The sequence below is a fragment of the Prionailurus viverrinus genome, unplaced genomic scaffold (assembly GCF_022837055.1).
Source record: "Prionailurus viverrinus isolate Anna unplaced genomic scaffold, UM_Priviv_1.0 scaffold_53, whole genome shotgun sequence".
Taxonomy (NCBI): domain Eukaryota; kingdom Metazoa; phylum Chordata; class Mammalia; order Carnivora; family Felidae; genus Prionailurus; species Prionailurus viverrinus.
The window spans coordinates 1,622,467-1,834,436 of NW_025927616.1; the positions used below are offsets into that span (position 1 = coordinate 1,622,467).

Genomic DNA, 211,970 nt, shown 5'->3' on the forward strand with positions numbered 1-211,970 from the left:
TCGTCACTCTTGACTGGGAGACGCCAACAGGGCTGAGAGGAGAGGGGACACGCAACAGCCATTCTGAACAAAAAGTACGCACGACCACATCTGTGTCTACGTTACTCAGTGTGTTCGACTTAGGGACTCTGGAGGGAACGGTGACGTGCCGTGTAAACTTTACGTGGTGAAGTCCTGGGCGTTTTGCACGGGCTTTCCACATGCAGCAGAACTTACTTCCGAGCCGACAGCCTATTTCACAGTATTATCTGAGCGTCACACACAAGCAACATGTATATACTGCAAGTTTATTTCAATCACACAAACGAAGTTAGCGTGTAGGAAATTTAAATGAAACAGTACGGTAAAAATGGCAGAGAACCGAAAAGGCTAAAGAGGAAGCACACCTAAAGCACGAGAATCCAACATTCGTTAGTGTTTCGTCCTCGGTTCCGACGGACACTTGACGCTGGCAAAGTGTGGACGAACCGCGACCGGGACAGCCGTTCCGGAGAGACCTCGGCACCGGCGGGAGGTGTGTACATTCAGTTGGTTTGCGATGGACCGTCGGCCGTTGACACAGCGCACAGGACGGATTGGTCACGGGTCAGATCACAGTGTTGAGGAAAGAAGTGCCTTCCTGTAACTAGAAAGGACCCCTGAACTGCACTCAGCTTCAGACAGCCCGTGGACTAGAGCACAAAAACCATCGTCTGACGGGGTTCCGAGGAACATCGCTCTGAGAACTTCCCGCGTGAGTTACTGAAATCTCTAACGATGACAAAACTGTCACGTAGGACAGCGGATGTGTGCAGTGATTTCATCAAACGTCTTGTAAAGAACACATTCAGCGATCAGGGATAATGCAAAATGATGGAAAATGGCGTGATTCAACACTGGTTTTCTGTCATTTTACACAGACATCCTGCTAATGTTAGACCAAAAGGCACGAGACAGTTAGTGCGTAAACCGGTTCCTTTTTGAGATCTAGCGTTTTACTGCAGTCTTTTATCTCACTTTGGACCACGTGCACCCAGCATCCTATCCTACTAGAGACCAACAACCAACAAAATCAAGTGATTTCTCACCAGATTTATAGGGGACACAAGCGTTTATACCATCGAAGTGTCTGCATAACCGAAAGTACAGTAATAAAGATGAAAATGCCTCCTAGTTCTTCTAGAAAACAGTACTTCAGAAGCCTGCCGCATCTTGAATGCCTTTACTACTGCCTGACCATGAAGAGGGACAGAAAACACAACCACAGACCTGAGTGAGGACAGCTCACCCATCACAGATTAATGTCAAACCGCAGTTTCTACACAAACGGGAACTACCGTAAGCAGGAAAAACCTCCCTCGTTCACACCGTTTGGAAGGGTAATGGCAAATCCGCAGCCTTTAGAAAACTATGCTATCGACAAGCTCCGTCTTCCCAAATGAGATTACGAAATCTAGAAAGCAGATGAAAATGGATTATTTCTTCAAAACTTCAGTGAAACTTCAGATAAGCAAAGATTTCAAAGCAAGTATGGCACGTAACTGAAGCATACATCAAGACGGAGAGCCTGGAGAGTTTCTGATTTCCTAAATTTTCAAAAAAAAAAAAAAAATCTACCATTGCAACATATAGAAGGTCTCCCCTATTTTAATCTTCAGGAGTTTCCAGGAGAAGGGTGTGGATTACGAACGCACGCACACACACCCGAGTCGGGGTCAGCAGAGGACCTAATCCCGTCCTCCTACCCCAGGTCTCACTCTGTCACCAGAGAACTAGTCAGAGCCCCTCGCCGGTCCCCGCTGCCGCGTGACTGACGCCTGTGACCTCAGTCGCCGCTGACACTGCCACATCTTATGTTTCCACACAACACAATTCAAGAGCAGCTTTCCTGGTCAGAACATGCACCTGAACACCTGTCCGACTGCAGGGCACCTAGGTCACAGTGACTGCCAGATTCAGGGATCGAGTTTTCGAGTCCCACAGTATGATGTGACTCATGTGAAGCTCAGAATCACGTTTCAGACCATTGAAATTACTGAAGCTAAAACACGAACAGCTGAAGACATGATGTAAAAGATTAAGTACTTGGTTCTGCTAACATATTTACCAATTAAAGTCACAAAATATTCCTCATTATTATTCATGCAGGTAATTGAGAAAAAAAGACAATGCAGAAATCAACTTTAAATGAAAACTTATTCCTTCCCTTCCTCCCACCCCCTACACTCTACAAAATGTTTTCCCTGGGACCAGGCCTTGAAAAGGCCACTACATATTAGTGTGACATGCATTACTGTTTGCAATTAAAAAAGCTAATTTTGTGGTGGTTGTAATTACATTATAAAAATGTCCACATGCATAAATCTAAAAAAGGTTGAAAACCTACAGTAAATCTACAATATATTGTTTTACATTTGACCACTGGTGTGTGTTATGTAGGAGTCATAGATTTGGTAAAGCATTTTAACAATTTAGGAAGGCATCTAAATCTTTAAATTCTGGATGAATTTTATGTTGTAATCTACAAAATTGCATGAAGGCTAACTCGAGAGACTTCCTATCGTTCTAAAATTCCTCAAGCCAGACAAGTCATTTTCAGGACACTTTCTTATAAATATCGCCCTTTGAAAGCACATACAATTCCATCTGTTCCACGTTTTAGGATCTTAACCTCCACAGGGCTGACCTCAATTACGGAACATCACACGTGATAGGAAGACAAACCTGAGAGAAACATTTACAATACAATAGCGTAACTTGCTAAATTCTCCATCAGCACTCTCTGAAAACAAACTTCTTAAGCCTTTCTCCTCTTTATTTTAGCAGTGGGTTGTGGAAAACGTGCGATTTTGTCTTGACATGAAAATATTTCAATGCACGGCGATTCTGCCTGATGGGCTTAGGATTTTCTGCATAACCGTTAAATGGAAACTCTTATCCGACCCTTCCATCCTGTTGAAAAGGTCAGAAGAAAGCAGCAAACTGGAGGGAAATCGCTGATCGCCAGATCCGAAGGCTCACAAGTGCGCCGGCCCTCCTCCTTCCGATCATCTGTATCCACTTTCTTCTCGCGGCTCACAAAACGTAGGGGCTTGTTGTTAACAGCTGTTGTTTGCAGGGGTCTTTTTTCTTCCTCCAGCTACGGTCCTGTTTCTCCTGGGCTTGCTTCTCTACGCAGAATTGGACTTGCTCAGTTCTTGCCTGATCGCTGGGTACGAGAAGGAAACGCATTGCGAGTAAATTTGATGTGGAGGGAAAGATTCATTCCTAAGAACCCTCAGCGACTGTGTTCAAGCGCCCAGCAAAAAAAAGATGGACTGACCTTGCACAGACCTTTGTTTTCTTAATACAAAGATGGTACTAATTCTTATGTGTGTACACACACACACGCACACTCATTCACTCGCTCTCTCCCTCTTGCTTACAACACAGAAGAGTGGATGCCGCGGGCTCAGAACAAGAGGGCAGCGGGTGGGACTGGAGGACAGGCAGGGACGGGCCAGCGCCCCTGGACTCCACACCTGAGATGTCAGGACTTCTGTACCTGGGTTTTTACGGCTTCCACTGTCAGGAGCGGGCTCTTCCCGCACCCCGAGCCACGCGAAGGGCAGGATACTATGCGAAAGTAATGGGTTTATGCCCCCCAGCAATAAACTGGTTATTTCTTTATGTGCAGATCTTTAAAGACAGGTATCGTCAAACGGTACAGGGGCAGCAAATCTGCTGACATACTCACCATCAATGAGCTCTTCTTTTAGCTTTGTTAATTCTTTTCTCATTTCATCTAAAATGTCCTAAAATATTAGAGAAAAACAGGAATGCAGAAAAAAATTACTCCTCCAGATACTCTTGCTTGCATAAAATTCTGAGAATATATGAAGTTTGATGTACGGTTTTGCTGCCAGACCACTTATGTCTTAGGGTAGCCTCGGCAAATCATGTTTTAACAGTCTTCTCTGATTCCAGCCTAGTGAAACATGAGACACCAAAATGCTTTCTAAAACTAAAAATAATTCTGCTGTCCAGAGAAAGGCAGGATTCAGATGATTTCTAGAAAAAACAACAGGTCTGCTTTGAACCTCGTCTTCCGGGAGCGGTCTGAGAGTTGGTGCAGAACGAAATTTCAAGGAACAGGAAAACTACACCAGACGAGCAGATCCTGGCCGAGCGGTGATCCAGTCTGAAGCACAGGATTCCCCGGGGACCCCGCCACAGCTGCCAACTGTGTTTCGAGGACTCCGGGACTCCCCTGGCGGGCCCTCAGGGCTGCCCTACCGGGTGGACACGGAGGCTGGAGGGGGCCCTGCTGGACCCGCAGGTCCGAAATGGCAGGTACCAGCCTCAAGCAGCCACCGAGCACCGGAGACGTGGCCAGGCTGGGCTGAGACGCATCGCCCGTGTAAAACGCACCAGAGTTCAAAGATTCGGCGTGAAGAAATAATGTGTAATGACGTGTAATAGCTCTTCGGTAATTTTTAAACATTGATTACATACGGAAATGTTATTTAGTTCTATTAGGTTAAATAAGATATATTAAAATGAATTTCGCCACTTCACTGACTTCACACGGCTGCCAGAGATTCTCCGGCACTCACGTGACCCGTCACACTACGACGTAACAGTGTCGACCTGGATGCTCCTTCCTCCAGGAAAACCATTCCATCCTCGAATATTTTGCAAAATCTCGATTTCCAAGTTGATTTTGGAATAATAGACACCCCCACCCCCTTAAAAAATGACCAAGAACGGGGTCATGTGACAACTAAAAGGGTTTTTGACAAGGCGATGCAATCTGAAAAGTAACAGCTACCCTCGGGGTGGACTAGTTCCCAGCGTGCGACCTTCTTTAACGTTGCACACTTCAGGTTCAGATTCAGCTGCTCTGTTTAAGGTTCATTTTCTTAAAAGGTTTTTCGGGTTTAAAATAAGGTTGAAACTATCAGTAACTCCCCCACTTTACAATAAGGAACAAGCACAGCAGTTACCGGAACAGCCTCACTGTGTCCTTATTCCAATTACTAGGAAAATCAGCGCTAAAATCAAACCTTTCCTCTCTTCTCCTCCCCTACAGACAGCCAAGAGTGTACCACGTTCTCAAGCGTGTGCAAGTACTCTACTTTAAAGTGTTTTCAAGAAAAGAAAGTCACGTTAGATATACGGGAAAATAGGGGCTTGATCATCAATGACCTCAAGCTTCCTTTTCAAACTACCTAACTCAATTTAACTTTTCTTTTTTTTTTTTTTTTTTTTTTTTTTTAAATTTTTTTTTTTCAACGTTTATTTATTTTTAAGACAGAGAGAGACAGCATGAACGGGGGAGGGGCAGAGAGAGAGGGAGACACAGAATCGGAAGCAGGCTCCAGGCTCTGAGCCATCAGCCCAGAGCCTGACGCGGGGCTCGAACTCACGTACGGCGAGATCGTGACCTGGCTGAAGTCGGACGCTTAACCGACTGCGCCACCCAGGCGCCCCTCAATTTAACTTTTCAAACAGCTTTGCAGTTTATAAAAATTAGGTTTATCCGAAACATTGTTAGTGTTTCTCTCCTTAGTTCGTATTTGACTTTAATTCCGAACTCCTACCACTGCAACATCATCCGTCCCTTTTTGAGCCACGAACATCTGCTAGCATTTAAAAAAAGGAGTGACGCCATGGGGAGAACAGGCTTTGAGGAAAGGTCTGGGTTCTGATCCCGACTTGAACTACGGACGGGGCCGCGGGGCTGAGCGGCGTAACTTCTCAGAACCTCCGAAGCACACAGTTGGAGTATACACAGTGGGAGGCTGTTGGACGGGCCTCCACGAGGACCCCTAGACGGTGCCGCACCGTGAGCCCGGCCAGTGCCCGGCCTGCGCGTCCGCCAGGGGATCGGTACGAGGCCACCACGGGGCCCGGTGTGGTCACCGCTGTCAGAGGCCACCGGGTGTGCGGGGTGGGAAGGCCAAGGGGACGCTCTCGCTGCGGCTCCTCTGGGCTCAGGTGCTCCGGCTGGCCTTCCCCTTCGAATCTTTTTAACACTACCAATTTTTTAAAAACGTATTCCACCTCCTCTAGGAATAAAATCTTGGAAAGTCCACCATCTCCTCACCCGTCACTCCTTCTCCTTTCCTGCTTCTGAGCACGTCCTCGTACAATGTGTGTCCATGTACGACGCGCGTCCGTGTACGACGCACGTTCGGGTACAACGTACGTCTGTGTACGACGTATCCAAAATACGGACATTTTCTTCTTTTTCATAAAGGTGGGATAACTGTTGGCACGGGTTGGTCACTGTTTTGCCAGCACGGGTGAGGGCTCACGATCCAGTATTAAATGCTCTCAACTGTGACTCCTTCATGGCCGCTGGGTGTTCCCCCACTGTCCATCTGTATACTTCTACAGTATTTTCTTAGCATAAATTCCTGGGAGTGAAATTTCTGGGTTCAAAGGTAAGATATTTATCTTGTTTTCCCAAAGTGCTTTCTAGAAAACAGAGGTACCGGAGAGTGCCCGTCTCCCTCACATTCTGGACAAGGCCAGGTCTGTTGGGTCCATTTTTGCCAGTGTCCGGTGACAAGTGCAAGCCTATTTCCCTTCACAATTATACGCCACGCACTCACGTTTAAAGTTTATATTGCGCCACTGCTGGAACTTTACATTAATGCCCTGAACCAAAAAAATTAAGGTTTGAAGACAATAATACACTACTAATGCTATTTCATTTGTATAAAAATATGTAAACTCTACATTCTTTTTTTAAACTTTCCTTTACTTGAGAAAGGGAGAGAGAGAGGGAGGGAGAGAGAGAGGGAGGGAGAGAGAGAGAGACACGGAGGGAGGGGAGGGTGGAAGGGAGGGAGAGAGAGGGAGAGGGAGAGGGAGAGAGAGAGGGAGAGAGAGAGAGAGAGAGAGACAGAGGGAGGGAGGGAGAGAGAGAGACAGAGGGAGGGAGGGAGAGAGAGGGACAGAGAGAGAGAGATGGAGGGGGGAGAGGGAGGGAGGGAGGGAGAGAGAGAGAGACGGAGGGAGGGAGAGGGAGGGAGGGAGAGAGACGGAGGGAGGGAGGGAGAGAGAGGGAGAGAGAGGGAGGGGAGGGAGGGAGGGGGAGGGAGAGAGAGGGAGGGGAGGGAGGGAGGGGGAGGGAGAGGAGGGAGGGAGGGAGAGAGAGAGAGAGAGAGAGAGAGAGAGAGAGAGAGACAGAGGGAGGGAGGGAGGGAGAGGGACAGAGAGAGAGAGATGGAGGGAGGGGGGGAGAGGGACAGAGAGAGAGAGATGGAGGGAGGGGGGAGGGAGGGAGGGGGAGGGAGAGAGAGGGAGAGAGAGGGAGAGAACGAATCCCAAACAGGCTCAGTGTGGTCAGCGTGGAGCCAGACACAGGACTTGAACTCACGAACTGTGAGATCACGGCCTGAACCGAGATCAAGAGTCAGACTCTCAACCGACTGAGCCACCCAGGCGCCCCTTAACTCTACATTCTCTTCAAGTGCGTTCACGCTCTGTCGAACACATGCACACGAGACAGTTCTAGAAAGAAACCAGTGCACCAGAGGCAGCTGCCAATGAGCGTGCCTACCTGCTTCAGCCTGTCGTAGTCTAGCCCCTCTGTCTGGACGCCGTTGGCACTGGGCTGCGACGAAGGTGCAGATTTTGGTCTGTACAAACAGAATTTCCAGGACAGGTAAACGACACTTAGGATGTTTAAGAAGTTCACAAAAAACTGCAAATTTACCAACCCAACACCAGATTTAAGTCCTTTTCTTAAAACACACTGTGTTAACAAGTTAATTGTCAAAGTTGCAGGACCGACTGGAACATAAAGCAGAAAGTATTTCTCGCGGGGCTCAGCGTTTCCAGCCGTAAGTGGTCTCAGTAAAGAGACCAGGCAACGCGATGGGACCGCGGCGCTTCTTCCGGCAGGAGCGGAGGAGCGCGTGCTCCGGGCAGGGGCTGGAGCGAGGCCACGTGCGACACAGTCTCGTTCTTCTAAAACCGTGCGGTGCCCACTAAACGTCTGGCGAACTGACCCTTAATGTGAATCGGTTTGCAAATCCTGTGCCTTGGTTTTGGGCCAAAAAACACTTTCCTGATGAAGTTTTTACGGAGATGTCATCTGAACAGCGTGTTTCCAGCTAACTACTTCCACAAACTTATTTTGTTTGTTCGTTCGTTCGTTTTAAAAGGAAATGCCACACAGAAGCAGACTGCCAACTAGGACTACACTTTTGGAACACGAGGCTCTACTAAAACTTCTACGTGAAGAAGTAAGTCTTAGAAATCGGGTATTTTAAACAACAGTTTCAGTATCAAATAAACCAGTCCTGTCTCCTCTCCAACTCTGGCAACCAGAGAGAAGCCCAGGGGAAAACCTGGAGTTTTACTGGGTGTTCACCCAGGTGCTGGTTAGCCTGGTAAAGTGGCCACGCTCTGAGGGCCACACATCGATGCAGATGCAGACTAGTAGTCAAGTCACATATCATCAAGCTCGCGGAGGACCAACGTCACAAATCTGCACCAGGACTCGGTACCCATCACTTTGCGAAGCCTCTTACAAGGCTTATCATCCTCTAAACCCATAGACGCTGGTCGTGAAGATGAACTATTGAGTTACTTTGCTTTCATATCAAACAGACGACTGCTTAAAAGGCTGGGAGGGAGCAAGTCGACCGATTTGGTATCATTAGGCAGCCGCCGCTCTGCCCTTAGGAACAAGGGAAGTAATACCTTTCAGAGAACTCCCCTCAGTCAGCACTGAGCTGGGCCGGGGAGAAGATTTACAGGACACAGCTCCTTTCCCCTGGGAGGGGACGGACCCCTTTACACTCACCGAGGGGACTGTTGAACCCCCTAGTCACCGAGGGCGTGCAGATCCGCGGCAGGAAAGGCAGGGGTTCCCTGCAGAGCCCGAACTAGTGAAAACCCTTAATGGTCGACAGACACACTGTGTGCATTTCCCTTCCCCACGCTGTCTGCTCCTGCTCGTCGAGTTACACTGTTAATTCCTCTGCTTCTCTTTTACTCTTTACCTTAAGGTGGTACAACCAGCAAATTCTTTCCTCCTAAGTTCTATAATGAATATCCCCTGACGTTCATATGAGGGCCTACGGCCTGCTAATTAACTGGGCGGTATGTTATGACTATATCCGTATTTATTAAATAATACAAAACATTATACAATAAACGATTGAGGAAACATGCAATTAAGAAATTTTCATTCATGCTAACATGCAACCCACCACCACCACCACCATCACCATCACCACCCCCAGCCCCATCACCATGATAATTAACTAAAGGGGGGAACTTTTCATACTGAAGGAAAGAAGTAATCACCACTTTTTTTAAAAAAAAGGTTTATCAACCTTCTATGGGGGGGGGAGGGCTCTACGTGGGAAAGCAGCAAGATAATGGAGAAGAATAACAACAGAAAATCTCATTAAATGCTATTTTTCTCTCTTACGTACTAGCAAATTTTCTAAGTCTTTTGGTTACAACGATTAAACCACCTCAAAAAAAAAAAAGGCAGGAAAAACGATGTCACACTTGTGATATAAACATTTTATGCAGGTTTAACTGGCTGACAAACTTGAAATCTTTTCAGCATCAACAGCATGAAAATAATTTTAGCTAGTATCAATTTGGCCGAATACAATCTGATTGCAGAACTTCGAAATCACTGCCAGGGACACCCCTCTGTATACTATTTAAGTCACGTTCCCAGTAGACTTGATGTGAATTTTTAAAAACAGGTGCATATAATAACACGGGCAGGTCTCAGTTATTTCTAACCCATGGATTTTCACTGAAAATTGATAACAAAACGAGGTTTCCCAGAGGTTTTTGTGTTACCTCTGGATACCTGCCTATAAAATAAGTACTATAGTATTTAAGTCCCTATTCTGCCAAATTAATTCTAAATATTGTGTAAGCACTTGAGGATTTTTAAAAATTGTCAACTTTTTAATTAAAAAATACGAAAATGCGCGGTTCTTCTCTTAACTTTAGTAATGAAAAAAAATTGTATAACAGGACTTATCCTAGAGAACAATCTGCTTGGGATGTTAGATGTCAGATTGTTAAAGACACTCAAGTACGTAGGAGACAGAGATTTTCCTCAAAGAGTAAATTTTTCACAATTGCGGCTGTAATAAAGTCCTGTGCTCCACTGACAAACGGTAAGAAATCTTCTGCTCCAGCTTTTAAAGGCTTTGTCTCCTACTCCTATGGAGAGCAGCCTTTCGAAGCAAATGCACGAGCTACCAAGAGCCTGGAGAAAACACAGGGACCGAGACCCCTATCGTGGCCCTGCGGACATGTGCCCCGCTGCTGTTTATCCCCAGCCAACTACCGAGTGATGGTAGGGGGGTGAATACTATTAACTTTGCTAATTATAATCTCTTAGAGTTTTTAAAAAACTCTAAATAAAGCTAAGTGTGAAAGGTCTGACCTTCCCAAGTGTCCCCCTCGTGGTGATTACCAGTCCAGGTAGAAAAAGCTCAGCCCTGCCCTGAACGTGTCAGTTAAAGGTCTCAAATCACAAAGTCACATCAGGGTGATACCTGTGTAATGAATCATAGGACCTGTTGTCAAAAACAATCTGATTTTTCCTTGGAGAATCCCGTCTATGAAGGGGAAAAACCATTTAAAGGGAAATACAATAGAAAACTTTTAAAAAGTAATTCTCATGAGGTTACCGTTCTATAGGTTTGCAGTCACAGCAAAAACAATTAAAGGAGTCCATTACCCTTAAAACAATCATTTTTTTCCAGTCCAGAAGACGGGATCTGGACACAAACTCTATCTACGGTCACGTGAGGTCACCCCCTCTACTTGACGATGACTGAGGACAGAAAGGGGACAGACGCGCGCTGACCCTCCATACAGACAGCACACACGCAGACACAGTAAAAGCTGCCCACGCCGAGTATCGCAAGTACCAAGACCCAATAAAAACCACCGCCGCTTTAAGTATACACAAATCAACTCTTCTGAAAGAGCACGTAAACAACTTTTCTTCTGCCTTGAATGTAAGATCTGTGAGCTCTTACTGAAAACCACAGAAGCACTCACAAAGGTTCCAATGGTACATTCCAGCCACGGTCTGAAGTATTCGAACACTCTTGCTTTCACTCTGCTATCCGAGGTCTTCACTCAGCGACTACAGCACAGTGCAGTATCTGGCGTGTGTCGTAAGGTATTAACCCACCTTACCACTGACGTAACTTCGACAGGGATATTCGTGACAGAAAGAGGTACTTTCACTGCCCTGCAAGGGTGAGGTGCACCTAAATAAAAACGTGAAGTGGCCAATACACTGGCTCTCAGAAGGAACAGGGGAGGAAACGGGCAGAAAAGCAATACAGTTCTGAGTCTCTCAGACATACTTCTAAAACCCTCTTAGGGCTTAAAACTGCTTGTGGTGACATTTTAAGGCAGGAATCACTGGCTGGATCAAATCCATCAAAAGGTGTATGAATGGTCAGGAAACAACAGACAGTTTCACAATTTCCATTTCAGGAAAGGAGAAGCAAGCCATCCACCAGAGAAGAACACGATTATGACACACTCCTGAGTAACAGGATCCAGTGTTTGGTGCCTCAACAGAAAACTCCTTCTCTTAACGTGATTTTCAGAACACTTCCTTAACTTCCTTTAGAAATTTGAAAACTCTCTCAAAGAATTCTTTTTAAACTTGTTTTAATGTTTATTTATTTTTGGGAGAGAGAGAACGAGCTGGGGAAGGGCAGAGAGTCTGACTGGGGGCTCGAACTCACAAACTGTGAGATCATGACCTAAGCTGAAGTCGGACGCTTAACCGACCGAGTCCCCCAGGCGCCCCTCAAAGAGTATTTTTTAAATGAACCCAAACACATCGAGGAACCTCCTGTGTTTGGAGAACCTCTCCCAGGTCCCTCCCGAGATACCCCTTCTGGCGTGGACTTGGGATTAGCTTCAGGCAAGCGCAGCAGGGAACCCTTGTCACTAAGGTGGGGACGAGGGCTAGACGCGGAGAGAAGGAATTCTAGCCCGCCGCACTTCAACCTTCAACAGACACACAGGACACCACCGTTCTGGTCTCTGGGACGCACTGGATAAACTGAGCTTCAAGACGTGCTCGTGAAGAAAAGCCATGCAAACTCCCAGGGACGCGCTGGAAGGCCCTATCAGTCAGGTTATCTGATAAACACCAATCTTTCCACTCTACTGAAAGCACGGCCACAAAAGCAATTCCTGCATTTTTTCCGAAAGTCAGATACACTCATCTTTCAGTCACAGAGAAACCAGAAGATTCTATACATTGAAAAAGGCTCCGTTTCTTTGCGGAACTCACGTAATTGTGCCACTGCCCCGTCTCTGCCGGCACAGAGAGCCCAGAGAAACACACCCAAATTTACGATCAGGCTGATATGGGGCAGATCGGGGGGGGGGGGGGGGGGGGGGGGGTGGGGGGGGGGGGTGGGGTGTGTCTATCCTCGTATTTTTCCCTTTTTAGGTTTCTATCATTAGAGTCAAGTCTGCTTTTTTAAGAGGCAAAAATAAGGCAAATAAGGCCAGAAAGAAAAGGCAAAAAACTGTTTGGTCCCGAGACACATATTTTTTTCTGGAAAAAAAAAAACCCAAAAAACAAAAAACAAAAACCAAAAACAGAAGTCCTTTAAACTGTCTCAGAAATCAAGGGAAAGTCTCATCTATGTTCAAGACCTGTGATACGAATTAGTTACGACAACAAAACACGCCCAGCTAAGAAATGCTGTTTGCTAAGACCACGCCTCGTGGCCCGGGATAAACAAGGTTAACCAGTCTTGTTTCTGGGCACTTTTTCTAAGTTGACTATAATTAAAGTTTCAACTGAGAGAGAAATCAATCTTTTTACTTCACAAATTCAGAACTTCAGGTTTTATTTTGCTCTTTCTTAAACACTAAATGGAATTTCTCTCCGGCTGCTTTTCAGTTTAAAACATAAAAGTTTCTTTCAAAAATTACATTTACAAAATGAAGGATGTCACTGAGACTAATGGGGAAATGTGACTATGTCACATCACATCATGGCTCAATGTTAACTTTCTTGCAAGCGAGAACGGTACTAGGGTTCCGCAGGAGGACAGCCTGCTCCTCAGGGAAAATGCAGAAGGATGAAGGGTTCAGGATGAAGCAAATTTGCAAACTGCTTTCCAGAACTCCAGAGAAACAAGCGTGGATGTGTAAATAGGAGCTCAAAGCCAATGTGGCAAAACTAGGAACTGGGGAGTCTGGACGATGGGCATACGGGTGTTTGCTCTTCTCTCGACTTTTCTGTAGTTTTGAATTCTTCAAAATAAAACCGTTCGGAAGGACCAAAGCGATCTCAAAATTTCAGACAACTGGCTAACAATAAGCATACGGTGGGGTCCAGACAATCACTAGGAAGAACAGAACGTGCTCAGTGGTTTCCAAGAGCAGTAGGATTACAGGTTTTATTTGCTCCTTTGCACACTCAAATCCACCATTTGATTTTTCCTACAACGGAAATGTAGCCGCTAACCACGTGTAAATGTGAACCTTAGAGAACACAGGTACCTGGAGATGACAGGTGACTTGCTGCCATTCACTGTATTCGCTCTTTCCCAAGGTTTTCTTGCTGGTTCTTAAAAATATGGAACATAAGTTATTAAATACCTTATGTGCTCCCAGAGTTACTGTGAAACAAATAACAAAATCCTAGACGCCACTATACATGTTTAGGCAGTAATACAGATAAACAAAAAACTTTTCATTTCAATTCTGAGCTTTAATTAAAATCTGTAAGGATTCTGGGCGCCCGGGGGGCTCAGTCTGCTGAGCCTCTGACTTCAGCTCAGGTCATGATCTATCTCATGGTCCGTGAGTTCAAGCCTCACGTGGGCTCTGGGCTGACAGCTCCGAGCCTAGAGCCTGGCTTCGGATCCTGTGTCTCCCTCTCTCTCTGTCCCCCCCCACCCCCCCCACCCCCCCACCCCCCCGCCGCTTGTGCTCTGTCTCTCTCTCGCTCTCAAAAGCAAACATTAAAAAAATTTTTTTAAAAAGTAAAATCTATAAGGATTCTAATTTGTATAACCTCAGACCTTAAAACAGGAAGGAATGAATAAGCAAGTGTGACCAGCCCCCCTAGGAAAACCGCAGACTGTGAAATGTAAAATACTGTATGTCTGCACGCCAGGGGCTAAAAGTCTAAGGAGCAGGGCTCCCTATCGGATGAGGAGTTCTTCGCTTGGCGGTCTATAGATACGCCTCAGGGAACATGCAAATGAACTATGAACACGTTTGTATAAAAATACAGTCGGCCACCCCTTCTCATTGGGGGTGGGAGGATTCACAGCTCTGGGACCCTAACTTACAGTGGAGCTCTGAAGAATCTGTGCTCTTGGTAACAACATACATATAAATTTTGGCTTATGGAAGAAAGATAAAGTTATTACAGTAAGTGGTTCACAAAACAGAGGATTTTTAAGGAAGGCAATGTCAAAGTGATCTGAGTCCTATCTAGAGGAAAAACAATTCACAGAGTCACAGTCTTAACTACAAGATAGCTACCGAAGTACCGAATAGTCACCATCCAATAATGAGAATATGAGACTATTGTTGGGTTTTTTGGAGAATGGGTTACAATCACAAAAATGGAAATTTTTTAGGATTTCTAAATAGTGCAATTCTAGAGGTCGCTGGTAGTCTCCAAATCAAAACGAGTAGGAATGAACACGGACATTTCTCTGCGGTGATTACTTATGGGTCATTCAAGATAGTAATTCATTGAAATCATCAAATTTATTCATGTTGCTTTATTCCAAATTAGATAAAAAAGCTGAAGAGACAGTCCAGCTCTTTGTCTTTTGGTCAAACACAAGGAAATGACACGTACGACCTGAGAGCCTCACATCCTAGGCACGGACACCGCGCTCGTGCAGTGCCCGCAGTGACAGGTGGTTTATTTGTATTCTGCAAGAAATACTCTCCACCCAAGATTTCTCCACGTCAGAAACTGCACTGAATTCAACAACGCTTTTCAAAGACTTTAACGAGATTTTCCTTTTACCTTACAAATTAGAAGCTTTACTTCCTTATCAGTACCACCCAAATGCATGGTTAAAATGACAATGCTCTCTAGTGGAGAACGTTTTGAGATGGATGCTAGTACTAATAACTACAGGCTCACTTAATCTTTTTTTCTTCAATAATGTTTTTTAAGGTTTATTTTTGAGAGAGAAAGAGACAGAAAGAGAGAAACGGAGCATGAGCAGAGGAGGGGTAGAGAGAGAGGGAGACACAGAACCGGAAGCAGGTTCCAGGCTCTGAGCTGTGAGCACAGAGTCCGACGCGGGGCTTGAACCCACGAACAGTGAGATCGTGACCTGAGCCGAGGTCGGCTGCTTAACCAGCTGAGCCATCCAGGCGCCCCTCACTTAATCCTTACCTTTAAGAATGAATGATTAAAGATACTTCCCTTTCATCTATGTATATTTCCTTGCTTTAGCAAATAACGTCAAATCATTAACAGTAGTACACACGGAATGTGTTAAAAATTATGATTTTCAAAGAAAGAATCACCAGAAAAAATCTTCAGGTTTTAACGGATCTCCCAATATCACAGAAGCAGAGGAAAAACAAGTCATTGCTTCTGAGCGTGAACGAAACACTTTTAACATTTTCGTGGCCAAGCAGGTACTTGGTCCAAACGTGGGTAAAGGGGAATTTTTAATTGAGGGGCGTTAGTATTTTGAGAAGGTTCTCAAAGGTTGAAATAGATCTCCTAAACTTACCGGGTGTACTTGTCGACGGGGCCTTAGAAGTGACGGGCTCGGAATCTTCCTAAACATACAGAAACTCGTATTAACCACACCACATCTGCTAGAGTAACCCGGGGCACAGACTCAGTGCCGCACTCTCCTCCGCCTCCAGTCCTTCTGGTGCGCTGCCCGCCGTGTCTTTGGTCAGCCTCCTGCCCCTTCCGTTCCAGCACAGACTGTCCTCCTCTGCCCCAACTCCCCTCCCCGGGTCCTGTCCTCGAGCACCCTCCCTGAGCGGCACCAGCCACCGAGACGGAGCCAGATGTCACAGACGGGTCGGGGTAATGGCACGGAATACCAAACTCGGGGGGGCGGCGGGGGAGAACACCTGTACTGCTCAGACACCGGGGCCCCGGGCAGATAAAGCCTGGCTGACATGGGGAGGGAGGAGGGGGCACAGCCCAGAACCATGGGGGAAACAGTTCAAAACCAGGATTCAGTCTAATTCCTTCGTTTTCAACAGCAGGTAACTGAGACCCTAAGAGATTTTAAAGCTCAAGTGAAAGATCATTCTCTCACCTAAGGTACAGCACTTACTCTACAGGTTAGAATTCAGTCCTTTCCCCACAAACTCAACCCATCTTACATTTATACGTGAGGCTCCAAACAAGCCATCTGTTGTCCGTGAAGGACCGAAAGAAGCAGTGACAGATTCCAACTACTCTCCAACACCGTCTCCCGAAGGAGCTCCGCTGGCTCCCGTGCCCCAGCCAGGCAGACTCTCCATGAACTCACGTGTTTGTCCTCTTTCTGTTCGGTGTCTATCGTTGATCCCTTTTCAGCAATTCTTCTCCTAGAAAGAGGGTAAGTCAGACTGTTAAAAAATTCATCTAACTCTTAGCAGAACAGCTACTTCTCTAGAGGGGAAGAACTGTGCCCGGCTCAATTACAGCTGAATGAAACGAACACGACCCTCTCAATCGTGACCACATTCACGTAACTCCCCGCTTACCTCCTGGCCAGCAGGGCGCTCATCTCCTCCATCAGCCCGCTGCCCCCTAACGGGAGGGGTCCGTTCCCGCGACCCGTGTCTGATTTGGACAAGGCCGGGTTCGCGCCGATGGTGCTCCCTCCACTCGGGAAAGAGGCATCCTCCACCTTAATGAGAACAGACACACGGTGAGCCCCTACGTTAGACGACCTGAGCGTTACATTCAAAACAGAAGGAAGACTTAATTTCAATACAAACATCTAAGTATTACTTGTAAAATCTTTTTAAGAACCTATGGAGTGAATGGCGGGGATTTACATAAATCGGTGGAAGTTTCATCAAAGTTAACGTCAACAGTAATGGGATAAAACGGGATAGGAAATAACGGGATAAGACATGTCTCCCTGTTCGATACACTGACAAGGACATACACTTTGGGAGGGGGAAAAAAAAAGGGTAACCTGCCCCAGAATGCATAATACAATGAGGAAACCTATCAGGGAAACCAAACTGAAGGATGAGCCACAAAATCAGTGCTTTGCAGACGTCAGCAACGTCAACGTCGTGTAAGAAACACTGAGGGGCTGGGGCGCCTGGGTGGTGCAGTCGGTTAAGCGTCCGACTTCAGCCAGGTCACGATCTCGCGGTCCGCGAGTTCGAGCCCCGCGTCAGGCTCTGGGCGGATGGCTCGGAGCCTGGAGCCTGTTTCCGATTCTGTGTCTCCCTCTCTCTCTGCCCCTCCCCCGTTCATGCTCTGTCTCTCTCTGTCCCAAAAATAAATAAAAAACGTTGAAAAAAAAAATTAAAAAAAAAAAAAAAGAAACACTGAGGGGCTGACACAGATTACAGCATACTCGGGACATCAGGACGAGATGGACTCCAGGATCTTGGGCTAGAAAAGCGGCGGAAAAGACATCACTGACCCCAGATGCAATCTGAGTAGGTCTGTAGATTGTTAACAGCCCATCGATCCAGCTTCCTGACTCTGATCATTCTACAGTGGACACACAGGTGCATGTCCCTGTCCCTACAAAGCAGGATTTACGGACACTGTGGAGTGGTGTGTCTGACAAAAGGGGAGAGTATTGTGTTCCCCCAGAAGGAAACACAAACACACGGGAAAATCAAAGCAGATACTGTAAGCGGTGAGTCTGGGCAATGGGTTCACAGAAACTGCACTCTCTCAACTGTTCTGAAGTATAAATTATCTCAAATTTTTCAGTCAATGAAGTTCGTGAAAGTAGAATACGGTGAACTCGGTACTTGAGTCGCTGAGAAAGGACAGGACACACACACACAGAAAAGGGGACACTCGGAAACGCATTTACCCGGGACACTTTCCTCAGTTTTGCTCCGGCAATCGCAGCGGCAAGTCCAGTCAACGGGCGATTGTCTTCAGACACTGATCCCGCAAAAAATCCAGATGCGGGGAGTGGGGGCGCGGGAGGGGGCGGAGGAGGGGGGGGGACCTGGTTGGGAAGGGGGGGCGGGGGCGGTGGGGGCGGCGGCCCCGCTGCGGGGAGCGGAGGGGGGGGCGGCGGCCCCGGGTGGGGGGGCGGTGCTGCGGCGGCCGGGGCGGGGCCGGGTGGGAGCGGCGGTGGGGGCGGAGGTGCGGGTGGTCCCAAGACACCGCCTGCAGGAGAGAGACGTTAGACAGCCGGTCAACGGGGCGCCGCGCGGTACCCTCTTTGGGAAGCGGTGCAGGACGCCACCGCCTCCGACTCTCACTACTGTTCGTGAGCTCCGCTTAGCACAATGTTAAAGTCTGGATCGGGGTGAAAAAGATACTGAATTGTAAAGCCAAAATAGAGGACTTCTTACTTTCGATTTTTGGGTGTTCCCGGGATTTGGTAAATAAAATAAGTGCTCGCAAAATCTGTGCCTGGGGCAGCGTCCCCGAAAACAAGCTAGTGTATGTGAGGGCGGTTAGTAAGGCCTGAAGAAACAGACCCAAAGTCGTCTGCGTGCACCCCCAAAGGCTGAGACGGTAAGTCTGCAGTGGTGGAGACACTGCCTGTGCCGACTGAGACCATGAGAGGGCGTGGGTCCCCATTCCAGTATCTTACGCATGTCCCACACTTAAATCCAGTGTGCACAGAATCACCGAAATGAAGGAATCTACTAGAACAAAGCGCAACCTCAAAACAACCAGAAGTAATTAAAGGATCCGGAATTGGAAGTAGAGAGGTTTTTTTAGTCTAGAAGACAGGGGAAGAGAGAAACGTCTCCACGTCTAGTAAAACCACAGAGAGAGTGAACACGAACTTCTTTCGTATCAGAAGAATGACCTAGTAGGCACTCCCCTCTTGGAGAGTTTCAGGACAAATAAAATGCTGTTTGCACAATGGGTAGGGATTTTCTGCAGCTGCTAACTGAGCCCTGACTGAGCGGTTCACACAAGCTGAGAACACCAACGGCTCCTAGAAGAGCACAGAGCAGGGGACGCCTCTCCTCCCGGGCAGTGGGCCCCGAGGGCGGGGTGGGGGGGGGGGTGGCTGTCAGGTCAGGCTCACTGTGCCTCTCTGTCCAGCACTGTGGTCACATGTTACGCATCTGCACATACTAGAATTCTGGCTCAGTGTTTAAGCCAACTTGATAAGTCAACGAGAAAAAATATGTACACAGCAGTAACAAGTCTTATTACTTAAGAACCAAGATTTTTTGAAGGAGGTGTTTAATTTAAATCCAGACTGTAACACTGTTTCTTTATAAATACAAATCTGTCCTATTCCTTCCTTTACTTCCTGCTAAATCCTCTTTTTGAAAAAAAGAGTTGCTAAGCATCGTCTTTACTTCCAGAACCAGGTCCTCCTCTACTTACAAATAATCCACCCTCAGAAGGTCACATCCGCCCTCCCCCGTGACCATGACAGCACAGCTAGGCAAGGGGAGGGGCGGGAGGGATAACGGGACAGGATGCGTATTCCCTTCCAACCACCCCTTCAGCCCACCACTGCCTGTCACTCGGGAGCACGGAATCCACTGGGGCATAAAGCAAGCCTGCCATTCTTCCCACCCCTTGTGCAAAGTCAGGCTGCCCCACAGGATTCAGGGTGCACCTACCCCCTCGAGTCCAATGTGGGAAGCCCAAATGAGACAGGGCCCACGACCGGAACTGTGCCAGAGCAGACTCTAGGATGATACGCTTAATGACTACAGCTGGGCACCAAGTCTATCCTCCAAATTTCCCACAAATTAAAGGGACACAAGGGAGATCACATATTCACTGTGCAGACAAACGTGTAAGTAACGTCTTCCTAGTGAAATTGAAAAGATCTGTGTCGTGGGGGCCACCAGATACCGGACCCCCCCCGCCCCCCATGATCCTGTGGGAGACACCAAAGTCCCAATCGCTGTGGGAATTCCTCATATGGATCCTCCGAATGCAACCGATCCAGCAGAAGACCACCTCACTTGTCGGCCACTTGTTCAAACTACAGACAGCGTGGCACGGTGACGGGAGGCCGTCCGCCTGGAGACACCACCCTCCCCGTCCTTCCAGGCAGTGACGGCCGCTGGCGCGCCACCTTTCGAGGGACGAGTCGTTAGCAGCAACGACGGAAGCCTTACCCTGTTGGGCTGGAGTCTCGGCCGGCTGAGAGGCTGCCTGCGAGCCTGGCTCAGAAGCAGAGGAGTCCCCCAGCACAGAGTTTAGAGGAGTCTCCGCAGGGGCAGGCGCAGGGGCAGCTGCAGAGGGAGAAGGGAGAACACTAGGCTTGGAGGAGGGAGTTGAGGCAATGGGGGTGCTTGGAGGAGGAGAGGCTTGAGATCCACAGTGTGAGCGCGGTGCGAGGGAAGGCGGCGGCGGCGGCGGCGCTGCTGGCCCTGAGGTAGGCGGCGGAGACACCGGACACGTGACAGAGTCAAGCGGCCCGTTGGGTGCTGTTGGTGACGGAGGCAGTGGGGGCACAGGAGAAGAAACACAGACAGGGAGGACAGGCCTCGGACCGGTCGCTTTGCCAGGGGGGCTGCTAATCATGACCGGAGGAGATGGAGGGAGGGGCGACACAGTGCAAGTAGACCAGGCACAGGGCTTCGCGGCTGGAGGCTGAGAAGAGGGTGTGTTCACGGGAGAAGAAGGCCGAGAGTTTTTGTTCAGAGGACGAGGAACCGTAGCGTAATGGGGAAGAACGGGGTGGAAGGCTGAGCCTACAGATGCTGCAAAACGTGTCGCCGAGTGCCGAAGAGGTGGTGTGGGGGGCGTGCAAGTAGGTGGCAAAGCGGTCACCACAGCATAGTCAGGACTGGCGTCTGACCCTGGAGCTGCGATGACTTTAGCATAGGATGGAGGAGGTGCCGCAGGAGGCTGGCAGCCGGCATACTCGGGCAGCGGCGCGCTATACGGGGAGCTGTCGGAGGGCGGAGCTGCGGGAAGGTGGGGAGCGGCAGCAGAGACGGGATAAAAAAGGAGAGAGAAAAAGGGAGCTAGTGAAGCCACAAAACCAGCACTCGGACACAGTGCACACACGCAGACCGCGGTTAGTCCCCGAGAACGCGCTCACTCGTCCATGCATCCTGAGACCCAGGGGAGGAGGACACGGGCTCGCTTTCCGTCTGGCGAGCGTACTGACACACGACCTTGCTTACTTAGCTCATCTTTGGCAAGAAGAAGATTCTATCTCAAGTCTCATTATTCAGTCCACTAAAAGGACATCCAAGTTACGTGAGTGGCACCACAAACAGAAGAGTAAGTCTGCTTGTTGTTTTACGAACAAATAGCGAAACTGGCAAAAAGTTTTACAAAGGGCTAAGGGCCCCCCTGTTCGTGCTTATTTGTGGATAAGTTTTGTTTCTTTGGTTGGCTACAACCCCAGAAAATAACGAGGCAGTTAAGAACAAGTAAATTAGCTCAAACGACAACCCATCAACCACACTGAGACCTTGGATACAGGCCACATGGAATAGGAAAATAATTCTGAGATCCTATGACAGTAAATGTCAATTTTAGTGAACGTCTCCAACTGTGCTTTTTAACGCTTACATCTTTCGATAAATTCCATCCGATTTAGAAATTTTCACTAATTTTTTGCAGTACTAGAATACACGGAAGCCAGTCAGTTTTAGAGAGGGTACTTTTCGCCTACTATTCTGAATTCCTCCTTCAAGCACTTTAGAGCACAAACAAAGTTCTTGAACAGGACAGGAGTCAGGACAATTTAAGCAACCTCAAGGGGGGGTGGGGGGGGGCGTGTTCTAAGTTCATCCAAAGTAAACACTTCCCACAAAAACACACTTGCACTTTACAGCCAATTTACAGGGAGTGAGAAGACTTGGAAAACCGGGCCGCACGTTTCCGACTTTCTCAAGCCCCCGGCGCTAAGTGCAGTAACACCGCGAGGGGGAAGGAGGGGCAGAGCAACAAGTGCGGCCTGCTTCTCCGTGTCCCACTTGCCGCCCGCCCCCCACGGCCCCCACGCCCCCCACGCCCCCCACGTCCCCCCCCCCTCCCCCCCCCCCCCCCCCCCCCCCCGCTCCTGCCCGCACATGCACCCGCACGGAGCACGGCGCGCGCTTCTTACCGGCGGCCGACAGCCGGCGCTCCCGCTCGCGCTCCCACTCCAGCTGCTCCTGCCGCTCCAGCTGCTCCTGCCGCTCGCGCTGCTCCCGCTCCCGCTCCCGCTCGCGCTCGCGCTCCCGCTGCTCCTGCCGCTCGCGCTGCTCCCGCTCGCGCTGCTCCCGCTGCTCCCTCTCGCGGTCGAGCCGCTCCAGCCGCTCGCGCTCCAGCCGGTCCTGCCGCTCGCGCTCCCGCTCCAGCCGCTCGCGCTCCAGCTGCTCCTGCTCCAGCCGCTCCCGCTCCGCGCGCTCCACGCGCTCGCGCTCCACGCGCTCCCGCTCCAGCTCCTTCTGCCGCTGCTGTTCTTGCAGCTGCCTGGAATTCCGAGACCAAAGCCATCAGAGCCGCGCGGCGACGGCCGCCGTCCTCAGAAGCCTACTCGCGACGAGCCCGCGTGCGCCTCCCTTCCGATGCACAGGCGAAGCGAGCGGAGCCTGCCGTCCACGGCGGCCCGCACCACTTCCCAGCCTCACGGAGATGAGAGTAACTTGGCAGGGTCACTAGTAGCACACGACACTAACGGCTCATTTTAGTGTGCGCTGTTCATGAGGGAAGTGCCACAAATAAATGAATTTTCCAAGTAACTGAGCGTACCACCGTAGTGACCAAGCACTCTTTCGAATGTTCACGATACAAGTTAATACGTCATCATTTTAGAAATACAACGGCCGGCGAGCCGCGACAACAGCTCCGCCAAAGTTTGCTCCATTTATTTTCAAGCCGTTTCCCTACTGCTTCTGAAGGATCGCTACCGGCAGATTTGCTAGGAGAAAAGGTACACACATCTTAAGATTCTGGATACATGGCTCCAAACTGTTCAGGATTAGTGGCTGGGCTTCCCAGCAGCCCAAGGATAGAGAGAACTTCCTTTCACCACTGGGGTCTTTCACTGCTGCTAATGCACGTGCTGTCAGTCACGTGACAGCTGGCCTCCTGGCCCCTGCAGCCTACTGGGACGCAGCTGCCTGTGTCCTTTGATGGCTTTTCTCCCGGACAGTTAACATTCCATCCTCATTTGTAGAGCTCTTTTCTCTATTAAAGCTAACAACCCATCGTCACAGATGTTGGTCGTATGTATTTTGAACTTTTATTACGGCTTTTTAACTGCCTTTGATTTTTAAAGTGTCATTTAAAACTGTAATATGTTACATTTGTTAAAGTTGTCATACGGCTTTTAACTTTTACATGGAGAGTCTAGTGGTGGGATTCCTTCATGTGCTCTGCCTCTGACATCCCTCTTAGCCCCTTCCCACAAGATTACGGAATGACATGTTTTTACAACAAAATCCTTAGCTCATATGAAATTCATCTCGGGTTTGGGCACGCAGTAGTGAGCCACATCACTGTACCTTTACTGGCAGAAGATGCCACCTTTCTGTGTGTTGCCTGTTTCTGAAATTCCACAACATTTGGTTCGTGGATGTTTGTCTAGAGTGGCACCAGCATGCCTGGACGTCTGAAAGAAATTAGTAGGGTGCATCCATCCTTATTCCTCATCCTTTTGAGTTTTTCTAGAGGATTCTCAGATACTTCGCTTTCTCTGGCTAAGTTTTAGAATCCCTTTGTTAAATCTACCCCTTCTGCCAAGACCTATCCTTCTCAGTCCTAGTAACACTTCCTGAACTTTGAAGATCGATGGAAAACATTCATGTCTTTTAACCTCCTCGTCTAAGAATGTATGGAAGGTCTCAGTATTTATGCAATTAAATTAAAAATCCCCTTCTTTCATGCTAGGACTTCAAATGCTGGCTGTGGAATCGCTGTGATTATATTAAAACCTACAGAGGCCCAATGTATGTGGCTGTGAAACAGGCAGCTTGCTTTTAACTTCCATACATACATATAACAGAGCAAGGAAAGGTCTCCAAGTACCCACCTGGACCCAAACAACAGTCTTGCCATAAAAGTTAACTTTCTCCAAATAAAAATACTCGGCCCCATCTTCTACATAATAATCTCATAGCACCGTGGGTAAGATTAAATGAAGTAATGCCTTGAAAGCTCTTTAAAAAGTACCTGAAAGCATATGAACGCTCAATAAATGTGAGCTATAATAATAATTGTTTGGAAATTTCAAATTAGGACTTTCCTTGGACTGGCTGATAGCCTGGCTGGGTTCCAATCAGAGGCAGAACTAACTGACAGAGGGTGTATGTATGCTAATCTTTGTTCCTCCCAGCACTAGCAATAAACCACTAAGATTCTTCCAGAAATCTCTCCCCGTTTCCTAAACTGACTATAAAAAAGGAAAGAGCCCACTTGACAAGTGAACCAATCCCACTTCTGTCGGAAGAACCCGAAGCCTCCCTCGGGACAGGTCACCGGACTTGACAATATTGCAGGAGACGGGGTGCCTGGGGGGCTCAGTCGGCTGACAGCTCAGAACCTGGAGCTGCTTCAGACTCTGTGTCCCCCTCTTTCTCTGTCCCTCCCCCACTCACGCGCTGTCTCTCAAAAATAAATAAATGCTAAAAAAATATTTTTTAAAAAAGAATATTGCAAGAGAGAAGCAGAAGAAACCTACGGCAGTGCTCAGGACAGGCAGTGGTGGAGACACTGGCTGGAACATAATAAATCAGAGTTTTAGGGCACAGTACTGACTTTGTTATGCTGCTGGACAACCGCTAACTGCCAAAGTTACGGAGGGTAGCGGTATCGCTGCAGGGGTGAGGGCAAGAAATTCGGTGTACTCACAAGGATGTTTTCAATAATAAACTGGGTAGACAGAGTCGGTTCTTTTTGTAATACCTTCTAATAAATAAACTTGGCTGGGACGTACCATTAAACTTAAAACACGGTCTGTGTCAAAAAATAAGGGCATACGCTATAATGGAATCGTCTAAACAACCTATTGGTCCAAAAGGCGAAGAGACGCCCACGTTATTCTAACCAGAGCGCATCTGCGTCCGGAAGCTGAGGGGAGGTATCTCAGGGCACGGAAGCTCACGGAGAAATCTGTGACGAAAGACCCAAGTCACTGGGCCCCTGCACGCTTCCGTGCCACCTCTTTCATTTTACTCCCGTCAAATAACGTGGGTGCACGAAGCTTACTAACAAAACCAACAGACGACTGCTCCGACCTTTCCAGCCCTGGCTCCAACACCAGAGACCATTACTGCCAACTCTTTTTGGACGTTCCTTCTCTTTTCACTTTAGAGACTGCCTACCGATGCCTCCTGTGGGGCCCTCACCATACCCGGGGTCCCTAAGCACAGTCCCAGCAGAATAATGAGATCCATAATCAGAGTTTACGTCACTGACACAATAATGTAAATACTGTTCACGGCTAAACCATAGAGTATTCTAAAACTACACTGCATTTCTTTTTATTTATTTATTTAAAGTAATCTCTGCACCCACGGTGGGGCTGGAACTCATGACCCTGAGATCAAGAGTCGCATGCTCCACAGACTGAGCCAGCCGGGCGCCCCTCACTGCAGTTCTCATTCAAGTTCTTTGGGTTTTGATTGTTTGTTTGCTTGTTTTTACCTCCAAGTTTTAATGGCCACTTCTCCAGGCGACACAATGCTTTTATCACTAAAAGTAAGCTTAAGTCACAGGCAGAGGCCAGGTCTGAAGGATTACTGCATAATGGCATTTACGGCCAGGGAATCCTGACTTAAGAAGATTATTCCACAGGTTATGGTATTTATTCTAGGGTTCTCAGCCTATCAAAGATCAAGAGTATCTACTGATGTGGGAGAGGAGCACATTGCCAGATGGCTTCCCCACGATCACGGACACACAGCTGGAGGAGGCAGTTCACAAGCTGCAGAAGATTCCGCTGACCGCACAGTCTCTTGATTTGAAGGACGGACGGAAAGCGTTAAAAGCCCCTGGCTCGTTTCTAGCCCGCTCACTGAAAAGATGCGCATCTAAATATATTTCCCAAAGTAGCGTGTCAACAAGAAAATCTCAGGCTTACAAATCTTTAGTAGTGTGAATAATTCTCACCTAAACGGGATGGCGTACAAACATGACATTCACACGTTTTGATCTCTAAAGCAGGACGTTTGTATTATCTTTTTGGGGGGCGGTTTCCAAATTTATAATCTCTGCTTTTCCCAGAAAAAGCAGACTCTCCTGACTCTCATACGGGAAACGCAGGGGACGCCTCCTCCTAGAGCTGTGCTGCACGGTTTCTTCACTCTTTGCTAGAACCATCCGAGGACCTCTCCAAAGTACCTGGGCTCTAACCCTGAAGTACGCACAAATTCTACCAGACTGATTTTTCTCTTAAGTTACGATATGCACTTTACCATAATTTGAAAGTTTCTGAGAACATGTACATTTTTCCAGAAACAATTACAGCGCAAAGGACCAATATCATAGCCACCAAGAGCATTTAAAAAACATCAAAAATAGTTCCTCCTACCACCCAAATACCCCCTTCCTCGAAAGAAGTCTCCCCAAATGTCAAGAGATGCCCAAAGCACTGGCCAACAGTGAGAGTAATAGTTTTTTAAAAATATATTCAGACACGCATTTAGTTTATGTTGACCCAAAGACTATTTTTCTTAAAGTGAGCAAAATATAATGAAATTTAAAACCACATTTCGTACAGCCTTACCTATGATGAAGAGTGTTATTAGGTAGATAGAGAAATGATTTAAAGTCTGAGTGGACAACATTTAGTAACACTACGATGCTACCGACACTTGTCAGAAAATAAGACTACATACATCTTCTGAACACATCACGTGGGTTATTCCACTTCTTCATTAGTAAGCAAGTACAAAACGGACCAGATGAAAACAGAGGACGCAGGTCTCAGTTACAGAGCCCCCGACAAAGGCCCGTACTCACAGCAGCAGGCGGTCGACTCTGGGTCCATCCGGCCCCGGCCGGCTGACTGGGGGGCTGTACAACCGCATGGTTCCCGGCCTGCTCTGTGCTGGGACTACCAGGCCCTTTTATATCTTTCAGGTAGTGGTGCCCATTCGCTATTTATAGACGTTAACTAAATTACGTCCTATGTTGAGACTGAACACAGGACTGACTCATGTTTCTTAAATACGGTTTTCATCACAGTCAAAGAAGCCAGAATTACTAATACGAGTAGAAACCAAAGACTGACGTCAACAAACGATACGTACAGGGGTAGAGAACTAACCAGTAACTACCGTCACGTTACCAGAGTCAAGGTACTGGACGCACTAAGACAACACCTGGAGTAAACATCTGTTTCATCAACTCGAATTCACGCTCAATGAAACAGAAAGATTAAACTTGTAAAATGCACACACACCTTAACAGTCGTGTCACAGAGCGTGTAACAAAACACAGCTTCCGATCTCGCTCTCCAGAAGCAGAGCCTTTCGATCTGGCGCTGATGTCAGGTTCCCACATACGGTGGCTTCTTGAGCTCCCCCAGTTCTCAGCTGTTCAGTCGCACGGTACCCGCTTTCTCCTTCACAGGTGAGCCACCTCCTGCCCCTCTCCGCCACAGAACCTCACCTTCCTCGCTCTTCCGATAAAATCACGACACCACTTTGGATCCCAATATTCACGGCCAATCACATTTGCTCTTCCGAGCAATTTCTTCCTTGTTCTGGTGTCAAAAATCACTGTCTCCTCCCCATCTGGTTCTTTTCTTTACACTATCCCTACTTCACCCCAAACTCTCCAACCGGAACCGTAAACCCTCTCGACATGACCCGGAGCATCAGGTGATCCGCTCTATTTCGTGTTCCCTCATTCTTGCTTTTCCCAGGAAGCACCTCAGATCCCTGGCCCATCGGACGGGCCCCGAGGTGTGGCTTTCACCTTCAGTGACGCTGGGAACTCCCTAATCTCATCCCAAGATGGGTGCCTTGTTTCCTGGTGGGGCCACGACGTCCTCATTCCTGAATGGTTTATTCTCTCACTTTATTTTTCAATGTTTATTTTTGAGAGAGAGCATGCGTGAGAGGGGGTGGGGCAGAGAGAGAGGGAGACAGAGGATCTGAAGCGGGCTCCGCACTCGAACTCACGAACCATGAAATCGAGACCTGAGCCCAAGTTGGATGCTTAACCAACTGAGCCAGGCAGGCGCCCCAATTCTCTCATTTTAACAGAACACCCCTTCCAGTAGCTTCCTGGGAAGTCGTACAGAGAAGAAGTTTGGAAACAACCTCTCAGGATTTGAAGCCCTCCCGCCCACCCCAAGTTCTACTCTCGCAGTCTACAACTCCAGTGACAGGCCCTGTCGGTGGGTCTGTTTTTCTCACTTACTGGGCGGGACACTGGCGAGTCGTGTCCATCCAGACCTGGGGCCCCACAAGTGAGAACCCAGGGCCCAAAGCCGGCCACTCCCGCTTGCCCCTGCTGTCCCCAGCAAACTGCAAAGAGGCGAACCACTGCCACGGAAGCCTCGTGGCCACTCTCTGGCTAAAACATTTACCACCTGGCCCTACTCGGAAAAGGTCTGCAGCGCTCTGACCCACACGACCACATCACAGAGGTCCAGGAAGCTTTCTCCTGTCATTTATTTGCAAATTCTGTTTCCTCAGGCTTTTCCTTCTTTGCTCCCTTAAAGCTCCCATTATTTGGATATCAGACCTCCTAATCTGATCTTATTTTATTTTCTTTCTCGTTTACTGTCCCTTATCTTTTATTATAACTATTCCTAGGGTAATTTATTTTTCAAAACTCCTATTTTTTTAATGTCTAAGTACATTTCCTTAGTTTCTGAATGATTATTTTTTAAATAACTAGGGTTTCTGCTTTAGGAGTGAAGTATATTCTCCTAGTTTTCCAAAGCTGTTACAGTGTATTTTCAGGTTTTCTTCTGCTCCCTGTATTACACCTATTTCCTCCAGCTTCAGTTTGTTCTGTCTGTTGTCATCTGTCTTCAGGCCACAGAACACAGGAGCCCGGCTGGCCGAGGCAAGGACCAAATACTAAGGGTCCGCTACAGAGTATCTTCTTCCCAGTAGATCTAACCCCCCAGCAAAGATAGATTACGGGATCCAGGCCAAAGGAAAATGGTGTATACCTTTCTCGTTATGGGAAAATACTTAAGTGTTAAAAAGCAAGGTGCCTTTTTATTATACGACAAATTCAAGACAAGACTACTAAAAAGCAATTTCTGGGGCACCTAGGTGGCTCAGTCAGTTGAGCGTCTGACTCTTGATCTGGTCATGATGTCATAGCTCGTGGGATTGAGCTCCATGTCGGGTTCTGTGCTGATTCCCTCTCTTCCTCTCTCTGCTCCCCCCCCCCCCCCAAAGCATGCGAGCACACGCTCTCGCTCTCTCTCTCAAAAATAAATAAATAAGGGGCGCCTGGGTGGCGCAGTCGGTTAAGCGTCGGACTTCAGCCAGGTCACGATCTCGCGGTCCGGGAGTTCGAGCCCCACGTCGGGCTCTGGGCCGATGGCTCGGAGCCTGGAGCCTGTTTCCGATTCTGTGTCTCCCTCTCTCTCTGCCCCTCCCCGTTCATGCTCTGTCTCTCTCTGTCCCAAAAATAAACAAACGTTGAAAAAAAAAAAAAATTAAAAAAATAAATAAATAAATAAAAAATAAATAAATAAGTAAAAAGCAGTTTCTTAGCATGGCATACAAAGCACTTTGCGAGTGGACTCGACCTCCTGGTCTAAGGCGGGGGGGGGGGGGGGGGGGGGAGGAAGGAGGGCCCCCTGCTCGCCCCTGCCCTTACCCTCTGCTCTTCCTGCCTGGAATGCTCCGCCAGGTCCCATTCAAGGCCTGGCTCAAAGCCGTCTCCTCAGGGAAGCCTCCTGCCATCTCCCAAGCGGCACAGACAGAAGCCCAAGGAGCATGAAAACAGCGTGTCTTACCTTATTTAACTCTCCTCCGAACCATACACACTCACATTTTCTGTCTCTTACACCTGACACCCACACATACGTGAATTCACTACCAGAAACTTCCCGGCTTTTTCTTAGAAACTTCATTCAGGTCTCTCCTCTCGAGCAGCCTACGACGTTCGCTGGGAAGGAGGCCCTTCTGTAAACCAGACCCTCAACGGTAAAAGGTAACAGAGCGGGTGATTAAGTCGTAAGGGTTCAGAAAAGCAAGCCACCGACAGCCCCGGAGGAGAGTCTCCGGACAACGAGCGGCCGCCGAGCGAGGCACGGAGGAGACGCCGCCGGGGCCCAGGACCCCGACGCCCGCAGACGTCCGGCCAGAGAACGAAGTCGGACGTGAGGACGGCTCGCGGGAGCGCTGAGGGGAAGCGACACACGGGACTGTCTGGACTCATTCCGGTCCGCAGACGTCAACAGTCAAACTCTCCCCTCCCGGAATTCCAGAAACCCCCTGACCGTGCCTACACAAACTCACGACAAAGCAGATAGAACGCGGGGGGGGGGGGGGGGGGGCGGCAGACCAACTCCACCATCAGGTCGACGGAGGCGGGAACAGCAGAGCCGGAAGGGAAGTCTCGGCCTCCCGCCCGCGTCTCTGTAGACAGCGTAGCCGAGCACCTGCCCGGCGCCCTTCCGCGCGCGTCCGGCGAGGGTCCCGGCCGCGCGCCGTCAGAGCTCCCCCGGCCCGGCGTCTCCCAACAAAACCGCCTCCGCTCGCACAGTCCCTCGCGCGCGCGGCGCGGCTCCGGCGAGGACAACTCACCCTCCCCGCCCCACCCGCTCGGGTTGAAAGCCGTGACCCTCCCCTGCCGGCGCCCCGCCCCCAAGGAGCCCAAGGAGCCCAAGCCTCTGCCTTCTCGCCACGTCCGTCCACCCCCCCCCCCCCCCCACGGCGGGAGCCACCCCCGGGTCCCGCCTCGTTGACCGCGACGGCGGCCGCCGAGTCCTCCCGCCGGCCGGTCCAGGCCGCGCGCCCGCCGGCGTGCGCGCTCCCCTCTGGGCTAGTCTCCGCGGCGCAGCCGGACGGACGGACGGCCGGCCGGCCGAGACGGCAAGACGACTCGCGTCCATCGAGACCGCTCGGCGGTCCCTCCTCCGCTCGGAACGAAAGCTCAATTCTGCGCAATCGCCTGCCGCGCCCCGCGTGACAGGACCCTCCGCGGGCTTCCAACCCACCTACCGCTCGCCCTGTGCACTTGTTCTCTCTGCCCCGGCCTCAGGGGCCTCTTCGCCCACGGGCACGCGCGTGCACGAGCACCACGAGGCCTCCGCCCGGGCTGCTCCCTCCGCACGCAGCGCGCTTCACCCGGACACCCACCTGGCCGGCGTCCCCTTGCCCCTCTGGCCCACACGCCCGCCTCCGCTCGGTCTGGGGTAAGGCTGTTGACGTCCCCGCCCCGCTCCGTCGTCGTCGACCACAGCCGGCATCCGTGCCGAACGTGGCTGAAGCAGACGGGAGAAGAGGAGGCAGGAGAGGCCTCCCGCGAGGCCAGGGGACAGGACGCGAGCGGGCAACGCAGCCACGATCAGGCCGAGTGATAACCGCACGCCCTGTCCGAAGAGCGGCCGCACCGCCACCCTCTCCTCCCCGAGCTCAGCTCGACAGGCGCAGCGGCGTTGACCACAGACTGCCCTCCAAGCGGACACGCGGCCTCGGCTGAGTCACGGCTTTGGGGGAGCCGGCGCCAGCTCTCCTTCGTGGGGTCCCGAGGCCGGTCGGCCCTCCGCCCCTGTTCCCTACCTGAGGGGCAGCCTGCCGGTCTGTGTGCTCCGCCCGCCTCCACGGACCCCCGTCCCCGGCAGCCCTCGCTCTCAGGGAGGCTGTGTCCTGCAGAGACGTCACCTCCACGATGCAGCGGGGAAACCCGAGCCAAGGACGGATGCCATTCAATCGAATCCGTTTACAAAGAAGCGCACCACTCAAGATTACCAGATATTTGAGGAATACGGAGTACAAAAGACAAACAACCCAGCTCTACAGGAGGGAGAGGACTCAGAGAAAGGACCAGAACATGAGAGACTTAAGATACGGATCGTGAGTCTGGAACAGGCTGTTAAAAAGGGAATGATTACAAAACAGAAAAAGCTCTCTTGGAGATTAAGACTGATCTTTCAATAGAGATCCGCCACGTCCCACCCGGTTAGGTGGCCGTGAGCCAGGGATGTGGCCTGTGGGCGCGTACAATGTGGCCTGTCTGGACAGTAATGCCTGGTAAGTGTAAAATACATTCCGAATTTTAAAGACTCAGTATGAAAAAGAGAAAGTAAAACACCGTAACAATTTCTACACTTACTTTATGCTGGCATGATAATATTAAAAAAATTTTTTTTTAATGTTTAGTTTTGACAGAGAGAGAGAGAGAGAGAGAGAGTGCGCGCGCGCACAAGCGGGGGAGGAGCAGAGAGAGGGGGAGACAGAATCCCAAGCAGGCTCCAGGCTCTGAGCTGTCAGCACAGAGCCCGACGCGGGGCTCGAACTCACAGACTCACAGACCGCAAGATCACGACCTGAGCTGAAGTCGGATGCTCAACCGACTGAGCCACCCAGGCACCCCTGGAGGGATAAGATTTTAGATAAACTGGGTTAAACACGATATATTATTAAAATTAAGGTCACAGGTTTCTTTTTTACTTTTGCTAATATGGCCACTAAAAATTACATATATGGGCCATACTGTATTTCTACTAAATAGTGCTGGTCTAGGATGTGTGGCTAAAAATATTGCCAATGATACAGAACAAAAAGAAAAAAGCAGAAAATGAAAAAATAGAAGTATACTGAAGCAACAACCCTGGAGGCCAGCATCTGACATGTAGGAGTTCCCCAAAAAAGTCAACAGAGAAAACAGAGAAGACATGTTAAAAAAATAAATTTTTTTAAAAAAAATTAAGAGATGTGCTTATTAAGTTTTCAAGTGGAAAAGGTCTATTAAATATTGAGGTTAAAGATAGAAATGAGGGAGAAAGAAACTACAAAACTCAAAAACTTTAGCTAGTCACATATTCGTGAGGACTCCAACTACCCTGGTTAATGAGGTTTAAAGGGACCCCAGAGTGGGGTAGGGGGTGGGGGGCTCCCCTGCAAACACACGGACAAGACAGCACGCCCAGGGGGCGGAGCGGGACGGCAGGACCACTGAGTCCCCCTCGCAGAGGGAGCAGTGAAGAGACACAGGTTCAATTTGAAAGAGAAACCGACAGCAGGACTACAAATAGTGGCCACTGGTAACGGGCAGGGACATGAAGAATTCGGGTTTCCTAGTAAAGTCAGCCGCCACTAGCCATCACTCGACTAATCAGGAGACAGAAATAGAAACATATTATCTCGCGCTATGGAAGAAGCCATCCAAAATACTAAAAGCAGGAACGGTTAGGAGGGATTGATTCTGGAGATTAACACGAAGGGAAGGCCACACGCTCCCCGATCTCCGGCCCTCCGGCGCTACCTGGGATTCTACCATGAACACACGGCTTAAAAGAAGAATTAATCTGACAGTACGCAAGTGGGAAAAACTGAAAGGGACCTAGGTCAAAGGCAGGAAAACCAACTAGAAAACGATGCCAGTGCGTAAGGGAACACACGCCAGAAAAGCTATCGGCGACGAGAATGCCCGAAGAGAGAATTTGTCAGGCTTTCCGAGACAGAAGTCACAGGGTATGCCGGAACAGAGCCTGTGAATGAAGATAATTACAGACTTCCTAAAGCAGAAAGTCCGGGTGAAATACGAAGAGAAGGAAGTGTGCGCGCACTGAGGTATTAGCGGGATACCCAAACGCATGCGTTCCGCAGCAGAACACTCACTGAGGACCACTCGTTGGAACCGAGGGGTCTGTGACCCTCCGAAATGTCATGCAGGTGTTGCACAGAAGAGCACGTGTACGCGCATTTAAGGAGGATGCAGGGCTGGGTGGAAGAGGGCAGGAGTCCACTGCTGGCACCAAATTCTCAAAAGGACGCGTGGATTCCATTTCATTGGAAATATGGATCTCAGGTGCAGGATCACGGCTGTAAACGTGGGAGCCGTCAGCATAAGAAAGTTAAGAGAAAACTACAATATCCCACAGAATCCTCAGTTTTTTGAAGGTATACCATGTACGGAAAAAACCCAGAGACAGCTAAGCGCACGCCCTTGCGGAAGAAACGGAAGGGAGAGCAGTCCGCGATGAACAGAGACTACAGTACCAAAAGGAAGAAAGCAGAGGCAGGCTGTGCCCCAGGAGAAGAAACCTAAACCAGAAACAAGCCAATGATGATGGAAGCAGCATTTCCAGGAGATCAGAGCAGACACCAACAGATTTCACCAGATAAAAATGGAAGCGGGTGGAGGAGAGCAAAGGGAAGGAACAGAGATAAAAATGAACACCAGGAGAAAGAAAGTGGCGTCCAATGGAAGGTTTTTATCCAAGAGAAAGAAGAGGGGCGCCGGGCTGGCTCAGTTGGGTGGGAACTGCGACTCTTGATCTCGGGGTTGTGAGCTCAAGCCCTACATTGGGTGCAGACATAAACATTGTTTTTTTTTTTAATTAAAAAAGAAAGAAAAGAAGAAAGTCTGTGTGTGACTATGGACAGAAAATAATTTAAAAATTTACACCAATTTTCTGGACGATTTCAAGTCTTCAACTAAACAAGTAATATAAACAACATCCAATTTCAAATCCTGACGTATCTTCCCACATACAAGGAGAAAAGCCTCAAGTCCAGCTGAGCGCTGCAGGGCTAACACCCAGGTGGGACAGATACACACAGCATTTTCACAGCAATCAGTAAAAAATTCGCTCAATACTCATTTCCAGTACAGCCTCGAGCTGCAAGTCGTGGACAGCCCTCCATGTAGCGGACGGCCCTTCAGAGACCCTTAACCAGCCGGCATCCTGTGCGGCTCCGGTCTCTACTCTGTGCTGTCCTCGCCCAGCACCTGTCCCCAGGGCCACATGCTTGTCTGCTCCACAACATGAAAAATTATCCGTTACATTTGGGTTCTCTCCTGGTTCTTCCTGGCTTTCTACAAATGGGTTACTCCTGATAATACTACAATCATTTTTTTATTAATTATTTTTCCGTGTGTATGGGGGGGGTGGGCAACAGTATCATTACAATTTCTAACTCTTGAAATTATTTTGGAATGTTTAAAACACTCAATACAGAACTTTTAAACCTTCCTTATTTCTACAAAAACTTAAGTTTTATTTCTGTTACAGCATCACTCAAAAGAGTTGGACAGATTTTCAACCAAATAGAGAGGGATTTAACCAGAGAGGTTGTGATGAAAACAAAATTCATTTCGGAAGGGCCTTCCCCAAGGGCCACGCATTTACACACAGAACGTGGTAAAAGATCCCCATCTGTCTGTCTGTCTGTCTTTCAGAGGAACATGACACACATATCAAGACAACATGGAAAATATGAAGAGTGTTTCAAATGTGGATCCAAATCAAAGGTCACAGGAAGAAACTCTAGCTTGCCATGGAGCAAATGTTTGTCAACTGGAAGAATCCATCTGTAGGACGGTTATCAGCTCTCTGTAATAAACAAGTGACCTACTAGTGATTAAAAATAACAGGGGTGCCTGAGTGGCTCAGTTGGTTGGGCGTCTGACTTCGGCTCAGGTCATGATCTCATGATTTGTGGGTTCGAGCCCTGCGTCAGGCTCTGTGCTGACAGACAGCTCTAGCCTGGGACCTGTCTAAGATTTTGTGTCTCCCTCTCTCTCTCCTCCTCCCCTGCTCATGCTCTGTCTCTCAAAAGTAAATAGACATTAAACAAACAAACAAAAAAAGGCAATGTCAACATCTCCAAAAGGTTTTCATTTGTTTAAAGTGGAAGGCCTGGGAGAACCTGGATGGCTCAGTTAGTTAAGCATCCAACTCTTGATTTCAACTCAGGTCATGATCTCATGGTTTGTGAGATGGAGACCCGAGTCAGGCTCTGCACTGACAGCGTGGAGTCTGCTTGGGATTCATATTCTCTCTCTCTCTGTCTCTCTCTCTCTCTCTCTCTCTCTCTCTCTCTCTGTCTCTGTCTCTCTTTCTCTCTCTCTCTGTCCCCCCCACCCCCCCCGATCACACTCTCTCCTACTCTCTCTCTCAAAATAAATAAAAGATAAAATGAAATGAAATGAAATGAAATGAAATGAAATGAAATAAAATGGAACACCTGGTTTCACTAATTCAGTTTTAGTTGCTGAATGTATATAAAACTCTTTTGTTACAAGTTTGGTAGCTTACAGTTCAGAAACTCTGCTAATTCAGGAGAAAAAAAAACTATACCTAATTGAGGCTGTGTTACAATTTCAAATCTATTTCTTTATAAAGGGCACTGAAGCAACGAGATGATACTATTGATCTCACTGAACGAGCGATTTAATCATGAACAGAGTGAGTTTGTATCCATTACTAAGCTCTATGGTAGTATCTCGAGATCAGAGACTTCTCCGAACAGCCAACACGACGCCAACTTTCTAGTTAAATTAGTTATGTGAAAGCCGTAATGACCATAGATCAATCTATAGCCACTATAAAAATAAGACTCCGTGAAGTGAAAGTCATTTCGTATGCTGCTAAGTGACTTTTAAGTGGCTGACAAGACACAATCTACTTCCTATACCAGGATGCTCGCGGGCCTTCCGCAGTAGAAAGAAAAACTGCAAATAACAACTTTTAAATTTACCTTCTTTGAATTTCCAATTCTTCTTGTGATGGGCCATTTTGAACTTGGGCAGGTAGCTGTGAATTTTGTCTAGGCAATGTTGGCCCTAAAAAGGGAGGAAAACATTATAGATGAACATTATCTTTAGAGCTAGCTGGACAGAGGAGATAAAATCATGAGAAGAATAACATAAAACCATCACATATTTACAAATGTATCTTCTTTTTTGTTTAGCAAAATAAAATATAAGCTTTACATAACACACAGCAAATGAAAGACTGCGACATAATACTGCCATCATCCCCAGAAGGCTTACTTGAAACAAATGGAAAACACCAACAATAAAGGAAAATAAACATTTACATATGAAGAGCTTGAGGAAAACAAGTGTTCAATGAGCATCTGAATAGGCGCCTGAGCTTGGCATTTTCTAGGACAATGAGACATTCTCTTCAGGGTACTTATTCATGAAGTGGGGAGGGAGAACTTAAATGAAAAAAAATCAGAATTCAAAAACTCACCTAAATAGAACACTGGAAATGAAAAACAGGAGAGAGAGAGCATGAGAACCTTATTACTAGGATGAAGTATGCTAATGCATTTATCAAATTTGCCCAATTTAAGCTGCCATTCTCATTTACTGGCTTGGCATTTCCAGCACTGGTGAAAACAAACATTTGCTAAACTTCTAAACAGAATTAGCCTACTTCTCTGAATTTTTAATGTAACAGAGGTAATCTTAGCAACTTTTCATTTGGGGTAAAAAACAAACCCCCCCCCCCCCCAAAAAAAACAAAAACCAAAAACCCTGCGTTCAAACCAACACGGCTCTGTCACGAGAAACTAATGACCCTTCATTCCCACGTACCATGTACGATGCAGACCCATTTTTAGCATCTTATAAAGAATGCCATTAAATATGGGACATTTTAATGTCACTGGATATAAAAATTAAATGTATCATGAGAGAAATGAACACTGGACCTAATATGCAACGCCCACGGTTAAAACAGAACAATCTTGAACTCTAACCCAGTAAACAAAAGAATCCAGTAAACAAGTAAATCTAGTGTGTCAGCAAATGCCCCTAACAGATATTGTGAAAGTGTTCTGTAGACCACTACTACAAGAAAGAGTTGATAGACAAACACTTCTGTGTACTAATGCCAATGCTCGTATCTCTAAGTTAACAGCACAAGAGCACCAACTGTGTGCCGCAGAGTGAAGTGACCCTCACAACTAGAAGGACATGGCAATATAATAATACGGTACTGGTAGGTCCCAAATGTAGAAAAGCAGCTGCTTTGATCTAAACTTACCTACTAAATTTTTTCCTCATCTCTTTCCCCATTTCTAGATTAATCATGTAATTTGTCTTTTGGAGGACAAATTACATGACAACTGCAGTGATGTATTTCATTAGATTTCCTAGCAGTCTGCTATTTTGATAACCACATAAAGGAAGTATTAAAATGTATTAACCCCATGTCATCAGCAACGACAGAAAAATCAAAAAGCTTTTTAAATTAAACACGCACTTAAATCTGCATGAACAAAAAATAAAACTTGTCTAGCAACCAGGCTGGAATCCTTTCCTTCTCTTGGGAACGAACATACTGATGTTAAACACAGACTATCACATTAAGCCATACACTGATGTCTAATACTTTTATGAGGAGAAGATGTCTCACCTCTTTGGCAGAAGGAGGGAGAAAATAGAAGATCAGGGTGGGGGTAAACCTGAGAGAATAGAAACTATTGGGGGGAAGCATTTTTTTATAATCCAAAGTTACATCTTTCCAAAAATATTAAATGTTGAGCATGTAGCTTGGGCAACTCACGAGACCATTATGGTTTAACTCTCTTTTTAAAATACTGTTTATTTAAATGAAAGCCTGATGCTGCTCGAATAACTAAACAGCTGGATGCCAGGAGGCCAGAGAGACTAGTCCGGCACCCACTTCCACCTCCACGGGTGCGCCAGACTGCTCACACCCAGAGCAGGCATGTGTTACCTCCACCGTCGTGCCAACAGAGGAAATTCACCAACAGAAATCTATTGATACAAGTTTTAACTCAAATATGTAAATTTAAGGAAAAGGTGTCAAAATTTCAACTCAATCCCGATTTTATTAAACAGATTTGAAAAAAAACAAAAACAAAAGTTCGACAGAACTCGAAAAAGCTTGAATGAGAAAAAAGTATTTTTTAAAAGGAATGTACAGAAACTGTTTTGGTTTTTTTCTAAGTTAAAAACTTAATGAATTTGTTTTAAAAGCAGGTTTTAAGAATGTGGGAAATATTTTCTGGCTGGTATCATTAATTACAAAAATAACGTACTACGGTTTATTCGTGCAGCTAAAACAGGAAAACTTCAAGGAAAATCCTTTTAAAATGAGGGGAATTTTGATCCGAGAAAAACTCTAAAGATGATTTTCTACACGGTTCTTTGTGATAACGGGCAGCTGGTCTCTCCATAGACCTCTGCACGGTGGCCGGAGAGGAGAAGCCGTCTCCCTGGCGTCTTCTCGTACTTCTGTTTACTTTAGTTGTTTTGTTGGCTTCTTCTCCATCAGTACTGTCAAGTCATGACAATGGCACACTGAAATTCATGTGCATTTAAAAATAATGTAAACATACTGAAAGCGATGGACAGGAGAGTTCTGGGTCAATTATGAACTCCGGTATACGAGGTCATGCTTCCAGTCAGCCCGCTGGGTTCTACAACTGGTCAATTACAGCAACATGAGACGGCAACCATGACCAATCACGGCTGCCAGCTGCCATTGTATTTTCTGTAATGTAACAATTATCTTACTTTTCACATGGGTCATATTCCTAAACGGGTACCTGTCTTCTCAGAGAATGCAAAAAAGGCACTTTCCTACGCAGCGGGTGAATCATGAGCTCTGAGCTCGTGTGCTGGCTGACTGTTCTCCTCCGGGGGAAAGTAAGAGGAGAAACCAGGGAGCCCGCTTCGCTCCCCCTGGAGCGTCATAAAGAACAGCGGCGATATTCGAGGATTAGTTCCTCTGTTTTATTACCACAGCCAAAGACAAGCGCTGATATTAATTTGTCCTGGCTACAATTCACGTAGCAGAGATGTGACTTAGTTTCTGATAAAGAAAATGTGTCCATGTCGCTGCTATGTTCTCTATAAATGATGGAAATCAGAGTGCAGGGTTCTGGAAACGAGGACTTCATACTGAGTTTTGGCTAAAGCACATCCACCTGCCACCACGTTTTAATTTTCACAAATGTAGTTTTCACACTTAGCCACAGACTATTTAAAAACACAGGACTAAAAGACCAATAGGTGCTATGATACACAATACAATCAAGTGTAAACTTAGCAATGTGGTCATTATATTGTACACAGTTAGATCGATTAAAGGTAATAATGGGGAAAATCTGCTTTTTAACACATTATTTTTACAACTTAAAAATTCATCTTTATTAAGGGCAAATCAATCTTCTCTCTGCAATTGGGTTAATTGTATCTATTATTCTGCATGTGGAACTCAACACAGTAAGTAGCAAAGTACAGAACACCAAGTAGGTTCTCAGAATGAAGTAAAAAAAAAAAAAAAAAAAAAGTCTTCTAATAACAGCAATACGAATAATAACTCATGGCTAGTTCAAAAGGTGGCCTAGAAGAATCCCCAGGAGGAGGCAGAGAATCACAGGTGAGACAAACCCCGGGGAAGATGGGGGCTCACGAGGGGCCACACCCCCCAGGCTCACTGCTGTCTCTGTCTCCCCTGAGCAATCCCAGAATGTTAACTTCAGGTGATTAAGAAATACATCCGAGTTTTCATTTTTGGAAATTTCTAACACATGCTTCTTTGCCTCAACCAGCCAAGTACATAAATTTGAAAATAATTCTCTTTATAGCTAAAGAAACAATATCAGAAATACTGAAGAATCACATCAAAAACTGAGTCACATGGATAAGTACATACACACAGCTGAACTGTTCATCTAAAATTTGAGCAGTAGGTCACTTTATGATTTTCTCTCTTGTAAGATAATTGGGCCAGTCAGGTATACAGGAGTAAAAAAAGATATATACAGGAGCCAATAAAAAAGAAGTTTTAAGAATTACAAGTCACTTTTTGAACTTGGGTTTTCAAACTGGAAAGCGTGAGAATCAAATGATACAAACGACTCGGACGAAGGTTTGTGTGTGCGTGTGCGTGCCTCTGGGGGTGTGTGCGCACGCAGCCCTCTGCTCGGGTAAGGGTACGAAGATGCACCTGTCTGACTACCTGTAACCCGGGGCAGCTAAGCGGCACAGCCGGCTGCTGCGTGCGAACGGCACACGTGTGCGCACGCGTGTGCACAGGAGCGGAAGAGCACTCGCTAGGCCCAAGCCCACTCCTCGGCAACAGGTGCCTAACCTAGTGCGGGAAGAAGGCCGTCCCTCCCAAGCCAGCCCGGTGAAGCAGCAATGGCTTACGTCTGCCTCACGACATGGGTCACCTCAAACTTCATTCCTGAGCGAAAGCTCCCTTCAGATAAGGCACGTTCCTCAAAACACACTACGGTGGGTGTAATGCTGTCCCTGAAATTGTAAATTAAAAGACTGCTTCAAACAAAAGAGTTAAAAACAGAAACAAAAACCCCTCTCGTTCACGTTGGAAGAACTGAAGAGGAATTCGTTTTAAGACTCTCATTCTAACCAAATCCCCACTAAGAAGCCAACTCAAAAGCTGCCCAAATCACCTACGTGAGCCCCAACAGTATCACAACATGAAACAGTAGCCGCTGTGGATCCCAAACACCACAAACCAGACTATGGCCTACGGAAACAAAAGTTATGGAAATGTGCAAGTAGTATGTACCACAGCTTGAAAAAGTAATGTAAACATAATGTTGCTTACCACAGAAAATACATCGCAAATTAGTGCTGTCCTGGGTAGCAGCAACCTTGCTCTGGGCTGCAACAGACACCTTGGTGTTAGAAGCTTCAAAGGACAACGGGGCCATCTGAAGAACTTCACACAAACTAAAAGGTGCTTTGAAAGGTTCAAAATGTTTTTATACATACGTCCTATCTAGATCCTCATTCTGGAAGCTCTGTAATTTAATAAAAACGTATCTTCTTTAATATAAATTTGAAAAAGAATTTTTATGTGTAATCTTATTTGTGGAAAAACCCTGTAATAAGCCACAGACCAAACGATGCCCTTAGAGCTTGTTTTCCCTTAGAGCTTGTTTTCCGGGTGACACAATCAGAGAGGGCGATCCATTTACATTTTACGATCATGTTTTAGAAAGTAAATGGAACGGTTTATGAGGTCAAGACCCAAGGCTGAGTTCGTTCCATGGAATTACTGCTCATTTAGAAGACTTGACGGCTGAGAAACATTCTGGAGAAATGCTCACGATGAACTCAGCGTAAGATGGACTCAGTTCCACTAGTTGAAAAAGACAAAAGACGTTGTAAACAGCCTGGAGAAATTAAAGTGTCTTATTAAAGTCACTGACGTAAATCAGAACATCTTCGTTTGCTTTGCACTTTGAAACGCATCAAAAAACTATTGTTTTAAGAAGCCACGTTTTGTTCTTTTTTTTTTCCTCAATGTGTATATATACTTGACAAGATATCATATTAAAAACGTGTGGCCATATCAAACAGTCATTTAATATTTAGGTTATCTACATTAAAATTTACCTTAAGTAATAATGAAATAAATTCCCTTTAAGAGAAAAAACTCAACAAGAAGGTGGTAATTTATGAAAAGGGGAAGAAAGGGTTACATAAAATCAAGGTGATGCTCAAAAGTGGGGTAGAAAAAACAAAATTAGTATTTTTCTTAGGATTACATTAATGACATCGAAAACTTTACATCAATAATTTTCTATAAAATCCCCAAGAAATTCTTTTCAGCATGGGAAATATTTTCCTTCTCCATTGGTATTAACCAAAATCAACGAACAGATTAAAACATACTGGCTTAAGGAAGACTGCATAAAGGCTAACAAGACGGTATTTTAGATTTCCCCTAAACTGTGCTCTTTAGGTAACACGATTCATACTAAAAAAGTCTCCATAGAATCAGAACAAACCAACTTATATTTAAAGATTGTACATCTGAACATGGTAATAAATCTTATATAATCAGGAGAATTTATCATTTTTAGAAATTAGATTTAATATAATCCAATTAAGTTTAAATCTTGCTTTAAAAACAATACATACAGCAGATATTTTCAAACAGAAACAGAACAAATAAGATTGATAAAAGGCACCTTTGCTAAGTACCTCCAACAACCAACCCACTCGAGGCCTGTGAGAGCCGCAGGCACAACATTACTGTAATGACAGAAGAGACCACAGGCATGCATATAACATGTCTACCAAGTCAAGCACATCACTGCAGAGGAGAGAAACGATTTAGGAAATTGTCAATAATTCTATTTCAAGTTTAAACTTTAAAAGAACCTGTCTTACCGATGTCTGTAAATGACACTTCTAATAAAGCCTTTATTAAAATAAACATGCCTGGTCTTCAGCTTTTATTCTTCAGTTCCTTTAATTCATATTCAAAGGAAAAAAGAGTCAGGGAAATATAAAAACTCACAAGGAAAACCTGAGAAATGATGTCGCCTCTGACAGCAAAGAAACTGCCACATTCCAGTACCGATCATTTCGGCAGAGTCATCTGACAAATTGTCAGAATGCAGGTGAACCGTTAGGACTGCGTGAGACAGAACATTTTCAACCAGAAACGTCTGTGCTTGTCACAGTTTACGCTATCACGCCTCACGGTTGCACTTGGGATCCTCAGGCACCTGCTTTCCAGGACCCGTGCTCCCCGCCAGCTCCCGGCCACCTCTCCATCCTACTGCAGTTCCCCTTCCCCGGAGACACTGAATAATTCATTCAGTCACATGCATACGCCTGCAGGCACTTCCTGCTGAACTCTGATGCTCACTGGGGAGGGGGGAGGAGGAGGAGGAGGGAGGAGCGTGAGAAGGAGCACTCACTGTCCGGTGCCGGGAGGCCCGCAGCGGAAGCAGGGTCACGGCTGCCATCAGTACCCCGGGACCGCGCCTGTGCCTCCGCAACAGCGGCTCTCCCCGAGTCGGCCTCGCTGTGAACGGGCTCCGAGCTGGGAGAAGAAAGGACGGGCCCTCCAGGAAAGCATCAACTGAGGAGCAGGTTAAGGGGAATCAAGCAAGCAAAACTGAGCATCTCTATTTGACTTCCGGAGAAGAAAACTGACGACGTGTATCAGCTACTCTGACCACAGGACGGTCTCGTCGTGGCTGCTTGCTCATTTCTAACGTGGTCTGGAAGGCAGCGATCCCTCAGGCTCGGCCTTTCGCCACTCTCTCCCCGGAGGTGTTTGAACGAGTGGCGCAACGGTGAAGGCCGGGTCGGACAGCAGTAGCGAAAATGAGAGGCGGGTCAGATCGATGGGCAGGACTACGTTTTCCCGCTAGATGTGATCACTACAGCAGACCCGTAGCATCCCATCCCACGGCCACTTGTAAAGGGGATATTACCCATCTCATCATTTCTTCTGAGGATTAAATGAGATCGTTTGCTTAAGGCCAGTTTTAATTTGATTTACTCTCTGGAAAGCTGATCTGTCGAGTGAGCACACATCACCAGCTTCCAAATGAGCAGTGTTCATGCTTCTGGCCATCAGTAAGGGCCCCCCGGTATTTCCCTCGTGATTGCAAAGTCCTACTACATACGCTGAAAGGGAATGAAAGCAAACGTGTGTGTGTCTGTTCTAAGGCGTCCAGAACCGAACGCAGGGAGACACTGCGCTGCCTGCGTCAGAAACAACACGAAACAAAAACACGTACCACGGGAATGCCGACTGCTGCAGCCACTACAGAAACAGTATGGAGGGTCCTCAAAAATTAAAAACAGAACTACCCTAACTTCCGGCAATCCCGCTTCCGGGTACATATCCAAAGGAAAGGAAAACATGGTATCCAGGGAATACCCACACTCCTCGGTTTGCTGCAGCCACCACTCACAACGGTCGAGACACGGAAACTACCTGAGACGAAAGAACAAAGAAGATGCAGTGTGTGTGTGTGTGTGTGTGTGTGTGTGTGTGTGTGTGTATAATACTCCATTCCACAACACGATGTGGAACACTACTCAGCCATAAGAGGAAAATCCTGTCATTGGCAACAACATGGATGGACCCTGCGGGCATTATGCTACGTGAAATGAGCCAGGTGGAGAAAGAGACCACGTGGCATCACTTGTACGGTGACTTAAAACAAACAAACACACTTGGGGCGCTTGGGTGGCTCAGGTGGTTGGGCATCTGACTTCAGCTCAGGTCGTGATCTCACAGTTTATGAGTTCGAGCCCCGCGTTGGGCTCTGTGCTGACAGCTCGGGGCCTGGAGCCTGCTTTGGATTCTGGGTCTCCCTCTTTCTCTGCCCCTTCCCCGCTCACACTCGGTCTCTGTCTCAAAAATAAACAAATGTTAAAAAAAAAACAAAACCCACCAAACTCCTAGAAACAGTAGAAAAGTGGTTGCCAGGGCCCGTGGGGGTAAATAGGGAGAGGTTGGTAAAAAGGTACAAACTTTCAGCTGCAAGATGAGTAAAGACTGAGGCTCTAATGTAAAACATGGTGACTACAGTTTCATAGCACTGTACTGTATAAATGAAATTTGCCAACTCTCCAAAATCATAAAAAAACAAAAAAAAAGAGGTAAGATGATGGATGTGTTAACTAACTAGATGGGAGAAATCCTTTCACAATATATACTATATCAGATCATCATGACATACACTTTAAATATCTTACAATTTTATTTTTCAGTAATACCTCAATAAAACTGGATGTATACACGTGGGGTGTGTGTGTGTGTGTGTCAGACTGCAAGCTCCGTGCCAGAAGAGGTGAGAAAAGAGTAAACTGTGTTCAGAGGGATGGCATTTTTAAAGTGGCACTTTAATACATTTTCAAAAAAATTTTCCTCTTAAAATATGTGGTTTTTAACAAAAGAAAATCTTTACCTATCTCCGGAATTGGAGCACCGCGCATCTAAAGCCACACCCGGAACAGCGCCCACAGCCGCACTGCTCTCCCGTCCGTGTGCCGTGTCTCAGGCAACACTGCACATGTGATGGGCTTCCCCTGCCTCTCTTCATCTCTTCCATCTTTCCCCAACTTACGGCCTCAAAGGCATTTTACTTCCTTCTAAGCAAAAACGTGAGTGAGAACAGCTGCTAACAGCTCACAGACTGCCGATCATTTACTAGAGGCCGGAACGGCGACAGTCTCCATGTGCTCCCAGCCCAGCACCCGATCCGCCGTGGAGGCTCTGCCTCCGGCCAAAGAAGCCTCAAGAGTCAACCGGAAGTAGTGGCCCGGTCCTGCCACCTGCTAACACTTGTGTAAAGGCAGGAATGACCCACGTCCCACATCCTCTTCCCTGCAGAGCTGAGCCGTCCAGCAGACCAGCTGACAACCTCCCCCCTGCCTCGGTCACGAAAGGCATTATTATTAAGTATGTGCACGGGCAAGCAGAAGACTATTGTCAAAAACCCGACCAGCGTTTGCTGGAGTACTGGCTAACTCTCCAGCCCGCATGGTGATCTCGGGTGCACAAACTAGAAACCTCGGGCCCTCCGCACCCATTCCTTTCTACTACTACCAGTTAACCTGCTTGCGACCCCGTAATCTCTCGAACGGTCTCCACTGCCACGGGTCATGTTCCATGACCTCTTGTCCACACTGGTGGTTTTCGAAGTGGGACACATTTCTCCAGAATGCTAAACATACACTGGGGTGGGCAAGAGAACAGCATTTCTACTTCTGCTCATTTTTCTCTCATCCTTTTTCTTGCTTTCTTAATGTTTTATCGTGTACTCCGTACGTCCACACCGAAGTGCATATACTGAACCATACACACACCCGGAGCAGGGGAGCAGCTCAAAAACAAAGATACCAGCAGCCTGGGCGATGACGACAGCATCACTGGATGAAGCTGCCCATTCTGATCTCGGTACCTCCCCTTCCCCACGGCAGCCAGTGAGACCCTAACAACCGAACCAGACGGAATTGCCTGCCTTAGTAAAATTTCTTCCGCTGCTTCTCACTGCTCTTAAGATAAATAGCAAACTCCAGTGCCTTCTCTCCGTGACGTGACCACTGCCCATCTCACCCAGTCCATACTCTGTCTCCCGATGGTCCAGGCACACTGGTCTTTCCATCTTTCAGATGTGCTCCCCCTATGTCCCTCCCTCCACAGGGCCACCTCACACACAGAAGGCCCACGCCATTCTTCTCGTGGTGTGGTCGGCGGGAGTATTTCCTTTTGAGCCAACTAGAACTTGCGAGCAGCCAACACTCAACTGGAGTCCCTATTACCCCCAGACAAATAAGAGAACTTCCCCCTTCACCAGGAGCGCTTTCCCCTACTTCAAGTTTTATCATGTATGTTTTTTTCTGTTAGCCACTTAAAAAATCTGAAAGGAGATAATAAGCATAAATATAAACTTAGATAATTATCAGAATTTCTAAGAAAGATGACGAATCTATCTAAAGACTTAGGAGAAAGGTTTTAGTATAATATTGCAATTAGGCAAAGTGGTCCAAACTTACACTTGGATGAGAGAGAGACAGAGAGAATGGACTTGCGACAGCCCACAAAACTGAAGTCGGGTGGGGGTGATGGTAAAGACGTGCAGTTCCGTGGGCAAGGTTCATGGGGGAGGGGGCGCACTCAGTGACATGAGGATGTCTCAGATCATTTGTAAGGAAAGTCACAACTTTGCTCGCTTATCCACATGTAGAGCTGAAAGTCTTGTCACCACGAGAAGTGTTTTCATTCTAAATGTACAATATGGAGACTTTCAAAGACCAAGTCTCTTCCCTACTTTTACGGGAGAAAAAGAACGAACAGAACCAATAAAAGTACACAGTTTCTAAGCTAATGCTCTTGGATGTGGGGAAAAAATGAAGGCAAGGCAATTCTGGGCAGGAAAACTGAGCTCAGAGACAAAAGAGGATGGATGTCAGAGACTTCACCAATCGGTCATGCATTCACCTCTATGTACAGCTTGGCATGGAAAATTACTGCACAATTCTGCTATAACTCACCAAGTTTTTAAATGCTGGGGGTATAAAAAAATCATTCATTCATTCATTCAGAGAGTGCGCTCACACAGGAATGCTAAGGCGGGGGATGGGGGGGTTGGGCGGGGGGGGGGGGAATCTCAAGTAGGCACGCCCAGCACGGAGCCTGATGTGGGGCTCAATCCCACGACCCTGGGGTCGTAACATGAGCCAAAATCAAGCAGCAGACTCTTAACCAGCTGAGCCACCCAGGCACCCCAGAGATTAAGTAATCTCTGCACTCAAAGTGGGGCTCGAACTCACAACCCCGAGATCAAGAGTCGCACGTTCCGCTCACAGAGCCAGCCAGGTGCCTCTAAAATGTTCGGTTTTTTTAAACTAAAGAATCCGTGGAAGGCTTTTTGCTTTGCTCTGTAGCTCTTTATTTTAAAAAACTGCTAAGATCCATGGGGCACCTGGGTGGCTCCGTCGGTGAAGCGTCCGACTTCAGCTCGGGTCACGATCTCACAGCTCCTGGGTTCGAGCCCCGGGGTCGGGCTCTGTGCGGACGGCTCAGAGCCCGGAGCCTGCTTCCGATTCTGTGTCTCCCTCTCTCTCTGCCCCTCCCCTTCTTGTGCTCTCCCTCTCTCTCAAAAATAAACATTAAAAAATTTTTTAACTGCTAAGATTCAGTCATCACTTTTACTGTACACCAGTCACACAACTTTAAAATGAGGAAGCCAACTGCTGAAGCGTGCAAATTCACTGGCACGGTGAAAACAGCACACCTGGACACGGGAGACACGCTGTTTACTAGCATTTACTTATCACACTGCCAGGCAGGACACACGCTCTTAGAAGACGGCTGAACCTTGAAAACATCACACTGACTTCGGTCCTATCGACACAAGGTCCGCCCCGAGTGCCATCTGCGGAAGAGACCAGGGACCCGCTCCCGGTCACCTTCAGGCCAGGCGAGTGTGACTCGAGGCTTCAGCGTAGAAGACCGGTGAGCCTGAGGGAGTAAGGAAAAGGACTTCTTCTAGGGCAGCACCACGGTAAAGAGCAGAACAGGTTTGTAAAGGAACCTCCTCCCTGTAAACGTGTCTCTTCCTACACGAATGACACCGTCATAACCAAATACCCCTGAGAACTTCCAGAAAACAGAAGTCAACTGTTTCCTGCGAGAATTTTCTCAGACGTTGTAGAAGCCCACGGAAACAGCAGGTCTACTCACGAGGACCATTCCCGGTTCCTCCGCATGAGAGTACGCTGTTGGCTCACGCCACCTGACCCCGCCGCTCTGTCCCACGCAGGGGACTCGGGCTGCCTCGCAGACACTTCTGACCACGTCTGTCTTCTCTGCCCAGGTCACAGCCCCTTCGGTCGGCTATTTTAAATTACCCGCTTTTGTCTCCCTCATAGCATGCAACCTAGTACCTTATTAGGAAAACAAATACTTTTCTTCTTTGACATTATGAGACCACCTGCCTCTTAGGAGTTTTTTATGGATTACCGAAACAATATTCTTTACGGATAAAATACCGATTTTAAAGATACCACTGTTTAATACCATCTTCAAAAAATGGATTAGAATTTTCCTATCTTGCCTACAACATAAAACAGGAACGCCCGAGGTTCACCCACACGCACGGCACTAACGTGCTGGATACAAACACAGATGGACAAGCCCACAGCCCACAGGCCACTGCCACACTTCCAGGAGGATGAGAGCATGGCCGACTCCCAACCATTACATCTGCACAGCAGGCCTGGGGGCCACTGTGGGTTGTGACGGTCTCCCCAGAGAAGTGGATCCTACGGTTCATTTCTTACCATTAATGAACAGAATAGACTCTATTCGATTAAAGCTTCTCTCGGGGCTCCTGCGTGGCTCAGTCAGTTAAGCGTCCGACTTCGGCTCAGGTCATGATCTCACGGTTCACGGTTTTGAGTCCCGTGTCGGGCTCTGCGCTGACAGCTCAGAGCCTGGAGCCTGCTTCGGGTTCTGTGTCTCCCTCTCTCTGCCCATTCCCCACTCAGTTTCTCTCTCTCAAAAATAAACAAACATAAAAAAAAAAAAAAAAAAAAAAACCTTTAAAGCTTCTCTCTACCCCCTACATCCGTGTTTACAGATGGAAAAGTCCTATAAAACAGGTATCTGAATTTCTGACATCTAGCAAATGCTTCTCCAATCTACGGGCAACAAGTAGGACTAAAATCAGGACTTCAAGTGAAATAATTGTACATAAATTACTATTCTCAGGCACTGAAACCAGCAAATCATCAAGGATGACATCCTCGGGTCACTGCAGCACAATTAATTAAACTTAGGCTAAATGCAAAATACGCTGAGAAATGCGGTCCCCCGCTAGACCTGCATCAGGTAATGCATTACGAGACGCCTAACCGTCTGACTGCCAGAGAAGCAAAGAAACGAGAACGAGACGTAGACAGACTGTCATGTCTGCCTGACAGCCAACTTCAGGCTAAAGTAACCTTCGGTAAGACCAGGACATGTAAACTAATCAGAAAAGTCCTATCTGTCCCTTTTAGTCATTCGGTCACATCCATCTTGGAGCGGGACAAGGTATCCTGGGCCTACAACGTATGGCGAAGGCCATGCTCGTGAACAGCGCAATATTAGAGTTGAGTTGTGGCCAAGCTGTTTGCTTTCCCAAACAGCAAGTGATCAGGAGCTTGTAAGTCTTGAAGTAACCATTTTCAGTTCATTTATTATAAATAATAATCCCCACATTATATGATCATGTAACCATTCATCTATGATAACATAACCAAGAAGTCACAAATGTACCAGTTAGAAACCAGAAGAACCTGAATTTCTAAGAGGCAGAGCTAGAACAGCAACCACAGACACTCGTGTTGGACAGAAGGTGCTTTCAATCTAATCGCCGGGCAATTTCCATACGTCAGGCACAAAACAGGGCCACCAGACCTGCATTCTCCCTGTCGTTGACAGATGAGGACGACGGGGGATCAGGAGACTGGGATCGGGACTGGGCTCCGCCCACTTCTCCGACTGGTGAAGTCCCACCCTCACACACCCAGCCCCCAGTAAGTCATCCTGATGGCAGGAGAAAAGATACAAAACAGACAAAGAGGGAATAATAACAATAGGAAGAGAGGTTTCTCTGTTATAGGCAAAGCAAGGCTTGTATTGAAGACAGAATCCTGCACTAAAGAAATAAAAAATATGCAATAATCAATTCTCATCCACTAGCCAGTCTTATCCCACAGGCAAGACGTTTTCACTACGCTGCCGGGAAACGCTAAAGAGACGCTGGAAATTCTTTTCTCAGTCAACAGTCTCCCTGATGACGGGTTAGGGCAGTCATTCTCAAAAGTTTTGGTCACGGGGCCCCCAAACTCTCTTAAAAATTACTGAAGCCCCTGAAGAGCATTTGCGTGAGTTACAGCTGCTGTCATTTGCTGTATTAAATAGACAGACAATATTTTTCCACTTTTAACTTCTAGTAATTCACTTTAAAAATAGCAATTAAAAATTATCATTATTATTTTCCAAATAAAAAAATATTAGCTATTAAGACAGCATGCTTTTCTATTTTTACAAATCTCTTTCATGTCTGGTTTAGTAGAACACAGCTGCATTATTCCACTCTCGTTCACATTCGGTGTGTTGTGTGTGGCACGCTGTTCCAGCTGAAGTGTAAGGAAAATGGAGTGCCTTACGGACCCCCTGAAAGGGTCCAGGAGAGGGTCCTCAAGGGTCCTTGGAGCACACTTTTTAGATCCCTGAGTTAGGGCTTTCAATTCAAGATTTCTGATGCTGCAGGTAGTTTAGCCCAAAGAAAAGGAGAATATGGAGAACACTCAGGCAGACCTCAACCCAGGCATCAATCCCTCTCACGACACGACACGACACGACACGACACGACACGACACGACACGAGTGGTAGCTACAAAGTGAACATTCGAACTTCCCCCTGGTGACTAAAAAACTAGATACAGGATAATTCCAAGGATCAGTTAGTGTAAATGCTAGAGGGCAGGGTTATCCCAAACAGATGAGAAGGACGTGATACATGAGTCATTATCATTTGCATGAATCCAACAGTCACTTTCTTGTCCCAGAACTTCAAGGCAGTCCTTGTGGGTGAACGTGAGATCAGAGAGCAGAGGTGCAAAGGGAGGCCCAGGGAACAGAACGTAGCAGAGGCAGCCTTCCAAGAAAATCTGGCTCGGTGTACCCACTGAAAGTGAGGGTACCTACGTACCATGCTGGGGAGAGCTGAGACCCACCACCCAAATCACTTTCCAGAAACCCTCAGTTCCCCCATGGAACCCCAGTTGGGAAGGGCAGAGACACAGGCTGGACACTGAGGCTGCGCGACGGGTGGGGCACAGAAACTAGGAGCCCAGCTCGGCAGCCCCTAGCCTGGTCAACAGCTGGAAACCCTTTGTTACTTTAACCAACACCCTCGACCAGACAGATGTCCAGAGTGAGCCTGTCCAAAGAACTATCTTTCACGAGTAATCAAAGATACATAATGGGTCATGTTTTCAATTCAGGTACTGGGATCGTTTCAACTTTTCTTATCAGTATCTTGGCACAATCACAAAAGCACAAAAAGATCCGAAGATTCCTAAATGTCAACAACAGTCCATTAGAACTTCTGACAGGTTTTAGATTAATTATCTCTACGGAGAGCTGGTAAATTTCAGTCCCAAACAAAGCAGCTCAGGATCTGAATAAGTAGGTGTAACAATGTATGGCACACATTGTTCCCACAACTTTCCAAGACACACAACTTCAGCTGTGTCCCAGTGGTCTTCTGGTGACAGCCTGAAAATCACCGCTCTCATCTGACCAGAATTCTCTTCCATGGAAAAGGACATTCGTATGTAACGCACACGCTAACTCTCTTAATAAATCACTGAACTGTGGGCTTAACATTAACGTATTTGCGCTCTAATTTCATTTTAACGTCTAATAAAGAAGTTAGTAAGTTTCTTTTCCCTACCCTGAGCTACTTGAAAACAAAACTGTGCCCGCGTGCTTTTCTTTCTAGAACCCAGACTCAGGTTCATAGAGAAATCAGCTTTATGCTGAACTACATTTTCATTTCCATGTCTTTCTCTCAAACCGGGGACTTTCTTCATCTGACAGTGGGGCCATTTGGTCTGCAAACACGCCGCCCCCCCAGGCTACAGCGGGCGTGGGGCGTGGGAAACGACCGGCTGGGATTTTCTCATGCACACACTCAACCTAAGGGACACGGTGCTGGGACACGGTGCTGGAACACGGGCTTCCTGCTCAAACTCGCCTGGCCCTCACTGAAATCTCCGGTTTCAGTTTTCCTCTCTTGTCAGGACCCCCAGGCTCCCGCAGCCCCCTTTCCAAACCACCGCCGGTTGCTGGGGTCTGGCTTCATCCACAGGATCCACGTGCTCCCAGCCTCCCACTGAGCGGCATCACGAGGCTCTCAAAGCGATCACACCTACCTTCTGCCCCGGGACAACCCAATCGTTGGCTCCTTCCCTGCCGGGCGGCCTCCCCACCCCGGCACTTACACTGTTACACTGCACGCACTTTTCACACTCAGCTCACAACGCCACCTCAGCAGGAACGCACGCCCAGCTGCTCCGGCGAAAAGCAGCCTCGCTCCCCTTCACGTGGAACTTCTTTCGGATTATAGCTGTGTCTTATCCTACGAGACCAGAAGAAGCCTGGAGGAGATCTGAGTCTAATTACTACCCCTGGCATTTAGATGCACTCATATGATGGATGAATTCGCTAATTTCCTGTGAGGAAATAAAAGCAACGAGGCAGGTCTTCACCAGGGGGTAAAGCCAAGGAAGAAGCTGGAGAAAATTTCAAAGTCTCTCTACCACTTTTTAGTCCTCGAGGTTAATCCACACGGCAGAATTTTCTAGGAATTTATAAATATCGGCGTTCAAAAGTAACACTTTATAGCTCACTACTGCTAGCGCCTTCATCTCCTGTAATTCCCATAACGATATCCTAACACATTCCCACAAGGGAAACCACTTTGGAGAAGGTGCCCGCCAGAGGAGGACACATCTTGGGCTCCAATCGTAAGTGCTTTCCACCGAATCACGAATCACAATAAAAGACCGTGACATTTTACTGAAAGACATAAAGCAAAAAACAAATAAATGAAAGTTCCTTTCTTTCCTATTTTCTCACCCTAAAGTGACTTCCCTCAAAAGCCTCTTAAATGCACTTTGAAGATGCCATTTGAGAAGCAGAGGAGTGGCCTGAGGGCCAGAGGACCCAACCCCAGGCCGCCTCCCTCTGGGTCCTCGGCCTCCTCGGGCCTCCTCCGGGTGTGTCTGTCAGGTTATGCAGGGCCTGAGGGAACCCATGTCTCCCCTGCCAATATTTGTGACTAGAAGCCGGGGTCCCAGTTCCTGCAGATCAACCTCACCTTACTGTGAAGACTGATTTCATAAGCAGAAGAGGGAAGGGCAAAAGTGAAGCAGCAGGTGACGGTGACGCCACCTCCAAAAAGACAGTCCCACCGACCCGACCCCAAACCTGAGGAGCAGCTAATGCTTCCCGTTTCTGAAGGTTATCGTGCGAAAAGAAAAGATAGGACGAAACAGGCAGAGAGGGAGAGATTAGGGCCTGAGGTCCCGGGGGGAGGGGGGGGGCAGAACACGTATTCTGGAGCAATGCTGGGAGCGCTGACCTGGCTGACCTGGCCTAAGGTCCCTCTAAAGAATGTGACAGACCCCACCTGCACCCCCTCAGGTCCCCCTAGGAATCTGACTGAAGACCTGGCTGAAAATAAGGAGTGGCATAAAACCTGCGCCACACCAGGGACCACGTGGCCACAGACGGGAGCTGAGCAGGACTGGACGACCCAGCCCCTGTGGCTGCCCAGCAGTGAGGGATGAGGGGAGACGGATGGGAGCCACCAGAACCTTACAGAACAAGGACCCCTGCCTACTGTCGCGGGCAGTCGCTCTCGCGTGTCCCCTCTCTGGAGCAAGAGCTTCCGTACTCCTCCTTCCTCGTATTCTACTCGAGTCAACTTCTACCTGCTGCTCATTTAACTGTGCCCGCACCTTCCTGGTTCGACGCGGCGAGACAACGAACCTCAGTATGAGGCCGAAGTTCTGCGACAATGGTGACAAGCTTAAGTGACCGAACAAACTAAGTGGAAACTACCACCCAAGGTCACGTGTGGGATCCTCCCAGGGTCCGATCCTGTACGGTTTTCTGGGGGCACTGAAGTGCTCCCAACGCAGGTGTCCCAACCGAATCTGTGCCTCCCCACCACCCCTGTCCCCGTCCGCTTAAGGCCACGTTCACCACGGCCCCTGCCGGACACATGTGGCACCACCTGACCACGGCACAGCCTCGTCCCGACCCGCCCGGCACACCACTGGACAACTGTAAGCGAGTCAGGGCACAGGGCCACGTCACGGCTGTGGCCCGGGCCCAGTCCCCAGACTCGTGCAGGCTGTGCCCCTGCCTCTCACAGGAGGTCACGGCCGACTGTGGGCCACTACAAAGACCACAAGTGACGCATGCGCCCGGTCGGGAGCCGGCGGGCAGCAGGCACCTGATGAACACGTCGTTCCCGCCTCAGCCCTGCTTTAAGGACAAAATGCCGACGGACGGGCATGGAAGGTCATAGTGTCACCTGTGCTCCACTCTGCTCGCTTTTTGCTGGGGCTGTTTCACTTCCGGGGCAGCATCACAGTGGCACCAACCTCCTGCCGGGCAGCCCTTCCCGTCCTAAAGCACCCACCTGGTCACAGGAGCACTCACCCAGTGTCCCCCAGCCCGGCACCGAGTCGCAGGCCCTCCCAGCCTCCCCGACTTCTCCCTCGGGGTCCCCTCCTCCATAACCCCTTGCGCCCAGGCCACCACACGTCTCTTTGTTGTTTCCCAATTTCCCCAAGTTCCAATGCCCCCAACCCCATCTAGAATGTTCTACCACTCATGAGGCCTACTCATTCTTCAAAACATAACTCAAGTGTCATCTTCTCTTTAAATCCCCCCCTTTGACCCTGGAACCTTCTCGGGCATTCCAAAGGCCTTTCTGCATACTTCACTCACAGCACTTCCACACCGTGTGCCAACGAGCCGCTCTCGTTTCCAGCAGCTCCGGCCAGACTGGAAGCCCAGGGGCCGGGGACAGGCTTCTCTGGCGAGAACATTCCCAGTGCCTGGCACAGACCCTGTGCTCAAAACGTACAGGACAGCTTCTGCAACATGACCTCACTGTTGTCCTGTGGATACTGCCACCTTCAGGACTGAAAACTTCAGGACTGAAAGTGTCGCTGGTAACTTAAGATATTTCTAGAAACTTTGTGAGATTTTTAAAATCCAATTAATTCCAAAGCATATCTCAAAAATATTAAAAAATGCTGAGATAAAATTCATATAAATGCTCCCATTGAAAGATATATCAGACCAAGTTTCGAGCAAAAAAAAAAAAATTAATGGAATCTCTCTATATTAAATGTTTTAAAAAATAAAAAAAAATTTTTTTAAACATGAGGATCTCTTGGACTGTGGTCCCATCTTCAACAGCCATAAAATAATATCTATCAAAAACAGTCTTAGTTAATGGTAAGGTATTTGAAGGTGTTCCTTCTACAAAGGTATGCTTAATCTTGGTTGAAAAGAACAAAAGCAGAACATACTTGCTGGTTTCAGTCTGATTTTCCTTTTAAACAAGTGAGTTTAAAAGATTATTTCCTATTTTCAAATGACCTGAACCTTTCTCAAAAACAGATTGTGCAAATTTACCTCCACTAATCATCACAAGGACTAACTGTGTATTTTATGTAATCCACAACTATTATCTGCAAAACTGTTATAAATGTACTTGACAAATAACACAGAAATGAAAAATAATCAGTCTGGATAACACATTTTGAACGTAACTCTTTAAAATCGAGTCTACGTCCGTTAGAGAAAGGAGACCGAGAAACTGTAACATTTGGTATAAAAGAATGAAGCCTAATTCAATTCTTTTTCAAGAATGTTAGAACATGTGATTTGTGTTTTTTAAATTCCAAATATAACTGGCTGTATTTAGCACCTCCTGTACTTTCCAGTATATTAGATAATTGCACAGCAAGTTAAAAACAAAATAAAGGAAAACATTCCTGCCACCCTCCCTTTTCATAAAAGAGATGGAAATATCACACACACACACACACACACCCCCCACACAGAGTACCTTATAAAGGTCAGTATGAATAGCCCCAAAGAAAGCTGTTTTTTAATTTAAAAAAAAATTTTTTTGAGGGTTTAGAGGACTCGGGGGCAAGGGAGAGAGAAAGGAAAACCGGGCTATTGCGGGTTTTGGCAGAACGGACGGGTTAGTGACCGCTGCCCCCGCTTGGCGCCTCGGCGGCCAGGGGCCCCGACCCCCACGTAGGTCAGAGCGGCTTCACGGTCTCGTCTGTGTGTGCGCTGGGTTTCTGAAGAAGACGTTGTCTGAACAAAGGTGTGTATGACTTTAACAAGCCTAAAACTCACTCGGAAGGATAAACCGGTATTCCGTGGCTAATACTGACATTAACAGCTAAGCAGCAAACAAAGAAACACAAGTATCCAATATAGAAAAGTGGTTTTAAAAAGTGCTAACCGTGAAGAAGCAGGAAGACGGGGATCTGCAGTCGCTTTACCTTTAGGAATGTTTATTTCTGTTGCTTCTGATCAGAGATTTATTGGGCATATTGTTTGCGTAGGGAGGGGACACACAAGTTAAGCTTTTTCGACTTGGTTTTGGCAGGAAGACAATGGATGGTTTCAGCAAGGAACTGGCTGTGGACCCAGAGCAAACAGCTGTGGAAGGCAAGGCATGCCCCAGATGAGAGGGGACATTACTGGGGGTGTTTGCTTAGGTGGCTGGGAGGGGCCCCCTGAAGAATACTGGGGTGATACGTCCGGATCCCAGTTTGGAGATCCACGGAAAAAATTTTACCCTTCTGCTTCCTAGCATCTGAATCCTCCTGTGCCTCCGTTTCCAAGCCAATTAATTAATGCCATCAAAGATCAGAAATTACCGTTTATCTATAGTAATTTATGAAAAAAGTCATTTCCTAAAAAGATCAGACTATAAAGAACACGATCCATCTCACATGCTTTGTTTTCTCTAATGAAACTGCCATCAAACCAAGGGCCTCTGTGCCCTGACAGGGGCCACGATGCAGGGAGACAGTTAAGACGGGCCAGCCTGTCCTAACGACCTCTCCGTCGCCTCAGCCCACGGCAGTACAGGCTCAGGCTGCGACACAGAAGAGAACAAAACTTCAAGACCAACTGAGAAGACTCTGCTAAATGTTTCTGCCTTACCAAAATGTTTGTAGCTAGTGAGATGATGGGCGATCTTCGGAAATTACAAGAAAATGTAATTGAGTCTCTCCACATTAAGACTCATTAATTTCAAAAGATCCAGATCAGAAGAAACAACATTAATTAGCATTTGCCTTTCGAAAGCCAACTATCGGACTACATGCTGATAAAAACAATCCTTTCCATTTAATTAAAAAAAACCTGGGTGACAAGATAAAAAGCAATCCTTTTAACCACTTCGATAGCATTCAGTTCCTAATGTAAGTCCACCGACACTCTTCTGAAGGTTGAGAAATAAAAATACTGCTCGTCTGTTTTAAACACAGCGAAGCCGAATGTCACTGTCTACATACCCCCTCCACACTCTGGTCCTTGGATTATGTGTTATGCAGCTGGCCTCTTCGTGGGATGCGAAGGGTCACAACTCTGGCTTCTTCCCTAGGGTGAGACCATGACGAGAGAGGAGCAGCACTGTGCCCGCGACAGCGCCCCCAAGGGACCCCCACCGGCGGCACTCGGACCATCCACACCCAGGACCGTGCACACCGGCAAGCGATCCCATGCTATCTTCCGCACTTAGTGACAAATCAGAGGCTCCAGAGGCCCATTTTCTCAGATCGACAGGATGTAAGAGCTATGTACAGATTATCTGCAGAAATCTTAATTTCCTCAAAAGATCTAACATAAACCATCTACAGGCATAAGAACGTAGTTTCGGCAAGATTCCCAACTGTCTTCTTGCTCTGAAATTCGTATCTGAAATAGACTAACACATGGGCTAGATAAGGCATGGTATAAATAAGGTATCTAACATATCTATGCTAGGTTTTCAAACTCTGTACCTTCAACAGAATATCCAAAGTTAATCTCTCTCCCCTCTTAAAATACACAAATTTTGTTGATAGCACATTCATATCATCAAGATCACTACTAACAACACAACAAAGGCGAGAATAATTGTACTTCTATTGTTTTACATAAGACACTTACTTTCAGAATATAAAACCTATCTCCCCAAAGAGATAACCACACATTGGTGTATTTCGTTTTCGATTCTGTGGACCAAAATTAAAACACAGCTTGTCTCTGATACCTGTATAGTTTTAAATCCTGGGCTTTTACAGTGAATTATCTCTGCAGATCTTTAACCATCATCAAGTGTCAGAGGAAATGCAATTCATGGCTTGCACCACCTGAGGGCACTCCTAAAAACCTTTAAACAACTTCCAGAATCCAGTTCTTGCCTACTAGGATGAGGGAAACCCAGTCCTACTTGAGGCTCATGGGCTCAGTAGTGGCTTCAAAAACGTGTTTCAGAAAACACTTGTGTCTTCATACGAGGTGCGATGATAAATACATGTAATTTCTATCCACTGCACGTTCTCTGAGCCTCACATCCGTGCAACAAAAGCTGAGGTTCTAGAGAAGAATGAGCATAACTCATTTACAAATGACAGGGTTACAAATTTACTAACTAACCAATCTCATTAAGACTATCTTCAGGCTCTACGTTTAGCATCAACAAACAAAAGTTCACCTTTCTGTGGAAAACAACAAAAATTCAAGAATTATTTCAAATCTATTTAACACATACACACACATGGCACCTCGGTTCAAGGAAATGAGTAAGCCTGGACACCGTACCTGTTTCCTGTGAATTCAACACCTCTAAGGCATGCATCATGGCACTTGCGAAGACATTGGCATCCTCCTTGCTGCCAAAGTTGAGGCCATACACCTGTCTGGCGTCTCGCCACTGGTGGAAGGTCTGTGTAGCTTGATTGTACTTCAACCCTTTAGGAATGGCACAGTTTATCACGACCTAAAAGACAGTAATTCCTTATAGAGTCAACCCAGTAAGTGGCAATATCAACAAATCCTGATTGGATAGACTCATTCAAAACTGGTCCTGATGGACCTTGGCCAAAACAAAACAAAACGAAAGAAAACTGGTTACAACAACTATCAATGGTAAAATCAGCCTGTAAAAATAACAGTCTGACGGAAGTGAGCTGTCTGATGGTTACAAAGGTCTGGCCTTTAAACAGTAAATCAGCAGGACAAAAGAAAATCCGTATCTTCGTTAAATATATTTTTAACACGTTTATTAAAACATTATCGGGGCGCTTGGGTGGCTCAGTCGCTTGAGCGTCCGACTTCGGCCCAGGTCATGATCTCGCGGTCCGTGAGTTCTAGCCCCGCATCGGGCTCTGTGCTGACAGCTCAGAGCCTGGAGCCTGTTTCGGATTCTGTGTCTCCCTCTCTCTCTGCCCTTCCCCCGCTCATGCTCTGTCTCTCTCTGTCAAAAATAAACAAACATTAAAAAAAATAAAAAATAAATAAAGCATCATCAATTCAGAAAGCATACAAAACGTAAGCACGTATCTCAGTGAACGTTCCCACGTAGCCAAAATCCTGATGGAGAAATAGGATGTTAACACCAGAAACCTCCTTCCTAAATGCTCCACCTCCCAAAGGCTCTAGCGCAGTTCCACCTCCCAGATCAGGCCTGCAGCTTTCTGAACTTCACGGCACATGACTCAAGTACAACTGTGTGTGGGCGTCATCGGTCCGCTGCGAGCGGCTGTGCTTTGTCCTCTCCCGCTGCTGCTGCTCGGTGGCACTCCATCGTACAGACCATGCCTATTGACCTATCCTCCCAGTACTGGACATTTGGATTACTTGCAGCTCAGCGCTATTAAAAGCAGTGATGTCACGAACATCCCGCACGTCTTCCGTCTTCCAGTACATGAGCACCCACTCTGTCGGGCGTATACCCGGGAGCGGGGTGGTCACGGGCCAAAGATACGTTCGGCTTCAGCGAAAAACTCCACGTGGCATTCCAAACTGGGTCTGCCAATTTTCACTCCCCTGGCAGCATGCGACAGCTTGCACGAGTGCACAAACAACACCACGTTATTGGAACTGTATTTCTCTGATCACTAATGAGATTTAGTGCTTTTTCATGTTGTAACGGCGCTCTGGATACCTTCTTTTATCAACACTGCTTTAATTAAATCTCTTGCCCGTTTTTGTACTGAGCCATCCATCTTTTTCTTTATTGATTTGTAAGAGTCCTTTATATATTCTGAACAAGACCCCCGTTACCTGTGCTGCAAATATCTTCTCCCCTAACGGTGTCTTCCGATGAATGGAGGTTCTTAACTTTTATCCGGTCCAAATTAGCCTTCCTTTCCTTTCACAGTTAATGCTTTTATAACCTGCTTAAGAAGTGTTTCTCAGTCCCAAGACCATGAAAATACTATCCCGTGTTATTTTAGGAGCTTTATCATTTTAACTTCCAGAGTTACATCTCCAATCCACCCGCAGACGGTTTAGGCCTCTGGTGTGAGAGAAGGCTCGAGTTTCCTTCCCAGGATGGCCGTCCAATCGATCCGGCACTATTAACCGTGCTTCAGGTTTCTACTTTCCACAAATCAGGTGGCTGAACAGCTCCATTTTGTTCTACTGGTCAGATGCCCACCTGTGAGCCAAAAGGAGAGTGTCTCCCTCATCGTAGGCTTCTCCTAAGCCTTGACTGCCGCTGGAGTGCTGTCCTCCTTACTCTGCCCTTCATTCTTCCAGGGCTATCTTCAATCCTGTGTGCGGCCACGGCTCTGTATTCACACGATTCGTTCTGTGTCGGTTATGCCATCTGCCAGTCTCTGCTTTTCACTGGAGTGTCCAGTCCACTTACGATGTTTCATATAAATGTGCGTCTAAATCCATCCTGCCTTCTTTTGGACTTAATTATTATTACCCTTCTGCCAGCTCTAGTCACACCGCTGTTGTGCTAGCGGCTGCCCTAGAGATCACAACAGGCACCAAAACATGACTGTCACACTTATGCAACAGCTGATCGCTTAGGATTTGCCCACATTTACACTTTCTGCTGCATTTTATTCCTCCTGCCCTCTCCAGGCTTCTGAGGGGACCCTTTCTGATCCCAAAAAACACGCTTTAGAACGTCAATTTCTTTCGATGCAAATCTCCTCGTGATGAATTCTCTCCATTTTTGTCAGAAAGTGTCTTTAATTCACCTTCATTTTTGGAGAGGATTTCTATCAGGTACAGAATTTGAAGGGGTCACTTGTTTTCTTCCAAGCCCAGTACCTTCCTAGCTCTTGCTGGTTCTGCCACTGGTCAGCTGGTCAGTCAGCTGACCACTCTCGCTCGCTTCAGTCTTGTTTCCACTGGCAGCCCGCAGGCCTCACGCTGCGAGGCGTGAGCGTCCGGTGTTCGCGACGGGACAGGTTTAGATGGTTTTCTTTCCATTTACCTACTTTAGGTCTACAGCATCTCTAAGTTGACATTCTATTACAAACTTGAAAATTCTTGTTCATGATCTCCTCAGTTTTTCTTCTGCCCTCCATCGTCTCCTCTCCTTCGGGCCCCCAATTACACACACAATTTCCACTATATTCACTAGGTCTTTTTTCCCTTAATCCCCTTCACCTCTTTCGCCCAACCCCCCACCCCCGCCCACCCCCATTTATTCTCAAGATTCACGAGCCTTTGTTTTTTAGATTCCACATGTAAGTGAAACCCTATGGTATTCATCTTGTCCCTACCCTCCAGATCCATCCCGGTCGTTGCAAATGGCACGGTGTCTTTCTGTGTACCTGGCGGAGTAATCCTGTGTTGGTCACGTGTCCCAAATCCACTGTATCCTCGGACCTAGGATTTGGGCCTGGGTAGGGCCAGAGCCATGGCTGGGTTAGGGTTCGGACCCAGGAGAAGACAGGGGCCTATCCACCCACAGTGCAGAGACCTCTCCAGAGGGCAGAGTTGAAGGCAAGGGTCACAGTTTCTGTTTTAGGACCACACTGAGGTTTGGGTTAAGACTAGATTTTCGCTCAGGGGCACCTGGGTGGCTCAGTCGGTTAGGCGTCCAACTTCGGCTCAGGCCACGATCTCGCGGCTCATCAGTCCAAGCCCCGCTTCGGGCTCTGCGCTGACAGCTCAGAGCCTGGGGCCTGCTTCAGATTCTGTGCCTCCCTTTCCCTCTGCCCCTCCCCTGCTCACGCTCCGTCTCTCTCTCAAAAATAAACAAACAAAGATTAGATTTTTGCTCAGAATCATACTCTCCAGTTCCATCCATGTCACTGCAAACAGCAATGTCCTTCTGTGCTCCTGGCTGCGTAACATTCCACCGTGTACACATACGTCTTCTCTGTCCATTCGTGTGTCAGTGGACACCTGGGTTACTTCCACATTTTGGCTACTGTAAGTATTGCTGCAATAAACGTAGGGGTACATATATCTTTTGGAATTAGTTTTTGTTTCCCTGGGTCTCTTAAGCTCTTTTTTACACGCCCATCTTTTTCTCTCCCCGAGTGTCTTAGCTTCAGTCTGAACATTTTCTTATGATCTGTCTTCCAGTTTACGAATTCTTTTTAGCTGTTACTAATTTGTCGTCATAGTCATCACTGACCCGTCAGTATCAGTTATTCTTCAATTCTGAAATGTCCTTTGGTTCTTTTTTCAAGCTTCCAGTTCTCGGCTGAAATTCTCACCTTTGTGCTATTTCCCTGAATATATTTAGTATTAGTTATTTTAAAGTCAATTTCTGATAATTCAGCTAACTGGATGGACTCCCAGTGGATCTGTTCTATTACTGCTCCTCTTGTCTCCTCACATGCCTGGTTACTTTGACCTAATGCCAGACATTGTGCGTGGACAACTGTATGGAAAGTCTGAGACCCACAATGATGCTCTAGTTTTCCAGGGAAGATTTATGTTTGCTTCTGGCAAGCAGCTAGGAAACTAACAATCTGAAGTCAACTTCATCCAACAGTGAACGAAGTGATTACAGGCTGGGTTTCAGTTCCCATAAAGGCCAGCCTCACTCCGAGTCAAACCTCTTCCCACAGGACAGGGCTTCTGGGTCCCACATCACAGCCTGGGGATTACCAAGAAAGCTCTCCCCTCATTAGCAGGCCCTAACTTTGGATTTTTGTTCTGCTGGTCCCAGGAGTCTGCCAAAAGCTCTGCTCAGTCCTCTTTCAAAACCAAGACATGACTCAGAGGTCTGAAGCTGGGCTCACTTCTCTGGTTCTCACTTCTTTCTGATCTTGGACCCAGAATTCTTCTTTGTCATGTAGGCTCTCCAAACACAGTTTCTTCTTAACATTCTGTCCAATGGTTTTAGTTCTCACAGAGAAGCTCTATGTTACCTCATCTACCAATACCCAAACTTGAAATTATTTTTAAAATATGGCCTTATATTATAAAATGTATAAAATATGAAGACCTTATACTAAGTGAAATAGGCCAGACATAAATCGACAAATACCGTCTCATTCCACTTATCTGAAATACCTGTAATAATCAAACTCATTAAAAAAAAAAAGAGGAAAAAAAAAAAAAGATAGAATGAAGGCTGCCAGGGACTAAGGAAGAGGAACACAGGGACTTCCTATTTAACGGGTTTGGAGTTTCAGTGTGGGAGGACGAAATGGTTCTGGAGATGAACAGGGGTGATGCTCAATACTGTGAAGGCACTTAATGCCACTGAATCGTACACTTAAAACTGGGTAACATGGGAAATTTTACATTGTGTGCACTTTACCATAATTTAAAAGAGGATGGCCTTTTGTCATGTGATGTTTATAAGCATCGAGGTGGGGGGCCACACACAAGCCATCCATAAAGGTGTAAGTCTCACCGCAAGGTGGGTCTGTATCCCTACTTGGCAATCGGTCTGAAAAGCTCAGGCAAAAAAAAAACAAAACAGCCACATTCACTTTTTGTTCAGGAACAGAATGTTAAGAGAAGGGGGGGAGATTGTTAACTTAAATCACATTATGTCATCACTGGTTCACTTTCTCCACTGTGAGAAATTTAACACGTTCATTCAATTGCTTCATTCATTTTTAACTTTCAAGGGTAGGCAGTGCCATACATCACCTCGAGAAACTTTATTTTTTATTCATTTATTTTATTTTATCAAGTAGGCTCCACACCCAACATCGGGCTTGAACTCATGGGCCCTGCAATCAAGAAGAGCGCCCTCCACTGACTAAGCCAGCCGGGCACTCCTCTACAAACTTCACAAGTAAGGGAAAGCCCGCGTGTTCATTTAACACTAAGTGTTTGCTGGGTGTCCACTAGGGGCGCCCTCACGTCCGGACCTGACAATAACGCGCGGGTTATTCTCTAGATTAACGTGACGTTCCATCCTACACGTGCTCACCCACTCCCCGCCGGACCCTAACGAGCACACTGTGCACTGAACGCCTAACTCTTCCTGGTCTCCTTGGTTCAACACCTGATCTCATCTGCGAAGTTGTCCACGACCCTCTTCCCTGTCTTCTCAGCAAACATCCTTCTTGTATACCTCTCTGTGCTGCGAATGGCACGTACCAGGCTGAAACCACTCACCGCCTGTCTTCCCCCCCATTCCCTACCGCCGCCCTCCTGCAAACCCAAGCACGGTGCCCAGAACACAGGAAGCACCAAGTGGGAAGCAAAAAAAAAAAAGGGGGGGGGGGAGGAGTAGGTGATTTTTTAAACAGCTCTTACTAGTGATAACCATTGAAAAATATAACAAGGTACTCTGGAAAACCAATTATTTATTAGATTTATTCTTAGGTAATCATTCTTGTTACTCCAAGCAATATCTTTATAAAATTATACAGCTGACCCTCGAACGACAAAGGTTTAAACCACATGGGTCTACTTACCCACAAACATTTTTCCAAAACAGTCTTGTTTACAGTCCTGTAAGTGTATGTTCTCTTCCTCATGATTTTAAGAACATTTTCTTTGCCCCACCTTACTTTAAGAACAAAATGAGTAATACATATAAACTACAAAATATATGTTCATTGACTATGTTATTGGTAAGACTTCCAATCTAGGGGTGCCTGGGTGGTTCAGTCGGTGAAGCATCCAACTTTGGCTCAGGTCATGATCTCACAGTTTGTCAGGCCCTGTGCTGACAGCTCAGAGCCCGGAGCCTGCTTCTGATTCTGTGTCTCCCTCTCTCTCTGCCCCTCCCCTGCTCACGCTCTCTCTCAAAAATAAACATTAAAAAAAAAAAAAAAGACTTCCAGTAGACAGTAGGCTATTAACAGTTAAGCTCTGGGGGAGTCAAAAGTTATCCATGGATTTCCAACTGCACGGGAGGCGATGCCCCTAACCCCCAGCTTGTTCAAGGGTCAGCTGTATTTTCAAGTTGTTTGTTGCTAGTTAAACTGCTCTTACATCCAGCAACCATGATGAGCAATCTTACTAGTTCTCATATTTTATCTGCAGCTGCTTGGCATTTTTTATGTACTTCAGTGAATAAGGTCAACTCTGTTTCCAATCTGTATAGCTTGTGTTCCATCATATTCATGTCACTAGGTTACCTCCGCCTCTGCAATGCTAAATGAAAATGACGAAAGCTGAAATCCTCAACTAATTCCCGAGTTTAATGGAAATTCCCCCCCAATATTATACTATCCTGTAAGATGTGTGGTGTAGGTTTATACAATGCATCCTTATCAGCTTAAGAAAATTCATTTTTATGCCAAATATGCTGAGATGCTTATGTACGGATTTTATCAAATGCTTTTTCTGAATCTCTCATTTCTTGCATGTTTCTCCTGGTAAAGGACATTAAAAAATTAGCTAATGTTAAACTAGCCTTACATTACTGAGATGGAGACAAACCTTATTTGGTTAAGAGGTGGTATTTTTTTCATATACATTGCTGCATTTGGTCCATTGATATCTTATTGAGGACTTTTGTATCTATGGCAGTGTTCATAACTGAGGCTGGCATATAATTTTCCTCTCTCAAATTGTTCTGTTTCAGATACCAAAATTGTACTAACCTCATAAAATACTACTCTTTAGAAGAGTTTGTATAAAACAGGTAACTACTTAAAGGTTTTTAAATTTTGTTTATAAATACTTTAGATTCCCTCCCTCCTTGGTTTTTAGATTTTGGGGGGAGACTCTTAACTACTGACTGTGGGTCTGTCTTTCCATTATTCTGCCAGTCTTGGTCAATTGTATTTTTCTACAAAATGACCCATTTCTTGGCATAAAGCTGTTTATGATACAGTTGATCTCTTTACCGTAACTATAATGACATCTCTTTTCCAATCCTACTATTTTTTGCAACTTTTCATTTTTTATTTGATTCTACCAATTTTTCCATTCAATGAAACAGCTTTTGGGTTAATGATTTCTATTTACGTTTTTTATTTAGTTAATTTCTCCTTATATTTTTACTATTTCCTTCTGTTTTCTTTGGGCCAAGCTCGCCATTAAGATTTGTCCATCTGAGGGCAGCTTAGATGTGCCAGAGGTTTCTATATATCACATCCTGTCACTCAAGTCTAAGTCTTTTATTTTCCAAACATTTTTTACTCTTCATAATGATGTGATTTTCACGTCATGAATTTAGAAGTGTTTCTAAGTTTCCAAACATTTTGGGACAGCTGGGTGGCTCAGTCACTTGAGCGTTGACTCTTGATTTCGGCTCAGGTCACGATCTCGAGCCCTGTGCTGACAGTGCAGAGCCTGCTTGGGATTCTCTCTCTCCCTCTCCCTCTCCCCTCCCCTGCTCGCTCTCTATCTCTATCTCTCAAAATAAACAAACTTTAAAAAAGAAAGAAGAAAGAGAAATCCACACTCCTTTGCGTCCTATGCTGACGACGGCGTGTGGCCCAGCGCGGAGCTCCACCCCGTGTAGACAGAGGTCTCAAAGCCCAACCTCCTGCAGGCCCACAGCGGCTGCACACCGAGGACAGACCTGAGTCCGTAGCTATTCACAGTTCTTAACTGCCATCCTGAAACACAAGGCTGCCGCGGCACCTGTCTGCACACTACACCAGGGTTCCTGGCAGAAACCCGGGGACCGGCCTTTCCTTAGTTAAGGACTCAGCCGGAAATTTCCTATTTTCCTGCATGGGTTTGACACTGGTCGAGTCCACCATCTTACCAGAACCAAAAGTATTTCATAAATCTGTCCGTTATACAAGTTCTTGCTGCAGTTCGCATATACTTGGCGCTGGTGAGGCCCCACCCACGTTCCCTCTGTCTACCTCTGCTCGCAGTCCGCTGAGACCCAAGACATCACGTCATCAGGGAGTGCAGTCACCTTTCTGAGAAATCCGGAACAGGGAAATAGGAAAGGCTTAGTTTTCATCCCAGGTACGAATTACAAAAGCCCAACTATTCCAGCAATCTTAAAACCCACAATGTTTCCATCATACGTGAATTTACAGTATTTGCTGAAGTTACTAACATTTTCAACTCCCTCCTCTAGCCCCACACCTTTGGCAGGAAATGAATTCCTTAAACATACAACCTGCTATTTAAGTGGTATTTCACATTTTTTTGGTCCTAAATTTACCTGAGATTCCCAAACCAAGCTAGCGGGAAGGCCAGAAGATCTAACGAATGTTCATAATTTAAAGTCGTATTTGTATTTTTGTACAGTTAGCTCTAAATCCTCATCCATCCAAGGCGGACAGGGTGGGAAGGCGACCCCATCCCAGTTTTCCCACACGGAGTAGGCTGGCTGTAGTTGCCAAGAGCTCCTTCAGGCTGCGGACTACTTTACGGTCCTTCTGTAATTCTACACGACTTTCACTAGAAGGTAAGAGACCCTTACCTGATGGTCCTGAATCTTCCTGCCCACCACTCTGAACGTGTTGTTGCCTGTATGGTGATATATGTGAACTCTGCTGAACCCCGTTGAGCCACCAGCTGGCACCCACTTCTTGTTGGCATCGTCATAAACCATCACAGCAGCTCTTGCCTGACAAATACTCTGTTCACTGTAAAAAATAAAACATGCAAACTTAAGACATTTAAAATATGCTAAGTTTCCCATTCAGCTCTACAAACCAGAGTGAGCCCACAAGTAGTGCCTCACTGGCTGCTAGAACAACGGGGAACATGACAGAGGCTTCCGGCCTCGATGGGTAGAGTCTAAGGGGGCAAAAGAGACCAAAAACTGAAGTGCAGTGTGGGACCGGCGGGAAGTCAGGATCCACGAATAGCACATAAATAAGAAACACAAGAAATGTTTTCGACTCTAATACACTGAGTATCTAATACATTCGTCAAACTGAACACAACCACAGATATAAATTAACCGTCATCGTTCAACTGCACGTATGTTTGTAATACTGGTGACCTGTGATTACCCACTCTTTACTGGAGAGGTGATTCTTACCATCGGGCTTGCTGCAAGGCCAACGTAACAAACTCTGACCACTTCCATCCGGTCCGTGAGATATGGAGTGGCCACTGACAATCAACTGATGGCAATGTGACTTGAGTCCTTGACTCCACGTGGGCAAGACAACATCCCATGTTCATTTAAACATGCGAAGGTAAAATGAGACCCTTTCTAAAGATGCCTCGAGATTTTAGATTCTAACCCTCATAAGTAAACATTAAAGAAGAAAAGACTAATTTCCAGGAAGGATCTTTAAATCTCAGTTTCATTCCCATTATTTGTTACCAAGTAAGACTGAGATACACAAGTAAAATGTAAAGATGATCTTAATTTCATATTATGTACTAGGTTCATCTTTTAAATATTCTATAATACTACTGGGGAAAAAAGGGCTGATTTGAATTTTATTACTTCATACCATATCTTATTTTTTAGAAATCAAGTACCAAGAGTGGGTAACAGAAGACAACAGGTACGTTATGTTAGGCCACACCAATTAAAACGACTCAATCTCCACGTCCAAGACTTAGCTGATGCTTAAAGCGGAGACCAGTGGAGGTGCTCCCAGTGGCTCAGCCAACCTTACCCTTAACAAAAGTACTGCCCGTTCTACCAGTTTTAGCCTCAAAGATTTTAAACAGTTATCAGTGTGGGTTCTTGGCCAATATCCTCAAAAACAAGTCACTCTCAGACCCTCCCCTCTTACTCACACCTCTGCCCCGTCCCTCAATAGCCTGTGTTCTACTCTTATCATGTGACGTGACGACAGAAGATCAGGGGAGACCCACTGGGGTGACAGCACTGAGCGACACGGTTGCTTCAGAACAGCGAGGTCATCACTATTTCTACCTTTCCATCAGAGAAACTTTACAAAAACGAACTCATAACAATACGTGTGCAGCACAAACACTGAAATAAAGTGGTACTGTCTAAACTTTCATGCTGCACTGAAATTTCTTGGTAAACTAGTTCTGGGAATAAAAACAAGTTAATTACAAAAAGTGTGAGTTATTTCTAAATGCCTAATTAAAGAGCACCTGTCAGCTCAAAAGTTGAAATCTCTTCATGGCTCACAGCAGAAATACTTGCCAAGTGACAGCATTTACAGGGCGCTGCACAAAGATTATGTGAAACAAGCTTAGGCAAAGTGCTCCTTACAGCATACAATCCAAGACACAAATCTACCATTAATCGTAAATAACAAATCTGTAAATTAATACATAACAGTATTTTCCCATTCTCAAAAATTAGTATTCGGGACATATGTTTCCTAAGGTTCAAAATACACTATCTCCTCCAGAAGTCCCAGCGGGATCATATAAGCCAAAGCAATAAACCCCCATTTGTTGTATATTAAATCATCCCATGCCTAAAAAAAGTGTCTGTTTCTTTTTGAGTTTATTTATTTTGAGATACATAGTGAGCAGGGGAGGGGCAGAGAAGGAGAGAGAGAATCCCAAGCCAGGCTCTGCGCTGACAGCAAGCATCAAACTCACAAACCGTGGATCATGACCTGACCCAGAATTAAGAGTTGGACCCTCATTCGACTAAATCACCCAGACGTTCCCCCCACCCCAATTTTTTTAATATACGTAGGAAATCTAAAAGCAAGAGATGCCCCCACTTTTACCTCCATCTTCCTTCCCCACTGCTCTAGAATGGGTTTCTGGAGACATTCCAAATACTGAAGCACACAGTTGACCAAACAGCTTTGACTAATCCTTGATCAATCAAGACACATACAAACTACTTAGCAATCAAATGTCTGTTCACCTCCATTTCCCTGAGAAAGCTACAACCACAGAAACAAAGCCAGATGGACACAGCCAGGTAGCCAAGGACAAAAATGCAAAAATTAGTTGACTAGTTTCCTAATGAAGATGAAAGGAAATCTTCAAAATGAGATGTCAAAAATATAAATCCAGCTCTAAACGAAGCCAAGAAGCACCAAGAGAGGGTAACAGGAACACGGCCATGTGGCAAAGCTGTAAGGGACAGGTTATGCCCAAATAACCCTGTCGTCCTGGAAACCACCGGGCGCTCAGGGAAGCCACGGCAAGGCCGGGACAAGAAGGGATGGCGCTGACCGCTGGAATTCTTAGTGACAAATGCAAACCAAATCTTTCCAGTTCCGTTCCACAGCATTGGAGGGCCTGTCCTCACTGGACAGACGTCTCTGCCATTATAAACATCCCTTGGTCTGTGCCCCAGTTCCAGGTAAGGGGCTCCTAAAAGCCCTGGGATCTCCTGGGCGACAGGCATGTCTCTGGTATGCTAATAGTGGCTCCATGCTTCAAGATGGAGGCTGGCTGCCAGAAATACCCAGCCCGCTTAGAGGGTTGAAATTTTCAGTTCCACCCCAGCCCCCACTTCCGGGGAAGGTAGAAGGGCCAGAGACGGACTTCACTCACCAGTGGGCAATCATGTCATCACTCACACCTACATAACGAAGCCTCTACAAACACACCCAGACAAGCTTTACCCCGAGGTGCTGGGAGGGCGGCAAGCCGGCAGAGGGCACGGGAGCCCTGTGCCTGCCCCAGAGCGTGCACTATGCAGTTTTTCCACCTGACCGCTCCTAAATTATGTCCTTTATTTAAAACAAAACAAAGAATAGTAATAGTAAGCCGAGCAGTTTTCTGACTTCTGGGAATTATTCTAGCAAATTACTGAACTTGAAGGGAGGTGGTGGGAACAGCAGAATCTGTGGTCAGCTAGGCGTTAATTAAACGTGCAGGCAGCCCAAGGAGCCCATTGGCTGCTGGTCCCTGAAGTGGGGCCAGTCCTGGGGGACCGAGCCCTTAACTATGGCACCTGCGCTAACTCCAGAGGGTGTCAGAAGTGAACTGAACAGGGACACCCAGTTGGTGCTGGAAAATGGAACTGGCGGTTGGTTGATGCAAGAAGAAAACCACACAGACACCAGCTCCGATTAAAGGTGAGCATAAAATAGGCCAGTGGTACCCAGTTTTGGATTTCATGAACCCACAGACTTCAAAAATAGACCGGATGGATCTACAATCGGCTGACAAAATTTTGGTCTACTTTCCAGGGAGGAGATGGGGGGTGGGGGGAGGGAGGAAACATCACAGCAACTTATTAAAATGAGAATATTCTGGAACTTAAAAATCTCAAAATAAAAATCATGTAATGTAATAATGTAAATGTAATAACTAGCTTTCTATACAATTCTCTAGAACACAGTCTATTTTTTCCCCATTTCTCCCTGGTCCAGTGAAATACTTAAAAGGGTCTGCTTTCAAGTAGGACTGGCCTCAGTCACGACAGAACTGCCTATACGTGGGTGTATATATGAGCAATGGAGAATTGACAGAAACAGCTTACAGATTTTTCTGATAGATTTCTAGCTTTCTCTAGGATTTTAGCTGAGAAAACGAGTAAACTTCCAAATTGCTGAAATTATATACATATGTGTGGTTTTTCAGGGAAAAGTGAAAGATTTAAGTACCAAAGCTACCGAAGAGTCAAAAAAAAAAAAAAAAATTAAGATGAAGATCTAAACAAAAGCAAAGCAAAAGAGACAAAAATTTTATGACCCTTCTAATACCATTCTATCTGTGTTATACTAAGCCTCTAAAATAAACACTAGTCGAAGTCAACATTCTGAGTCAGTAAAGGAACTGCACATAAGATTAATATTAATATTAATTAATATTTTACTAAGCTACAGTTTTGTGAAGATCAAGCACTAAATTAGTTATAAATAAAAATTTCAGGGGCACCTGGGTGGCTCAGTGGGTTAAGCGTCCAACTTCAGCTCAGGTCATGATCTCACAGTTCGTAGGTATGAGCCCCACGTCGGGCTCTGTGCTGACAGCTCGGAGCCTGGACCTTACTCCGAGTTCTGTGTCTCCCTCTCTCACTCTCTCTCAAAAATAAATAAACATTAAAATTTTTTTTTTAATTTCATTTTATGACCAAATGCATTAGGAAGATATTTCATCTTCCTAATATTAATTTTGGTATTTTAAAAACCATGGTATAAAAACCATGACACTACATTACAATTTTGTGGCTTCAACAGGTAATTCATTTCTGAATACAGCCGAATTTCTGGGACGAAACTACATGATGGTAGAGAAGGCATGCCAAATTCTATTCTCATAGGTCCCAGGGTTTAAACAGCAGACTAAGGACTGCTGGGTTACTCTCCTACACACCACTTACTGAGGTTGCAATAAAGCCCAATTTTTGAAAACAGCAACTTCTCAAAGACACCACTCGTTAGCCATTAACTTGTCAATAAAGCATGACTATGACAGTGCCTCACACACAGTAGGCGCTCTTTGAGTGCCTCATCAGTGCAGTTTCACCCAACAAAATCCTACTCCTCAAGGCCTGAATCAAGTATCATCCCTTCTGAGAAGTGTTTCTGGGGTCCCGCTGAGTTGCCATAGCATTCGGTGATCTTTCAACCAGGACGACTCTCTGAGATGTTTGAGCCACAAGAGGGGGCCGGGATTTTACTTGAGGCCTTTAAGCAGAACATGACTTCCGTTTTTAAAAGCGGACCAGAGCTACTGTGTCAAGAAAGAGTTCAGGAAGGTGACAGGAACTCAAGCCGCTCAGGCTGGCATGAAGACCAGTGCGGGCCATGCGCGTGGGGAGGCACGGGGAGGGCAGCACGCGAACCCAGGCCGGAAGCGCACCAGACGAGTCTGCTGCTAGGAGACGGCGGGAGGGAGGGGACAAGCAGAGGCAGGAAGAGATAATGGACAATACCCAGCATTTTACAGGTAAGGAGTATGGGGTGCAACGCCATGTGCATATCACCATTGAAAGTCATGGTCCCAATTCACTTATTTATTTTTACACACATATAAATGTGCCTTCCGCACCCCTGAAATCCCCAATATGCAACACAGAGCCTAACCCGCGGTTAGGCTATACTATACAACCTCTACTATACAACCAACCTCTTAGAGAAAGAGAATTAGCACCTGGTCTGTTGTGATACTGAGTCATTCCATGAACTAAGATGACAGTAATTCAAAAAATAAAATATTAAAACAGAAATTACACCAAAAGTTGCAAATTTTTAAGACAGGATTTCCCATCTTCTGCTCTGATGTCAATATTTTTGCTCAAGCCTGCAATTCCGTAACATGTCAAGCATTAAAGAGGCTGAAAGCAAAACAATGTTAGATTTCAATTCAATTCCACAAACACCGTTCACGCCTATATTGCACAGCTCCTCGGGCACAGAGTAAAACGGAACTAGGCCATCTCAGTTATAAAAGATTATGCACTCCAGCTGGAAGAACACCTGTGTGATGTTAAGCACCAGCAGATCACGAGAGTGCTTTTTCTCTTGGCTCCCCACTCCAGGATCCAGCAGCCCTGCAAACCCACGGGTCATTCCAGAATCCTCCCTACCCTCATCCGCCCAGGCACTCAACTCGGCAGCAAGGCCTGCCAATTCTACTTCCTGATGAACTTCTAAATTCTTTAGCTCCCTTTGCTCACAGTGCTCAGAAGCTCTGGGCCCTCCCCAGTTTCTCAGCAGTCTCCTAACTGGTATTTCTGACTGCATCTTACTCCCTCCTCCAACGCTTCTGCAGGGGCATTTTGCTAAGTGAAGACTGATCGTGTCACTCTTCAGGTTAAGACATTCCAAAGACTCATTTCAGGACAGACTCTGGCTTCCTAACGTTGCAGACAAGGCCCACGGTGATTGGACCTCTGTGTTCCTCAACATCCTTTCTTTGTTTCAAATATGTACTAATGGCACCTGGGTGGCTCAGTCGGTTAAGCATCCGACTCTTGATTTCAGCTCAGGTCATGATCTCAAGGTTTGTGAGTTTGAGCCCCACATCTGGCTCTGCTGACAGTGCAGAGCCTGCTTCAGATCCTGTCTCCCTCTTTGTCTGCCCCTCTCCCACTCACACACACTCTCTGTCTCTCTCTCTTAAAAATAAACATTTTAAAAAATAAAAATTAAAAAATACGTAAAGTAAAATTAAAAATGTTTAAACACACATATGTATTAGGCATGTAAAATGTGCCAGGCACCACTCCACCACCCTAGTGCTGGGGACACATCTGTGTTCACAACAGTCCACCCCCAACAGCACAGTGACCATGATGCCATCCTTGTCCATATATCCACACCCTGCACCTGCCTGTCCCGTTACCTACCTGCACATTGCCTCTTCCCAAATGCCTTCTGCCTAGTACTCAGCTGGCCCCCCAATTTTAGACACAAGTGTCACGTCCTCTTGAAAGTTTTTCCTGCCCCCCTACCCCCACAAAAGGAGTTCACCCATTCTGTTCTCACAACCCACTATGTGCACCACCTCTCCACCAACATCATACTAAACCCCTGAAGGGCAAGCACTGTATCTTTTCACCTCTCCTAGTTAAGATCTGTTAAAAATAGTGACTTGAAAAGTAGTGACAGACAGTAATTGAAAAAAGTAAAAAAAAAAAAAAAAAATGTAAGTTTTGGTAAGAACCCTGAAGTATGCGAGGGAAAGCCCCCTTTTTTTACTTTCAATACCCATATGGACAACCTACCAAGCCCTCTGCTTTCTGGCTGTAAAACCTATCATCAGCACTCAAAAGCCAGAGCCGGGAGGCTCCCCACACCCCACTCTCTTCTCCCAGCAGTTGCCTTGTGTCCTGATCAAGAGTCCGCTGTGTTTGTGCCCAAATGTAGCCATTCCGACTGTATTTGTCTCACAATTGTGCAACTGATTAAGCTGCCACTGTGCGAGTACACAGAAATCCTACCAAATTAGGTTGAGCGTTTCGGAAAGTCTCTGTCAAGGTCTGAATCACTCAACAGCTGTGAGGCACGTTATCAAGGGCGGAGGGCTCACCCGGGTCTGGCAGGGTTCACGTTCAGAACACTTCACGTGCGCCCCAGTTCTCTCCCACCTTCCAGAAACCAAAGCCGAAACGCACGATAGAACACGGGTGTGCCTTAGGAAAAAAAAAAATAATGTAGAATTCTCACCACCAGACCAACATGAAAAGCTTAAGAGAAAAAGGGTACAGAATTAACACGTGCGTTATAAGGCAGACTAAGACGTTTAAAGGCACGTATCATTTTTAAGGACACCACACTTCAACTAGTTCGGTTACCCGACCATTACCATTACCACCAGGGCAGGTCACCCTGGGCTGGAGAGCTTAGGGCACAGTTAGGAAATGCTAAATAAGCTTTTCTCCTTCACGAAAAACTTGCTAAGATTCAGGGGGAGAGCTGCCTGCTAGTAACAGTCAGGTGCCGCTGTCACAGCTGTGACACTGAGGGACACATGAGAGATGTCAATGCCACTGACAGAGATAAAATAAAGGCAGCAATCCGTTTTCTGCAAGGCAAGAAAACCGTCTGGGAGGCAGCGGATCCAAGTACGTGGAAAGGCAAACCCTCCCGAGAAGACCGCACAGTTGTGCACCTTTCTAAGAAATGCCAAGGTTAAAAAAGCAAGTAAAAACACCAGTGTGTCACTACTCAACTCTTTGTCCCACAGCACGCGAGAAGCACACGTGCAATCTGGCGTAATAACTGACCCAGTCACCGACCAGTACATCTAAGGCAAGATGGCATGTGTTAGAAAATGTGTGAGCAAATCTGTTGGGTATTCCTGTAGGCTGAAACAAAATCTCTTAAAATAGGGAGAACTCATTCGGTTGGGTAAAATGTAGAAGTAGCTGAAAGGGGGCACTTACTTCTACATGGGGTCATGCGTTTTCAGGAGTCACGAGGATGGTCTTTATAGCCACCTTTATGTACTACCCGGCCTCCACCATGAACGCCTCCTACTTGAATTAAGTACAAAAACGAGCCGGACTCCATCCACAGCGTCCCTGGAGAGGGAGGAGTGACAGAGCAAACGAAAAGGCACAATCGTGGTGTTCTCGAGAACACGAGAACGGGAGTCCGTGGGGAGAGAAGAAAAGGGGGTCATGCGGGGCAGGAAGCAGCAGGAGCAGTGAGGTGATGGGGACCTCTCAAGGGCCACCCGGACTGGGCACGGATGGAAGCAGATCTGGCCTCACCACAAAAGAGCACAGGGAAACTCAAGCCCGCCCCTCCCCCCCCATCCCCGCCTCTTCTGGGGCACCCAAGAAGACTAGGTAACAAAAGTAAAGCAAATGTTTTGTTTTCTTTTTTTATCGTGGGGCGGGGAGAAGCAGAGAGAGAGAGAGAGAAAGAGGAAGAGAGAGAAAGAGAAAGAGAGAGAGAAAGAGAGAAAGAGAATCCCAAGCAGGCTCTCAAGCCCAACATGAGGCTCGATCCCACGACCCTGAGATTATGACTTGAGCAAAATCAAGAATCAGACACTTAACTGACCGAGCCACCCAGGGGTCCCAAGCAAATGTTACTTTTATAAAAATATTAAAACCAACTGCATCAGAAGACTGCACTCTACAACTATCCATGGACAAACTTATTTTCAGAGCCTATGTTTTAACATATGACTTCACTGCATGCACAAAAATCCTAACAGAATGAAGGAAAATATATTAACGGGTTACTCCCCATAGTACCTTGTACAGACAGACACACCCCCTCTAAAAGTCATAGTATGGGACGCCTGGGTGGCTCAGCCAGTTGAGTGTCCAACTTCAGCTGAGGTCACGTTCTCATGGCTTGTGAGTTCGAGCCCCGCACAGAGCCCGCTTGGGATCCTCTGTCCCCCTGGCTCTCTGCCCCTCCCCTGCTTGCACTCTGTCAAAAATAAATAAAACTTCTAAAAAAATAAAAATAAAAAATAATAAAAGTCATAGTCATAAGAATCCAAATCTCTTTACGTTATCGAAGACCTAAAACCCAGAAACACTTCAGTGACACAGGTATTTAATTACTGAGCCAGTGTTGTGAAGAAAACGATGCTAACAAAAATACGAATATATGAATACAGCACTAAGTGCCACACACTATTCTACGTACTTTGCCTTTATTAATCCATTTATTTGCCAACCTTCTTTGGTAGGTATTTGTCAATATCCCCATTGTACAGACAGGAAATTGAGACAGAAAGGGCGTTCAGAGCTGCCAGTCTGCTTCAGAGTACGGGCTCACGGCCACTCTACCTGAATAACAGAGTCTTTCAATTCTATTAGTCGCACAAAACTACCTCTTCAAAGTTTTCTACTGTCTCCACATTATATTTTATGTAATGTTTTATTTGAAGCTAGGGGAAGGGAATCCACATACAACTGACCCTTGAACACAGGGGCTTCAATTGTGTGGGGATTTTCTGATACATGACGATCCATCCTGTAAACGTATTTTCTCTTCCTTATGATTTCCCTAACATTTCCTTCTCTCTAGCCTACTTAATGGTAAGAATTAAAGCATATAATACATATATAACATATAAAATATGCACTAATCAACTGTTCATGTTATTTGTCAGGTTTCCCAGTCAACAGGAGGTTATAATAGTAGTAAAGGGTTTTGGAGTCAGAAGTTATACGCGGATTTTTGACTACACGAGGAGGGTTCGGTGCCCCTAACCCCTGTGCTGTTCAAGGTCAACTGTATATACAACGGAATATTACTTAGTCTTAAAAAGGAATGAAATCTTGACACGCACTACAACATGGATGAACCTTGAAGACGTCATGCTGAGTGAAATAAGTGAGACCCAAAAGTACAAATACTGTGTGACTCCATTTACGCAAGGCACCCGAGGTCAAATTCACAGAAAGGAGAACAGTGGCTGCCAGGGGCTGAGGGGAGGGACGGATGAGGACTGATTATTCAATGCGCCAAAGTTCAGTTTGGGATGATAACCAAGTTCTGGAAACAGGTGGCAGTGACGGGTACATAATAATATGAACATACTTAAGGCCACTGAATACACACCTAAAAATTACAAAAATAGTAAATTTAGTCATATATATTTTACCACAATGAAACCTATATACATAATAGTTTTAAATATTTTTAAAATGTAAGAAAGTATTTCTGTCCAGCAAAGAATAAAACTATGTTCACCTCACTTGCATTTGGTTAAAGGTTGTATTAACACAAGTTTAAAAAACTTAATTTTACTAAAGAAAACGGAGGACATCTTACAGAACTAATCTAACTTGTTACAATAAAAACTTTAAGGTTTGTTATGTTCCTTTGTTGGAGATACTCCACTGCTCTGACTTGTTTCTAAGACATCTCTTTGGGTTGTTACTGACAAGCCACTTCTTCCTTCTTCTAAACTTTGGCTGTAAAATCTCACTCCCATGTATTTCTGGCCCCCGCAAGGACTAGAAAGAGGGTTCCCAATGATCCCTACCCTCCTGGTACTCACACCATCGTGTAATCTTCTCCCACTGCATGTGGGCAGGACCCAGCGACCTGCTTCCATTCTATGGCAGAAGTTATGGAATATCATTCCCAAGATCAATTTACAAAGACAGTGGCTTCCGCTTGAGGAAAAGGCCCACGTGACAAGGTCACCTGGCAGGAAGGAACTGACCCCCGCCTCAGTCCAACAGCCCACAAGCAACTGAATCCAACCAATAACTCTGTGAAGGGGCCTCGAAGCAGGTCCTCCGGCGGTGACTTTGGCTGGGACTGTGGCCTCGGCCAGCATCTCAACAGCACTTGCTGAGAAAGCCGTACTCAGATTCCCGATCCACAGAAACTGTGTGATAACAAATGTGTATTGTTTTAAGTCATTATGTTTTGCTGTAGTTTTGCTGTCTGGCCATGAATTACTTCACCACCTGGACCGATACCCTCTCGTCTGTCCCTAAGACCTTAAACTTTTCCCCCCATTATATTAGTTCCAGGTGTACAGACAATGATTCAATATGTGTGGATATTGTGAAAACGATGACAATAAATCTAGTCAACATTCATCATCCTACACAGTTAAAAATATTTTTTCTTGTGATGAGAACTCTTAACAACTTAACAAATACACAACACAGCACTGTAATGAGACTCCTTGGGGATCTCACACTCCATACACCCCATGGCACTTCGCACGTGACACACACACAGGGTGCATATTCTCTAGGCAGGCACCCACCTTTATGAATTGAACTTGCAGTTTCAAAGATCGATTTCCAAGATACCAGCGAACCTAAAACCTCATTAATAGCACGAGAGCTGACAAAAAGTATATACATTTAGAAACAGTCACAGAAGGGGGAAATATGTGGAAACACTTCCCTGGGCAACATATACCCCTGCTATCCTGGCAAATCCTCCCGTTAACGAGAAATTTTTCTCAGAACCACTGATCAGAGATGATTTCACCTGTTTCCCGAGGGGTTTGGCCTCACATTATTTTCACCAGGTTATAGGGCAAAAAACAGCCACCGTACTTCCAAGCACTGCCTGAGTTAAAAATATCAAAGGGGCGCCCAGCCGCCTCAGTTAGTAGAATGTGTGACTCTTGATTTCAGGGTTGTGAGTTCGAGCCCCATTTTGGGTGTAGAGATTACCTAAAAAAATAAAATCTTCTAAAAAACTTTTATAAAGACCATATACAGATGATTTTAGCTATAAGGACATCAGACAGGACCAAGTTAGGACTGACTTAGAAGTAAAAACAGGTGTGGGGCAGGGGAGGCTGGGGCTTCACTTATATCCTTCATATTCTCACTTTGGTAGGTTATTAACCTCCTGAGGTAATAATTCAGTGAACACGTGTGACAACAAACCAAAAGACAAGTGCCACATGCGATCAAGAGAGAAAAACTGAAGAATGCTGTAGGATCTCAACCTTTCCCCCCCCAAAAAAGTCTGTGCCAGGAGGGTCTGCTTCTGGCCCAAGTAGTGGCCTCATGGGCTTTTTTCCAAATGAGCCTCCTATAGATAAAACTCTGAACTCTGGGTAAAATGTACAGAACGACTATCTGAAAGTGCTGAAGAATGACTGGAAGGCAATCAGCTCTGGTAAAAACAAACAATACAGGAAGAGATCCCTGATTTTACAGCTTCAGCCCAAGGACAGGCCCAGAGTCTGTGCTACCAGGCAGAACAGCCCTAACAGAAAACCCTGTGTTTCTAGCTTCAAGAACCAACAGATAATGCTGAGGGCAATGCAAGGTGCTGGAAAATTGGGAGATAACTGTAGGGGAACAAAGAGGGGGTGCACGGTCTAACTCTCTTGGCGACCCCTAAAATGATGCATGTGCGGGAACTTTCTGAGCAACCTCTCCAAGGCTAAAAGACCAACTAAAACACGAGTGGCTGCCCGCCTGCTCTAACAAGGTCACCACCAGTCCGCAGATCACTGTAAGGGAAGTCACAGGCTCCAGAGTACATCACCGACCAGGCCCCTAACTCAATGAAGTACTGAGCAGCCTCAGAGGAGAGACAGAGACCAGAGCCTCACCACAAGATGAAGGTGAGCAGCGTTGGACTGAAGGCGGCTACTATCTCCATGTTCAAGGATAGAACTGAAATGAGAAAACAGCAAAGAACAGGTGAGAAATTTTTAAATACCAAATGAAATCTCTATTATTGAAAATATGTAGTTTTCCTTACTATTGAAGATTAAAATTCTCTGGATGGGCCTAATAGAATGGAGATGGCAGATGAAAGAATTGGTGAACTTTACCAAGTATCAACAGAAATTACCCAATCTAAAGATGAGAGGAAAAAAAAGACTGGGGAAAAGATGAACCTTTAGGGTGGTACCAGCAGGTCTAACAGACGTGCAAGAAGAGTCTGGAACCAAAACAAAAACAAGTGTAAAAGACGTGGGAATAACCACAGGCAGGCATATGGTAGCCCAAGATAAAGAGAAATGCTTGAAACACCAGAAAAAAATGAAACATTACATATAATTCAGATGACCATGGACTTTTCTTCAGAAACAATTGGGACCAGAGGACAGAAAAACGTGAATGTCAACCCATACCTCGTGCCACCAAAAGAATTAATTCAAGATATATCATCGACTCAAACAAGCTCAACGTAGAAAGGTTTTAGACGGAAACAGAGTGTCCAGTGAACAGGGGACAGGCGAGGTTTCAGCAAAAACCATGGAAGAAAAAAGTCGGCAAGTTAAAATTTACTCCCATCCAAACACACACCTTTAAGAAAATGCACATGTATGAACACTAACTAGATCTCAGTAAAGCTATCACAGGAAGAAAGGAAGGAGGGAGGAAAGCAAGGTTCAGAGGAGGAAAAATCAGCAAAACATAAACCTGACATGTATCCAGGTTCTATTTTTAAAACTCCTGCAACTAAATACAGATCCTCCACCCACTTATGACGGGATGAGGTTATTACGTCCTGATAATGATCTTTTTTAAGTCAAAATGCACCTAGCACACTTAGCCTACGGAACATCCCGCGTGGCCCCGCCCACCGCGCACGTGCTCAGAACACTGACACTAGCCTACGGGTGGGCCAAATCCTCCAACGCAAAGCCTGTTTTACAACAAAGCGTCGAGTATCTCACGTAGTTTACCGAACGCCGTACAAAAAGTGAGACCCAGCACGGCTGTGTGGATACAGCACGGCTGCATCCATCGTTTGCCCCCCCGACGGTGTAGCTGCAGGGGAGCTCCAGGCCGCTGCCCAGCACCGCCAGAGAGCAGCCCTGCACACCGCCGGCCTGGGAAAAGATCAAGATTCAAAGCTGCAAGTACGGTTTCAGGCCACTGTAAAGCCAGAAAGTCCTCGGCTGAACCACTGGAAGTCAGAAACCATCTGTAATTCAAGGACAGATAACCCATCAAATATTGGGCAAATAACTGGAACAGATAGAACATGATACATAAACGTGATAAACATGATATAAACATGATACATAAACGGTCAGGAAATCCACAGAAAAGGGCTAAACATCATTAGTCCTCAGGGAAACACAAATGGAAATCACAATGAGATACCACCGCCCACCCACCCGAATAGCTACGACGCGGCCCAACTGTGGCCTTCACACACGAATGCCTCGGGAGCTCCGAAAGGCTCGGGAGCACCTGCTCACAGAGCTCAACACGTGTCTACCCTCTGACCCTTCAATCCCAATGCTAGGTGACGCCAAGACCTGGAAAGTGCCCAGATATCCCGCGACAGGAAAACGGTAACTGTGATGCGTTCACACAATGCTGTGTCACCGAGCAGGAAAGGCTGATACCTGCAACAACGCAGGTGAATGGCACACGCATCCGCTGTGAAGGAAGACTTACACACGGGGACGCATTTTGTGACTGCTAACAAATGACGCTCTGGAATGGGAAACGCTCGTCGATAGCAGAAATAAATCAGAACAGCAGTTACCTGTGCAGGAGAGGGACGAGAGTGGGGATGACATGGGAAGGGACCTCAAGGAACCCTGCCTTCTGCCTCCCAGCATGTTCTGCATCTGTCAAAACTCTCCCAACAGTTTTGCCACAAGAGGAAGAAAAACTATTACTGGACCCTGGTTAATGATACACATACTGAAGTCCTTGAACAGTGCGCTAGCAACTAGCGACATACATCTAAATAAGCAATTTATACACACACGTATAAATGGATAGATACGTGATAAATACAGGAAAAGATGAATGGACAGACAGGTGGCTGCTGGAGACAGGAGGTTGGGAGGGGTGAGGTATGGCGGGGGTCAAAAGGTACAGCCTTGCAGTCATAAAGAAGTCCCAGCATGACAAATATAGTTAATAACAACGTATTGTGCACCTGAATGTGGGCAAGACAGGAGATCTTAAAGTTCTCACCACAAGAAAAAAACATTTATAACTGTGCATAGTGACAGATGTTAACTAGACTTCCTATGGTGATCATCTCACAGTATAAACATCCATCAAATCATTATATGCTGTTCACATGAAACCAGTATGTCAATTGTATCTCAATTAAAGAAGAAAAAAGATATAACCACATGCAATTTTTCTTCACATTTGTGCCAAAATCCAGTAAGCATATACATTTCATACTGCTGAAAATAAAATCCCGAACAATGTTAAAAAAAACATTAATGGAATCTGGATTGTGGGTGTACTTATTTTCACTGAACAATTCTTTCAACTGTTTCGTACGTTTGAAATTTCTCACGACAAACTTTTGGGTAAGGGGGTTAACCCAGGGCTCATGCCTGTGCAGCATTCTCTGTAAAGGAGCTAATTATGCACACACTTCACACCCATAATGACAATTATGTGACATCTTTGTTAACATAAAGAAAAGACAAAAGACTGGCGTGCTTTATTTCTCCATATCCATTCAAATAAGAATTCTAAAAGTTTTAAACGGGATCAGTTTAGAAACAACGTGTAGATGAAAATAGTCTGGCAGCAGTATAATGACTGGTCCCCTCCCCTGTTCTCACTACACACACACGCACACGCACACGCACGCGCACACACACCCGTAGAGACAGTTTCAGCAGTAGCTGTTGAGTAAGCACCATACAGGTATTTACAGCCCATACTTCTCTCCTCAGCTCCAAACCCACTTGGACGACTGCCTAGTATGTCCCGAACAAACCTCAGAACACCCCCTCTTTGCTTTCCCCACCCTAAGTGCTCCTCCCTCTATTTCCATCCCAGCTGACGGATACCGAAGACCCCCTGCAGTCTGGCCCCAGCTAGAAAGAGCAGGGATGCTCCGACTGCCATTCCCGCATTGGCCAGCGCCTCCCAAGTGTCTCTCCTGGCCCCTCCTCCTTCGGCCAGGCAGCCACAGAGTTGGCGCATCCTTGTCTCCTGCTGCTGGGGGGCTCCATGTCTGCCTCCCGTCCCAGCATCAGCACGCCCTGGACAGGACAGGCCTCCAAACATTACCTGCAAGATGGAACGTGCCACTTTGCTCCCTAGGAGACTTTAGTTAAGAGTATTTTAAGCAGGACTTTTACAAAAGAGATCCACATTTCTGCTGGTTTAACTAATGTCACTTTCAGGTAAACTGTTAAAGACGGTTTATTCACATAACCACACCACTTCTGTAGTTAAGACCAGATGACACTGAGACCTTAGATTTCCTCGTTACAGAACTACCGCTAAGTATACGTGTTACCAAAACCATCGCTACACAAACCATATCGTTCTTCCTCACAGAGCCCGCAGTTAACAAGGCTTCCGATTTCCTTCCGAAATCGTAACATCAGTGGCAAACTGTAGGGAGCGGGTGTCTTCAGATGCACAGAGCATGGGTGTGAACCTCGCTGCCAGCTCTGAGGACTCCATTCACACAACTGTGGACCCAAACACGTTATTTAGCCTCTCAGAGCCTCCGCCTCCACATTTCTAAAGTGAAATCATAGTAGTACCCACCTCGTAGAACGGTTCTGAGAATGAAACCATGTGCGTCAAGCACTTCAAGGGCCTGGCACACGGGGAACACTCCGTAACACCATCCGTTATTAGAACTGCAGCAACGGCACTGTGGCAAAGGAAGATAGCAACTCAGCGGGGTTCCAGAATCACAGGTGAGCACAACACGACCAGACTACCACCGTGCGCCCTTCACATGTGACGTGCTGACAATCTGAAGACCCACCGCGTGCGTGGAGCCGTCCTCCGACAGGTGCAAAATCGGGACTTCCCACTCTGCCGATGTGGGCGTGCGTGAACGGAGCCTGGCCAACTTCCTACCATCTGTGATCACCGGGGCCTTCCTTGTCTCTGCTCATCCCGGGGCTGCTGTTTTATGGGCAGCTACCAAGGCTGGGTGGCCAGTTATAGGACTGGGACTTCACAATGGCCCTGAAGCGTCGCACCCTTGTTTCTATTTACGTGATCGGCCACCGTGTGTGACTCAGCAAGGGTTATGGGTGCTCTGGGTCCTAAGAAGGTGCTTTTTGTTAATGTTTAATGTTTGAATTAAAAGCCAACTCAAAACTAGACGTATGTCCACATGACACCGGAGTACCTCAGATACTTGGTCAAACTACATGGATCACGACCTGATGCTGCTCCTGCTGGCAGATGGCCTCCTGAGCCTGCTTGTCTCATCATCCTAAGGAAACCCTCAATTTTCCCAGAGTATTTCTTGAACATTCATATGCGCCAGCTGCCAACTCCTGCTCAAAACTATTTCCTATGTTGCGAAATTCTGGCCTGAATCCTGGCCTGTCCTCTGCAGCTGGGAAAGCATGTCCTCACCTCTTTCCCGTGTAAGGCTCCTGCATACACACCAGGAGTCCGGGCCCTAAACGCGACACACCAGACCACTTGGCACAGTTAGCTAGATCAGGCAAGGTCGGCACGCTTCAGTTCTGCGAACCAGACCACGGGACTGCACACAGCAGGAATAACAGAAACGGCTATCCGAGGATTATGTGAGATGGCACACGGCGGACCTCCAATAACGTACACCAGTCTGCGAGCCCTGGAGAGCCCACCGCAAACACATTTCTTGCAAGTTTCATGTTTGTTTCATATTAAAACTTAATGAGTATTCTGCAATTCACTCCATTATCCAACCTGTTTTATTTTAATATGATGCTCCCCCAAAAGCCTCTCGATAGAACTGACCCTCCGGGTAAGTATGCCACATTCATCTCGCATACCACGGCCTGTCTCGCGAGGGTAGGAGAGCGCCCGCACAAAAGTCATGGGACTGTCACTGACAACAGAGTAGCATGACGGAAGCAAAGAGGGATTCAGGAGTCACTAGCATGATGTTTCGTTCACACACTTCAGCAGTGTGTTCAGAGAGGAATTACAGCACCGCAGGGTCGAAGCGAATCACTGGCCATAATCTGAACAACAGCGGCCCACTTGTACCGCGGGTCTTCGGCCCGATACAAACTGCATGCCGTTCAAGAGATCTTGGCACGTTTTGTCCTGTGCTTCCACAAAATGTTGAAACGAGGTGGAATGGTAACTATTACGTGTTTAAAAAGAAGGTGCTGGACAAAAAGGCCTCAGTGCTATGCTTTTCTGATACTACTGGCAAAGCGGAGTTATATTACAATCAGTGGTTTCTTTTTTTATAATTTTACAGTGTTTATTTTTGAGAGAGAAACAGAGAGACAGAACACAAGTGGGGGAGGGGCAGAGACAGAGGGAGACACAGAATCCCAAGCAGGCTCCAGGCTGTCAGCACAGAGCCCGACCTGGGGCTCGAATTCACGAACCGGGTGAGATCACTACCTGAGCTGACTTCGGCCACTTAACCGACTGAGCCCCCCCAGGCACCCCGACAGTCAATGGTTTCTTTGCAGGCAAGACTGTTTACTGGCACCTGCCAAAGTGGTAACCTAGTTCCGCACCTTGCCTGGTATCAGCTGTAAAAATTCTCTTTGGTCTACATTAAGAAGCTGAAAGGAGTATGTGCACAATAAAAGTTCAGGCGAGACAGGGGCGCCTGGGCAGCTCAGTCGGTTCAGCCTCCGACTCTTGATTTCAGCTCGGGTCATGATCACATGGTTCATGAGATTGAGCCCCACGCTGGGCTCTGAGCTGACAGTGAGGAGCTTGCTTGGGATTCTCTCTTCCTCTCTCTCTCTCTCTCTCTCTCTCTCTCTCTCTCTGTCCCTCCCCTGCCCACTTGCTCACTCTCAAATAAGTACATGTTAAAAAAAAAAAAAAAAGTACAGGTAAGGCTAGGAATAGAAAGATGATTCTGTCATCTTGAGAACCAAACATACTGCTTCTCTGGCATCTTGACCTGAGCCAAAGTCAAGAGTCAGAGGCTCCACTGACTGAGCCCCCCAGGCGCCCCCTCACTGACGACACTTTCAAGCACAGCACAGAATCTGTTTCTGGGATTTCTTCAATGAAATCCCATCATCACAATCTACTAAACCTTGTCATGCCCACAGAGGCGCCAGTCTCTCTTTTCTCCGTTCCGTTCAGCATGCTATTTACTGCCGGCCGTGAGGAAGCGGAAAGCCTTCCTCGTCTCATCATCTCGTTAGTTGTTACCGCTCAGTCTCCTCTCCTCGTTCACATCCACTGGGCCACCCCTCCAGCAGGCCTGCAGGGGCCACAGAAGTCAGTCTAGGAATAATCCTACCACCGATGATTCCCACTGTGTTACAACGATTCTTTGACCCGAAGGGGTGGCAGGGCAGCGGGGTGTCCTGGCAGCACCTCTATCCACAATGTTAATACGTGAAGCATAGTCAAATGTTTGCCGAATGTCAAATGAGCAAATGAATTTACCACGCCCACGTGAAACACTGGACAACCACTGTTTTAATCTTCTCAGACTTTCCAAAATTAGAGATCAACTTTCACAGAAATAACCTACAACTCCATATTTGAAATCAAGGGAAAATGCACTATCCAAACGTCCAGAATTGATACAATTTAGGAAAAACAGGCATATAGAAAACTCAACGTTTACAGTAATCAGGTCTATGCCACTGAAGCTTGGGAGCAACTCACTCTTAAAACTACCACACTAATCATGGCACAAAGATTCAAACTAAGTACTTCTACTCATCAGATCACAACGAGTCACATCTTGACACGAGTAGGTGGCCGATCTTACTTTACTCCCAGCAAAATTAGGGGAAGGTACTCCCGGCTCCCCAACAGTCTCCGAATCACGAAACGTGGTCGGTCATGACAAATGGCTCCCTGAAATACCACACATTACCCAGAACATTCTAACGTATGATGTTTCTGCCACGTTCTCGTCTGTTAGCTTAATCTTTTCCATGTGTGGCAGCTGACTACCAACTGGCACAGGTCCCAAACCCTGATCTTATTCCTCTGTCATTCACAGCATCTCCAAGCACAGCTGTGGGATTTTCATAGTACATCTAAAAACGTAAAGTTCAAACATTAAATGAATTTCATCTAGCATTTAGGAATATCACTGAACCTAATTCGCGTTAAAGTAATTTAGCAGAAGGCAGCATTCCAAATGATGCGTAATCCAATTCATAAAAAACAGAAATGCTTTGGGCTGTATTTTGATTTTAGAAGTGTCCTCTTTTGTCTTCAAGATACGTAATGCCTGCATCTAACTGCACTCGGAGTAATCGTTTTATTATTATTTCCCTCCTACTAAGAAGGATATGCTTTTTGGCCCAAAACTTAGAAACCATAGCTTCCTCGGTATCCTGATAGAATTCTCGGCCCTCCCACGACCGGAACAGAGAAAGACTTTTCTGAAGCCGGCTTACTTCGTCTTCGCTCCAATGACCTCATAAGCCACTTAAACTGCAAACCGCTCGTGTCACCTTTTAATACTGTTATTCTGCAAGTCCCATCGCTAGCGGGACAGACAGATGGCTCCATCTCACACGAAGTACTCCTTATTGAAAAACCCAACATTCAGATACTTTTCTCCCCTCAGTGACCACCACAACAGGGACTTACACTTAGGTGTAACCCGGCAAACCTGTCCGACTGGTCCCTCGACCAGTCAGCCCCTGGGCTGGAGCAGCAGGGGGTCCAGGGGGCTCAGGGGCACTCCAGCTCTCTCTGGGCTATGATTTCCTGATCTCTATAACAAAAGGACTCCTGAAGTCACCCAAGTCGTATCACAAAATACGAGGACCACACACAGCCCTAGTGATGCTGTCCATACAGCTGCAGACTAAGACGGGGCCGGGAGGGGGCAGATCTGGCTTCAGATGAAGCTTTTTCAAAAAGTTTAACTATTTAAATTTATCAAGTAGCACTTAAATTCTACTACAAGAACAAAGACTACACATAGTCTTGTCCAATTATTAAGCCTGAAATGAGTGATTTAGCCTATTATGCCACTCTGAATTAGTTACAATTTCCAGGAAATTTAACTTACTTGGTCTAGGATTAGAGTTAAAAACTGGATCTACTAGACAGACAGCCGTTTCTCTTCAAAAGCCACTAAATAAAAACACAGGCAGGTGATCCAGATGCAACCCGGTGGCAAAGGGTTTCTCTGGCAGCCGGCAGCTGGCAGGCAACTCCTCACACAGCTGCCACCGAAGACTGGACTCGCTCTACATGTTCTCATGAGAATGAAACACCTGACCAGTGAGAGGAACACGGCACATCAGGTGAACAAGCGCCGTAGCTGGCAGCTGGTGTGGCACCCTTTCTGTCATTTCAATGAGCACCTGGGGCACAAGACTCACGGGAACCTCCCCCCACCTTCCGTATCTCCCCTGCTTTCTCCCTCTTGAAAAAGACCAGAGCAGCTCTCCAGTCACACCCGGGACACCATCCCTACCCACAGCAACCACTCGTGTGTGCTTCTGGTCCGCAAAAGAGCAAAGATTCTCCCAGGGACGCGTGACAGTGTGAACCTTTACCCAGAGAGACTCTGTTTTGTAAAGGTAGGGCCCCGGGACCAGCTTAACCCTGAAACCCAGCCCGCCACCCAAGCTGAAGGACGCTACACAGAATAATCTGTCTTCGTCCAACAGGTCAAGGACCTGTTCCATGTTAGGAGACATGTGACACGGAAACCCCGCATGCCATCTGGGCGGACCCCTTTGCTACACTAAATCTGAACACATTTTCATAAACGACTCATAAGGCCTACAAGGTATGTTCTAAGATCATAGTCTGTGGCAACCCAGATCTAAAGTTAAGCTGTTTAACTTTTTTTTTAAATCTTTTTAATCGGTGGCATAAAGAGTTTCCCTCTATTTAATGTTTTTTACAATACTGTATCAGCATTATCTAGTTCTATGCTTCCAAATGACCTTAACCTTCACAAACCTCTGCAAGGTCAGTGTCTTGATGGCTTTTTAAAGACACGGTAGCAGCTGCAAAGGACTGAGGGAACCTACCACAGAGCGTGCAGCTGGACCCAAACCCCTCACACAGAGTTTACTACAGCCACATTCCGGGCAGGGCAGTTAAGAGAGAAGGAAGGTGTTTACCTTACGAGAGCATTCCTGTGCTCTACTCCCCAAGTACCGAAACTTTATTTTTAATGATTAATCATTTAAAAAGAGAATATAAAATATACCATCTCCTGCTGCCGTCTAAGAAAAACCTACACAAAAGCACACAGGGAACAAGAAAGTGAGAAGGGAGGGGGGAAGGAAGAAGAGGAAGAAGAAAGGGAGAAAGAAAAAGGGAAAAAAGAAAGACAGTCAGAAGGTGTATCCATAACAAAAGGCACTACAAGTCCTACATCAGCAGGGGCTTCAACGGGAGAAGGGAGGCCTCACCAAGACCATCAGGTGTAGTAATAAGGTACTTGTCTCATTAGAGAAGATACAGTCTTTGGTAAATTTTCAAAACCAACAAAAGTAAACAAACATACACGTTTTCAGAGCCAATGGCACTCACTCGTGGGCACACAAAGTATAACTTTCAAACCAAAGGGGAAAAGTCCACCTATCCAGGGGAAGGCGGGAAGAGTAGAGAGGGGTGAAAAAGAATAAAAGCAAAGTAAATTAAAGACAAAGGCTGGAAAAGCAGTCTTAACACCCAATAAAATATAAAGCAAAATACAGAGGCATGGCAGTTAACAGAATAAAAAGATAACTGACAGAAAACTACCATCTTCACTGTGATAATAATGTTCGATTCAAGCAAAAATCAGTGGATGCCAAACACTGAGATGGAGATGCTGGCCATTCTTTCCGTCTCAAAGCATCACCCCACAGACTACTTAATAATAATAGAGCGTCACGGAGGCCTTTGTAACAAAGAGGTGTGATGCACGCGCACCATGTCAACAAAATGATCAAACCTAACATCCCAGAACTGGAGAAGAAGGTCATCACGGGGCTCCACGTGACAGGCTGGAAAGAACACAACGTCGCTATGTAATATTCCTGCCTCAAATGTTTAGCCCACATACACTCAAGCAGAAACAATCGAACATCTCCAAAATAATGAGCATTTAACAAAGCTACTGGCCAGGATTCCTCAAAATGGCAATGGCAAGAAAGGGGGAGGAAAGGCTGAAGAATGGTTTTCAGAATCTAGATTAAAGGCAACCAAAGAGACCGCATGAGCAGATGTAACCGGTGAATGGACGGAGGGGAAGAGCAGTAATGAACGTTGCTGGTAAACTTAAGAAAATCTGGGTGAAGACGGTACATTAGACATCACGCATCAGCGTTAAACCCCTACAGCGGGATGACTTCGCTGTGTGACAGAAGCAAGTGCCTGTGCTGTCACACTGGTGGGGCTGCGTGCAGCTCTCAAAGGCTGTACCCAACACACAAATATACAAGGGGAGTATACTTGGGGAGTAGAGCACAGGAATGCTCTTGTAAGGTAAGCAGATATGAAAAAGTATTAACTGGTGAATCTATGTAACAAGTACATTAATTTTCTTGGTAACATTCTTGTAACTTTGAAGTCTTTCCCAAAAAAGTAAATTCAGAGGAATGTCAAAATAAATAAAGAGGTTACACACTGATGAAAACAGGAGAGTAAGATCTATTTACCATGAACAAATTCACTTTAAACAACATGCCTCGAAATATACCTAACAACTAACAAAACTGTAGGAAGAAAATCAACAATTATTCTTAATTTAACCTACTGCTCAGAACTGACAAATCAAGCAAACAAAATATAAGCAAAAATATCAAAGTCCTGAACAACACAATTAGAAGGCTCAAACTGGAAGTACACAGAATGCCACTCCAAAGAGAAAATACATAGTTTCTCTAGCATATCTGAAACATTTATAAAAATACACCATGTATTGGAAAAAAGGACACCTTGTTAAATGCCAAAGAGTCTATTTTATAGATTATGCCCTGATATAATACAATAAAATCAGAAATGTATAACAAAATAAGTATCAAAAAATTCCCAAATTTGGAAACCAGAAAGTATGATTACATAACCCTGAGGTTAAAGACAAAATCATTAAAAGTTAAAAAAAAAAAAATCAATAAAAGTTAAGAAACATTTAGTAAACAGCTGTTAGAGCAAAGGCGGAACAGGCGGAACTGAAGAGGAAAATGTGTGGCTTTAAACACATTTATCAGAAAATAGAAAAGGTAAAAAATTTTAAACCAAAAGAGAAAACTCAAAGGAATAAAAAGGAAGGAAATCACAAGAAAGGCAGAAATCAATGCAAATTTAGACCAAAAGAACAAGTGAGGAAATCAACACCACCAAACCTGTTCCTGGTCGATGCTAATAAGCCAGACAACAGGCTGCTGAGAGTGATCAAGAAAAAGAGAAAGACGACCCAAGAGTAGGGAACTAACTGGATTTTCCTAACACAGGAATTTTAACTAAACACTACTGAATGCCTAATCTAAATAACTGCCAAAATTGTCACAAGAAAATATAGAAAATTTGAATAGATTGAAAAGAAAAACAGATCGAAAAACACATCAAAAGATTAAAGAAACTGAGAGTGTTCCTCTCACACTCACACCCACCACATACACACCACAGACACATATCACACATACCACACATGCACCACGCGCGCGCACACACACACACACACACACACACACACACACCAGACAACACCAACACAAACTCCTGAGACTATTTTTATTAGGTAAATTCTATCAAGTTTTACCTAATGAGGAAAGTATTCTTATCTTAAACAAGTGTGTTCAGAAAGTAAAGACCAAAGGCTGCCTAAATCATTTTATCAGGCTACCATGATCTCGCTTCAAAAACCAGGTAAAGTTACAGGCTAATTCACTTACAAAAGTAGGCGTATAAATTACGGACCAAACAGATCCAATAGTGTACTTAAAAAAAAAAAAAAAAATAGGGGGCGCGTGGGTGGCTCCGTCGGTCGAGCGTCCGACTTCCGCTCAGGTCATGATCTCACGGTCCATGAGTTCGAGCCCCGCGTCGGGCTCTGTGCTGACAGCTCAGAGCCTGGAGCCTGCTTCGGATTCTGTGTCTCCCTTTCTCTCTGACCCTCCCCCGTTCATGCTCTGTCTCTCTCTGTCTCAAAAATAAATAAACATTAAAAAAAATTAAAAAAAAAATAGATTCTCCATATTAAAAGATAAAAAGAAAAAACATGTCTACCTCAATAGAAGCAGAAAATTTGAAGGAGTCTATTTAGTAATTTTAAAATCTTATCAAGCCAAGAACAGAGGAGAGTTTCCTCCTTTTGGTAAAGGTTATATACACCACAAAAGCCCACAACAAATACAGAGAAACTTCAGCCGAGCCCCTGCTTCCGGTGAGTCACAGAAGACTGTACTGGCCAACACGGAAAAAGGAAAGAGAGCTCACCTGAAGAGAGCAAGCTGGCACCATGGCCAGTGACACCCCCGTCTAGCTAAAAGAACCGATGAAGTCCATTCCCCACCAAATCTGTACGTTTCATGCAATCTCAAACTTTAGTCAGCTTCTTCAAGAAGCTCAATAAATTAAGCTATTTATGCAAAAATAATGCAACACCTAAATCAAGCTGAAAAAGAATAAACTTGCACAATCAGGCAGTGAGACATACTATTAAATTCTAGACGCAACAGTGAGAACAGCAAAGTGTGAGCCCAAGCACAAGGGCCACACAGAAAAAATGGGAACTTTCTCTGTGACACAGAATGAAATGATGACTTAATAAAGGCTAAAAGGGCATCTCAAATCAATGGCCAAAAAATGGACTGTTTAATCAATGGTTCTTAACTGTCCAAAATGTGGACTCTACCTGAAAACAATCATTTTCCCTAAGAAAAATTAGGTAAATAATTTAACACTTAAGATTACATGTGGAACTTTTTTTTTTTTTAAACACTTATTTATTTTTGAGAGGCAGAGACTGAGCATGAGTGGGGAGGGGCAGAGAGAGAGGCAGACAGAATCCGAAGCAGGCTCTAGGCTCCAAGCTCTCAGCACAGAGCCTGACGTGGGGCTCAAACTCACGAACCACGAGGTCATGACCTGAGCCGAAGCTGGACGTTTAACCGACTGAGCCACCCAGGTGCCCTGATGCGGAACTTCTTGAAACCTCACAGGATTTTTTTTAACAACACATACAGTTCTTTACTAGAGTTCAAAGTACATGTTTATAAGCTAGGAAACTATTAAAGGGAACAACCCCTGAAATGACTTAAGATACCATAGCTTGCAGCTCCCATAAAATTATTTTTAATTATATAATACTCTAAATTAGAGAAAAGTGGACAAAGTACACTTTCAAATAGAGCCCTGCTTTTCTCTTTCTCCAAAATGCAGTTCTGTAAATCCTAAAGTTCGTCCCTAGTGCCATGAGTCACTCTCATTTTCAAAGACAACACTCAGCGCATATAAATCAAAAGGACTATGGAAAACTACATTAAGGATGACATTTGTATTTACCAAACGTAAAGTTTTAAAAAATCATAGCATCAGCCAATAAACAAAAACATAAAAATGAAATCACTTTAGGGGCGCCTGGGTGGCTCAGTCGGTTAAGCGTCCGACTTCGGCTCAGGTCATGATCTCGCGGTCCGTGAGTTCGAGCCCTGCGTCGGGCTCTGGGCTGACAGCTTGGAGCCTGGAGCCTGTTTCGGATTCTGTGTCTCCCTCTCTCTGACCCTCCCCCGTTCATGCTCTGTCTCTCTCTGTCTCAAAAATAAATAAACATTTAAAAAAAAAATGAAATCACTTTATATAAAATTTCAACAACTTAAGTAGCATATGGCTATGGGACTGAATGGTCAAATTAAAAATTGTCAGTCACTTAGAATTATAAAGAAACAAGATTATGGTCAAATCAGAAATGTGTCACATAAAACAAATGAAAATAACCACCAAAACGCCTTTCACATATCAGGTTGTAAGGGGTCAATGTTATTTTTTCAACTATAATTCAACGTAAAACTTTCTGTGAGAAAGTTCTGCTAGAAATTTCTGCTAGAAACTGCTAATAAGCAAAAAGTTGTGCGTATGCCAAAAAACTTTCAGTAACAGTACAACGTTATGAGTAAAATATTAAGTCATCCATCGCACTGAGTAAACTCAGAATCCTAAGCAATTTTTAGTGGTGGACAATAAAAATGGGAATGCTTTGTCCCTTCATTGTGAAAACACCCAACTCTTAGGGGGCATTCCAGGCAAATTAAAGTCCAGACTCTTTTTACCATTTTTGGCCAATGAAGTTACTACTGTTCCTTTTTTCCTTCAGACCATGTCAGTGCCTTGGGAGAGAAGGGACAAATGGAGCCAGAGGGGAAATCAGAGCTTCCTACAAGCAGGAGCGTCAACAAGCTGGTGGGAAACACGCACTGGCTGCTACTGAACAAGGGAGAGCTACACACAGTTTACCCACTAGAAATACCACCAGTGTTTACAAATCCTACGTGTTAACATGCAACACTGGACTATGTTAATAACAACATGTATAAGACCAAACAGTAGAAAGCCTCCTTTTGTATTCAGCTGAGTATCACAAAAAAGCACAGTGTATTTATAAATGGGGAAAACACAAGACTTGAAAATAAGCATAATTCAGACTGTTTAGGGAAGCCCTAAGTGAAAAGATCACAAAATGGCTGCAAGCATACTTTTGTCAACATTAATTAGACATTACAGGGGGGGCTGTCCAGGGTTAGACAATTTATACCCAAAGGGGATGATGTCACCCTACCGTGTTGATTTCTCTCAGGGTTTCTGAAAGAAAATCTACACAAGAGAAAAACAATTCCAAAAATATGAACCCAGAGCAATCAAATGCTTGTTCATCTCTGAAATGCAAGTAGGAAATACCAAATTATAATCTTAAAAAACGCAAGCACCGTCACAAACACAGGTTACTGATCTCCACTGAAAACCAATGCTGAGTTACAACAGGAGTCCTCTATCCTATACTGGTTTTACTTATTTTTTTTTTAATTTTCTTTTAATGTTTATTCATTTTTTGAGACACAGAGACAGAGCATGAGTGAGGGAGGGGCAGAGAGAGAGGGAGACACAGAATCTGAAGAAGGCTCCAGACTGTGGGCTGTCAGCACAAAGCCCAACATGGAGCTCGAACTCACAAACCACGAGATCGTGACCCGAGCCAAAGTCGGACGCTGAACCGTATACTGGTTTTAAACTAGCATCACAGAATTAGAAAAGCAAAAGCAACTAAATAGATCGTATTCGAGAAATAATTTTAACACTAACTACAATTAGGTGGAAATACACACTGTGTCTTGAAGTGAAAAATGATAAATACTATTTAAAATTCTTAAATTCTACCAAATGCTAATGAGATTTCTATTGAGAAGGTTAGGGATGCCAGAAACGAAGAACACTGAATCAAGGACTCTACCCCCAGCCATTAACTAATTCGAAGGCTGACAGCCAAGTTCACGGTTAGCTTCACTGACTACCTGGACAGGGGCTTCACAACCATGTCATACTCAATTCTCACAAAATTCACAGAAGTAGGTACTGTTGCTATCCCCATTTTGCAGATGAGGACACTGAGGCTCAGACATGAAACCACTTGCCTAAGGTTATAAATGTACGAAGCCATAAGCCCAGGATTCAAACAAGAGCCGTCTGAGCCCAGGATGCTTCCCCGAACTGCCACCAAGTGTGTATAAATTGGATCTTTTTCATTCCAACTTCTTCATCCGTGTGATGAAACATTCTAACAAACGTAAAAAGAGCAATAGTGTTTTCAACTATGAAACAAGACAGATCTAGAAGCTGTGGAAAGGAGAGATCAATCAATAAAAACAAATGCCCTGATATAAAAATGGACAATTCATAAAACATTTAGAGAAAATGGACAGAGATGAAAAATATTCAAGTTCTCTATGGCAAAGAAATGCAAAGTAAAACAAGAAATCCTTTTAAACCCTGATAGTGTCAATGTGGGAAAGGGGCCTACCTTGCTGATAAAAGTGAAACGGTACAACCATTTCCAAGGGCTATTTGCCCTTATAAATCAAGAGTCTTTGAAGTATAGACAGGCAGTGACTCAGCCAATTACATTGTTTACAAGCACGTTACTTAAGGTAAGTGTGTATGTACATATAAGAATGCTAAACCAACAGCCCCTCTGGATGATGGAAAATTCCAACATGGGAGCAACTAGGTGAACACATTTTCAGACTGATTTTTTTTGGGGGGGGATAACAACTGAGCCCCTAACAAGTATTTTCATGATCTCTTGTGCTTTGAAAGCATGAAAGATCTCATGAAACTGCAGATATTCAGTCACTCGTGAATAGACACGCATATGGTAATTTTTTAAATAATATGGATCTATACTATATTTAAAGCTGACTTTTTAAGTATTAAATAGGGAAAAACAGGATACAAAACACTTATTTTAGGAAAAAAGAAAGACCAATACAAAGAGAATATCTTACAGTCAACTCTATGCTTGGCACCTTTACAGACATCGTCCCTTATTTCCTGACAATCACCCTGTAATGTACTGTTGCTCTCACTTCACAGATTTGGGAGCAAATCTCAGGTTAAGTAATTCAGGGAACCAGTCCAAGGCAAGGCTAATCTTCACACCAGACCTTATATATTCTACCTCAAAGCCCATGCTATTTCCAAGATGTCACCCCAATACATTCCTTTCTCCCGTGGTATTAGAACTGATATTATAAAATAAAATCAGTAAGAGACATCCAGAACATATTTAAAACATGTATATTAAAAATGAAATAATACTGCTTTCAAAGCACAAGAGATCATGAAAATACTTGTTAGGGGCTGAATTGTATCCCCCCAAAAAGTCCATCTGTTGGAGTTCTAACCCCCAGCACCTCAGAATGTGACTGTATGTGGAGACGGGTCTCTAGAGAGGTAATTAAGGTAAAAAGAGACCATATTGGTGGCCCTAATCCTTCTGAGAAAAGATGAGGACAGAAAGGGAGGAGAGTGCGAACACGGCAAGAAGGGGGCCGACCGCAGGCAGAGGAGACAAGCATCAGAAAAAAACAAACCTGCCAATACCTGTCTGAGATTTCCGACCCCCAGAATTGTGAGAAAACACACTTCTGTTTCAGCCACCATCTGTGGCACTTTGTTACAGCGGCGGTAGCAGGCTGATACAGTGCTCTTACTCTACAAATACTGAACGCTGTAAAAACCTACAAATGACGTCCCCCGGTTTTAAAGAAAACATGCTCCTTCTAGATTATTCTAAAGCACCAAAAGAAAATATTTTACAAATACTTTTTTTTAAGTTTATTTATTTTTGAGACAGAGAGAGAGAGACCACAAGTGGGGAAGGGCAGAGAGAGAGGGGGAGAGAGAGAATCACAAGCAGGCTCCACACTGTCAGGGCAGAGCCTGATGCGGGGCTCGAACTCATAAGCCATGAGATCATGACCTCAGCCGAAGTCAGACGCTTAACTGACTGAGCCACCCTGGTACCCCTACAAATACTTTTAAAGAAATGTTACATCATTTTAGAAATATACATACATTTAACCTCCTAGAATCACCATGTTAGTTAAAAAGCACTGCTGGTCCATTCAAAATAAGCATGAATAGGGGTGCCTGGGTGGCGCAGTCGGTTAAGCGTCCGACTTCAGCCAGGTCACGATCTCGCGGTCCGTGAGTTCGAGCCCCGCGTCAGGCTCTGGGCTGATGGCTCAGAGCCTGGAGCCTGTTTCCGATTCTGTGTCTCCCTCTCTCTCTGCCCCTCGCCCGTTCATGCTCTGTCTCTCTCTGTCCCAAAAATAAATAAACGTTGAAAAAAAAAATTAAAAAAAAAAACAAAAAAAACAAAATAAGCATGAATAACCTTGCAATCCTAGAACTAGACCCTCTGACACATACCCAACAGAATAACTAAGCACCTGTCAAGGCCCGCAGGCCAGAAGCCCCGTCCCCTGAAGGGAAAAGCCACCTGCCCGGCCAGCTGCCCGCTTCCTGGAGATCAGGTGCATTCATGCAGCCCCACAGCACAAACACTCCTCCCAGCTCATGGCAAAAGAAAAACACAAAAAAACAAAGCCTCACACTAAACTCTGACTGACTGCCAAGCGCCCTCGAACATTTGAGAAATCTTCTAACTTGAAAGGTAAGAAACAAAATAGAGGGAGAGGAGAAATTTTTTATAAAACAAGACAATGCAGGGAAGAGGAAAGATTGCAAATTATATATAATTAATATTTTCAAAGGGAAAATAAAGATATTCATTGGAGAAATAAGAATGTTATTAGAAGAAATATATATAGGGGCACCTGGGTAGCTCAGTCGGTTAAGTGTCCAACTTCAGTTCAGGTCACGATCTCATGGTTCATGAGTTCGAGCCCCGCATCGGGCTCCGTGCTGACAGCTCAGAGCCTGGAGCCTGCTTCGGATTCTTTGCCTCCCTCTCTCTCTGCCCCTCCCCTGCTCATGCTCTGTCCCTCTCTCTCAAAAAAACATTAAAAAAAAATTTTTTTTAAGATAAATGAGGAAGAAAAGAGAAAATAATAAAAACTGGTCCAGGGCACCGGGGTCGCTCAGTTGGTTAAGCATCCGACTTCAGCTCAGGTCATGATCCCACAGTTTGTGAATTCAAGCCTCACATCCGGCTCTGCACGGACAGCTCAGAGCCAGGAGCCTGCTTCAGATTCTGTGTCTCCCTCATTCTCTGCCCCTCCCCCACTTGCACTCTGTGTCTTTTTCAAAAATAAATAAACATTAAAAAAATTAAAAAAAAAAACTGGTCCAAGAGGCCCCAAAACCCCATAACAAGACATCTTCCTTTTCAGACAATCCAGTACCAAAGGAATAATAAATTGCTTTAGCATCGAAGGGCACATGTTTCTAGATTTAGAGCATCCATCAAGGGGCGCCTGGGTGACTCAGTGGGTTGAGGATCTGACTTTAGCTCAGGCCATGATCTCATGTTTCGTGAGTTCAAGCCCCACATCAGGGTGGCTGCTATCAGCATGGAGCCTGCTTTGGATCCTCTGTCCCCTCTCTGTCTCTCTGCCCCTCCCCCACTTGCACACTTTCTCTCTTAAAAATAATAAAATACTTAAAAAAATAAAAATAAAAATAAATGAAGCATCCATCAAAAGCCAAGCACAATGAACTGTTTTTTTAGACTCACACTAAGACACGTAAAGTTTCAGAGCACCAGGAATAAAGGCAAGTCCTAAAGACTGCCAGAAAGACAAAACTGGTTTCTTCCAAAGGACTGAGAAACAGAAGGACATCAAATTTTTCAGAGCAACATTGGAAACTTGAAGACACTGGAGTGATGCCTTCAAAATTCTGAGGAAAAATAATTTCCAACCTTGACCTCTAGCCACAGCCAAATTACCAATCAAGATTTAAAAAAAGATATTATTCTCTCTTTTTTTTAGTTTATTTTTTTTATTTATTTTTGAGAGAGAGAGCAGGGAAGGGGCAGAGAGAGAATCTCAAGCAGGCTCCACACTGTCAGCACAGTCCCCAATGTGGTGCTCAATCTCACAAACCATGAGATCATGACCTAAATGGATACCAAGAATCAGAAGTTTAACTGACTGAGCCCCCCCCCCCCCAGGGCCCCTCTAGTATTCTTAATATTGTAGGTCTAAAAGAACTTGCTTCCCATGCCTCATTTCTTAGGAAGCTACAAGTGGTAACCAAGACAAAAAACAGGCAAAGAGAATCCCCGGGACGGTGAAAATTGTACTACAAGAAGTTGGCCACAAAAACAACTGGTCCAAACTGGAACAGAACGCTAAAGGTATCCAAGAAGAAAATAAGCCTGGTCTGTGCTAAAAGGCAAGTTAACCATCAGTGGGAGAGTTTGAGCCTGAGTAAGTAGCGAGTGCATGGAAAATCAAGCACACGCACACTAAGATTCACTAAATCCAGATAAAACAGTCTTTTGCAAGGTAAATGTGATCATGGTACACAACCAAGCTGAGCTGTAAATGGTGTTTATGTAATCATTAGAATGCAAATCCTGGTTAACCAAAATTTGTTACATAACTATCTACAAGATGAAAAGAAAAACACACATACATCATGGGGAGACAGTGCTAAAAAACTAAACCCCTATCTTCCATAACAGGAAGTCAAGAGACAAATTCTAAAACTGGAGCAGGTTAAATGTTGGAAACACCAAGAAACTGTAGAAGCAAGGAAAAAGTGGCAGTGGTTCCTGTGGAGACCTGGATTCTACAGGAAAAAAGAATAGGGCTAAGAAGCCCTTTTTTTTTTTTTTTCTTCAATTCTAGGTCCTGTATTACTATTTGACTTCACGAACTATATGCTACTTTAATAAAAATTACATTTTAGAATCCAGCTTTAAATTTTAAAAATCACACTTTAGAACAATATTTAATTACACAGGAAAGTATTCACAGTACATTACCAAGGAGGAATCACAATATAGAACATTATGTTCAATTAAAAAAACCAATCCTACATAAGAAAAAAAATAAAAATACACACCGAAAGTATTTTTTTCTGGAACAGTGGCATTATTTTCACTTTCTTACGTAAGTTTTCTGTGTTGTTCAAATTTTCTATAATTTACGTGCATTACTTTCTAATTCGATCAACCCAAGAAAGAGTAAAAGGTTAGTAGAGCCCCACGACCGATGAATTAAATACTGATTCCTGCCCCAATAAGTCACTTAGGCCCCGCCATGCAGTTAAAAATAAACTTGTGATTTTGATAAATACTATAAAAACCCTGGGGGACACTCTTATAATCTAGCAAGAAAACAAAACAATGCCCGGTCCTCACGTGTTCTCATTTTTTTTCCAAGGGTGCTTCCATTTCATCAGTCTTAAACTTCACACCAAGATTACGAGACTCAGAGAGCTGACTTCCAGCTAGACGACACGGTGGCTTTCTAAGCTTAAAATGTAACCGAAGAGATGGAACGAGGAAACCACTTAAACCTTCCCTTATGTCCAAAACAGAGCTAAAATTCAAAGAGAAAAAAAGGCAACCAACAAAATAGAGGAAATATTTATAAGACAACCGCTACGAATGCTGGCTTTGGCCCACACACGCATGCTCGGGGAAGAACAAATCCTCAAATGTTCCTGACATTATAATATCCCAACCTTAATGCAAACGCTCATCAAAAGTAGAATGGACAAACAAAGCAACCTTTCACAGAGTAAAATGAACGATATGCATGAGTGACACAAATCTGACGTTAGAGCGAAAGAAACCAGACCCAGAACATTGCGATTCTAGTTACAGACGTGCCCAAACAGGCAAAACCAACCTAGGTGGTTACATGTCAGACACTGGTTACCCTGTGGGGACAGACTGTGACTATGAGAGGGCAGGAGGGGAGCAGGGTTCTCTTTAATCGGTGCTAGTTACGCCGGTCTGCTGAGTCAGTGAAAACTGAGTTAACTCTCGGGACGTGTACTTTTCTGTATACGTTATACATCAATGCAAACTTCAAATCAAAAAATGATAAGATTCAGATGACCAGCAAGCACATGAAAAGATATTCAACATCACTAATTATTAGGGACAGATGAATCAAAAACCACGAAGTCCCACTTCATACTCACTAGGATGGCCACAATAAAACCCAAAAACCCATACATAGTACCTAAAATCAAGTGTCGGTAGAGGATGTGGAGAAACTGGAACTCTCGGCCCATTGCTGATGAGAACGTAAAACAGTAGGGCCCCTGGAGAAACCGGTTTGACACACTGCCAGTAATTTGAACGTGGATTTAGCGCATGACCCAGCAATTCCACTCCCAGGTGTATGTCCAAAGAAACTGAAAGAGGCACTCCAACAAACACTTGTATATATGTGTCCACAGCAGCTCTACTGACAACAGCCGAAGGCAGAAACAACCCAAATAGCTACCTACAGATAAACGAACAATCGAGATGCAGCCTATCCACATACCCAGCAAAGGAGTAAAAGGAATCAAAGTGTGAAAACCACTGAAGCAGACACCTGCTGGAACGCGGGTGACCCCCGAGACCTCAGCTAGACAGGAGAGGCTGGACACAAAAAGCCACATGTTTTATGATTCCATTTATATAAGATGCCCCAAACAGACAAATCTGCAGAGTCAGAATGCAGACTGGTGGTTGTCAGGGACTGAGGGGACGGCCGGGCAGGGGACGGGGGCAGGAAGAAACAGGAAGTGACTGCTTCATGGGTACAGGGCATCCACTTGCGGTGATGAAATCTGGAACCAAATCGTGCTGACAGTCACACATTATAAACGTACTTAATGTCACCCAAATGTACACTGTAAAATGGTTACCATGGTGTGAATTTTACGTTACATATTTTACCACCATAAAAAAATGTTTTCGAAAAAAGGGAACATTTAAATGCAGGCCAGGATACAGTAAGCACTCTCCATACATTGGTAATTGGAACATAAACTAAAAACAATCCATTTTGCAAAGTATTTTGGCGATTAATAAGTAATTCATCTTTGTCCCAGTTCATGTCTCCTCCTGAGAGCCCTAAGAAACGAAAAAGCTTTAGATCCAAAAGGGCCCGCTGTAACATTTATAATAGCAAAACAAGCACACACACACACACACACACACACACACACACACCACCAAAAACAACTAAATGACAAGCCATCAGGGAATAGGTAAGTAAATCAACAAGATAGTTAGAAATTACGGCAAAACTAAAAATGTTCACTAAAGGCATCTATCATAAAATGGGGGAATGTTTATGTTACAAAGCAAATGTGATTAAAAGCAAGGAATACAAATTCTATAAACAAGAACACCTCAAAGAATGTTTACTATGGGTTTGCTGCGGTGACTGTTTTCTTTCTGCCTTCTGTCCCTTGAACAAAGCAAGCTTTCTCATCTCAGGGCCCTTGGAACAGCTCTGTTGACTCTGAGTACTCTTCTTCCTCACCTCACATGACTGTCTCCTCATCTTTCAGGTCACCTCAAACTTCACCCCTTCCCTACCTACTCGGATCACATCAGGCCTCAGCGCATCCCCTGCCCCGCCCCTTTCCCACCCCACGTTTTATCTTCTTTGCACCCATCTGAGAATAACTGACTTACTGGTTCATGTTTCTCCTCCATCCCCTACTAGGACGTACGCCCCCTGGGGACAGAGGCTTTGACCTTGTCTAGACACATATCCCCACCAGATAACCGTACCTGCCAGCAAAAATGAGTATTTGTGAAGCTAATCAACGAATACCAGTTGACTGATTAACATGTTCCGTCTACTTTCCCACAGTTTGTCAATTTTCTATAATAAACACATATAATTTTTGTTTTTAATCCTGTTTTTAAATATAAAACTATTTCAATGGGTAAATAATTACTTACCAAACCAAAGAAAATATAGAACTTTGTTGGATTCTCCCTAAGGACAAGCCAAAGATCTGGTTTTCAATCTTAACAACAAAAATAACTAGTTATAAATCCTTCCTAATAGAGGATAATGCTCTAGTACACTTTACAGTCTATCTTTTCTATTTTCAGAAGCTCAGAGACGTGTCCCAAATTTCTAGTTCCACCACTCATGCCCTTCCCCGAACACACACATCATTTCAGTGGTATTTTAAAAGAGTCACATGTGAGGCATGAAAATTATTTCAGAACTCACTGGAAACAGTATGCAAAAATATGAAATAATGTTGAGAAATAAACAAATTTCATTTTACTCTTATAAGTGAATTAAAAAAAAAAAAAAAACCACAACAACAACAGCCTAACTACATTTACTTTGATCTGTAACTGAAATGCAGTTTCACAAGAATATAACTATATTTAGTATCTATAATTATATTTATGTTGCATCCATATATAAAAACTTGAAAAAAATTTCCTTTTCTGAAGAGTTGGTTGAGATATTCGAGAATCAAATATGCTGGGACACCTGGGTGGCCCAGTGGGTTAAGCAACCAACTCTCGATTTCAGCTCAGGTCATGACCTCCCAGTTGTGAGATCTAGCCCCGCTTAAGAATCTCTCTCTTGGGGCACCTGTGTGGCTCAGTTGGTTGAGCGTCCGACTTCAGCTCAGGTCGTGATCTCGCGGTCTGTGAATTTGAGCCCCGCGTCGGGCTCTGTGCTGACAGCTCAGAGCCTGGAGCCTGCTTGGGATTCTGTGTCTCCCTCTCTCTCCGCCCCTCCCCCACTCATGCTCTGTCTCTGTCAAAAATAAACATTAAAAAAAAAAAATCTCTCTCTCTCTCTCTGCCCCTCTCCCCCATTCGCACACGCATACACATGCTCTAAAATTTAAAAAAAAAAAAAAAAAAGCACTGCCATTTTGTAGAGGACAATGCCAGATTCCAATAAAATACAAGCATTCAAAATTTACTGTTACTATGTTTCCACTAGTGATTGGAAAACTACCCATCCACTAAATCAAGGTTTGAAGATGTCCAGCTTAAGGGCTGAAAATCTACTGAGCTCGGGCCAAGAACGCAACCCTGAACATCAAGACAAAACTAACAGAACGGTCATTTCCACTTATCGTTCTGTAGTTACCAGTCTACTAACCAACGTGCCAGCAATTTTAAATGCAGATTTAAGTTCTAGTCACAATGATACAACCAAACTACATACACAAACGTACCTCCAAAATCTTGTACCTCACCCTTCCAGGCTCAGATACACCAAAGACCTTCTAGGTGACGTCCCTAGGTAGCACACGCAGACTTCCTAGCTTATGACTGACAGCTTGAAGCCCAAGCCTAGACACTGGGGTTATTCAGATCCTGGCTTAGGATGCAGACGCATTATCTGGTATATAAAAGAAGAGCATACACCCACATGAAAGGTACTCACTGCAGGTTCTCATTTCTGTAGTATTGAAGAAGTGTTCCCTCGTGATCGAAAGAATCTCAAGACAGCAGTACTAAGTCACAGGGTGGCAATCAAGTTAGTCTCTTCTGTAAAGTCTTGACACAACTGGAACCATCAGAACCGGTAATATATCTGCCCCCCGGATGCAACCCAAACCCACTAGGCAAGCTCAGCATTTGTGCGGTCAAGTAAATTCTACGCCAATGCTTCTAAAAGCTATTAGAATTGAAAATTCCAACACAAAATATGAATAAATCTCGCTCACACTGCCATCCAAACAATAGGAAGGCACTTGTGTCTCTGCCGTTGCCAAAATAACACACAGCTAATTTTTCGTGTTCTCCCACCACCAGCTCATGATTAAACGCTGAGCAAGAAAAGAAGACAGAAGCAACATTTTTAATTTGCTCAATACTAGCTGTCAACTCGTCTTCCAAGGAAGCTCCCCTAAAGAGAAAGGTTATCAGTTAGAAGCATTACCAGCCAGCAGAACTAAGTGAATGTAACCGAGTGAGCGGGCATACACTCATCCTTGAGGCAAAGGAGCACGACCCGACCCAAGGAACCAGAATGCAGACTGCAGCTACAACCAATGTGCACCTAATCCCCAAAAGGACTGTTCGGCAGCTGCTGCCCCTGCAAAGCTGCCTCCAGCCTCCTCCAAACATCCCCCTGGAGGAAAATGACAACGTCCTAACATTCAACTTTCCGCTAACTGGGGAAAAGAAAGGGCTAAGCAAGGGCCAATATCCCTAAAAACTACCACCACCAGCAGCTCTTTGTATGAAGGGCTTACTTACCCATCTCCCTTGAAAAGAATGGCCATCCGGATACAACACTGGCCACGGGGATTGCTTTTAATCAACCAGGTGCCGGTCTGGGACTCCCCTCTCCTTCTCTCTCTCCTTCCCAGAGAGTAGCGCACAGAACTAAGTGGCAATAATCGCCTCTGTGCCTACTGTCACTCCTGCTTCATCACTCACTAGTGAGGAGGTCACGGACCCTACAAAGTGCTCAGGGCTCCCCCCATCCATCCATCCATTCAGTCCACTACTATTCCCGACAGCCTGCTAGATGTCAAGCACTATGCTGCCTTGTTTTCCTCTGAGTCACTGATGAATCTTCAGGGATTTCAGAAGCAAAACTCAACTGGGGATTTTCATAATCTGCTTACGACGCTGGAACCAACGAGACTGCTGTCTCTGTGCCTTGGGCTTTCTAACTACCTTTATACGGACGACTACCAGGAAGCCCTTCAAGCAAAACAAGACAACCCACAGGATGCTGACACAGTAGGAAGGCAAAAGGCTAAGAAGCCCCAGCACCCCTACGATGGGTACCCTGAACTGCAGAGACGGCCAACCCACATCGATTCATCTCCCAAAACGGCATTTGCCAACTTTTGAGGCCAGTGAGGAACACGCCGTGCAGACTTCAACCCAGCACTGCACACGCGCACGCGCACAGCTGCGTGGAACGGCATCTGCCACTGCCACGTGCCACGCATTCCGACAGGGTCTACTCTTCCAGTTGTGATAAACACGGTTAAAAACTCGGTTTGAGGACCACCACCCGAAAACGCTCCCTAGCCTTATTGCGGGGACAGAGGAAGGGAGAACTACTGGAGAGAAACCCGTCAGGACCCGGAGATGAAGGGGAGTCCCCGCTCCCCAGGCAGGTGAGGGAGCAGCACCAAGGGGAAGGGGGCCTCCTGGCCCGGGCATCCCAGTGTGAACTCGGGATGAACAGGTGGTCCGGAGAAAGATTTCTAAGACATCGGGTCAACGTGTCTAGCAAACAGAATACAGACACCGAACACATCTGGGACGATTAAACGTACTGGGTCGAACCACATCAAACCGCCGCTTTCTAAATGGTCTCTTTAGGAACATCTTCCATTTCTAACCGCTCCATAGGTCACCTGGGCCACTTCTGATGAGAACCCTGGGGAGAGCCAGCAGCTGCCGTGGGCAAGAGCCACACAGCGGCCCGCCTGCGGGTGTCAGGGCGCCGGGGGGTGTCCGCGCTGCCGGCGGGGCCTCTCCTGGGGTCTCCGTGGGGTCCCCCTTGGGGTGTCCGCGGGGGTCCCCACGGGATCTGGGCGCCCAGCCGCCGCAGAGTGTGGGCCGCGGGCCGTTTCACGACGGCCCCTGCGGCACCGCTCAGCTCGGTCAGCCCGGGGCGGGTGCTCGGGCGGGGGTCGCTCGCCGGCGGCACGAGGGGCTAGACGAGCAGGAACCGGACGACGCGGCGGCTGGGGGCTGCTGGCCTCCAGGGGTCGGCACCGCCCAGCGGCAGACAGGCCCGCCCTTTTCCAGCCGCGTTCAGGCGACAGGTCTTTGTTCCGGACACGGTCCTCGGTCTTCCGACCGCGCACGCCCTGCAAGGTGCATCCTGACCCCGACTCACCGCGCCAGGGCCGGGCCTCCTCGGCCCTCCAGGGTGGGGTGCGCCTCAGCCCCGAAGAGGATGCCCCTCGGCCCCGGGAATGGACGTCCTCCTCATTGCCGGCTGGGGGCATGCTCCTCGGCGCCGAGAAAGGAGACGCTCCTCAGTGCGGGTCGCGGAGGGGGGGGGGGGGGGGGGGGGGGGCGGGGATACGCTTCAGCCCCGAGAACGTCGTCGGGCTCGGAGCCGCCCTCTCGGCCAGGGCTGCCGCCCTCCCGGCATGCGGTGCGGCAGGCGGCCCCCGCCCTCCAGACGCGGCACGTGCCGGGGCGGGGCCTAGCCGTGCCACACACGCGGGGACGCGGCGGGACAGGCGCCACGCTCCTCACGCGCCGCTGACGTCGAGGCCACGGTGCACCGCGCCCCCCCGCCCGCGTCCCCGCCCCGCGCCAGTCCCCCAGCCACCGAAGAAGTCCCAGGCCCCGATTAGGGGGCACGCTACTTTCCGGCGCCGCGAGGCCCACCCGGTCCGCTCGTGTTTCCGCCCACGGGACCCGGGCTGGGGCCCAACCCACCCCGCGCAGTCCTCAGAAAGTGGGTGCGGGCCCTGACGGTGGACATGGCCCTCGCCAGTCTGGGGAAATGCACTTGTGTGCAGAGTCTTGTGCTGGGAAACGAGACACCCGCCCGGGATTCGGTCTTCGCCAGAAAATCCCTGCCCCGGTTCAACTTGGCCCGAATCTTCCGAGGCGGGACACCAAATTCCAGAACACCTGCGCCACCCTTCACGGCCCGCGGTGTGGCCTCGCCGCCGCCGAAGCCACTGCCGTAGGGACGCTTCCGCACACGACCCCCCTCACCCCCGGTCCACCTGTAACCTGCTCGTGTGCCAGCAGCCCTCCCGACCTACCGCCGTCCCACGCACGCAGTGTGGCCTCGAGAACAGCCGGCCACGGGGGAACCCCGCTACTGTGCGCGCTCACGAGCGGAATGGAAACGAGCCAACCCCCCCCCCCCCCCCCCCCGGAACAGAGGCCGGGCGCTGCCCACGGGCCGGGGCGGCGGAACCGGGGACGGGTCCCACACGTCCAGCTGGGAGCCAAACTCCAGGGCGTCTCCCGCACAGCACAGTGACCACAGCTCACCGTATACCGTGCACTGCAACGCTGGTCAGACACTGCATCTCAAAAATGTTCTCACCACAGGGGCGCCTGGGTGGCGCAGTCGGTTAAGCGTCCGACTTCAGCCAGGTCACGATCTCGCAGTCCGTGAGTTCGAGCCCCGCGTCGGGCTCTGGGCTGATGGCTCGGAGCCTGGAGCCTGTTTCCGATTCTGTGTCTCCCTCTCTCTCTCTGCCCCTCCCCCGTTCATGCTCTGTCTCTCTCTGTCCCAAAAATAAATAAAAAACGTTGAAAAAAAAATTAAAAAAAAAAATGTTCTCTCCACAAAGAAAAAGGTAATTATGTGAGGACACGGGGGGGGGGGGGGGGGTTACCCAACCTTATTGTGGTCATCGCTTCCCAACATACATGGATCCCAACATCACGGATTCACACTGCACACTTTAAACTTACCTATGTTATATGTGAACAAAACCTCAATAAAGCTGGGGAAAGAGGTGGATATGTAAGGTAATAAATAAACCTACCTCTTTTTTTGTTTAAAAAAATTTTTTAATGTTTATCTTGCGGGGGAGGGGGCAGAGAGAGAGGGAGACACAGAATCCGAAGCAGGCTCCAGGCTCTGAGCTGTCAGCCCAGAGCCTGATGTGGGTGGGGCTGGAGCCCACGAACTTCAATTCAAGATCATGACCTGAGCTGAAGCCGGACACTTAACGGACTGAGCCACCCAGGTGCCCCCCTTTTTTTTGAGAGAGAGAGAGCACGCACACCCACCCGTGCAAGCAGAAGAAGACCAGAGGGAGAGGGAGAGAGAATCCGAAGCAGGCTCGAGTGGGGAGCCCAACTCAGTGCTCAAGCCCACAAACAGTGAGATCATCACGAGCCAAAATCAAGAGTTGGGTGCCCAAATGACTGAGCCACCCAGGCACTCATCTTAAACCTACCTTTTTTTTTGTTTTTTAATGTTTATTTATTTTGAGAGAAGGAGACTGACAGAGAGAATCTCAAGCAGGCTCCGAGCTGGACAGCACAGGTGGATGCAGGGCTCAAACCTGTGAACAGCGATATCATGATCTGAGCCAAAATCAAGAGTCCAAAGCTCAACAGACTGAGCCACCCAGGCGCCCCCCCCCCAACCCTACCTCTTAATCAACGACTGAGGTTATTTTACACGTTCGTCGCGAGGACCCTGTCATTCACCCACCACACCCCTCAATGGTTTTTATCAAATTAAATATTTTGAATTCAAACTTCTAGGGGCCACATGAGCCTCTAACAACTGAACACATCCCACCCAGGCACGCTCTTTGGCCCACAGCTTCAGCTTCCCCTAAGCTCTCCGTGGCGTGCCTGTTCTCCCTTGCAAAGCTCTACTCCCACAGCTGGGGTGACAGGAGCATTGGCTACGGAAGGGAGGGACCATCAGGACCCACTTACGCTCACACACACTCTCTCTTGGGAGCCTTCTCCTCAAATCACGGACTTCAAAAGCAGCTAAAAATCTGTTTCTACCCCCAACATGAAACATTCTATGTACTTTCACGTTAGATGTGCAGAGAGGGTGTTTTTAACGTGTCAACTCTTTAAGTCTTATTAAGACCATGCAACGATATGGCAAAGTGTTCAGGATGCTGTGTTAAATGAAAGATACCAAAAGTTATGCAACTACAGTGTCAGGGTTTATAGGCAACTTCCTTCGCTTTCCTGTAGTCCACATTTTTGCTGACAGTGCTTTTAATTTTAAATTGGAGGTGACGGATAGGTTCACTAGCTTGACTGCTGTGGTGATGGTTTCACGGGTACGTGCGTGTCAAAACTTATCAGACCGCACGCTGAATATGTGACGCTGATTGTATACGAAGAGTACATCAATGAAGCTGTTAAAATGTCTCCGTGGTATGCAGTGTTTGAGAAGCCACGGCAGAATGACATAAACATGTAACTACAGGACAGGCCGGAAGGTGGGGGATCAGACAGGAATCTCCTCCATAAAGTCACTCAGAGAGTGAATTTCAAAAGGAAGAAATGACAATCACGAGAAAAAAAGAATCACACTTCTAAAGAGAACCCCCCCCACACACCCAGTGCGCAGAAGCCTTCTTTACTTGAAGCAAAAAAGAATTCGCAAGTTAAGGGGTTAGGAGAAGAACTTTAGTATTGCAGAAACGATTCTGAATTAGACAAAACCCAGAAGAAAGGCAGCAAAGAACTTTGAAGACACTAGAGTTCTTCCCGTGGATTTGAGAAGCCTCAGAAAAAATAGGCTCAGAGAAACGGACAAGATAAAACAAAGAGATGGGGTTTTTGTTTGCTTAGGGATTTATGCTCTTTGTGCCTCGCTTTTATAGGTCACCCTGTTTTTTGTATTTTATCTATAATTTAGTAAATTGGTCCTTTCCATTTGTTTCCTAAAATATTTTCCCAAGCTTTTTACTTTGATAAATATTAGTAAAATACTTCCCCAAGGGCTCTCAGATTAGACGTTAACCCTTTTGGGTTGGTTAGCTATTCTTAAAAAAAACACCTGTATTACCTTAGAGACTGAGAAAAGAAGAAAGTAAGTCGCTAACAACTCTTTTTATCAGCAAATCCATAATTTCACCTATAAATGAGGTGAAAAAAATCACCTAAAGCTAATCCAAAGTAAAATGACTTTCTCGTTAACAAGTATCTTGGAAAATACAGAGATTTTAAATGTTAAAAGCTTCGTAAGGTAGTGGAGGTGAAGCGATCTGCCCCAGAAAACGAAAGGGCGTTCTGTTTCCCACATCTGGACTCTAACCACAAGGAGCTGAAGAAGCCCAGATGAAGGTCCCCTGAAGGGGACACAGCCCGGGTCCTGGTACTAGTGACACCTGTCGCAGGGTCGATTCTCCCCAGCTCACACCCTTACACGGCGTGGACATCACCGTTATCCCTGTATCCCCAAGTAAGTGGGAAAGCTAAGGAGAAAGTGCGCCTGACCTGTTGGGACGCGAGGTGGCCTCTCCCCTCGTCTGACACTGGACGGTGGCAGGCTGTGGTCAACGATGTGCATGTGGAACACCCAGGACCCCCACTCTCCTACCTGAGCCACCCCTGAAAGCAGAGTGGACAAGAGCCTAGCAACAGTCCTAACTGAAAAATGGCATCTTCATTCCAACAGTCAAAAGACATGAAATCCCTAGTTAGGAGATGAATATTATAGTTTCAAACACTAAGGTACAAGCAACCACTTAAAAGCAATACATGATACGAAATAATTGTACATTATTTCTAAATAATTCTCACCTCCAATTCTAGTTTTTCTGACTTACCCAACACAACATTTGGTAGACGGAAGTGATTTTCTTTTTAATAGCTCAGAGTCTTATAAGAAATGACCTGCTGTCTTACCAAGTTTCTTTGACATTTTCTAGAATCGAGTTGAGCCTCACCTTCTCTTATTACCATAAAGGAAGGGGTTGCTGCAAGCCTCCTTCCTCAACAAGCTCTATAATCCTGTAAATTCAACAGATGCCTAAAGTATTAATCAACTTTTTCCATCACAGGTCTTCACCTTTGAGACACATTTCCCATCTTTTTTATATGTAACTGAATTTTGCTACCTTCCCCTCAGCTGGGGATCATCTTGGGCGTGTGCTCCCAGTGCTCCTCCTGGGACTCGGGAGAGTGTCCCTGCCCGCCACCCACTGGGGCTCCTCCCGGTGCCCCACCCGCACTGGAGAACAGGGACATGACCCAAGCGGGGCCGTCGCCACTCTTAATCCAAGATGCTTCCACCTGAAGGCTACAGAAAACATTCCCTGACTTCCATCTACGAAAGCCGGACGAGCGGGGGGATGTGCAGAAACCACGTGAAGCCACGCAGAGGGACATGGGGGGGGGGGGGCCTCCAGATCACAGCTCTGCCCGCCTCCCCGGGCCCCACGGCCGCTCGGGTCCTGGACGCCACACACTTCTGGAGTGGACGTGAGCTTCCTCCACCTCCTCTCCCGCAGGGACACAGCCAGCTGAAGTGCAAACGGGGTGCGGCCCCGCCACCTCGGGAACACCGGGTGACTTCCAGACTGGTCTCGGCTGTGTCATTAACCTCTCGTGTCTTCCGCTGGGCCCTCATGCCAATAAGGGCCCCAGTAGGCTTACGAAGGCCCGGGCAGTGACAAAACTGAACCGCCAAGCATGCCGACGGTGCAAGTTGCCGCGCGTCCGCTGAAGGACCGGTGCCACGTGCAAGCAAGGAGCAGTGTCTGCCGGCTGGGGCCACGCCGGGGGGGACGCTCACGCGAGGGACAGCCCAGTAGGAACCCCCGCACTCAGCCATGGGGGGCGGGGGGGTACAGGTAACACTGCTCTCACTGGAAGAAAATAACGGCATCGAAAGCTTACGACACGAGGGCAGAAGATGTTTGTGTTAATGTTACAAGCCTTATATTGACATTTTTTTGGAATTTAGCCCTTTACGTTATTTTCTCAGTTAAAACTCTAAGAAAACACTGTCATTGTGATACCTATTCATCAGCAAGTATAACTTCATAGGAACATACCACACACGTTGATCTGGACACGTGAGATTTAGGGTGCTGAGTAGATACTCAGCTGTCAGCTTATCATCTAGAGCTCACGAGAGAGAGCGGGCCAGAAATTGAAGGGTGGGAGTCAGCAGCACGCAGGGGTGAAGGCCAGGGGCTACGAACACTGGAGAGGACCGAAGTCTGAGGGGGACAAGAGAAGGGAGCGCAGGGGAGGACCAAGAGATGAAGCCAATGGTGGGGGGTGGTGGGGGGGGGGGTGGGAGCCAGAGCCGCAAGTCCCCCATCACAGAGGCTCCAGGCCAGGACGGCCCACCGCACCGGGGGCTGGGACAAGGCCAGGGGCGACCAGGAATCCCTTCCCTCCTCCTCCTCCCTTCGGAGAAGACATTGTACCAGCACATAACCGCTCGGAATCCTAGAACGACCGTTTCGAGAAAAGCCAGCGTGCCTCCAGAGTTAACGATCTGCCAGCTAAAGAAGCATCAGTGACTCGGGCTCCATCAGAGGAGGTGTCCCTGGACAGGTGGCTCCCAAATGGGACTCCGGAGGCCCCCGCTGAGCATGCAGAGCCCACTGGCTGGGGGAAGGACAGGGCCAGCTCCCAAGGGAAGGGCGCTGGAAACACTCACCACTTTGTCCCACACCATCCAACTTACCAAATCAATTCAGGGTGTTGGAAGCAGAACAAGACAGTGGCTTCCTGCATCCACGGCTCGGCATTAATGAAAGCCCACCTGGGCAGCCAATGCATCACCACGGAACTTAAAGGAAGCCGAAGGAGAGGCTGGCGGGCAGGTCCCCCTTCTCCCAAACCCAATCCCCGCGTCATTAGCCTCCAGATGTGATTCAGGATAAAGCCCAGCGCAGCCGTGAGTCAACTCTTCTAGATTGAAAGGTCAACATCAAAACATTGTCCGCTGCTCCAGCTACAGTGAAGTGGACACTCTGTACCTTCCCAGGCTGGCAGGAAGACTGCTACAACGCTTCTGGAAAGCATTTGGCATTACGATTCAGGAGCTTTTAGAACTGTTTCTATTTATTTGGAGATCTAATACTATTTCTGGAAATCTATCTTAAGGAATTAGTCTGCAATAAGGAGGAAAAAACCCTTTGGGTTCCTGAAAGTATCATTCATTATACAAAATCACCTTCAACCACGTAAGTAGCCATTTACAAGGAAATAGGTAAATTACAGTGAAATATGCAACTAATAGAGTTTTTTTAAAGCATAGAAAATGCAAAACATCAAGTGAACAAAAATGCACAAAGTATAATCAAACATGTACGTAAATGTACAAAAAATAAAAGGAGGACATTTTGGGGGTCCCTGGGTGGCTCAGTCAGTTAAACGTCTGACTTCGGCACAGGTCATGATCTCACGGTCCGTGAGTTCGAGCCTCGAGTCCGGCTCTTTGCTGACAGCTCGAAGTCTAGAGCCTGCTTGGGATCCTGTGTCTCCCTCTCTCTCTGCCCCTTCCCAGCTCACGGTCTCTTTCTCTCTCAAAAATAAACATTTAAAAAAAAAAAAAGGAATTTTTTTTTTTTTTAAGATGGTGCAACTGTGAAGAGAAATGGAAGCAAACAGTAGGCTAACTCTGGTTGATCAGGACGGGAGCATACCAATTGGGGAGGATAGGGGGCAAAGGGGTCTCAGGCAGAAAATTTGCTGGAATATTCGGTGGGCTGAGGGAGGCAGTCAGAGGGAAAAAGAAGTTCTTTAGCTAAAGAATGGGAACAGAGACACCGTGTCCGGCAGAAAAGAAGTGGAACCTCACATCAACTGAAAGTTGGGGTGACACCTGGCTTCACTCTGGCCCCACTGCCCATTAGACTGCCAGTCCCCAAATCACCTCCAGCTTATCCGCGAAAAAGCAAAGCATGAATTCAGAAGATACTAAGTAGGTGCTCCAGTGCCGACTGGCTTAAGACTCCGGACGGCATCACATCGGAATTCTCTAGTAACCACGTACCTCCCGGTTATGTTCATTCTACACTGTTGGAAAATAACCTGCATTCTCTGTACATGCTCCCAGAAGGAACAGCACGGAAGATGGGCCAGAAACAAACTGGGAAAGGGAACTCGATCTTCTTTATGTGATTAGCTGTAACATTTATAATTTCATGTACAATTAACCATAATATGAAATAATACAAACTGCATCCTTTAAAAATACTTAGGAAAAAACACCTAAAACTTATGACATTTATGATTGGTGGTCAAACTAAACTCATTAAGTATCCAAAATACCACTAAGGTACATTAAATTTACTTGAAAAAGCTACAGAGGTAATTTTATGAAGACCACTAACCAGAAAAGAAACTGATGCCAAGAGAGGGCGCCGTCCAGTGGCAGCTGGGGCCCGAACCCCCGCTGCCAGCAGCACTGTGTTTGTTCTCTACACCTCTGTCCCCATTTGGAACACAGCGAGCGGACTCATCCTTTAGGGATGCCACGAAGATTAGACAAGTCGGTTTATCGAAAACACTTGGAAGCCGGCCTGGCCTAGGTCACAGAGTAGACACACGAAGCTGTCCCTTAGTCCTGGAGGAGGACGGAGCCAGTGGCCGGAACAGCGCTGTGAATGCACGCGAGGCCCCCAAACTGCACGCTGAGGACAGTTAGGACAGTACGTTTTACCATGTGTATACTGTGCCTCAATTTTTTAGAAAAAGGCTTTGCTATTAGAATTTTAATTTCTCCTGGAAAAAAAAAAAACACTATCAGATTCTACATGAGACTCTATGCAAATCTAGGATTCCTATAAAAATAATCTTTACCAATCAAGGGATTCTGATATCAACTTCTGGGTCATACTTCTAAAATATAAATTTCAAAATAATGTATTGTGCTCCCGCAAAACTCTAATGTCTGAATTATTTCACTTGAATTTTCCAGCAAAAATGTATTCATTTTTGAGTAAATGATAACAAAACCAAAATACAAATACAACACAAAACAAAACCAGAAACCCTTTCTTTGAACACAAGCATTTTGGTGTAGCTTCTACACAGGGGCAGAAAGACCTCACAGGCCTTGAAGGGAGCTCATTATAAAAAGCAACAAAAGCCATCTTTAAACGTGTTTTAAAATAAAACCTTGCAAAATAGCCCCAAAGCACATCTCTCCGATTACGAAATGAGCACGCGGTGCAAAGGGACGGAGAATACCAATTTACTACACCCTATACTGACTGACAATGCTTGTTGCATAGCAACGAGATCCTGCGGTCTGAAAGCAGACAGAACCCCTTTTCTTGACTCGCCGAGCCACACTTAACCCCATCGAGGCTGAGAAAGGATGCAAAGACCGTTTTACAGACACCACTACCGACACCCGCGGTCTGAGGATGCAAATTCTAGAACTAGAGAATCCCAAACCCAAATCCCAGCCCCTGTGCACCGTGAAAGAGACTGATGTCTCCTCGCTCTCAGGGCTTCCCTGCTAGAAACAACTGCTACTCATGGTGGACGCCTTTCTTCTAAAAGCATCACCTGCGAGAGTTGGTTTTTTTAAAACTCCAAGGTAATAACATACCCACGCACCTTTTGTTGCATAATTTAAAAGAAGTAATTTGATCCTTTCAGTTTAGTTTCTAAAAATCGTAATTTATAAGCAAGGGCTACAATTTCCTAACAGTTTTCTCCTACTTAAAATTTATTGGAACTATTTTTATGTTATTACCTATATGGGTAACTAGTAACATCTCATAAAACTTTTTTTTTTTTTTTTTTTTTTTAAACAGAATTCAGTTTCGTCTAAAGAAAACCAAAAGCTTGCAGCTATTCTGGCCCTGGTCTGAAATCCTTTCATTGTGTTGGGATTTCCCCACTTCTCTTGAGAAATGACTGCCAAGCCCCACCGAAGAAACCCGACTAAATACAGATAAACTCACAACCGTGTTCCCCAACTTTTCGAAGGGAAGGCCCTTTAAACTCATGAAGCGTAGGGGCACCTGAGTGGCTCAGTCGGTTGAGCGACCGACTTCGGCTCAGGTCATGATCTCGCAGTTCGTGCGTTCGAGCCCGTGTTGGGCTCTGTGCTGACAGCTCAGAGCCTGGGGCCTGCTTCGGATTCTGTGTTCCCCCCGCCCCGCTGTCTCTGCCCCTAACCCACTCACATTCTGTCTCTGTCTCTCTCAAAAATTATAAATAAACATTAAAAAAAATTTAAATTCATGAAGTATATTTTTAATGTACATTGACAGAGAAAATGTGATTTAAAAGCAGTCTGAATTTCCTATCTTTTAAATTAATCTGTGTAATGTAACAGCACGTACACACGTGCCATCTACCGCACGTGAACACGGCATCTCAGATGACAAAGCTCGGTGCACACAGGTGCACACGGACTCCTCAAGACAAGCCTACGGCTGTCCCCGGAGCCCACAGATTGGAAGTCATTCATCTACGAGAAAAGCTGGAATCACTCCGAAGACCTGGGGCAAAGCACATCCAGGTTTGGAACTGAGACGGCGCCGGGTCCAGGAGGATCCAGCGCTCGCCGGCCGGGCACTCCCGGGCCAGGGCACCGCCGAGGTGAATTCCTCCCCCAGAGGGCAGCTGTGCCCACACAGCACGTCGTTTCACTTTGTCGTTCAAAGACTCACAACGCCCAGCCGAGTGCGCCACACGGCCCGTCGCCTCCTTCCTGCGCAAACTCCTAGCTGAAGGCAGACACCGCCCTGGATGCGATCTCAGGGAGGGGAAATTGAATCTGAGAAGCAGCACCGGAAGGTAACAGAATTAGAGGCCACACAGAATGCTAGGGCCAGGGTCTTTGGAATCACGCAGGACTCTGATCTGAACCTCAGCTGTCATTCGCCAACCACACGACTAAGCCTCAGTTTCCCCCACCCTAAGTGAGGACACCAGCCTCATGGCTCATCCTAATCCATCGCATAAAGTGACTCACGGGAAGCGCTTAGCAAGTCTCCTGGCCTGTCCCTGAAAGTGCAACAAAGAGTGGCTATGACAACCACAGATCTACTCATTCTACGTAAGCAGAGGACATTAAAAGTCGTCCTATGTAACTGGCTGGCCCATTTGGTTTGTACCCAGTGTAGGCAAAGGTTAGCCTCGGAAACACTGTGATCTCTGGCCAGGGACTCGTGCCCCGTGCCCGACGTGTATCGGGATCAATGAGGACAATTCAGCAAGTCTTTGAAAAGTTAATCATGAAAATATCTTTAAAAAACAATGAACTGGGGCACCTGGGTGGCTCAGTCGGTTAAGCACCCAACTCTTGATTTCAGCTCAGGTCATGATCTCACGGTTTCATAGGTTCGAGCCCCACGTCGGGCTCTGCGCTGACAGTGCAGAGCCTACTTGGGATTCTCTCCCTCTCTCTCTCTCTGCCCCTCCCGTTCATTTTCTCTCTCTCTCAAAATAAATAAACTATAGGGGCGCCTGGGTGGCGCAGTCGGTTAGGCGTCCGACTTCAGCCAGGTCACGATCTCGCGGCCTGTGAGTTCGAGCCCCGCGTCGGGCTCTGGGCTGATGGCTCAGAGCCTGGAGCCTGTTTCCGATTCTGTGTCTCCCTCTCTCTCTGCCCCTCCCCCGTTCATGCTCTGTCTCTCTCTGTCCCAAAAATAAATAAACGTTGAAAAAAAAAAATTAAAAAAAAAAAAAACTTTAAAAAAAAAATAAGTTTATTTTAAATACTTACATGCAACTAACAATGAGGTATAACAATTTCTTTGAATGGGTTTTATTTTGTCACATTAAAATTCGAAAGCTTATTTTTTTCATCTTCATATAGTTTCTAACTTACAAATGGGAATGTATGAAAGGACTTTCAAGATAGATTTTCTTTTTTAAAACACTATTTACAAATTGTGCTTGTGTTACCAAGCTAAAGTCTAAATAACCAAATAGATGAATCTTTTGCAATAAAAGTAGGGAACAGCATGAAAATCACCTTTTTTTCTCACTTAAACACAAAACATTTAAATGTTTTAAATGTCAAACTTTTGAGGTGCCTGGGTGGCTCAGTTTGGTAAGCATCCGACTTCAGCTCAAGTCATGATCTCACAGTCTGCGAGTTCGAGCCACGCGTCGGACTCTGTGCTGACAGCTCGGAGCCTGGAGCCTGCTTCGGACTCCGTATCTCCCTCTCTCTCTGCCCCTCCCCTGCTCGCACTCTGTCTCCAATCTCTCAAAAATAAACATTAAAAAATTTAATAAACGTCAAACTTTTTTTTTTAACTTTTAAAAATTGTACAGTAGCTCCTGACATTACCAGATTCAGAGCGGTGGTTCACAACTGGGTTGACTTTTCTCCCATTCAAAATCTGACACTGGACACATTTTTGCTTGTCACTACAGGGCGGGGGGGTGAGGGTAGGGTGGGGTGAACTACTGGCATCTAGTGGCAGCCACCAGGGGCAAGGCTGGGCATCCTACAATGCCCAGGGCAGCCCCACGACACAGAATCATCTGACCCCAAACATCAATACAGCCGAGGATGAGGAACCCTGATTTAGAGGTCGGGATCCATCCTGAAGGAAAACTTGCTTTCTTACTAAACTTTCTTTCAATACGACTAGAAATACCCAGGATTTCCAAGCATCATTTGTTGAAAAGATGATCCTTTCCCCATCGACTGGTCTTGGCGCCCTTGTCAAAAGTCCCGTGACCACAAATGTGCAAGTTTAACGTCCAGGGTCTCTATTTGGACCCACTGGTCTATGGGGCCAGTCTGTGCCAGGACCACACTGTTTTGATTACCACAGCTCTGTAGTAAGTTCTGAAATCAGTTAAGTGAGAGTCTTCCAACTTTGTTCTTTTTCGAGATGGCTTTTGACTATGCCGGGTCCCATGGGATACCATCTAAATTTCAGGATGGGTTTTTCTATTTCTGCAAAAATATGCCGGGTTTTGACAGAGATTATATTGAATCTGTAGTAGATCACTGTGGGTAGTACTGTCATCTTAACGTTAAGTCTTTAACCCAGGGACAGAGCTCTGTTCAAGTTAATTAGGTCTTTGATTTCTTTCGGCAATATTTTATAATTTTCAGTAGACAAGTCCCTTCCTTGCTTAAATTTATTCCTAGGTATTTTATTATTTTAGACACTATAGTAAATGGAACTGCTTTCTTATTTTCCTTTTTGGATTGTTCACTGCTGGTGTAAGGAAACACAACTGATTTTTGTGTGATCTTACACCCACAACTTTGCTGAACTTGTTCATGAGTTCTAGTGGCCTTACAGGTGTCCTGCCTGTGTTTATATGTAACGTGTGTGTGTGTGCACGTCCGCCTCTGTATCTGTCACCTGGGGCCGTGAGCTGATTAAAGGGAGAGATGGATGAGGCCAACGCTGCGGTCCACACCCAGATGGGAAACTCAGACGAGAGATGACGTCGACATCCTAACCCCCAGTACCCCAGAACGTGACCTTCCTTGAAAACAGGGTCATTACAGATGAATTAGTTGTGATGAGGTCACACTGGGGTAGGCTGGGCCCTTAATCCAATATGACTGGTCTCCTTAAAAGAGGAAACCACCACATGAAAACAGAGACACACGGGGAAAAGACAGCCATATGATCAGAGAAGCAGAAATTGGGAGTGATGCATTTCTAGAAGCCAAGGATTGCCAAGGATTGCCAAGGATTGCCAGCAAACACCACAAGCTGGACAAGGGAAGGAAGGAAGGAAGGAAGGAAGGAAGGAAGGAAGGAAGGAATTCTGCCTCAAGACTGTAACACAAAACCCCTGAGTTTCCAGCCTGCCTTACAAAGCTCAGACTTATCAACCCCCAATACCATGAGTCAATTCCAATCATCCATCAATAAAGGAAAAGAGGGGATCTGGAGACCATAAGAAAAAACTGCCTACTTCATAAACGTGGCCCACGATCTATACCAAAACCTGACTGCATCAGTTTCTGGGGCGCCTGGGTAGATCGGTCGGGTGAGCATCCAACTCTTGATTATGGTTCAGGTCATAATCCCAGGGTCATGGGTTCGAGCCCTGAGTCGGGTTCCACACTGGGCTTGGAGTCTGCCTGGGATTCTCTCTCTCCCTCTGCTCCTCCCCCTGTTCTTATACACGTGCGCACTCTCTCTCTCTCTCTGTCTCTCAAGAAATAGAAATTTTAAATATGAAATAAAATTTTAAAAAACCTTATGAATCAGTTTCTAATTTTAGTGCTTTCCACAGATTCAAAGAGAACCGCATCAATTAATCAGTTAAAGGGAAACAGGCTTGCTGACTGGGTGACAGGAACTTATTCATATAATCAGGTTTCCAGGCAGAAAAAAATACACTCGATGTGTTGTCCTTACGCTTTCAAGTACATTACATATTAACATTTACATATAAAAGTTTTTTATCCAAATACCCCATCGTGACACCTTTGCTTTGTCACTTATTCATACCTGTACACATACCGTGATCACAGGGATACAAAAACATACTGTGTTTCACGCAAAATTGTTCAAAGTACTGTCTTAATACCTTTGAAAATCACGATTCAGAGAGAGAATTAAAATGGGAAGGTCTAAAACAATCAGTAATCATGAATTTAGCTTTTACATGTATTTTTTTAGAGTTACTGGAAGTCCCTGATTATACCCAGCGTGTTGCAAAGCGCTTACGGAACTGGCTGGAGCGAAGAGAAGCCTCCAGTGCGTCTCCGAGGGGAGTTTATGCCTGGAGTGGCAAACGCTCTGGAAGGTGGACAGATGCTCCGAGCTCACTACAGGAGTGATCGCCGAAGACGCGGACTAGAAGAGGAAACCGCAGCGAGAGACACTGCGTGGGCACAGAGGCAGCTTTCTGGAAGACAGAACAGAAGGAGCAAGACCAAAAGCCCAGTAGCGCCCCTGGGGAACCTCAAGCACACCATTCCAAAATGAACGAGGGGCACTGAGGCGCGGCTGGAGGGTCTGCAGGGCCCCGAGCGCCAGGCGGAGGCGCCCCTTCCGCAGGCCGCGCAGGGGCAGGCCGAGGTTCTCCAGAAGGACATGAGGGGGGCACCAAGCATCACACACGGCGGGAAGGTGGAGGGGCGGAGGCCGGAGGGTCCGATGGTGGGGAAGGGAGGCTGGTCCCCCGTGGCGCAAGTGATGGTTCTACCATTCAGGGCTCTGCTTCTCCATCTGAAGAATCATATTAACATATTTCAGACATCATTTTAAAATCTAGGTTCTCTAAGAGTTTAACGTTCCTTACTTTTAGAGTGCCTAAAAACAGAAGTCTTTCATGGTAAAAGCTGAAGAAAAAAGGCAAAGAACGTTCAGAAGCCTGTGCTTACTGACACAAAAGCAAAGGCACAACACGAAGAGAGCGATAACTAGAGCACACCAAATCCATAAATCCTCCAACTGCGTTATGTCAGACGGCGAGACAAGGCAGCAGATGCGTAATCTCATCACGCGCGGAAAGACCCTGAGGTCTGGGCAGCCAACGGGAGGCCTCACAGCCAGCAAAGGGAAGGGCTCGGAAGCTAAAGGTGATTCTGTTCAACTTGACTTCTCTTCCCAAAATGAAAACACCGTGAAAAACTTGCATACCCAGAGGAACACGAGAGGATGACAGAGAGACTTTCCTTAAAGTAGACGATCCGAACAAAATAACAGATGAGTATGACAAAACACTACAGCAATACAAAACAACGTTGTCAATCTGCCATAAATAAAAAGCACTCTACGTGAGAAAAATTTTAAGTATGATTTGCAGATATTTCGAAAGAAATCAAACACAAATACACGAAATGGTCTCTAGCCTCACGATACCATCCATATACCATCCCTCAAAGCTTTTGAAAAGTGATTCATCGCTACACCCCCGCCTAAGCTATAAGCACAAGGGAATGGGTCACGTCTACGCTCACCTTTACTGTTTTAAAGTGGTTTTTGAGGATTTATCTTTTTGGGCCGTGTCTCTAACTTTGGAATCCCAGAGCAAGAAGGATCACGCAGGAACCATGCCTGCAGGCCATGACCAGGAGCTCAGTCTTGAGTGTCGCGGCAGGGGGAAGCCATGGGGCGTGTGATACGGGAGACTGAGCTGACCAACCGTGAGCTACGCAGAGCACCTGTGAGCTGCTGTGGCACAGGTAACAGGAGACCAGATGGGACAACCGCCCGATGCAACAGCAATCCAGAAGCATACCTATGTTAAAACGTAATACAGGACAAAACAGGTTCAGGGGTCTTGATGGGATTCGCTGCCAGATGCCCCTAAGATGCCAGGGTTGCCCAGGGATGCAAAAGTAACCTACCGCCACAACACCCACTACTGAACTAACCATTCGTAAAATCAGTCCCCATCAGGCGCCTGGGTGGCACAGCTGGTTAAGGGTCTGACTCTTGATCTCGGGCGGCTCAGGTCACGATCTCACAGTTTGTGAGTTCGAGCCCCACGTTGGGCTCTGCACTGATGGCGTGGGGCCTGCTTGGGATTCTGTCTCTCCTTCTCTCTGCCCTCACCCACTTGTGCATGCTCTCTCTCTCTCCAAATAAATAAGCTTAAAAATTTTTCAAAAAAAAAAAAAAATCAGCCCCTATCAAACATCCCTCCCAGGTCGCACGAGCCCCTGTCCGTCCAGTTCACCTTCTCCCTGTCGGTGGCCCAGTGACTGACGGACGCTTCAACGACAGAGCAACACAACGCAAACCATGCACGAAGCGGGAGTGCAAACCTTCCCGGAGACGCGGGCCTTCGTGACGTCACCGAACACGACACGAACAGTTTCCAACCAGCGGCAGAGCCGCTGACAAAAACGACAATTTTGAGAGGGACGCTGACTGGGCAGGAGAACGAGAGGGCGGCTGACAGGTGGGAGGTGTGCTCTGTATCCTGACGTGGGTGGTGGCTACCCACGCATGTAGACGCGGTAAAACTCCATCAGGCCGTGTGTGCGCTTACAATACGCTCCGCCGTATCTACATTAGACCTTAAGGGGGAGAAAAAGGAACGCAAGATGTCCTGTGACCCCCAAGAAGCACTGGGTCTGGATGTGAGGCCTAGAAACCCTTCAGCCAGCCGGCCCCGGAGGCAGCGAGGTGGCAGAGACCCCTGGGCGCAGGGTGCCAGCGGCCCGCTCTGCCCCGGACCCCCAGTGCAGGGCAGCAACCGTGCCTGACGTCCTCGCACGGGGCAGGCTGCTACTTGCAGCCAGAAGCATCTTAACAGAGACAATGAGCGAGTGACTGGAGAAAGCCAAGACAGATGAGGCAACAGGAGGTCAAAGAAATACACCGGAAATCGAGGTAAAGCCCCCGGCCTTCCGAGTGGAGCCCCTGAGCATTTTGGCAAAACAACCTTCTTTGGGAAGACGCTAGAAAAGTCCATCACGAGGGGCGCCTGGGGGGCTCCATCAGTTAAGCATCCGACTTCGGCTCAGGTCACGATCTCGCGGTTCGTGAGTTCGAGCCCCGGGTCGGGCTCTGTGCCGATGGCTCAGAGCCTGGAGCCTCCTTCGGATTCTGTGTCTCCCTCTCTCTCTGCCCTTCCCCCACTCACGCTCTGTCTCTGAAAAATGAATAAACGTTTATTTAAAAAAGTCTATCACGATATGAAGGGTGCAGTTCCATGCTATCTTACAATTTTAGAGAAAAATTATGTAAAAATCAGCAACTAACACTTGATTCACTCTTGTTCCATTCTAAGAATTTAACACAGCTGCAACCACAACACCAATGTCTTCATAATTTTGTTTCGTTCTTCGAGAGGAAACCCAAATAAAACCTTTCCTCCCTACCTGGCTATCACTGAGGTAGCACTCCTCTTGTAGGGTCAATTCATTTGACGTGGCCTTGCCCTTGTACCAATTACCTTCAGAAAATAAAGATCCCTTATGTGATGAGATCACGAAGAAAATAAATCACTCACTCACATGTCTGCATTTTAAAAGTTCTAGAAGTCCTAGAAGTTCTAGGACACAGAGGCCCCGGGGCAGACTGGTCAAAAGTGTGAGCCCCAGAATGGCCTGCCTGGGTCGGAACCCCCGTCCGCTGGGGACTAGTGGGTGACCCTGTGGAAGCCGCTCTTCTGGGACTCTGTGTCCTCATCTACAAAGTAACAACGGCTCCTACGGCAGAAGTTGTTGGAAGAGCATTAAATAGGCAATATGTAAAGTATTTTAGTCGATGAGTACTCAACAACTGTTAGCTATGATATTTCAAAACCTAAGACAACCAAAGTATATAAACGCCAACGGTGGAACTGAATTATTAGCAAAGGAAAAACTTTCTTAAAATCCCAGGCATTATGTTCAAATACAAGCACATACAGTTTAAATAAAATTAAGACAAGCAAACATGGAAACAGATGTTGTGCTTATACTGTAAAGGAGCTATAAGTTTAATTTCTAAAGATAGAAGAACTTTATTTTTATTTTAACATTTTTTTTTATTTCTGAGAGACAAGAGGGAGACAGAGCGTGAGCAGGGAAAAGGGCAGAGAGAGAGGGAGACCCAGAATCCGAAGCAGGCTCCAGGCTCCGAGCCGTCAGCCCAGAGCCCGACGCGGGGCTTGAACTCACGGGCCGTGAGATCCTCACCTGAGCTGAAGTCAGATGCTCAACCGACTGAGCCACCCAGGCGCCCCAAGAAGAACTTTTTTAAAGGTACCATATCAAATCTATTGTGCTAGAAACTACTGTGTTGCCGTACCTTCTAGAGAGGATGTGAACAATCTGAGTACAGAAAAGGGGGGGGGGGGGGGAAGCATGGAAAACTTGGTCAATTCTCTCCTCTACTCAAATTAATCCATTCATTTATCACAAGTCTAATTAAAATCCCAACAGGTTTGGGGGTGTCACTTTTCCTTTTATTTTATTTTATTTTTATTTGTTTTAACTGATAAAATAATTCTAAAACCCCTTTAGAAGAATGTATTAAATGGAAAAGCAAAGTTTTGAAAGTTCTAAGAAAACAAACAGTAACGTCCCTTACTAGACATTAAACTACAAACTTACAGTTGTTAAATCATGAGGAAATAGCACCGAGTCAGATCATTACCGCATCCAGAAACAGAACTCGGTGTTTATGGAAACCGAGTACGTACACATGAACGTGGCGTTTCAAGCCAATGAGAAAGGATGGCTTAGTCAACAGGGGATGGTGACAGGTGACCAGACACGCGATACTCAGATCCTAACCTAAACTCCCACCACCTTACATCAAAATAAATTGTAGGTGGCTTACACTGAAACATAAATGAAGCCATAAAGAGAAAAGAAGAAAACGTAGGTGAGCACACAGACAATTTTAGGTTGGGGAAGGCACGACAGCAAAGGCAGAAACTATCAAGGTGAGGACTGACAGAGGCACCTCTCTACCGAAACAAGGAAAACTAAAAGCCGAGGTGAATCGTGTCCCAGGTCCGTCCCCTGCAGTCTGCTCCCACGTAGACTCTGGGCTTGACCACATGACCGGCCAGGGCCCAGGAGACAAGGGGCTAGGTGACAGGCAGGGGTCCGACAAGAGCCTGCACACCAAGGCTGCCACTTCTGCGTGAGCTGCCCACAGAAGGCCCGAGAAGGCCCAGGTGAGTCCCAGGGAGGTGCCTCACGCGCCTCCTACTGGCTGCGAGCTGGGGTGTCAACCACGCGGGAGACGTTATACCTGCACGACGAGTGGCTCCCTGTTGAAGACACAATAAATCACTGCAGGAATGACTTAACATCCCACCGGGAAACAGACAAGCACATGAACAGACGATTCGCACAAGTACAGGGATGTCCAATAATCACACGAGGAAATGTCTGACTCTCCGAGTAATCAAAGAAACACAAATCAAAACACTGACGGGTGCCTGGCTGGCCCAGTCGGTGGAGTCCATGACTCCTGATCCCGGGGGGGTTGTGAGCTCCAGCCCCACCATGTTGGGCATAGAAAGAGCTTAAGAAAAACCTAAAAAATAAAACACTGAGATAACGCCTTCTGCCTATCAGATTGGCAAAGATTAAAAACGCTGGATACTGCCCTAAATTGGACGGAATGTTGGAAAGCTGACACTCTCATCTACTGTGGCTAATTTGGTAACGTGTATCAGAAACTAATAAAATTCCCTTTCGTCTGGTAAACTCATTTATTTTTCACTCAAATATTTACTGTGGACTCATAGACACCTAGGTGGGAACGAGGAACACAGCCAGATCAGGCAGGACCTTAATAATCCGGGCTTTGTTCTGGGAGTACTAAGATGCCACAGAAGGCGTTAGCAGCGAATGAGAACAGCAACCGGCCACGTTTATGATCATTCTGACCGCTGCCCAGAGAAGGGGGGATGAGGATGGAAATGAGAAGACGCTACGTGTCCACGTGAGGGGCGCCTGGCTGGCTGTCGGGGGAGCATGGGACTTGATCTTGGCATTGTTAAGTGTGAGCCCCACGTTGGGTGTAGAGATTACTTAAAAATAAAACCTTAAAAATAAATAAATGTTCACGCAAAGGGACCGGTGGCCCATATTTGAGTGGCGTCAGAGAGACGAAGAAGCAAACAGGTTGACCTCAGAGGACCTAACAGAAAAAAGTAAGAGAGAGGAAAAAATACATACTAGGAATTTATCCCAGAACATAAATAGATGTGCAGATAAAAAAGATCAAATATGTACACAAAGACATATATCCGAAGATGTTCACAGCACTGTTTTTATAATAACAAAAACAGTGAAAAAAATCAAAAAGTCCATCCCCTAAGGAGTAAATTAAGCAGATTAAGGTCACCCAAAGCATAGTGAAAATACTACGCATTCTTTTAAAATTACATAGATCGGTACCGAGTGACAAGAATTATGTAAAAAGGCATCAATTAGAAAACATGTAACGTAGAACAATTTCACTTGCAAACAGTACGATCTCACTTTTACTTAAAACACACTCGTACCTACATAAACATACTTACGGCTGCATACGCGCGTTATAAAAAGTCTAGAAAGCTATAAATCAAAACAGCGAAACTCTGGATAGTTTGATTTTGAGTTATTAACATCTTCATACTTTCCATACCTTCTGAAATCTACATCAAAACTGTACTGGGAGTTTATAAGGGAAGGGAAAAAGTAACTAAAACAAAACAAAACAAAACACTGACCAGACATTAATTGGGACAATAGTCATTGGTTCATTTTCTCAAAATACTGCAAACACAAAGATTAAAGAGATTACAAAGCAATAAAAATAACAATGTTCTAAATTAAAACTTATGATTCATAAATCTTAAAAGTGTTAAAAACTCAAGAGTCACAATTTGCTGGCAACCCCAGTCTAGCATGAGAAGGGGAGAGGTAGGGACATCTCAGGACTCTAGAACGAAGCAGACACTCAAACGGAACCAATGCGTGGTCACCCTAAAACCACAGGAAGGTCCCTTCGCTGCAGGGGTGAACGCCCAGCCTGCACCCCCCTGCGATGCGACCCAAAGAGCTATTCCTTTTATTTCACTCATGCTCTGGGTTCTTCAGGAAGCTTCCACCGCACCCAGCTGACACAAGTAACACAGAGACCGAACAAGACAGAACACGGAGGGCCTCGCGCACACACAGTGAAAGGCAGTCAGTTTTGGACTTCGTGCCATGAGATGCACTGGTTACCAAGACCGCATGTTTTAGAAGAACTTTACCCCTGGAAAAGTCCTCAGTCCATCTAAAGATGTCAAGACTACTCTGTTCCCCAAAGACAAAGCTCTCTTTGGTATCTGAGGGTATTGCAGACATACCCAAGAAAAATCACCAACAGATTACACGGTTCTCCTAAGATTCTCCTGATTTGCTTCATGGACCATCGGTGAGCTCACCATCAGGACCCCTGCCAGGGCCACCAGAGGGAGGGCCCCAAAGCTGTTTAGGCCACCCAAGGCGCCTCAGCGAGGCTTCCCTCCCGCACTCCCACCTGCCTGGCTGTCTACAGGGAAAGGCCCAGGGACTCGGTCTCCGACCTCTCTTCTTTAGAAAATACGAACACATTCATTTAAAATATTAGCCCAAAGTTGTAAAGATGTCAGAAACTGTGTACAGCGAATGACAAGATCTATTCTAGTGAATAAGAGGAAATAATAACCCCAGGATGAGGTAGCGTGGCTGAGATATCATCCACATACCCTAAACGTCACCATTTGCAAAGATCAGATTCAGTGGGTTGTGCAAACGTCAGCACCGTTTCATTCCAGAACATCTTCGTCCCGGGAGAAAGGAGCCGGGCACATACCCACAGGAGCACCCACTGCCCACTCCTCCTTCAGTCTCCTGCTCGGGCCCTGGCCACCGTTTATCTTCCTGCTGTCTCTAAAGACGCCTCTGCTGGACACTGCCTATCAACTGCAATCCTGTAAAGTGGCCTTTCGTGTCTGACTTCCCTCCCTGAGATGTTTTCACCCCTCTGTGGCATGTGGCACTACTTTGTTCCTTTTCACCGTCAAATGCTATCCCATCGTATGGACATACCACACGTTGATTATCCATTCATCATCAATGGACGTTCGGGCTGTTTCCACTTTTTGACTATTGAGGATAATGCTGCCATGGACGTCTGCGTGCTAATTTCTCCGTGGACCCACCTTTTCATTTCTCTGCGGTCTACAGCTAGTAGAGTAACTGCTGGGTCAACAGCAACTCTACGTTTAACCTCTTAAGGAACTGCCAAGCTGTTTTCTAAAGCGGCTGTGCCATTCTTTTTCTTTTGGAATGTTTGTTTATTTTTGAGAGAGAGAAAACCCGCGTGCACGGGAGCAGGGAAGGGGCAGAGAGAGGGGGACACAGGATCTGAAACAGGATCTGCACTGACAGCACAGAGCCCAACACGGGCCTCGAACCCACGAGCCACGGGATCATGGACGGAGCTGAGGTGGGACAGCGCCGAGCTCCCCAGGCGCCCGCCGAGCTCCCCAGGTGCCCACGGCAGCTGTAACCATTCTTAACGCCAGTTTAAGAGACATCAGGCTTTCAAAGAAGGGATTCACTCTCATCAAGTCCATTTTGTGCGCCAAGTGCTACGCCTGGGTTTTATAGAATTTCTGATTTGGTTTTCCCAGTAGTTCTCTAATGCAAAAAGTATCTCCGTTTTCAAAACAAATTCAAATCTCAGACCATAACCGACTCAAACATCAACTACTTAGTAAATGACAAAATAGAAGCCAAACTCAGGCTGACTTCAAAGCCGGTCCCCTTCACCCTCCGCCAAGCAACCGGTATGCTTAGATGCATGCACACTGCTTCACACCAAAATGATTCTTTGGAAAAGCTATTTGTTAATTAAATTCATTAGAATCATTCTAAAACAGAAGCTTCACAATGGAAAGAAATTTCTAGAAAATATGAGCTCTCTTGTTGCACAACTCACTGTTTACTTTCTTTAGCAAATAACATTTGTATGCAGTATTACTGAAAACAAAACCTATCTATATATTGCCTAAACATTATACAGATCAGCTTCTTCTGCCAAAGTTCTATGAATGGCAAAAAAATCTGGGTATCTTCCACCGTGGACTGAACTGTGCCCCCAACATTCACAAGTTGAAGCCCTAACCCCTAATACGATTATATTCGGAGATAGGGCTTTTAGGAGGTAATGAAGATTACATGAGGTCATAAGTTTCTGTGGTTTAAGCCACCCAGTCTACAGTATTTGGTTATGGCGGCCTGAGCTGAGTAACACATCGTCCTTCATGAGTATCAGAAACTATCCAATTATTAGCATTTTAAGCAGTGGTAAGAATCAAAACAAAGGAGGCACTAAGTGGAAGTAAGTTAAACCCACACACATGCAAAAGCTTTCTGCTAAAACAGTATTTACAAGTCCCATGATTGAAGAGACTGTAAAACAGAATGATGGCCCTTCTATTAATTCAGGATGCAACAAGGTAGTCCAGGATCATGGTATCCTCCAGAGGGCTCTGGAGTTAAGCAAACCCCAGTCTCACTCTTTTTGGCCATTTCTTAGCTTTCCGTTTGAATAAGAAACAAACTCTACACCTATTCCTGTGCTCCAGATGCTGGCATTTGTTTGAATTAAATTAACATTTATTACATGCCAAATACTATGATACACCCTTTCGTACCCAGAACATCTTAAAGAACATTATAGGTGCTCCCAAAACGGTGGTTGCTATTACCAGTGAACGGATCCTGGAAAGGAACACCCTAGTCAAAGCCAAACATTTACATGAACACCCACTATTTGCCAAATATTTTACCAATACCATAAACATAAAAATGCAAACCCTGCAGGGGTGCCTGGGTGGCTCGGCTGGTTAAGCATCCGACTTGGGCTCAGGGCACTATCTCCGTCGGTGAGGTCAAGCCCCACGTCAGGCTCTGCACTGCACCACCAGTGCGGAGTGGAGCCTGCTCGGGATTCTCTACCCCCCCCCCACGCCCCGCCCCTCTCTGCCCCTCTGCCACTCAAGTGTACTCTCTCTCTCTCAAAATAAATAAATAAGCTTTTTTTTTTAAAAAAAAAAAAAATGCAATCCCTGCCTTCAAGGAGCTTACAATGAAAAGAGACAGATAGATTCAGATATTTATAAAACAACACAGTAAAACGCAAAAGCAAAAAAATATACAGAGCATATGGGAACACAGGGGAGTGCCAGAAAACTTCATAAGCCCTTATTTGGAGAAACATCTATTGAGGTACAGCTCAACTCAGACTCCTTTAACTTTTACGTATACTCAGTCTCATCCATCAATTGGGGGGAGGGAGGGTTAAGTCGACACAGGAAGTGTTTAAGTCCCCTCTTCCTCCCCCACAACCGCATAAAAACTGAAATCACATTTTCCCAAATCCTTCTTTCGCCGGCGATAAAGACTGGGTGTTTTGTAAGTTACACAATTACCCTAGATTGAAGCTGCGAGTAGGGTAAAAGTAACCAAAACCATCAGTCCGGTATGTGATTCCTTCTACACCAGCCAAATGGGGTCTGCCTCGTTCCTCTGGGGGAAAGTCACACATCCAGCAAGTACGGTGTAAATGAAGCGCAACGACAACAGAGACGCCAGTCTGTGCATCCTTTCATGGGTATCTCACTTGTCACCTGACACGACAATCCTGTGAAATAAAAGGATACCTCCATTTTTACCCGTCTGCTCAGTTAATGAGAAAATCCCGAATCTTCTGAGCCTTGATTGTACATTCTAAAATGCATCTTGAGCGTATCGTTACCATAAATGAAGGTAACAAAATCCTAACAAGTATTTCGAAGACTCTAAACATCCACATAGGAAGGAAACGTCAAAGATCAATCTCCTCACTTAGGAAGTAAGAAGGCTGGACTAGATCAGACGAGAAGGACCATTCCAGGAAACACCCCCACTGCCACACTCTGGGCGGCCACACGCGGGTCCCAAACAAACACCACTCATGCACGCTTTCCCACCAAGCCCAGAAATGCATTTAGGTGTGAGTCAACAAGGCAGCCACCAGCAGTTGGGAGCAGATAAGCAAAATGTAACCTACTTACCATCCTTGAACTAGAAAAGGCCCAGAAAGGTAAAGCAAACTGCCCGAAAGTTTAACATAACTAGTCTAAAACAGAGCTGAGCCGGGAAACAAGAGCAGGAATAGAACTGTATGCTGCTTTATAAAGCATACAAAACATCTTCTCTGCCCTTATCATTTGACTCTCACTACCCAGGCAATAACTGTCCCTGTTTTTACATATTTTTAAATGCCGATCAGTGAAATAACGTGATTAGCTCAAGGGTATCCAGCTAGTAAGTGGCTTTGACGAACCCTCATAACTCTACCACACCTTTTCTTTTTAATACGAAAGTCGCCCGGGGGGGGGCGCCTGGCTGGCTCAGTGGGTTGAGCGACTGACTTCCACTCAGGTCATGACCTCACGGTTCCTGGGTTCAAGCCCCTCGTTGGGCTCTGTGCTGACAGCTCAGAGCCTGGAGCCTGCTTCGGATTCTGTGTCTCCCTCTCTCTCTGCCCCTCCCCTGCTCATGCTCTGTCTCTCACTCTCAAAAATAAATAAACATTAAAAAAAAAAAAAAAAAAGTCACCCGGTAGAGAGTGTAAGTATGGACGATTTACACGTAATAAGGACCTAAGAACGTCTGAGCTCTTAGCCACTAGTCTACACGCAATTATGTTATATCAGACAAGCTCCTCTTTCCATCAGAAAAGAGCTTGAGGAAGTAACCAACTAGGTTAAAAAAAAAAAAAGTCACTTAAAAGGCCTACACTAGGTTAAAATTACATATAGACACAGCTGCCTCAAACATAAATCCTCTTCCACTTCTAAAACATTACACAAATGAAAAATAATAGAACCAAAAAGTTGCACGTTACCCTAATAAAACTACCAGTTTTCTGGGTCTCCACCTTTTTTCACCGTCTCGAGTAAGAAACACACTTTCTCGTTTTGTAAATGATCCTCTTTAAATGAAGTATTAACACGTAATTCCACATACAGCCTTTGACACGTGTAGCATGCCTTTAAGATGGTCTCAAGAATGGACAGCATCACTCGGTTCCCTCCAGCCTGGGAATATTACACGCAGCGAGCCTGCTATTCCTGAAATTGAAGTCATCTGAGAGATCTTATCATAAATACTTAAATGGCAACATATTCATCATATCCTCTCTTCGGAACTCTGACCAACTGAAATGGAAATTCCTGCCCATGCATTCCTATTTCTGGATGGACTTTAAAACATCAGAACTACTCCTTAATATAAAGACTCAATTTAATACTACAACGCGTATGTCCCACAGCACTTAAAAGCATCATTGAGATGAAGTCAAATGTTCATATAACCTGAAAAGCCCTTTCTTAAGCACCAAAATATCCCAAAGCCTTTTGCAACTGGCACAAGGACCTTTTATTCCCATACCAAACCAGCCTACTTTTATAGGGATCTGTGGAAATGTGTCCACCTGAGTTGTACGAACCACCTACCAAACCATCTAATGCCTACCAAGTGAAAAGCTGATCCTCTTTTGTGCTCTTAAATTATTCAAAACGAGCCTACAAAGAATGGCCGTGGACTACCTGGACGAGCCTTTCAGACCGCTGCACCAGCTTGTTTTTGTGCTACTGGAAAGTATTCATGGGATTCCTTCCTCTCCAAATTTAGAAAGGAACAGAGCAGGAAGCATAGAAATTACAAATCATTCTTCCTTAGAAAAGGAACTTTTAGGGGAAGACATAATTTACCTGTGACAGGCTGACAACTATACAGGATAGTGATCAAACTTCACTGAATACCCAGAACTACTTTTTAAAATTTTTTTTTGGTTCATCACCTCTAAATCAAACAACTTTATAATCATTTTATTTTAAAACACCCCAGTTTCACTGTTCTACATTTCTCAATGTTGATATAAATTTACCCAAAATTTGGGGGAAAAAAAAAAAAAACTTGTAACTTCCGGTCTGCAAGACTCCTACAGCATTAAATCTTTGAAAAAAATATCAACAATCGTATGAGAAGATATAAGGTTACCCATGTTTTATTACAGTTCCTGCGTTTTCAAGGACATCAGTACGTGGAGGAAAAAAAACCATGCTCAAAACCCACGGTTCAAGTTTCTCAAGCCATATTTTACAAAGATGATGTTTTTGGTTTGCATGCCATAATTACATTTTAAACTGATCCTTCCCGTTTGAAAATAAGTTGTGTGAAATGACTAAGGAAAAGGGATCTCTTAGAGGCACAGCACTAAACACATTTTTAAGGCCAGGAAGATCAAGGTTTGAAACTTGGAATCAGAGAAAACAGAACTCAAATTCTCAGTAAGCTACAGTAAAAAAAAAATACAGCTATGTCACACGAGAATGTATTAAAAAAAAGGGGGGGGGGGGAATGTTCAACCTTGATGGAATAAAAAGAAGGAAAACTAGCGTTGGAAATGGAAACTACTTAAATTGAGGCAGAATCCCCATGACATGACATTTTCTCGCCCAAGCGAAGGAATCCGCAGATTCGATCGCCGAAATCTCGCATCGCCTTCGGAAGGTCTGGGCAGCCGCGGGCCGTTAATCTTTAACACAAAGGAGCGAGCGCGGCGAAGGCGCCGCGAGACCACCGCCCCCCGAGGCCGGCGCCCGGCGCCCCCGGGACCCCCGGAGGCGGGACCCCCGCGGGCGGGCTTGCGCGGACCCCGGGGCGCCTCGCGGCCGCCCCCACGCGCGGGGAGAGACCGCCGCAGCGCCGGGCCCGCCGAGGCCGCCACGCTTCCCGACGGCACCCCGGGGCCGCGCTCGGCGGCGGGGGAGGCGCCCACGGGCAGAGGCCAGCGCGCCCCCCCACACCCACGCGGGCCCGCGCCCCCCGCCCCGCCGCCTCCCGGTCACCTTCGGGCGCCCCGCGGGCCCCCGCGCCCGCACGCTTGGGGCTCCCAAACTTTTCTGCCCCCCCCCCCCACCCGCCCACCCCCGTTACAGCCGGGCTCTCGGGACGAAGGCGCACGACTCCTCACCTCCGCCCGGAACAATGCCCGTCTCCCGGCAACGCGCACGCCGGGGCCTGCGGCCCCCTCCCCATCCCCACCCCCGGGCCGGGCCGGGCCGGGCGCGCGGGCGGGGGAGGGAAGCGGCCGAGCAGGGCCTCGGGGACGGCGGGCGGAGCCGGGCGGCGGCGGGTGCGGAGCGAGGCCCGAGGGACAAAGGGACGGAGGCGCCGAGGCCGGGCGGCGCCCGCCGGGGGTTGGGGTTGGGGTTGGGGGTGGGGTGGGGGGGGACTCCGCGGGGTCGCGGCGCCCGCCGCACAATGGCCCGCCGCCCCCGCCCGCGCCCTCACCTCATGGTGCCGGCGGCCGGGGACGCGGGGGGCGCGAGCCGGGCCTCTCCTCCGGGGGCGGGGACGCGGCTGGCGGCCGGCGCTACACCATGTCCCCGCGCGAAGCGGCGGCGCCGGCCGGACGCGGGAGACGCGGCGGGGGCCGCGAGGCTGCGAGCGCGGGGGCCGAGGCTGCGCGTCGTCCCGCTGCGGGAGCGCCCGGCCGCCCTGGGAGGGGAGCCCGCCGCCGCCGCCGCCGGGCCGAGTGCAGGCGGCGCCGCAGCCGCGGAGGAGAGCCGCGAGCGCCGCGCGGGGCCGGGGAGGCGGGGCGCGCGGCCGAGGAGCACGCAGGCGCCGCCCTCGCTCCCTCCCCGCCCCCTCCCGCCCCTCCCCCTCCCCCCCGGCGCGGGGGCGGGGCGGGGCGGGGGGCGCGCGGCGAGGGGCGGGGCGGGGAGGGAGCGCCCCCGCGCCGGCCGCCCGGGCCCGCTGCCCTGCGGAGCGGGCTCGGCGGGGGCCCCTTTGTGGCCTCTCGCCCGCCGCCCGCGCTGCCCCCGGGCCTTCCCCGGCTGCCGGGCTGCGGGGGCCTTGCGGGGGGGGCGGGTGGCTAGCGGGTCCTCGGTGGGGGGGGGTGGCTAGCGGGACTGCGGGAGGCAGGGGGGCTGCCTGGCGTGCGGGGGCGGGAGCAGCGGAGGCCTGCGGGGGACAGCCGGGGGCTGCGGGGCAGTGGTGCTGCGGCGGACAGCGGGGCCTGCGGGGCCTGCGGGGGCGGCAGCTGGGGGCTTCGAGGCCTGCGAGGAGGAGCGGGCGTTGGGGGGGACAGCGGGGACCTGGGGGGGCTGCGGGGGTCGGGGGGACAGCGTGGGTGGGGGGGATTGCGGGCTCTCCAGCCGGCTCCTGGGAGGGGGTGGGGCGCCTAAATGGGCCGCGAGGCGCCGCACCAGCCGGGAGACACGGGAGACACGCGCACTGGGGGCGGGCATGACCTCATCGGCTGGCTCACGCGGGGGGGAGGGGGGAGGACGCGGGCCGGGGGGCGAACCCGCGACAGTTGCAAAGGCTTGCGCGGGTCTTCCCTGCTCTCCAAGTCACCCGCTTTGAGCTGTCGAGTGGGGCGCCGTGGAAATCCACGGGGGCGGGGGGGTGGGGATCGTCCTCCAGCGAGGCAGAATTTATGGTGTGGGAGGTTGTCGGCCCCCAAAGCAAATCCGGGAATCCAGTAAGAATTCAGACTGGACAAATGGCAGGCGTCCTGCAGTCGCCAGGAGGAGGAGGAGGAGGGTGGGTCTCCTCTGGGGTAGGTGGCCCGGAGGAAAAGGTCTGCTGCTGCTGCGGGCTCCCCGGCGGCCTGCGCGGGTCCGTCCAAGATGGAGGCCCAGGCAGGGCCCCAGGAAGCCGTTCAAAAGTTTGGATGGTTTATTTTAAGACGGAGGTACAATTCCAACTGTAGTTATGCCACTGGAGACCGTTTACACTTGCAAAGGAAACGTGAGCAGGCGACAGGCATGCTTGGTCAATGCCTGGCTTGTCTGGGATGGAACCGCGCGGCCCAGTTTTCACTATAAAAAGCATCCTGGTTTCAGACTCGACGCTGAGTTATTTTCTTTTCGGAACCCGCAGCCTCCAACCAACAGTGACCTGCAGCTATGGCACAGGACCAGGGTGGCCTCAGGTGGCGGAAAGCACAGTGCCTCTGCTTTAACGTGGTGTTCTTGAAGAACGCTAATTTCCGCCCACACACCTAATTACAGCTTACCGCCACACAGCGTCTTATTCAGGGACCTCCGAGCGCTGGGAGAGAACACCCTCGCCAGTCAACTGTCCTTGTTGCCACATTACGGGCAGAGACAGGGAGGTGAAGAGCTCAAGAACTGGACGAGTTAGTTCAACGGGCACCGTTAAGAATGATAGCTACCAACTGTGAAGGTCATCGTCTCCGCATCAGTACCGCGGTGGTTTCCATCATGAAGACAGGGGCCCTTCCAATATTACCCTCCCAATTAGCCAAAGACCATTTGCTGCCGAGGCTTTTTTTTCTTGGAAAAGTAATAATAAGACGTGCTGAAGTATGTTGGGGAAGTATTAATAAGACACGTTCGACCACAGAGAATTTGCACCACTTTGCCTGAGTCCATTCAAGAGCTTGTGTTTCAGGGAAAACTCTCAGGAAGGGCCAAAAGGGGTGGAGATTTTGCTGTAATGACTCAAACCACCTCCTGTCAGAGAGAGAGGCAAGGATAAAGATGCCTTACAGATGACTCCATAACTTACTTCTCGTTTGTGAAATTTAATCCATGCCGCACTCAGTAAGCGATCTGTCCCATCTCTATCCTGACGGCAAACATTCCAACGGTACGGGCACCGAATTAGGCAATCCGGGTGGAAAAGCCTCCTCTTATTTCCTGTGTTTATTAAAAATGTACCAGCCAAGAATCTTGGCCGCCTACGGCCATTTTCATCCTCTCGCATGGCAGCCCGCCAGTCGGTCATACCATTGCCTTTGGATTTAGATATGGCAACGGGTGGCCTGACCTCCAAAGGTCATTCTGTGGAAAGGCAATTTGTTGTCTCCGGGACAAAAATGTTATTGCTTCTCGTGCATATTTGGTTTAACAAAGAGGGCCGAGAGGAACTGGAGCTAGGAAATCACAGACTAGTTCTGGCCACAGAGGAAACTTTGTGGAACATGCCACCCTATAGAATTAAAGAATTTTAGGGGCGCCTGGGTGGCTCAGTCGGTTGAGCGTCCGACTTCAGCTCAGGTCATGATCTCACAGTCTGTGGCTTCGAGCCCCGCGTCAGGCTCCGGGCTGACAGCTCAGAGCCAGGAGCCTGCTTCGTGTTCTGTATCTCTCTCTCTCTCTCTCTCTCTCTCTCTCTCTCCACCCCTCCCCCACTCTCTCTCTCTCTCTCTCTCTCTCTCTCTCTCTCTTAAACAAAATTTAGAAAAATATTCTTTCTAAAAAAAGAATTTTAGAGATGGAAAGAATCTTAAGTCCACCCCACTCATTTTTTTCCAAAAGGGAAAGTGAGACCCAGAGAAGTTAAGTAAATTGCCCGCCGTCACACAGCCCCTCTGTGGTCGGACTTGAACCCAAGATTAACAGTTACCGGTGTACTGCTCCTTCCGACACATCACACTACCTTCCTGTGGCAAGAGAAACAGCGGCGTGAGGCGGTCAGAGTTAAAGCTGATTCGCTTCTCGTGGACCCTGCTTAACAATTAGACTCTGTTGGCTCGGCCGGATGGAGAAAATGGTCTGAACTCTCCCAAGTGTTGTCCAGCCGGAAGCCCAAGGCCTGGCCCTTCTGTGGGCATCCAGATGTTAGAAAGGCAGGAAGGTCTGCCTGCTCTAATCTAAGATGAAAAGGAGACTAGTCATCAAAAGACACAGGCTTTCTCCTTAATACTAAGTGTATGAACGTCCACCTCCCTCCCTAGAGCAAGACCCCAGCGGCAATCTAGAACAGCCAGCGGAATAGACCTGCCCCGAGCCCCAGGCGTCCACAGCCTTAAGGCTGGTCTACACCTCTGTTAGCAGGGTGCACCCAGGCGGAAGATGAAACAGAAAATATGCTTCTGTCGAAGAGGACTTTGCTTTGGGAGTGTTGTCAGTCTGGCTCCGAGGGTTCTCTCGGAACATGCCGTGTTTAAATTCGTCTGATACATCAGTGTGGGTTTGCCCTCCATTTATGGGCATGACTAATGCGGTTCAGCAGTCAGGCAAACAGCGCGAGAGATTGCAGGCACGGTCTCCCCAGCGCCCCAGAAAAGGGCTCTCCCCTGAAAAATTAGAGGAGTCGCTTAGGGACGGGACGGGTGAGGAAGAGAAGGTAGTCTCCAGTGGGTCGTGATGGTACCCTTTCTACTCCTCTGTATCGGTATTTTTTTCTTTTGTGGCAGTTCACAGCAGAATTTTTGTTTATCTCTCCAAGAATGGAAAAAAGAAATAATGTAGAACATGATATTCCAGTAGGACTCAAGATATTTTTCTTACTCATCTTTCAGCTCTAGCCGCCCATATATAATCTGGGTCCTAAAATATTATCAGGAGACATAGACGCGAGGGGAAAGTATTTGCCTCTGACATTTGCTTTTTTTTTTTTTTTTTTCCTCTCCCATGTGTCATTTTCTCCCTTCCAAATTAGGACTTATTCAGTTAATTTCATTTCCTCTTCCCAGAGTCTCTTTTCACAGCGCTGCACCGTGTGAACTTGACAGAAGATTGTTAAAGCCCGAACGGGAACGTTGCGGTAACATTAATTGGGAGAGACCGTATTCTATAAAACGCAATGCTACATCATTTCCACAAAATTCAGCCCCGGCCGCTAATTTAAAGAGTACGGCAGGTGGGCTCAGTTCTAGATAACAATAAAATCATGGTGCTTTACAGATGGGATTTAAAAGAAGCACCACCACAATCTAAAATTCTGAGCTCTTAGGTCTCGCAGAATCTGCCAGTGGCTTGGGAAGAAAAGCTAGCGGTTTCCGTTCTTCTTGCCCTGATTTCCTCGTCCCGTGTACTGTAACGTAACCAAACTTGAGAATACCGGACAATCACCTTAGGGACCGTGACGATCAGGTGACAGCTCACCTTGGAATCTCTCCTCAAAGGAGATCAGGAGGAAAGTTAATAAAGAAAAGATTCGTTTCTGCCTAATCGCAGTAGAGAAGCAAGGTATTACCACTAGCATGTATCCTGACGAAGCTGTCGGGAATTAATTCACACTGCATCACCCCACGTGGTTTGGGGCTCCCCTCCCACATCCAGGTCGTTTCAAAGTCCATTAAAAATCCTGATTATCCTTCTCGTTGAAACCGTTGCCCAGCACGGTGATCCGGCCAAATCCTGGTTTGAGAAACTATCTTTGCATCTTGATTTTTCTTAAGTTTAAAGTCCAAACCCAGTCTCTGGTCAAGGCTTGCTACAGCGGGAAGAAAGGTTTAACCTTCACACATGTAGTGCCTTTGGTGTCAAATGATGAGATCAAATGGCGTTGTCCCATCAGTTCCACACAAGAAGGGTGGAGTTTGTACAGTCCTTGAGAAGGTAGCCGGGGGTTCAATACTTCTAGTAAAGGAGTTGAACTGCAGATCAAAAGGTAAGGAAATGAAGAGCAGAAAGAACCTCTCCTTCTCCTGTCTCTGCACTAACAATACCTGCTTTAGGTGGAAGCCGATACGGATAGGCTCTACGTTTGAGAAAAGTAATGTTCTGGAGCCACAGGAATGTGGGGGCGGAGCGTGGCTGTGATTGGCCCACGATGTTATCTGCCAACCTGCCAGGCGTTTATGTACCTCGGTTCATCCGACATGCCTGGCCTGGGAGGTGGGTCCCCTGAGGGTCACCCTCACAGCTCCCCAAAGTGAAGCACAGGGAGGTTAGGAGGCTGGCCCCAAGCCACCCAAGCAGTAGAAGAGAAAGCCGGAAAGGCCGGTTCCGCGGGCCACGCTCTTAAGCTCCGCCCCCGATGGCCTCTTCGATTTCACTTCCTCGATTAAAGACAGAAAAAGAGAAAAGGGCTCAACGTCCACTTAGGAAATGGGACGCACATTTCAAAACAAAACAAAACACTCACAAGTCACTTACCTCTTCCTTTCTGCCCCAGGGAGTCCGCCCGGTAAATCCTGGGGCTCAGGCCACCCGGTCATAAATAACCACCACCTGCCCCCCCCCCCCCCCCCCCACACACACACAGGCAGAGATTTGTATTCTGAGCCTGAGCCCGAGTACCCAGGCTTGTACCTCGCACAGTGTAGGGACCCAAAAAATGAGCTCAAAGAGTCTCCAATGAGACACCACTAATAATGTCTGTTTGTTTGTTTTCCAGAATAATAACGCGACTGAGAGTTTCTTTGCTTATTTTTCCAGAATAGTAAGGCTACTGAGAAGTGACCCCTCCGCCACACCTTCACCTCAGGTATCCCAGGCTCACGAGGAGCAGAGCAATGGGTTCTTGAACCAACTCAGTGAACCCAGAGCTCGTGTAGAAACGCTTGGAGTGTGTTGGCTGACATTTTTGGTGGGATACAGGGCAATCGACAACGAGGCCAAGCCCAGGTGTGTTTTTAAAGGGATCTCCAGAAGGATCTGCCTTCTCTTTCTTATTAATCTTCCAGTCAGTATCAGGGAGGCGAGATGGGGGAGGTGCCACACCCCCTGGGTGACCCCACGCTGCCTGGAACTTTGGTTGTCTGCAGAGCAGTCGGGCATAAAGTCTCAGTCTAATAGGAGACTTAAAATCTCTGTAAAGGACTCGTCTATTTTTCTTCCTTTATCTTTTCGGGAGAGACTTTTTTAGGCCTGAAGGACTCACTAAAAATATATCACCAATGCACGTGGTTATAATATGTCAGGGAAAGGCCTTGAATGGAAGCCTACTTACTATCTTAGCCTCTCGTCCGTGCTTTCTTGTCTAACCCAGGTGGCATTTCAGATCTGTCAAGCATCTCGTCGTTCATGTTTCCTTAAATAGCTCCCGTTTTGTGTGTTTTTTGCAGTGTTGCCCTCACTGAGCGTCTAACTGAAGTTGAGTTTACTCAGCGTCTCTCACTTGCAAATAATATTCCCCTTCAAAAGCTCACAGTCTGGGGGCGCCTGGGGGGCTCAGTCGGTTCAGCGTCCGACTTCGGCTCAGGTCATGATCTCGAGATTTGTAGGTTTGAGCCCCGCGTCGGGCTCTGGGCTGACAGCGCAGAGCCTGGAGCCTGCTTCGGATTCGGTGTCTCCCTCTCTCTCTGCCCCACCCCGGCTCATGCTCTGTCTCTGTCTCTCTGTCTCTCTGTCTCTCTCAAAAATAAACATAAAAAAAATTCAAAAGCTCACAGTCTGGTCTTTTCCTTCTTATTTTTTACTTTATTTTCTCCTCTATTGCTAATGAGACGATAGCCTCGAGTTGCTTGATTTGAGTTATTTATATCTTCCGGCCTCTGTTCAGTATCAGGCCCGGTCTGGTGTTCCTTTCTGACTGAACGATGCCCAAATTAAGTTAAGAGTCAATTCCTAAGACAGCTGGCCTGCGATTCTTCATCTTCCTCTGGTATCCGGAGCACCGGACGGTCTGTTTAACATTGAACGTTGGCGTCTCTAGCTAAGCTCATAGTTTATGTCAGGTTTGACTCCCGGGACTTTCAAAGGAACTCTGTTCTGTGACTGGGTGGGGGGTTACAAGCAGGGAGGGAAAGGTTCGCACCGTCTAGGTGGTGAGCAGAGATGCAGCAAACCTCTTGACGTGGGGCAATCTGATCTCTTCGGTGCCTCCTTGACATCAGTCCATCGCGTGGAGGCCTGGAATGGTCTCCTAATGGTGGGGTTTCTGGTGAGACGACACTGAATGGTATACAGCAACATGGGCCCTGATGCTAAATCTAACACAGCTACTTAGCCATTATTATCAACTTGTCAAAGAAAAGGAGCTTTTCTGCTTTGTCCTTCCCTCCAGGTCCCTTTATCAGGCTTCTGATGGCCACTGACAAAAACCCAATGCCAAGTAGCTTAAGCAAAAGAAAGAAAGAAAGAAAGAAAGAAAGAAAGAAAGAAAGAAAAAGAAAGAAAGAAAGAAAAAAAAGAATTTACCATGTATTTCAAGTGCGATCTTCAGGCTAAGCTAGATCAGGGCTCAATGTCACCATCTCCAGCTTCGTGCATTGACCTAGTCTCTCCTACTGCCCAAGTCCCAATGTCACATTCTTCCAGCGCTGTGATCCCCAAGCTGGACAGCCTGTCCAACCATCAAGGACTCCAGACCAGCTTGAGCCGCATGACCATCCCGAACCAGTCCTCGGGACCAGGGTAAAGAGGTTCTCCAGCTGGCCAGGAGAACATGGGTCATGGGTCCACCCTGTGGTCACATTCTTTACAAAAATGATCACGATAAATATAATTTATGCTAATAGATAATATTAGAATAGTCATAATAATACCCCAGGCCTTTGGGCTGGTCTCCCACATTGATGCTGAGCTCGGTCACGTGACTCACTGTGGCCAATGAGATAATAGCAAAAGTGACACAAGCAGAGACTTGTAAAGTCTTGCTCACTGGGGCCTGCCCTTACGTGTTGCTCTTTGGAAACCAAAAATGCCACGGACACGTGAAGAAAGCTAGGCTCGTTTGCCAAAGAATGAAAGGCCACATGGACAGAAGAGAGTTGCCTGAGTGGAGGTCCTGGACCAACAGCCTGTCAACCCCAGTTTGTGAATGAGGGTTCTAGACCATCCAACCCCACCTGAGCTGATCCAGACCAAAATGACTGCCCAGTCAACCTACGGAACCATGAGAAATAATGGTTATCGCTTGAAGGCCGCTTAAGATAATGGGCAGATTGCTATGCAGCAAGACAACTGATATACCGATTCTCTTCAAGAAGTCCCCACGGTGTTGGAGTAGGCCAATGGCTGCTGTCGTGAGGAGGCGATCTGTGGGAAAGCCCAGCTGAAGCGTGTCCAGGTTCCGATGTCAAGGGCCACTCCAAGGACCCCTCAGGGTCCACGTGGGGACAGCACACCTCCTCACCGGTTGATTGGTTGATACACTGGAGAGTTCTTCAGGCAGAAGAGAGCGCAGGAAATGCAGGATGGGCAAGAGTGAGCAAAATGATAAAAATTCAGGGCCTCAAAATAAATAAAAACTTTAAAAAAGAGGGGGCGGTGCCCGGGTGGCCCAGTGGGTTAAGCATCTGACTCTTGGTTTCAGCTCAGGTCATGATCTCACGGTTCATGGGTTTGAGCCCCGCATCGGGCTCTGTGCTGACAGTGTGGAACCTGCTTGGAAATTCTCTCTTTTTCCTCTAAATAAGTAAATAAATAAATAAATACCTTTAATGTAAAACAAACTAAAAAAGTTTATTTAAATTTTTTTTTATGTTTTTATTTTGTTTTTGAGAGATTGGCAGACTGCGAGTGGGGGAGGGGCAGAGAGAGAGGGAGACAAAATCCGAAGCAGGCTCCAGGCCCTGAGCTGTCAGCACAGAGCCTGACTCGGGGCTCGAACTCACAGACCATGAGATCATGACCTGAGTCAAAGTTGGACGCTTGACCGACCGAGCCACCCAGGCATCCCTCAAGCCTTGACTAAAATCTCATTTAAATGTTCCAAACTGTTCCCAGTGGGCTCACGAGATATTAATAGTCATTGTGGTCAAGTTTAAGGTGCCAGTGGGAACAGCACCCTTCTTAGGCCATCAGGTTGGTGGTGAGGGTAACTATGAGGACGATACTCCCGCTAATCCACCAGACTCTTCAGAATCACTTGGCAAAGTTCTCAGTGAGGGACTGCTGTCTGGCTAAGGAGCCAGGCGTGAGTGGGATGAAACCCAGGTTTCTCTCCGATTTGAAAAAGACACTGAGGTCATCCTCCAGAAGAGTTCAAGAAGACCATTTCCTTCCAAGGAGAGAAGAGGAGAGGAAGCAAATATTCCTGGAGGTCTCAGAGCAAAATGTTAGATCTTGGCCTGTCGATGTACCAGGCGGCAATCCAGGGGAGTAACTGCAGAAAAGCTAGAGTTTGTGAAAGATCCAAGGAGGCTGTAAGAAGGAAACTTAGAGCTCAAGACACTGAGGTCTGACAGATGTGGACGTGGGGGTCAGGAGGAGGGAAGAACCAGGGCAGACTGGAGAGGAATGAGAGGCGCTTTGCAAATACTTGGGGCAAAGTGTTGGGCAAGAGGGTCCCGGACCCAGTAGATTACGTGTGCCCTCACTGGAGGACCCCTCCGTGTTTTTCTCCTTGGGGTCCCAAGTCACTCTCTGGTGCCCTGGGCAGGTCGACTGGATTGTTATGCATGCCAGCGGTGGAACGGCTTATAACAATCACTTCCTTTTTATTATTATTATTATTATTATTATTTTAGAGAGAGAGGAGGAGAGGGGCGAAGGGACAGAAGGAGAGACTCCCAAGCAGACTCCATGCTCAGCAAAGAGCCGGACATGGGGCTCGAACCCACGACCCTGGGATCATGACATGAGCCGAAATCAAGAGTCGGACGCTCAACCGACTGAACCACCCAGGCGCCCCGATGATCACTCCCTCTTAAACGGTTGTAACAGCCAGCTTGCGCTGAGGGAATGATTTCTCATGTCGTAAAGCATCGGGAAAGGCGGGGGGTGGCTGGTGTCTCAGTCAAAACCGTCTCTGTCTTTTGTTTTTACCTCCCTGAGTGTTAGTTTCTTCCTCTCCAATTGGCTCTAACCGTGGCCGCCAGCACCTCCTGGCTCCCCCCTTACTTGGCCATCGGAGGGGGGACTCCAACGGACTCCAAAGGACCGTGGGCGAGGAAACAGAGACCGACTTTCATCGACTCGCCTGGGCCGTGTGCCAGCACCCAGTCTAGCCTGGGTCCCACGCCTGGCCGGGGAACCCTTCTAGAACCAGACCCTGCAAGGAGAGAAAAGGAGGCTCCTCAAAAGAAGAGAGGGGTTTTCTCTGAAGATGGAAACAAGACAGCTGCACACTCTTCTGGCTTCCTTACAAAGCCCTGCTGCTTCCCAATGGACCGCTCGTTTAAGGAGTCAGATGGAAAAGAACAGAATAAGGTCTAAATGATGGCAGAGTGCCTACGGACCGAGTTCCGGGCAATGTCTCTCTCTCTCTCCCTTTATCTTCTTTTTTCATTTTATCTCCCTCCATATTTGACTTCCTCTTAATGTTTTATTTCTAAGTAATCTCTGCACTGAACATGGGGTTCAACCTCAGAACTCCGAGATCAAGAGTCGGACGCTCAACTGATGCAGCCAGCCGGGCGCCCCTCCGCGTTTCTTTTCACCTGGATGTGTAATCAAAATCGTGAACATAACAATAAAAACGAAAATACAGAAGAATAAAGAAAGCTTTAAAAAAAATTTTTTTTCAACGTTTATTTATTTTTGGGACAGAGAGAGACAGAGCATGAACGGGGGAGGGGCAGAGAGAGAGGGAGACACAGAATCGGAAACAGGCTCCAGGCTCTGAGCCATCAGCCCAGAGCCTGACGCGGGGCTTGAACTCCCAGACCTCGAGATCGTGACCTGGCTGAAGTCGGACGCTTAACCGACTGCGCCACCCAGGCGCCCCGAATAAGGAAAGCTTTTAAAACCAGCAGTATTCAAGATAACCCAGTGGTCTGCATAATAGAGATGCATTCAAAACACAGAAAAATATTAAGATAACGTTTCAAACGGGTGGAAGGTGGTTTGTCAATCCTTAAATTATTTCTAATTCTCATGGAGTTTGTGATTACCCCTACTAACATCTTGTTGAGTTGCTTTTCGCTAATGCGTGGAATAGGGGTTTGTATTACATTGCCTACCGAATTTTACTGTATAAATGTCTCCCTTTGTTGATTGGATGGACCAAGGTCCTTTCTGTATTTGTTTCTGTCTGTGCCCGTTTGGATTATTTTCAGACATCAATCCAGGGGCGCCTGGACGGCTCAGTCCGTTAAGTGTCCGACTTCACTCAGGTCATGGTCTCACGGTTTGTGGGTTCGAGCCCCGCATCAAGCTCTGTGCTGGCCGCTCGGAGCCTGGAGCCTGCTTTGGATTCTGTGTCTGCCTCTCTCTCTGCCCCTCTGTCACTCACGTTCTGTCTCTCTCTCTCTGTGTCTCTCAAAAATGAATAAACGTTTAAAAAACATTTTTTTAAGGCATCAATTCGTAACTAAATGGAACCAAGAAGAAAGCCTGTAAACTCGGATCAACCGCCATGTTTTTAATTGATTTCATCCACCGTCTAAGTTCAACTTATTGTTTTTAAATAAAATGTATTGTACTATAATAGCACTCCCTATGTATATGTTATTTCAAGGAGCTTTGGCAAATTTATAGGCCATGCGACCACCGTTACAATCAAGGAAAAGACAAAGTCCATCACCCCAAAAAGCTCTTTGGTGACTCCTAGCTTCCTTCCCTCCAGGCTGCTTGGTGTCATTACACATTAGGTTTGTTTTTCCTAGAGTTTCATACAGATGTGATCTCGCAGTGTGTACTAATACATCACGTCCCTTCCCGTAATGTATTCGTGATCCTTCCAGGCTGTGTCCAACAGTAGATCGTTCCTTTTCATTGCTGAGTAGTATTCCACTGTATGGATAGACCGCAATTTGTTTATCCATCTATCTGTCGATAGACAATTGGGTCCTTTCCAGTTTTTAAGCTATCATGCATACGGCTGGTACGAACATTCACGTACAAGCCTTTGTGGGAACGTATGTTTTCGCTTCTTTGGGGTAAAAGGTTTCGATTTGGAATGGCTGGATCACATGGTTAGTATATATTTGACTTTGACTTTACAGAAAACTGCCACACTGGCTTCCAAACTGTTGTGCCATTTTCTATTCCCCGTATATGAGAGCTCCCTTCGCTCCACATCCTGTCAACACTTGGTCTGGTCAGCCTTTTCAACTGTGACCATTCTCGTGGATCTGTGTTGTTATCTCACTGTGGTTTTAGTTTGCATTTCCCTGGTGCCCGGCGATGTTGAGTGCCTTCTCGTGTGCTTGTTGGCCATCTGTATACTTCCCTTGGTCCTTGTTATCGCCGCTCTTACATGGTTAGACTCTCTGGTCTCGAATGTAAACTGCTAATTCAACTCCACTGCGAATCCAGGTCTGATCGTATCCTCACCCTACTGAGAAGCCTTCACGGAGCCCTATTTGCTCAGAATAAAGTTGGCACAAGACTTTTTTAAGACCAATTTCCTGCCACTTTCCTTCCTTATCTTTTCTCCCTATGCTCGCATTAAGGTCCAGCTCGAAAGCCTCCTCTTCTGGGAAGCCTTCCCAACCTCCTCGGGTAGAGCTAACATCTATCTTCATGCTTCTTTGGCCCTCGGCGTGAGCTGCTACCACAGTCCCCACCGCACCCGACGCTGCCCGCCTGCCCGGAGTGTAACTCTTCAAGAGCAGCACATTTTTTTAAATGTTTATTAAACACTGCACCCTCCTGCACCCCGAGGGCCTCGCAATGACTCCTGCTTGGAACGGGATGCGTGACTGAGCGGATAAACACAGCACCTGCCTTGAGACCGACGTTCACCCTCTGTAGACCTCCATTTCCTCGTGTACACTGAACATACGAGAGCCGATTCAGAACACCTTCCGGGTCTAATGCTTTGAAATTCTATATTTTGTATTGGAAAGCGGGTGAAAGGGTAGGTTTCACCGCATTCCAAAACTGGTTGACGGTCCAGGGGCGCTAATTAGATGACTGGATTGTCTTTGGCCGTGATGCTTGCAGGAGCAGCGTCTGATGCGAGAGGAAAGTGACAAGGTGAAAATGGCTCCCTTCCCAATCACCTTTGCTGGCCGACTCGGATGATGAACACGTTGCACCCTTTGGGGCTAAATCTCAGCGCAGCAGCAATAGCACGTTCTCACGTGTGCCCGCGAGTCCATGCCGTTATGTTTCCATGTGTCATGGGCTTTTTCTTCCACAGTTTGAGGGAAGGCAGAAGGAAGAATGATAGGGGCGCCTGGACGGCTCCGTCCGTTAAGGGTCCGACTTCAGCTCAGGTCATGATCTCACAGTCTGCAGGTTCGAGCCCTGCATCGGGCTCTGTGCTGACAGCTCGGAGCCCGGAGCCTGTTTCAGATTCTGTGTCTCCCTCTCTCTGCCCCTCCCCTGCTCATGCTCTGTCTCTCTCTGTCTCTCAAAAATAATAAACATAAAAAAAAAATTCTTTTTAAAGAAGGAAGAATGATAATAGTTAGGAACACGTAGTATACGATTTAGCTGTATAGTCACAATTCAAGTGACCTAGTAATTCTGACTTAAATTGTAACTTGTAGTATTGATCATCTTTAAAAAAATTTTTTTTAAGTTTATTTATTTATTCTGAGAGAGAGAGTGTGTGAGTAGAGCAGGACAAAGAGAGAGGGAGAGAAAGAATCCCAAGCAGGCTCCACGCTGACCGCAGATAGCCCGACACGGGGCTCAAACTCATGAACTGTAAGATCATGACCCAAGCCGAGATCAAGAGTTGGATGCTTAACCAACTGAGCCACCCAGGCGCCCCTCATCTTTTTTTCAAAAAAAAGGTTGTTTACCAGGTATATCGAGTTAAAAATATATGATGAGACTTTTTTTTTTCTTTATATAACAGGACAAATATTGTTTTAAATAACGCAGGTTATCTATCATATGTTTTGACCCGTAAAATCCAAGAGTTTCTTTCCCCCATGATTACCCTGGAAAAAGTCAGAAATCAAAGCAGTCTATGAGAGCTTCTGAACTTGGTCCCGGTGTTGCAGCATTTATTAGCTGGCAACAGCCAGGGCCAGCTGTATAATTTGGATTTCAAATTTAGTAAGTGGTAAATCATTCGTAAGACCCAAAATACACCAAGCTTACAGCAGCGACAGCATTGTTCGCAAGCATTTCAGAAAGACCACAAGCACGCTGCCAACATGTATTAATTGTTCTATAAAAAGACGCACGTGAAGACACGCTCCGCAAAGACCTGATGGAGCTGAAACCGCATTCGAATAACCATGAACCGTCAGGTAACTCAGAAGTGAAAGCTGCTCGTGGAATTCTGTCACAACAGCCTTCCAAGACCCCTTCATATTTTGTAGGAGTTTTGTCCAAATTAGGGCCATTCTTCCTCCTCTGACAGTTTGAGAGCCACATTGGATTGGCCCATTCTACAGGTGTCTTTACCATACGTAGCAGGTCGATATTCCCACCATTTTCAAAAAGGTGCCAGGCCAGAACTGCCCCTCTGGCTGGCTGTCTTCCACCACCTAGAAAATGAGAGAAATGGTCTTGGGAAAGAGTCTACCTGGCGGGACTCCTGTAAAAAACAGGTTTCGTGGTTTGTTTTGTTTTGTTTTGTTTTATTTTAACTCTACAGTATCCCCAAGAGAGTCCAGAACAGGAAAACCTCCCAAACGCATAATGTGAAGTGATTATTTTTTCAGGATGCTTTACCATGCAGCTATCAAAAAGGAAGTTAATTATTTAAAAATATGGGGACATGGGGAAATGCTCTTTAACATACAGTGAAATGAGAAAACCAGGCTTTCAGATTGTAAGAATAGAATAAGGCCAACATTTATTTATTTATTTATTTATTTATTTTTTAACGTCCATTTATTTTTGAGGGAGAGAAACAGCACGCGAGAGTTGAGGAGAGGCAGAGAGGCGGGGACAGAGGATCCGAAGCAGGGTCTGAGCTGACAGCAACCAGCTCGACGCGGGCTCCGACATATACACACGGGTACAATATATGTACCTATGTACATAAGTCTGTATACATATGCGTGGGCTGTGTGTTGGGGGGATTGTATAGAATGGAGGGCTATGCAGAAAATGTTAACCAAAGTTATCTCTGGACAGTGGCACTATTTTTCTTTTACTTACTTTTCCGTAATTTCTAAATTTCCTATCATGAATGCTTCTTATTTTGTAATAAAAAAGGTATTTTTAAAAAGATCTTTTAAAATAATTGGGGCCAGCTCTTCTGTGCATTGAAAATACGATTTGGGGGGCACGTGGGTGGCTCGGTTGGTTGAGTGTCCGATTTCAGCTCAGGTCATGATCTTACAGTTTGTGAGTCCGAGCCCCGCATCGGGCTCTGTGCTGATGGCTCAGAGCCTGGCGCCTGCTTCGGATTCTGTGTCTCCCTCTCTCTCTGCCCCTCCCCTGCTCACACTCTGTCTGTCTCTCTCTCTTTCTCAAAAATAAATAAAAAATTTTTAAAATGAAAAAAAAAAAAGGTCAAGATGGTAAATTTTATGGTATGTGTATTTTACCACAGGAGGGAAAAAAAAGTAACATCTCTTAGCAGAAATTTAGGGATCTCTAGCATCTCTTTTGGAGTTTGGGGGGTTGTTTTTGTTTTTTTCCCAGAAATCAGAGACAAGTGCTTATTACTTCTCTGGAATATCCTATTTTGTTCTAGTCACTCTGGGACTGGCTTAGTCGGTAACTTATATCTGTATTTCACACTCACATGTCAGTAGTAATTGTAAGTGGACGAGGGCCGGGGACTTGGGCCTCTGGAAAAAGGATCAGAGCAGTGGTAATGTAAACGCTCGCAAATCCTTCTAGCCATCTCAGAAACTGCTACCTCCTTTCCCCACTCCCAGTAAAATGTCCAAGTTTTTGAAAATCTTAGGTGTCTCTGAACCCTTTTGGAAATATAAGATAGTACGACTGTACTTTACTACACTCCCATCTATAAAGTCACTTGTCTTAAAAGACAGAAAACATTGATGGACCCCCCAAAATTCAGTTACTTGAAATGCCTATACACACGTGGCTGCAAACCAGAAATGTAGACAAATACTTGACTTAATTATAACATTTGGTCCAACGCTCCTAACCTTGCATGAAGGAGAGATTGTCTCGTTCAGCGGAATGACTTCCTTAACAATGAACCATTCATTCGCGTGTGATTGCCCCAGAAGGAGAGAATTACCAGTTCTTCAAAGTAGCTTTATAAAGCAAAAAGTTAGCCTTTTGGGGGGTCAGAAAGGCTGGGAACAGGTAGAGGCAAGAATTCGGATCTGGATTCATTCAGCCGGTTTCACGTGGATGTTTTTGGTCTGAGTTCTAAACCAGTGGCCCTATTCTGATTTAAAAAAAATTTTTTTTTTATTTAGGTTTACTTATTTTTGAGAGACAGAGAGAGACAGAGCACAAGTCTGGGAGAGGCAGAGAGAGAGAGACACGGAATCCTAAGCAGGCTCCAGGCCCTGAGCTGTCAGCACAGAGCCCGATGCGGGGCTCAAACCCACGGACAGTGAGATCATGACCTGAGCCGAAGTCGGACGCCCAACCGACTGATCCACCCAGGCGCCCCGCTATTCTGATTTTTAATGCAAAGAAATCTTCATCATGCTGAACACAGCTGATCTAAAGGAGACTTTATGTGACCAGCACAGCAGAGGGAGCAAAGGCTGAGCAGGCCAAGTGACCCCCGTCCTCTGTCTTGAAGCCAAGGTACACATGGGTACAGAGGTACCCATGGATGGAGGACACATCTACTTATCCCCCTCGGGAGACAGTTTTTCACCCAGAATCGTCTACACAGCACCGTTCGCCTGGGTTGAAGTCTCCTTAAAATAAAACAACTCCGTGCAGGGGGCTCTTGTAACGACAAGAAATCTATAATACCACGGGGCTTGATTAACCAAAGTTAGCAATGGGTTTTAAGGCAAGAAGAAAGAGGTTCGGGAAGACGGGGAGAGACAGTTCCTGCAGAAAGGCAGTTGGAACGAAGAGCTGACCCTGGGAGGAAGAACACAGATGGGGGACAGCGAGATGAGCCTGTGCTCATTATGGTCATTACTGGTACCATGACAGTTTGGCTGGCACAAGAGAACAGGAGCCCAAGGAGCGTGAGAGATTTATTTGAGGTCAGACAGCCAATCAAAAGGCAGGATGGAATCTTTATTCCAGGACTCTTGATTACACATGTTGACCGTCAAACTGCGGAGGTCATAATTACAATGTTCGGCATTTGAATGGGAGATAGAGCATTTTCCTAAATCGTAAAGAACCAAAACGTATTTGTTGGCCGGGACCGCTTTTAACAGAGCACCACGACTGTGTGGCTTAACCCAACAGAAATCATTGCCTTCATCCTGGAGACAAGAACCCAAAGTCAAACTGTGAGGTGACTCCTCCCGAGGGCCACTCCACGTCTCTCGCCTAACTTCTGGTGGTTTTCTGGCAACTTTTCACATCCCTTGGTTTCTGCCAAGAGACTTCACTCTCCACCTTGATGTTCATACAGCGTGTTCCCCGTATACGTGTCTGCGTCCAAATTTCCCCCCATTTTTTATAAGGACACCAGTGATCTTGGATTAAGGGCTCACCCTACTCCCGTATGACCTCATCTTAACAAATCACATCTGCAGTGACTGTATTTCCAAATAAAGTCACGGTCTGAGGTCCCGGGGTCGACACATGGATTTTTGAGGGGAGGCAATTCCACCCAGAGCACACCTCCGCAAACCCAATGGCTCATCATCGATGCTTTTATTCCAGGAACTCCGTGGGACTAGAGATGATTTTAAGACCCTCTACTCTGCCACAGTGTAGTGACGCTGAATGCTTTAGGGCAGATATGTCTCCTGGGCGGCTCTGTGGCTAATTTTACTTTATTCTCAGGAATAAGCAATCATGAATACTTGATGGGCTTGTGAGCCAAATGCCTGGAATCCGTTGTTTGCGTTCAGATTACAGGACACAAAGACCTTCACTGCATTTGGAGAGAGAGACCGGCAAATGAGTTGCGTCCACCCAAGAGCCTGGTCCCTCGGGTCACCTTTTCTGCTTTAACATTCAAAGGCTGATCCCAGGAGCAAACACTGTCCCCAAACAAGGGTCTCGCCTCATCCACTTACCAACTATGAAAACAGGTTCAGATCGGTGGTGTAATCGATGCCCTAACACAATCCGCGAGGACAGCCTGAAGGGGTGTTCTTTTTTTCTTCTTCTTCTGTTTGGTCCATTTTTTTGTTGGTTTTGATGGAAATCTCTATTTTGAGAGGGAAAGTTATAATTGCTTACTGGAAACAGATGTTTTTTGAGTCAGTGGATTAGATGTTTTTATGACTATATTGATTTCGGTTTCACGGAATGTTGCGCACATTCAAATATTGTATACGTGGATACACACATGAAACCTATCTGTAAATTACCAACTCTAACAATAAAATAAATACACGTGAAACCCACCACCCCGATTAAAGACCAGACATCACCCGTCACTCCCCGCTCCCCCGGGATGTACGTAACGTCCTCGACGTGTTGTTTTGCCTAGCGGTGTGTGGAACTCCCGGAAAGCATTGAGTGCAGGACACCCGGGGGGCTCAGTCGGCTAAGCGTCCGACTCTCCATCTCAGCTCAGATCTTGATCTCAGGGTTGTGAGTTCAAGCCCTGAGTTGGGCTCCACGCTGCATGTGAGGCCTACTTAAAAAATAAATAGGGACACCTGGGCGGCTCAGTCGATTAAGCGTCCGACTTCGGATCAGGTCATGATCTCCCGGTTCATGGGTTCGAGCCCCACATCAGGCTCGCTGCTGTCAGCCCATCAGCGCAGAGCCTGCTTCGGATTCCGTGTCTCCCTCTCTCTCTCTCTGCCCCTCCCCTACTCGAGCTCTGTCTCTTTCTGTCTCTCAAAAACAAATAAACGTTAAAAAATTTTTTTAATAAATAAATAAAATAAAACTGGGGTGTCTGGGTGGCTCAGCAGGTGAAGCGTCCAAATCTTAATTTCAGCTCAGGTCGTGATCTCACGGTCGTGAGATCAAGCCCCACGTAGGGCTCCGCACTGGCAGGGCGGAGCCTGCTTGGGATTCTCTCTCTGTCCTTCTGCCCCTCCCCCATGCTCTCTCTCTCAAAAAAGAAAGGTTTAAAAAATAGATAGCTAGATAGATACATAGACAAATGGAGGGTAGTATATGTAATCTTTGCTCAGCTCTTTGCGTTCAACGTTGTGGCTCTGGGATCTACCCCTATGGCCACACGTAGTTCTCACTCCTTTCTGTTGTCACGTAATCATCCCTTGTGTTAATGCTGCAGTTTACTCGTCCATCTTCCTGGAAAGGAACACTCGAGTCATCCGCAGTTTTTGTCCTCGTGTGAATAAACAAACATTCCATGGGTCTCTCGGTACGTATGTCCCGAGTTACTCCGGGGCATTGGTTTTCAAACTTAAAAAAAAAAAAAAATATTCTGGACACGCGTCATAAACGTATTCTGCACGTACAGTAAGAATTCTATACATCTTCAGTCCCCACATGGGAACTCACACTCAGATGAAGCACTTGATGAGACAGAAGTTCTCCTTACTATGGACAACGTCCCTCAAGTTTCTCTATTGTATTCCACGTGGTTTGTTACAAATGCTGGCTGTGTACTAGGACTCGGGGAAGCCGAAAGTTATACTTGGATTTTCGACTGCTCGGGACCCACTGCCTCTGGCCTCCCCCCCTGTGCCAGGGTCGACTGTGCACCCGGGAGTGAAACCGCCAAGCCGTAGCTCTGTGCACGTTCAAGTTCACAACCAAATGCCACAGTGTTCTCCAATGGGACCCTGCGAGTCTACCCGCCCTCCAGGGGTGGGGGCAAAGGCCCCAGTGTCACACCCCCTCCCAACACCTGCTCGCTCGCGCTGACCGGCGGGCTGTGCAAGGACATCTCACCGAGGTCTGCATTTGCAGTTCCCGGAGGAATGATGAGTCCGGACGTGTTTTTGAGTCTTTCCTCACCTTCTCCGAGACGTGACCACTCCCGCCTCTTGCCCACTTTTCTGCCGGGCTTTCTGACACGGCACCTTTTGGACAAATGGCGTCACGGCGTGGGCTCGTCTCGCCCAGGGCTTACGTGGGAAGATAACCCCGTTCGGGGCGCGGGGAGCCAAGGAACTTGAGCTGGTTTGGGGGACTGAGGGTTTTTGCCACCGAAGCCTTCCTGTCACCCTTGTCAGGAGCAGGCGTGCCTCAGAACTACTGCCCTCTCTCAGCTGGACCCAGGGCTCTTTCTCTTTGTCCCTTTCTTGAATGCGTAATAGTTGTCGACGATGACAATCTGAGGCTGTCAACCTCTTCTCACTGACACTGCCGGAGACACAGCCGCCTCCCCCCCCGTCCCCACCCCTGCCCGGTACCCTGTCATATTTCTTTTCCACCCTTCTTACTCCCCTGCCCCCCTGACACTGGGATCATGGGCTCCTGCACACTCTAGAAACTTCTTTTGATGGCACCCGTGCTGTCATCTGGAGCTGAAATTCTGGACCTTCTCTCTGTGTCCCCAGAAGAGGTGGAGAATCGCGGGTCACCGTGGGCTGGTGGCATTGTCGTGGCGCTGCTCACGGACCCCTGCCCGCGCGTTTCGCCCAGGGCCCCGTGCTGGCGCATCTGGGCCACCCGGGCCTTGTCCCAGGAAGCCTTTTGCGGCTGTGGGGTCCGTGAAACCACACCACAAACGGATGGTGGTTTTCCATGGTGACCATGTTATAATTGGGGTCTGTGTTGTCGACTAAATCAAGCATAAACGTAGCCACCCCAATATCATTAAACACAAAATTCGAACAATACACAGGCCTCCGTAAGGATGAACTTCTGACCCTGAAAACGAGCGAGGTTCTCTTCGCCGCTCATGTGACCTGGAACACGACTTTGTTATGACAAGGGTCACAGGGCTCCTGTGGCTTTGTTTCGACGCCGTTACTCTCGGGAGCGGCTCTGGGCCCTGCTTCCCACGTTTCAGGGCTCCCACCCTGGGCTTCTTGGAGCCCACGCACCTGGAGGGAAACTTTGGACTTGACATCCAGCCCCTCGGGCGCCCACCTCTAAGATGCCAAGCCAACAAAAGCAAAGGGACCAACAGGCCCCCTCCTCTGCTTCAGCCAGAGAACACTTGTTTTCTTTTTTATAAACTGAACCCCGTGTAAGAACTCGTTTTTCTAAATGCAACTTCTCATTTCTTTTTAAAAAAATTTTTTTAATGTTTATTTATTTTTGAAGCAGAGAAAGAGAGAGCATGAGGAGGGGAGGGGCAGAGAGAGAGGGAGACACAGAATCCAAAGCAGGCTCCAGGCTCCGAGCTGTCGGCACAGAGCCCGACGCGGGGCTCGAACTCACAGACCGCTAGATCACGACCTGAGCTGAAACCAAGAGTCGGACGCTTAACCAACTGAGCCCCCCGGGGCGCCCCCTTCCAGTGACATTTTGATGGCTGCTCAAGGACTCACAATCACCCCTGTCCTGGCTGCTATAACCTTCTGTGTCCTTCCTGTGGCCGACTGGGGCTGCCTCTCCAGATCGCTGCTCCCTCCGTCCCCAGTGGTGGAGTTTGGGCCCCACACCCTCACCCGGCCGGACGCCTCCTTTCCCGGCCTCGCCATGGTTTAGTGCGGCCGCACGACTGTGTTCTCCACTGGGAGAACAGAAGAAACTGCTTCTCCACGTACCCTCTTGCACCATCGCCCAAGCTGAGCGACACCCTCCCACACACCCACACGCAGACGAGGACAAGTCTGGAGGAAGGAGCAGCGATAGGAGGGTCGCTGCAGGACCGTGCGAAGCTCGGCTGCCCCAGCAGTGGGGACACCTCACCTCCAGGTTGGCCTAAGTGTCTGTCGTCAGTCGCCACGTGAGTGGTCTGCAACCCTATTCTGGAAGAGAATCAGCAAATCCAGTAGTTTTAGAGTCGAGAGAAGTCTCGGGGCCTTGATGCTCGTTCTAATCTGGGAGGGGGGGGACGCTGCTTTTGGATTTCCGAGACCCCGGGGAGCTGGGGTGCGGGGTGGGATCAGGCTTGACACGGAGACAGAGAGACCCCCCCCCGGGGACCAGAGAGCTTCCCTCCATGCAGAAGGGGGGTGCAGGGGGTGCGGGGGGGGGACCCAGCTGGGCGACCATCTCAGGTCCCCCAGCGAGTCTGAGATCCCCTTTGGCCGTCCTGAATGAGATCTCTGCTCTGGGGCCCCCCATCCTGGTCCAACCTCCTTTGCCTTTATTTAGTTTGTTCGGGTTTATTTATTTATTTTGAAAGAGAAAGAGTTTGATCAGGGGTGGGGCAGAGAGAGAGGGAGAGAGAATCCCAAGCAGGTTCCGCACCGTCAGCACAGAGCCCGACGCAGGACTCAAAGCCACAAACCGTGAGATCATGGCCTGAGCCGAAACCAAGAGTCCGATGCTCAACCGACTGAGCCCCCCGGGCGCCCCAACAGCCTCCTTTGCTTTTACCGAAGGCAACTGAGAGCAAATGGCTTCTCCAAGGCCACACGGTGATGTAGCAACAAAGCCGGGACCAGAACCCGGATATTCCTGGGGCGTAGGCTATGCCGATGCACCGTGACGAAACTCTCGGTCCCATTTCACACTGTAGCGTCAGCCCACCGTGCTCGGCGGAAAGAAACGTCTCTCGACCTTGGCCTCTCGTCTGTCCCACCACGGCTGACATTCCTGCTTGCCCTCCGGAGTCTCCTGCCTGGGGCGCTGCCCTTACCCGAGGGTCCTCCCCTCTGCCTGCCAGCACTGTCTTCTCTTCCCCCCCACCCTTCACTCCGAAGACACCCCCTTCTGTCTCACCCCAGCGCCTGGACTTCTCTCTCTCCTCCTGGTCTTGGCACAGCACGTGCCCAGGACCCCTCGGAGGACAGATCGCCTGGAAATCCCGCCTGGCGACAACCAGGAATAAACGAGCAGCGAGCCACACAAGGCTGGTTATCTGGAAAAGTCCGTCACCTCCACCGTAGACACTCGGAGCCACGTTCCCAAAATGAATGAGTGTAGGGAAGGGGCCGGATTCCCCGAAGACGGCGCGTCCTCCGCGGCTCATACGTTCTCCCTGTCGGCACCTTTCCGGCTGAGAAGAAATGGGAAAGCCGTGCGTGAGCTCCTCTCCGCTGCTCTTTAGATCAAGAAGGAATCCCACATGCTTCCACGGCCTCCGTATTTCTCTCCCTTCTCTCCTTTCCTCTTTGTTTGAGGATCCAGACCGTTGAACAGACAAGGGTCAGAGCTAAAAATAAACCCTCACTTCCTTGCACTGCCGATGATGTCATTCGCCGTGTTCTTAGGTCTCCAGAGTCCACACCAGACGCCCAGGCACTTGCAGAATAAGGCCTCGGATGGCAAGCGGCTTCCTGAAGTCCGGGGCATTGGCGCGGCCCCGGGGCTGGGCTCCCCCCCCCCCCCGGAGACATTCATCCCGATCGCCGTTCACGCTCATCACCTTTCACCCCGAGATCTCACCCAGATTTGTCGCCAAGCACATTGCTTACCAAGAACACTGCTCTCGGCAGAAGGAGGCCTGCAAAACAAGGCAAGGGCCTGAGTGGCTGGGGGCATCTCCAGCCAAGTCAGGAATAAAATGTACTTTGTGAAAAATAGAGAGATGTGGAAGACGGGTCCAGGCCAGGGTGGAGGGAGCAGGGCCCACGCCCAACAATGCCCTTTTCCTGGACCAAACACTTATTTTTTTTTTTTTTTAAGATTTTATTTTGAAGTCACCTCTATACCCAACGTGGGGCTCGAACTCACAGCCCCGAGATCACCGACTGAGCCAGCGGGGCGCCCCTGGACCAACCCTTTCTACAGAGGGCTGGGGAGTCCTGTCAGTGGCCTCCTCCTAAGACCACGTATCGGCAGAGCGCGAAACACGGACTTCACCGACTCCACCCTTTGGTTTTGGAGGGTTAATTTCCTGGTAAACAAGGGTGAGAAAATAATGCCCAATGATACTCCCTCCATACTTCTCGTGAACGTGGGCTTCCTAGGTCTGAGTACCTGGTGGCTCTCCTCGGTGATTACCATCTGGGGCGTTGGATGCTTCTGCTCTTTCTACCGACGTCCTCAAGTGTCAGCCAGACCCCCCAGCAGACGCAAAGACGTGATCGTCAAGCGTAAAGAATGATCTCTTGCCTCCACAGGTGACAAAGCCCAGAGTGGCATTTGTCAATCTCAGCTTTCCTCGCTTCGCCTGAGTTTATTTATAGAGGCGAAGCCGTGCCTCACCCCCTCCACATTCTCTCCCGCGTCCCTGTGACCCAGCTCAAGCTTGAGCGAGTTGGCTGGTGGACAGTCAGGGAGGTCTGAATATTTACATAGGAGTCAAGGAAGAACACACTTCAGTATTTTAAAAGCCTGGCCTTAAAAATAGCGGTACAAATATTTCAGGATGAAAAGAATCAGTCCCAAAGCCCTTCGTTAGCCCCTCCCCCGCCCCCCTCTTTCGTAACCGGAAGACTTTTACGTGACCCACTGCATCTGGGGCCGGTGTCGTGTTTGTGAGGTTTATATAGTAACCAAAACCTCCAGATAAATATTTTGTGTCGTTACAAAACGTTGAGCAGGCCCCAAACTTGGAATAATCTGAAAGAGAACGAAACACTCCATGTGGGGCAGTCGGGAAGCCCCCCCCCCCCACCGTTGTCGATGTAACTTGGACATGGGAAAAGAAAGAGCCGGCCCGAATGGTTGCCATATGTCTGCCGCGAGTGGACTTTGCAGGGGGGGTGGGGGGGCGGGGGAAGGGGGCACGGAGGAGGGGGCTGCGCCCAGTGTCCCGACAGCTGGTCACGTGCGGCGCACCATCTTTGCACCTGTCAGCTGTCGCCCGGTGGACGTCTGTGTGATAAATGATTAACGGTCTCCACGGGGCTCTTCTTAACGCTAAAAAATTCAGCGCATATGGTTCGGGCCGGCCCTCCGGCCCGTCCTATCTGGCGGTCATCGTGGAGGTACATTTGTTCCCCCGGGGCCGTAACGAGGAGTCTTGCGGCTTGCAGGAGAATCTTGGAGCCAACGACACAGAGCGTCAGTCTTTGGGGCCGTGAGAGGAAGAAACCGTGTTTGGAGCCTTCACGCAGAGCCTTCTAGAGGAATACGCGGGGTCGGTGCGGCGGGAGCGTGGAGAAAAAGGAACAGGAGCTTTGTAAAGACAAAGGGCACAGCTAAACTGATAACATTCCACAGGAGAGAGAGAGAGACAAAGAGAGAGAGAGGGGATGGGGAGAGGACGCTCCCAGGCGCGCACGCATCACGCGTGGCTGTGGGTTCGCGGGAACCAGGGGGGGGGGGGGCGGTGGTCTATGACATAGGAACCACAGCTGTGGCCGCGTCCCAAGGTCGTCGTGAGGAATAAAAGCTGCAACGTACAGGCTGCTCATGACACCGCCGGGCACACGGTGAGCCTGGCCCACAGTCACCACTACGACCCTGGCCCGACCTCTGAGACGCTGCGAGCCACGTTTCGCGGCAACGACTAGAAACCTCGAGCGGCAAATCTTCACGAGGGCTTTGATCCGGAGCAGGGATGTTCCCGGGTCTGTTCCCCGAAAGCCCTGGCCTGGGGCGGCGGCAGCCCGTCCCCACCCAGGAGAAACCCTACCCTCACCCCGGCTGAGTTAGCAGAAGGCTGGCCTCCTCCCCACGCGGGGCCTTTTTGCCCTTGAGGAGTTCAAAGCATTTCTGGAAGCTTTGCTAATGGGGCAAGGAAGGCTGGGTGGAACCTGAGATAGCTCCCGCCAGGGCCGCGAGCCAACAGCTGTGGCGACGCATTTGCGGTGTCCCGTGTCACTGCATCTGACCCCGGGCCCGGGGATCCCTGACAAATGGTTTTCATCTGTCTGGAAGCCAACAGGAGGTGAATGGGAGCCAGACTCTGGCCCCAACAATGGTTCCCTGTGCACGCTGCCCCCCCCCCAATCCTCGTCCCTGCCAGGGAGTCTGGGGGGGAAGGCGGGTTCCCACACTTCGGATCAATGAGGGGACTATTTTCTCTCCTGTTTTCAGGACAGAGTTGTTTGTTTGTTTCTTTGTTTGTCTGTTTCACTGGGACATTCAGGGAACTTTCTTGTCCCAGGGAACCTGACACCTGGGGCCCGCCTAACCGGTTTTGAGCACTGACCGTCATTTGAGGAGGAACGGTCACGCTAACTGTCCTTCCCTGAGCACCTACCTGGTACCTCGCAGTGTCACAGGTGCGTCGTGTACATTGTCCCACTTACGTAACAGTGTCCCCAGGACCCCGTTATCGAGCGGGACCCCCTCGATAACGGGGTCCAGTGATGGCCAAGGCGGAAACCGACTCGCTTTCCCCTCCACGGGCGGCCGCCTGGTGTTTTAAGGAGCATCTCAGAGCATTTTGTCCTTCTCAAAAATAGCTTATAAAGTTTCCTGGTCATCAAAATAACGTATGTTGATGTTAGAAAATTTGCAAAATGTGAAATGCATTAAAAAGTACTAATTCTACTCCCCCCTTTAACCGTTAGAGTTTTTCCTTAGGTAGTTTTCCGTGCATATATTTATCCTATTGCTTTTTTCCCCCCCAAATTGGGAACCTGAGCCTTTTCAGACTTTCCGTAGATTTTTTAAATCTACTTAAAATACCAGGAAACCTATTTCACCCGGTGAAGAAACCATGGGCTTCTGAAGTTCAAATATAGCTCAGAAAGCCGGCCAAGCAATTTCTAAGAGGGGACTATATTTGGCAAAATGCCTTTTTCCACCCTGACAGAGGCTTTAAGCGCCTGATCAGTTATTTTTCTGGCAGTGGGACCGCTTTCCAGAGGCAACCGGTGGCTATTAGCATCATTACAAATTCTTAAACCTCTTTAGGCATTAATCATGCTGCAGATGTCACAAAAATTTAGTGGCTGAGAAGGAACATACATTAAAGTCTCCAGCTGCCAGCTCAAGGTCACAGGGACTATAGCCTCGTTCTCTTAACGTGGACGTCCAGCCAGACCCCATCAGTGGCATTTTACCGTCGTTAGAAACCAAGGAGGCTTTGCTCTGCATGTAATTTAGCATTTTCTATTTTCACTCGGCCTCCCGGATAGCTGTGTGAGTTCCTTTAAAACATCACTCCTTGGGGCGCCTGGGTGGCTCAGTCGGTTAAGCGCCCGACTCTTGGTTTCAGCTCAGGTCGTGATCTCACGGTTCATGGGTTCGAGCCCCACGTCGGGCTCTGTGCAGCTCAGAGCCTGCTTGGGATTCTCTCTGTCTCCCTCTCTCCCCCTCTCTCTCTGCCCCTCCCCCGGTTTACACTCTCTCTCTCTCTCTAGATAAATGAATAAAATTAAAAAAAAAATTTTGGGGGGGGCGCCTGGGTGGCTCAGTCGGTTGAGCGTCCGACTTCGGCTCAGGTCATGATCTCACGGTCCGTGGGTTCAAGCCCCGCGTCGGGCTCTGTGCTGACAGTTCAGAGCCTGGAGCCTGTTTCAGATTCTGTGTCTCCCTCTCTCTGCCCCTCCCCTGTTCATGCTCTGTCTCTCCCTGTCTCAAAAATAAAATAAAACATTAAAAAAAAATTTTTTTTGAAAGTCACTCCTTGGATAGAAAGCCCATCATGGGGTTCTCTCGTGGGCACAGAGTTTATACTCTGTTTTGATTGTACCTTTGCCCCTGAGATACGAACCAGTAGCATTTTGCCTATCGTGTCCGATCACATGGGATTATTTCTAGTAGAGGCGGCTTTGCCTGAAAGACAGCCAATAATCTGAAAAAGCTCTTTACGCTGGAGACACGCACGGGCTTCCTGGCAGGGTGTGCCTAGAATTGCAATGTCTCCTCTGCCCGGAAGTGCCCCTTGGTATCCACGCCTTCTGCGCCCGCGTGCACAAAGGTACACGGATTGCTTGGGCGCTGAACGTGGTCGCCCTCTTTGACAACTTGAACTTCATCCCCGGACGTTGTACGAACCATTTCTGCAGGAGCATGCCGGCGGGACGGCCCTTCCCACGGCTTTTCCAGGCGGCTTTGTGCGTCCACTTGAGAAATGGCACGGGGCGATCGATTTCACCCGGGCCCTGTGGGTACATACGGAAAAAATGTGGGAGCTATGTCACGAACCACAGTGGTTTGCGTTCCGTGTAATTTGAAGACAAGATTCCTTTGCTGCCAGTCACTTACCTCCCATGTGACCTCCGTCGCCAACATTTCGTAACCGCCGAGTTTTTGCCAGCGCCCGCATGCAGAGATGGGTTTGTATTGAAAAGCACATGAGAACAGCACATTCTGATGTGGTTAATGTATCAGCAGTTTCCACCCGAAGCCTTGATGGCTGCCCCGTCCCTTTCAGGAAACAAAAGACCCGGGGAGGCCAGCTCATTCTGTTAGGGCTCCCGGAGGGAAGGGGGACAGGACGTCAGAAATAAAAAGAAAAGCCTTCTTCCTTTGAATTACCCGAACGTCCAAAGATGGGCACAGTCACAGGGGAGAGTACTGGGCTGTGCATTTTGATCTGATTTTTCGGACCATCCCCTTCCGACTGGGCAGCTCGACTGCGGCCGAAAACCAGACTCACAGCAGCTCCGACGCATAGAGATTTCTTTTTTTTCACATAACAAGGAGGCAGGAAGCCGGCGGGCCGGGCCGGGTCATCAAAGACTCAGCCCTTCTTCCTGGTCCACAAGCCTCGCCAGGTCGGGCTGTGTCCTTGGATTTGCCCTGTCATGGAGGCAAGGCCGTGTTGGACGCTTAACCGGCCTGGGTTTTTAAGGCAGGAAGAAGGGGTCAGGGCCATGCTGGCCAGATGGCCTCCCTTCATCTGGGAAGTGACAGGTCTCCCTGAACCCTGAACCGGGTCACGTGGCCACACTCAACAGGCTCGGGTGCTAGCTGGGAGCGCCGCCCTCGTGAACAGTGTGGCTCCGTGAGTGCCCAAGTGTGATCAGAGGCTACTTGGGGACCGCGGCGGGGGCAGGGTGCTGAGCAGTTATTCACATGGGTTCCCGGAGGGGTAGGCATCCCACGCAAAGGCGTCCCTTGCTTATGTGACAGCAGTCCAGAAAGTTCTGTGTGTACGTGAAAAAAAACTGTTTTAGTTGACTTATTTTGTTAGAGAGAGTGAGCAGGACAGAGGCAGAGAGAGAGAGGCAGAGAGAGAATCTCAAGCAGGCTTCATACTCTCAGCTCAGAGCCCGACGCGGGGCTCGAACTCACGAACCGCGAGGTCACGACCTGAGCCGAAGTCAGATGTTTAACCAACTGAGCCACCCAGGGGCCCCCAGGTGTGAAAATTTCTGTAACAGAATGCTAATTCCCCCTTATAATTAATTATTATGAAATCGCACTGGGTTAAAATTAAATTGGGTCATTTCTAAAAGGTAAATCCGACCATTGTAACTCCCCCTCCCCCCCCCAAACCCCTGCACTTAAAACCCTTCAGAAATTTTCTGTAGCTTTGAAGATAAAATGTAAAATCCTTGGCATGTCCCCTAGAGACCCCCGGGGACACAGCCCCTGTTTATTTCAGCAGCCTCTCACCTGCCTCTCTGCCTCAGGGCCCTTGCACCTACTCCTCCTTCTACTCAGAAGCCTCTCTCTCCCCTCTGGGCCTGGCACTCCCTGCTCATTCTCGAGCTCTAAGACGAGAGTTTCCCTGGAGAAACATTCCTTGACCTCTCGGTCTAGCGTGGGGCAAACTCATATGAACGCCAAGTACCCCAATCTCCTTCGCGTGTATCTGAAATACTAGTCGGCAGTGAAGCGTTTCAAGTCGGCTTGCCCTGCTAGAATGTCAGCTGGGCGAAGGCCCTAGCGTTCTTGTTTACTGCACCGGGTTCATTGTCTGCCGTGAAGTCAGCACTTAACAAGCATCACTGAATGAATGAAATGAGATATTAAAAGCACGAGACTGCTTTTGCTGACAATTATGCATTTGTGCCGCTCAAAACATGGTCCCCAAACCGGTGCCAGTCTGCAAGAGGTTGGCCGTTGACCTGCAAGATCAGTATAGACGCTGAAAGTCAGCATTGAAGGGCACCTGGGTGGCTCGGCCGGTTAAGTGCCCGACCCTTGATTTCGGCTCAGGTCGTGATCCCAGGGTCGTGGGATCGAGCCCCATGCCGGGTTCCGCACTGAGTGTGGAGCCTGCTTGAGATTCTCTCTCTCTCTCTCTCTCTCTCTCTCTCTCAGATTTAAAGAAAAGTTAGCATTTAGAAACTTCATAGTAATTTTAAAAGTGTCACTCTATCATTGGAAATTTTTAAACAGATAGTTTTAGAAACGTTCAGGCCACCAATAAAAGACTAGCATTTCTAACAATGGAGGGTCAGCTCCTCCCTCCCTGCGAGGGGGGTGGCCACACAGCCCTCCTGAGTGGGGTCCTGTCCCCCAGCTTCACAGCCAGTTGTTCCATGTGGACACGCGATGTCATTTGCCCGTGCCTCAGTTTCCCCCTGTGTAAATGGGGCTGATGACGATTCAGCAGGGCGATCCCACGCGGGGCGTTCAGAAACGCTACCTGAGCGTCTGATGTTATTATTCGTGATGCAGGAGAGAGCCATGTTGCACAAAATAAGAAAGGACTTTTAAAAAATAAAACACGGTTTTGATGAAAGTAACACTTGGGCTATGAAAGCACGCTGAACAGGGATTGAAGTCAAACAGCACCGAGAATAAACAGCCCGCCGGGAGGGCGAGAGGCTGCGTGTGCCCCAGGCAGGCTGGGACCTGGCTCTGATCTCCTATCAAGGAAAATATTTGCACAGCAGGGCGGGCAAATTCGAGCACGGTTCTTCTATGGGAAAACTTGCAGTCAGAGAGGGAGGGATGCGTATATGGTTTTTACTCTAACATTCTTCTCCAGCTCAGAGCAGACGCCAGAAATCTCATCCTTAAGGCTGCGTCTTCTTAGTTGAACGAAGGCTCTCACGTAACGTGCGTTAGCTGGTAGGTGGTAGTCTCTTTTGAAGTTCTTGTCAGTCATTTACACCTTAGTATGAAGAAGGAAGTTGAGGGAGGCTTTTGCTCATTTCGTGCTCTAACGGGCCCTGGCTCCCTAACCCCACCCCGGCCCCCGCAAGTCCTGCCCATCATGTTCAGCTTAGCTCATACCTTCCACTTGAACATCGCCCTGGGGCCGTCCAGCTTCGCTGTTCACCCGCCTCCCCGCCAGGACATGACTCGGCAGGTGTCTGCACCCCGCCACCCCCGGCTCCATGCGGCTCCGTGTGCGTTCATCTTATTCCCGTCTCGGCGCTCAGGGACCACACCTGACGCTTCCTGGTCCCCTCTGCTCCCCCGGCACAGACCTGCACAGAGGACACTTCTCGTTGGGTGACGGGGAAGGCGAGGTAGAAAACCCAGGGCGCCTGTGCCAGTGGAGGGAGTGAGGGGCAGGCAAGGTCATGGTGACCTTAAGAGAGCATTTTCGGTGGGGTATACACTGGGGGTCGAGCAGCAAGGGGGTTGGAAACAGTGTGGGCAGGAATTGCAAAGGGGAGTCTTTTTCTCTGTCTTTCTTGCTTCCCTTTCCTCATTGTCTTCTTTCCGTTTTAAACTTTTTTTAAGTGTTTATTTATTTGGAGACAGAGAGAGCAAGTGGAGGAGGGGCAGAGAGAGAGAGAGAGGGAGAGAGAATCCCAAGCAGCCTCCGCACCGTCAGCGCAGAGCCCGACGCGGGGCTCGAACGCACGAACCGTGAGATCGTGACCCGAGCCAAGATCAAGAGTCAGACGCTCGACCGCCTGAGCGCCCCAGGTGCCGGTCTTTCCGTGTTACTGAGGTCTAAGGGCCCGGCAGCCACGTGCAAGGTCGAGGCGCTCAGCGCATGAGGACTTGACTTCCGGGTCCTGAAGCAGCGGCCACAGCCGGCTCGGCGCGGGTCGCCCCATACGCCCGCAGAAAAGCGAAGAAAAAACGGTTTTCTTCCTCGTGACGAGAACTTTGAGAATTTACTCTCTTAGCGACTTGCACAGACGCCCCCACAGCAGCGTCAGCTACAGTCACCAGGCCGGACGTTAGTCCCCAGGGTCACTTGGCTCGACCGGGGGCTCCACCCTTCTGACCCCCGCCCCCACCGCACCTCTGGTAGCTGCCCGTCCCGTCCCTTTCTCCGTGAGTTTGGACTTTGTCTCCCTTTGTTTTAGATCCTACGTGTAAGCGAGAGCCTGGGGTGTTGGCGTTTCTCTGCCCAACTCGGTCCCTCCACACGCGCCACCGAGCTCCATCCACGTTGTTGCAAATGGCAGGATTTCCTTCCTGGTACGCGCACATGTGTGAGTGTGCATATGTGCGTGCGCGTGTGTGTGTCTTCCTCGCCCACCGCCCGTCGATGCACACAGGTTGTTTGCACGTCTGGCTGCAGGAAATAACACACTAGGAGCACGGGGTGGGCAGAGTCTCTTGCACACGAGCACGGGGTGGACGTGGCGATTGGCTCCCCGGGGACAAACACCCCAAGTGGAGCTGCTGGACCGCGTGGGAGCCCCTTGTCACCGTGTGAGGTGCTCCCGCGTGCTTCGCCGGTGCTCCCACCAACACCCGGAAGGGCTGCCTTTGGGCCACATCCACGCCAGGCCTGTCCTCTCTTGTCTTTCTGATGCTGGAAAGTCCTTTATAAAAAGAGGGGCGCCCGGGGGGCTCAGTCGGTTGAGCGTCCGACTTTGGCTCAGGTCAGGATCTCGCAGTTTATGGGTTCGAGCCCCGCGTCGGGCTCTGTGCTGACAGCTTGGGGACTGGAGCCTGCTTCGGATTCTGTCTCCCTCTCTCTCTGCCCCTCCCTGGCTCACACTCTGTCTGTCTACCTCTCTCTCAAAAATAAACATTAAAAAAAACTTTTTTTTTAAGAAAAAGAGTTTGTCGGGGCGCCTGGGGGCTCAGTTGGTTAAGCGTCTGACACTTGACCTCAGCTCACGTCTCCATCTCAGGGTCGTGAGTTCGAGGCTCGCGTTGAGCTCCATGCCGGGCGTGGCACCTACTTAAAAATAAGTTAAAATGGGGCCACTTTTCAGCCGAGCCCCCCCCCAGCTGCCCCAGTCACTCAGTGTCCAGAGCTAGCAAGCCGTGGGGCTGGGGCTATCCCACGTGAACAGCAGTGAAGGGAAGGACGAGGGACCCAGACGCAGGCAGCTTGGCAGGTTTGGTGACGGGAAACCGCGGGCAATGGTCATCTGATGTCCTCTCTGTCTGTGAACTCAGGGTGGGGTGACAGCGGAGGGGCCATGGGACAGCCGAGCACCTGGCAGGGTCCATCCGCCGGAGTGGGGACTGGTTCCCACTTGCCTCTCCCCACTTCCACCCTGCAAGCTGAGGGAGGGACGGAGGGCCTGTCTTGGAGGTGTCCCAGCCAAAATGCCAACGTAGTTCCAGAAAGAAGGAGGACTCCCTGGTCACCTGCTGGCACATGTCGGAACAATGGTCCTGCTGCGTCCTGGAAAACTGCGCGGCCACACCCCTGTCATTACCGTCCCTATAATCCTCCACCGGCTCTTGGATCAACTTTGTAATTTGTACGAGCGTTCATTTTTGACTTGCTGAATCTCCGCAGCATGACGGCTTTTAGTTCTGGAATGTTCCGCTCACCCCATCGCTCATTCACTCATTCCACAAATGTTTATTGAGAGTCAGGCAGTGGCACCCGATTCATCCAGCGTGGACGCCCCCCTCCAGGGCCGGGGGACGCCTCCGCTCCAGCCGGACTAGGACGGAGACGGTGCCCGGCATGCAGGCAGCTTAGCCAACGTGTGTTGGCTACACGGGGCGGTGACTGTGACGCCAGAGGAGTTTAGGCTTCAGCTCCCACCTTTAAGTTGGAGACCCTGTCTTGCACTGGCCCCTTCCCAGGCTCTGGGAGCGGCCCTACTGTGTGCTTTCACGGTTATAAGGTTTTTGGGTTTTTTTAAGTTTATTTATTTACTTTGAGAGAAAGAGAGAGCACATGAGCAGGGTAGGGACAGAGAGAGAGGAAGAGAGAGAGTTCCAAGCAGGCCCCACACTGTCAGTGCAAAGCCAGACTCGGGGCTCGAACCCATGAACCGCGAGATCGCGACCTGAGCCGAAATCGAGCGTCAGACACAACCGACTGAGCCCCCCAGGCTCCCCGTCACGGTTCTACATTTTTATAAAAATTTCGAAAGTACGATATTTTCACTGGCGTCACCTCTATCTCTAACCAGCTCCCTCCGTCCCCTGCCCTCAAGTCAAGGGACGCTGGAGTGGCCACGGGCCTTTGGAGACCCGGCTAAGAGGAGCTACCGGGGAAACATTTCGTATGGGCCACGGGGGACATATTCAGGCTGCCTTTTGAGGTGTGCTGAGGTATCTCTAGCTGGCCGGAGTAGGAGCGACTTCCAGGAACATTCCAGCCGCCCATCATGGAGTCTCGCCCGTGCCACGCGAGGGAGCAGGGTCAGCTGTGGGGTCACAAAACTGAGTATGTCCTGGGCTCCTGGCACTGTGTGTGTGTGGGTGTCAGAGAGACCAGATCTTTCTCAAAGAGGGCCTCCAGGGTCGTTTAAGCCGCCGGCCGCTCGAAACGTGAACGTGCGCTGGACCGGATGAACGCACGGGCCTCCGTCTTCCCAGCGCTGAGAAACGGTCGCTCCCGCGTTCACCTGGCACTCGCAGACACCCAAGTCCGGGTCAAGGTCTATCCTTGGTCCTAGGACATCCATCCAACCCTTCGAGTCAATGGCCCAACCTCCTGGATGTCGCTCTTGTGAAGACAGCTCGACCACTTTCTCCAACGGGCAGCTAGGTCGCCGTCAGCTATTCGGAACGGACACATCCGTCAGATCCCAACCCCCTTTCTGTAACATCCACATAAATCCCGTTGCTGCCAGACTCCCTGGACCAAAGGCTCTCTAAGCACCATGGTCACACCGGAAGCAACGACCGTGAGCAGCGACGTCCATCCGTTCGTTCATTCAACAAATGTATGGAGTCCTTACTATGAGTCAAGCGGTGGGGGTGAAACACTAAATAAGACAAAGTCCCCTTCTTGGGAGAGCTTGCGGTCTCGTGGGGGTGGGGGTGAGCCAGCCGCACACTGAGAAGGGCGGTGATGAGCTCGTGGGTGGGGCGGCCCACGCGGGCCAGGCGAGTCAGGGAACGTTCCTGAGAAAGGCTGAGTCAGGCGCTTGGCAGGGAAGCGGTGGCCCGGGCGGGAGGGGGGACTGGATCAAAGGTTCCCAGGGCCGGCCGGTCATGAGAACCACCTGGGGGGAGCCTCACGACTCCCAGACGCACCCAGACCTACTGACTCAGAATTTCAGCGGGCTGAGCCTTAGGAATCCGCCTTAAAAAAAAAAAAAAAAAAAAAATCACCCAGCGGTGTTTTTTGATCAACCAGGTTTGGTGAGACGTGGATGCACTTTGTGATTCGGGGGTTGGGGGGAAAAGCCTGCGGGAAGGGGGGCGTCGTCTGGTGGGAGAAGAGAGAGGACACAGGTGGGGGGCGGCAGGGAGACTTTCCAGGCTGGGGGACCCAGAGCCCCCAGGTGAGCCATGGGAACAGACCGGGACACAGGCACTCAGCTTGGCAGGGGCCCACGTGGCTGCCGGCTAAGCCGGGCTCCCTTCAGCGGGCACAGCGCCAGGGGCACGGGGCACCCGGGCCTGGGCCATGAGCCGGACGGAGAAGGGCGGGCTGCCCAGCGACCCTGCGGCTTTCCGGCCCCCTGAGCTGTGCGCCCCGTCCAGCCTCCCCTTCTTAAGATCAAGACACAGCACGTGCTGCCATTTATCTTTGAAAAAGGTGGGTTTTTTAATGTCTATTTGAGAGGGGGGGGAGGGGCAGCGAGGGGGACAGAGGATCCCAAGCCGGCTCCGTACCGACGGCAAAGAGCCCGACTCGGGACTGGAACTCACAAACCGCGAGATTGTGACCCGGGCTGAAGTCAGACTCTGTGTCTCTCCACTCACGCTCTGTTTCTCTCTCTTTCCCAAAAAGAAATAAAGAATTAAAAAAATTTTTTTTAAAAAAAAGAAGAATGCTGCTCTGAACATTTGTGTATATGTTTTTGCATAAGCATAGGTTTTCAATTCTCTTGGGTATGCTTGCAGGAGCAGAATTTCTGGGAAGCCCGTGTTTAATTTTTTCTTTTTTAATTTTATTTGAGACAGAGGAAGAGAGAGAAGGGGAGAGGGAGAGGGGCGGAGGGAGAAAGAGAATCTTAAGCAGGCTCCACCCCCCAGCACAGAGCCTGACAGGGGGCTCGATCTCATGACCCTGGGATCATGACCTGAGCTGAAATCAAGAGTCGGAAGCTCCAGCGACTGAGCCGCCCGGGCGCCCCCCACGTTTAACTTTCTGTTTCGCAAAGCAGTCGCTGCATTTTACACCCGCACCAGCCGTGTGTGGACGTTCCCACTGCCCACACCCCCACCACTCTCCTGGGGGGCAAAGCGGTTCCTCACTGTGGTCTCCATTTGCACCTCCCCTGTGACAGACGACGTCCAGTGTGTCTTCATGTGCTCATTGGCCATTGTCTCTCTTCTCAGGAGAAATGTCTATTCGAAGCCCATGCCCATTTTTAAACTGGGTTTTGTTTTTATTGTCATGTTGTAAACGTCCCTCATATATTCTGTGTACGACTCCCTTATCAGGCGTATGATTTGTAAATATTTTCTCGAATTCTGTGGGTTGCCTTTTCACTCTTTTTTTTTAACTTTAAAAAAATGTTTATCTATTTATTTTCGAGAGAGAGGGGTGAGAGCGTGGGCAGGGGGAGGGGCAGAGAGAGAAATGGAGAGAGAGAATCCCAAGCCGACTCCGAACCGTCCTCGGGGAGCCCGCCGTGGGGCTCGATCCTGTGAGATCATGACCTGAGCCCAAACGAAGAGTCGGACGCTTAACCGATTGAGCCCCCCGGGCTTTTCACTTTCTTAGTGGCGTCCTTGAAGCGTAAGAGTTTTTAATCGCGATGAGTCCAATGTATCTATTTTTTCCTCTGTCACTCATGCTTGTGGTGTCATATCTAAGAAGCCACTGCCTGATCCAAGCGCTTAAAGATTTGTTCCTGTGCTTTCCCCTCACAGTTTCATAGTTCAGCTCCTGCATTTAGGTCCATGACCCACTTTGGGCTCCTTTTTATAGGATACGACAGACAAGGCTATTGTTCTCTTGCGACTACTGTATCTTTGTCGTAAGCTTAGAAATCAGGGAGCGTGAGACTCCCAACTGCTCTTTTGCTGTTGTTTTCGTTGTTTTGACTATTCTGGGTCCCTTGGATTTCCATATGAATTGTAGGATCCCTTTGTGGACGTCTGCAAAAAAAAAAAAGGCAGCTGGGATTTTGGGAGGGAGAGTATTGGCGTCATCTGTTCTTGAAGTACGTCTATGAGGTCACTAACAGGAGTATTTATCACCTGTTGGTACTCCAGTATTTATTATCTGTTTGACAGATAGGAAACAGAGACCAGGACGGTGCATTTTTAAGCCCCTCGGTCTGACAATGCTGTTTTCGACAGCCGAGCAGATGTCTCCTAAAATCCCATGATGCCTGTCTCCGTCTCTGTCCTCAATTTGCAAGCAACTATTTACTGAACAACTGCTCTGTGCCAGGCACAGTTCCAAGCACTCAACAATTTAAAGACCAAGCTTAAGAGAGGACCATTTGAAGCGTGCTGTCAAAGCAATTGTTCTTTCTGATACAGAGAGACGGTGCCCCTTAGGGATGTCCGTTCTCTTGATCGTCCAGAAAATCCCAATTAAATTTTTTTTACGTAACAACTTACAGGGGCGCCTGGGGGGCTCAGTCGGTTGAGCGTCCCACTCTTGATTTCGGCTCAGGGCATGATTTCACGGTTGGTTGTGGGCTCAAACTCACAAACCGTGAGATCATGCCCTGAGCCAAAGTCGGATGCTTAACTGACTGAGCCCCCCAGGCGCCCCGACCGGCAATTTAAAAACGTCGCGTGAATGTGAATATCCGAGTCGATGCAAAACCCCAAATCTCGAGCCTCCAGCTCGCTTGAGCCCCCCCAAACCCGCAGAGGTGAACCCCCTCCTTGCTCGGAGACGACTCCGTCTGTCCACTTGGGGACAGCGCACCCCTCCCGTGGACTCTGCTGCCTTCCACCCTTCTGACCACTAACCAGGATGAAGCCACGGCATGGCCGGGCCTGAGACAGGCTGGGTCTGAGAAGGGCAGAGAGGCTGCTCTAGGGGAGCATCTGTCTCCTAGAGCCACCGGGAGACAGCGGGCAGGATGACGTGGGAGGCGTGGTGGCACGGGGGCGGGGGGGCGGTGAGCAGGGGCGAAAGAGTTTGCAAAAGAGAGATTATCAGTTTGGGAGTCGTCCTTCAGGACACAGGAGTCCAGGGGCACAGACTCAACGTGCTGCCTGAAGGTTCTAGAAGCGTGAAGCCAACGACGGCCCTCGCTAAGTGAGGGAGAGATGCCAGGGTCGCCCGGCAGACGATGAGGCAGGGGAGACGAGGTTCAGAGAGGCGGGCATTGCAGACTGTACTCCCTGGGGGGGCCCGGAGGTAAGCGCGAGGGGGCACCAGTGTCACCAGGAGCCTGTCAGCTCACCAACAGTAACGGGGACTTTGGGGCGCCTGGGGGGCTCAGTCAGTTGAGCGTCTGGCTTCCGCTCAGGTCATGATCTCACGGTCCGTGAGTTCGAGCCCCCCGTCGGGCTCTGCGCTGACAGCTCAGAGCCTGGAGCCTGTTTCAGATTCTGCGTCTCCCTCTCTTTCTGCCCCTCCCCCACTTGCTCTCTCTCTGTCTCAAAATAAATAAACATTTTGGGGGCTCCTGGCTGCCTCCGTCAGTTAAGCGTCCCACTTTGGCTCAGGTCATGATCTTGAGGTTTGTGAATTACAGCCCTGCGTCGGGCTCTGTGCTGATGGCTCAGAGCCTGGAGCCTGCTTTGGATTCTGTGTCTCCGTCTCTTTCTGCTCCTCCCCCGCTCGTGCTCTGTCTCTCTGTCTCTCTGTCTCTCTCAAAAACAAATAAACGTTAACACAATAACAAATGGTAACGAGGACGAGAGGACCCCAAAACAGCAAGGACCAGAAGTTAACCCCCAGGAGCCAGGTGGCTGCCGTTATCATTGTCCGGGGGCCGGAGCCCCTCAGAGGGCAGTGAATAGAACACAGCGAACATACCTGGGCGAAAAGCTTCTGCCCCGTCCGTAGGACCACAGACCCAGAATGGATGATCGGTAAGACAAGGTCAGCCTCTGCAATACACAGTCGTGCTCCTTTGCTCAGTTTCCAGAAAGGAGCTAGTTTGCAGACCCAGGACCCGTGGAGAGTTCAGGTCCCCAGTAGGAGGGCCCTTTAACACGACTGCGGTGCACGTGGCGGGCGTTCCCCCAGCTTTTCCCTAAAGCGGCCCGCGGTGTTTACGTCGGTAGCCGTGTGTTAGCTGCTCTTTCGAGGATCGAGACCCTGAGACCTGAAATTTCATCACGGAACCCCGGTTAGAGTGCGTGCGGAGGGGGGCCAGTTAGTAAATGGAGGCTAGCCCTGGGCTGCCCCCCCCCACTGGCCCCGTGTGTGCCCACCTGAGTCCACGGGCCCAGCAGGTAGTCATGTCCCCAGCCCCTGAATGTGTCATTAGAATGCACATACCTTGGGTTCTCGGCCTGCGGGACGCAAACTATCCAGCAGAAAGGCCTTTGAAACGGCTTGGCTGGTACCACGCCTGTTCCCAGGAGCCAAGATAGTAAATGAAAAACAATCGCGCGTCGGCGGGGATGGAGAGGGGACGGGGTTTCACAGCAACTCCTGCAAAGCGATTGCAGAAGGAATTCGGGCTCCCGAGGGGTCTAGGGCTGGCGGTCCCCATCACGGCTCCGTTGATGGCCGGTCTGCGCCAGCACGCGTCGGGCAGACCCCGGGCGACGACAACAGATGACTGTGGTCCACCAGGCGGGAGCCACATCTGCAGCTGCCGTTTGCTGGGACAAATTAACATAATTGCACATAATATGAGGCCACGGAGCCAGGGAGCGTATTCTTTTCCGTCCCTACCAAAAGGGGATCAGAACACTGGATTCATTTGGAACAGACAACATATACGTTTACGGTCTTGCCCCAGGGCGGCGTTAACGCTCCTGCTCTCGGCCTGATGTGGTCCCGAGAGACCCGGACCGGCTGGGTGTCGATGACATCGCGCTCGTCGGACGAGCTGAGCCAGCAGCGACTAGTGCATTAGAGACCTCCATACCGCAGGATTCCAGAGATCGGGAGGAAAACACTCAATGTTCAGCAATATTTTTAGGGGTCCGGTGGTCTGGTGGACCACAGGCCGAGACGTCCCCCCAAAGTAAAGGATATGTTACTGGCTCCTGCACGTCCCGCCACAAACACGGGAAGCCCGCACCTGTAGGGCTCTGAGATTTACAGGCAGCACGTTGCACCCCCGGGAATATCACTTCCACCCACGCACCAGGCAGCGGGGAGGCCGGTCACCTTGAAGCGGGGCCAAGGGCAAGAGAGGGCTCTGCGGAGAGCATCCGGGCTGCCGCACTCGCGGCCCCACTGCGTGGACCCTATGGCCCGGGCGACCCTACGTGACTAGAGGTGTCAGCGGAATTTGTGACACGCGCCAGCGGGAGAATCACAGTTCAGATCCCCCAGGCTCCTGGAGGATTAAATACCTTTCTAGAAACCTTCTGGCATGCCGGTAGGCCCTCCTAGAGACAGACCTTGACCACGGGACATGTGACCAGGCATCCAGAACTACTCATCGTGAGCTCGGATGCCCGAGAGCAGGGCTGAGGGGCGTACAGGACGGGATCTAAGCCAGTTGGTGGGCCAGACCCCCGTCTCTACTGACCAAGCACCTCTCAACTCACTCCCGTGGCTCCATGTGGATGGCAGGTTATGACCGCTCAGCGGAGAAGGGAAGATCCTGAGCGTGGTTTGTGGAGGGGTTGGCTCGATGTGTGGGTGCAAGCTGAAAACGGAAGGTGGCCGCTCTGTGGTACCATTCGGGGTGACCTCGAGAAACAATGGTAGGCGGAGTCCTCTCAGCGGCCAGACCTTCCGGTGATGAATGCGTCATCCAGTTTGTGAGAAAAAAGCAGCTGGGTGTGGAATAAACAAGGGCTCGTGAGTAGTGGTGAGCGGCGTGACCTATGGGAGGGGGCGTGCCGTGCCGAGGTCACCGGTTAGCTCGCTAATGTCCCCGAGTTAGCACCTGCCGAGGAAGAAGTACTCCATAACCCGGTGGGTTGGAGTCACCCCAGTGCAGGCCACGGTGGGCGGGACACAGGCCACCCGTGGGCCCAATGGCACCAGTGCCCTCAGCGCCGCTGACCTGTGCGCCCAGCCTGCCGGCAGAGAGACCGGTCGGAGCTCTCTCTTTGGTCTCAACCCTCGAGGAGTCCAGCCAGCCGCCTTAGAAGGAGTCGCAATTAGATGTTTTTAACAGCAGACGGGCAGAAAACCGAGTATTCATGAGGTCTGGGCGGGAATGACTACCTTCACGGCTTTACAGCAAGGGAGGCAACCAGTGACGGGAAAAAATGACCAGATTTGAATATTTTAACACTTAAAACTTTTATGCAAATACAGAGGCAACAGACTGGGGAAGAGTTTGCATTGGACTCGAGATGCAGAAACGAGGGACGCCCGGAGGGCTCAGTCGGTTAAACGTCTGACCTTGGCTCAGGTCACCATCTCACGGCTCGTGGGTTCGAGCCCCGCGTCGGGCTCTAGGGCGGACAGCTCGGAGCCTGGAGCCCGCTTCGGAATCTCTGTCTCCCTCTCTCTCTGCCCCTAACCCACTTGTACTCTGTCTCTCTCAAAAATTAAATAAACTTTTTTTTTTAATTAAAAAAATTTTTTTAACATTTATTTATTTTTTGAGAGAGACAGAGAGAGACAGAGTGTGAGCATGAGATTCCGAAGCAGGCTCCAGGCTCCCAGCGGCCCGCACAGAGCCCGACGCGGGGCTCGAACCCACGAGCCGCGAGATCGTGACCTGAGCCGAAGTTGGACCCTTAACCGACTGAGCCACCCAGGCACCCCACGTTTTTAAAAACTTTTTTAAAATAATAGTTTTCAGTGGTTGCAATGTATTTTGCTGGCGAGGAGGTACAGCCATATTTTACTTGAGGCTTCCTTTTTCTATTTTCTTTTCTTTCCTTTTTCTTTTTTGTAATTAATTCTGCAAGAGCTAGACGGGTACTCCGGGGACATCTCTGCCTTCCTCCAGGCGGGGCCTCAGCCAGCACCAGTATCCAAGGGCTCTGGGTTCGGTCGGCCGGCTCGGGGTCCCACCAGACCACGGGATCCACGTTACGGCAAAAGAGGGTCCAGAGAGGCCGGGGAGGGAGATGCCTGCCCGTCCACCTCGTCAGAGGCCGTGCTGGAGCGGCCTGTTGAAGCATCCCCGTGGGGACACTGCAAGGTTGGCGACAAACCCTTTCAATCTGGGAACCGAGAGGTGGGAGCGCGTCCAGCTCCCCCCACCACCTCTCTCCGCGCCCCGCTTAGGGGACCTGTGCCTCCAGTCTCCGTGACTCTGGGCTCCGCGGGGACAGAGATCCTGGTTCCACCGAGGGACACAGAAAAGCCTGCTCTCTGAGCTCCGGCTCCCATGTGGAGAGTCCAGGCTCTTTGCACCAAACGACCGGCAGGCATCACGTCGGGGGAAAATGCAGCCGATGGGCAAGAGGAGGTAGGATGCTATGACGCATCGGGGGCAGGAGAGTACGTGTCAGCACGCAGGTGACTCCTGCTGTCCCCCACCCAGTTCTGACGGCTCAGGGGCAAGGGCAGCCGCGGTGGCCGAGAAGCACACGGTGACCCGGGACAGGTGCCTCAGAAAGAAGGCTCTGGGCCCCCCACCAGCAGAGGTGCTACCTGTGGGTGAGGGGAACCTCGGGTGGACACTGGGGTCAAGGGGAGAAGAGGAGGGTCAGCTCGAGCCCCTAAACGGTCTGCCCCACCCCCTTAAGTTGCTCCAGGCGCAGCCCCCTGGGTCTGGAGGGAAACTTCTAGAGGGAGAGGATCTGGGCGCACGAAGGGTGGTTATAAGCGGTGCTGCGATGTGGTCCCCACCGGGACCCAAGGCCTTACGCCCGCAGCGGCCGGTGGGGCCGCCAGTGCCCAGCCTCTCTGTCAGCCGTTTGGACTCACCCCTGTTGTGGAGTCTAGTTCCTTCCCGAGGGCCGTCCTCGTCCCGTGACAGGGGAATCGGGGACAGAACGGCCTGGCCCCGCGCCCTAACCCACGACAGCCCTGAATGCCCTTGGGGCTGGCAGACGGCCTCGAGGGGGCTGCTTCGCAGACCGATCCTGCCGCTTCCTCTCCCTGCTGTGGGAGCTGACCCCAGACGGCTCCTCGGGAACTGTCCCGCGTGCCCCCGGGGACCCCGCCGGGGACACGGGCATCTGAGCAGACCTGGAGGGAGCAGGAAGGGGAGATGGTTCCAGGCAAAGGGACAGCGAGCCCTAAGGCAAGACGGTCCCTGGGGTCAGGACAGCAGCAGCCGAGCCCTGCAGGGGAGGGAGCGGAGGGGCCGAGCGGGACCAGGATGCCATCACCGCTGGGACTGGGCTCTGCGTTCCGAGTGGAGGCAGGGCAGGGCTTGGATGCGACAAGTGACACAGTCTACCTTCAAATGTAAACACATCTGGCTGCTGTATCGTTGGGGTGAGGGTGGGCACCGGGGGACCGCTTAGAAGGGTATGTCAGTCCCCCCTCCCTCGGGAGGGGGGATAAGGACACAGCGGGAAGGAGTTGTAAACGAACCTGGTTCCAGGGGTGTTCTGCCGGCAGAAGAGGGGGATCCGTGCAGGTACGACAGAGAGAAACATACTCAAGCCAACGGAAATTCCTCCCGCCATGCTCTCAGGTCACTGTCCCTTATTTACGTTTTGCTGCTTTGGGTTTCCAGATATTGTTATTGAAAATCGTATAGAGGGGCGCCTGGGTGGCTCAGTCGGTTGTAAATAATAAAACATTTTTAAGAATGTTTGCAGAGTACATTTACACAGTCTATTATTTTCTTTCTTTATTTTAATGTTTCTTTTATTTTTGAGAGAGACAGACAGAGGTCGAGCAGGGGAGGAGCAGAGAGAGAGGGAGACACAGAATCCGAAGCAGGCTCCGGGCTCCGAGCTGTCAGCACAGAGCCCGACGCGGGGCTCGAACCCACGAACCGCGAGATCACGACCTGAGCCGAAGTCGGACACTTAACCGACGGAGCCACCCAGGCGCCCCACGATCTAGTGTTTTCAACCAATCGATCTTTAATGCTTTCTAGTTGTCACTAAATGTTGTTCTACGTGGTCATTTTTTAATGAATTAATTCCCATAAAATTCCGTAAAATCAACCATTTTCATGAGCGTGTACTTCATCCCTTTTTGGGGAACTTTTAGGTTATGTCTCGGCTTTTTACTACCATCGCTCTAGGGTAAATGCTAAGAAGTGGGGTGACGAGGTCAAAGAACCCGCACATTTCTAGGGTTTTCGAGATGCAGTCCCAGTTGTCCAAGCACCTCCAAACTACACGATCTCCACACAGAGCTCTAATTCATAGATGAACGTTGGCTTTTCGCTCAACGATGAGCAAAATACACGCGCCGAAACAAGCAGGAAGGAAGTCACAAGCTCTCTTTGGAAGAATAATCGGCTTCCCAGGCAAGGACGTTACTTGCGGAGGAGAGAACAGAAGAGATAGATAGAGGGAAGGTAGCTGGACGCCTAGAACGTGACGAGGCAGGTCTGTACTCGCGCGGGACCTGACCTTCCAGAAGCTTCCGTCTGGCTTGGCCTCTGGTTAATGGGGCAGCCATCCCAGGGACTCTTGATGGTACTCTGCCTGCCTTGCACCTGTCCCCACGCAACACCCCTGTTAACGCTTGTCCAACGCCACCTCCTCCTGAGGGTGGCTCTTGTAGGCTAGTCGTTGCTTTGGAGAGGCGCTAATACATCCTCGTCCCTTCCAGCACGAACGTTTTCTGCTGGTTCACAGAAGAAATGGCGGCATTGGCACAAAAACCGGGTCAGAGGTGGAATGCGGCTAGCACAGACTCCCACAGGAATCGACGTCCTCTAAGATGACCGGCTCATAAGCCAGAGAAGACTCTTCTGCGGGGACATCAACAGCCACCTTGACCTCACGCCCTAGCCTCACATCCCGAGCCCCGGCCCAGGCTCATGGTCTCCCGTGGGCTCTAGCCCCTGGCTGCGATTAACGGCCCCACTTTTCTTAGCAGCCTGTGGAAGACACCTCATTTGTCACTCCTGACTCCCTCCCCTTTCCTTCCCGCGTCTGGGCTGCCGGCTGTTTCCATCCGCCCTCTCCCCTGCCCGTCTGCTCCTTCCCTCCATCACCTTGGCCTGCAAAAAGCTGGCAGTCCCGGGAACCGGGCTTCCACGAAAGTCCAGAGGACCTCCCGCAGCTCCACACGCGTGCAGGGTACCGTTTCTACTCTACTCTGGCCCCCTCCTTGCTTTTCAGCTTCAGCCTGCCTCCTCCCTCATGGTGCTCCTTATGATCGGACCCCCCCCCCAAAGTGATCGCCTCCTGTGCTTCTATTCCAGCGTCCCCCTGGCCCCCTGGCCCCCGCTGCCGTCCTCCCTGTTTCTCGGTCTGCTGAAGCCCTTCTCATCCCGAAAGGCCGAGTGCCTTCTCCGGGCAGAATTCATCACCCTGTCTTCTGTGTTCCCACCACACTCCGTCTCCCGCCGGGGAAGCAGTGATCATGGTATCAGTTGCCTCCTGGTAGACAAGCAGTTCACTGAGGACACGGGGCATGTCTCTTTCATTTGTGGGCTCCTAGGACCTCGCTCGATGTCAGGCATACAGCAGGTGCTTCCTAAACACTGCCCAAAACTAGGCTGACTCCGAACCAGATTCACGTCACCTGACCCTTATCCGGTGCCTTCGAAACGCTGCTCCGGAGCAAAGCGTAGGGAGGACGGGCTTCCCGTAAGGCGGAGCGGACGGACTCCTGTCCCAACTCCCCGCCGGCCATTTCTGTCACCTGTTGAAATTCTAGTGGAAATGCACTCTTCTGGGTGTCATATTACCTCCAGCTCCGTTGCGATTGTCCCTGGGAGGGATTAATTTTCACTACTGCTGACCCTAGTAAAGTGTTCGTGCTCGAGGGGAACTTGGAAGGTGCCCCAGCGCCTCTCCAAAGCAACGACGAGCCTTCAAGAGCCACCGGCAGGAGGAGGTGCGGTGGAGAAGTGTCTGGAACGCTGGAAGGAGGCAGGGCCAGGGCAGGGGTGAGGGGCTGCTTGAGGGGGCAGCAAGGAGGCGCGGGAGTCAGGGCAGGGGGTGCCCAGTGGGGGAAGGACGTGTGTGCTGGGAGGGAGACAGCAAAGTTCCTGCTACTCCCCAGTCTGGGCAAACGCGTTCCCCCTGGACAGTACTGATCCCCAGTTCTGATTTCCAATCACCTCCCGTAAATCTCCTTTTTGCTAGAGTGCCAGAATTTTCTCAGGTAATTTTCCAATTTCAATTCGCCTTAATCTTAAAAATAAATACATGCCTCGTGGCGTTTTTTCAGAGGGGTGGGTGTTTGATGAAATAAAATGAGTGACAACAGGGTGTCACAACTCAATAGAGGTTTCGCGTGGCTGGTTTAGAGTTTCCCAGGGAGTGGGCGTTTGATGAACTGAAAAATGAAGCGGTTCCCAAGTCACTCTGCCCCTACTATGCCGATTTGCAAGCGCGTAACCTTCCTACACTGCTGAAGAGCTCCCAGCCCTGGGGTGAATGAACCCTGCAAAGCTAGTACGTGGAGCTCACCCGGCAGGCAGCGGGGAGAAGGCTCTGGAAGGAAACGTTAGCAGTCAGCTGATGGCAGCACGGCCCTGGGGGAGGCGGAGCCAGAGGCGGCACCAGCCAAGGCCACTGGACAGGCATCCCGGTTATGGCCCGAGAGCCTTCCTGGGAACACTCCGGACAGCGGCAGGTGGGAGCCCTGGCCTCACATTTCGCGCTAAAAGAGGCCACCGCCTGGGGTGCCTGGTGGCTCAGTCGCTTAAGCGGTTAAATGTCCGACTTCGGCTCGGGTCATGATCTCGCGGTTCCTGAGTTCAAGCCCCGCGTCGGGCTCTGTGCTGACAGCCCAGAGCCCCGGGTCCTGCTTCGGATTCTGCGTCTCCCTCTCTGCCCCTCCCCCACTTGTGCTGGCGCGCGCGCGCTCTCTCTCTCTCTGGCTCTCTTTCAAAAATAAATACACATTAAAAAAAATTTTTGTTTTAAAGAGGCCACCACCTGAATGGGTTGAGATGCACCATTCCGGCTCTTTGAAGTCAGAGGTTCACGCCGCCCGGAGAAGAGGGGAAAAGGAAAATTAGCCTTAAGTTAGCGTCTGTTTCTTCTCGGGCTCCGTGGTGCCTTTCGGGACTGGGAGAGCCCAGGAACATCTTCCTATGTTCGAGGGCAATCCGTGCCTTAATTTCACGTTGTTTAGCTCTGGATGACGTAGGGTCATCCGGCGGATGGAGAATATAGGAGTCTTTGGTATGTGATGACAACCTCGGATTAATCGTCCGAATTGTGACCTTCCCATCTCCCAGACAGGATCCCTTTCGGCCAGGACCCGCCTCCAGGTCCCAGCAGGTGGTGTTGCCGATGTGGGGACACCTTCCCAGGCGTCCTGCTGATCCCCAGGTGACTTGCATCCTTTCCCCACGTCCCCAAGGGCTCACTCCCTCTCCCTCCGGATTTTCCTGTTTCAAAACTCCACCTGGCTGCCAGTGGATAGGACAGCGATAACGCAAGTCAGGCCCCTGTGGACGTTGTCTGAAAACCAGAACTCTCTTTCAAAGGACGTCTGTACCCGCTGTCCGCATACGAAGCGAAAAAGAGAAGGTCCTTTGCTGAGCTCAGACGGGGGCCCGGAGCGCCGACCTGCCCCTTCTAGCCCCTGGAGAGCCAATCCGTCCCGGGCTCCAGAATCCTGCCATCGTCCAAATCACAAGGTCTCCATCTCCCAGGGAAATTTTGTCAGCTGGCATTTCAATGGCTGCTTTAAAATATTACAAAAGATCTGGCAGAGTCCCCACGGGAGGGGACGGGCACCTGCGTCCCGGCTTGGAAGCCAGCAGGCAGCACGGGGGAGTCTCGGTGACCGCTGCCAGCTCGGCCCGGTGGCTCACTCGCTGCCACCCCGTTGGCTGTCGATGTATCCCACGAAGCGCCCGGTTGAGGGAAGGCCTTAGGAGGAAGCAGAGAAGGGAGAGAGAGAGGGTCGGGCGGCGCGTCAGCTTGACTGTCCCAAGCCTCTTGCCTGCCGAGGCTTGTCCAGAAAACTGCCCAGTGGTCGCTTGTGACCAGCCAGCAGGGAACAGACGTGCAGGGGCACACGCTCGGTGTCCCAGGGTTTCTGGATCCCGCACCCCTGTTGAGGGCGGCCACGCGAGCAGCTTCCGCTGGGTCGCCTACTTAATCCAACACAGTCGTCGCTTGGAGTTTTCTGGAAGGGGAGGGGTGCTCTGCCTCAGTGAGCGGAGGAAGCCGCTTGGGTGTTGGAATTAATGAAGTGCAACGTGCGTTCTTGGGAACCGGTGAGCTGTTCCCAGGACAAGGAAGCCGTGACGCGAGGCCCGGGTTCGGGGGCTGATCTCAGGGGCCTGCTGGCCATAGCAAACCCACCCCCTCCTCCCAATTCCCGTCCCTGGCCCGACTCGCAGGCTCACTGTGTGCTCCAGCCAGGTCCCCAAGCATCCTGTCCTCTGAAAACGGACCCGTCCCGCAGGGCACATGCCAAGGGGGTCTCCCCCTGTGGCATCAGGGACAGATTGTGACACTACTGTGGCCAGGGCGCTGCCCTCCCCCCCACCAGAGCCTCGGCCCCACGCGGAGCTCCATGGGCTCACCCTCGGGACTGTCCTGACAGGCAGCTTGAGGCAGTGAAGGTCCGGGAATTGGGAACAGCACAGTCTGGGCTTAGGGACAATGATCATACATGCCTTACAGAGTCACTGCAAAGAAATGAGCTAAGAGATGTGAAGTCTAAGACCAGGGCTCTGCCCACAGCAGGTGCAGTGGCTTAAGTGTGAGCCACCTTTATTTTGACCCTGGACGTGCCTCTGTTCTATATGCCTCAACCCACCCCGCCCCCCCCCACGGGGCCACACTCCAGCCATGATGTCTTTCAGATGGGAAAACATTGTACTGCCACCCGCCCCACACCCGTGTCCCGGGCCCCGCGGTGTGATGCGACGTATGCCCCAGATGGGCTCCCACTTCTGTGCTCCAGAACCTGCTGGCAGGCAGACCACCCTTCTCCTCCTGCCCCAAGCTGGGAAGAAACACAGTCCCGTAGCCCAGATACGCGCATCTGCCTTTCCCCGGGGACGTGAGCCGCGCGGCCGTGACTGTGACCGCGGAGGCCCCGCCGGGCACCGGTGGAGCGGGACGTTCGGGAGCCGTGAGCTCTTCACGCTCCCCCCACCCCGTTTGGCCGCCCCTCTTTGGCCAGGCCCCGCCGTGCTCTGCCTCGAGGCACTGGAAGTCAGTGATCTCCGAGGTGGTTGGTTGTTTTAAGGGGATTCAAACGATCGCCAGTGTCTCGCGAAACAGAAAGTCCGGAAGGAAGGCCGAAATGCTTCCTTTCTTTCCTGCCTCCGACGACCCGAACCACAGAATCAATAACGCCGTTCCAAGCGCAGCGTCCCCAGGATGAGACGAGAACCTGCTGGGGGGCCTGGCCGGGCGTCCGGAGCCTGCTGTCTCTGGCCGGGGCCCCGCTCTGCCCCGTGAGTGCCCGTCCCTGCCTGGGATGGCAGCCAACGAGGCCTCGCAAAGTTCTCGAATTTCACAGGGGGGCTTTGTTCAGGGCTTGGGCCTTCACAACGGCGGGCGCGGTCTGCTTGCCCCGAGGAAGGCTCGCCATGTCCTCCTGGGTTCCCACTGCCTGCCGTCACCGACTCTGTCCTGTGGGCGCCTCCGAGCAGCCCGTGACATGGTGTCATGATCATTCCTGTCTTCCCTGAGGTCATGGACACTCGGGGGGGGGGGGGCCCACATGTTACCAAAGCAGCAGGGACAGGGGCAGGGTCCCAGCCCAGGCTCAGGACTCCTGTCCGTGCTTCCCTTGTCATGGCCGTCCCACATTCGGACATTTCTGGTGTCACAGACCACCCAGCCGCGGTTTGAGGACGTGCTGATTAGAGATCTCGGGGCAGCTGGGGTTCTGGACGTGTCGTGGGGAGGACGCTGTGGGGACCACGTGCCTGGGGGGACGAGGGTCTAGAGGCAGAGCTCGGGGGTCACCCCTGCACGCTTGCCCCTGTGCTCACTGTTCCCGGAGGGGAGCAAAGTACTGACTGCGGGCCCCTCCGCCTACGGATCTGTGGGTTTTCTAACTTGTAAACAAAAGAGGCCCCGGGTGCTGGGGGCCCAGTCCGTTAAGCCTGGACTGCAGCTCGGGTCATGGTGTCACCACTCGTGGGTTCGAGCCCCGCATGGGGCTCTGTGCCGACAGCATGGAGCCTGGAGCCTGCTTCGGATTCTGGGTCTCCTTCTCTCTCTGCCCCTCTCCCACTTGGTCTCTCTCTGTCTCAAACTAAATAAACATTTTTGGGGCACCTGGGTGGCTCCGTCGTTTAAGCGTCTGACTTCAGCTCAGGTCATGATCTCGCGGTTTGTGAGTTCGCGCCCCACGTCCGGCTCTGTGCTGACGGCTCGGAGCCTGGAGTCTACTTTAGATTCTGTGTCTCCCCCTCTCTCTGCCTCTCCCCTGCTCATGCTCTCTCTCTCTCTCTCTGTCTCAGAAATAAACATTAAAAAAAAAAAGGTCCATCGGGCATCTGAGTGGCTTAGTTGGTTAAGCCTCTGACTTTGGCTCAGGTCATGATCTTTTGGGCACTGGGCTCTGTGCTGACAGCTCGGAGCCCGGAGCCTGCTTCGGATTCTGGGTCTCCCTCTCTCTCTCGCATTCTGTCTCTGTCTCTCTCAAAAATAAATAAAAACATTACAAAAAATTTTTAAAAAGAAAGAGAGAAAGAAAGAAAGAAGCTTTCTGTAGCTGACGCGCAGTCCCTTTTAACGGACGGCGCGACCAGGCCATGACAGCAGCTGACGGTCTTGTAGGTTTGCCCTGATCGCGCCGTGATCGACACTGGTTTCCGCTCTGCCGCTGTCCCCCCGCTGCAGAAGGGAGTTCGCCTTTTTCCTCCTTTCGCTTTTGCCAGGCGGACTCCCTCCCAGGGCTCGGAGCAAGGGGCAGGTGCGTGTGGGTCAGAAAGCCTGATGTCACGCGAAGAGTAGATTTAGGGGAGGGTCACACTCCGTATTCAGACCGGTTTGCGTGCGTGGGCCTTGGCCTGGGAGGAGAGGAGGGTGCGGGGCAGTGGGCCTTGGCCTGAGAGGAGAGGAGGGTGCGGGGCAGGGAGCGTCCCCGGTGATCTCTGGAGCCCCCGTGTGACTGTCACTCCCAGACCTGATAACATCGAGGTCTGCTGCTCGTGCCCTTCGCAGGAAGTTTTTGTCCGCGTTGAAGGCGAGAACGAGTTGGTTCCAAGTAGCAGAAACCGAATGAAGCCAGCTCACGCACGAAAGGACAAGTCACTGAGCGGGGTAGAGGGTTTCTCTCCGGCCCACCGGCAGGCAGGTGGGCGGTGGCCACAGGAGCGAGACGAAATCGGGGACGGGAGTGTCTCCACGTGACATCTCTGCGCCCACGTCCACTCCTCTTGCTCTATAATGGACTTTCTTATTTAGTTATTTTGAGAGAGAGAGGGCGTGGGGGAGGGGCAGAGAGAACGAGAGAGGGTCCGAAGCAGGCTCCGAGCTGTCAGCGCAGAGCCCCATGCGGGGCCCGAACCCACGAACAGTGAGATCGCGACCTGAGTTCACCCTGTGCCACGCACACCCTGTTGCCCCGTCCCGGTCAGGGGCCCCGGCTGCCGCGGAGTGAGCCCTGGGCCGTGTGGCTTCTGCCTCCCGCCACCTGGCTTCTGGGCCAGCACACGTGGCACGTGGGCCTTTTAAGTTTTTGTTTATTTTTTTTAGTAATCTCTACACCCAACGTGGGGCTCGAACTCACAACCCGAGACCAGGAGTCTCACGCTCCTGTGACTGAGGCAGCGGGCGCCCCTCTTTGAGTGGCCCTTCTCCTGCCCCCGCCCCCACCCCCACCCCCACCCCGCCCCCCAGCCAGCCCAGCACCCTGGATCCATTCGTTCCCAGCTCCCTGGCTCCCACAGCCCGGGCCATCTCCTCGGCTCTGGTTTGGGGGCCCTGCCTGCCTCCTCCCTCCCCCCAAGGCTCCCCTCCCCCAGCTCCCATCCTATAGGGACCGGAGAGAAATGTCTCCCAGGGCCCGTCCCCTACTGACCCTCCCTCCCTCCTCCCACCGCCCCCAGTTTGGCCTCAGAGCTGACCCTCCGTGCTGACACCATCGTTCTCATCCTCGGGGCGGCTCATTACCCACCTTCACAGAGAGGGACACAGTGACAATCTAAACCCAACGGAGAAAGCAGGAGACATTTTGTAAAAGAGAGAAAAAAAGAACAGATAATTTCGAGAGGACATTAAGCTCCATTCAGGGACACAATCCCCAATCAACAAAATGCAAAGCAGGTGGTGACTCCAGGGGGGCGGCTGAAAGGCAGCCCCGGTGGTGAGAGTGTCCCACGTGGCCTCTCTCGCTGGCCGCCCCACCCCCAGCACCAGCCCCGCGACGTCGGGGGGGGGGGGAGGGGAGTGCACGTCTGAAGGGTTCTGGGCCTCCCCTGCCTCCCTGAGCGCTTGCGAGGCCTCCCTCACCGGGGAAACTGAATCTCCCTGACAAGTAATTAACCCTCGTGATGTCTCCCGGAGCACTGATCAGGGTCGGGGGTTGAAGAGTTTGGCTTCTGGAGGGAGGGGAGGGCAGTCAAGCCTGGGCCCCCCCGCACCCCGGCCCGAGGCAGTGGGGTGCTCCCAGCCGGCTCGGGCCTCAGGATTGTTCTGGGGGGGGCCCTACTCCCTAGCAGACTCTACCCGGGGGTCTGGTTCCTTTCAGCGTCTTTTCTTAACTCGGGAGTCAGACAGTAGCAGATGGGAAGACCCACCTGTGCTCAGAGAAGATACCAGGGGACTAGAGATCCAGACCGGGCCTCAGGGAGCTCACCGCCCCGGGGCGAGAGGCCAGACACAGAAAGACAGGCCGTCGGTGCATCCAGCGTCACGAGACAAGGTATTTCCCCCAGCCGAAGGCCAGGAGCGCCAGCATTCGCCGTCTGTGAACCGTATCGGTTCTTCCTTCTAAGAAGCCTCAGGCTCCCTGCCAGCGTCTCGGGAAACCTTGGTCTTTCATTCTTCTCCATTCCAAGGCCGCGACGTCTCACTCATCCTTATTCCACAGCCAGGAGAGCGAGAAACACGGGCCACAGGCCGGCCCGCCAGGCAACTGGCCCAAGGTCGCCACAGACCCGAAGGTGCGGCCAAAGGTTTTAGACTCCCCACGGGCACCTCCGTCTTCGCGCCCAGAATGAGTTCGCCGAGTGTCTAATTGTTAAGTGCCCTCTTGGAAGAGGCAGCGTCCAAGGAGAATCCGAGAATCGGGGAATGAGAGCCAGCACGCGGGGGCTCGCTGTCGATACAGTGATAACGGAACGCGACGTTGACCGGCGGGCAAAGGGAGGCTGGGGTGTGAGTGATCTTCCTGTAAAGGACCGGACCCGAAAGAGGAAAGGTTTTGGGCTTTGTGGGCCAAATATCACCTCTGACACCCTTTCTCCTCCTCCTTCCTCTTCTACTTTTTAAAAAAAAATTGTGTCGGGGTGCCTGGGTGGCTCCGTCAGTTGAGCGTCCGACTTGGGCTCAGGTCATGATCTCGTGGTTTGTGGGTTCAAGCCCCGCGTCGGGCTCTGTGCTGACGGCTCAGAGCCTGGAACCTGCTTCGGATTCTGTGTCTCCCTCTCTCTCTGCCCCACCCCTGCTTGTGTTCCGTCTCTCTCTGTCTCAAAAATAAATAAAAACCTTTAAAAAAAATTTTTTTTAATTGTGTTAAATTACAGACAACATAAAATTTACCTTCTTCCCCGTAGGGAAAGGACAGTCTCCCCCCAAAAAATGATGCCGGGAGAACTGGATATCGACAGGCAAAAGGATCTAATTGGACCCCTACCTTACACCCTATACAAAAATTAACTCGGGGAGACTGGGTGGCTCAGTCAGTTAAGCATCTGACTCTTGATTTCAGGGTCTTGATCTCAGGGTCGTGAGTTCAAGCCCCATGCTTGGCTCCACGCTGGGTGTGAAGTCTACTTAAAAAATTTTTTTTGACTCTGGGCACCTAGGGGGCTCAGTCGGTTAAGCATCAGACTTTAGCTCAGGTCTTGATCTCGTGGTTCTTGAGTTCGAGCCCCACGTCAGGCTCTGTGCTGACAACTCGGAGCCTGGAGCCTGCTTTGGATTCTGTGTCTCCCTCTCTCTGCCCCTCTCCTGCTTGTGCTCTGTCTCTCTCTCTCTCAAAAATAAATATTAAAAAAAAATTGTTTTTTAAATTGACTCGGGGCACCTAGATGGCTCAGTCGGTTGAGCATCTGACTCTTGATCTCAGCTCAGGTCACGATCTCATGGTTCATGAGTTCAAGCCCCGCATCGGTCTCTGTACTGACAGCATGGAGCCTGCTTCGGATTCTCTCTCTCCCTCTCTGTCCCTCCCCCTCTCAGACGTTGTCTCTTTCTCTCTCTCTCTCTCTGCCCCTTCCCTGCTGATGTGTGTGCACACACAAGTTCTTTCTTTCTCTCAAAATAAATAAACACTAAAAAAAAAAAAAAAAAAGGACACCATCAGCAGATTCCAAAGGCAACTTTGAAATGAGAGAGAATATTTACCAAAGCCGCTTTTCTGATCGGGGGTTAGTACGCAGGCGATACAAAGAACTCCTACAAGTCAACAACAGAAAAATCAAATAACCCAATTATAAAATAGGCCAAGGTCTTGCGTAGACACCTCTCCCAAGACGATGGCCAACAAGCCTACACTCAACATGACTAATTACTTGAGAAACAGAAATCAAAAACCACAGTGAGGTATCACCTCACGCCCATGAGGATGGTCCCAATCAGAAGGAAAAACCAACCAACCAACCAGTAAATAAAGTGTTCTGGCGAGGATGTGGAGAGTGGGAAGCCTCGAGCACTGTAGGTGGGACCATAAAGTGGGTGCAACCGCCTTGGAAAGCGGTGTGGCGTTTCCTCAAAAAGCTAAAAACAGACCCCGCGACCCCACTGACGGGTGTGCGGCTCACATCCAAAAGGACTGAAGCGTGATCTCAAAGAGATATTTGCACACCCATATGCACAGTAGCCGAGAGATGGGGCCAACCCAACGGCCCTCAGTGGATAAATAAATGAGACACACCCATATGCACACCATGGAATATTATTCAGCCCTGCAAAGGAAGAAGATCCTGTCCGGTCACACGTTACATGCGACGGAACAGGGGCGAGACATGAGGACGTCGTGCTGAGAGTAATCAGCCCGTCACAGAAAGGCGAATGTTGTGGACTCCACTTCTGAGAGGCGCCTAAAGGACATTCATAGAAACAGAAGGGGGAACGTAGCCAGGGACGGGGAGAAATTGACAAGTGCTGGGGGACGGGTACAGTTTCGGTTTTGCGAGACAAATTCTGGAGACCCATCTTACGACAACATGAAAACACAACACCACTCACTGAGCCTTACGCTTAAAAACGCTGACGAGGATACATTTGATGTTGTTTTTCTTTTTTTCAACATTTATTTATTTTTGGAACAGAGAGAGACAGAGCATGAACGGGGGAGGGGCAGAGAGAGAGGGAGACACAGAATCGGAAACAGGCTCCAGGCTCTGAGCCATCAGCCCAGAGCCTGACGCGGGGCTCGAACTCACGGACCGCGAGATCGTGACCTGGCTGAAGTCGGACGCTTAACCGACTGCGCCACCCAGGCGCCCCTGATGTTGTTTTTCTAAAGAAGTATTTAAAGGCCCAGCCAGAAAAAAAATCTGTTACCATCCAAACTATTTTAAGTGTCCAATTCAGTGTGTGGGGATTAACAACCCTTTAAAAATGTAAAAAAAAAAAGGGGGGGGCACCTGGGGGCGCCTGGGTGGCTCAGTTGGTTAAGCATCTGACTCCTGATTTCGGCTCAGGTCATGATCTCACGGTTCATGAGATCGAGCCCCACGTTGGGCTCTGTGCTGACAGAGTGGAGCCTGCTTGGGATTCTCTCTCTCTCTGCTCCCTCTACTTGTGCTCTCCCTCTCTCTCTCTCTGAAAATGAATAAATGAACATTTAAAAAGCAAATAAAATAACAAATCAAAATGTAAAAAACCAGCCCTTGCAAAAACAGGCTATCGTTAGATTTGGCCCACACACCATAGCTTGCTGACCCCTGGGCTAGACCGATTACACGAGACCCAGATTCGGCAAAATGTACAGGGTCTAATTCGGGACAAAGGGGAGTCATCCTACACAAGAGACAGTAAGGTGGTTAAGACTCATCCCCTAGACGTTCAGCTCTGCCTTGTACTGGCTGTACGATCTCAGACAAGTTATGCCCCCTCTCTGTTCTCAGCTCATCAGTAAACCTGGGGCGAGCACCGACCCTTCCTTGTGGCGTCATAGGGAGGCCCCCACGAGAGGACAGGCAGAGAGCGCTGGGCGCATGGGAAGACCACGGGGGTGTCGGCCTCTAGGCCGGTCAGGAGGAAGAATCTGGAGCATTCCGTTCACGGCTGAGGCCGCTGGAATCCCGCGATGAGGTAGCGGTAGGATCCGTTTGCTCCAGCGGACCGGGAGCTGTATGGTCCCCTCACCCTGGGGCTCCTGTGAGGGAAGCCAGGCCCCCCAGGCTAACTGATGGGACATTGGACCTGCCCCTTGGCCGCAAGGTTCAATGCAGGGCAGGGCAGAGACTGTCCCCACCAGATACAAGTGGGGGTGACCGGAGCAGGAGGGGCAGGGGACGAGGGAGTCACAAGAAGGAGAGCCCGGCTCAAGCCTCACACCAAGGGGCCCACACACTCTCTGTGTCACACCAGTGGGTGTGCCCAGCGGTGACAGGGCCAGGGACAGGAGGATGGCCGTGCTCACGCTGGCTCCTTAGCAGGCAGCAGAGAAATTCGGGATCAGGATCAGAATTCTGACACTCGCCCTTTAATGCCGGATTTAAAACAGCCTCCAGCTCCCACCCCCCAACCCCCCAGGCCAGCATCAGCATTCAGCCCCCTGTGGGCACAGCCCCGTGGGAATCAGTGTGGGAAGCTAACTGGGAAACTTGAGCCGTGGCCGTGGCCGTGGCGGGCTCACGTGGTTCCGAAACACGAGCCAGCGTGGGAGGCAGTCACGAGGACCGCGCTGGCTCCAGCCTGGTCCCTGAGTGCTTCCGAAGCGGGAGATGGGGCCTGGGGTTCGCACCCGCCCCCCCTCCCAGCGAGTCCCCAGGGGTCACTACCGGACTTGAAGGGCACCCAGGCCAGGTGGCGGGTGGGGATCTGTTTGGTTTTAGAGGAAAAACAACCACAGATCAGATTTCAAGGCTTTGAGTCTCTCCACGCCCTCCTTCCAGTCTTTTCTAAATAGCCTGGAGCCAGGACCACCCCCCCCCACCCCCCCCATCCCCACTCCAGAGGGGAGGTGGCCCCGCAGCCAGCCGGGCTCCAAGCCCCCAGACCACCTCCAGCAGTCTGCCAGGCTTTCCTGGATGGGGGGAGAGACAGGAATCTGTAGGAGTGTCCAGCCCAGTGATGACCAAGCCCGGGTGGTTCTGACACCAAGGGCAGGACGCCTGCAAGGTCCATACTGGGAACTCAACCAAGAAGAACAAAAGAGCAAACGAGATCAATCTTCCTCCCACTGGAGCCAGGATTTTCTGAAGCCAAAGCTACTGATGTTCAGAAACGCCTTCACCCTGTGCAGGGACCCCACCCCCATCAGGACCCCCTCCGTCCCCCCTCCTCCTGAAAACCGGTCAGGTCCCTGCCCACTCACACCGGGACCCCTCCGAAGTGGGAGCAGCCAAAGGTTCACGAGTTACTTCTCCGAGGGTGGGTTAGCCCCCAAACTAGGGTCAGGAGTGAGGGCGTTTAGAGCCTAGAAGTCCCAAACCTCCCAGACGGTGCCCTCCCCAGCCCTGGGCACTGCGTCCAAAGTCAGGGAGGGGGTCGTGTTGGGACAGAGGACCACGTCACTCGTCACGTGTACCTTCAAACACAGCCTTTCCGCCACCCTTTGGGGGGTTGTTCGGCGAACGGTGGCATCACACGTCATCATTCCCTCCACGGCATGCTGACCCCGCGAGCGTAAGACCCCAGGTCCAGGCGTCAAACCTCCGTGGCCGGAGCAGAAGGCTGTCGAAGATAATACAGGAAGGTATGTTTAGACATCACGGCCCAAAGCTGGTTCCCTCTAACCGCATATCCAGCTCCCACCGAGACAAAAATTTACATTAATTTGCATTTTAAACAATTGATTAGTCTTCCGAAGAGTACTGATAGACAGCAGCAATTACCAACCAAGTAATCAGTTGCAAATTGCCAATAATTGCTGTCATTTCGAGTGTGCTTTTTTTTTTTTCCCTCTTCATTTTCTTCTCTCGGCTCTGTCTCTGATTTTTTTTTTTTTTAAAGAAGGTCTACACCGGGCGGGGGGGGGGGGGGGGGCGCCTGGGGGGCTCAGTCCATTGAGGACTGGCCCACGTCATGATCTCACAGTTCGTGGGTTCTAGCCCCACGTCGGGCTCTGGGCTGACAGCTCGGAGCCTGGAGCCTGCTTGGGATTCTGTGTCCCCCTCTCTCTCCGCCCCTCCCCCACTCACACTCTGTCTCGCTCTCTCTCAAAAATAAATAAACATTAAAAAAAAAAGTAAGTAGTACCCCCAAAGTGGGGCTTGAACTCATGACCCTGAGATCAAGATCACGTGCTCCACTGACTGAGCCAGCCAGGCGCCCCTACCTCTGCCTTTGATTTTAAACCAACAGATTTTTATTGACCTTTAGACAAGGCGTAGGCTAGGAACCGTGGTGCCTAAAACGGACACCATCTGAGTATTTGCAAATGAGATATTCATGGTCTGGCGAGGGTAGGAACACGGAGAAGAAACCCAAGTGTCAAAAGAATGGTAAGTGATGTGCGCCGGCTCTGAAAAGGTGAAAATGACACTGGACGTCCGGGGAGTTTAGTCTTAAGTTGCTTAAGTCGTCAACGACTCCCATTTCCAGGGGAGTGTTGTCCTTTACCTCCGTGGTTTCCAAGCTTGGAAGTCTACGAGTGGTTGACACAAGTTCAACGAACGACGCGTTCTACGGCCAAAACCACCTGGGGGACGTGCCAGTCGGGTTTTTTAACACGGAGTTGAGATGTGATTGACACACAGCCCGCGTCGTCTCAGCGCCCACCCCGCGCAGAGCGTCACATAGGTTTCGAGAGTCAGGGTGCCTTGCAAATGAGTTCGAGACAGTGCAGGCCCCACACTCGACCTTGGAAGAGTCCCTCCTCCGCGCCCCGTTCCCCACACCCAGTACAAATTAGCATCTTCGTAGACCGGGTGATTCTGGAGAGCCTAAACGTTCAACTCGGTTTACACGGCAGAGCTCAAACCTCATGGTCTCCCTGGAGTTTCCCCCAAAAGCCCAGCCCATACTCACCCCTCTTTCCTCAGATCTCCAAAAGCACTTTGATATCACCAATTCAGAGCCCCACCTTTGCCTGTCTCCTGTTTATACGGTTCCGAATCTCATACTGCCCAGCTCGGCCCAGAACGCACACTCCGTGTTCACTAACGACAAATCGGCCAGTTGTTAATTGCACTCGAGGGTCGCGGAGAAGAGCAGACGCGGGACTCAGGAGACCAGAGTGGAGATACTTCCTCTGGCTTATTGACTGTGTGGCCTTAGGAAAGTTACTTAACCTCTCTGGACTTGAGTTTCTTCAACTGTCCCTCATAAGGTCGCCGTGAGCGTGAAGGTGAAGTACCGGGCACACAGTCAGCATTTAATACACGTCGGCTGTTTTCATTACCGATCTGCAGTGCCTGCTGTCCTCGGTCACCGAGGGAGGGACAGAACATGGCCCGTGCGTGGAGAGCCAGACCTCAAGGGCAGCCTGAAACACCGGCCCGAGACATTGATTGCTTATCTCTCCTGAGATCTCAAAGCACTTCAAAATCCCAACTTTGCAATTTTCCCGGGAGTCCCTTGACATAGGCTGGGATCCAATATAATTATCCTGGGTTGGGGTGGGTGGTTAGCGGCATGCTCAAGGTTACTTCCCAGGGTCAACCGCAGGCCAGAAATAGAAGTTGGCTCCACGGTCACCTCTTTGTCTCAGCAGCTTCCTCTCAGCGTGGTTCTGGCAAAGATAAAGCACCAGGAGCGAGGCAGCACCTGGGGTGAAGGTCAAAGAACAGCGTCTGTGCTTAGCGCGGCCTTGATTGACGATGCTTTTGTCCCGTCGGCCTCTGCAGGCTGGCTGATCGCCCCAGCAGCCTCCCGTCCCTGTCCGAGCCTCAAAATAGTATTCCCTGACCTCCATTCAGCAGGCTCTGGAGGGAGACGGAGAGCGGGGGCGCACCGGGCGCACCACGGGGAGGACTCACCAGCACACAGCGGCTCCCTGACCTCAGACCTTCCTGCTCCCCACCCCCGGGGCTGCCTTGGCCGTCGCCACACTCACCAGCTCCTTGGAAGGAGCCCACGGTTCCCTTGCCGCTTCCGTAAGCAGGAAAAGTTCTCCGCCGCCAGCCCCTCGCCCTAGCACGCATCCAGGGACCGACCTGGCCACCGGCCTATTTATGACCGTAAATGCGGTCCAGTGCAGGAAAGGGCACAACACAAAACCACATAAGGACAGCTCGCTGAGAAAACTCATCCTGTGTGTGTGTCTGTGTGTTTTCAAGCCCCTCTCTTTCCTCCCCCTCTGGTTCCTGAGTTCTTGCGCTTACAGTGATCACAGTTCACGGTTTATGGAGTCCTATGCTGCATCCGGGGCCTCCCTCGACCGCCCAGACTGTCACGGGGCATTTACTAAGTCACCCAGACAGGATGGGCAGGCGAGGTAGAAGGTGACCAGGAAGGGACAGTGATTTTCGTTGGGGTCCCCTCGTCGCCAGATAGTGGTGTGAGGGGGTGACAGATGGACGATGGGGGAGCCCGGTGGGCCTGACTCCTTGCCGGTGGAGATGTGCAAGCAGGTGGGGACCGAATCAGGAAAGCATAGACGTACAAACAGTGAATTCCGGGCCACGCTCTGTCATCACGACACTCATGCGCAGCGACGGTCTGATGACCCAGACGCTCTCCTCACGGCGAGAGGCACGGATGGGGAGATCCGAGGGTAGCAGTGCAGCCAAGACCGGGGCCGGGAGGCTGGGGCTCAATTCCTGATCATCTGCGCATTGTCTCTGCACCGTTGGTCAGCCGCTTCCTCCAGAGAGCCCTCCGGTTCACAGCCGCTGCTCGCAGGGCTTCACATCTGCTGTTTATCACGCAGAGCATACCAAGCTCTTTGTTCCTCGGAGTCTCTCTGCCCTCCAGTAGTTGACAACATGTGCAGAACACAGTGCTGCCTCTGCAAGAGAATGTGCTAGAATGTTCTGGAACCATCCTCTCAAAGTGTGCCTGCCATGGGACCAGCCAGGGCTGGTTCAGTCAGTGGAGCGTGCGACTCTTGATCTTGAGGTCGTGAGTTTGAGCCCCACATTGGACATAGAAAGAAAGAAAGAAAGAAAGAAAGAATCAGTGTGCCTGCCTAGAGCAGTGTTCCAAAATCTCACTTTTCACACTGAGAGCTAATATGCAAATCAAATAAAAAGACCCACTTATTTGCATTTTATATGTATTTTAAATGACTTTCCCCTGTACCTGATCTCATCCAATTATAGATACCATCAATAGAAGAAGCGCTTTTATTTTTGTAGACCACCAAGGGGAAAAAAAAAACTTGCATTGATTGCAAAACGCATCCTGATTTCAGAGATATTAAAATGGGGGGGGGGGGGGAGTGCATCTCAGAATTGATACAATATCACACGCAGAGTAATAATCTCCTTTTCATTAGCTTCTGGCAGTGAGTCAGGCCACCGCACCCCACCCTCTCTGCGAGTCTCATGTGAGGCCAGCCTGCTCCGGAGTTGATGCGGCTCGAGAAAGCCCGGGGGGAAAGGAAGGTGGGGGTGAACGGATTCAGCGTTTCCAAGGACGAGGTACCACACGGGTGAGCATGTCCAGTCCCCCCGCCTCTGCTTCCTGGGTCTGCCAAATAACTGAGCTCGGGATTCACGGACAGGGACCCGGGGAGGGGGAGGGACGAGCCTGTAAGGGGTCGCCCGTGTCCGAGGCAGTGTAGACCCTGCTGCAGGAACGGTCCTGGCCGCGGAGCTGAACGAAGCCTCCATGGAGAAGGCGTCCGACCTGAGCCAGGAGGCAAAGCATCTCAGGACGACAAAATGCAAGGGAGGCGGAGAGACGGGCACCAGGACCAGGTGACCGTGCTGTCCTTTACTGACAGCTGACCACGGGCAGCAAAGCCGGAGGAAAAGGTAGGCAGCTGACTTCAGGGTCGTACACAAATGCTTCAGGGTTTTGGACCTTCTTGGGCTGGCCGTGGCCACCATCCGGTTTTTGAGCTTGGGGATCATTGATGTGAAACAACATTTCAGAGGAGCGGGGGGAGACACCTAAGGAAAAAAATACAAGGAAAATACACCCCAAGATTTATTGGAGGGACTATTACCAGAAAGAGGACAGGACAAGACAGAGCGGTTTGGGGACACAGGTGGCAGAGGTCACCGACCTGGATGACCAACATGAGATCGGAGAAGAATCAGCCTTCAGGTGGCTGGAGGCAGTCGTGACGTTGGGGAGGGAACGGGAGGACGCCGGGTCAGGAATCGCTCGCACAGAGGTTCTGACGTCATGGGAAAAGATGAGAAGCAGAAAGGAAGGTTCAGGACCTCTCCGGAGAAACTGGTTTTTGTTACAAAGTATTTGAAACACTCGAGTAATATAGACAACAATAGAGGGGCACCTCGGATACAGGGGAGAGGGGGCTCCCAGACCCGGAGGGAGTGCTCCCAATTGGGGAGGGGATGCTCCCAGACCCAGCAGGGGTGCTTCCAGACCTGGAGGGGGGTGCTCCCAGACCAGGAGGGGGGGTGCTCTCAGACTGGGAGGGAGTACTCCCTGACCCAGAAGGGGGGTGATCCCAGACCAGCAGACCATGCTACAAAGCCAGTCCAGAGAAATTATCAATTTCCTCTTCCTCCTGCACATAAAAGCTATGTTTGCAGGATACCGTAGTCTGGTAAGTGCGTAATAGCAGATGTCTAAAAAACAGCGTCCGAGGGGCGCCTGGGTGGCGCAGTCGGTTAAGCGTCCGACTTCAGCCAGGTCACGATCTCGCGGTCCGTGAGTTCGAGCCCCGCGTCGGGCTCTGAGCTGATGGCTCAGAGCCTGGAGCCTGTTTCCGATTCTGTGTCTCCCTCTCTCTCTGCCCCTCCCCCGTTCATGCTCTGTCTCTCTCTGTCCCAAAAAATAAATAAACGTTGGAAAAAAAGTTAAAAAAAAAAAGTGTCCGAGAAAATTAAAAACGAGGAGCATACCTCAATCAAAAAATACTTTATCGCAGGGGCGCCTGGGGGGCTCAGTCTGTTAAGCATCTGACTTTTGATTTCAGCTCAGGTCATGATCCCAGAGTCATGGGATCGAGCCCCGTGTTGGGCTCTGCGCTGACGGCGTGGAGGCTGCTTGGGATCCTCTCCCTCCCTCCCTCTGTCTCTGCCCCTCCCCAGTTCATGCGCGCATGCTCTCTCTCTCAAAATAAATAAGTAAACTCAAAAAAAATACTGTATTACTAAAACACCCTAACCATCATCTGAGCTTCCAGTGAGTCGTGATCTGCCTGCTGCTGGAGGGTCTTGCCTCCCTGTTGGTGGCTGCTGACTGGTCAGGGTGGTGGGGCTGAAGGTTGGGGTTGGGGCAGTTTCTGAAAATAAGACAAGTTGGCCTCATCGATCGACTCTTGCCTTCATGAGCGAATTCTCTGGAACACGTGATGCAGCCTGATCGCACCTGACCCCTGGCGGAACTTCTTTCGGGACTGGAGTCCCGCCTCAGACCCTGCCGCTGCCTTATCGGCTCAGCTGATGTCCTGTTCCAAATTCTCCGTTGTCATTTCAACGGTCTTCCCAGCGTCTTCACCGGGAGGACCTTCCACCTCCAGAAACCATGTGCGCATCCGATCAGGTTTGACGAGGAGATGGCAGGCCTTCGGTCCCGTCTGCAGCCCCCACTTCTGACCCCGGTTCCCTTGCTGTTTCCACCACAGCTGCAGGGGCTCCCTCCCCTGACGTCCTGAACCTTCAATCTGTAAAAAATGCGATATCTGTGAAGCATAATAAAACGAGGTAGGCCTGATAAAAAACACTCAGATAGTCAAGTGTCCCTCTTTCCATGTATCTGCTTCAGATTCTTTTAAAAACATTTTTCCCCAAAGAAAAAAACAAACATCGCAGATAAAACTGAAGTCACTCCCATTTCCCTCCTCCCCTTCCCTGGAGAGAAACTCTATTCTCCTCTTGCTCTGTGGTCCTTCCAATTATTTATGTTTCTCTTACGACCGAGAGAGAGGGACCCTAAAATATTATGCAGGGATTCTAAATTGTTTATATACACAGTACAATAACATACATATCTTTTTGAAATTTTCTTTTATTTCACTCAATACCTGTGTTATGTGTCGGAAATTCATCCATGATTATATACATGTATATTAATATGTATTATATTTATTTTAACTTTAATATCATATGTCCTTATATGCACATGCCAGCATTTCTCCATAAACAACAAATCAATGGGCATCGAAGGTGTGATCCAAATATATGTCGTGCACGTGCCCAAGAGTTGTTTTTTTTTTCATGTTTATTCATTTTTGAAAGACAGAGAGAGACAGAGCACAAGCAGGGGTGGGGCGGAGAGAGAGGGGGACACAGAATCCGAAGCAGGCCCCAGGCTCCCAGCTGTCAGCACAGAACCCGACGCGTGGCTCGAACTCACGAACCGTGAGATCGTGACCTGAGCTGAAGTCGGACGCTCAGCCGACGGAGCCACCCAGGGGCCCCTTTTACTATTTTTTAAAGATTTTATTTTGGGGGCCCCTGGGTGACTCCGTCAGCTGAGCGTCCGACTTTTGCTTTCGGCTCAGGTCACGATCTCGAGGTTCGTGAGTTCGAGCCCCAAGTCGGGCTCAGTGCCCGATGGAGCGGAGCCTGCTTGGGATTCTCTCCCCCCCCCCACTCCGATTGCCCACACTCTCTCTCTCAAAATAAATAAACAGTTAAAAAAGATTTTATTTTTAAGTAATCTCTACACCCAACGTGGGGCTTGAACCCACGACCCCGAGATCAATAGTCACACGCTCCACTGACTGAGCCAGCCGGCGCCCCCCCGTACTCACACATTTTAAAGCAAATCCCAGACTGTACGTCACGTCCTCCCCACATACATCAGCAGCTGTCAAACCACGGTGGACACTCGGTAATCCTGCCACCGTGACACCTGCCAAAATGAACACTTTCTCCGCCACGTCACCTCGGGCGTAGTGACTGTGGATACCTGGGAGTTTTTCACTGGGCTTTGATTTTTCTGCTGCCAATCACAGACGTCCCACTGCCTGGCCCCTGGGTACCACGGCCGTCCTTCTAGGTGAGGACGACCCCGGAGGTTCCATCAGGTGGCAGCCAGAGAAGCCGGTGACAGCCTGCCCGCCCCCTGCGGTGTGCTGGGATCGAAGGGCGCAGGTGTTTCCGGGGGGGAAGGGGGGCTTGGGTACAAATACTAGATTCCCTTCGCTAGAAAGTCTAGGGATTCCTCCCTGCACTGCTGAGCCCTGCAAAAGAGCCCAAGTCACTGGAGTTAACGGGAAGATTGGAGCAGCTTTGGATAAGACACCAGTGAGGTAATGTCTGGTTTTTGTTGAATATCCCGGATAGATTACTCACCCTTGCTAGATACAAGGTGAACATACCGTCGCGTACAAACGCAAATCCTGCGGGAAACGGGGCCCCCGCTGGCCCCGGACTGGGGAGCCCCTGTGCTGTCCCAAAGACCCCAGGCAAACGGCCCAGTCGGTTCTGTGATCTTTGCAAACTCCTTTTCCCTGGGACCCCAGGCCACTGCCGAGAAGCGAGGCGAGGTGCTCTCTTCCGGCAAGATCTCCTCTCTGGCTGCAGAAGAGCCTCGTGTAGCCAGAACAGGCCCCCAGGGCGGCGCTCAGCAACTCTTGCCTTCTGGGCCCTCAATCCTGTGCCTGGACCAGTTCCTTCCATTTAAAAAGCACTTTCCAGGGGCGCCCGGTGGCTCCGTCGGTTGAGTGCCCAACTCCTGATTTGCGCTCAGGTCATGAGGTCACGGTTGGCCGTGGGTACGAGCCCCACATTGGGCTCTGCGCTGAGCCCGGAGCCTGGTTGGGATTCTCTCTCTCTCTCTCTCTCTCTCTCTCTGCCCCTCCCTGCCTCGTGCTTGTGCACACGTTCTCACTCTAAAACAAACAAAAAAAATTTTTTTAAGTTTATTCACTTTTCGAGAGACGGAGAGAGAGAGAGCGTGAGCAGGGGAGGGGCAGAGAGAGGGGGAGACAGAATCCGAAGCAGGCTCCGGGCTCCAAGCTGTCCGCACAGAGCCCGATGTGGGGCCCGGACCACGAGATCGTGACCTGAGCCGAAGTCGGACGCCCAACCGACTGAGCCACCCCGGTGCCCCCAAAACAAATTGAAATGAACAAATAAAAAGCATTTCACGAAGACTTTCCACATGCATTGCTTCGATTCACAAGAACTTTGCAAGATGAGCAGAGAATAGCGAGGCCCGGCTTGGTTAAATGACCAGGCAGGGCTCCAAATGGGGAGCAAGGCCACGTGACCCAAGGCCACGTTTCCCTGCATCCACTGAGGGGGTTGGACAAAGCTCCCCGAGGTAGTCCCCTTCCCGGCCCAGGCCCGCCTTCACCTCGCCGCACCCCCCTTGCCGTCTGCCAGGGCCGCCCCCTCCCTCCCACAGCTGCCCAGGGCAGCCCGTTCTGCAAGGACACTGACTCGTCAAGCATCAGGGAAATGGGCCGACTGCCCCAAGGGCTCCCGCTTCACCCCACACACTCTCTGACCCTTGGCGGCGGGGTCCTTGAAAATGTCATTTCACAACGACCGTCTAGGCAGACAGCAGGGCCACGGGTGGTAATACCGTTAGCGTTGGCCAGCCTGGCATCTTGGTGGCATGCTCAACACTGGGCCAGGAAGGGTCTCTGGGGCGCGAGAGAGCAGCAAGCTGACGCTGTCCGCCACCCCACCCCGCGAGAGTCCTCCCCACCCGCCCGCCACCCGGCTCGGCTCTCTGTGCTGCACGGTGCTCCCGGCTCCTCCTTTGCAGAAACCGCCAGCCCCCAAGGGGGCAAAAAAAAAAAAATCTGGACCTAAACAGCTCGATGTGGTGAATCACGTGTCGCAGAAGCACCTGCTGTCATGAAGGTCAACACCAGAGTGACTGCCTCTCACCGTCCCCACCTGGTGAGCTGCGGCCAGAAGCCTGGGCCAAGCAGAAAGTCACAGTCAGCCCCGGTGTTGTATTTCACCGGTGGCTCTGCGTTTTTTTTTTTTTTAATGTTTATTTACTTTTGAGAGGGGGGAGGGTGGATCGGGGTGGGGGACAGAGGATCCAAAACAGGCTCTGAGCTGCTATCACCGAGCCTGGCACGGGGCTCGAACTCACAAACCATGAGATCACGACCTAGAGCCAAAGTCAGACACTCAACCGACTGAGCCCCCCCAGGCGCCCCGACAACGTGATTTTTTTAAAAATAGAAACACAGTCAAAGGGGCACCCGGGGGGCTCAGTCAGTTGAGCATTTGACTCTCGGTTTTGGCTCAGGTCGTGACCTCGCGGTTCGTGAGTTCGACCCCTGTGTCAGGCTCTGTGCTGACAGCGTGGAGACTGCTTGGGATTCTCTGTCTCCCTCTCTTTCTACGCCTCTCTCTCTCTCTCTCTCAAAGGAAATAACATGAAAGAAAGAAAGAAAGAAAGAAAAGAAAGAAATTTTATTTTATTTTAATTTTTTTTAATGTTTATTTATTTTTGAGACAGAGACAGAGCATGAATGAGGGAGGGTCAGAGAGAGAAGGAGACACAGAATCCGAAGCGGGCTCCGAGCTGTCCTCACAGAGCCCGACGCGGGGCTTGAACTCACGAACCGTGAGATGATGACCCGAGCCGAAGTCGGAGGCTCAACCGACTGAACCACCCAGGCGCCCCAAGAAACACATTTTAAATATGTTCTTTCTCTCAATCTTCAGAATACAGCTGTGCCTGGTGACTGTGGATTCAAATGTCGGCCTCTCTTCCTTTCTTCTGATAAGGCTGGAAGGGAAAATATGACCCCGCACCAAAAGGGAACAAACCGAGGCCACAATTGTTCAAGAGTAAATATGCACAGCAGGGGACCCTGGACTCCGACACAGCTCTCCTGGCCCCACCTGTCCAGACCCCGGGGTCCTGACTCCTCTCAAGTCCTTCCTCCGGTCGGTCCCCCTAAACCTCCCAGCTGTGCCCATCGTCACCCCTCCGGGCACGGTGCTGGGCTCTTGGAATCTGCTAGCTAAGTGAATTCTCTCAAAGCACCGATGATGTTCCTTCTACACAGCAGGAAGCGGATGCCCGTGGTGGCTGTGATGTCCCCGAACGGCGCCGGGGCCGTCTGGCTTAGTCCTAAGGGCTCGCCCGCCTCAGACTCACTCAGGGAGTCCCTCGAAGGCACCAACCGTCCGTATCCTTATTCCCCAGCCCGAAGCACCGTGTCTGGGACAACGGATGTGCTCGGCAGCTACCTGCTGGGTAAGCACTCACGTTGCCCAGGACGGAGGCGGGGAAGGAGGCTTAGGAAGGCCATTCTGTCTGAGCCTGGACCCCCAGGCTTTCCCCGGGCACGAACTCCTTCCCCGGCTTTACCCGAGACCCCCAAACACCCCACCCTCCGATGGACTCCGAGGCACCGTCTCCTGCAAAGGCGGGACCTACTGCACGGCTCCGGGGGCCCCCAGCCTGCCGCCCGACGCCAGTCCCCAGGACCGCACTTCTGTGTCTGCGCTTAGAGGCCACGGGCTCCCCGCGAAAGCTGGGACTCCGACTCGCAGCTTCCAAGGTCACGTGCGGAGGGCGGAATCGGATGGGGAGCCCTTCCCAGAACGTCCGGGCGAATCAGCTGCTCAGGTTGGGACAAATCCAGAACATGTGCCCACACGGGGCAGCGGATTGCACGCCCTAATGTGAGCCAGCTGGTCTGCAGAAATGGCCCACGGGAGGGACGGGGGCCTGGAAACCGCCCAGAGAGCAGACTCCTCGGCGGGGGGAAGTGATGAGTCGACTCTGCCCACGAACAAGGGCTTTACTGAAGTCCTTGCAACAGGCCTAGCAGCCGCTCGCCTTGGGGTAGCCAGAGTGGGGTGACCCCTGACCCTTGGGGGGGGGGCACCTGGGAGCTCAGTCGGTTGAACATCTGACTTGGTCACGATCTCACAGCTCGTGAGTTCGAGTCCCGCGTCGGGCTCTGCGCGGACAGCCCGGAGCCTGCTTTGGATTCTGCGTCTCCCTCTCTCTCTGCCCCTCCCCTGGCCACACTCTGTCTCTCTCAAAATAAATGAACATTAAAAAAATGTTTAAGATGACTCTTAGATTCAAAGTTCTAAGGCATCTGGCCCCAGGCTTGGCACGGACATGGGTGAGCGTGGCCCTGGGGGCGGGGAACCGACGTGGCCACGCTGGGGGCAGCGTGGGTGCAGAGAATCGAGCCTGACACACAGATGTCCTAGGCAAGACGGGGCAGGACGGCCGGACGGGACGGCTCAGCCTTGGGTCCAGAGAACAACTTTCTTCCGCGTCTTCCTCTCTCAGCCACGGTCACTGCCGCCCATCAGCAAGCCAATTACCAGGTCCAATTATCTCCCTTCAGCCTCCTTCTGGCCCCAGCTGCCACGGCTCTTGCCAGAACTCTGCTCACCAACACCCTGGCCCCAACAGCCCCAAGTCAGCGAGAGAAGGTTCTGCCCGCCAGGACCAGCTGCCGGGCTTCCCGACACCAACATAGGCCACGGGAGTTCAAGGCCGGCTTCAGAGCGGTGCTGGGGCCTGTGGGCCGCTGCGTCTGGACCGAGATGAGGTGGGGGCGCCCGGCCCCGTGGAACCGCAGCAGCCGATGGCCGCACCCCTACCCTAGGAAGTCAGGAGGCTTTCGAGGCCTGTCGCTCCGCGGTCAGGGATTGCCTAGAGCCGAGCCTGGGCCTCCGGGACAAGCACGGCTGGGAGACGGGCCAGGGCTCACTCGGGGACGCTGGGAGAGTCCCAGCACCGTGCCACGGCCCGGCCACGTTCCCTTACGCTGCCAAAGCAGGTGTCCCACCTCTGCCCACGGGTGAGGCCGAGACCTGCCAGTGTCTTCCTGCCCCGAGCGGGGGCGCTCACTCCTGAAGACGCCCACTCCGAGGAGCCCTCCGAGCGGTACCACGGTGACTCAGCCCCCCCGCCTTGCGGCCCAGGGGACCAGGACCGGGCGCGCGTCGCCGGGCAGTTGCGCATCCTGAGAAGCAGCAGAAGTGACTTGGGGCCGCTGCTTGGAGAACAGGGGCGTATTGTGCCGTTGGGTGCAGACGGCCATAGGACATCTGTCGGCCCTGTGCAGACGCCATCCGGGCCCCACGCAGGGGGTGGACGGGCCGGCCGGGAAGCTGGGTGGTTTCCAACCGGAGTGGCAGGAGGGCGGCTGTGCCCGTGGGATGCTGGCGACCCACGTCCAGTAGAAAGGAGGTTTAGAAGCCACGAGGGATGTGTTTCCCAGCCCTCACCCCACGCGTGTGACAGTCCGGATCTCAGCACGCGCACCTGACATGTCTCAGGGGATACAGAAACCCCACTAGTGGGTGATTAAAGGATGTTTTCCTAAAATCACTGGTCGGTGGGGGCGGGCAGTTTCTCCCTGTGTCATCAGCAACACTGACTGAGCGAGACAGTCTGAAGTGTCTGGTTACAAAGGTCAGCGCCTGCCCCCCCCCCCCAGCCCCTTCATCCTGAAGACAGGCCACAAAGGGCAGAAATGCTTCCCAGGAGCCTGAGCCACCAGACACACCCAGCTTGCAGCTGGTCGCTCACCGGGGGGACACAGAACACCCCACCTTTGTACCGAAGACAAAGGCTTTGCACACTTTGTTCCGTTCCTCTTTGGCAGTGGCTGGAGGGCTGGGTGAGGTGGGACAGACACTCTGTGTGCGCCCAGCGTCTGAGGAGGAGAGCGCGGCCAGAGGGGGGGCGGGACGTGGGACGGGGCAGTCAAGCCTCCGACTGGCTCAGGTCATGATCTCACGGTTGGTGGGTTCGAGCCCCGCGTCGGGCTCTGACAGCTCGGAGCCTGGAGCCTGCTTCGGCTTCTGTGTTTGTTTCCCTCTCTCTCTGCCCCTCCCCTGCTCTCACTCTGTCTTTCTCTCTCTCTCTCAAAAATAACTAAACATTAAAACATTTTTTAAAAAGACAAAGTCGAGTCGGGGTGCTGGGGGGCGGGTGGGAGCACACGGCCCTCCGTGTCTCCAGGGGCCTCTCCTCCCTTCAGCGCTCCCTCTCCCAAGCCCACCAAACCCCAGGTACCCCAACCTCTCGCTGGGGAAGGTCCGCACCTGCCCCCTGAAAGCTGGTCTCTGCTCCCACCTTCTGCATTCGAAGGCCTGGCCATTCCGTCTGTCATAATCTGGCCTTTATCCTCAAATCCCAGCTCCCCTGTGCAGCCTGTCCCGATTCCCACCACCCCCCAGAGCAGAATTCTGAGACTTGATCGTGAACGTTGCTCATTACTGCTAGCCCTGTGTCTTTCTTGTGCTGGGCCCACCCCGCCCTCACGAAACCCCAGCGAGTACCAGCTCAGAACGTGTCGATTGACTGCTGGACTGAATGACTGAAGACACAGGCAGCCGGGATCAGTCAGGAGCCTGCAGTCACCATTTCCCGGGCCACCCAGAGGGTTTCCAAGGCAGACCTCGCCGCCGAGCGGAGACGTCATTTGAGTTATTAATTAATGCAAACACAGTTCATCCAAATGCTCCAGGGCATGGTTAGAAAAAAAATCCAGAACACTGAAAAAAAAAAAAAAAAGGATAAAAATAACATTTACCAGCCTAGAAATAACTCCCAGGCTTTTCTCCCCTCCCTCCCCACCACCCCCCCCTCCCCGGGCCGTCACCCTCCAGCTGGTTGTCCCCTTCCCGCACCTTCCCACCCAGCTTCTGTGGTGATTAACAGAACTCCCACCAGTGACTGCTAATTGGGTTAATGGAGGGACTGCGGACTTGTACTTGTCCCCGGGCTGCCGGGCCCACCGCCCTGGCTGCTTCCTGACTACCTGCCTCTCCTCTGTCCCCGGCTCACTAATTTGCAACAAGCACCTCCATTGTCACCCACACGCGGGACTTTGGGGGTTCAAGTGAATCTCCCTAAGGCGGAGAACAGAGGACGCTGCTATTTCGGTTTGTCTCGCGGACAATGGGGCCATTCTCTGGGGCCCGTGGGCAGCGCGGGGACCGAGTGGTGGCGGGGGGGGGGGGGGGGGGGGGGGGGGGGGAGGCGGCCAGGCAGCAGCGTGCTGGGGCCCAGTGGGGGGGGCACACGGGGGCGAACTTGGGACTTCTCTTCCCAGCTTCTTGGGACTCGCATTTCATTCCAATCTATTTCAGATGCAACTGACAGCCAGGAGCCTGGGGATCTTGGTGTCCCCGCCTCCACGGGCGGGCCTCAGGGCTCCAGAACACCCTATTGTTTTCGAGATGTTTTGAGTCTGTTTCACCTTAAACAGATCATTACCTGCCCAACTAGGGCAACGTCAGCCTTGTGGAGCGGGGTGCCCCTGGGACAGCCTCACACCTGGGGGCGCCTGGACCCGCAGAGGCTGGGGGTTGAGGGGGCCATCCGGGTTCTAATGCTTCTCTGGTCTCTGAGCCCCTGGCTCCTGGAAGGAGCCTTGTCTCTTAGAGGAACTTTCTCTCCCTTTGCCCCTCCCGGCCTCGGGGTAATTCTGTCACCACCAGCTCCGGAGTGCTGGGTGGGGTCCCAGGGGAAGCTCTGGGCTACTCCCACAGACCCGCCAGGGAGAACTGTTTGGGACACTGTATACAGTCACACCTTCTACAGTCTGGTCCTCACCGCTGAGCCCCTGGGGGGCGGGGGGGGATGCTTATGTCCACCTGACTCCCCAGTGTGCCCCTGTGCCCAGGTCCCGGGGGCTCCATGCGTGCTCGGCATTGCCTTGGGCTTTGACTATCTGTCAGCTTGCCTTAGCCCTGTCCCCCTGTGCTCTCACTAGCATGTGTGAGCTCCCCGCACTCAGCTTTGTTTTCACTGGAGCCCGGGAGAGGTGCTCTATGAGTAATTAATGAATTAAACTGGGCTGGAAGTCCCTGGCGATCAAAATAGGAGCCCGGTGCGGGGGCTGGGGGGGGGGGGGCGGTGTCTCCAGAAAGGAAGGGTTGATGAAGCAAAACGTCACCGTCACCGAAGGCACCAGCAGCTTCCCCGGCTGAGCTGGGAGTGTGGCTCCCTGGGGACGTCTTCCTGGGGGGGGGGGGGGGGGACAGGGACAGCTCCCTGGGACTTTCTGCTCACCACTGCCCTCCGCTGGACACAGGGACGCGTCCGCTTGCCTTCCTTCCCCACTCAGGACACAGCTACTGGGCTAACCGGTTTCTCGGTCGGCTCCTCTTACCCGATTTGTTTCGTGTGACCCAGGAAGGCACCAGAGGAGCAGCGGCTGCTCTGACTCCCAGCGACTAGTGGGTTCATCAGACTTCTCACTTATAGGTCGCGTCGGGTGGGGGCGCCTGGATGGCTCAGTCGGTTAAGCGTGGCCTCCTGATTTTGGCCCAGACCATGATCTCATCATCGTGGGAGTCCTGCGTTGGGCTCTGTGCTGGGTGGGAAGCCTGCTCGGGATTCTCTCTCTCCCTCTCTCTGCCCCTCCCTGTCTCTCTCTCTCTTTCTCTCTCTCAAAATAAATAAATAAACATGAAACATGAAAAGCAAGTGCCCTCAGTTTGCCAAGAAGCTGTTTTCCTCTCCCCAAACGGAACTCGGCTGGGCCCCAGGACTGGCAGGGATTTGGACACACGAATCTGAGGCTCGGGGAGGAAGGCAGGACTGAGCAGGAATCTGGGGGGAAGAACCGCAAAGGGGGACCCCCGAAGTCTGCTAGCTCCGGACGGCTCCCGAAGGAGTTGGGGGCCCCAGGACGCAGAGCAGGTAAAGCCAGGTGGGGAGAAGGAGGGACAGGGCCTGGCAAGTCTGGGAAGTTTTAAAGACGACGGGGTGGGGAGTGGCCTCAAATGGGGCCGAAGAGTCTAGTCAAGAAAGGACGGAGAGGCGTCTGCGGGGATCAGCGGACACCTGTGAGAGCCGCTCAGGC

General features: G+C 49.2%; 1 protein-coding gene and 1 long non-coding RNA gene across 10 annotated transcripts; one reads left to right on the forward strand and one right to left on the reverse strand.

Moving 5' to 3' along the window:
- Positions 1 to 273: 273 nt before the first annotated feature.
- ENAH (ENAH actin regulator) lies at positions 274 to 137,698 on the reverse strand. 8 transcript variants are annotated; one of them, XM_047848117.1, is made up of 16 exons: positions 137,439 to 137,698; positions 68,680 to 68,845; positions 59,712 to 59,889; positions 41,577 to 41,633; positions 36,715 to 36,799; positions 22,206 to 22,555; positions 20,257 to 20,373; positions 18,015 to 18,319; positions 16,708 to 16,853; positions 16,491 to 16,548; positions 15,729 to 15,777; positions 13,513 to 13,579; positions 10,515 to 10,577; positions 7,532 to 7,610; positions 3,716 to 3,773; positions 274 to 3,187 (listed from the first exon to the last, which is right to left on the reverse strand). In XM_047848117.1, exons 1-16 carry the CDS (start codon positions 137,441 to 137,443, stop codon positions 3,150 to 3,152), a joined length of 1,821 nt encoding a protein of 606 aa, XP_047704073.1. In that variant the 5' UTR covers positions 137,444 to 137,698; the 3' UTR covers positions 274 to 3,149. The 8 variants fall into 8 exon arrangements, with proteins under 8 accessions (XP_047704073.1, XP_047704071.1, XP_047704075.1 ...); XM_047848115.1 differs by lacking the exon at positions 137,439 to 137,698 and adding an exon at positions 137,119 to 137,212; XM_047848119.1 differs by lacking the exon at positions 137,439 to 137,698 and adding an exon at positions 109,125 to 109,237.
- A 3,793-nt stretch (positions 137,699 to 141,491) lies between these two features.
- Positions 141,492 to 144,029, forward strand: LOC125159635 (uncharacterized). 2 transcript variants are annotated; one of them, XR_007149856.1, is made up of 3 exons: positions 141,492 to 141,764; positions 143,288 to 143,476; positions 143,917 to 144,029. It is a non-coding gene; the product is annotated as an uncharacterized LOC125159635 (long non-coding RNA). The 2 variants fall into 2 exon arrangements; XR_007149855.1 differs by lacking the exon at positions 141,492 to 141,764 and adding an exon at positions 142,629 to 142,744.
- The last annotated feature ends 67,941 nt before the right edge of the window (positions 144,030 to 211,970 follow it).

What these genes read in the sequence shown, in the direction of transcription:
- ENAH (XM_047848115.1), bottom strand. Translation starts at nt 137,183, where the DNA reads ATGGGGAGGGGGCCGCAGGCCCCGGCGTGCGCGTTGCCGGGAGACGGG. An exon ending in TTTGCGATGTATTTTCTGTG is followed by an intron (nt 36,800 to 41,576) that starts GTAAGCAACATT and finishes CTCCCTTTTTAG; the next exon opens with GGCCAACATTGCCTAGACAA. An exon ending in ACTACGACAGGCTGAAGCAG is followed by an intron (nt 3,774 to 7,531) that starts GTAGGCACGCTC and finishes CTAATATTTTAG; the next exon opens with GACATTTTAGATGAAATGAG.